This window comes from Diplotaxodon limnothrissa, linkage group LG23, assembly GCF_057381915.1.
Source record: "Diplotaxodon limnothrissa isolate DT_005_m linkage group LG23, D_limnothrissa_male_GT1.1, whole genome shotgun sequence".
In the NCBI taxonomy this organism is placed as follows: domain Eukaryota; kingdom Metazoa; phylum Chordata; class Actinopteri; order Cichliformes; family Cichlidae; genus Diplotaxodon; species Diplotaxodon limnothrissa.
Window position 1 is genome coordinate 15,530,393 of NC_140617.1, and position 263,349 is coordinate 15,793,741.

General features: G+C 40.0%; 18 protein-coding genes across 23 annotated transcripts in view; 7 read left to right on the forward strand and 11 right to left on the reverse strand.

Moving 5' to 3' along the window:
* Positions 1–11,917: 11,917 nt before the first annotated feature.
* On the reverse strand, positions 11,918–15,766 carry med8 (mediator complex subunit 8). The gene is made up of 7 exons (XM_085348157.1): positions 15,703–15,766; positions 15,364–15,485; positions 14,958–15,102; positions 14,736–14,876; positions 14,553–14,640; positions 14,220–14,459; positions 11,918–12,452 (listed from the first exon to the last, which is right to left on the reverse strand). The coding sequence occupies exons 1-7, from the start codon at positions 15,706–15,708 to the stop codon at positions 12,382–12,384; spliced, it is 813 nt and encodes a 270-aa protein (XP_085204283.1). The 5' UTR covers positions 15,709–15,766; the 3' UTR covers positions 11,918–12,381.
* A 1,459-nt stretch (positions 15,767–17,225) lies between these two features.
* On the reverse strand, positions 17,226–25,909 carry LOC146607744 (4-trimethylaminobutyraldehyde dehydrogenase-like). Its single transcript, XM_085348967.1, has 12 exons — positions 25,832–25,909; positions 25,470–25,628; positions 24,791–24,936; positions 22,105–22,234; positions 21,880–22,014; positions 19,988–20,184; positions 18,724–18,864; positions 18,439–18,627; positions 18,227–18,314; positions 18,008–18,149; positions 17,735–17,847; positions 17,226–17,651 (listed from the first exon to the last, which is right to left on the reverse strand). Exons 2-12 carry the CDS (start codon positions 25,609–25,611, stop codon positions 17,557–17,559), a joined length of 1,518 nt encoding a protein of 505 aa, XP_085205093.1. The 5' UTR covers positions 25,612–25,628; positions 25,832–25,909; the 3' UTR covers positions 17,226–17,556.
* Positions 25,910–27,025: 1,116 nt separating this feature from the next.
* On the reverse strand, positions 27,026–34,160 carry LOC146607745 (4-trimethylaminobutyraldehyde dehydrogenase). Its single transcript, XM_085348968.1, has 12 exons — positions 34,101–34,160; positions 33,755–33,913; positions 33,064–33,209; positions 32,626–32,755; positions 32,401–32,535; positions 31,650–31,846; positions 30,265–30,405; positions 29,980–30,168; positions 29,768–29,855; positions 29,549–29,690; positions 29,276–29,388; positions 27,026–29,192 (listed from the first exon to the last, which is right to left on the reverse strand). Exons 2-12 carry the CDS (start codon positions 33,894–33,896, stop codon positions 29,098–29,100), a joined length of 1,518 nt encoding a protein of 505 aa, XP_085205094.1. The 5' UTR covers positions 33,897–33,913; positions 34,101–34,160; the 3' UTR covers positions 27,026–29,097.
* Positions 34,161–35,178: 1,018 nt separating this feature from the next.
* tmco1 (transmembrane and coiled-coil domains 1) lies at positions 35,179–38,285 on the reverse strand. The gene is made up of 7 exons (XM_085347684.1): positions 38,096–38,285; positions 37,018–37,095; positions 36,876–36,935; positions 36,739–36,785; positions 36,357–36,424; positions 36,050–36,194; positions 35,179–35,627 (listed from the first exon to the last, which is right to left on the reverse strand). Exons 1-7 carry the CDS (start codon positions 38,163–38,165, stop codon positions 35,529–35,531), a joined length of 567 nt encoding a protein of 188 aa, XP_085203810.1. The 5' UTR covers positions 38,166–38,285; the 3' UTR covers positions 35,179–35,528.
* A 1,614-nt stretch (positions 38,286–39,899) lies between these two features.
* Positions 39,900–44,781, forward strand: uck2a (uridine-cytidine kinase 2a). The gene is made up of 7 exons (XM_085347929.1): positions 39,900–40,004; positions 41,724–41,883; positions 42,025–42,121; positions 42,637–42,779; positions 43,199–43,296; positions 43,402–43,450; positions 44,645–44,781. The coding sequence occupies exons 1-7, from the start codon at positions 39,900–39,902 to the stop codon at positions 44,779–44,781; spliced, it is 789 nt and encodes a 262-aa protein (XP_085204055.1).
* Positions 44,782–47,446: 2,665 nt separating this feature from the next.
* On the reverse strand, positions 47,447–49,199 carry aatf (apoptosis antagonizing transcription factor). Its single transcript, XM_085348343.1, has one exon. The coding sequence runs from the start codon at positions 49,197–49,199 to the stop codon at positions 47,556–47,558; it is 1,644 nt and encodes a 547-aa protein (XP_085204469.1). The 3' UTR covers positions 47,447–47,555.
* Positions 49,200–49,989: 790 nt separating this feature from the next.
* Positions 49,990–52,368, forward strand: magoh (mago homolog, exon junction complex subunit). The gene is made up of 5 exons (XM_085347898.1): positions 49,990–50,157; positions 50,486–50,544; positions 50,744–50,854; positions 52,009–52,091; positions 52,170–52,368. Exons 1-5 carry the CDS (start codon positions 50,067–50,069, stop codon positions 52,267–52,269), a joined length of 444 nt encoding a protein of 147 aa, XP_085204024.1. The 5' UTR covers positions 49,990–50,066; the 3' UTR covers positions 52,270–52,368.
* Positions 52,369–52,452: 84 nt separating this feature from the next.
* On the reverse strand, positions 52,453–58,191 carry cpt2 (carnitine palmitoyltransferase 2). Its single transcript, XM_085347604.1, has 5 exons — positions 57,865–58,191; positions 56,887–56,967; positions 56,691–56,797; positions 55,300–56,604; positions 52,453–54,118 (listed from the first exon to the last, which is right to left on the reverse strand). The coding sequence occupies exons 1-5, from the start codon at positions 58,053–58,055 to the stop codon at positions 53,790–53,792; spliced, it is 2,013 nt and encodes a 670-aa protein (XP_085203730.1). The 5' UTR covers positions 58,056–58,191; the 3' UTR covers positions 52,453–53,789.
* An 11,872-nt stretch (positions 58,192–70,063) lies between these two features.
* scp2b (sterol carrier protein 2b) lies at positions 70,064–85,136 on the forward strand. Its single transcript, XM_085348001.1, has 5 exons — positions 70,064–70,203; positions 75,478–75,568; positions 80,392–80,521; positions 80,747–80,826; positions 84,596–85,136. The coding sequence occupies exons 1-5, from the start codon at positions 70,181–70,183 to the stop codon at positions 84,689–84,691; spliced, it is 420 nt and encodes a 139-aa protein (XP_085204127.1). The 5' UTR covers positions 70,064–70,180; the 3' UTR covers positions 84,692–85,136.
* Positions 73,013–74,948, reverse strand: LOC146607752 (E3 SUMO-protein ligase ZBED1-like). Its single transcript, XM_085347729.1, has 2 exons — positions 74,099–74,948; positions 73,013–73,690 (listed from the first exon to the last, which is right to left on the reverse strand). Exons 1-2 carry the CDS (start codon positions 74,946–74,948, stop codon positions 73,050–73,052), a joined length of 1,491 nt encoding a protein of 496 aa, XP_085203855.1. The 3' UTR covers positions 73,013–73,049.
* Positions 85,137–90,198: 5,062 nt separating the features above from the next.
* On the forward strand, positions 90,199–116,795 carry podn (podocan). Of its 4 annotated transcripts, none has more exons than XM_085347589.1 (11): positions 90,199–90,329; positions 102,244–102,524; positions 102,612–102,705; positions 103,804–103,868; positions 104,809–104,918; positions 105,004–105,160; positions 107,843–107,958; positions 108,106–108,319; positions 108,457–108,900; positions 109,571–109,719; positions 116,319–116,795. In XM_085347589.1, exons 2-11 carry the CDS (start codon positions 102,249–102,251, stop codon positions 116,452–116,454), a joined length of 1,761 nt encoding a protein of 586 aa, XP_085203715.1. In that variant the 5' UTR covers positions 90,199–90,329; positions 102,244–102,248; the 3' UTR covers positions 116,455–116,795. The 4 variants fall into 4 exon arrangements, with proteins under 4 accessions (XP_085203715.1, XP_085203718.1, XP_085203716.1 ...); XM_085347592.1 differs by having other exon boundaries at positions 90,199–90,299; XM_085347590.1 differs by lacking the exon at positions 90,199–90,329 and adding an exon at positions 90,540–91,138.
* Positions 116,796–129,218: 12,423 nt separating this feature from the next.
* Positions 129,219–176,529, reverse strand: slc1a7b (solute carrier family 1 member 7b). 2 transcript variants are annotated; one of them, XM_085348838.1, is made up of 12 exons: positions 176,389–176,523; positions 155,802–155,881; positions 151,956–152,171; positions 141,775–141,817; positions 141,443–141,674; positions 141,227–141,326; positions 135,428–135,661; positions 134,371–134,565; positions 131,286–131,420; positions 131,067–131,170; positions 130,090–130,091; positions 129,219–129,479 (listed from the first exon to the last, which is right to left on the reverse strand). In XM_085348838.1, the coding sequence occupies exons 1-12, from the start codon at positions 176,521–176,523 to the stop codon at positions 129,219–129,221; spliced, it is 1,737 nt and encodes a 578-aa protein (XP_085204964.1). The 2 variants fall into 2 exon arrangements, with proteins under 2 accessions (XP_085204964.1, XP_085204963.1); XM_085348837.1 differs by lacking the exon at positions 130,090–130,091 and having other exon boundaries at positions 131,071–131,170; positions 176,389–176,529.
* On the reverse strand, positions 138,580–139,654 carry LOC146607755 (uncharacterized). Its single transcript, XM_085347732.1, has 2 exons — positions 139,382–139,654; positions 138,580–139,248 (listed from the first exon to the last, which is right to left on the reverse strand). Exons 1-2 carry the CDS (start codon positions 139,652–139,654, stop codon positions 138,580–138,582), a joined length of 942 nt encoding a protein of 313 aa, XP_085203858.1.
* A 22,920-nt stretch (positions 176,530–199,449) lies between the features above and the next one.
* LOC146607756 (protein shisa-like-2A) lies at positions 199,450–213,576 on the forward strand. Of its 2 annotated transcripts, none has more exons than XM_085348726.1 (3): positions 199,450–199,631; positions 209,051–209,194; positions 213,402–213,576. In XM_085348726.1, exons 1-3 carry the CDS (start codon positions 199,450–199,452, stop codon positions 213,574–213,576), a joined length of 501 nt encoding a protein of 166 aa, XP_085204852.1. The 2 variants fall into 2 exon arrangements, with proteins under 2 accessions (XP_085204852.1, XP_085204851.1); XM_085348725.1 differs by having other exon boundaries at positions 209,051–209,187; positions 213,389–213,576.
* A 10,464-nt stretch (positions 213,577–224,040) lies between these two features.
* Positions 224,041–236,595, forward strand: lg23h19orf44 (linkage group 23 C19orf44 homolog). The gene is made up of 10 exons (XM_085348718.1): positions 224,041–224,160; positions 228,318–228,485; positions 228,618–228,739; positions 228,834–229,359; positions 229,800–230,169; positions 231,386–231,465; positions 233,964–234,435; positions 235,169–235,258; positions 236,140–236,306; positions 236,506–236,595. The coding sequence occupies exons 1-10, from the start codon at positions 224,041–224,043 to the stop codon at positions 236,593–236,595; spliced, it is 2,205 nt and encodes a 734-aa protein (XP_085204844.1).
* An 877-nt stretch (positions 236,596–237,472) lies between these two features.
* On the reverse strand, positions 237,473–245,334 carry akr1a1b (aldo-keto reductase family 1, member A1b (aldehyde reductase)). The gene is made up of 10 exons (XM_085348781.1): positions 245,200–245,334; positions 243,513–243,687; positions 240,809–240,904; positions 240,040–240,159; positions 239,725–239,876; positions 239,252–239,447; positions 238,963–239,162; positions 238,484–238,556; positions 238,305–238,391; positions 237,473–237,783 (listed from the first exon to the last, which is right to left on the reverse strand). Exons 3-10 carry the CDS (start codon positions 240,887–240,889, stop codon positions 237,718–237,720), a joined length of 975 nt encoding a protein of 324 aa, XP_085204907.1. The 5' UTR covers positions 240,890–240,904; positions 243,513–243,687; positions 245,200–245,334; the 3' UTR covers positions 237,473–237,717.
* Positions 244,945–257,130, forward strand: uhmk1 (U2AF homology motif (UHM) kinase 1). The gene is made up of 9 exons (XM_085348780.1): positions 244,945–245,700; positions 246,341–246,470; positions 247,487–247,673; positions 248,462–248,659; positions 248,766–248,860; positions 248,939–249,015; positions 249,122–249,220; positions 249,353–249,441; positions 249,934–257,130. Exons 1-9 carry the CDS (start codon positions 245,400–245,402, stop codon positions 250,078–250,080), a joined length of 1,323 nt encoding a protein of 440 aa, XP_085204906.1. The 5' UTR covers positions 244,945–245,399; the 3' UTR covers positions 250,081–257,130.
* Positions 257,131–258,567: 1,437 nt separating this feature from the next.
* The window catches only part of LOC146607760 (meprin A subunit beta-like), a 22,756-nt gene continuing 17,974 nt past the window's right edge, over positions 258,568–263,349 (reverse strand). The window contains exons 9-15 of the mRNA XM_085347954.1: positions 262,036–262,185; positions 260,330–260,545; positions 259,838–260,094; positions 259,371–259,581; positions 259,105–259,281; positions 258,728–258,984; positions 258,568–258,612 (exon numbers count right to left, since the gene is read on the reverse strand). Coding sequence (XP_085204080.1) covers positions 258,568–258,612; positions 258,728–258,984; positions 259,105–259,281; positions 259,371–259,581; positions 259,838–260,094; positions 260,330–260,545; positions 262,036–262,185 — 1,313 coding nt within the window. The remainder of the gene's footprint in view (positions 258,613–258,727; positions 258,985–259,104; positions 259,282–259,370; positions 259,582–259,837; positions 260,095–260,329; positions 260,546–262,035; positions 262,186–263,349) is intronic.

Sequence of the window (263,349 nt, forward strand, 5' to 3'; positions counted from 1 at the left end):
TGTGATTTTGGTCACATCGCACAGCCCTACTCTGAGGTCATAGCAAATTAGAACAAATGAAATATTTTACTGGAGCTTTAGATCCCTCTCTGTCCACAACAGAGGAAAAACAAGGCACCAGTGAAGGATCACCCTGCTGTGCTTTGATCAACATTTCTCTGGTCATATTCAAGCTCTGATTAACTCAAATCAAATCAAATCACTTTTATTGTCACATCACATGTGCAGGTACATTGGTGCAGCACATGTGAGTGAAATTCTTGTGTGCGAGCTTCACAAGCAACAGAGTTGTGCAAAAGTTTGGACTCATAACTCAGACGCCCTCTACAGGAAAGGGCAGAGCAGGCTGTACCTGCTGCGGAGACTCAGGTCGTTTGGAGTGGAGGGCCCACTCCTGAAGACCTTCTATGACTCTGTTGTGACTTCTGCTATCTTTTATGGTGTGGTCTGCTGGGGCGGCAGCATCTCTGCTGGGGACAGGAAGAGACTGAACAGGGTGATCCGAAGGGCCAGCTCTGTTCTAGGATGCCCTCTGGACCCAGTGGAGGTGGTGAGTGACAGGAGAACGGCGGCTAAGCTGTCATCCCTGTTGGACAACATCTCCCACCCCATGCAGCAGACTGTGACAGCACTGAGCAGCTCCTTCAGTGGGAGACTGCGGCACCCACGGTGTGGGACGGAGAGATTTCGCAGGTCTTTCCTCCCCACTGCTGTCAGACTCCATAATAAAGACTTTAACTGATCAAGCACACACATCCATACATATGCAATAATACTAAGTGCAATAATCCTTTCTGTCATCGTTGTATTTTTACTCAGTTGTATATAGTATTTGTATTTGTATTCTATTTTTATCTTATTGTATATTTATTTTATTTTATTCTACTGTATATAGTATTTTATTTTATTCTATTCTGTACAGTTGTGTACTGTATTTATTCTTATTGTATTCTAATTTTTGCCTCATAACTTTTGCACTGTCCACTCCTGCTGTGACAAAACAAATTTCCCACGTGTGGGACTAATAAAGGTTATCTTATCTTATCTTATCTTAATACAATAATGTAAACAAGCAAAATACAAGAATGGCTACATCTGAAACTAATAAATATATGTACAATATATAATAGTATATGCATTTCTGGATGTGTATACTAAATATTTTTCTACGTGTGTGTGTGTGTGTGTGTGTGTGTGTACACATATTTTACAAATTAAATAGAGTAAACAATAAATAAAATATATAAAAATATACAGAGTTGAGACATGTGCAAAACAGTGGCATTACTGTACAGTGTGGAGTGCATAATGTTAAAGTTCCAGTAGTGAAGCTGAGGTGTCTATGACGTGTTCAGCAGTCTGATGGCCTGGTGGAAGAAGCTGTCTCTCAGTCTGCTGGTACGGGACCGGATGCTGCAGAACCTCCTTCCTGATGGAAGTAGTCTGAACAGTTTATGGCTGGGGTGACTGGAGTCCTTGATGATCCTCCCCGCTTTCCTCAGGCACCGCTTCCTGTAGATGTCTTGGAGGGAGGGAAGCTCACCTCCAATTATCCGTTCAGAGCACCGCACTACTCGCTGGAGAGCTTTGCAGTTGTAGGCGGTGCTGTTGCCATACCAGGTGGTGATGCATCCAGTGAGGATGCTCTCAATGGCACAGTGATAGAAGGTCCTGAGGATGCGGGGGCTCATGCCGAATCTTTTCAGTCTCCTGAGAAAGAAGAGGCGCTGCTGCGCCTTCTTCACTGTTTTGTTTGTGTGTACTGACCATGTAAGATCCTCAGCCAGATGTACACCAAGGAACCGGAAGCTGCTCACTCTCTCCACAGCAGCGCCGTTGATGGTGATGGGGGTGTGTACTTCTCTGCACCTCCGGAAGTCCACTATCAACTCCTTTGTCTTTGCGACGTTGAGGGTGAGATGGTTGTCTTGACACCAGTGGGTCAGGGCGCTGACCTCCTCCCTGTAAGCCGTCTCATCACCATTGGTGATAAGACCCACCACTGTAGTGTCGTCCGCAAACTTCACAATGATGTTGGAGTTGTTAGTGGCTGTGCAGTCGTAGGTGTAGAGTGAGTATAGGAGAGGGCTCAGTACACACCCCTGTGGAGCACCAGTGTTCAGTGTGATGGGGGATGAGGTGATGCTGCCCAGTCTGACCACTTGGCGTCTGTCAGACAGGAAGCTAAGGATCCAGCTGCAGAGGGAGCTACTCAGTCCTAGATCCTGCAGTTTCCTGTCCAGCTTTGAGGGAACGATGGTATTGAATGCTGAGCTGTAATCTACAAACAGCATTCTCACATACGTGTCTCTCTTCTCCAGGTGTGACAGGGCAGTGTGTAGTGTCAGGGCTATGGCATCATCAGTGGACCTGTTGTGGCGGTATGCGAACTGTAGAGGGTCCAGTGAGTCGGGTAGTGCAGAGCAGATGAAGTCCCTGACCAGCTTCTCGAAGCATTTGCTTACGATGGGGGTCAGGGCTACAGGTCGCCAGTCGTTCAATGAGGAGATGGTGGAGGATTTGGGTACAGGGACGATGGTGGCCATTTTGAAGCAGGCTGGGACTACAGACAGAGAGAGGGAAAGGTTGAAGATGTGCGTGAACACTCCAGCCAGCTGAGCCGCGCATGACTTGAGGACGCGGCAGGGAATCCCGTCCGGACCAGTAGCTTTGCGTGCGTTCACCTTCCTGAAGCACTTCCGCACATCCTCCTCAGACACAGTGTGCGCACTGACGTTTTCCGCGGTGCGCACACTGTCCGGTCTCATGGTGTTCGCTGTGTCGAATCTAGCGTAGAATACGTTTAGATCCTCACACAGGGAGGCCGTGGTCTGCGGTGTGCTGGTTTTCCCTCTAAAGTCTGTGATCGTGTTTAGTCCCTGCCACATACTCCGAGGGTTGTCAAACTGTTGCTCCACCCTGTCCCTGTACTCACGTTTGGCTGCTTTGATCGTCTTCCGGAGTTGGTAATGTGCGTGTTTGTAGTCCGATGTGTTCGCGGAGGCAAAGGCGGTGCTCCGTGCCGCGCGAACATCTCCGTTAATCCAGGGTTTTTGATTTGGGAAGGATTTAACTGTTCTGGATGGGACAACATCTTCCACGCATTTCCTGATAAATCCGCAGACTGAGTCTGTGTACTCGTCAATGTCCCTAGCAGCCACGTGAAACATTTCCCAGTCCGCGTGATCAAAACAGTCCCGCAGCGCAGACTCTGATTGGTCCGTCCAACAGTGCACTGCCCTCCGGGTTGGAGCTTCCTGTTTCAGCTTCTGCCTGTAGGCGGGCAGGAGCAGGATGGAGCGGTGATCTGATTGGCCGAATGGGGCGCGGGGGAGGGCTTTGTACGCATCCCGGAAAGAGGTGTAGCAGTGGTCGAGTAGCCGGTCTCCACGAGTGTTAAAATGGATGTGTTGGTGGAGTTTGGGTGAGACTTTCTTCAGGTTTCGCTTATTAAAGTCTCCGGCTGTGATAAACGCTGCCTCTGGGTGTGCGGTTTCCTCGCTGCTGATCGCGCTGTACAGTTCCCTGAGCGCTCGGTCAGTGTCGGCTTGTGGGGGAATGTAAACAGCCGTAATAATCACTGCTGTAAATTCCCTCGGTAGCCAGAATGGCCGGCACTTAATCATCAGGTACTCCAGGTCCGGTGAGCAGAAGGATTTGACCGGGTGCACGTTCGCATAATCACACCAGCTGTTGTTGATCATGAAACACACACCACCGCCTCTGCTTTTCCCAGTAAGATCCTGTGACCTGTCCGCGCGATGCACGGAGAACCCCGATAGTTGTATTGCGGAGTCTGGTACCTTGTCCGATAGCCAGGTTTCTGTGAGGCAGATCACGCAGCAGTCCCGCATCTCCCGCTGGAATGAGATCCGTGCCCGAAGCTCGTACAGCTTGTTCTCCAGAGACTGCACATTAGCCAGTAATAAACTGGGTAACGGTGGTCTGTTAGTGCGCCGTCTCAGTCGAACCAGAACGCCAGATCTTCTCCCTCTGCGTCGGCGTTTGCGGCCTCCAGGGCCAGAGAACAAAGGCGTCTCAGGTGAGATGAATGGGGGGTCTGCAAACGGAGCGTCCGTGTTGCAAAACTTGAACTCCGGAAAGTTATAAGAAAGACCGTCTTTTATGTCCAGTAAGGTTTGTCGGTCGTACACAAGGAGACATGTGCTACTCGCGAAAAAATGAAGGAAAAGTAAAATTAAACACAGAAAAAAGCTGTTGCTTGGGGGAGCTCGCGACGAGGCTGCCATACTCGGCGCCATCTTGAATCAAAATTTGTCCTCGGGAATCATTTCAGGGACGTCACATGTGGAGATTTTTACAGAATCAATGGGTGACACGAAAGAGTCGTCTTCATCAAACGACCCCGACAAATCCACAATCTCACCCATTTTACGAGCCTGAGCACAAGTAATTGCGCACACAGGAAACACCTCTGAAGCAGTGGAGCCTGAGTCATGCGCCTTAACATTCGTTGCCAACCAAGAAGAAGAAGAAGAAGAAGAAGACGTGACCCAGGAGGGAGGGGGTGAGTGAGTGAGTGAGTGATTCGTCTATGCTACGATTCAGCACAGCAAGGGAGGGGGTTAGTTTTTTTGTTGTTTTTTTCTTTGCGCCATTTTTTTTTTTTATTAGTAAAATTAACATACAAACAAAATGCACCATATATTACACATTCAGAGAATAGACATTCCTTACATATTAGCAACTTTCATATATATAAAAAAGGAAATATAAAGATGGGGTCGGGAGGGGGTTAGTGAGTCCTGAGTGATTTGCTTACGCTATGATTCAGCACAGCAAAGGAGGGGGTGAATAACTCAAATGTGCTGTTAGAATGTTAGCTGAGCGATGCTACTGTGAACCGAGGAGCTATCCGGTTGTTCAGTCTAACGTCACTAGCCGTGTCTGGACCTAAACTCTGCTGCAGGTCCATATATCAAACGATCACTATGGCATTACTGAGAGTTGAAAAACTGTCTAGAGTCTTTCATCTTTAATAAAATGATCAGCGTTCTGCTCTACCAGGTGTAACAATTGAGTTTAACATCCAGGCATCCATGAAAACGGAATTTATGACATTTAACGGAGTTAGAAGTTAGCAGGGAGTTAGCTCGCTAGCTTCTATCTAAATACAATATAGCATGTCCTGACTGCGGGGTTTTGGAAACAAATTAAAACATACAGCTCTGTTATCACTTCCAACATAAATGAAGACAGAAAACTAAACAGCAGTGACGTTTGTAGGGTTACTGAAGTTGGGCTAGCTGGTATATAATGATGTGCTACGTGACCGCTAGCGACACAGCTATGTTAGCATAATATAAACAAGCTAACTTTTTTTCCACTCGATAAAAGTTAACGTGAGTGTTCTCGGTGGTCAGGAACAAATGTAATCGCATGGCAGGATGCTGTAAAAGGACCAAACTTCAGCCAGGAGAACAACTGAGATAATCCATCCACAATACGAGGTTAGTCATTCATATACTGCTGCATGGGCTGGGCTGTAGTTACATCCTAAGGTTTTGAAAACTGAGCTTAAATAAATGATTAGCGGTAATAAAAGCTGAGGGAGGTCAACAGTGATCACTGACTGTTTTAGGAGCTTTTTGAGATTAAATAGAAGAAAATACATAACATTTCTAAATAAAAAATATGTTTTTATTTGTTTTGGGTTTTTTATTGGCTGTTATGGCACTAAAGTTCTTATTTAGTTTACTCTTTCTGTGTACAGCACTTTGTGACTGTTTGTCTGTGAAGCCCTTCATAAATAAACTTTACTTACTAGAGTCAAATCAGAGATAAAGCAGTGTTAGCTCTACCTTGTCTGCTGCCGTATGAGTGTGTAGCATTGCCATCAGATCTGTCACTTGTGATCTCTGGTAACTGTCAAATCACTCAGCTTGAGGATTCATAGCAGGACTCTGTAACCCATGGGTGATGTCACAGTCTGGATGGACTGTACATGTTGATCACTACTGTACAGACTCTGATGATTTATGATGCAAATGGTGTAAAATGTCTGTATCCGTTTCCCAAAATTCCTGCTGTATTTTTGTGCACTGAGAGGAAGTAATGATTGATTGTCTGAATAATGATTAATTAATTGAAAGCCATTTTCTGCTGCTTATCCGGTCGTTAAGTCTGACGTCACTAGTCGTGTCTGGGCCTAAACTCCGCTGCAGGTCCATATATCAAACGATCACTATGGCATTACTGAGAGTTGAAAAACTGTCTAAAGTCTTTCATCTTTAATAAAATGATCAGCGTTCTGCTGTACCAGTTGTAACAATTGAGTTTAACATCCAGGCATCCATGAAAACGGAATTTATGACATTTAACGGAGTTAGAAGTTAGCAGGGAGTTAGCTCGCTAGCTTCTATCTAAATACAATATAGCATGTCCTGACTGCGGGGTTTTGGAAACAAATTAAAACGTACAGCTCTGTTATCACTTCCAACATAAATGAAGACAGAAAACTAAACAGCAGTGACGTTTGTAGGGTTACTGAAGTTTGGCTAGCTGGTATATAATGATGTACTACGTGACCGCTAGCGACACAGCTATGTTAGCATAATATAAACAAGCTAACTTTTTTCCCACTCGATAAAAGTTAACGTGAGTGTTCTCGGTGGTCAGGAACAAATGTAATCACATGGCAGGATGCTGTAAAAGGACCAAACTTCAGCCAGGAGAACAACTGAGATAACGAGGTTAGTCATTCATATACTGCTGCATGGGCTGGGCTGTAGTTACATCCTAAGGTTTTAAAAACTGAGCTTAAATAAATGATTAGCGGTAATAAAAGCCGAGGGAGGTCAACAGTGATCACTGACTGTTTTAGGAGCTTTTTGAGATTAAATAGAAGAAAATACAAAACATTAAACATGTTAACAACACAAAAGCTATATTAAACGCTACTACTTTAGACCCGGAAGTAGGATTCGTCACGTCATCACTTAACGACCGGATAGGCAGCTTGGTCACAGTGGCAGCAGGGTAAAATTTTAAATAGCCAGCACCTATATAGTCCTTTTAAACTTTGCAGTGTTATAAAGTATTTGAAGTGTGTTTCTCATCCACACACACACACACACATAACCACGCAAGGTGTTTTGATGCCCTGCAGGGTAACTTGGGGTTTGGTGGCCTGAGACTCTCAGCAAGTGGAGAGACTGGGGATCAAACCAGCTCTACCAGCTGAGCCAAGGATGTATCCCATGGTCCCTTTCCAGTTTGACCACAAACTCTGCAGTTTCATTTTCATTCATCTCTGAACAGTAATAAGATGCAATACAATAAAATGGTGTATAGGATTAATGTGCAACTACAGCTTTCCATGTTGTTTAATCATAACTAGGGAGACTTCTCATTTATGCTGTTTCTTAAAAATAGAAAATAACAGAAATTTAAGATCTCGAGGAAGAAATTTAAATGTAAAAATACATTTTTGATTGAAAGAAAAAATTAATGAATTAATTAAAGCACCGTGGTGTCTATTAGATTAAGAGTCTAATCCAGCTCTCTGCTCTATACACTCGGACAGGGAACAAGCACAGGATTGTGTCTCTCTATAGGCTAAGACAAACATTCATTATAATCACATCTGCCTTCTTTGACCTCATCTTAGTACATCTAAGCCAATGGAATTTCATATCAATCTTCTTCAACCTCAATGACCACAAAGCATGTGGCACATGCAGGAGGGCTCAGGGCTCACATTATATCGATGACAATATAAGGCTCATCAAGAGGCAGGATTATTCACAATGCATAATGTGCACCCGATACAGCATCTGCCAACACGATGCACACACACACTCACAAGGCTGCACACATGCGCCTGAGGGAATGGTTTCTGAAGTAGACGATGTAAGGTCTGAGGTGGAGAAGCTTTGTCTCAAGGAAACCTTCTGCATTAATAAAATGAAACAAGTCGTCTTCTCTCCTGATAGACCGTATATGAATCACAAAATAACTCCACAAGGCTGCGCAGGAATAGGGTCAAGTAATTAGTGACTGTGGGTGTGTTCCAGTCAGCGTTGCAGATTTCAGATTTGGAAACAGTTCAGTTTGGCAAAGCCTCAGTACTCGTTTTGCCTATGCCACCCACAGATCCTTAATGAATTCCTCTGATCCCAACTTTCATAAAGAAGACATTTGGAAAAGATTTCACAGATCCGCGTGCGTCATCGGAGCCTTTCAAGTGACTTCAACCGTGGAACATTTGAATTAGACTCTGCAGAATATTTGAGCCTTTTTTGGGGTGTGGGAGTTTAAGGCTGTAAACTCTTTCTTTATATTTGCCTTAAGCTTCCATAATGAGCAAGTTATGGACCTTATCATGTTCTTCAATTACAGGAAAAATAAAGAAAACCTTTAAAACCGTGCCAGGAGATGCTCTTATTAAATAAATGAGAAAGTTATCTCTCCAAAACATAAATCAGAAATGAAACAAAAAAATATTTAATGAAGAACATCCGTATCCAGGGCTGCTGGAATAATTAGCTCAGTCATATGCAAGGATTATTCACGTCCACTCTCTTGCTCGCTTGTTTCTGTGAGCTCATTTATTTGGGGTTTGTGTCTCTGTGTTTTTATCTTCTTAAATGTTTTTCCTGCATTTCTGGACATGAAGTCATTTGACACATTTGGTCACTGCAGTGTGTCGCTTCAGAGGGAAATCCTGTCTTTTCAAAAGATAGCAATGCTGATTATGTTGTCAGGACGGATTTGTGTCTGGTTAAAAACCGTCTAGTTACCCCTGCTCTGTGTACCCTGCTATATAGTGTATACTGTAATTTAGGAGGCAGCTGTCATATTGAGTTTCCCCATTATCCACTATGTACAGCGAGGCTCAGAGGCAGTCGGCACTGGATGTGATATAAAACCTCTCTGAGGCTCTCCTCGCACACAGTCTTGATTTTATGAATTTCAATTAATTGTCAAAACAGTAATTTCAGGGATCATTTTACAGAATGGGCCAAATCCCAAACCTCAATGTGCACCAAAAGTAAAACGCTGATGACCCCTGTTATGGTCTCTGTGACCTGATGTGTCATACAAAGGCAGAATCATTAAAGGAAACAATGGAGATGAGAAAAAAAGCTTATGAAACATCATGTGAAGGCTCATATACAAAATGTGCAACAGATACTGGCACAAATGGGCCTCGAATAATGAGAGGATCTGGTGGAATTTTTTCATGGAGTAGGGGGCATGTTACTTGTTTCATTACAAAGTACTGCTCATCTATAGTTGTATATTTCTATCCTGACAAGAGTGTACTTTTCCACGGTGACATGCCCCCTGTTTCATAAAGAGTGCACTGAAATCTATGGAAGCCCGTTTCCGCCACAAAAAAAAAGTATCCATAACTCGAAATTTTGAGTTATTTTCTAGAAATTTCAACTTATTAACTCAAAATTTCGAGAAAAGTAGCTCGAAATGTTGACTTACTTTTCTCAAAATTTTGAGTTAATATCTCGATGTTAACTGCTATCAGCAATCTACGTGAATGATGTCATTTCCTTGTTACCCAGAAGCTGAAGCTCTAAGCTACAAATGTTATAGCTAAGCTACCAGTATTACAACCAGTCATGAATGCACAAATTGCTGATTTGTGTGGCTTGTGTTATTAGCTGAATCACATGGCGTTACTCTCAGCAAATGTACTCTCGAAAAGCGCCAATTTGTTGCGATGGGGATTTTTAGTGCGCATTCCAGATAGATTACTGATTGGCAGAGCTAGCTTGAAATTTCGAGTTGATAAGTCGAAATTTGAAGTTAATAAGTCGAAATTTCGAGAAAATAAGTCGAAATTTTGAGTTATGGATACTTTTTTTTGTGGCAGAAACGGGCTTCCATGGAAATCTGTATTCAATATGCTGCTTAAATATATTTTAACTAATAAGGCAGCTAAATGAAATATTTAATTAGACGTGATTTAAGAGTTGCTCTCCTCCTGCAAAGTTGCACAGTTTAAAGTCAGTCTGTAGCTTTAAGCAAAACTAGTGTATCTGATGAATGTCGTATTACCTTGGCTGCTAATTATTAAGCTACTGTTTTATTTGTTTATTTATTTATGATCATTTAAATTACTAAAAGGCTGGAGTGTCAAAACTATTTCTTTTAGATGATGCAGGGAAAAGTTTGAAGGTTTACAACATCGGTTTGTGTTGTCCACAGTTTTTCCTACACTTTTTATGCTGTTTTGCCATAAAGTTAATGACTTTGCATTGCGTGTCTAATCCAAAATCATTTTTGTAGTAAGGCACAAAATCAGATTCTGGTGCCAATATAACTTTTACCAAATTCATAAAACTGCTTCACTTTGGTTTTGTACCGCAGCGTAAATGGATTTTGTTCAGATTCATATTTTATGACGGGGAGTAAATGAACGCTCTAATTGCACAACAGAGAGACGATTAGCTGTTGTAATAAGGTTCAGATGCGGTGGCGACGGTGGTTTCGGGGCACTGATAGTGTGTCAGAACTATATGTGCACTCACCAGGGAGTGCAATTTACATCGCTGCAACTGTTTAAATGATTGGACAATCAGGAAAGCCGATGTTTTCTTTACAATATGCCATTATTATATGAGAAGAAGAAACTTTCTTATAATGTTCAACAGAAAATTATAAGAATGGAAGCATGGTCAACTTGGTCATGGCCATCTTTTAACATGAACTACCACTAAAGAGGAAAAGTAAACTATTTGTTTGACTCATTTTGAAATCTGAAGCAGGATGGCATGCTGACTGAAATGGGAGGGATCTTTAGCAGATTGTTTAGATTTAGTATTAGCAATGATTTAAAAAAAATAAGCACTTAAATATATTTTTACCCTTTAAAGGTGGTTTGAAAAGAAAAAAAAACTGACTGAAGTGCAGATAAAAGCATCAGAGACAGCAAGTAAATATCACTGCTTAAATTAAAAATAAAAGTAGATTTATATGTCAAAATATAGACTTTTATATATGAAAAAATCATTTGTTCTTTTTCGGGAGGACTGGTTTTGGATTATCATCATATCTAATACTATTTGGAATATGCCAATTATATGTAACTGGACCATCTAAGAAAACAGGAAAAACCTAAGAGCCTCACAAGTTTGTCACTTTATTTGCAGAAATCATGAAAGAAAAAAACAAACATGTTTTGCAAAGAATCTAGGATATATTTCTGTGTATAAAGTCAAATTTAACACTAGGATGGTATGAAAACAGTCCATCCTAGTGTGTCCTCTGCAGTCTCTAAGTTTGGATGATAGTTTGGCAGATAACCTCAGCTGAACCTTTCTGTTTTGTGATGTTCGCAGGATGTTGCCCGTTAGCTCTTTGTTTAAAATTTAGACCTCATCCACGGACACAAGTGTGACCTTGTGCAGCTTTGAGCTGTCTCAGCAGAGCATCTGACCACGGCGGCTGACACAGCGAGACGTCTGCCTGTTTGGGGACAGAGGGTGTATGTAGGTCAGGCATGGGTCTGCATGCTGTGACAGCAGCACGGTCACTGTGCTGTGCAGCAGGACAGGGATTGGAGTGGACAGAGAGAGCCGGCACAGAGAGAGGCCCCCCTCACACGTCAGCACCGATACTTCCTCATTTCCCCCCTTAAACACTTTGACATTATCAGGCCACACAGAGCAACGTCCACCCTCATTATTCTCACCTTTGGTACTGCAGCCAAATGGACAAAGAGGAGCAGAAGAAAAAATAAAGGGCAGAAATGTGAAACAGACATCAGATCATAGTGCACATCTAACATGTGGGGATGGTCATTTGATGAGAACGAGAGCTTCCGCATCAAGGCACTAAGATTTATTAATTTATAGAAACCTTCAGTGTATTAATAATAATTAAACAACAGTAAACAGTGGATTAATTACACAACAAGGAATTATTTTGAGCACATTGTTTTTAATTGAAAAAAGTGTCCTGATTACAGTTCCAAACTATAATTCCAGAAATGAAAGCAGACTGCCATCTAGTGGTTCAAACAAACACTGACATTTAGATGTGATATGAAAAACTACAACAGCTTCAGTGACATGTGAAAAAAAAATCCCCATGCTGTTTTTGTATTTATTATTCTCCATGAAACTAACGCACTAAAACAGGCATGGGGGAATCATTTCTCCAAGACGCCACAAAAGAAACTTGAACTTGTGGAAGGACGTAACAATAACCTTGTAATGAGATCATAATGATCAGTTCAAGTTATAAATGGGGGCCCTACGCAACAGTCCCAGTTTTTCATGAGGCCCCTTGGAAAAATGTTTTGCCCACCCCTGCATTAAACAGAAGTGACAGTTTTCTACTGTAAATGCTGGCACCTCTGAAGGTGAGTCTCCGAATGGTAACAGGTGAGAAGGCCGCTCATCGGTTGTAAGGATGCATTGACCCAGACGCAGATTTGATGTTTGTCTTGATGCTGCTTGGCATTTTTCCTGAGAGAAAACCAAAGGGAAGAGATCAACCCTATATATGCATCTTTAAGGTTTTTTCTTTCTTCAAGTGCAGATATAAATCATTCAAAACATCCTGTGTTAACAGCTGGGTTGTCAAAAAATTTTTATTTAATTTAATACTCCAATATTAATCAACTCCAAAATGACTATCAAATTGAGATTCTCCTTTGCCATAGTATCGATACAAACAGTTCCATCTTTGAAGACAGTCTGCAGACAGTGACGCACACAGCCCCTCCCCTCACTAACAACTAAAGTTGTTAGCATTCATAACACTGAACAACACTTGAGGAGGAATTTCAGAGGTCAGTAAAACGTCTGTTTCAACAGCACTGAAGTATTTAACAGTTCATTAACGCAGCAGCTAGCATGCTGTAGTTAGCCTGTAATGATTATGAATGACAGATGGCATATTGAATATAGAGTTGTGGCAAGTCGGGTTATGGACACATGGTGAATCGAGTAGGCTGCTCTGCACAGCCATGAGTGGATAATCCAAGAAAATAAAAAGTCAAATCTGGAGAAGAGTAGCTTATTCAGATGGGTTTCAGGCCTGAAGAGCAGAGCTGAGGATGCAAAGAGCTGCAGAGTGGATGGTGGATGACAGAGAGGCTGCATGCAGTTGTGAACAAGAAGAACATTTTTTTTTTTTAATTAATAAAAGAAATCAGATGAATCTTAAAAACCTATTTTGTTGAATCCAACTTATTTTTGAAAAAGTTTGCAAAAATTCAACATGTTTTTTGAAATGTGAGTTCTTCACTATTACTTTTCTTTACTATTGTTGCAGGATGGGGTCAAAATCGTCAGCATGGTCTCAAAAATGGTATTTAGTAGTTCCCTGAGTATATACTCAATAAATTCTAGTATTGTGACAATCTTAGCTAGCAGTCAATGTGCAAGTTTCGAGGTCCATAAACTCTTGAAAATGATCTGTAGAGTTCAAAGCAGTATCAATACATCTAAACAAACAAGCAGTTTCCATATGAAAATGAATATTATCATCTCATTACAATGTAATGTTGGGTGGGAAGTTTCCTGGCATTAATATGGGGATTACTTTGAGGTGAAAGCTCATTTCAAGTTAAATTAAACAGGTAGTGCACACCTTAACATGTTTTTAAGCTGTAAACTACATGATAACAACTATACTTAGACCACAGAAATGAATTCTATGCAGAAATGTTAGCATTTCTACCAAATTTATGACAAAATGCCATCTATTATATATCAGATATGACTGTTAATGCCCCCTAATAAGGGCTAATCGTCAGTACGCGCCACGGTCCCTTCAGCCTCTGCATTTGGGTGGAAGCATAGATGGATTATTGCATGGGAAAAATGGGCACATTAGCTTGAGAATGTTTTTTCATTTGTGCAATATTATTGTTTTTTTTTTAAATATTGGAAAAGGCCATTTATTAAACTGCATGATAATGTAAAATTGTTTGAGTATCCTGTTATGAAGCCTAGAACTGAGCATTTTTGCTATTAGCCTGGTGTTTTAAAACTTTGTCTTTAACATATCCTGTATAATTCACCTTCCTACCTCTTAAAGTGACCATCATTTTTAAATGGAGCATCACACTTAATTCATTATAATTCAAAAACTAATGACTGTCATCGGTAAAATGTTGAAACTGAAGAAAACTGAAGAAACACGGCAAAGCACTCTATGGCTGGCTCTCACATAACTGTGATGCTGTGCTCAGGTAAAATACTAACTCAGCTTTCCAAGTCTCCTACCTGTCTGACCTTGCTGCTGTTGAGCCACAGGTCCTCCCATACCTGCTTGCTGGCCTGAACCCCCACCAATAGTGACCTGCTGTAAGGTTGGACCTCCACTCATCATGGACCCCTGTCCTTGGTGTCCAGGGGCCACGGGACCAGGAGGCCTACATTTGGAAAGTCCCTTTCCAAATGCAACGGCCGAAACTAATGCGTTAGTGTCAGCAGGGTTGAAAGACGGTTTGCTCTGTCGCATAGCTGTGTAAAAACAATAAAATAAAATAAAATTTGAGAGTCACCATTGTATTTGTGTAATTTATTAAAGAAAACTGCAGCAGAAGTGCAACATACCAGCGCTTTCTGCATCTCTGTCCTCACGAGGGTTGCTTAGCTTCTCCAGCAGAGTAGTGCAAATCTTATTCAAAGCCTGGATCTGTTTCTGTTCATGACAATAAAACCTGAAGGTTTAAACAAAAATTGCAAAATATTCCCAAAAATGACAGAATATTTTATTTTATGCGAGTCCAAACTAACCTGGGCCACATCGGGGCCAATACGTGCTGCCTCTGTACTCAGCGTTTTCTCCTGCTCCTCCACCTCTGGGTCAGGTTTGGTCCGCAAGTAGTCCGGTACGATCTCATGGCTGAACACTGGAACGCGCTGCTCCGTGAGTTTCTGAGAGCAGGTAAACAGACAGCTCAGAGAAACTACTTCTTTTTTCAAAAGAGGAAACGTGTTATCAGCTGTGGTACTCACTGCCAAGTCCTCATCTCGGTCTGGAGACAGGACCAGGGGGATTATAACTTGGTTGCGAAAGGACGGTGTCTTCTCGTTCCTGAGCAGTTTATTGATGGTGTTCAGCTGACCAGACAGAAGGGCGAAGTTATCCAAAACAGAAGGCCTATAGGACAAAAAAGGGCACATCTGTGAGAGCTCAAAATAATCCACAAAGCACGCGTTTCAGATCAAATCTGTATATCCACAAGACAAGATTTTCCACAGTTTCTGTCAAATTTGCTCCTGTAAATAAAAGAAACAAACCGTGTTTATATGTTGTTGTCAAAAACAGCTTGAACAACAAAGTATTAGCTCGACTTAAATCTATGTCGCGTTTCTTTTAAAACAAAACAGCCTGCTTTACAATGAAAATAATTTTACTCACCACGTCAAACGCTCGTACTCGTTTTCTAGTTTGTAAATGAAACTGTGCAGAGCATTTTTAACGTGAGCCACCCGCGAAATGAGAGACTCCACTGACGCCTCTAACTGTTTCTCTTCTCGTTGCTAAAAGACAACAAAAGCATTAAAAACCTCCCAAACACTGCAAATACACAGCTGTGCTAGCCAAACGGCTAAAGAGTGCATAACCTCAGCCACTTAAGAGTCAGTCACTTAAACAACAAGAAAATGAGTCATCAGACAAAATAAACATTTTAATGAATGTTACTGCATCTAAGAAGGCATTATACTGTCGTACAGAATATATATTCATATTTATTACCTGCATTGTTCAAGTAGAATTTAGCCAACCTCAAGCGACAGAGAAGCACTTCCGGTTCATCACTGTCAAAGTAAAAGCCTGCTGGTTAAACATGGCGGAAACGCTATAACGTTTATTTATTCAAAATGTTCTCGTAAACAAATAATCCAGTACACAACTTATGCGATATTTAAGCAAACATTTCAGTTTAGAGTTTAGAGTTCAAATGTGATATATGTAAAAACTGAATGTATATCTATATTAATCTATATTACTATAGTAATTAATTTGTACATTAACTGTATACTCTCTCTCTCTCTATATATATATATATATACATATACATATATATGTATGTGTGTGTGTGTGTGTGTGTGTGTGTGTGTGTGTGTGTGTGTGTGTGTGTGTGTGTGTGTCAGATAACGCTTTGCAGGTTCTCAATTACATTCCTACCTTATAAATGCTCCATTTATTTCTATACTTGAGATATAGCAACATACAACTGCTTTTAAACTACAACATGGTGCTGCTGCCTTATCAGTAAAGCAGTTATTGTTTAACAATATGAACCATGTTGTCACGAGACAATCATCTAGATACACAGACATAAACAGTTAACCTAACATGCATGCTTCTGGGAGGAAGCGTGAGCACGCAGAAAGAAACCAGGACCTTCAGTTTGCTTCAACATGAAGCACAACACATACGAATTGCAGACCATTATGAGTGAATGATCTGCAATTTTAGAAAGCACCTGGTAGCATATAATATCAAATGCGCTGTCAAAGTTTGTGGTTGTACACCACCAAAATCCTAATTCTACCTGCTAATTAGTATTATCAACAATAATAACATCAGTTACAGAATAACTAAAATGTCAATTAATAGTACCATTTTCCAGGTACCAGGAACGGAAAAGAGAGATCATATTTCTCCCATAATATCAACTCTTTACTGACTCCGTTAAATGCGGAACTTAAAATCCTTCTCCTCACATATAGTAATAAAAGTATATTTTTATTATATTACGTCAATAATATAATAATTATTGAGTAGAGAGCCAAACGGCTAAAGTAGAGAGTCTTGGCACCCTCTCTACTTTTGAATTTGGCCTTGAAAGTTTTTATAACTCATAAAGTTAGAGCTTGGTCAGGTGACCCAGCACTAGACCACGCTTGCTGAGTGACTTCCCATATTAAACTTATTTAACAAATTATTTTAAATATTTTTTCTCCACTCAGCTCTTTTCACTCATGTATTGTATGTTATTAACTTCATCCGCTGGTCTGCTGTCCTTTGATCTTTCCAGTTGAGGCAGATGGCTGCTCTTCCACAGGCCTGGTTCTGATGGAGGTCTCTCCCTGTTAAAAGGAAGCTCTTCATCTCGCCCACAGGGGGGGGGATCCCTGATTGTTGGCATTTTCTGTCTAATATTGTAGTCTTTACCTTGCATTATAAAGCACCTTGAAGTGACTGTTGAAGTGATTTCAGTATAGCATATTCATACAGTTCAACTCACAAGCAACAAAGAAAAAGAATTTGCTTCTACAAGTTTATTTTGATACAAAGAAGCAGCTGTCCAAACAACAGTACATAAATGTGACAGCTGTTAGGCAGAAATTTTCTTCCGATTACTTCAATGTTGCACACTTGCGTGTTTATTCAGAAAACCCCAACTTTTAAATCCAGCTATCCTTCACTTACTGATGTAATAATGAAGTACTGAATACTTGGGGGGGGAGGGGGAGTGCTCTGCATCTATGCTTGTTTACATCATGTTCCACACACTTTGCATTAATTATGTGTCAGCCTAACACAGTAAGAAGGGAGAAGTGAAGAGCTCTAGTCACAGTTCTGGCACAGCGGTGTAAAACTTTAGAAGAGGCTTTCGACGTCACCCATTTCCACCACTACAGTCTTCAGCTGGGAGTAGTACTCGATGGTCACCTGGCCGTTCTCTCTGCCAAAGCCTGCAGGGATCAGGAGAGAACTGGTTAATTTACTGAGCAAATGCAGCATTTACCCAGACCATGAAAAGCTGACAGCATCTTACCCGACATCTTGTATCCTCCAAACGGCAACTCTACAGGGCTGATGTTGTAATTGTTGATAAAGCAGGTCCCTGCCTCCATACTCGCAGCCACGCGATGGGCTCGAGAAATGTCCCTGTAGGAGGAGGAAAAGAACCGACTTTTATACAGAGTGCAGTGAATTGGCCGCACTGTGGAGACCTTGAGCCACAGCCAACAGAAGGCAATAAACTCATTATCTTAAAAGAGCAAGCCGTCAACAGTTGCACCACACTGCTGACTCACAACAAACTGACCTGGTGAAGACCCCAGAGGCCAGTCCAAAGGTGGTGTTGTTGGCTCTCTTGATCACTTCTTCCTCCATGTCAAAAGGCAAAACTGACATGACAGGGCCAAAAATCTCCTCCTTCACACAGGTCATGTCGTCTCTGCAGTTATCTGTGTCGAGAGACTTTGTGTGTTAAAAAACAAAGCTGAGTGTGCTGTACCACCATTAACCAAAGTGTTAGACATACCAAGTACGCATGGTGACATGAAATATCCCCCTTTCAGTTTGGGGTCACTGGGGACAAAGGGATCTCCTCCACAAAGCACTCTGGCTCCCTAGAAATAAATAAATAATTACAAGAGCTACGTTAAAGAACACCCACAGTAATACAGATTCTTTGTGCTTAACTGAGAAACCACAAACTATTAAAGCCAATTCACTCCCTCTAATGAAAAGCACCTCTTTCTTGGCCTGACTGACAAATCCCAGCACTTTCTCCAGCTGTGGTTTGCTGATCAGAGCTCCCATCCTGGTGCTCTCGAGCAGGGGGTCACCAACAGGGATGGCCTTGGTCCTTTTGACTACCTCCTCTAGGAACTGTGGCATGATCTCCCGCTGCACAAACACTCTGGTCCCATTGCAGCACACCTGCATATTTCACCACAAAGTTAATACACCAAAACCTCCAAGAGTCTGTCTTGCATCAGGCTGCACAGTACACAAAAGTACAATGTACAGACTCACCTGTCCCTGTGTCAGGAAATTTGCCATTAGTGCCCCCTTCACTGCATTCTCCAGTTCGCAGTCTTTGAAGATGATGAGAGGAGATTTCCCTCCAAGCTCCAGAGTCACCTGCTTCACACTCTTTGCAGACATTTCCATGACCTGAAAGTAAAGAGAGCAGCCATGGTCTGTGGGCTTGTATAACAAAGTCACCTTTAGCTTAAAATAAAGCAGCAGATTTTTAAGGCTGGTTAGGGTGAGCCTCCTCCACCCTGCAGGAGATCTCCAGAGCAGAACAAGGGCTACTGTTGTCACCTCCAGGGCGGTGTACTCTGAGTCTGTCCAATTCATACAACATCCTGAAAGATGAAAAGGGAAGCCAATGCAGACTTAAGGATGAGGACTGATTTAGATTTCTGCAGAAAATCTTTGTAGAGCCTGCAGCATTAATGCTTGTTTGAGGTACATTATGTGTTAACTACAGTGTGTTTGTGTCCTGGTGTTTTATATGCTGAACCAGTTGACTGAAACAAAACACTGGGACTCTTATCCTCCCAGGTCCCCACTGCCTCTCTGCAGTCAGTTTTCTCTTTAGGGGCAAAGATATTTGTAACTGATATCGTTTCACTTCTTTGTACTTTCCCTCACGCCAGTTCCTATAACTTCAGTTCTCATTCCAGGAATTTGCTGAAATTTGATTCCATTTCTTTCTTATACTGAGATGATGACTGTTATTCTTTTATTGACAAGTTCAAAAATCGCAACTAGAAATGCACATGAGGAATCAACAGTTGCTAAACAGGCGAATCACAGTAGGTCAGGGCTGTGTCCCACAGGAGAATAAATACCCCAATACGTGACTCCAAAAGTGAGCCAATAACCCTACATTCCCATCTTTAATGTCCAAGTCCACAGCACTAAATTCAGTTTACAGCCTGGTTGAAAATAATAATGAGAAGAAGAAGAATAAAGAAATCAATAATTCTTCTTAAACCATTTCAGTTTTGGCAGCTTGCTAACTGCATTCTACCTGCTTGACTTCTGTCTTAAAACAAAACATCACAGCAGCAGACAAAATGCTAATGCTTAACATGGAGACATCACAGTGCCTATGTGCATCTATGTTCTAAACTAAAATATTCTATATTAGTAAACAGATCCCACTCCAATATTGGACAGGTCAAAAAACAAAACAAAGAACAAAATTTACTTTGAAGGTCATCAGTGTATCAGGGCAGCCCAATTACAGTCCATGTGTGGGAAACAATGCTGTACTGGTCTGTACCTTTTTGCCTGTAGGAACACTCCCCGTGAAAGAGACTTTAGCAACTTTTGGATGATGGCAGAGCAAGCTGCCGGTCTCTGCTCCACCTTGGACCACACAGAAAAGCCCATCAGGTACCCCAGCCTCTTTGTAGATCTCAGCCAGGATGACAGCAGTCACCGGAGCCATTGGAGAGGGTTTATATACCATGGCATTACCTAAAAAACACAACCACAATTAAATCCTGCAAGTTAAGGCCTGCAGAGCCATCTTTGTGAATGGTTACGAGACAAGACGAACAGATAGAAACAAACCGTACAACAGGCTGATTGATAGGAACGTGTGGTAGAATCCAGTATTAAACAGGCCAAAAGTAACGTTTTAAAAGAATAACATGTTCATCAGTGATGTGACAGAGGCTCTGTGGCTCTGCTGCATTATTTTTAGCAGGCTCTTCCTATTTTAAACTTCCAATCTATTGCTTTTCTCTCTCTACACTTGTTTTTCTCCACTCTTTTCTTGACCCTCACACTCGCACTAAGTTGCAGCTCACTGCTGTCCCTTCCTGGTTGTGTTGGACGGCTCTTCTTGTTAACAGACCCTCACCAAGTACTGCTCACTGAGGATGTCTTACTGTTTTTTTAAAATATGATATATAAACTTGTTCTCTGTTAAGCTATTCAAGCTAAGCACATGTAAAAGAACTACCGTAATTGTCGGGCTATAAGCCGCTACTTTTTGCACAAGCTTTGAACCCTGCGGCTTTTAGTCAGGTGCGGCTTTTCTATAGATTGTCCATGATTTTTGTGATATCGTAAGACGATTTGTTTTGTTTGTTCCGCTGTTGTACGGCACTACATTGCCTGGCGGAAGGATCGGGGTTCAAGAGTGGTATGTTGGTCACATGTCCATCCGCCAGGCAACATAGTGCCGTACAAGTAGCGCGAAAAACAAACTTCAAAGTAGCGCTACGCGTTCAGCGGGAGTCGTGGATGACCAGCGGCGATAAACTTGCGAAAAGCAAGTTGTGCTCAACTCTACCGGTGGATTCTGACAGCGTGGAAAAGTGTGCAAACATCCACGATCACCAACGGATTTCGAAGGGCTGGACTGCTGCATGATGAAGAGGAGGACACCGCCACGGCCCTTCAGAGGGTGTTCGACTCTGACACTGACAATGACAATGAGGATTATCTTTGGTTTTGAAAGTGACAACGAAGGAGAGAAGCGGAGAGTGGATGACGAAGCCATCCTGAGCCTGTTTGTATCCGACACTGGAGAAGAGGACTTTGGTGGTTTTAGTGCGCAGGAGGAAGAGGAAGATGGTGGTGAATGACTGACTTTTCTTCTTGTTAAAGCCGTGTCACTGCACCTGAGCCTAAAAGGTAGTCTGAATCTATTTTTCTGGTGTGCTGTAGGTTACTGTTATGTACTACATTTGTTACTCATTTATGAAGCACAGTACATGTGCAAATATGTACCCATAACTTGTTTTTCAAAATATTAATAAAAGGGGTGTGTCTCCAAACAGCCATCTCTTTCCTGACAATTCGCTTTGTGCATATTCTCTTACATATGATAAGTCAATATTGAAACACCTGCGGCTTTTAGTCAGGTGCGGCTAATGTATGTACAAAACAGGATTTTCCCCTGATTTTAGCTTGTGCGGCTAATATTCAGGTGCGCTTTGTAGTCCGGGAAATACGGTAGTTTTTCAAATGTGCATATTTTAACAAAAAGACACAGACAAAGACGGACATTTGTTGTTTTTGTTTTTTTCCCCCCACACATCTACGAAAAAGTATGTCTTCTCTAGTCTGTCTTGTTTCAGTCCCCTGCTCTCCTATATGTCGCAATCCTCTGTTGTGCAGATTACCGACAGCAGATGATACACATGCTATTATAAAACTCACCACACGCCAGAGCAGGAGCAGACTTCAATGTTGCAAGCAGGATAGGGAAGTTCCATGCACCGATTCCCACACACACACCAAGTGGCTCCCGTCTAGTGTAAGCAAATGCTCCTCCAGGGAGCTGGATATGCTGGCCTGCACCAAAATGACAGCACAATGTTAAAAACAATACCAAATGGAGGTTTTTGCAACTTTTGATAAACACAGAAGCATTGGTGCACCCACCCGCAAGTGTACCAGCCAGGCCGGCATAGTACTCAATGCTCTGCCAGGAAAAGTCTATATTTCCCAGAGCCTCAGTGATTGTTTTCCCATTGTTGATCACTTCCAGCTTTGCAAGTTTTTCCCTCCTTTCCTATTTTTTCAAAATACGCATAAAGGGAAAAAAAAGAACTATTTTAATTGAAGCTCTTCAGTAATTATGTGGAACAAGATGTTTTGTTTTAAGATTGTATTGTCTCTTTGTCATTGCATAGACACAAAAAAGGTTAAATTGATCCAAATGGTTTCCCTCAAAAATGAAAATAGCAAACGTTATTTCAATCCATAAAAAGGAGAGAGAGAGATGTCAATTTACCAATTACAGGCCAATATCACTACTCCCACAGTTCTCTAAAAATTTAGAAAAGTTATTTGTTAATAGACTTGATAAATATATTGAGAAGCATAATCTCCTAAGTAATAACCAATATGGCTTTAGAGCGAAAAGGTCCACTTGGATGGCAGTGATGGAACTTGTTGAAGGGATATCTACTGCAATAGATCATAAGGAATATACTGTTGGTGTTTTTATAGACTTAAAAAAGGCGTTTGATACAATTGATCATCCATCCATCTTCATCTGCTTTATCCGGGGCCGGGTTGCGGGGGCAGTAGCCTAAGCACAATTGATCATTCTATATTATTGAATAAACTAGAGAGATATGGTATAAGAGGGATGTCATACAAGTGGATGAAAAGTTACTTGGATGACAGATTTCAATATGTCGAAATCAATAATGTAAAATCTAATCAGTTGACGGTAACTTGTGGCGTTCCTCAGGGCTCTGTGCTGGGCCCTAATTCTTTATATCTCTATCTATCTATCTATCTATCTATCTCTGTAATGTGTATTGTTTGCTGATGATACCACTCTGTATTGCTCAGGTAAAAACCTAGAACAGCTTCTGACTACAGTGGAAAAGGAGTTATTTATATCAATACAGTTTTTTAATATATTTAAGTTATCATTAAATATAAACAAAACAAAATGTATTATTTTTGGCACTAGACAAATGAAAAATGTATCTAAAATCAGGGTTAATGGAATTGAAATTGAAAGTACATGAAAATAAATTTCTTGGAGTGATAATTGATGATAAGCTTAGCTGGAAGTCACATATAAACCATGTGAAAACAAAAATGTCAAAAACCATTGCTATTCTCTCCAAAACAAAGCATGTCCTGAACAAGAAATCATTATACACACTTTATTGTACTCTGTTGCTTCCATATATGACTTACTGTCTGGAGATATGGGGTAATGCATATAAAACAAATACTCTTCCTATTTTCAAGTTACAAAAAAAAAAAAAAAAAAAAGGAGCTATAAGAATTATAAATCAATCAAACTATATAGAACCAACTAACATTTTGTTTATTAATCTGAATACCCTGAATTTTTAAGATTTAGTTGAATGCTGGCACAGATAATGTATAAAACACAAAATAACTTGCTTTGCCGCAGTACTCAGAAGCTGTTTAAAGTCAGAGAGAGTCAATATGACTTAAGGGGAACAGATTTCTTTAAAAAGAAAAAGAGAAGGACAAACATAAAGCAGAGATGTGTTTCTGTTTTCCTTGTTTAAAAATAGAGTATTAGAAAAATATAAAGAAGAATGAAAAGAGCAAAAATAATAATGCTGAAACCCTTGGTTGTTTTGCTTTGATTATTTTAATGAAATTTAATTTAATGTAGTTACTCATCTAAGGTGCAAAGTTAGTTTTGTTTTTTGTTTGTTTTGTTTTATTCTTTGCTTTCAGCTCTATGTACATGAGCTGCATGCTAAAAGATCTTTTGTTAAAAGTGTTGGCGTAATAAGCATATGCTTCAGCCAATACCTTTTGATTAGCCTTGTCTCATGCTTTCTTGCTTTGTGGTAATCTTTATTCTGTATTCACTGAGATATTTGAATGCTAATCAATAATTTAAATAAATAAAAAATTCAATAAAATTTAAATTTTAGCTAGAAGGCTCCAAGGTCAAAAGGCTGGCTGGAACAACAATTTCTCCCAAACTGACACTATCCTTAAAAGGCCACCTGTGTCGGCTGGTGAAAGACCACACACACACACACACACACACACACACACACACACACACACACACACACACACACACACACACACGGCAGGTCTGTGTCCCGCTGGAGCATAGCTGCAGGACAGGATGGCTGTTGTCTACACTGGCTCACTCCTTCATACCCCCCACCCATGTCACGCCCTTTTTACATGGTGTAAGATGTGAAGATCCATGTGCTTTTCTGTGCTGAGCTGTTTTTTGGGGGTTTTTTTGTACTGTTCTCAAACTGCTCTCCCACTGGGAACTCAGTTTGAGCAGAGATCTTTTTCTCTCCTCTTGTCCCTGATGTTGGGTATTTCTCTTTGTTTCTCTTACATTCTACCTCTCTCTGACCTGTCTTCCCAATGTGAATGTTTGTGCTATGTATGGTTGAAAGGAGTCCAGTTTTACTGCAGGTAAATGTGTAACATGCAACAAGGCCAGCAGTGGAGGGAGGGGTGCATTTTAATGAATAACTAATGTCTTATTACAGCCTTCCAACAGTCAACTCCAATTTATATTGCACAAACACTGAACTAGACAGTTTCCTGGCCTGCTGGTTGTTGTTACACAACAGCTTGGCCGCCTCACCCTCATAATGCGAGCAGCCTCCAACATCACCCGAGCCCTCTCCATGCCTGCCATCTTGCTCCACTTCTGGTAAGCGGCGTAGGCACTCTGTATGGCTTCGTCCACCTCCTCAGCCCCACAGGGCACCATCTGACACAGGACCCGGCCTGCAGAGACCAGAAGAACACCAGGTTACAGAGCTGAGCTACGAATGAAAAGCGAGCTGGGCTCCTCTACATCATGCATTTTTCTGTGCATCAAATCTCTTATCTAACAATTGACATTTTTAACCTGAATCAGTAAAAACACCCTCACTAACAGTAGCGATCTTCTTTGTGCAACATTAAAATGTAAAACAGACCCTTGCATTGTTTAATCTTCAGAAATGTTTATGCCTGCCTGTCATTACTGTGCATATCCCTAACCTTTATAACCTGAAAGCATGAAATCCAATTAACTTTATACTAATATCAAGTAAAGGGAAAAAAACAGCCCTTTGTTTGTCTACTAGTCTGCACATAGTTAAGGCAAAATGTCTATGTTACAATACTTAACAGAAGTCTGAGCAGAATCTGAGCGTTTCAAATATATTTCAGAAAAACCGCAGGCCTTTAAACCACCGTCACTTGTTTTCCCCAGAATACGTGTCCTTAGCAGGAGCACTAAGGCTAAAGCAGATTTTAAAGAGCAGTATATTCACCAGTTGCAGGCTCAAACACGGGCTCAGCGTTTTTCTCCTGCCTGGGTTTCACTCGTTTTCCACCCCAGAAGTTCAGAGGCTCCGTGACAACCACGGTCCCCGTCGAGGCTCCGGGCATCGAGTCGAGGGTTGACTGGGCCATTTCCAGATGCAAAGCGCCTGCAGGGATACAGGGAAGGATGTTTCAAAGCTGGAAAACAGATGTGCAAAATGTGCAACTCAGGACAAGCGATCTAAACTGGTCGCTCCCTTTGCTAGCGTGAAGCTAGCACGGACATTAAGTTAACTAAAGTTGCACGAGAGAAACAGCGCGTGCACATTTTAAATATGAAAGCAACAAAATAAAATAGCTGAAGTTTTACCGCTTATGCTCCCGCAGAAGGACTGGAAAAGGTTCTTCACAGTCTATTTCAACACCACGTCTCCTTCATGCTACCACCCCGTATTTCTGCTGACTCACTCACTTCTGCTGTTAAAACACAAGGTGTTAAAGGAACCAGCAGCAGAATTTTTGGTGCAACTCGCCCCCCCCCCCCAAAAGAAAGTCTGTCCACTATAAGACAGAGGAGCATTAATTATTTTAATCATATTCAGGTTACCACAAAGAGTTTTTTCATTTAGTTGAACTTGAAATGTTTGTCAGTAGGTAAACAATTAGTATTGTACAGTCAGAAATATCAAGTTATTCTTAATACTGCAGACTTGCAATGTATAAGTTGTCCTAACAGTCATCTTAAGTAAGCTTTACTTAGTTTTTTTTTGAGGCAACGAGTTTCCTCAATTTTTTTTAGTTCTGGGAACTAATTAGATTTTACAGTGTGTGTAGCTGTCCTTACCTCAACGTTACAAAAGCACAACCACTGTCCACACCCCAACCACACCTCACCTCACAGTAAATGATCATTTCCATTTTAAGCATTTCCAAATGATCATTTTCCATACTGCCAGTATAAATATACACAGTATACTGCCATCACTACAATATAGATGTTTTACACACTCCTTTTGTTGTTGACATTTACAGGCTGTGTGCAAAAGGCCACACTCTTCATATTCATGCCAACTAATATTTTTACGTCCAGTAGGTGTCCTACTAGAGCAAATGAAGCTTCAAGAAGCTTTGCGCTGGGGTGACAAGCTTCAGTTCTTCATGAAGCTTCATCTGCCCATCACTACTAATTACAATGCCAAATTACAACTTGGCCTATGGCATCAATTAGTGCACAAATGGCATCAATTAGAGCACAAATATACATAAACTATCAAGTTACAGTCAAATACATGAAAATAATACGAGCTGCGCTCAAGAGAAGGTTTTGCCTCATGCTCATACCTTTCTGCTTGAAGGAAACTGTTTCCAGGGCCTACTCCGTGGATCGGCTTCCTCCGAGGCGTGGACGTCTATCAGCAGAGAATGTACCTTCACCTATCAGCAGAGAATGTCCCTTAGTCTGTAACACAGTCAAATATATTCTCAAGTAATATTCAAGCATGCCATTCAGCGTGTTAGTACGAGCAGCTCGGGAGCAGCTTGGGAGAACAAGAAAACAGAGACTGCTTTAGATTGTCTTCCCAAAGTGACTCAACTTTATTCACAAGTACAACAGTTTATATAGAGGGTAAAATTCATGAGACAGCAGATTTATCAGTTTAAACCAGTACAGAACAAGATAAGGCAGCGTCTTCCTGCCCTTGGGTGAAGAAGCATCCTTTGTGTAGTGTATCAGTTCAGCTACAATTGTGATTATCTCAGCGACATATTTTCAAGGCACAAAACGAAGAGTTCTTTCATTAGTGAAATCTGAAACAAACCATTTGGCCTTCAACAGGCGTCTAAAAGATTAAGAAACTAATGTAGCTGAGGGAGTGATCTCTGTGGTATTTCAACCTTGTTGAATGACAGAGTTTTCCTGTATAATGTCACTATAAAACAATATCCAGTAAATGCTCCCATGGTACTAAAATACCTAACACTGCTCATCAACATCAGGTACCGTGAACAGGTGAGTGCAACCACATTTATCATCTACCACACTCATGAGACACGCCCCACACCCGTGCACCAAATACAGCGAGTCCATTTAAACCAACCCACTTAGTCAAAAAAGGAACAACTCATATGGCTCCTACACCAGGGTCAGCAACCTTTAAGACCCAAAGAGCCATTTGGACCCGGTTTCCACGCAAAATAAAACGCTGGGAGCCGCAAATACTTTTTGACATCTAAAATGAAGATAACACTGTATATATTGTTTTTTACCTTTATTGCTTTGTGTGAACAACTAAGGTGTGTTGCTTATGAAATCCATGAAGTGCTACAGAGAAAATTACATTTTATTTCTGTAATTAACACATTTTGAACTCAAAGAAATATAACAAAAGGAAAGACACCCAGCTGAACTAAAATGATCCATGTAGCACCCTTATATCGCCTTTGGGCTTTTGGAGCCTTGACCTGACTTTTAAAATAATAATTGGAAAAAAAGCACTATGCTGCTAAAAGATGAAAAATACTGCCTAAATATGTATTTTACCAGGTTAATGTGTGTGGTCGGGTGCGGTCTGCAGCACTGCTGCAGGGGAGGCGGACGCACCTGAGCGGCACCCGCAATCACGCCTCGCCGCCTTAACGTCTGTGCCATCTATGCTGTTGTGTTGGTGTGTGTCGGGTTGTGAGCTGAAAAGCTACAGCCGGCTGTATGCGTACAGCAACCGTGTGTGAAAAGTGGTCAATAAAGAGATGCTGAAAAGCATGTTCATGGAAACATCGTCGGGTCTGCCGTGATATCTTTACAATGGGACTTCTGCTCCTGAACCTTTGCGCACAGCGTCTGCAAATCGGGGCAGGACTGTAAGCTGTCATCTGTGAGGCGTGAGCGGTGTTTGTTTTTAACATAGTTCACGGTGGAGAACAGCTGCTGACATAATGTGGATCCGAAGATCCATAACTGGCCTACCTGGGGTTGAAAGTCTCGATAAAAGCACGACGTTTCGGCGGGTACACCGGCTTCCGCGAGTGTGACGCTTATTTTGAGCGATGAACAAAATAATAAAATCTGATTTTATTTTTATATTTCAATGTCACAATAATCTTCCAATTTGGAACTACAAGTTAAAAAAAACTAACATAAATAAAATACACTTCAGCTAAATACTTCTAATTTATTTCCCGAAACCACGCGGAGCCGCAGTATAAGACTAAAGAGCCGTTTTTCTTATTGCTGGTGTTTTCTTAAGTTGCAGTCCGTTTGGCATCTCAGGGCCACCGTAGTATAGCATTCACCTCACAAGCAACAAAGAAAAAGAATTTGCTTCTACAATTTATTTTGATACAAAGGAGCAGCTGTCCAAACAACAGTACAAAGAAGTCTTCCTCTAATGCTGGTTCCATCGTTGCACACTTGTGTTTCCTCAGAAAACCCCAACTTTTAAATCCAGCTATCCTTCACTTACTGATGTAATAATGAAGTACTGAATACTTGGGGGGGGGGGGAGGGGGAGTGCTCTGCATCTATGCTTGTTTACATCATGTTCCACACACTTTGCATTAATTATGTGTCAGCCTAACACAGTAAGAAGGGAGAAGTGAAGAGCTCTAGTCACAGTTCTGGCACAGCGGTGTAAAACTTTAGAAGAGGCTTTCGACGTCACCCATTTCCACCACTACAGTCTTCAGCTGGGAGTAGTACTCGATGGTCACCTGGCCGTTCTCTCTGCCAAAGCCTGCAGGGATCAGGAGAGAACTGGTTAATTTACTGAGCAAATGCAGCATTTACCCAGACCATGAAAAGCTGACAGCATCTTACCCGACATCTTGTATCCTCCAAACGGCACCTCTACAGGGCTGATGTTGTAATTGTTGATAAAGCAGGTCCCTGCCTCCAGGTTCTCAGCCACGCGATGGGCTCGAGAAATGTCCCTGTAGGAGGAGGAAAAGAACCGACTTTTATACAGAGTGCAGTGAATTGGCCGCACTGTGGAGACCTTGAGCCACAGCCAACAGAAGGCAATAAACTCATTATCTTAAAAGAGCAAGCCGTCAACAGTTGCACCACACTGCTGACTCACAACAAACTGACCTGGTGAAGACCCCAGAGGCCAGTCCAAAGGTGGTGTTGTTGGCTCTCTTGATCACTTCTTCCTCCGTGTCAAAAGGCAAAACGGACATGACAGGGCCAAAAATCTCCTCCTTCACACAGGTCATGTCGTCTCTGCAGTTATCTGTGTCGAGAGACTTTGTGTGTTAAAAAACAAAGCTGAGTGTGCTGTACCACCATTAACCAAAGTGTTAGACATACCAAGTACGCATGGTGACATGAAATATCCCCCTTTCAGTTTGGGGTCACTGGGGACAAAGGGATCTCCTCCACAAAGCACTCTGGCTCCCTAGAAATAAATAAATAATTACAAGAGCTACGTTAAAGAACACCCACAGTAATACAGATTCTTTGTGCTTAACTGAGAAACCACAAACTATTAAAGCCAATCCACTCCCTCTAATGAAAAGCACCTCTTTCTTGGCCTGACTGACAAATCCCAGCACTTTCTCCAGCTGTGGTTTGCTGATCAGAGCTCCCATCCTGGTGCTCTCGAGCAGGGGGTCACCAACAGGGATGGCCTTGGTCCTTTTGACTACCTCCTCTAGGAACTGTGGCATGATCTCCCGCTGCACAAACACTCTGGTCCCATTGCAGCACACCTGCATATTTCACCACAAAGTTAATACACCAAAACCTCCAAGAGTCTGTCTTGCATCAGGCTGCACAGTACACAAAAGTACAACGTACAGACTCACCTCTCCCTGTGTCAGGAAATTTGCCATTAGTGCCCCCTTCACTGCATTCTCCAGTTCGCAGTCTTTGAAGATGATGAGAGGAGATTTCCCTCCAAGCTCCAGAGTCACCTGCTTCACACTCTTTGCAGACATTTCCATGACCTGAAAGTAAAGAGAGCAGCCATGGTCTGTGGGCTTGTATAACAAAGTCACCTTTAGCTTAAAATAAAACAGCAGATCTTTAAGGCTGGTTAGGGTGAGCCTCCTCCACCCTGCAGGAGATCTCATGAGCAGAACATGAGATCATGAGTTGTCACCTCCAGGGCGGTGTACTCTGAGTCTGTCCAATTCATACAACATCCTGAAAGATGAACAGTGAAGCCAATGCAGACTTAAGGATGAGGACTGATTTAGATTTCTGCAGAAAATCTTTGTAGAGCCTGCAGCATTAATGCTTGTTTGAGGTACATTATGTGTTAACTACAGTGTGTTTGCGTCCCCACTGCCTCTCTGCAGTCAGTTTTCTTTTTAGGGGCAAACATATTTGTAACTGACATCGTTTCACTTCTTTGTACATTCCGTCATGTCAGTTCCTATAACTTCAGTTCTCGTTCCAGGAATTTGAGAAAATTGGATGCTACGCTTTTTTTCTTTCTTATACTGAGATCATGACTGTTATTCTCTCATTGACAAGTTCAAAAATTGTAACTTGAAATGCACATGAGGAATCAACAGTTGTTGAACAGGCCAATCACAATAGCGGTATAGCTAGTAAAGCAATATAGCAAGTGAGTATAGCAAGATAACTCCTGACACCAATTGTATGCATGCATGTGGAAACTTATCACAAGTGGGCCTGAAGTTTTATTGCACCTTCACAGAAGGTTCATTGTAGACTTGAAGATCTGCATCGGCGGCCACAATTCAGAGATCACCCTAGTGTTTGATTGGAGTGGTTCTCTTCATATTGAAATATGTTATTAAACTCACTTCAACTAATGCTCACCGAGGTGTTTGCAGGTTATTGTTAAAATTTCCATAACACTACATTTCTAGGGAGGTGCAAATCAGGTCGCACTGTAGGATTTTAGAGGGGTTTGTCGTTCCAATATAGTTACGGTGTAGATTTCCCCACAGGAGTATAAATACCCAATAAGTGAGTCCAAAAGGGAGCATCCTAAATTCCCATGTTTAAATGTCCAAGTCCACAGCACTAAATTCAGTTTACAGCCTGGTTGAAAAAAAAAAAAAAAAAAACATAAATAAATGAAATAAAATATATAATACTACTAATAATAATAATAATAATAATAATAATAATATTAATAATAATAATAATAGTTCAGTGTATCTGGGCAGCCCAACTACAGTCCATGTGTGGGAAACAATGCTGTACTGGTCTGTACCTTTTTGCCTGTAGGAACACTCCCCGTGAAAGAGACTTTAGCAACTTTTGGATGATGGCAGAGCAAGCTGCCGGTCTCTGCTCCACCTTGGACCACACAGAAAAGCCCATCAGGTACCCCAGCCTCTTTGTAGATCTCAGCCAGGATGACAGCAGTCACCGGAGTCATTGGAGAGGGTTTATATACCATGGCATTACCTAAAAAACACAACCACAATTAAATCCTGCAAAGCTATCTTTGTGAATGGTCACATGAAACAAGACAAACAGACAGGAACAAGCTGTACAACAGGTGGATTGATAGGACTAGTGTTCATCAGTGATGTGACAGAGGCTCTGTGGCTCTGCTACATTATCTTTAGCAGGCTCTTCCCATTTTAAACTGCCAATCTTTTGCTTTTGTCTCTCTCACTCTTGTTTTTCTCCACTCTTTTCTTGCCTCTCACACTCGCAGCAAGTTGAAGCTGATGGCTCTTCTTGTTAATGGACCCTCACCAATTACTGCTCACTGAAGATGTCCTACTGTTTTTTTTTCTTTTTCTTTTTTTTTAAAAATATGATATAAACCTGTTCTCTGTTAAGACAAAGAGGGACATTTGCCGTTTTGTCTCTGCCCCCTCCCCCCCACATCTATGAAAAAGTATGTCTTCTCTAGTCTGTCTTGTTTCAGTCCCCTGCTCTCCTATATGTCGCAATCCTCTGTTGTGCAGATTACTGACAGCAGATGATACACATGCTGTTATAAAACTCACCACATGCCAGAGCAGGAGCAGATTTCCATGATGCAATCTGGAAAGGGTAGTTCCATGCACCGATTCCCACACACACACCAAGTGGCTCCCGTCTAGTGTAAGCAAATGCTCCTCCAGGGAGCTGGATGTGCTGGCCTGCACCAAAATGACAGCACAATGTTAAAAACAATACCAAACGGAGGTTTTTGCACCTTTTGACAAACACAGAAGCATTGGTGCACCCACCCGCAAGTGTACCAGCCAGGCCGGCATAGTACTCAATGCTCTGCCAGGCAATGTCAATATCCACCAGAGCCTCAATGATGGATTTCCCATTGTTGATCACTTCCAGCTTTGCAATTTTTTCCCTCCTTTCCTATTTTTTTAACATGCATAAAGGGAAAAAAAAGCATGGAAGTATTTTAATTGACACTCATCAGTAATTTTGTGGAACAAGATGTCTTGTTTTAAGATTATGCAATGACCGAGAGACAATAGAGACACACAAAAGGTTAAATTGGTTGAAATGTAGGCCAGCAGAGAAGGGAGGGGTGCATTTTAATGAATAACTAATGTCTTATTGCAGGCTTCCAACAGTCAAGTCCAATTTATATTGCACAAACACTGAACTAGACAGTTTCCTGGACTGCTGGTGGTTATTACACAACAGCTTGGCCGTCTCACCCTGATAATGCGAGCAGCCTCCAACATCACCCGAGCCCTCTCCATGCCTGCCATCTTGCTCCACTTCTGGTAGGCGGCATAGGCACTCTGTATGGCTTCGTCCACCTCCTCAGCCCCACAGGGCACCATCTGACACAGGACCCGGCCTGCAGAGACCAGAAGAACACCAGGTTACAGAGCTCTACACCATGCATTTTTCTTTTTTTCTATTTTTTTTGTTTGTTTGTTTTTTTTTTGTATCAAATCTCTTTTCAATTTCTAACAATTGACATTTTTAACCTGAATCAGTAAAAACACCCTCACTAACAGTAGTGATCTTCTTTGTGCAACATTAAAATGTAAAACAGACCCTTGCATTGTTTAATCTTCAGAAATGTTTATGCCTGCCTGTCATTACTGTGCATATCCCTAACCTTTATAACCTGAAAGCATGAAATCCAGTTAACTTTATACTAATATCAAGTAAAGGGGGGAAAAAAACAGCCCTTTGTTTGTCTACTAGTCTGCACATAGTTAAGGCAAAATGTCTATGTTACAATACTTAACAGAAGTCTGAGCAGAATCTGAGCGTTTCAAATATATTTCAGAAAAACCGCAGGCCTTTAAACCACCGTCACTTGTTTTCCCCAGAATACGTGTCCTTAGCAGGAGCACTAAGGCTAAAGCAGATTTTAAAGAGCAGTATATTCACCAGTTGCAGGCTCAAACACGGGCTCAGCGTTTTTCTCTTGCCTGGGTTTCACTCGTTTTCCACCCCAGAAGTTCAGAGGCTCCGTGACAACCACGGTCCCCGTCGAGGCTCCGGGCATCGAGTCGAGGGTTGACTGGGCCATTTCCAGATGCAAAGCGCCTGCAGGGAATTATGTAGCAAAGTTATAAAACAGATGCGCAACTTAGGACAAGTGATCGAAACTGGTCGCTCCCTTTGCTAACGTGAAGCTAGCACGGACATTAAGTTAGCTAAACTTGCACAAGAAAAGCAGCGCGCGCAGATTTTAAATATGATAGCAGACAAGTAAAAGTAGCTGAAGTTTTACCGCTTATGCTCCCGCAGAAGGACTGGAAATGAAGGCAGACGCTAATCACCTTCACGCCCGTTTAGCAGCCAGAAGACCACGCCTTCTTCTGTTACACACTCCGAGTAGAGGTCAAAAAAACAACCGTAAAAATTTATGCAGGTCTGTTTTTAAAACAAGATGATTTATTAGTTAATACTGGCAGTGTAACGGGTGCAAAGATTAAAATATCCAGCAGCAGAATTAAAGACATTATAAATGAGAGATGTGTTAATTAGAGCAGGATTAAAAAGCTCTATATAAAAGTACTGTTCAGACTATTTTTAAGTGTTTAAAATACTTTGAGAATTTCATTAATGTATTTATCTACTTGTTAGCAAATTTATGAAAGGAGCAAGAACTGATGTTTGATGTTTTTGCCGTTCCTTTAATTTCTGCCCAGATTGTGGCATCTTGCTTGTTTCATACAACCATGAAATGTATCCACAGCATGTGTGGAGTTTACCCGTGCAAAACTGAATGCACTGATAATTTAATAAGGTGGAGACCTGCTCTGTAATGTAATATCCCAGAGTTCACTTTTCGGGACCTCAGATTGTATGCAAAACATGACCGTGGCTTCTGATTGGTGCTTTAAACCTGCACGTTTTCTTAAAGCCAGCAGGAAGTGACTCCTGAATATGCATAAAGAAGCCAGTTACTGCATATAGAAGTCGATGGGGAGGGAAAACCATCATCCTACTCAATGTACAACTTCAGTAAACACTTTTCTTGATGATTTAATGGGCTTCAAATTACTTGACAATAACTAGTAAGATTTTAAATGGGAAGGATAGTTTTTGTGCTACATCCCACAATTTTTTGTTTCAACTTTTAATCACTGACAATTAAAAAAAAAAAGATCTGATTGATTTAGTTCAGCAGCATCTGCATACTCTTGTTTGTTTTCCCTTAAAAATATCTTGTTCACTCAAATGAGTTTCACTCCATAGCTTCCCTTTAAATTAGATGGTAGTACAAAGGGACAAAAAAACAACAACAACAACAACAAAAAAGACATGCCTGAAATCTAATCATAAAACTTTATTAATATGCATGACACAACAGTACACAATGACATACAATAATACTGAAACTGGATCAGATGTTACTGTGTCAATCGTTAATTTAAAATCTCCAAACACTCCATGAATTTTGCTAAATGCACAGCTGACATTTGTAACCTTTAATAATCAACAGAATGAACTATAATTTTCCTATAATTTCTAACCAAAACAGTTATAATGTTTAATGTTAAATAAACAACAAAATGAATAAGAAATCAAACAAAGTAGTGGTACTGTAGCTGCAACGGGTAAGACTTTTAACCTCAGCAGGAGCAGTTCTGTCTGTGCGCTGGTGGGGGCGCTATGACTGCAGGCAGCAGTGCAGGAACGTCTGGGCTGCTGATTAAGAAAACTTAGCTGCTTGTGGAGGAGGTCCTAAAAAGCCTCCAGCCTGTTTGGTTGCAGCTCTGGAGGGTGCAAGACCGAGCATCTTCTGAATGTTCTACAGGAAAAAACAAAACAAAAGAAAACAGCAGAAACTCTAAAACAAATACCCAAACCAGCACAGAATATACATTTGATAACACTTAGTATGCACGATATTAACCCTGATATATTGCTGTATATTATTCTACACATACAGTTTCCTGCTAACACCAGTTAGATGTGTATTCAACAAACAATACAGAATTTGTCCTAAGGGTGGCAGTAGAGAACACAGCATGTTACTTAAATTAACTCAACTGCCTTGGTCTCCCTGTGGAAACCAGATAATATCCTCTGGAGGTGTTTATGCTGAATCTGAGTAACAGTATTTAGTCCTTGTACAGCTGCAGTGAAAGCTCTGTCCATATTGCCAGCAATAAGTCAGACTCGTTCCTGGTGAGTATGTCCACTGATATACAATAAAAGTATAGACGTTACCTGTCTGATGGACATGGTGCAGAGGATATAGAGGAAAATAAAGGAGCAGTCGGTGTAATCCTCGCCCAGCAGGTTGCGGTGTGACAGTCCCTGGATATACGACAGTGGCACAAATGGCAATTTGGCCACAACTCTTCCATCGAAACTGAACGTAACATAAAAAGCCAAAAAGGGAACTTGTTTAAAACAATGGACTGGACAAGTTACTTTCTTATATTTTGCCTGATGTTTTTTTTTTTTTTTTTTTATGAAAAGAGAAAGCTTTTTTACAAAATGTGAAACAGTATTTTACCCTGCAGTAACTTACATGGAGTTGAACATGCCCATGAGAGCTGTGAAGCAGAAACCAATGGCGAACATGGATTTCATCCGTACCTACAAAACAAACACTCAGGATTTAAAACGCATACATTTAACCATAAACACTTAAATTAAAATATATAAGGTTTGACTGGAATGATCAGCGGGCAAAATTTTGACCCGCCTCTCAACTGATTTAAGAACAAAAAATATGCTACAGTTGTTGAAATGAAAACGAAATGGTCATTCTGAAGGGTTTGTGTGGGAACTTTTTTCAGATTCAGTTGACTTTAAATGGAATGACCTCGCTAAACTACGATAACTAGACAACCCCAGTATCAGACATTAAGCCTGGGCTGCATATTAACTGGAAACAAAACATCTCTCACCATAGACAGGTCTCTGTTGTTGTTCTTCAGCTTCTCCTCTTGCCTTTCTGCAACACAATCATTCACAAAACACTGTTATCCAGAGGAGAAGGGCTGATCATAAAAGCAGAACACCGGTTTGTTTACAGGGTTCTTACCAATCTTCTTCTTTTGTTGGCGTCCAGCAGATTCAGTTATGGTTTCCTTTTTCTTCTCAACTAGTATCAGAGAGGACAAAATTAATCTTTTAACAATCTGAAAAAAATAGCAAGTTAACAAGACAACACTTGAGTCACTTACGTTTTTTGCTTTGCTTTTCCACTTCAGCCTTTAGCCTCTTGTACTTTTCAGTCCGATACACTAAAACCCAGGTAATCCCTGAGGAGAAAATACGATTGTTTAAATAAAATTTAAAAAAAATTGAAAACTGCCACTGAAGTTTCCAACATTTCACACTGATCAATATGTGAAGTTTTTGCACATTTCTGAAACCTTTTCCTGAATCAGAAGAAATCTCTGCAGCCACAGTATCCAATAAGCTTTGGATCCTTTTCTGTCACACCAACCCTCTGCATTCCTCCTTCACTCTATCCATGGACCTCCTCTACGGTCCACACAGCTCAGTGATGATCAGTTCTCTTCTTAGACTAGCTTTACCAACTCCTTCCCATAGATTAATGGCATGTCTCATCAACTCTATCTCTCTGCAGTTATTACAGCTCTCCACATCACTCTTATTGTTTAAAACTGGTAGCAGTAAACGTCTTCTCTATTCCTCAGGCATCCTCTCACTTTCTAAGATTGTGTTAAACAATGTAGTTAAAAAGTCCACTGCCCTCTCTCCCCTCTAAACATCTCCATACTGCCACAGGTATGTCTTCTGGACTACCCATCTTTAAATTCTTTATTCTCTTCATCACTCGCTCTAATAGGCTGACAAAATACAACAAAAAGACTTCTACTTCTACTCTGGAATGTAAATCATACACAAATGTGGTTAAATAATGTCTTACTTCCGTATCTAAACTAAACATTTAGACAAAATTAAATTGTAACAAATATTTTTTTTATTTATCTTTTTCAAATTGTTAATGTAGATAGCGAGGAAGTCAATATTCTCCCCGAGGAAAGCGTCTCAAACGTAAGTTCAGGCTTTTATTGCGAAATTAACCGGAAGACACAAACGTTAAGCTGTATTCAGTCATTAACAAAGTACAGGTCAACAAAAGCAACAAAATTGCGAATTAATGAATATTAATAACATTGAAGACGTTTCCCTACCATATAATCCGGAGTAATGTAAAATTCTGAGCTATAACAGTGTTTTTTGGAGCACGGTAAAACGCCTGCCTCGACCTGTCAGACAGATTTGGCTCACCTTCGGCTAACAACGCTGTACAAATTGAGATGAAGACGATCAAAATGGTGTCTGCGAACATGGTACTCATGGTGTCAAAGTCCCGTTTTCCAGGCCGTAGAGAGGAAAAGTATTTACTTTATATCAGAAGATAAACCCTGACCACCTTCCGCTGAGCAGAGTTTCAGCTTCATACAGCCCTGTCAGCGTTACTGCAGAGGTCAGACCACGAAAAAGCACTTCCGGTTCATCCGACCGAGCCCAAAAAAAAAAAAAAAAAAAAAGAACCAAAGAAAAAGAAAGAAAGGAAAAAATGCATATACATACACAAAAATATGTAACAATGCAGAGAGATTTTTCTTAACCATTTTAAAAATAGTCGACACTCTTGGACATTCCCATGCCACGTGGTCAAAATTGTACTTAAAGGACAGTCTTGGAGTTTTTTCTATAAAGATGCCCTTCCATGTTGCCATATTTTTTCATAACTGTCCAAATTTCTTCATACTTACCTAAAATATTAAATGTAACATTCCACCTTCCTCCATCTTGTAGCCAACTTGTTCATTTTTTTGCATCTGAATCGTGTTTGCTAATATCACACTACCCAAAACTGTTCATCCATCCATTTTCTTCACCCTGGTAAGCTTGCCAATCAATCACAGGACAAACACAAAAAGAGAAACAATCACTCACATTCTCACCTACAGTCAGTTTCGAATCACTAATTAATCTAGCCAACGTGCATGGTTTTAAAGCAGGAATTTCAACTCATTGTTATAACGGGTCACAAGCTCACTTTGATCTTAAGAGGGCCAGACCAGTGAAACTCCCCTTTCTGTCAGTGAAAATAAGTTTAAATAAACATTTAATATCTTAATACTAAACAAGAACTATCTTAATATGAGAAAAAGAAGAGTAATTGCAACAGTGCAACTTAGTTTTTCCGCATGCTAAAGAAATGCTGCTCTCATTAATGGAAGAAAGACTATTTTGGCTTAACTTGCTAGAAATAAAAGTATGAAATTACAGAAAAACAATCCTGGTAGCTCATCAGATAAAAAAGAAGGTCTCTGTTAATTCACAGAAAATGCCCCTTTTTTGCAGATCCAGTGTAAAAACATATGTTTCTATAGTCAATGGTGAAAGTTGAACCTTTCTGTTATTTAATTCTTTATCTATTACCAAGGGGCAGTTCCTTATCAGTAGGAAAAGCTGCAAAACTTATTAGCATTCATTCAAATGTCCAAAAATTAATTACTTCCTTCACATTTTCTAAAGACATCCATCCAGTGGGCCAGATTTGAGCCTTTGCTAGGCCAATTCTGGCCCCAGGGCCTTATGTCTAACATCCCTATTTTAAAGTGTGGAAGGATGCTTCTTCATGGGAAGAAGATGGATCGTTTGAAGGAAAACACAGGAACTTCTGATGTGAGACGAGAGAACTAACCACCATACACCACTCTACACTTTAAACAGTTTACGTTTCATCAAAATGATTGTGGATTTTTTTTTGTGCTGATTAATCCACGTGTTCAAGGCTTAGAGTACTAGTCAGCTTACTGACATCTGTTTAACTCAAAGAAAAACAGTCCGTGTTTTTAATAATGTTAAATTGCTGCACAAGTAAAATTTATAAAAGAAAAGAGAAAAAAAGGAACCCGCTACTACCTGTCAGCGATTTCATCATCAGCATCCTCATCTTCGATTTGTTGCCCTTGAACGTCATCATCACCACCAACTTCACCGTCGCCTACACCATCATCAAATGGGAGGAGCGCGCACTCCCCCGGCGTAGAGGTACGGTGCGCGCTGCAGATGAAACATGGCAGGAGACAGCGAGACAAAGCCAGGTGACCAAGCCGAAAATGACTCAAATATTCGGCAGCCATTCCTCATCGGTGTGGCCGGAGGGACAGCCAGCGGAAAGGTTGGCTTTTATATTATAAACCCTTTCTTCTTCTTTTTTTCCTTTGGATTATTTCTTGGAGGCGTCTGATTTTTTTTTAAAATATCTGTTGTGTTAGATTATGCGTTTGGGATGAAGAGGGCAGGACTAAGAAATTAAACGTATTCTTCCTCGGAAAAAAGAAGTTTAGTTTAAAAACATTACTTAGTCACTCGGCCTGGTTGTTGTGTTGATCAGTAGTGAAAGTTACGCAGGCCGCAGTACTGCATGTCAAATCAGAAAACGTGCACTGTCAACACTACTGTCATTTCCCCCCCATTGAAACCAGATTGATGTTCAGATTTCAAACTTCCGTGAAGGACTCCCGTATTTTGTTTTTCATGCTTTTTTTTTTTTTTTTTAAATCAGAGGGGATGTAAAGAGTGGCGAAGATCATGGAAAAGAGGAAAAGGAGGAGTGAGGTTTGTCATAATTAGCATCAGCTGCGCTGGCTGCGAGGAGTGTAAAATGCATTTGCAGACAAAGAAAGCTGAAAAAACTGACTGTTAACGCACTGTGCTGTCTGCAGCAGATGGATGCATGATTATCACTATTGGAGGCTGCAGCTTTGATGTTATTCTTTTTATTGCGCTTTCTAAATGATTTTCTGATGTCACACAATGTATCCGCTGTTTCAAAGTCGCTTGATGTTAACTTTATCTCATTTCACTGACCTGCTTGACACTGACAATATAGACGCCTTTGGTGCCACGACAGACTAAATATGTGCTTTGGCATTCTGTATTGTGCAGCATGTTATAGGTTCCCAGTAGTTTCCAGTATTCTGTCTTGGATGATCAGAATATGCTGCACTATGATCACATTTTGTTGCAAAGTGGATAATCACAATAAACACAGTCTCTAGGGTGAACCAGGGCTCCAGTTTATGACAGGATTGCACAGCATTTTTATACTAAATCTGAGAAAATGTCCCATATTTTGATTGGCTCAAGTTTACATAAATCAATACATCTAACAAGAAACGAGGCGCAGATCCATGAAATAACCTGAAATGATACGTAAAAGTTTTAACAGTTATTCAGGATATAAAAAGTCATTCACCGAAGCACAAAAACTATCATATAAGAACATAAAACAAGCTTCTGAAGTTGGGAAAATTGTATTCAAATAAAATAAAGTACATTTGTCCTTTTTATTTAATCTTCAACATGTATTTGAAGATTGGTGCTATGAGGCCCTGTTTTGGAGCACTTCTCTGTATTAGCAACATGTTTTGCATTTTCATCATACAAGCATAGTTTTTGACCTACATTTAATTAGTTGGGATTTGTTTGGCTAACTAATTTAGCCTTGTATTTCCATGAATCCAAGACTGGCATATCTCTTGACATTATTCATATGGGTGACGGTATGCTGACTTCTTAGGTGAAGGTGGTTGTGGTTCAACAGTCAGTTGTTTGTGGCTTCAACTTCCTGGTGTTATGCCTCTATTTTCCCACAGGAGTAACTGCTCACAGAACCACCTGTTCTCCCAGACATGTTATCTGAACAGGGAGTAAACTGCAGTTATTTGTTATGTGTCTGAAATGGCGTCAATGATTTCCAGTAATGGACTATGCTGTGTTTTTACATGATTAGGACGTCAAGTGTAAGTAAATGTTGGTTTCAGTGCAAAAATATCAGGCCGTGTTAAATCGTGTAACGAGGATCACTTGTTTCTGATTCTTTGTTTGTGTTCAGTCGTCGGTGTGCAGTAAGATCATGGAGCTGCTGGGCCAGAACGAGATCGACCACCACCAGCGGCAAGTGGCCATCCTCAGCCAGGACTGCTTCTACAGGGCCCTGACCCCGGAACAGAAGGCTAAGGCGCTCAAGGGCCAGTTCAACTTTGACCACCCAGGTACATCGCCTCTGCATTTGTGAGTCATGCTGAGTCACTGGGCCAGAGGGGGCTCGAGCATTGAAACGTAAGCATTCATGTTCATTCATGCCAAATGTGACTTTTGGTTTTAACTACCTTGTGCTCTTTCCTTCTCTATAGATGCATTTGACAATGACCTCATAATCGCGACCCTGTGGGACATCAAGGAGGGGAAAACGGTCCACATTCCTGTTTATGACTTTGTTTCCCATTCCAGGTGACTAACTGTTCATACAGGCACAACATTAAAAGGGGTTTCAGCAGGTTTCAGCTTACACAAAGAGATCTCTGATGCAGCATCAATGGAAGCATCATAATACATAAGACATGCATTATATCTACTGTGGTGGGCAAATTGATTTTCATATCATAGTGAAATGAATGGAAGCCCATAACTGCCTGGGAAAATCTGAGTGCGCTTTGTAGTAAAAGTGTTCAAATGTGAAACAGTACATGAAAAGTTAATTATTTATTTATAGTTTTTTTTAAAATTGTTTTAAATTTGAGATTTCATTTTTGTTAAAGTTAATTAAAATAAAGAAAAAAAAATTCATTTGCAACAAGACATAATTTCTTGGTTCAGTACATTCTTGGGGTGCTGCAGCTTTAATAGAATTCAAGACCTTTTTTCAGAATAACTCGCAAGCTTTTTAATCTCTCCAATCGCCATTCTTATCATTTTTCACTGCAGTGGATGCTGTTTAACCTTCTTTCTGTTTTAATATATGTCAGGAAAGAAGAGACCATGACACTGTACCCTGCTGACGTGGTGCTGTTTGAGGGCATCTTGATGTTCTACTCTCAGGAGATTCGAGACTTTTTCCACATGAAGCTGTTCGTGGATACGGATGCAGACACTCGTCTGTCACGGAGAGGTGACGCATGGCGAGACAAATCTGTTATGTTTATAAGCACGGGGCGGGGGGATGAACGTAACGGTTCATTGAATTAGTTGTTTTTAAAATGAGGTCCCGTGGTGCAGGGGGGCTGCAAAGAAGGGCTCTTGAAAATTAAAGCTAGTTTGGCATCTTAGGAAACAAGCTTTTCTGTTTTCCTGTTAAAATTGCTACCATACAGCAGGTTCTTGGCTTAACCTCCAAACTAGAAGCTGGGAAAACACAGTGGGTCTGCTTATAGGTAGCTAAACAACCTACCAATAGATCAACTCAGTAATTAACTCATTATCTTTTCTTTTTTTTCACTTTTTTAATAGAAAAAAGGAAGAAATTATACAAAAGTGTTAAAATACTTTATGCAGTTTAAACGTTTTCTCCCTTGTCTCGTTTTCCTTCAGTGCTCCGTGACATCAGTGAACGTGGTCGGGATTTGGAAAGCGTTCTAGCCCAATACATCACCTTTGTCAAGCCTGCTTTTGAAGAGTTTTGTCTGCCGGTGAGTCCATATTCTGTTAGCACATTTGCAGATTGTCCCTGAACATGGAGTCAAAGATAAAATGTTTGCTCTTTTTTCTTTTTTCTTTTTTTTGACTTTGTTTAGACAAAGAAATATGCTGATGTGATAATACCGAGAGGAGTTGACAACATTGGTAAGTAGTTTTTTGGTTGTTCTGGGGGCGGGTCTGCCTGGGAAGTGCATCATAAAGACTACATTACAGATTATTTAGAAAAACAAATCTAGTGGAAGCAAATTTTGGAGACTCAACAGTGTTTATCAGCAAGGACGCAGCTGTGTTTATCTCCTTGCTGGGAATTGTGGTCTTCATACTCAGGAAGCAAGGTGAGGACAAAACAGCTTTGTCTAGTTTTAGGAAAGCTGTAAAAGAAAACTGCACTGCTCTCTGAAGATTTTGTCGTGACACACCTGCTCCGACCATTTCCCCTTGATTGCTTCTTGGTCAGGTTTTATATGTATATGTGCCGCTGTGGCTTTTTAATTGTAAAAATGTTTCTTGCCATAAATCTGCTACAACATTTGTTGATGTGGCAAAGACATGCATATAAAAACATTACAGGCTTTGGTATAATTGTGATTTTTAGATCATGAGACTTCTTTCCAGATGATCAGTAGTCTAATTTTCTACACATAATATTTGAAATATTTGTTTAGGTCTGACTTGGAACAGGAGCATTGACATACAAAGAATGGAACAACAGGCTTACTGTGGTGACTTTATTCCAAGCAGCGTTTTTCCGTCTATTGTCCAATTTTTGGTGGCCCTGTGCTTGGTGTATCCTCAGTTTCCTGCTCACACGCGTGGCACTCAGTGCCATCAGTATTTTTGCCTTTCTCTGTAAACCGTAGAGATGGCTGCTTAGGAAAATCCCAGTAGATATTTGTGTTAACGAGCAACTGGACAGGTGTGCTTAATAAAGTGGCCAGTGAGTGTAATTAACCCAAACATACCTTAAGTTTTAAAATGTATTGTTACAAGTGTCACAAAAAAATAATGTGTTTTTGTAAGAAGTAACAGACCAAGATTTCTATATAATATGGGCTGTACAATTCATTTAATATATATATTTTAAAATATACAATTTATAATATCTGCCATAGAAGCGAAATAGTGTAGCTATGGTAAACAAAGAGACAATTACATATATTTTTTCATTATTTTGTGCCGTTTTATTCTGTAAAATAGCTTAGACCTTTGATGATTAAAGATGAGCTGTAAGTTTTGGGGGTATTAACTCTTTTTGGATGATGAGTTTGTATCTCTCAGTAAAACAGAGTTACAAACTGAGACCATCTGTAACCATGTAACATCTGTCTTTCAACGCAGTTGCAATAAATCTCATCGTTCAGCACATCCAGGACATTCTGAACGGCGGTTTGACCAAACGGCTGAACGGGTGGTTCAGCGGTTATGGGACGGAGAAGAAGCAGCCGAACATAGAGTCGAGCAGTCGGCCCCACTGAAGCTCATCACTCCTTCAGGGAAGAGGAGAATGGTTTGCCTGAGTGTGCTGCTCTTCGTCATGGCTACTGCAACAAGGCAGCATAACTTCCGGGAATTCAAAAAGCCTCCTTTTGGTGCGATTCTGCTTAGACTTATTCAAATGAAAGGAGGCTTTGTGGAGCTGGTTCGCAGCAGAGGTATTCAGTTAAAATTTTCTCTTTAACTTGTGTACTGGATGACACTGATCGAGGGAGGAGTGAAAAAAGGCACTCACTTTTAATTTCATTTCAAACTGCTGCTTGCCTTTAATCCAGCACGGAGCTGGAGAAACTGTCTGCAAAAAGATTCACACACTCGACAGCCTTTAACGATCCAATAAATGAAGTGAAGTGACATGCTGCTGATTCCCCGTATCAGTGCAAACTAACATTTTTCTTTTTCAAGATCTGTTTAAAAATGATTAAACAAAAAGCTCAGCTGAAACAACCAATTTATGCCTCAAACACCCGATGTACTACATCACCGCCAAAGATGGTCTTTGTGGACTAAATATGGAGTTTCATTTTGCATTTACCCATTTAATATTACGAAATCAGGAAAATTTATCATTTTAAGAAATTACCACAAAGTATAATTTTTCCTTGTAACTGTCAGATGCATGTTAAGATGTTTTCATTAAAAGAAGATGGACTGAACTCTAAAAGGAGATCGATTTAATATGATCTGCGTGTTCTGTTAAGGTTGTTTAATGCAGTTTCTTTTCTGTATGTTTGACTGCTCAGGTACTGTTATTTTCACCTTTAAAAGCTTCTTTAATGAAGACCGTTCTGTGTTGTGTTATTCTTGATGTCACAAATTGAGAGAGAAGTGCCACACGCTGCTTAGTGCTGTAGAGGCAGCAAAGATATGGAGTGGCATTTTATGTCTGCGTTGTGATAAAATGCCCCAAAGAGCCCTTAAAAGTTTTTTTGCAAGTAAAATGTGAACCTTAAATGGATTGTTTTCCTCACAGCTGAGTCCTGTAGGTTGACTCCATACTGAATGGTGTGCAGCCAGCATTAACAGTGGGTGTGCTCTGGGGCACGAGCATGTGCTCCAAATGGAAGAGGTGTCACAATAAAATGATGTTCGCTTGTGTCAGATCAACCCAGCATTAAAGTGTTGTTAATCATGAGAGAAATAATAATGCTAAAGGGAACTCCTACACCAGCAGCACCTGCCGGCACTGTGCGGATGCCATTCTGACTCAGCACTGTTTTGAAGCTCGATATTGAAATTGCCTTGTGTAAGATTGTCTCCCAAAGGAGAAAATGCCAAACATTACAATATAAACGCATGACACAGGCACACTTTAGCAAGTACAGACCTGCAGTGACATCAAAGCCTTGTTACTGCTTTGTCTACATTAGCCATTCATAATCTGCTTAACAGACAACTGGAAGCATTGCACATTAAATCAGACATGTGGTTGTGGTAGGCTTGAATTGAGTGAGGCATGCTGTGTGTACGTCAGCAGATATTCATGTAGATTGCGTTTGTTTAACAATTTCCGATGCTGTAATTGGTGAAAAATGTACTGAGACTTCTGCAGGTAGACAATAAAATAAAACAATAAAACTCAGTTTGAGTTCTCACAAGATTCAGCTTAAAAACAAACGAAACATCTGAATTTAAATCACAAATGTATTTTACTTGCAAATAAAAACCCTCATGTCTTAACTTTATAAACACAGCACTTTAAGGGCTGATAGACACATTTAAGCTAAAGCTCAAATCACAATACTTTTTCCTACAACCAAGAGCATCAATATCATGTCATACATCATAGTTTCAATACTTAAAATTTCTGTTTTCTGATTCACTGGACCAAAATTGAAAAGGATTATTTTGGTAAACTTTAAAGGGTTAACTGCTTAAAACAACTCATAATTTTTACCTGCATTTTGACACCAGGCTCATCCTGTAACGGCGATAACTTCCATGTGAAAACGGTTAAAAACAGTGAGTTAACAGAAAACAGCTTTCTTTTTCTGTTAGTGTAAACCATCGATGCATTTTTCTTAACTTCATATCCAATTTAGCATCATGAGAAGGCAGAAGTTCATCAGGGCTGTAATAGGGCAGAGCGTGGGGTACATGGAGAGGTGTCCGGTGTATCACAGGACTCAAAGTTGTTGTTTTTTGTTTTTTTTTTACATTTTCCAAATCACAATATCTGCTTTCAATGCTGCCATGTATTCAAACAATTGAGAAAGCTTTCCTGTCAGGGTTTAAATGTGTATTTGTAATAACGTATCTAAAATTAATTTTACTATTACCTAATAGTTAAACATGAAAATTAATTTTCTTTTTGATCTCAGTCCAGGCTAATGTAGCCCTGCAACATATGCAATGTGTCACATATTCCCAGCTGTGCCCCAAATCAACAGTATGCACTAAGCAGGGTTTCTGGATTTTTTTTTCACTGGAAAAGCAAAAAATAAAAGCAAAGAACAAAAGACAAACAAAACTGGAGCAGGAACCTTCCGTGAACTGGCTGCATGGGACTGGCCACAGTTATTTACTTAAAGTCATACAACGAGTTCAAGTAATCACTTTACTTCATTCACATGTGATGGAAAAACAGTGTGAATTTTTAAAGTAGCACTCTTGTGATTAAATAAAGAAGCACTTTGGTATGAAAGACGTTTCTACAGAACTGCACGTTCTTTTGAGTTCAGTATGTAAGACAGTCTGAAGAGTTCCTGCTAAAGGAGAGTGGCCATTCAGTCCTGGGAATCTCAGCATGTTAATGTCACTCCCTCATAGAAGTGTTCTGACCAAACAGGCTTCGGTAGAGTTCGCTGCGGGCCTCGTCGCTCATCGAGCTGTGGTCAATCGGCGCCATGAAATTGACCAGTTTGCTGTGGATGTGGAACCGGACTTTGCGCCCCTTGCTGGCTTTAGTGTCTACTTTCTTCTTGATTTTGCTGCGCAGCTTCTGGATGGCCAGCCACTGCCGGCCCATAGCCACCTGATCGTTGGGGTCCGCTGCGCTCGTCTTACGCTCGATCAGCTCCCTCAGCAGCTGGTGGTAGAAATCGTCGTCATCAAATATGTCCTCATTGAGATCTTTCAGATGCGTGTTGGATTTCAGCTGTTGCTCCGACACCTCGCCTCCCTCCATGGGGATGTTCTCAGATGTGAGAGCAGGGGCTTCCACCTTCCCCAGGACCCGGTACTCTGAGCGCTGGGTCTGGGTCCGCTTCAACAGCCTGTCCTTGTCCATCAGCACCTGCTCCACCTGGGTGAGAATGTTCCTCTCAAACGCCCCAAACCCTTTGGTGCTCTTGCCCATCGTCAGCCTTGTTTTGTCGTGCCACTTCTGCAGCGTGGCATTGCAGTAAGGCTGGAAAGCTGCAAACCGTTTGGCCATGAAGTCCGGGTACTCTGCCATCTCCAGTTTTCGTTTGGGCGCTCTGGCCTGCTGCGCTGATCCCTCCTTTTCATCGTCGCTGGTTATCTCCTCGTCTTCCCCCATGTCGATGGATCTCGTGTCAGCGTTCTGGTGCAGAAGTTGGTCATGCAACTCCAGCAGGGACCTCTGAAGAGCCTTCAGAGCCTTGTGAGTGTTCTTCAACGCCGCTGTGAACTCCCCCCCACCTCTCCTCTTGAACTCTGGGAAAGTCTGTGGCTGAGGAAGCTGGTTGGCAGTCACCAAAGCTTTCTGGATTTTTATCCGGCCCTCGAGCAGCTGGTCCCACAGGGCCAGTTGGTTCTTCACCGCCTTTCCTTTCTCCACCTCCTCATCTACTTTGTCCTGGGAAAACGTGCGCACCACTCCATCATCATCATCCTCTTGCTCGCTTTCCATCTCATCATCATCATCATCAGAGCCTTCCTCTTCTTCACTGCCTTCAGACTCCTCATGGCTTTCATCATCATCCTCGCTCATTCCCAGGTCATCCATACCTTCTGTCAGTTTATGGAAGTCTACTTTCTGAGGAAAGGTGATGTCAGTTGCTTTCTTCTTTGAAGCTAGATTAACATCGAGTTCTGAATCACTGCCCATCAACAACTCTTCCTCATCATCGTCTTCCTCCTCTGAAGCATTTTCATCGTCATCTGCCTCTTCATCCCCCACTGAATCATCTTCGTCACCTTCTTCCTCTTCCTCCTCCTCCTCCTCAACATCATGTTCATCCTCCTCAGTCTCTCTAAGCAGCTGCTTTCGGGACACTGGCTTTCCCACATACCGTCTATCTGTGTCCGAAAGCAGGGAGGTGTTGCGCTTCCGCAGAGCGCTGAGGCCGGCCGCATCTTCATCCTCATTGTCGTCTTCATTGAACCGGTCCACCACTCTGGCTTTGGTAGCCTCGTCATCATCATCCTCCGGATCCACGAATTTTGGCAAAGGATTCAACAGATCCTCAAGCTCCTGTGAAAACGCGCCTGCCATGGCTCAAAGTTTACAACCACCACACGTGCAGACTCTTCCTGTGCGCCAGAGCGGGTTGATGACGTTAGAAAAATGCGACACGTATAAAGACGCTGCAAAGTTCAGCCCTGCGTGAGTTCTTTCAGGAAGAACCTGATGATAAATGAATGCAGAAACACCAACCAAGAATTGATGGCTTAAGTAAAATCAAGCAAACAAATGAACAAAACTGGAAATAATTAACAATTAATTACTGATATAGTTATTCAACTGTTTCTTTTTCTTTTGTAATGTAACAAAGCCATTTAGAAGATTTACAGAGGACCAGAAGAGTCTAATAAACAATGTTGTGCTTCAATAATGAATTGTTCCATACTGTACATCTGTAGAAGTTGTTGAGGATTATGGTTTGGCGTCTTAAAAAGCACATTCTTGGGTCTTGTCATAGATTTATACATACCCCAAGAGGAAGCCAGAAATTGTATTTATTAACGGAGTTTTATTCCAAAAATAGGTGATTAAATGAATAAAAAATAATATTTATTTTATACTTCTGAACTAACAAACAATCAAAGATGCATCAAACTAAAAATAAATCGATGTGCAAATAAGGAATATTTTAAAGGCATAAAAGAAAAAAAGTTGCTAGTTAACTTAAAAAACTGACACAAACTTTAAAAAAAAGAAACCCTAAGTCTAAATTCTTAAAGTAAAAAAATGACTGAATTATCGCGGGAATATGACCTTTGAGACAAAACTTTGGTCAAAAAAGCCCCTCAGCTATAATCCTCTGCGCATGCGTATACGGTTGGCGAGGCTCTGGGCTGCTCTTGCTAGCTCAGTTTTGTTCATCGGACTTGCGCAGAAAACGCTTTCTGTAGAATAAAGATGTCAACAAGCGACTTTTATTTGAGATATTATGTCGGACACAAGGGGAAGTTTGGACACGAGTTTCTAGAATTTGAGTTCAGGCCTGACGGTAAGTGTAATTTGAGCGGCAATACAGACGCGTTAGCTGTCCGTGGTTCGAAACTAACCGGTTTAGCTAGGCCGCAGCGGAGTCAAAGAGCCAAATTCTCCGTTTGGATTTAGCTGCAGGAGTAATGCTGATTACTAACTTTGTTTTTATATAAATAAGATAATTATTACCATAGCGTGTGGTTTAGAATATAAGCAGTAATGTTTTGAGTTTATCCTGTGAGTGCGTACGCGCCATGCGGCCTGTAGCGATTGATAACAAACTCGGGCGTTTTGTTCGAAACGATACACAGTTTCCCACGTTAAAGTTAATCTTTTTTCCCCCGCAGGTAAACTGAGATATGCAAACAACAGTAACTACAAGAATGACGTAATGATCAGGAAAGAGGTAACGTATGATTGATTTTAAATGTATGTGTAAGGGGTGGTGAGATATCTGTAAAGTAAGAGCTGGTTGTTTGGTTATTTTTCGAGAAGTAGTTTCGGTCATCATGCTCAAACAACATGTATGTGGTTATAAATTAATGCTGTTTCTCGAAATGTACAAATTTAAATCTGACTTGTGCGTTTTCCGGTGTGCCAACCAGGCATATGTTCACAAAAGTGTGATGGAGGAGCTGAAGAGGATCATTGACGACAGTGAAATCACCAAGGAAGATGATGCTCTGTGGCCGCCTCCTGATAGAGTTGGCAGACAGGTTTGTGACCTCTTTATTACCCCGTGTCCTCCCAGTTATTACAGTTTGAGCTATTTTCATTCATGCCATGCAGATTTAAAGTTTTCGAGGTACATTGCAATAGGCAACTGTCCAAGGCGGTCTTTAACTATTCCACATCGCAAGTACAGTCTGTGTGCTGTTGTGAAAATATTCTGGTACCTTCGCTGAGAGTGGTGATTCTCAATCCTGCCTTTTGCATGCTGTATCCAGGCAGCTCCTTCACCCAAACCACACTAAGTTTATCCAGTAGTGAAAACTGCTGAGAAGTGGACTGTTTCTGTTCTTTTATTCCATTTTCTTCCTGGTTTGGGTTGGGTACGCTTAGACCTCATGGTTATACTGAGGCTTATCGTTTCCATCTGTGGAAGATTTAAAAAAGAAAAATCTGACTTGATGACCCTACAGCATCAGTTGGATTTTGCTGATACTGTAATTGCACTCTGTTTAATATCTCCATGCAAAGTTATACTTTCACAATCTGAATATTTTATGATTTACATAAAATATTGGTGTGAATAAATTTGGCAGTTTTTTTTTAACTTCAATATCCTGGAATATGTTATAGTTCTAATAGCAAAACTGATAAACATTTAGTCAGTCATTCATACTCTAGATCTTTGTTCTGTTTCCTATTACATACCTGGAGTGATTGCTCAAGGGTCATATCATCCATTGGGATAAATGGCTGCTTAAAACAAGTTATTGTTTGAAAGTTCAGGCTTATCTTCTGAGTGTGATTTCCTTCTATGAAAGAATCATTTTCTAATATAGTTATACTCTTAGTTTTAGTTTTTCTAACCCTTTGCAAATTGAGCATGCAGATAATAAGACGGAAGGTGGAAGAAATGTCCCAGTTTGATAAGGTCTTTGGCTACTTTACTTAAAAGTGAGCAGTCAACTGCAGTTCATCCTTTAATTCAAACCTGTGCGGACAGAAGGTCAACCAAATGGATTTTTCTGTGACCAATAAGATCATAGTGGAGAAAGAATAAAGTTGAGAGCACTCTGAAAATGACCTAAACTTTTCTACTTATGAAAGAAAGTGACCTAAATTTTCACCTTCATCAACTCTGCACTGATGATTTTCTCCCAAGATAATTTTCTGAGGCCTGTTTTTGTCTCATCTTTTACAGGAACTCGAAATTGTCATCGGGGACGAGCACATTTCATTCACAACTTCCAAAATTGGCTCCTTGATTGACGTCAATCAGTCAAAGTAAGTAATATATTCAGGAGTTGGGAAGTGGAAAGTAAATTGTATTTGTTACTGATGTAAGCACACATGTGTTTTTAGGGACCCTGAGGGCCTTCGTGTGTTCTACTACCTGGTGCAAGATCTGAAATGTCTTGTTTTCAGTCTGATCGGCCTACACTTCAAGATCAAGCCCATCTAAAATCTGGATTTTGCTCATTTTAATTACTTTAGCTGATGTTTCTGTTGTACTACCGCATTTGTACATTTGCTTTTGGTAGAACTATTTTTTATTTTAAATAAAGAGTGATTTGGTTAAAGAATATGTGTTGTCTTAAATGATCAGCTGTCTGTAAAGAATCACAAGGGCAAATAAAAGAGCAGAGGTAATTAACTTTTAATTTTAAAATACATTCAAGCACAACAAATGGCTGTAATCTAACACTAATGACAGTTCAGTGTATTACAGTGGTGATTTGTAAATGCTCTGGTTGAGCTTCACATCATTAAAAAAAAAGGCACATCCTCTGCATCCTGACTGGCAACTATTGCAGAGAAGTTTAACTGCATGAATGACCAACTAGAGTCAGAGCTCCAAGTTCAACCCACTCCCTACACCCTTCTGAAGGGCCTTTTACAGAGCAACGATTCCCTCATTTCTCTGACATAAGCAGTAACTCAATTGGCCTCTGTGTCACTTCATAACACTGTAAGATAGCTATATTATATATGCATTACGTGTATCATGGCCATTAATTAGTGGAAATTTGCTTCGTATTTCACTTCCATTTAAGAAAAAAGTTTAATGTGGAGATCCTCCTTGAGAAACCACAAGTTGTGTAGGGGCAGGATTATATTTAAACTGTTGCCTCACAGCAAGAAGGTGCTGAGTTTGGAGAACATGCGAAGGCCCCTCTGCATGTTCTTCACGTGTTTGCGTAGGTTCTCTCCAGGTACTCTGGCTTCCTCCCACAGTCCAAAGATATGCAGTTAGTGGGGTTATGTTAATTGATAATTCCAAATTGCCCATGTGAGTGCAAACGGTTGTCTGTTCTTATGTGCTAGCCCTGTGAAAAACTGGTGACCTGTCCAGTATGTACCCTGCCTCTTGCCCCATGGTAGCTGGTATAGGCTCCCTCCCCCTGATGAGGATGGATGGATGGATGGATGAACAACCTTAAATCGCAGCTAACAGTAACATTAGGCCACAGCACACTAACATCAGCATGTATGTAAGAGTTGGTCACAAATGTCTGAATGGGAATTTGGAATGACTGTGGGCTGAGGAAGTCAAACACGAGCAAATTTTCAATGAAGGTAAATAAAATATGTTGTATATTATTATTATTGTTTTCAGGGCTTGAAAGTGAATATGAAAAGATAAGAATTATATTTTGCTACACTTGATTTTTCTTTGATTCTCTCATTTTGTAGTGTTATAGATGAAGTTGCTGATATTTTTTCACTACAGTTGGATATTTTTCACCAAAATGTTAGAATATCAAGTTTTACCAAAATAACTGGTTATGATTTCTGCCGCACACCAGCAGTCCTATTCATCACCGAACAATTGTTATGATACGTGTATATATAACTAAGGGATGACAGAGGAAACTTTGTTTTCAAAGAGCTGCCCTTCAGTTTTCCCCATCCTTTCTATTCTCCCTGAATTTCCTTCCTACTCTTACCTTTATCAATATGTAAAAGTACACTTGTTCACTCTTAGCTCAGTGGCTTTCCATCCAGCACTGTGAAAATGTCCTCTAAAGACTTGTGGACACACTGCAGGAACTCATGGACGTTGCGAGCCGGGTAACTAGATACGTTGCAACCGATCCAATTGTCGTGGACGCCGTAGCCGACACCAAAACCATCAGGTACCACAGGGGCAAAGCCGCCGAGACTGACAGCTGGACTGGTGAGGGTGCTAGTAGAGAGGATGTTATGGTTGATGGCGGCGTAAGCTGGGTCAGTGTACAGACTGGGCAGAGCTTGGCCCTTTGAGGCGGCCAGGTATCGCATCGCGAACAGGTGACGGTCGAAACCCTGACCTGGAGAGAGATGCAAAAAGAGCAGTTAGTGAAGGAACTGTTCTCAGGTCAGCATTGTGTGTAATAAAAAGTGCTAATCAGTCATTATCTTAACACTTCAGTTTTTTATATCGAACAATGCATTCAAGAAAATAATTCTTTAATAAAGTCACACATTATGGTGAATAAGAAGACTTATGACTTAACCTTGCTTGCATTACTGTAAAAAACCTAAAATTTCATATTGCAGACCGTGCCCCTCTATGTCTAATAAGCTAATATCAAAACATATTTGCTCATCCATTTAGTAGAAAAATGCTAAAACTGAGAATCCCAGTTTTTGTAAATCAGATATCTGCATATGTCAGACTGAAGTGCGATTTGAGCTCTGAGAGAGAGCCCAAGTCATAAAGGCCAAAAAAATTACCTAAGTATCATTAAATCTAAATGAATAAATCTAAAAAAGTAAGTGACAATCATACATTGTGTTTTTAAGACCATACACTTTGATGTGTTTGTTTCTCCCTGAATATGTTAAAAAGATTTACATTTTTAACATATGCTGCTATATTTTTAACTATTACATGGCCATGCTACAGTATTGCTTGGCCTGTTCAATGTGTGGGCAAAATTATACACTTAATCACATGGTCACTTAGATGATGTTCAGCTGATAAAAATGGGTCCTTTTAGCCCATTACTAGGTGGTTACTTGGCAAACTGTTTATTAAATATTACAGCAAATTCAACTTTTTAAACTGTAAATGAGATGCTATTGTTGAAAAATATACTTTTTTTTTAAAGCATTACAAGTGCACAAATCCTAAACACACAGCAACATGATGATTACATAATATTTGGTACAGATAAGAACTTTTAGAGCAGTAAAATAAAAAATGTCTGTGTGCAAAGATCGATTGCTCAACTCCTGATGGTGCAGGAGGACAAAGAACCAAACTAAAGGTGTTTTTTTCCTTTGGTTCTGATTAAATCATCTTGGGAGGGCTGTGAAATATTTAAACATGGTTATAGCGTTTTATGGTTTAAATATTTAGCTCAGATAAACTACTGATTTGGCCTGTTATGATGTGTTGTTGCTATGACAGATAATTACCATCAGAGATATCTGCAGCTTAAAACACTGCGTTTACTGGTGTACAAAATCACCATAATTTATCTGCATGCTGACATGTCACACGCACCCATAGCTGCCTCCTTGGTGAGCTGCCCATGATATTTGGAGCATTCATCGAGCATGGCCTGCAGCTCCGCCACACTGTGTTTGCCAGGCTGTTGAACGAAAGCATGTGAGCACTTTTTGGTTTGTACAGTCGCTGGTCGGATGGTGTCTGTGCGGCCATGCTTGAAAGCTGCAGTGCTACATGACTCGTACGTGGCTACAGTCTGTCCGTACTGCCTCAGAAAGCCCATTTGGAAAGCCAGCTGGGCTATAGCATCTGGACTCAGCCTGTTCTTCTTTAACTGTTCCTTCCCGCCTCTTTTGAACTCCATGGCGTCAATAGTGAGTTTTGATACGGCAGAGTCAATATTCTCCTTTGCCTTTTGGATGCCATTCTCCAGCTCTTTGTTCAGCTTGAATTGCAATCTGCGCACAGCAGAGGCCGAATCCACAGCAGCAGCAGCCGAACCTGGGTGCACTAGTGGCTTCTCGGTGGTGTCCTTAAAGACCTCGTTCTGGAAGCGAAGCACAGCGACGCCGTCACCCCAGGAATGTTCAAAGTTAATAGCTGCCTGTCCGTCTTTGGTTACAATGAGGCTGAAGGACTTGTCGTACCAGCGGTTACAGCCGTTGCCGTGCAGCATGTTGTGGGAGATGTGAATATGGTCCCGCATGCTCTCGTCATCCAGGGAGAGACAGAAAAGGGCGCTGTCCACGACCCGTAAATCCTCTGCGTTTCCAGCACCAATCAGCTTGTCCCTGAGCCCTGCCCACACGTCCCTGTTCTCACTGGTCAGAACACTCAAAGGGAAGGCTGGTGCCGGTGTCGAGTCAGACAAAATGTACTTCAAGTGGGACTGGATCTCTGCAGGTTTCACTAAATTCCCATCCCTGTCTATTATGTCAAACACGTACATGTTTCCTTTCCTCATAACCAAAAGGTGTCGCCCTTTCTCATCAGTAAAGAGCTCATCTCGCCCATGCTTAGGAATCCGAGTTGAGTTAAAGAGGCGGAAGTACTGAGACATGTCCAAAGGGTATGCATTCACCATGTAGGCCCCATACCAGGACAGTGAAGATGGGACCCAGCGGATAAAGTTCTTGAAACTGTCCGTGTCGCTTTTGACTGGGTTCAGATGGAAAACCTCTGGCTCCAGCAGACCGGCTCGTAGCGTTTTCATGAAGCGCACAGCTGAACACACCATGTTGGTCGCCCGCAACAGCTGGTCATTGTACTCAGTCTTTGGGTCGGGATTGAAGGACATGAAAGGGTTGAAGTTGAGCACCACAGAGTCACGTGCAGACAGATACATATCAAACCAGGGAGCTGTGACACAAAAGAACATTTTTAACCTCATTTAACAGTGATTATTCCATCTTTGATGCTCAGTTTTAGGCTATAGTCATAGTTACCTGAGATGTAGCTTGTGTGCTTATTGTTTTTATCCTGAGCAACCAGTTCCTCATGCAACTGCTTTCCCGCACCATTCTGGAAATCCTGAGCAAGTTTCTCTGTTGTTCTGCAGATACATGACAACAATGGCTCCAACTAGGTTTAAAGCATTTAAATAATCAAATAAAAAGTTTGATTTAACTTGTGGAAACTCACCTGAACTGGTCATCATCCAAAAGAGGCTTCTGGGCAGCCAAATATCTCCTGATAGTATCCTCCAGTTTTGGTATGGGCAATCTAAACAGCAAAAGGGAAATGAAGTCAGTCATGTTTTATTCGATTCATTTGTATGTTTTATAATAAAAACAACTTAACGGAAGAGAGCACCCACTGTGATGTGGTGACCCATGTTCAAGAACCAAATGTTCAACAGCTTTCTTAAACTAGGGACATTTTCTTCTTTTTATTTCATTTAAAATGTCTGATGGGTCTCGATTTCTATTGTAACATTTGGACGGCAGGATCAGAATTAGACATAAACAAAACAAAAGCATGATCTATCCTGCCTTGTATGAATGGTTCAGGCTATGGTGATCATGTAATGCTGTGGACAATGTTTATTTGGCACACTTTGGGCATCTCGTACCAACTGAGCATTGATTAAACACCAGAGCGTACCCGAGTATTACTGCTGACCATGGCCATCTCTTTCTGGGCACAGTGTACCCATCCTCTGATGGCTGCCTCCAGGAGTATAAAGCACCATGTTCACTCTGCTCAAATGACCTTCACAGTCACCGGATCTCAATCTAACCGAGCAGTCTGGGATGTTGTGGAATGGGAGATTTGCATCATGGATGTGCAGCAACTGTGTGATGCCATCTTATGGACTGAAATATCTGGATAATGTTTCCTGCACAAACTCTGAACTGTTTTCACACACCTATTTTTTTTTAAGCGTCATTAATCATAATTCATGTCACCCTCTAGTGGTCACTGAGTTTAGCGCAAGCATGCCCTTTTACCTACATCGATCTAAAAGCTAAATGGGTCACCTTTATTTCAGGACACCTTTTTGTTTTGTTTGCTGGACATCTCCGGCGCACATGAAACCACAGATTTTTTTGAGTTTGCGCGACATGTTTGGAGAAAATGAAAAAGCAATGTGTCCAAATTCGTCACAAAACGCCTTACCTGGGTAAACTCTTCTGGTAATGCATGGAAGGCACGACGCTTTGGTGCAGATACTCCGAAGATGATGAAGAGGGGGCCTTTTTGCTGCTATAGTGTCTCATATGAACCCCCAGAGCAGCGCTTCTAAAATGAATTAGACTCCCGGACTTCTTGAGAGAGGCGACACAATGCAATGAAAGCAGACCGGCCATGGTGTTGATTTGTAAACTGATCACCTACAGGAGGCTACAAACGTAAAAACGATTTTAACAGGTAAAAGGTAAGCCTGGACGGAGCGAGCTTTCACCTGTCACTGAAGGAAAGATACGCTAGCTAACATTAGCAACCGGTTAATAGTGATGGGTCGTTCGCGAACGAAATGGCTCTTAGAGCCGACTCTTTGACGTGAACGACGCGAGCCGGCTCCTTATCGCGAGCCGGCTCCTTATCGCGAGCCGTCACGTGGGTTGTATTTTTTTTTCTTTCTCTCACCCTCTCTCTCGCACTTTTTTTCCGCTTCACTCTGCACGCCAGCCTTGTGCTTTACGCTGGGCAAAGGGGGGAGGGGCAGTAGTTACACTCAGTAGCACAGGATCAGAGCCAGAGGGAGAGAGAGAGAGAGAAAGAGAGCCAGGGACAACAACGTCACATTAGAAAGGTATAGTAATCATCCACAGCTATTTTCGGTTGCAGGTGATAAAGGATTCAGAAAGTTTATTCATGCAGGTCCATATGACAGAGAATGTGCATGTTCTTTTTGTTTTCATATTATAATTTATATTTAATTGTGTTGTGGCTTGCAGTGTTTTGTGTTGTTTTCACTTTAAATTTGTAAAAGGAAAAAGCTGAAAATGTGAATAGTTGATTTTTGTATTATATGATTTATTTATTGCATTTTATGTGGAGTGAATAAATAAAAGTATATTTACGGTGGCCCCTAGAGACAAAGCACATACAAACTTCAAATCAAGTACGAACTCCGAAACACGTACAAACTCCGAAACACGTACAAACTCCAAAACACGTACAAACTCCAAAACACGTAAAAACTCCAAAACACGTAAAAACTCCAAAACACGTACAAAACACAACAGAAGTGCTCCAGGATGCTAGGCGCAGTGTTGAGCTTTTGTTACCTAGTGGCTACACAAGCCAGCAAGTACCAACGACCAGATTTGGTGTGTGGTAGTAACAGGTAAATGAACTTTTTTTTTTTTTTAAATTATTTGAATATATATGAGTGCCTGTGTATAAATACACAAACAATGCACACATGTGCTTTCAGTTGTGTAATTTAAGTGATCTAGTAGCTCTGCTTTGGAAGTTCAGTTCATGCTAGAAATGTGTTTTGGAGTTTGTACGTGCTTTGTCTCTAGGGGCCACTGCATATATTTATATATAAACATATATAAATAAAACCACTTTTTTTTACGTTAGTAATTCCTTTTGTGCATCATTTTATATTATTGTTAATAATAAATTAATTAAAGCAACAAAACAACCCGAAGAGCCGGTTCGGAGCCGAAAGAGCCGGCTCTTTTTAGTGAGCCGAACCGAAAGAGCCGGATCTCTAAAAAGAGCCGGAAATCCCATCACTACCGGTTAAACTTCCTTAGAGTACCGCTTCGTTTCAGAGACACTCGGGAAAGGTTTAGCAAAGGAAAATAAACGCCACGTATTATAACTCGACTTTATAATTTTAAAAAGTAAAGGAAAACGTTAGAAGGGGGAAAAAAAATAGAAAGAAATAATTAACTAAAGTGACAACAGGAAGTTTAACCAGTAGAGCGTGTCACGTGACTCCTTCTGGTCCTGACTCTAGATTTCCGGTATAGTCTTGTAAGGGTGTAAATACATGTTTCTTTATTGTAAATAATAAATATCTAAAGCCTATATATTGTTAAAATAAGGGCCCATGACAGTGTCAATTATTCAGTTATATCAAATTTAAAGATTTATAACTTGGCTTATGCTGCAGTAAAATAACCTGAAATGAAATTAGTCCTGTTAAATAAGCTTTGATCTAAAAGACACTTGTATTGCATTTTATATTTGTTTTGATTTCAAAAAGCTTATTATTATGATAATGTCAACAAGATGAGAGTGAAACTCCCTTTTGCTTTAATGACAACAGCATTCAAGCTGCAAGCTTGTTTGCATACTTGGACTTGATTTGTTTTCACTACGTTCGTGAAAAATCTAAGGTTTTTGGTTGACTGCTTTTCACAAAGATATGAACTATTATCTCGGAGCATGTGAACAGTCAGAGTATCATCAGTCTTCAATCTAGGCTACCAAACCAGCTCGGCAGGCTTCACTATTTCCCAAACCATCTTTTACTCTGGGTTTAATACAGTGCTGTGTTATTCTTTCTTCATCTCCTCACACACCTGCAACTAAACATAGTTAAACATAATCTCTTATTTTAGATACTCATTCCATGATCATTCTTTTGTCTCCTTGAAGATTGAAGTTGATTTTACAGCTCTTTTTGTCCCTATCTGTGCTGACAAAGAACAACAAGTATAATGAAAGATAATATTTTAGCTTAACTTTCCAGACACTCGAGAAAATATTAATGGCAAAGAAGATTCCATTATCTTTCAAACAGGTGTTGGGTGGTTAACTCTTTCTGTCTTTCTTGATCATATTTGTTGAATTTAATAAATAATACGGTCCTCAGCCTGACAGGAATTAATCCTCACGCTCTGAAACAACAGTGAATACTATAAAGTTACAATTTGAAGGGGCTCACAACTGCAAAATATTACAGTTTTTCTCAGTTGCTTAAACACTATAACCAATCTTTTGAACCCAAATTTCAAAACCATAATGCCACTTTCCAAAAAGCACACCTATTTCCCTGAACTATAAACACTATGCCCCTGCTTTACCACACGAGTCAGATGTGGTGAACTGTTACTACAAAACTCTACAAACAAATCCCTACATTTGTCAGTGCTTACTCCATGTGGTCACTTAGAAAGCACTAGCAGTCAATAATATTAACTCACATCAGCACAGCTTTAGCTCAATTAGCACACAATTAGCCAAGTGGAAACACTAGGAGTCGAAATGTATCACACACCAATCAGAAACTTTGATGGATAGATAAAAGGGCCAAAGCCAGTTCATTCAAGTTTAAAACAATGGATCCAAAGACATGCAAGTTGAGGAGGAGGAGGAGGAGGAGGAACAGGAACAGGAACATAATTCGCCATCGGGCTATTGTAAATGTCCCTGGTCAGCGTGGAGGGAATATCACTCTGTGCGTAGCCATCAGCCAATGAGGGGTACTCCACTGCCATGCCATTCTAGGACCCTATAACACTTCTCCTTGCTCTTCTTGATGGTCTAAGACGACATATGTTACAGCTGAACTACAGGGAACCAGCACAGCCAGAGCAGCCTCGCTACGTTGTTGTTTGGGATAATGTCAGCTTCCATCGCGCTGCTATGGTTCATGACTGGTAGATAGAGAAGTTGTTTTCGGCATGGTGGTGGAAGGTGTATGACTGAGAACCTTATGTCCGTGTTCACCTTCTCCAGGCCAAGGAAGAGGCCTGCCTAGACATACCAGTAGATGCATGCCAGGGGTGGATCAGGCATGCAAGAGGAGTTTACCCCCGCTGCCTGGCCAGGGCCAATATAGCCTATGATGTGGATGAGATTCTCTGGCCTGACCCAGAACACACACAGGATGCTGACGTGGAATAATATTTTTGGTGTGTGTTGTACTGTATGGTACATGGATAAAAAATGTGCCACTGTATATACATTGGTTGTGTCTTTTGTGTTCATCATGTGAAAAGGTTTTTGAGGGGAAGAACCACAAGCAACATAACTTGCCAGTTTTGGGAATATTGTTTAACATTTATTGCACCAAAGTGTAAGACTATGTTGTTGTGTGTGTGTTTTTGAGGCCTTGTGTGTGCTGTCTGTGGGCAAAGTTTGGTTTTTCAGCAAAAGTTAATAGTTTTGGGTGCAGAGCTTCATTTTTTTTTCAATATATTTTTATTGATTTTATAATTGAGCAGTATACAACAATCACCTTCAAAAGAACACAATAGAAGGTGGACGGCAAGTCAACAAGGTGGTAATACAGCATACATAAATGTTAAGATAGAGTATATTTCACTTAAGTTTATCCATCAGGCTAATGACTGGTTGCCAAATCTTATAAAACACACTCTCTCGGTTAGACAAGGTAAACCTGATTTTCTCCAGATGGAGTACATTTCCAAATTCTCTCAACCACATTTCGAAGGTAGGAGGTTTAGCAGACTTCCAGCAGAGAAGTATCAGCTTTCTAGCCACAATTGTGGTCATTGACACAATGACCACAATTGTGGTCATTGTGTCTTGTCCCTTGCCCATCCCAGTTCACACACCCCGAACAATGCTGCAAAGGGGGTACATGGGACCTCCCTGCCAATGGCTTTGGTCAGAAAATCAAACAAATGATTCCAAAAGAGCTGTAGTTTTTGGCATTGAAAGAAAAGGTGAGATAAAGTTCCTCGACCACTCGAACACTTAACACAGAGGGCTGAAACGTTCTTATATATTTTTTCCACTTTAGTGGGAGAAAAATGCAACCTATACACAACCTTAAATTGGATCAAACAGTGTCTAGCATTTATAGAACTACAATATATATTCTTAATGCACTCTTGCCAAAGATCATCAGAAACATCCCAGAGCTTCATTTTGACCTGACAATACGATGTTTGGGAAATTGGGTGAGACATTATGGATTTGTGTTTACTGTTTTGGGAATACGAGGCATAGTTTCAAGAAATGTGTTTAAGCAATCAAGAAAAACTGTAAAAGGAAAAAAAGTAGATTAAATAATCAATTTGGTGGGTCCATAGAGTTAGTGGTTTACACCTTTGCCTAACATGCAAAGTCTCCCTGGTTGAAGGCTGGGAGGACACACAAATCCCTTGGAGATTGTGTCAGGAAGGGTACATGGTGTAAAAATCTACCAAATCAAATATGCGGCTCCATCTGCTGTAGTGACACCTTGTGAATAAGTGAGCAGCTAAAGGAAAGTTTTAGTTAAAGAAATAAAAATATTCAAGTTCATAGAATCTTTTTAACTATTAAGTTAAATTACCACAACTTTTTAGGTGATAATAATTAAGTCAGTCAAAAGTTGGAAAAGTTGGAATAATTATGGATAACTGGCTTCTAAAACAACTTTTTTTACATACTTCAAACAGCCATTCTGTCATGGTCTGGGTAGTTTTCCACTGCATCGGCTCCTCCCCTCTGGGTGGAGTCTTTGTTGTTCCTCACCTGATGGCAATCACACCAGCAGTATTTATGACCTGCGCACACAACTAGTCTTCGCCAGATTATCTGCCAACTTTAGTCCGTTCTCGGCCTCATGTCTGTTCCTTGGTGTATCATTGTGTCTACTTGCCTTAGTTCTCTGTTTTCTCGTCAGCATCTGGAACCCACCTACCAATCCTCATCCGTACAAGCTCTCCTGGATTCTGGTATGCAGCTGCCAGTAACCTCTCCCTTTTCAAACTGCCAGTCTCTCCTGCCTGCCTCCCTGCATTGCACGTAGTACCCACCTGGACCTTTGTCTCCTGCCTCCCCCCTCCAAGCAACCTCCACCTGCAAGCACTGCCCTGGCCAGCCACAGTTTCCCCTGCCCAGTCGCTGCACCCAGTTGTCCCTGCAATCTAGTCATAGTTTTGTTATGGCCATAGTTTCTCTTGCCTCAGACGTCTAGTTTACGTTCCTTAATGCTAGTCTGAGTTTTCTGTTAGCTTCCAAGCGTTGTGAATAAAGACTTTTGTTACACCGCACTTCAAACCTCTGGTTTTGAAACTGCACTTGAGTCCATCCCATTTCCATGGGCCACTGTGCCATGACACATTCAGTATTACCTTTAAAATACATTGTATTAGGTAAAGATCAGCATTTAGTATCTGTAAAATATTTGGTGGTTTTTTTGCACCTTCTATTAGAAAAAGCCTGCATTCGTACCATCTATATAACTGATGTTATATTTTAGGTAGAAGTCATCAGGACTTTATGCATCACTACATAACTTGAAATACAAGTACACACAACAAGCACAGCAAAAGGAAGGCAAATAGGAAAACGATTTTAAGAAAAACCATGAGGAATGTTCTCTTTTCCAATTAATTATTTCCTACTCAGGGGATTTTATGGGTAACTAATTTCTCAGTGTTAGTGAGACAAAGTTTTCAGTACATTCACGAATCTCTATTCAAAAATATATAAATGGTGTGTGGAGAAAAGCAAAGGTTTGATGATCTATTAATTTTCAGGACTCGTTTACCTTTAACAATTTTGCCTCAAACGATTCTTGTGGCTCTGTTGTTTTCAATCCTGATAATGTGGTGCATTAAGAAAGTAAAAAGAAGTAATAAGAACTTTGCCCACACAAGAGGGTAAAACCATGGCATTATGCGACCTTTGGACCAGTAGAGTGCAGTGTTTTCCTGTTCAGTGATTTTGTGGTTGGAGCTCAACCTCCGCTACACACATCAGCTGCAGAAAAAAAACAGCTCGCTGAAGTGTACCAGCAGCATCGGCTGGCTTCCCATGGCGCTGAGCCCGTATTTGTGATAAGTGAGGGAGTGATCAAGCCAGCATGAGTTAGATGGTTGGCCGTGAGCCCTCTGCTGCTATCTGAAGCCCACCCAGCCAGGCACCCGGCCTCCCTATGTGCTTCTCTACAAAAGCAGACAGGGTTATAGTTCACTGGGTCTCCATTAGACTGATGAGATTTTCAGATGTTTGCCTCATTCTGCTCTGCCTCACTACAGAGCCTACAGCAAAATATATAACATATATATTGCTAATTGTCTGACATCCAGCAGTCATCAAGCACCATATAAATAAGTCAGATCTGAAACTGCCTACCTGACCCCAGCTCAACGGATTTTATTTGTACAATAACTTTAGTATATTTGTAATGTAATAAGCTATGTATGTATATATATCTATATCTATATCTATATCTATATATATATATATATCTATATCTATATATATATATATATATATATATATATCTATATCTATATATATATATATGTCAAGTGTTCCTCTGACTGTGAGGTGTCCACACTTGAAAAAGACCAGACTTTGAATTTCACTCAACTTTATTTAGACCAACTAGTTTGATAGCTGGTAGGTAGCAGCAGGTAAAAAACCTTTCAACACAAAAATAAAGAACATTTCATTAACCATTCAGATAAATTACACAGAAGACAGATGAAATAACAAAATACACTTCAGTAAAGCCATTTACCATGTGGTTAACTGTGTTAATTTAACTGTGGTTCTTAAATAAATATACACAATGTGTCTTCTTTGCATTTAACACTTTTTTTTATAAACAATTGTATTTTAAAGTATACATTTTAGAGTTCACAAACATTTTAATAGACTTTAACTAAGGATTTTCTTTACAAAGAATTATTTTCTTTAAATCAAAACCAAACATTTATTCACTAGTTTTACGATCCACCCAAGGATTTGGGGTAACTATTTTTAATATTAATTAACATAAATATGTGGGAACACTAACTGCACAAACAATTTATTCAAACTTAAACATTCATTTTTGTCAATATAATTAAACTTAAATGCAGCAACTATTTCCCTAAGCGTAAAACATTTGCACAACTGAGCTTCCATAGTCCCAGATACTAGTGATGGCCCGCTTGAAGCTGACGCTCCGGAGCGTGTGTCGAAAAAAACAACACACTGGTTCAGAAGCACTGTGTCGAGGCTTGCTTCGTTTGGCAAAAGTCACGTGACCAGTGACGTCCGAAGCTTCATTACGCACGTAACTGCTTCGGTACCTGATTCAAACGGATATAAGGAAGTGAATCATCCACGGGATTCGTGGAGTGTGTTGATGGTGACAGAGAGCGACGAGGTGATCATTCCACTGACAGATATGAGCGAGGAAGAGAGGATGTTCTGGCGTGTGGGAATATTTTGAGTTGATTTTGCTCAATTCATTTTATCTGCCGAAGTGAAAAACTTGAAATGTCCAAAATCATGTTTTCATAATGTAAATATCATTACAGCATATGACTTTAGGAACACTTCCATGTGATTTAAAGCTGATGAAGACTACAACAATGTATTTGACACTATACGTACATTACATTGCTACAGTTTAGAAAATCATTTTGTTTATTGTTTTTGGGTGATAGTCTGCAGGACCCAGGAATACCTGCATATCTACCAGCTTGCAGTGTGGTTCCTGCACTCCACAGCCTCTTCTGTTCCATGCAAGTGGATTTTCTCCAGGGCAGGAGAAACTATTTCTAAGAAAAGAAACAGACTCAGCCAGCGCACAGTAACACTAATCCTCTTTTTAACTGTAAATAACAAAAGGGCTACCTGACATAGATCATGTTTTTACTTTGCAAGTTCTTGATTAGGGGTGGGTTTTGATTATCGCCTTTCTGATTACAATCCATGCTAAATTGAATAAAGTGATATTGATTCATTACAATCCTGTGTCGATTTGTAAATTAACGTTATTATGCCTGAAACGCCAGCATATCAGGTTAAACCCCACAACATGTCGTCAAACACCATGCAGCTAAAACAGTAACTGGGAGCAGGTTTACGGATTCTGCATACAAACGTGAACACAGAGCGCGGACCCGACGCGTCAGAGTCAGATTTTGATGTGTCGTCGGGTCCGCGCTGTGTTTGCCTCTTTTTTCTTCGCTGGCTTCTGCAGCTGCAGGTTTCATAACTCTCTGTTTACATCTCTAATTAAGTCTCACATGTGTCAGCTTTCTTTTAATAGATACGAAATTATGGATATATACTGATACATGACCAGAATTGTAATATTTCTGACTGAGGCAAAACTTTCAAGATTCCAATCAAATTGAATCGGATCCTGTATCGAATCAAAAATGATTCTACAAATCAGTAACGATGCAGCCGTACTCAGCCCCCTAAGCATTTTCCCTTTCCAGTTCACAATCAGTCTCCCCCCTATGTCAAAAATATGTATAGGACAATTGGCCTCGTCTAATATTTTGTATGAACCTGTCCAGCTGTCCAGTGATTAAATGACAAGTAGATGGAGGCAGGACTCCACAGCAGGGGCATACTCCATAATGTGCTGTGCGTTATCATATGTATATTGTATATATTGCTCACTTATTGTATTTACCAACATAAAGGAGTTATGAGCAAAGAAAGGCCACCATAGTGCATGTTTAAATAGGGAAAGTTTATTGATCAAAATGTATTACGCAAATACGCATTACATTTTTGTCAGCCCCCCAATCGAGAAAACAAAACCAATTACATGTTCAAAGCAATGGAACGGTGGCCCAATATCAGCGAGAACTCCACTCTTGAGTGAGCAGTGATGCTTGAGCAGTCCGTTTTATTTTGCAGATTCAAGCTGCTCTTCAAAATATTCGCCACCAGATGTCACCGGAGAGGACTGTGTTGAAAAGCTTCGAGTAATGAACCATTTTTCAATACAAGCTTCAGTGCTTCGGAAAGCTTCATTTGGCCATCACTACCAGACATCTGCAAAAGCAAAATGTGAACTCAAGAGCTTACCGATAGCCTGTCTTGTTCAAAGTCTTCCTCACAGTGGAAAAGTGCTTTGTTTGCCATCCTCTCAGCTCTGCTGCATGCATTTTAAGGTCTACTAGGCACGCCCACCCTTGATTGCTCTAATGTGGCTCACCTGGCAGGGCGGCGCACACCAGGCCGTGCTTAGTTGTTGATTGCACCCAAGGTCTAATCAGCGGCCATGGGCAAGCAGCAGCACCGAACAGGTAGAGGGCAGGAGGAGGAAAAGAGGAATAACAGCCACACCTACTAGGTCAGCGCGACAATATATATATATATATATATATATATATATATATATATATATATATATATATATATATATATATATATATATATATATATATATATATATATATATATATATATATATAAAACACCCAGCACGCCCCTGCGGGCGGTTTATCCTTCAAGCTCGGGTCCTCTACCAGAGGCCTGGGAGCTTGAGGGTCCTGCGCAGTATCTTAGCTGTTCCCAGGACTGCGCTCTTCTGGACAGAGATCTCCGATGTTGTTCCTGGGATCTGCTGGAGCCACTCGCCTAGCTTGGGAGTCACCGCACCTAGTGCTCCGATTACCACGGGGACCACCGTTACCTTCACCCTCCACATCCTCTCGAGCTCTTCTCTGAGCCCTTGGTATTTCTCCAGCTTCTCGTGTTCCTTCTTCCTGATATTGCTGTCATTCGGAACCGCTACGTCGATCACTACGGCCGTCTTCTTCAGTTTGTCTACCACCACTATGTCCGGTTGGTTAGCCACCACCATTTTGTCCGTCTGTATCTGGAAGTCCCACAGGATCTTAGCTCGGTCATTCTCCACCACCCTTGGGGGCATCTCCCATTTTGACCTCGGGACTTCCAGGTTATACTCGGCACAGATGTTCCTGTACACTATGCCGGCCACTTGGTTATGGCGTTCCATGTATGCCTTGCCTGCTAGCATCTTGCACCCTGCTGTTATGTGCTGGATTGTCTCTGGGGCATCTTTACACAGCCTGCACCTAGGGTCTTGCCTGGTGTGATAGACCCCAGCCTCTATGGATCTTGTGCTCAGAGCTTGTTCTTGTGCTGCCATGATTAGTGCCTCTGTGCTGTCTTTCAGTCCAGCTTTGTCCAGCCACTGGTAGGATTTCTGGATATCAGCCACCTCCTCTATCTGCCGGTGGTACATACCGTGCAGGGGCCTGTCCTTCCATGATGGTTCCTCGTCTCCCTCCTCTTTCTTGGGTTTCTGCTGCCTGAGGTATTCACTGAGCACTCGGTCAGTTGGGGCCATCTTCCTAATGAGAGAGAGAGAGAGAGATAGATAGATAGATAGATAGATAGATAGATAGATAGATATATTCTGTTTCTGTGCGAGTTAAAGATGCTCTTGATAGGAAAATATTGGGTCTGCTTTTGCACAAAACCTATGCTGTGAAATAACAGAAACATTTCCACTCAAATCCTTTTGAAGGGGTCTTTTAAACTGTAAAGCAACCACTGAAAATACTTTTTTAAATTAATGCAAATGTTTCATCACCAATAATAACAGGTTAAACTAAGAAGATAATAATGACATAAAAGAGCTTCAGCAGAAACATTAATTGACATTAATAAATCTGTAATTATGTATATGATTACACACAACACGTTTATGTATGTACTTTCAGTATATGTCCCACAAAAGAAAATTAGTTTAGCAGCAGGGGCAACAAGGACGACAGACACATACCCAGTGAGTGCACAACAATAAAATAAAGTCCCAATAAATAAAAATAAAAACAATAAAATGAGAATAAAAGCAACAACAGTAAAAAGCCACAAAATGGCTATTTGCCATTAAGAAGACAGGTTGCAGTACGAATAAAAGAAACCTGGAGTCTTTTGGTCCTACTGATATCCCTACTCTAAAATGACAGCCAGAGGGCAAAGAGTCAAACTCACTGCGGAGTGGGTAGTTCAAACAATGAATAATAGAAGGAACCTCCCTCAGTACATGCTTGTTATAAAAAGTCAAAAGCCTGTCTTGCCAATCACCTGAGATTTTGCTGGCAATTTTTGCCAGAAGTCCTAACAAACTCTTGTTTTTCAGAATCATATTACCAAATCAAGCAACAATGCAAAAGGATAAAACAGATTCAATAAAACTTCAGTAAAACAAAGACAGTAAAGACAACAGAGTATAAATAATACGCACTTAATCACTTTGCAAAACATTCATTTGAACATAAATGTGTAAACTCTTGTGCTCTGGCGTTTCTTTCAGTATGAAAATAATTGTCAACCTATTTTTTTTTTACACTAAATGTATTTTATCTTTAAATAATCTTATTTTCTGTGGGTCCCTGTACCTGGTCATACAAAGGTACAGAGCCTGAATTACTGATTAATAACGCCTGCTTTTATATACGGTTATATTTAAATAGCTGGTATGAATAAATTTAGTGGATCAGGTTACTAATTGTAAAAAAAAAAAATCTCTGTGATTTAACCCTACGGATCTGTTTAAGAAAATTATCTGAACAAGCACATGTAAACTAGATGTTACTAAGTGAATCCATAGGACAGTCAGCTAATCTGGTTTATCTGACATCGACAGGTCGAGTCTGAATATCCGGGAAAGTGCAAGAAACGAGGAAGTGCAGCCGTTAAGCTAATAGCAGGTGAAGTGCAAGCAACATCACTCCTTCTGCTGCTTCCACACATACCGAGGAGCTGTTTGTTCACCTACACTCACAGCAAAATGCCCGAATTACAGAGACCGAGGTGAGAAAAGCACAGCTTGCACTGTTTAACTACGGCACGTTTCTGAGCTCACCGTTTGCTGTCCTGGTTAGCTGAAAAACAGGTTAAATGTCAAATATTGCAACAACGTTAGCTCTTTTGGTTTTTTCATACAAGATTCCGGTTGGCATGTTAAATATCTCAGCTGCTGAGGAGCTGTTTGAGGGTCATCACACGGTGGCATCCCTGCTTGTTCTTTGTGTAAATGTCAAGCTGGATGTCATGTGGAGTTGCTGCCTGAATCCTGACTAACAGGTTAGACAGAGGTGTCACATATGCGGCCCTGGCTCTGGGCTCTGGTCCTGTAGGTAATTTTTAGGTATCTCAGGTTGTTCATTATTTGTTTTTGTAAATGGATGGTTCACAACGGGAGAGTTTTTAGGATGTACTTGTCTTTCCTTGCATAAAAAAGAAAACTACATTATTATCTATTAAATTAGGCTGCACACTGGCCATTAATTAAAGTGAGTTTGACACTCCTACATTAGATTTGTATAAAAATGTGATAATTTATTTATAAGGCATGCTTGAAAATCCATCTTACAAAATGCCTCCAGAAGCAACAAAATACCAGATACCAAAAATTCGCTAGCATGCTCTACCAAAATAGTGCTTTGTTGTGTATCTGACAGACGAAAGCTAAACCAGTTCCACACCACTGAAGTTGCAGCATTTTTACAAACCAATTCTGGTTCATCTGTTTCATTCAACGATCCGCTTTCGCCCTTCTCATTCTCCGTCGCCGCCATGCTTTTTCCACCATGTACGTATGAAAACAAAAGGCACTGTGCATGCGCGTTTTACCCATATTCTATCGCGATATTTCATTTTCTTATCGTTGCCCAACATTATACCGGTATTACCGTGAATGGTATGATATGGCCCAGCCCTAGTTGGTGCTATGTGGCAGGCAGACGTTGGCACTCTCGACCTATGTTGGAGAGTGAAGGAAACAGGCAGCATCTTGAGGGCACATCAATGGGGAATTTTGCTGATAATGATGGATAGAATAAACCATGAGGAACTATGAGGAAGGTACCCTGCGATCAACAAGTCCTGAACAAAAATTTGTCGCAGAGTGAACACTGAACTGTTTAATCAGTGTTTTAGTAAACATGTACCATGGCATTAATGAGCCATTGATAAAGCTCTATCGTTGTGTTTAAAGTTGCCAACCTGTGACACGGTGTTTATTGACTATTCTTTATGTCCTGGAGTTTTGTGTGTCTCAGTTATTTTTACATCAGGGCTTCAAAATAGCTGCACAATTAAATACACAGTGGTGTTTTCAAGTAGGGCTGTGTCGTATCATATCATCTGTGATAATACCAGTGTAAAATTTTACGTGATATATAAAAGTGTTACATTGGAATGTTATTGTTATTGGGGTGCCACATGTTTAATGCCCCTATCGCTCACAACAGTGAGACAAGCCCATACGTTTCTGACAGTTAGAGTCAGAAATGGAGTTACCTGAACAACCTCCAACCAACAACAGTGCTATGCAAAGTATGCAAGATAACTGTTCCTGCTAAATGTGGAACTAACAAATATGTTTTACAAGTTGGGGCAACAACACTAGCAGCTGGTGATTTGCCACCCAAATGTAAACAAATGATCCAACCAAGCATCGCTGGAACACTGACTAGTTACTAGGGCTGAACGATTATGGAAAATAATCTAATTGCGATTTTTTTGCCCCAATATTGCGATTGCGATGCGATATGCGATTATTTTTTAAGGTCTTTGTCTTCTGTATTATTAAACAAAGACAAGCAATACATCATATAGTATGGCCAATACTATATTACATTAATTTTAAACTGTTCTTTCCTGGAAGACAGACCTCTGTTATGATGACATGAGGTGATGCATGAATTGATGACTGACATTTTTATTTAACTTCTTCAATCACAACAGTATATTTGAACATACACAATAGTTTATTTTTAGCTTACAAACATCTGAGCATAAAGTGCTGACAAGGAACCCTGGTGTAAACATTAAAATGAAAGTCAGTACAATGTGCAGATTGCAGAAATATAAATAAAATAAATCAGTGGCTTTACCACACTCAGTTTTTCGACATCTGTGAACTACTAGACAGTCATTCAATTAAAAAATAATATTAAATAAATAAAACTAATAAATAAAAAATACACACATCTTACTGATCTCTGCAGTCAGTAACATTACACATAAGGTGCAAACATAATAACAATTGTGTAAACACACACACAAACACGCCTTTAAATTAAAACTGGCTGAACATCTTGATTATCTGCAGTAAGTAACAGCAACACAGCACAAACTAAAGTGCACAATGAGTATGGCTCAGTTAGCCATAATCATCCTAGCTCACAGGTTTTTTGCTAGGAAGACTAGCATATCTACTTTTGCTGGCTTTAAGGATGAGCGAGTGCAGGTCACTATATTCCCTCCAGTGCTGAACAGACGCTCTGAGGGGGCACTTGTGGCTGGCACACACAGATATTTGCGGGCCATCTTGCACAGTCGTGGAAAGTGAATGTTGTGCACCTTCCACCAGGCTAAGGGATCATCCTCTCCGTCAATGACAGGGGTCAACAGGTAACTATTCAACTCTGCCTCCACGACATCTTCAAGTGGCAGAGGCAAAGCTGAAGAGGCCGCACTGGTTTTAAAAAGACTACCAATAGTCTTCTTTGCCTTTCCCCCAGAGGCCTGTGCACTTGGAGAATTTTGAGCAGTTTCAGTGCGAGACCTCTTCTCCTGCCAGATGGGAAGAGAGACATTAGTTTTGCAGTTAGCTTATTTTTAAATATTATGTGTTTGTGGAAATATAATTTTCAAGGATTTACCTGATTATGTGTACGTCTAGCCGATTCCACCATTTCTGTCTTCAGTCGGGCCTTAATGGCAGGAAGGTTGTCTGCGCTGATGTATTGCGTTTTGAACCTAGGGTCCATGAACGACGCAACATCCAAAAGCTCCTGGGTGTTGAGGTCACTATACTTGTCGTTGAGGTATGCCAGGACCTTGGTTTTAATTGATCTAGTCAGATCAGTGTCCGCAGCATCTTCAGCCAAGACTGATGTTGCCAGAAGATGGAGAACTGGCTTGAGGTAGGAGATGCTCACATACTCTTCTCCAGAAAGAGCATCAGTAAATTCGGAGAGAGGATGCAGTGCCTTATGAATGGACTCCAACACTTCAGCATCCTGCCAGGTTGGGATGAGGGAGCGTGCATGTCGGTCACCTGTCAATACCTGCGATATGGCTTTCATCTGTTCCAGCACTCTGGCAATCATTTTCTCTTTGGACCCCCATCTTGTAGGGCACTCAGTAATGAGAGAGTGCTCAGGAAGCTTAAGCTCCTTCTGTGCCTCAGTGAGAGCTGCCTTTTTCTTCCAACTGTGCGAGAAGTGCCCCACCAACTTCTTGCACAGCCCAATTGCTCTTGATACTCTACCATCTTTGATTGCATTTTCTGGAGGGAAAAAAAAATAAAGTAAAAAGTAAAATTAGTGTTAGACATACAATTGCAGTTATGATGCAAGGTTTCACCATTTCTCTCTCTCTCTCTCAAATTCAAAGTTGCTTTATTAGCATGACTATGGGAACAGTGTTGCCAAAGCTACTGTTACATACATCATGACATACAAGAACATAAGACCATAAGACAAAAACAAAAAAGAAAATACATAAGAAGAGGTGGGTACATCAGGGTGGGGTTGACATAACATATCTAGAATTAACAGCAGTAAAGAACAAGATAAATAATAGTGTGGTGTGTTTGTAGGAGAGAGTGATACACAGGCTCGCACATACATGCATGCACACGCACACACTCTCTCTCTCTCTCTCTCTCTCTCTCTCTCTCACGGCAGTAACTTACCAATAGCAAGATGTAATCTGTGTCCGAAACACTGGAGCCTGGTCCATTCGTTCAGCTGTGCTGCTTTCACCATATTTGACGCGTTGTCCGTCGTTATGCAGACAAGGTTGTCTTCAGGGAGATCCCAACACGCAAGCCCCTCTCTCAGGCCAGCAGCAATGTTTTCCCCTGTGTGGTCTTCGGGGAAGTAGGCCGTTTGTAGGCTGCGAGCTTCGAGGTGGAGGTCTTCGGTAATGTAATGCACCGTCAGACTTTGATAGGGCTCTGCTGTACGGCTTGACAACATGTCTGTTGTCGCCGCAAAAAACTCAACAGCCTTTAACTCCGCTGCGACCCTCCGCCTACATTGCATATGTAGCTCGGGTATTGCAGTCTGACTGAAATACGTGCGGGAGGGCATTCTGTACCTCTTATCCAGTGTAGTTACCAAATTATTGAACCCAGGCTTGGTCACCGTATTGACGGGCATCATGTCTTTCGCGATGCAGTGGGTTACTGCTTTGGTGATTTCCACGTGCCGTTTTGAAGTGCGTTCATATGGCGTAACACCATCAAACAGTTCGGTCAGTGATCCTTGCCGAGTAACGTTACTAGGTTTATTCTGCACACTACTAGATTTTTTAGCCATACATCTACCATACTCTGTTTTGTGCCGAGTCTTAAGGTGCTGGTACAAATTCGTAGTGTTTCCGCGAGATGTAGAAACTCTACCAAGACAGGTTTTACACAGTACCTGACTCTGTGCGACATCATCTGTTTTAAACCCAAAATATTCCCACACGGCTGATGTTCCATTCCTCTTTGGTACTAGCATCCCCGCAGGCTCTGGTTCTGTTGAACCTGAGGCCATTGTGTAGGCTACAGCTTTGCTTGCTAGTTCACTCTCGGTAGACTGTTTCAAAACTTTGCTCCCCGTGTCACGTGACCAGAGTGCAGCCTCTGTGCTTAGACAATCTCGTTTGATCATATCACATGTTTTACTCGCGCATGTCACGTAAACGGAGTATAATCGCAGCGTATAATCGCAGCCTTTGCGGTTAGAAAATTGCACTTGATCATGTCGCGATATTATCGCAAATGCGATATATCGTTCAGCCCTACTAGTTACACTTCATACGGTAGGAAGAGCAAACGGTGGTTGGAAATCCACGGTTGCTCGGTGGAAAAGCGAATCTTTAAGCAGCGGGTTAAAAAGCTCAACTCAGAATACATGTGCCCAGGTGGAAAATGTTTTTCAGTTTTAGTATGCGATAGTAGTGTCCAAACTACTGAAGAGTTACAAGTTTAAGTTACTTTAGGTACTTTAGGCAGTGTTTTCATTCTTTTCTTTTTATCTCTAACGTCACCTTCCTATTCTTATTTGTCTTCATCATCTGAAGGATTCAAGCTATTGACACTAGCGCAAGTGATGGACTGGAGGGGTTCAAGGCGCATGCTGTGTTCCAGGAAATTGACAAGAAACTGCAGGAGGTATTTATGTTACCTACATGAATGGGACTTGATATGCGCATTTCCAGCTCCATAGTTTTATTCGTAGACTTTTGCTCCTTTGATTAATATTTTCCATGCCTTTTCAGTGAAAATAAATAAATAAGTATGTATAATAAAAAACACATTAGGTCTTTTAATAATATGTATTATGATTTGGTCTTTGCTTAAAAAACGAAACACAATAATTTTGTAAAAGATTTTAATAAATACTTGAATCCACCTATCCAAGCATTTACAGTTCTCCTAGGCTTGTGTTCATATAGCTACACAGGCTTTTAGCCTTATGGTGGCACATCAGGATCCGTTCCCAAACTATCATTTTATAACACAAAAAAATAATATCAAGCTTATGGTGACTCAATCAGACAAATGGTTTCCATCAAAACTCTGTTTTTAAGCAGTTACCTTTAGTTGACCTCAATCATACAGATTCATCTCAAGCTCGCCAGCAGTGCTCTCTACATAATGAGTGGGATTTGTCATCAATGAGGAAATGGCAGCAAAGTTTAGTGTAATATCTCTGAAAACTGATCAGACAAACAGACTTGAGTTTTTAGCTTGGGAGCTTATCTTTATCTTATCAGAGGGAATTTGTTCTACTTTTGTATTTTCATATTAGTTCAATGTTTTTCTTTCTTTTTTTTGTTTCTACTCAAATCCAAGTTTTGGGCAGATTAAGGATGAACTAGGTTATGTAATACTTTTGTCGCTGACCTGTGTTGGGCTGCAGAGTGTACTCCACAAACACCTGAGTAAACGGTGCACCCGGCAGATTTAAGGCTGTTTACATTTTGTTTCCCACCAAAACCCGTCGTGTGTCTTCTACGCCCCAGAAATGTTGACTGCATTGGCTTATCTGAAAAGCTGTTTCCTTTCATATTTTATTTGCATTATTTCCATTTATGTTTTTATTGCTAGCTGTATCAGTTTGATGATTAATTGCTGCTTTCCTTGGCACCTTAATGCCACAAAACACAGAAAATGGGGAAGCTCTTTCAGGCCCCAAGTCTGTAGCTCACAGACTAATCATACTGCAGGAGCATGCGACCATGCTGCTTCAGTTCAAAGCAGATTTAATAATACAAAAACAATTATAGGAGGCCAAAACAAACAAAAGAAGAAGGCCTTGAACCAATCCACAGAGTGAGTTATCAAATTTAGGCTCCTTCTTTAAGACTGAAGCCAGTCACCTAATGCCCATGCACTAGAAAACTATAAAAACACTTATAAAAGACTAAAGTCTAGAACCCTTTCACATCTAAAGATGATGTGAAAGACTTATTTTTAGCAACAACTGGAATCTTGAAGATCTCTGTTTACATTACTTCAACTAGATTACCTTTCAGATAATTTCCTGTCATGTTACAGCTGGAAATTTACAAGAACAGCTGTTGAATAAAAGGGTTTTTGGCAATAACTGTGTGTGCAATAAAAAACAGCCCAAAAGAAAAAAATGTCAGAATGTGGACACAATGCTGTGTGTGGGGGGGGGGGAAATGAAAACGATCTGTTGGCTATTGAAAGTGTTTATGTGATTTAATGTTAAACTTTGCATGAGCCAAGAAGGGAAAACGTTTATGGATTATGATTAATACTTGGTTTTTGTTGGAATGTCAGGAATGAGGGAAGAAATGACAAAAAATGACAAAATGAAAATTGCCTGTGAAACTTAAATTGTTGAAAAGCTGTTTGCTTTGAGACTGACAGCTCTATTGAAAGCAAAAACTGAAAATGGGGCAGCAGGTAATTACCGAAACAACTAATTAATAATAAAGAACTACTGAAAAACAAGTGAAGACAGCCACTCCAGCCTCCCTGTGGCTTTATGTAAGTGCAATTCATCCTCCACAGCCAATCAACACTAAGAAAGCAGGACGAGAGGAAGGTAGTTGGCTAATGAAGAATAATTATCAAACATACCCAGTGATTAAAAGCAAAACTCCACAACAATAATGATAATGATAATGATAAAAACTCTACAGGATGCTTTCTCATTTAAAGCACTTTTATTGTGTTCTCTTACATGTGTATACCTCTGGGCGTTCACATTTAGCAAACATAGTTTATTTTAACATTTGAGCCTCTTTATGAGCTAAACAAGAAGAGAATCACCTGCCAAAAACTGAGAGGTACCACACGAAGCTACAAATATCTCTGTCATAGTTTTACGTTAATCAGAACACACGAAGTCTTATTTTTTATATGTTCATTAGATGACCGATGTTAGAATCCAGACACTATTATTTTATTTCCTACAAAGGCATTAATTAAATTAAATTCAATTAAAGATAATGATGGGCATAAGAATTAAGAAATGAAAGGGTGCCCCTTAGGGCTGTGCGATATGACCAAAATCTCATATCCCGATATAAGACATCTATCGTCCCGATAACGATATAAATCACAAAAATGTAACATTTTCTGTAAATTCTGTGAATCTCGGGCAGCTCGACTTGTGTGAAGTGTTTCCAGCTAGGCGTCGTGTACCTGGAGTCGAGTGTTTTAACTCAGCGGTCCTCAACCCCCGGGCCTCGGACCGGTACCGGTCCGTGAGTCGTTTGGTACCGGGCCGCGAGAGTTGAGGCTCAGGTGTGAAATGTATGGTTTTCAGGGTTTTTATCGGTTTTCAGCGTTATTTTGTTATCGTTTTTATCGTTAACTCTGCTTTCCTGGGTCTTTTCACGTGTGTTATGAATAAATCTTATTTTTTTCGGTACCGGTACTAGTTTTATTTTGTTGTATTTATCCGCGACACCTTAAAGGCCGGTCCGTGAAAATATTGTCGGGCATAAATCGGTCCGTGGCGCAAAAAAGGTTGGGGACCGCTGTTTTAACTGATGCGTGAAACTATATATTTTTAGATATAAGTTGTAACTGCCGCCGTTTTCTTTGTGAGTATTTAATACACGGCGTGCTGCGGGGAAAAGCCTGTTCTAATGTTTGAGTCTAAGGTTTATTTTTTTAGCACCTGACGGCTCTTTTTTTGCTTCTCATCTGTCAGTACTCTGCATACTATTTCATGTGATTCAGTTTATTTTGAAAAGTCTCAACAGGATCTTGAGCTTTATTGTGAAAGATTTATGTGGAAAATAAACAAGCGGACATGCGATGGTTTTACCATCGTTGTTGCTAACGACAAGGCATAAAAACAGTCGCTTGTCCGTAGTGTGGTTATATTAAATATAAGAGACAGAGAGAACTGTAAGAAATGAATATAGCCACTACAGTGACCATCAAAACGATGAAAAAATATTGCCGTAAACAGTTTATTTTGTGACACCACGAAACAAACGATAGCGTAAAATGAAACGATAGACGTTTTTATATCGTCATCCGATATATATCGTTATATCGAACAGCCCTAGTGCCCCTGTGCATTCACTCCTCACATTTCTTCCGCTGATGGCCAGCAGGGCACAGCAACTCCTCTAGTTGCCAAAAGAACCTGGATAACAGAGGTTTTTGAGAAACTAACCTTTCTTCTCAGTTGATTCATAGCCATTAAATGGCTTTCCTTACCAATTTTATGGTCTTAGTTACTAGTTTATGTCCTTAATTAATGCTCATTTTGTAAAGTATGGCCTTATTTAGTGTAAAAAAAAAAAAGATTTAAGCAGGATATCCTTTAAGTTATGGCTACATTTTAATTGACAAAGCTCTACCATACAAGGGTGTCTGGGGTGTCTGCTCCACCCATGGTGGATCATGCTTTATGAAAAACATGATAGGACTTTACAAAGTCCAACTTTTTTACACATGCATGCACACAAACACACATCCGCTCAAAAGGTTTGCTGCTCGTGATCAAATACTTTATTTACAATACCTAACTTTGCTCATTATGTTGCTTTTAGTTGTGAATGAACTGTAAGCAGATATTATATATGAAATTAGCTGATTTCTCTTTAGAGAGTGGCAGCAGCAAACAGGACAGCAGGCAGGATGACGAGTTTATGAAAAAGTTGCAATGGGCTTGGACTCATCCAAGGTTAAGAACCACTGCGTTGTAGAATCAGAACTTTGCTTTAGAACTAAATTTAATGGATTATCCATCTCCATTAAAAAAAGGATGGTTTTCTTGAATGGTAATTGGTGACAATGATTCATCTAACTCAGGGGTGTCGAACTCCAGGCTTTAGGGGCCGGTGTCCTGCATGTTTTAGATCTCACCCTGGGTTAACACACCTGAATCAAATGATTAGTTCATTTTCAGGCCTCTGGAGAACTTCAAGACATGTTGAGGAGGTCATTTAGCCATTTAAATCAGCTGTGTTGGATCAAGGACACATCTAAAACCTGCAGGACACCGGCCCTCAAGGCCTGGAGTTCGACACCCCTGATCTGTTTCAAAATTGTATAAATATTCAAAATGTTTAATTTCAAATAAAGCCTCATAGTCTTTATCATTTTATAGATTTTCAGTTCCTGTGCACATTTAGCTCAAATGTAAATGTAGCCCACTCTCTTGGCTGCACCTACAGTTACCAAATCCTGAACTGGAGTTGGGCAGATTTTCCACTGGTTTTTTTTTTTTTCCCTTCACTATCTGAATATTTTCAGTAGTTTTTCTGCCATTACCTGAAACTCTAAAGAAAATAACACATGGCTTGTCAGGCTGAGCATAAGATGAGTGAATGTAGGCAGTAAAACATGTTCTTTTAAAAACTGACAACTTTATGTGGAACATTTTGTTACTGCACTGAATTTGCAAAACTTGTGAAATATTTTTGATATATTTTTCCTTCAGTCACATGTAGTGGAAACTGTTTTTGGTTTAAGGTATGTGAAATGTCTTTGTACAGGATGGGGAGCAGTTTGTGAAAAAGATTGGTGGAGTGTTTGCCTTCAAAGTAAAGGACGGCCCAAGTGGAAAGGAGGCAACTTGGTTTGTGGACGTGAAAAACGGCAAAGGCTGCGTTCACAATGATACTGGTGAGAAAGCTGAGCGGCTGTGTGAGCATGATTTAAAGTCTTCCAGTCTTCTTGTATCCAATATAATGGATTCACGAATGACCCCTCGGTCCCATTTTCGGTGTTAAAATATCTCTGTCTCTTGAGGGTTAAACTGCTCCCATTCTTTTCAGTCAGTGAGCAAAAACCTCTGAGCTGTAACATGTTTTTTAAACTTAGCTCGGTTTCTGTGTCTCTGCCCTGCAGATAAGGAAGCCGATTGCACCATTTCTATGTCAGACGCAGACTTGTTGGCCTTGATGACTGGGAAAATGAACCCACAAACTGTGAGTATTCAGTGTTGGTACGGCCTGGAGGCTAAACTGTGAAGTGCTATAAGTGCTGTCCATTTACCATTTTCCCTTCGGTCTGTTGATACTGCAGCTGAAGTTGATTCAGTGAACTCTTTTCTTTCCATAAAGTACCAAAAAACCCCAACCAAACAAAAACATCTTAGTCTCCTTAAATGTGCCAGTTGACTAGCTGACAGCGATCTTGAGCCATTTCAGTCAAAAAACCTTAAACTAAAGACATTTCCGGTACTATTTTATTTAATTTTGTACAAGCATGCAGTATTTGTTTTTCTCAAGTCTCATTTTTGGCTAATAAAAGTGTAACACTTACTAATAACTGATTTAGAAACATATTGAATGATTTGTGTGAGAAGGAAAGGCACTATCATATACTCTTTTAGATTTCTGTATAGGCGTTAGTTGATAAGTCTGACATGGTGTTACCATGTTTATGTATCCACTTATGTCCCTCTGCCATGAGTTCTCCAGTTGGCTGGCAAGGTCCTACATTACCCACAAATACTTAGGATGTCTAGTGTGAGCTTCCCACAGCTTTCCAAAAAACATTTTTACAACATTCATTTTATATGTTTTTCAGCCTGACTTAAAGTAAACAGCTATTAGCCACCTGGAACGGACATTTCTGCTGAGCTGCCAACTGAGAAAAAAAGTTTTTCCTCCAAGGAGTCGAACCCGCTGTTGCCAGTCTTGGAAAAAGTCCGTTTGTTCATAGATGAGCTTAATTTCAGCTGTGGAACTGTGAATGAGGAGTTTGCTGTTTTGATAAACATTGTTGTCCTGGAGATTGTCTCACACCTTCGAAAAAATTAACTGGAAAAAAAGACCAAGACCAGCTGGACCAAAGCTCTGCATGTTCTCAGTCATTTGAGTTGCTGGATGTCTTGTTAGCTGTGGCCTCTCCAGCACGGCCACAGAGCTGTGCACGGCCTCAGCATGTGAAAAAACCAACGTGCCCTGATGAATGTGCAGGGCGTCAGGCAAATACTCCCAGATGAAGATCAGTAATACAACAAATTTTAATGTTTACTTAAGTCAGACTTGTACTTTAATTTACTTAAATTTAGCTCAGATCCTTATTTGTTTGTGATGGTGGATTTAAAAATTGTAGTGTAGGAGCTGTTAACGTTTTTGGCATTGTGAGAGAGCCGCTGCTTTAAGACGTATACTGAATCTGCTTATCCATCTCTTTAGTGTTACATCCTTCTTCTTAGTTTCTCAATCCTCTGTCTGAAACAAGCTGTTTTAGCTATCCTCCTTTTACAGGACGGTTCTTTTGTTTGCCTGCACTACACAAACAAAGACTGAACAGCAGAGCTGTGGAGCATCTTTGCCTGCGATCACTATATTACCGTAGGTCCGCTCTGTGGTATCATATAGATACAAAAGTAGGAAACACTATGACACTGGGCGTTTTGTGGACTTTGAAGTAGGAGCCTTTGGCTCACACGGACTACATTCACATTCACTGTCCTCATTAGTTGAAATGTACAGAAGATAAGAAACAACGTAATAAGTTACCTTTTAGCTTTAGCTCTTTCCAAGTATTCTGTGAATTGCGAAACTAACCCTGGAAAGCATTTACCCCTGATATGGAACCACTTTACTGGTACAACAAATGTTTAATAAGTCAATTACACTGGTTTTTAGTAACTAAGATTACAAACTGGGAACCTTTTTAAAAACTAAACCATACTTAAAGATATTTGTATTTTGCAGAAACAACAGTGAGAGGGGTCGAGAGCCACATATCACAAAATGAACCAATCTTTTTTTCATTAGATTTGTCTGAAAATAAATATGGTGGCTCTTTTGCACCTTCAAGCTAAATATATATATAGTTTTAACCTTTTATGATTCGACATTTGACTTATCAGCTCCTCGTTGTTTTCCATGCAGGAAATGCATTTGAATTATTATTACATGTGAAAGCACTATATTAAGGTAGCACTCAGGTCAATTTACACTAAAAAAATGTCATCCAGAGACAACTACCATCAGCTCACAGCCATTTGCAGTGATTGCATGTACTGTGAGGTCCTAGAAAAGCCACTTCTGCACTGTGTGTCTGCCTCTTCCTCTCTGATTTTCCTGTGTGACATTAAAAAAAGGATGGGAGAAAAACATCTAGTTTCCCCTCAAATCTGAACTCCTTTTGCCATAAGGGCAAATGCTGAACTGCTCTCGAGTCTCTTTGGCACATTGATCTGACGTCACTGGCATTGAGTGCATCCTGTTCCACCTTACTGCAGTTACTACCCATCCTACAGCTTTTCATTTCACTTTATTTTATTTTATTGTGCGTTTTACTTTACCTCACTATATCTTTACTAGTTTATCTGTTGTGTCTATTTCAGAGTCGACTCTGTATTTCAGCTTCTGTTTTCTTTCTTTATTTTACATATTTACTTATTTAATCTATGTATGTATTTTATTTATTTAGTTGCGAGTGTTCTTCAATTTTTATAATTCAGTCAGCTAACCAGTTATAACAGACATAATGTCTGAGTAACTGGTGCGTACAATGGGGTTTCACAGGGCAGTCCCACTGGAAACACTGGTAACCGCTCTGCAACCTTCTCCAGCTTTTATTATAATACTAATAATAATGTGCACAACTCAGCGATCCTGAATTGTCGTTTTTAAACTCTGGTGGAGGTCTTGCAGGAGTCCCATACTCCCCCATGTACGGTATTGGTCCGCATTGGCTGAAATGAACAGGAGAGATGTTGAAATCCAGCTCGAAGGACCAAGCTGTTTTAAAAAATAAAATAAAATCCCTTATGAAGTGAGACACAGAGCAGCGAGTTCCAACGCATTTATTTACTTGCAAGGAAGCAAAAGCATACGTGATGAATATCTATGCAAGTGCTCGCCGGGGCAAGTTTAATTTATTAACTTCTTCCAACGTTATCCTGGGAACAGATATGTGTGTGACGCTCTTACAGGGAAACAGTTACATGATGCACAAGTACATGATTCTAACCCTGCTTTGGATAACAGATAGCAGAGAAGCCACAACAAGGCCTGAGAAAAGGAAGATTAGAGGGACAGAGAGGGAGAGATGCATTCCTACAGATTACCAAAAGGAGTGTTGCACAGCTTTAATAATTTAATACGTTTTCTATTGATCACAAAAGGATAGCAATGCAGGCTCCAGCAGTGTGTTTTCCACAGATTAGATCCCCAGTTATTTGGATACCTGCATTGTTTTTTGGTTTTTTTTGAACAAATAAAAAACCCTCAGTTTCCCCATTTCTGCTGTAAACTTACATGAATGACTTATTTTTATTTCCTTGAGAAAATATTTATCTCTAAAATGGTCACGTTTTTACATCACTCGCCTGATTTTTACCTTCTCACATCACAAATATTCATTTCTCCTTCATACGCCTGTGTGCTCTGGAGTTTCCTGACCTTTCATAAGCTGTTGTTGCCGTTGTCCCACTTTTTCTCGGGTTGAGTTAATCTCTCATGGTAACTCTTTAAAGCCAGCAGCATGTATTTCTCTCCTACACTGAATGAACCATGCTTCTGATTCCCAACCATCTGATGCTTTTATATTACAGTGTATTAAACAGTTAGTTTATTTGCTTGTTTTAATCAATTTTAAATCATGCTTTTTATTTGTTCTTGTTTCTAATGTCTCTGTAAAGCACTTTGAATCACCTTGTTGTTGAATTGTGCTATACAAATAAACTTGCCTTGCCTTGCCTTACACTCTCGCTCTCGCTCTGATTCACAGGCATTTTTCCAGGGCAAGCTGAAGATCACAGGAAACATGGGTCTGGCTATGAAGCTACAAAACCTGCAGCTGCAGCCGGGCAAAGCCAAGCTGTAGACGAGATGCTGGAAAGAGAACAGAGATAAACCACGAGGAATTCAACCGCAAGCCTGGTTTCAGATAAATGTTAAAAATTCTCATCACTGGACTAAAACACTCTTCCTTTTAGTGACCTCACTGACCAAACACTGGGATTAGTAAGCAGAACGACATAGATGGAGAGATAATTATTTCTCTAATTTAGTCCCTGCCTGCAGCGATACTGTTAGTCCAACGTAGTAGAGACAGGTACCTCCCTACTTTGTGATACTAATTCAGTTCTTGTCCAATTTTTCTGTAATCTTCCCTGCTAATGAAATCTTTCAGTGTAATATGTCTAGAAATGTTTGAAGAGTAGAGCAGATTGGTGTATTATTCTTCATAATAATGGATTGAACAGTCAAAGTGCCTCCTCATCTCAGATTATGGTTTCTAGGCAGAAATGTAGTATTTTTTTTTTAAGTCTGCCTAACTAATACTAATACAAAATACATATTCTGCTCTTCTCTTATTGTATGAATCTCTAAAATATTTCTACAGAATAAACGTGTCTTTCCTGGGGATCGTGATTTTCATTTTTCACGGTCTGGGTGTATTTGGCGCATGATTCCTGCAAGTAACTCGAGGTCTCTTTAAATTTTGCTGATAAAAAAAGCACAGAGCAACTTGGAATATAAAACAAGACTGAATGAACAACATGATGTTCCTTCTTTTATGTTCAAATGGGAATGTTGAGTTTCTGGATGTTAAAATTGAAACAGTGGCCATGCTCCAGTGTTTCTGCAGTGAAAAGAGGCTGACGTTAAAGTCTCCTGACACAGTTTCGGGGTGCTATCTGAGGTTATATCAGTGTGACTGTGCAAAATAATGTCCCACTGTTACACGGTACTTTGATGTCAATGTCGGTCGTGTGCCCTTTGAAGGGCCCTGTACTTTTCCAGTGCTGCAGCAACCCGGTTCCAGACTGCCACGCTGTATTTTTTCCTTTGTAGATGGATGAGCGTGGCTGAAAGACAAATCTGTTAACTAGCTCTGACCCAGATTCCACTGCAGCTTTGGCTTGGCTCGTGTAGTTTTCAGGTCTTACTCTGCAGTCACACTGGGGTTATTTCATTGGTCAGTAATGATTGCTTTTAGAGAATGTCGTTTCTTCTGTTGTGTTACAGTGAAGAAATTGAGACATTTTAGACTATTTGCAAACATTTATGTAAATTAAAGGCCTAATTAATGTGAATAAAATGATAAAGAAAATTCTTGCTAAAAGAAGAGAGGAAAGTTACGACGCACTTTACCAGCTTACAAAGAAAGGTGATGGAACCTGGCACGAAAAGCACTGCTCAGACTGTAAGAACAGTTTGTTGTGGCTCTGCTCCAAGTTTGACAATGTAGCCTTAGTGAATTCACTGTCATGTGATCACGTCTTTACAGCAAAACCTGCAGTAGTCTTTATAGAAATCGTGCACTTAGTATTTACTTTGAGCTGTGGTAGTAAATGGCACAGTGGTTGGCATCATCACCTCACATGGTGCAAAAACACCCTGGATTACAATCCACTAGCCGGTGTTGGCCTTTCTCTGTGGAATTTGCATGGGTTCTGTCCAGGTACTCTGACTTCTGGCTCCCACAGTCCAAAGACATGCTTGTTAGCCCTATAGCAGAGAATGGATGGATATATATCAAGAAGGGAGGCTCTTATCAAACATGTCATTCAGGTGGCAACCCAGAGGAAAAAACTGAGCAAAGTCAATTATGACAAAAACCAGAGTTCCTGAAGTTGCCACTTTTGGGTAGATCTGAAGATGGGTCAATTCCTCTATAGCCAGTGCAACACAAAAATGAGAATAAACATGTCATTTATTCCCGATCTTGTCACAACTGCTTATTCCAGAGAATAAAATATTCGATTTGCACTTCAAAGAAAGTTTTACTAATGCCACCTAAAAGCAAAAAAACAAAAAACAGGATGTTCTCAACAACTCACCTCAGTATTGCTGACATTAGACAGAAGTGAGCTTTAATGACTCGTCGGCTCCTTTTTCAGAGCCTCCTGCAGAGTAAATGAACATGGACTCCAGCTGAGGTTAACAGCGGGCTGACAGCCTACACTCACTACAGATGAACGGAGGCCAGAGTTGTTTGGCCTACCGTGGGCAGCGTAGCTGTGATGATGCACTTGATCTCCTGGCATCAAGCAGTGAGATTTTACACACTGTACCTTTAAGAACTAAATGTTTCATTTTAGGGGGTTGCAAAGACTCATTAACAGGGTAGATGGTAACACTGCAAACTGTCTGCTAGATGTCCCCTCAACTTATTGAAGTCGCTGAACTTGTCCAGTCAAGTCAATTATCTCTTATCTGCAAATTCAATTAGTGCTAACAAGTACATAATATTTTTTTTAATTATTAGCACCAACTTGCATCCATCCATACCTAGCCTTAGTTGTATGCTGTTGACTTAGTCCCCCATCCTCTTTTTTCTTCTTCAAGAGATTACATGTGACACCCAGCACATACAGTCAAAATGGCCGCTGTCATGGTGAGCCCTGTTGTCTCTGTCACGATCTCTGTGGATGACATTTGTTGGTTTTCCAACTTTATGTGCATGCAGTCCTAAATCTGTGAGTGCATCACATAAAGCTATAAATTATATTCCATGATGTCTCTGCTTGCTCTGTGGTCACTGTGACCCTGACCTGAATAAAATGTTTGCTACTTTGTACCAGTTACACAACACAGCTTGTATATGGGCCATTAATGTCCTGGAAAATAATTATCTGCTGCAAGAACAGTATGTTTTCAAAAAGCTCTCCTAGGTTTGTTTGGAAAGAGCAGGGTGTTTTAAACCTTCAGCATCACCACTATCACCACCACAACACCAAAAAATAAAGTGGTGATTGGTGTATTTGATAAAAACTACATGATGTAATAATTCTCATTCTTGAGAATTAGAATTGCTTTTAATGGTCCAAAGCAGCTTCAGTGGACACTTGTGTCGGTGGGACTTGAATCCCTTATTTTTTGTGGAACACCTTAAAAATCTCTTTGGATTGAGGGTGTTATCCTAATAAAAGTTATGTTTAAAAGAATGCAGATGGGATCTCAGCTGTATACAAAAAAGAGCAATCACTATCCCAGCTGCAATTTATAAACAAAACATGCTGAATGTGTTTGAATGCGTCCACAATTAAATGCAGCAGGCTTACTAATGTTCATCAGAGTATATGTCCCAAGATGCCTTTATAATCTTACCCTACAACTTGTTCAAAGAGCCATAAAATGCATCTGTTGAAAGGGACATTGTTTAGAAGACTGAACATGTTTCACTGCACTAGTGGAAAATTACATAAAATTATGTCCCAGCGACCGGAGCCCATCTGAGGGAAAAACAGCCTGCCAAATAATGTGATGAGTAATAACTAGAACATGGACCAGAGTGTGTTTTCGCCGATTTCGAGAGCAGATTCGAGGCTGTAAACCCAATTCTGCCCCCCCCCTTTTTTTTAATCTTGAAATCAGCAACTCATGTGATCAGTAAGTGAGACTCCCAAACCACATCAAGTTTGCTACAACCACAAGAAGCCCGGTATCTTTCAGTGCAGCGTGAGCATTCATCACTGCCTTTATTCTTGTCTGCACTCAGCATCTGCAGTTCCAGCACAAATAGCCTTCGTAGATTCATATTGTGAAGTCTGTTAGGCAATGCCAAAATGTAAGGTGAATTAAGGGTGATCTGGACAGTTGTGTAAGCGTTCATGTCATTTTTAAAAAATTAGCCCAGAACGAATGTGACATGATTCACGTCTATGTAATGGAGACTATTTTTGTTATATTTACAGGTATAAATAACCTCAATTAGTACCAAATATCCTTGAAAGAGCCTAAAAGTTAACAGATCCATACCAACTACTTTCTAAAAGTTAAAGTGAATGTTCCAGTCCTGTCATTTTCAGTTTTCCCAAACAATCTCTCCTTTTTAAAGTGAGGTCTTCAAACCAAGCAACAGAATGGATAAGAAAGGTCATATGAGTGACTTTGAATGTGGCATTGTTGCTGGTGCCAGATGGGCTAGTCTGAGTATTTCTGAAACTGCTGATGTGTTGGGATTTTCCTGCATAACCATCTGTAGAGTTTAAGAAAAAAAGAAAATGTTCTGAAAAAGAAAAAAATACCTAGTGATTGGCATTTATTTTGGACAAAAATGCTTTGTTTATGTCTGAGGTCAGAGGAAACTGGTCAGATTGCTTCAAGGAAAGGAAGGCAAGGGTAAGTCAAATAACCACTCTCTATATACAAGGGTATGAAGAAGAGCATCTCTGAACACACTCTGTTGAACCTTGAAGCTGATGGACAAGAGGAACAGAAGACCACGGCCAGGTGCCAGACCTGTTAGCTGAGGAAACAAGAAACAGAGGCTAAAGTTCACTTAGGCTCACCAAAGTTAGACGAGGAGATTGAAAAAACATTGCCTGGACTGATGAGTCTTAATTCTGCTGTGGGTGGGGTCAGGGGCTGTTTTTTCCACAGAACTGCCCTAATGAATTATGGCATAGATTCAGCAAGATGCTGGAAACATTCCTCAGAGATGCTGGTCCATACTAACACAATATTACCAAACACTTGCAGCAGATTTGTTCCATTCAACCACATCCCAAAGGTGCTCTACCGTATAGAGATTTGATGTCATTGGATTACAATGAACTCTTCTTCATATTCAAGAAATCATTTAGCGATTATTTGAGCTTGTTTTTAACCATCAAAACTTCAAAACCTTAAGTTTTCTTCCAAACACACACACACAAAGGCAATTGTGTGAATAAAGATTAACTTGCTCACTCACATAATCAAAATAATAAAAAAAGACAATAATTTGGCATCAAATCATCCCCAAAGCCATGTAAATTATATTCAGATTAACTGTGCTGATGCACCTTAATGGTAGCAGATGTTCACACACTACTATAGGAGGTGCTTGTTGAAAAGTGTGGAAACACATGGGATATTAGATCATATCCTGTCACTCCTTTTTGGCATGCTGTTCTTCCACTTTTTAATTTATTTTCAGATGACTAATCTGTCTGTCTCCCAAATGAAAGCTATCTGAGAGCACACCGCTGTAAACAGATTGGATTTTCATAGCTATTTTAGCAGCTCTTATCAGCAGTCTGCACTACACTGGTTTACAAATCAGCGTGCCCTGGAGAACTAGACTGATTGAGCAAGTGCATCCAAGATTCTTTTTTTTTACACACTGAATGTATAATCACTGCTTTACAGTTTAAGTTTGTTTAGTTGTTGTCAAATCCAGACACAAATTTACCAGAAGTTAACAAAGCACAAAGTTATTACATTTAAACTGAAATGGCATGCTGTGAGGAGAAAACGAGGGAAACATGGGGAAAAAATATGAGAAAAAAGGAAAGAATTTGTGTTTTTGGCTCCCTGTCAGGTCAGAGCTGTCTCTCTTACTCACTCCTTTCCTTTTTCACTCTCGCCTGGCTGTCTTTCCCTTAACTTTCCCTCTCCCACTCCCACTTCGCTCTCACATCTGGAGGGTATCTGGAGTGGCTGTGTGACTCCAAGCCTACTATGGGACAGCCTGTGTTTGAACTGGAAGTCAGACTTCAGTGCGTTTCAGCTAACATTGTTCGGAAGGGGTAAAGTAAAGCAGGAGACCATCATTTTACTTTGTAGACTTTACTGCCGCATGTTTTATGGGTGGCTGTTGCATTTATATGAGCTTAGACTGAGCTTTGAGTGTCATTCATCCATGCATGACCATTCTGGTATCTGCATTTTAGACAATCTGCACAGTCAAACTACTTTACAGCCTCTCCTCTGCTGAGAACGAGCTAAACAGCATGAAAACAAGATAATTACATTTTAAATGCATAGTATCTAAAGGCTGTTCTCACTTCAAGTCTCTAAATAATAAGGTACCATAGTGTTGTCAACTTCTCGATTGCTTTAAACTCCTCTTTAACCCCTGGATGCTCTGATGTTTTGATTCTGGCTGTTGTCGACATCGTACAAAGTGCATTTTGCTGTGGGTGTGTGCATGCTGTACTGTGAGTTTTCTGCGTGTGTGCGCTGCTGTTCCTCTGATAGATACTGTGGAGTGACGAGCAGAATGAGCTCCTCTGATAAATGGCTTTTATACCTGTACCTTGAGAGTTGCCTTGAGTGGAGTATCTCTGCCAGCATTAGAGGAGATGATTAGAAGGATAATTTTCCCTGGCTTTATCAAAGCACAAGTGTCATGTAAGCAGTGCTGACCTATACCGTTTTTTGTTTTTTGTTTGAGGTTTTTTTTGTTGCATTTTTCGGGGTTCTTCTGAAAAACTATTTGAAATGAAACAAGATCAAGCTGTCATGGGTGATAAATGTTCTTTTCCCAACTAGACCGTGCAGTTGGTGAAGATTGAAGTTTCAGACACAGAGTTGTCTCTCTTTTCTTGTTGACCTGGTGCGTACATAACACAGTTTCATTTGTTTTAGACAGAATGGTGCGTCAGGATTCAGTGTTAGTGGATTGAAAGGGTTGTGGAAGGATGCATTTTATATTAATGCTAGCCATGAAATTGCTTTAAAAATATAATGGATTGTGATGCACTGTTAAATGATTCCTTTCTTTTTTGTTTCTTGCAGTATTTAACAGCCTACTTGTATCTAAATGTCAAAAATATATTTTTTATCTGAAAGGGTTGTTTGGTTTTTGAATAATCATTCAACACAATAAGTTTGGATTAAAGTATAGACTGTATATAAAAGATGGACATAGCCATGTGTTAGGACAGTTCCATTATGAAGCCTCAAGTTGACTGTGTTTATTGTTGCCATCTTAGCCTTTTGACATAAAACATCATGACACATGGGGATTATCTAACTGCTGTGCTTAGTGTCTTTTTGGTCTTTCATGGCGATTGTAATTTACAACATTAACTTGACATTGTACTCAATAAGACTTGAAGCTATGAATTTAGAGATAAAAAGTGTTTACTGAGGTTACAGGTGAGCATGTGGGCTACTTTCTGATAGATCTCTGTAAAACTGAATGTTTTTATAAATTACAGAAGTCAGTCCCTGTTGGCCACTGGAAAGGAAGCATGTATAATGTACTCCCACTCTAGCTTAACTTTTAGTTAAGTTATATAGCTCAGTTTGGCCTGTTGATGGAAATGTTGTCTCAAGACTCCAATGCCTAAATCCAGAGGTGTGGTCTAATAATCAGTTTTGCTTAGAAAGTTTACCAGTCACTCGAAGTAATAGTTTTCTGTATGACTTTATCAGTCTCTCACATCATCCAATTCTGGCACTCTCTTCTTTACGATGTTGCTTCAGTTCATTTATGTAGAGTTAAGGTCCCACCATAACATGTTAGTCAGGTTGAGGTCAGGACTTCTGGGTCACTGCAACACCTCAATTCTTCTCTTTTTTAGCCATGTTGTAGATTTGCTGTGCTCAGGCTCATTGTGCTTGCACAAGCTTATCTAGAATTGACTCTTTAAATTACTTCGGCATGCAGAGGAGTTCATTGATGACTCAATGACCACAAGATGCCTAGGCCCCGCGGGTATAAAACAAGTCTAAATCTTCACCCCTCCATTACTGTGCCTGATAGTTGGTATGTGTTTGTGCAGATTTGTTGTGTTTGGTGGTTGCCAAATGTGGCACTGTGCGTTATGACTAAACATGTCCACTATGGTCTCATTTGTCCAAAGGACATTGTTCTAGAAGTCTTGTGGTTTGCTCAGATGTAGCTTTGCAAACCTAAACCATTTTACCCTGTTCTTTTTAGAGTGCAGAGTTTTTCTCCTCTCTTCATTGCATACATTATTGACTCCTTCTGCAGAGAACACATTTAACAATAATGCCATCCCATAATTGTGTGGATGCCTTAATAGGCATCCACACTATTGAGTTCCTGTTTCTCTTTCTTCTTTATTATTATTCCGGGTGTTTCCGTACACTTTTTGCCGTGGATCTACTTCCACAATTTTTGTGCTATTTTCACCGTTCAAACTCTAAACTGTTCTGCTCTTTCTGCTAATGCCGGCTATGACTTTTGGTGTTTATTACTATTATACTTTTTAAAATATTACACTTTTTTCCTTTAATTTGTCCCATTGAAATGAATGGGAAACTTCCACAATTCTGCTAAAACTTTCTTGTCTTTGAAACTTAACTACTGCCTCATACTTTCACCTAGAAACTCCATTCAAACTTTAAAATGTTCTCAAATGATTTGGCTATTCCTGTATGATTCAGCTTTTTCAGATCTTCTACCGTTTTAATCTTATCCCTCTTTGAGTTTTCAGTTGCAAAATTGTGATTTTTCAGAAAATACATGCGTTGCTATGGTTGCTATGCAATTAACTCAGAGGGGACAGTGAAACTGTTTGAATTTTCTCTTCATGTCCAAACAACTTCTTGCTACTCGCTCAATTTCCACTCAAGCCCCACAAATTATACATCAAAACGTAGGTATTTTTGCTGGCTTTCAGAAAATGTCACTATCATTGTTGTGGGACTCATAGATATTTTGCAAATCTCCTCAGAGTAACACAAAGTCAGAAAACTCTCCATATAAACTCAATGGAGAGTTTGTTCAAAATCACCACTGGATTTCTCTAATGAGAGGCATTTTCAAATTGTCATATCTCCTTAACGAAGCGAAGTTAAGACATGAGGCTTGTCCCCGTATATGTTCAGACACTCCTGACACTCACAATTCAAGAATTTCTTTCTCACCTATTACCGTTCTGAAATGAGTTGGACTTGTTTGAGGGTAGGAAATTTGTCCCTCGCTCAGATTTCATCAGATTTCAATCTCTGGAAATGAACCACTTTTTTCTCTCGTCATATCTTTTTGATGGATTTCCACAGAGCCCTGAAAATTTCCATGACTGTTCACCAAAGCCTGCTGTTTCTTACGGTGAAAGAATGATTTTGATGCTCCATATAGATTTAGAGTTACCAAAGGTTGTTTGAGCGCAAGTCAAGGCAGTTTTTGCTTCGCCTCTACTCAGTTACAGTGTATTACAAGTCATATATCTTTAATAATTTATGTTTTATCTCTGAATTATGAAGACCTGAAGATTCCCCCATCTCTTCTGAATAAAACAATGTCTGAATGACCGTTCTAGCCTCTACGGTTAGGAAATTATGGCCATTTGTTCGAGTGGAATCCTGAATGTCAGAAATACACTGAAGAAAACTCACACCTCTCTCTGTGTCTGTGTGTGTAAGGGCTGACTACAGCAGGTGCAGCTAATTTAACTGACCTACATATACCAAGCCCAGACTCTCCACAGCTCCTGTTCCCTTTACTGTCTGTGTATGTGTGTCTGTGTATCAATATTTCTCCTATGTTTAGGTATTACTCCTCAATCATAGTATTTCTGCTAAAGCAAAGTACTTCTACTACATCTTAGTACTTCTGCTAAATCATAGTATTTCTGCCAATTCATAGTATTTTTGCAAAATCATGGTATTTGTGCAAAATCATGGTTTTGGGGCCAAATATTTCTGTTATTTTATAATATATGTGCTGAATATATTATATGTGCCAAATCATAGTATTTATCCCAAATTATAGTATTTATGCCAAATTACAGTATTTCTGCTAAAACGCAGAAATAGTACCTTTTAGCAGGAATTTCTACCAAAAGATAGTATTTATGTTAAAACATAGTATTTCTGCTAAACCAGAGTATTCCTGCCAAATCATAGTATTTGTACTGAAACATGGTACTTCTGCCAAATCATAGTATTTATACCCAATCATAGTATTTCTGCTAAATCATAGCATTTGTGCCAAATCATGGTATTTGTGCAAAAACATAGTATGTCTGCAAAACCATAGTATATCTCTTATGTTATAGTATTACTACTAAGGCATAGTATTTCTGCCAAATCATAGTATGTGTGCCAAATCGCAGTATTTATACCAAATCACAGTATTTGTGGTAAAACATAGTATTTCTGCCATATTGTGGTATTTGTGCAAGAACATTGAACTGTTATGTTATAGTATTACTACTAAGTCATAGTATTTCTGCATTGTTATAGTATTTGTACTAAAACGTAGTATCTCTGCCAAGTCATAGAATTACTGCAATTTCATAGTTTTTTTTAGGAAATCTGTTATGTTATATTATTACTACTAAGTCATAGTATTTCTGCCAAATCATAGTATTTGTGCCAAAGCATCGTATTTGTATGGAGTCATAGTATTTCTTCTAAATCATAGTATTTCAATCAAATCTCAGTAGTTGTTGTTAAAACGCAGTATTATTGCCAAATCATAGTATTTGTACCCAATCATAGTATTTCTGCTAAATCATAGCATTTGTGCCAAATCATGGTATTTGTGCAAAAACATAGTATGTCTGCAAAACCATAGTATATCTCTTATGTTATAGTATTACTACTAAGGCATAGTATTTCTGCCAAATCATAGTATTTGTACTAAATCATAGTTCTTGTGCCAAATCATAGTATTTGTTGAACATCATAGTATTGGAACCAAAACATAGTATTTGTCGCAAAGCATCGTATTTGTATTGAGTAATAGTATTTCTTCTAAATCATAGTATTTCAATCAAATCTCAGTAGTTGTGTTAAAATGCAGTATTATTGCCAAATCATAGTATTTGTACCCAATCATAGTATTTTTGCCAAATCGTGGTATTTGTGCCCAATTAATAATTCTGTTATGTTATAGTATTACTACTAAGTCGTAGAATATCTGTTATGTTATAGTGTATCTGCGGAATATAGTATGTGTGCCAAATCGTAGTATTTACACCAAATCACAGTATTTTTGCTAAAACATAGTATTTCTGCCATATTGTGGTATTTGTGCAAGAACATTGAACTGTTATGTTATAGTATTACTACTAAGTCATAGTATTTCTGCGTTGTTATAGTATTTGTGCTAAAACGTAGTATCTCTGCCAAGTCATAGAATTACTGCAATTTAATAGTTTTTTTTAGGAAATCTGTTATATTATAGTATTACTACTCAGTCATAGTATTTCTGCCAAATCATAGTATTTGTGTGAATTTGTATACTGTAATATCACTGTATTATGTAGTGGCTAAGTAGGGGCTGTTTACTAAGTGCATCAGTGTAAATAGGTCATCTCTTGTGTTGGAGTGCCCTCTTGTGGCGCCTTTTGGGTAGTGCCTTAGTAAACGGGAACCCTGTAAAAAGTGGCATCAGACTGATTTGTAGTGGAGGAATTTGTTACCAGTTTTCTTAATCTTTAATCTGTATGCATGTTGTAATGCATACCCTGTTCTTAATCATAGAAACCACACCATATCACCTCTCCACATCCTCCTACTGTATGCCATACCTCCCTGTACCATCCATCTGACCGCAATAAACTCCACCTGTGGTAATCTAATCCCTGGATGTCAGCCTCTCCTTCTGACCGAGGATAGTTATAGTATTTGAGCCAAATCATAGTATTTGTGCTAAAACATAGTATTTCTTCCAAATCATAGTATTTGTGCCAAAGTATAGTATTTCTTCCAAATCATAGTATAACTGCACAATAAAGGTTCTTGAGCCACATCAGTGTTTGTGCCAAATCTTAGTATTTCTTCTAAATCCTAGTAATTCTGCTCAATGATAGAATTTCTGCTATGCTTTAGTACTTTTTTCCTAGATTGTAGTACTTCTGCTAAGTCAAAGTATTTCATGTAAATCATAGTATTTCTACCAAGTCCCAATGTTTCTGCTAAATCATAAATAATGTTTTAGTACAAATTGTATGATTTGGTGGAACTTTCTGTGTTCCAGCACAAATGCTATGATTTGGCAGGAAAAAAATATTATTTAGTATAAATACTAAGTTTTAGCAGAAATACTATGTTTAAACTTTAAAAAATTCTGCTATTCCTGCTGATGTGTGTTATGACTTTTGACCATTGAAATGAATGGAACACATTATCAATGTGGTCACTGATTTTGCATGATGGGCTGAGCTGTGTTTTACCTCAGTGAGATAAGCATCCGTTCTCAGACTGGGAGGCCTGGGTTCAAATCCAGCTTATGGCAACATTTCTTTCACTTAACAGTTAAACTTTTTTTAAACTCTTTTCAACACAAATTTCATTTTTTTCACCCCTTTTCAGCAAAATTTTCAGTTTTTTTAACCCCTTTTCAGCACAAATCCAAACTTTTTCAGCTCTTTTTCAGCAAAAACCTCTTTTCAGCAGAATTCTGCTCATTCAACTCTTTTCAGCAAAATTTTCAGTTTTTTCTGCTGTTTTCAGAAAAAAACTCTTTTCAGCAGAATTCTGCTCATTCACCTCTTTTCAGCAGAAATTCTGCTGATTGAACTCTTTTCAGCAGAATTTTCACCCCCTTTTTTTGCCCAAATTCTGCTAGCACAATTGTCAATCTCTCCACCTTTTCTTTGTGAGAAAGTGTTTGGCTCAGTGAGCTAAATAGCTGCCCTTTGACCAGGAGGGCCAGGTTCGAATCCTGCTCAGGGCAATGTTTTTTGTTTTCAACTTTTTCAGCTTTTTTCAGCAGACATCTTCAACGTTAAGGCATCCACACAGCATTTTCGCAGGAAATGCAAATTTTTCTAGTTCATACTGATTCACCATCTGACTGTTTACAAAAATGATCAACAAAACTGACAAAGTGGCACATCTCATGTAAACGTTTATTATAAGTGCATTTTACTCTTCGTACCATAGCATGATATGTTTTGAATGTTCAGCTGTTAAACCCAAAGCTGAACATCATGTTGCTGTAATAAAATCAGCTTCTTATTGATGTGTAGATTTTTTCTTTGTACATTCCTTCATCTTGAAAATACCAACCTTTGTAATGAAGTTATAAATCTTGTTTATATGCATGAAAAAACAACAGTAGTATGCAGTTAAAAACATTGGGATGATGTAAGACCCACATCTGGACACTACAGGTTCAGTCAGTGCAGTCTGATTATCTGTCTTATATGTTTCAAATGAAGTGGTTATACTTTGCCAGGTATAACAACAATAATAATATGCTTGTATAGAAAGAAATGTGTATGAAAATTTGTTTTTACCCAGAAACAAAGGAAAATCACCAGCATAACTTTGCATTGTCAATTAGTTGTGTTAATTGATCTTTCATTAACTCAAATATAGTACACATTTTTAGCCAGGAACCTGATTTTAGCCATAGATTTCTGTCAGATAAAATATCACAGACAGGTAATGTCAGGGGAGACCAGTCATGCTAAAAACCCTGCTTTCCTATGCAGATCTTTTAGCTAAAAAGTGCAGAGTTGAAAACCCCAGTATGTTTTCAGAGGATGACACGAGGAGAAAGTCACACAAAGACAGAAATAACAAAGTCCACAATGACCATAAAGCAGAAATCCAAAGGCTTACTGATGAATTCAGACCAAACAGGGAATATGCTAGATAAGCAGATGCACTGTCAAAGGACAAAGGGAAGATGGGACTATTACCACACGCAGTGCAGAGTAGGGAAGTGGAGACAGGTTAGGAGCAAGACAGAGCTCAACATAATCAAGACAATCAACAGGCAGAACTAAACCCCAAAACAAGATTAAAATAGTTAAACAGAAGAAAACAGGAAAGGAACGACAATCATAATTAAAAATCAGAGATGCTGAAACATGGATGAAAAACATCAGAGCTGAACACATAAAGACAAGACAGAAGGAGGAAGTTTAACAAAAAAAGCTAAATTGTCATTATTATTATTATTATTATTATTACTAATATTATTGAAATGATCTTGCTTTCAGGTGAGACACATAATACAAGGACTAAAGAGTGCTTGCAGATAAATACATATAACTTTTTAAATGACATCAGAGGGCGCAGTTTCATAGTGTTAGCGTTGTATCTTGTTTCATTTATAAGAAACAAAGTATTTAAATCCAGTTTTTGTAAGGTCAGTGTGAGCAGTATAGCTAATATTAAAATAGTATGTGACCTCACGTGATACATACAATCAAGAGTCTTCAAAATGGATCTTGAAGTATTCTTTTTTTTGTTTTGAATCATCAAACAAATAAATAATATAACTATAATCAAGTGCAGACATAACTCAGAACTCAATAATTAGAAAACAGTAACTAGAACTAAAAACAAGGTTTTAGAATCATAATGAAATTAAGCTGAAATTAAAATTATAATAAACAAGGATCCCAAAACGCCAAAGCAACTCAAAACCCCTGGAACCAGACCAGGGACCATGACAGAAATACAATGTGCAAATTGATGAATTGAGGCCAGCATTTGAAAGCAACAGTGATGAATCACATTATGTGCACCAATGTCTTGTACATGTGTGAAAAACGACAGATAAACTTAGAATACGTCGGCATTGCACAATGATTTGGGATTGATTGAAGAATCTCTTACACAATTCACCACAGACTGACCTTGCTTCTTAATTAGCCCAAGTAATTTTCCAGAACATATTTCCAACTTTGGAAGAGAGATGATCTGACAAGTGCAGACACGCTTGGAAATTTTTACTATTTAGCTGCTGGCACCATGGCCGAGGAAAGAATCTAATAAACTAAGGAAAATTAGGTCAGATTGCAAGTTGTCCTGGATGGAAATCTCTAAAGCAAGCTAACACAATGACCATTCCAGGTGGCTAATTGAATTGTTTACTTCAGGTCAGACCTGAAAAGCATTCAACCAGATTAACTTCACAGAAAAAAGAAGAAAAAAATGTCTCTTTTAATTTCCCTATATCTTAGCATAAAGCACAGAGCCGCAATTTTACTCTTTGAGAACTTGTTCGTAAAAAGAATAACATTTATCATTCTTAAATAACTGATCAAAAGTCATTCTACAATGTGCTTCACAGGCACATTGTAGAATGACTCGCTGCTTGACAAATGCACACACTATACAAATTCCATATCTCTGGTTTGTAAAGTAGAGTTTTTGTCCCACATTTTTGCTCTAAACCCAGTCTGAAGCTTTTGATGAGCGACAGTTATTGTAGGTCATCCAGAGGGGAACGTGGACTTCTTAACCAAATTTCATGGTAATCAGTGCAAAGGTTTGAAGAACACAAAGTCATTGGGATTCATCCTCTGTAAAACACAAGTATCTCCACAACTTTTTAAAAACAACGCATTCCTTAATTATGAAGATATATTATTCTGGATCAAACCTACGAGGCAGAAGGAATTTTGCAAATTTTTCCAGATCACAATAATAACTAAACCTTGCTGTAAACTTCATGTTTGTAGCTGTACTAATTAGTGTCCTGTGAGAGCCTGTTGGCCAGTGAAGTCACAGCTACAGGCTTGATTTAGATCACAAATGTTGAACTCCAGGCCTCGAGGGCCGGTGTCCTGCAGGTTTTAGATGTGTCCTTGATCCAACACAGCTGATTTAAATGGCTAAATGACCTCCTCAACATGTCTTGAAGTTCTCCAGAGGCCTGGTAATGAACTAATCATTTGATTCAGGTGTGTTGACCCAGGGTGAGATCTAAAACTTGCAGGACACCGGCCCTCGAGGCCTGGAGTTCGACACCACTGATTTAGGTAATACAATAGAAAGATAGTTCGTGCAGTGAGTATTGTTTTCAAAATGACTGCCCTCTCCAAACTGTTTCTGACTTCCCAGCTGGTTCTGTTTACTAGTCAGCACGTCTAATTAGAAAATAGCTGACTTAAAGATAGACATTCGTTAAAATCCTACCTGAGCTAAAAAGGTTACGAACCAGAGTTTTCTACTAAACTTAAGTAGAAGTCTCTGCAGAATATGAGATGGCTTTCCACAACCATTACATGTGTTTGTGTTAGGGTTAAGCCAACATAAGCCAACCACACTGGTGGTGGAAATCCCACTGATTGAGAAACAGCCATGTTCTGCTCTGCAGAGATGCTTTTCTGCTTGCTTTAACAAACTGTGCACACAGATTCCCAGTATTCTTTTTATGCATTTCAGCAGCCCCTGTGTGCTGCAACAGAGGCTGCAAACAGCTGCGCAATTATACAGCTGTTTTACACACTGAACGTACTTCTTACTTTTAATTGTATTTTGGTGTTAAAATCTACAGTCCCCTTTCAGCTTATGTATCATATATAGTCATCACACCTTCTTGAAGCAGGGCTCTTTTTCTTATCTTTTAGTCATTCACTTAGGATCAGTCAGGTTGCCAGTTGTCTCTCACCAGGAAGAAATGTCAAGAGGTGTTCAATACAGGAAACATACAGTAAGAAAGCAATTTCTTTTCTCTTCAGCTGTTGATATCTTTTTCCAGAGCTTTGAAATGATGCAGTCAAAACAAAACCAGAGAATGTGTGATGATGGCAGAGATTTAACTCTCACAGTGTAGTTTATTTAGTGACCTGGAATAGACCACAAAACAATCTGCTACTTGAAAAAACAAGTTTGAATCTATGAATTCACAAGTTGTTTCTCTCCTGGACTGGATGGTAAATTTGCAGGTATGGATTTATAGAGTTGCTGGCCTGTTGTTTTCTTTCCTCACAATATAACAACTGCTTCTTTGTAGTGGTGTCAAGAATCTGATTACGTCACCCTAAAAACTCAAAGTCGATTCATGGAGTGCATGTGAGCAGGCCAGTTTCTCAGATCAAGATGATGATCATGGTGGTGCATGGTGTTTATGAATGCAGATATATTTAAACTGTTTTCAGACAACAGCCAGTGGTTTTTGACATCATATTTTGGCAGTTGGACTCCTCTTTTTGCTCTCCACACAGACTGTTTACCTGCATGCAACCAATTTCTGCTCAAACCTGACTGGTCAATGAACTGCGATTACAACTGGGTCACACGTGGAAAGGAAAGTTTTTCCTCCCAACTGTTACAAGGGCTGCTCAACTTCAACTTTAGTATTTATTTTAATTTTTGTCATTATATAAGTAAATGTTTTTTTTTAATATAAATTATATAAATAAATTCTATCCAATTAAATTGAAAATGGAAATAGAAAATACAGCTTTATTGCTGACAGAAGTTAAAGGCCCTGTCTCGTTATGATTATCTGTGTCAGCTGTGTTCCCCGTGTGTTCCCATGTCTCTCGTTAATCCTCTGTGTATTTATGTCCCCGTCTCCCTCATGACTGTGTGCCCGTCCGTGTGTTTCCTCATGAGGCAGTTCCTTTTGAATCTCCCAGTTTAGGTTCATACTGACAGGAGACTGTCAAAGTAAAACAGGAAGTACACAGAGGTGCAGACAGGAGGGGAGGAGAGAACACGGGGAGAGCAGAGACATAACAGGCTGGGGAAAACATGAAATAAAACACGAGGAGGAGGAACGAGGCGTGGGGACTCACAGATACGTGGAGGGGGACAAAGGGGGTACAAGCACGAGGGGAAATCTAGTAAACTAAAGTGAACAAAGAACAATAAAGAACAAAATACATGGCATGGCACATCTAGCTGAATTAAGACAGTATTTTTATTGTAACCATGTTTGACTGTTTTAATAGCCAAAGACTGTAGCGTGTGAGGTCCTGTTTCCAGGAAAAAAATACTCACTGACCTGATGTTTATAACTTTACTATCCATGTTCTTGTGCAACAGGAGAGATGGCCTTTCTCAAGCATTCCATCCTGCACGCCCTGAGTGTGCTGCTCTTGGCCTGGGTGTTGGTGCAGTGCCAGGCCTCTGTTGAACCAGAGGAAGAGGAGGAGGAAGAGCCAACAGAGGAAACAGAAACTGCAACAGAGGTGACGAAATCTGAGCCGGAAATCTGTCCGCAGGATTGCAGCTGTACAGCAGAGAGGGTAGTGGACTGCCCCGGAGTCAACCTCATCGAGTTCCCTGCTAAGCTGTCGGAAAAAACCCGCCAGCTCTCTCTACAGGTCTTTCATGTACTCCCATAAATACCAACACAAAACCAAAGTTTGGAGTCCTGCATTTACAATCTGTGTTGTGTTTTCTGATGCTAGAACAACAAGATCGAGGAGATAACGGTCGAGCATATTTCCCATCTGCATCAGCTTGAGACTCTTAATCTTCAGAATAACTGGCTCACCTCAGATGGTAAACACTGTCACACAATCTAAAACACTCAGCAGGAACCTGCTGTTCAAAGTGGGAACAGCTTACAAGACATGTTTTTGAGGTTGTTTTCTGAGGCCCTGTCGAATTCCTTTTGTTTTTTGTGTTTTTCATTCTCAGATGTCGATCTGTGTTGACCCATTTTGTAGAAATTAGAACTTTTGCCTGTCTGCAATTTTTGATTAGTAGTTAGTCTGGCCTTGGTTTAAGTATCTATAATTTGACTAACTATTTATGGTACCAAAATACCTTCAAAATAAACCTGAATGCAGCAGAGGAAATGCAGTTGTTTTGTTCATTTCCTCTAATAACTGGTCCTCGCGGCTGAAAGGCACATTCATGAAATAAAGAACAATTAATGGGAACATAAGAATCAGTTTTCCTTTGATCGAAAAGTCTTAGCCTTGATCTAGAACAAGTTTTGCAAAGTTGGAAAAGCTTACTGTCTTATAGGGACCATAAAGCTGGTTTCAGACTGTCATGTCAAGGTTCTGGTGCACAGTAAGATGGTGTGCTAAGTTACCATGTGGTATCTGTCTAACAAAAGTGTTTGTTTTGATCAAAATATTTTAACACATTTTCAAACTAACTATCAGAAAATATTCATTTACTTACTTAAAATGATTAACCATCCTCTTGGGTGCCTGAACCTTTTCCTACTTAATTAATAGTCTGTCACGGTGGCCCGTGGAAAAACGCAAAATTCAAGCAGAAATCCCAAACTGCTTACAAACTGGTAGAAAATTCAGCAAGTTCAAAGGATTTTAATTGTGCATACACCTCCAGCTTTCATAAACATACATCAATTTGAAACAAAACAGGATATTCTTGATTAAACAATGAGTGTACAAACCCCCCCAAAACTGCAAAGCACAAAGGTCCAAACAGGACATAAGCCACAATCTTATGATCGATAAACCTGCAACTAATACCATTTCTTCTAAAATCTACAATCCTCTGGTCAATTTTGGGACCAGTGCCAAAACTGATAAGTGATACAGGTCTGGTAAATATGTTTTATTCTGTTAAAGGGTGTAAGTCAAGAACAATGTGTCAAAAATCCTTGTTTCTTTTCAACAGGCCTTGAAGATGAAGGGTTTGAGATGCTCGAACAACTGGCTTATTTATACTTGGCAAATAACAAGGTGAGTCATACAGCGGGAGTTTAGATATTTCTCTCAGCTGTGTTCTGCTTGACTGACAGTGTCAGCTAACAGAGGGAGGTTGTATAGTTGCTGCTCATATAGTGTGTACAAGCTTATGCTTGTGATCTCTTCCAGTATGGCTGTGCCATCTGTTTGGAGCTAAAATGTTACTGACCTTTCAGTCACAGGGAACAAGAGAAAAAGGATGGATTTATTTGTGCCCTCACAACATAGGATCCGAAAAGAATAGAGGATTTTTAAATTCTCGCTAATCTTTAAAGACACCGATGCTACTTTAATCCATAAATGAACATCTAATCTCAGTGATGCTTCTCTCATTTTTCAATTTCCTGTTATTGTGTACACTGTAGTGTTAGTTTTTAGCAGGGGATGACAAAAATGAGGAAAACATGGCTTTTATGCCACACATATTTGGGATGACAGCATGCCTGTGTCAAAACAAATAAGTATTCAATAAGTCCTTGTATCAAAAAATAGAATTACAGAGCCTTACAGAACAACCCATAGGACCAAACACTATGCACATGAACATTTTCAGATATGCCATATCTCTATTTTTTAGAGATTTCCCGTTGCTGTAGTTGTCCCAATATATACTGTATGGATATAATTTTGCAGGGCTTGTCATTTCAAGTGCAATAGCTCCATAGAACAACATGACCGGGAAAGATGTTAAAAGCATAAAATAAATAGAAATGATCGTTTAATCTTCAAAGCATAGTAAAATATTTAGTGAGATCTGTGATCATTATCTTAAGTGTGTTTTCTTGTTAGCACACTAATAATTGTGTCATATTAATTTGGGGTAGCCCCTCCATGAATTGCCACCTTATCGTGGTCAGGGGTTTGTGAATATCGCTTGATAGTTTAATTAAAAATGCTCAACATCATATCCTGTCATGGTTTTTTGTGCTTGCAGCTCACCTTAGCACCAAAGGTCCTGCCCCCCTCTTTGGTCAGTGCTGATTTCGCTGCTAATCAGCTTACAAGGATCTTTCCATATACATTTGGTCATAAGCCAAAACTGAGGTAAGAGATGTGCATGTTTGTGTAAATTTACCCCAGATTCCTTTAGTTACTCAGTTAACACATGTCTCATGGTCGTGGTCCCCAGGTCTGTGTATCTCCATAACAACAAGCTGACTGATGCAGGTCTCCCTGAACATATGTTCAATGCTTCTGACAACCTGGAGATCCTAACCATGTCTAGCAACTTCTTGAGGGTTGTTCCCAAGAACCTGCCTCCGACTCTTTACCGTCTTCATCTGAAGGTTTAACATCGCATTATACTTGGACAGTAGTGGGTTTAAGATGTTTGTTTAATTCATAATTCATAAATGTACAGATGTAATCCTAAACTAAAGCTTTGTACATAAAAATGCAGAATTAAATTTGGCCTGTAGGTAGTCACCTTGGGCATCACTGCAACATTTCAAGTGCTTTACATATCTATGGTATGTGCACATACACTACTGGTCAAAAGTTTTAGTACACCCCAATTTTTTCAGTTATTTATTGCAGTTCAAGTTATTCAAGTCCAATTAATATCTTGAAATGGTACAAAGGTAAGTGGTGAAATGCCAGGGGTTATAAAAAAAGGTAAGGTTACCTAAAACGGAAAATTAATGTACATTTCAGAACTGTACAAAAAAGCCTTTTTCAGGGAACACAAAATGGGTTAACAATTTAAAGCTGTTCTGCAGCAATGGAGGTTGACCAAGCCTAGTAATTCCTACAAATGTTCCAACTTTTCTTGATCACTTAGAACCCCAGTGTTGGAAAACACTGTGGTACCATACCCTTGTGAGCATCAGTTGAACAGTATTGTACTGCAGACAGTAGTGTGTGTGTTGCTACTAAAATGGTAATAAAAAAGGCAATTAACAATGGAAGACAGACGTGTAGGTCTTTCCTACAGAGAAATTGCAAAGAAAGTTAAGGTGTCAGTAAGTACAGTTTCCTTCAGTAGTAGTAATAGTATTTATTTATTGTCATTGTCAAGAACAATGAAATTGCGTTTGGGGCTTCCATACAACCCAAAAAAAGAAGAAGAAAATAATAAATACCCCTTAAAACCCAAGTGTACATATTTAACCCAGTGTGACTCCAATGCAATAAGACAATCCTTAGCAATAATGTTCGTAGAAATTCAGACAAAGACCTGAGAAACATGACAGAAATACAACAATGCAACCCATTCAATATTATTGTACTGTGAGATATGATATCAGATATGATAGTTATCTATTTAAGAAAGAGGGGGGGGCAGGAGGGGGAAGAGAGTAGATCATCTCTGTTGTATTGAAGTAACCCCAGACTGTGTGAAATAATACACAGTACCACCAAAAGTGCAAAAGTGTAGGAGCTCCGGGCCGCTGCGTCTGTGCGCGCCGCCATCTTCACCATGAAAAGGCACTCAGAACCTGGGGCAAACTCTGACAGGAAGAGGTCTGGCAGACCCAGAGCCACACCTGAAGCAGACGTCAAGTTTCGGAGAGTTAACAGCTTGCGTGATAGGGGGCTCACTGTGCAACAGCTTCAAGCACAGCTTAATAGTGGTCATAGTAAGCAAGTCTCAGCTTCAGCTGTGAAGAGAAGACTTTGTGCTGTGAGTTTGACAGGACACGTTGCCGAAAGAAAGCCATTGCTAAGATCACAGAATAAGACAAAGAGACTTGCCTGGACCATGAAACGGCACCATTGGACTACTGAGGACTGGAAGACTTGTATAGAGTGTGAAGCTCCCCGACCCAAAATCTACCACTGCATTCTGCAGCGCCATGCAGTACCTACTGGTATGTGCCTAGTTGGTCAGGGGTTCATCCTGCAGCAAGATAATGACCCAAAACAAGTCCAAGCCATGCCTGAGGTAAAAAGAAGAAGATGGTAAGCTTGAAAATATGAAGTGGCCAGCACAATCTCTGGTATTAAACCCCATTGAGCTGGTCTGGCATGAACTGGACAGAAGTGTGAAAGCAAAGCAGTCTACAAGTGCCACACATTTATGGGAACGTTGGCAACAGATATGGGAAGAACTTTCTGAAGAATATTTGATTTCTGTTGTAGAAAGAAGGCCACGGGTGTGTTCAGCTGTTATATCTGCCAAAGGTGGCTACTTTGAAGGGTCAAAAGTTTAGAATACATTTTTGTCTATAAATTGATTGCATAAGTTTTTTTTTAACTCCAATTTCTTATTTGTACTTTTCTTTCATTTCAGAGTGCAATGAGACATTAAACTGCGTCATTTCCAATAAAAAATTGGTAATTGGGGTGTTATAAAACTTTTGACAGGTAGTATATATATTCATGTGTATTTTTGTGTGTACCTGGCTACAGACATTTTTTCCCATGTTTCAACCAGCGACCCTTTAACTTGAAGTAGCAGGAGTCAAATTCAGGCAAAAAGAGCAGGAGGTGAGCAAAAATTGTGTTGCGCATGTCTGTTTTCAACAAACTGTTTTCCAGTTTACAATGTTGCCTATACTACATCCCACACAATGTCACAGTACAATTCTGTGTTGACCGTCCCAGGGAGAGGATATCATAGTGAAAAACTTAGTAAATGTCACAAAAAAACAAGCGCTCCTGGTGTGCCTCTTTTGAACTTTGACACTGGACGTTTTGATTAAGAACTTCTCCTTGGTCTCCAGCTTTCCATTCCAGACAATCCTTGACTATAAAATCAGGTCATTTTGAAAAAAGAACTTGATGTTTGCTCTCATCTTTAAGCAGATCCAGTCTCAGTACATCTGCAGTGCAGATAGACAGAACACTACTTTCAGAAAATTGCATCAAAAGCAACACTTGAAGTGGTGCAGGTAACCAAAAGGCTCTACCTATCAAGGGAGGTTGGCCAAATTTAACCCAGCTATGATTTCTTCTTTTTGTGGGTGCAGTTGCTGAACTTTGTGATTCCACCTTACATTAACAATGTTAATATTCTTTTGTTACAGAGAAACAAGCTGGAGAAAATCCCAGCAGGAGCTTTTGACAGCTTGCCCAATCTCAGAGAATTATATCTTCAGAACAACCTTCTCAGCAATGAGGGCATGGACAATGAGACTTTCAGGTGGACAAAAATCTTCACTCATGAAGTTTATCAATAAACAGATTTCAACATCTTGCCATTGCCAGCTGTGTAAATATCAAAACTATCCTTTCAAGGGCAAATTCTCTACAAAGACAACATCATATCCTTCCTTTTCTTTGCTTCTAGCCAACTCAGCAGCCTTGAGTGTTTGGATTTGTCAAATAACAACCTCAGCGTTGTCCCAAAGGGTCTCCCTCGCAGTCTTGTGCTGCTACACTTGGAGAAGAACGACATCCGCAGTATCCCTGGAGATGCTCTAACGTCAGCCCGAAATCTTGAATACCTGCTCCTCCACAATAACAAACTTCGTTCCCGTTCTATCCACCCAGCTGCCTTCCAGGTAAATATGGATGATATAAATGATCCAATTTAAATTGTAAGGACAAGTTGGAAGGAGTAATTTGTACAACAGCATGGCAATGAACATTATGCAACAGTGGATCACCCATTTGAAATCTTAAATTTGCTTTTCACTAGGGCTTGAAAAAGCTGCACACTCTTCACATGCACAACAATTTGCTGGAGCGTGTTCCCAGAGGCTTGCCTCGGCGAGCAAAGACCTTAATGCTGCTCCATAACTCTATTTCTGAAATTGGCCGCAACGACTTAACCTTGTTGTACACGCTGATAGAACTCAACCTCAGCTACAATAAGCTTACCAGCCCCAAGATGCAACGTGAGGCTTTTAGGAAGCTACGTCTGCTGGAAACCCTGGACCTGTCGGGGAACAGCCTTACCTCCATGCCCAGGGGCCTTCCTCGCAGTCTGCACGTGCTCGAAATCAAGAACAACCTGATCAACTCTATACCAGATGGTACGCTGACAAAGATGGAGAAGTTACGAAAGCTGATCCTGAGTAATAACCAGCTGAAACTGAACTCAGTCTACCAGGGAGCCTGGATGGAGCTCACTGCGCTCACAGTGAGTGGAAGTGACACAAGTGGGATAGTCACTGAAAAAAAAAAAGCTTGGCAATGATGTTTGTATACTGCATGAATCTGAATATTTAGGAACTTTATAAAGGTTTAGTACTAGGTTCCTCCCTGATCTTTCACTAAATGACAGTTTGGTATGGTGCAGAAAAGGGCAAACATAGAATTTTTTTATACCAAGCAAAGTGGCTATTGGTTGGACATTAGGGATTTAGATGTTATAAAATTAAAAGTCAAGACTGGTCATATTGTTTACGTTTACATTTACAGTAACATTATCAATGGGAACTTTCTATTTAAAACTTGATGTTGACAAAAATGGAAATATTTACTGGGATATAACCCCAGTCAAAAATCTAAGGAATTGCTGCAGCTGGCAAAAACCATTCAATGATCCTAAATAGATTGTTGTATAACAATTTTTCCATCACAATTTTTACAAGACAATATGCTTGCTGTAGTCTTCGCCAAAATATAAGGCAGCACAATAACACTGCCAGCAATGGCAGAAACCTGCAATGCAAAATTTGAAAGTAATGATTCTGGGAATGAATCATTCATTCCCAGAATCATTCATTCCAGATAAGTAGGGCTAATGGTTTGATACAGACTAAATTTTCCAGGAGGTTTGTTATTAATTATGCATCTTTAATTTTTAGACGCTGGACCTGTCTGGTAACCTAATGACACACATCCCCGCTGACCTACCCGAGTCTCTGGAATACATATACCTGCAAAACAACCGCATCTCCAGTATTCATGGTTCAGCTTTTGAAGGCACTCCCAACATCAAAGGCATCTTCCTCCGGTAAGGGACTCACAAGTAAAGTAAATATATTTAGTCTTTAGCTGTATATTTTCATGCCCTGATTTATTTATTTCTTTAACCCCAAATAGACAACTTTAAACCCTTTTACCCAATTTAGCCAGTAAATACTTTAAGATCAACACGAATAACAACAGCTTCTGTGGATAAACAATTTTCTTTATGGATTAAAATATGCATTTACTTCCAGCTGCTCAAACCTGTAAATTAGAGATCAAAAAATAATAAAAAGTGAGTCATATTGATGTAATTAAACTTCAGCTCTAAACAATAAAAACTGAACAGAAGAAGCAGAAGCATCTAGAAGTACTAGATCTGCTTTATACTCAGTTTTGCTAACAAGCCTCTTCCACACTCTTAAACCATTGAAATGTCCCCGTTACTGCTGATGTCACCTGTTCTCTGCACAGGGACCACCAGGATGAATTAAACTCTTAAACACTTGTTTGCAAAAGCTGTTTTATTGCATTACATGTTCAAGCATAGGCCTTCAAGCACAAATCTGTTTTCCAAATGCATTGATCTTCACTGGGGGTAGGATACTCGTGCAATAGAAGAACGACTTTAAAGTAGAAGATATTTAACCAGCTTAAAAAAAAACGTTGTCTTACTACAAGAGACTCATAGATCTGCCACAGCTGCAGATGAACTTAAAACACCTGCATGTCGGGAATATACTTTCTTCTCACATGTCCATCACTCTTACTCTCGTCTGAATTATTTCATCAAGTTCATTCTGCCACAAACTGGAGATTTAATTCATCATTACTTAAAGATGAAGATTTTATTAAATATTTTAAAAACGAGTGGGCTTCATATTTACACAATAATGGCCTGCCTGGAACATCAGCATCTGCTTTCTTGGAGTCAGGGATGAAAAGAGAAAACAAACGTATTCATGAATTAGAGAAAAACATTAAATCCTTAGGAGAAGCCTGTGTGTCCTCGCTGGAACAGGAAATGTTGAGCAAAATACGTAAAGCAAAACTAGAATTAAATCAAATTTGGATTAAAAAAAAAAAAAAAGAATATTTCTACTGCAAAGACTTCCACTGCAAAAATTTTAACAAGAAACAAAATATTCCCTGTATTTCCAGTGAAAGACTTAACTGGGAATACAGTTTATGATCCTGAAAGAATAAACAACACATTCAGGGACTTTAAAAAAAACTTTATATTCACCAGAGGTAAACCCATCGGAAGATGAAGTTGATCAGTTTCTTGATAACATAACCATTCCAAAATCATCAGCCAGTCAAGCCTGAAACCAGGCAAAGACACTGTATTTCCCATCAGCTTTCATCCAATATCCCTTTTTAATATTGACCTTAAAATAATCTACAAAGCCCTCTGAAAAAGATTAGAGAAGATAGCACCCCTCATAACACTTCCTGACCAAACTTGTTTAATAACAGGGAGGCATTCATTAATAAATACATGTAGCTTACTTAATTTAATAGACTGTTCTTGCAGTAAAAACAAACTACATAATTGTCTCTAGATACAGAAAAAGCATTTATAGAGTTAAGTGGAACTTTTTATTTGCAACTTTGGTTTTTGAAACTGTTGGGTTCATCCAAACTCAAAGTATTTGTTTTCCTCTATTTAATAAGCTTTTGAAGGTTTAGATTAATAATGATGCCGCGTCTCTTCCTCCATTCAGCAAACCGAACGAACAAAAGAGCACCAAATCCAGGCAGTAAACACTTTTTATTATTTGTCATAAAAACAGAATGTTAACATGATTGGTTAAAAAGTTGGGGCAAGGCCGCGGTTTTAGACTTGGCTCTACATAGGACCAAGAGGAGGACTACATCTGCCTAACTTTCACAACTACTTCTTAGCCAACACGCTACAATACATCTCAAGATTGTTAAAACATAGCCTCCAAATGAGCCGCGGCTAGACATAGAATAGGCACTATGTAATAATGTAGAGATTTCGGGCCTAATATTCATTAGCTCAAATGACTTGTATGCTTTAAAAGCATACATATTAAGATTAAGCATTAATATAATATGAATATATATATTAATATATAATCTTAACCTATCTGGAACAACTCTGACATCTTACAAAAAAATTATATGCTAGACTTCAAAGATTGCAGGTAAAGGAATTGAGTTCTTGGAATATATATTTCAATGAATAAATTTAATTTCATTTGACATATTAGTATTACAATATGGGATTAACAAGAGTAGATTTTTAGACCAACAAATTATAGTCTATATTGATAAAGGAATTTTCACCTAATTAAATCAATTACAATTCTTATCTAAAATATACAAAACACTGTTGAAAACAGATGAGTCATTATCCCTTCCTATTGTGAAATGGGGGGCGGATCTATCAGCCAGCTTTGACCACAACTTCTGGTATCAGACATGTTTAAAAACCTCTAAAATGATTAGAAACCCCAATCTACAATTAATAAAATACAAAATACTACATAGAGTGCACCATGGTCACACCGTCAAGGCAATACACCTGACAATTACATCAACACTCTTTGGTTCTGTCCACCAGTTCAGAGGTTTTGGTGCCGGATATGTGAAGACTTATCAAAGTGTATAAAATGTAACATTCGAGCCTCCCCTTTAGTTTGCTTTTTGGGCAGCCTAGATGATGTTACTATGGAGATGAACACCTCGGCACCTTATCCATCACTAAGAAGACTGTCCTTATGAACTCGACAAATGAAAATAATCTTAGAGACCTTAAAACCAATATAGAGACCATTTGTCGGATCATATCAGTCTTGAGACAGCCTCTGCCACTGCATCAGGCCAATCTCTCTGAGCTCCTTTGATTGGCTCCATCATCTAGTGGAAGTTGGGTTGGTGCGTGCATTGGGGCCTGTCCCTGGCCCAGGAGGATTCGGTGCATTGGTGGAACTGGAGGCCCCTTTAGCTGGCAGGGAGGTTTTTACCATGTTTTGCAGGTGCTCTATACTTTTGAGGAGATCACTCTGCAGGAGGGGGGATCTACCAGAGGTGGAGGATGGGCTCAACCTGGGTGTCTATTGTTTTATGTAGTCTGGGAGTTGACTGAATGTTGGGTTGGGGTTGGGTGTAGTCTTTCCTCTGCAGTGGGGTTGGGTGGGCCAGTGATTGGTGCTAGTTTCAGTCATTATGCAAATGTACTGTTTATAAGATTGGGGAAGCCACTTGGATGAGTGATGAAACATTTCTCCCACTGAAAACGTTACGTCCAGATGAACAGAATAAACTTTTGGAGATTTACTTACCTGGATGATTGAGCATGCATCAAGACCTGTGTATGACTGTTTGTCTATGTGTCAAGTCAGGTCTTAGACTCTCCCTCTCTCTTAGAACATGCCAGGCCTGGGGGACCAGGTGTGGGGCCTATTTCCCGACGCCACAATCCATGCCAGTGGCTGGTGCCCCCACCTGCCGCCATTGGTGGTCTTCGGTGTCCGGGGTTTGAATGTTTAGGTGTGTGCTGTTTTGCCGCCAGAGGCTCCCTGCCTCTGTCGGGCACCTGGCAGGTTCCTTTCTCTCTTCATCCCTCTTCTTCCCCTTTATTTTTCTCTCCTTCTCTTTCTGTTACATTTCTTTATTTTCTTTCTTTTTTTGTTTCTGTCCCCCAGTCTTGTCTGTTATGGTTGTAATAATCCAAAAAAAAAAAAAAAGTTCTAGTAAAATATGACGACCAGGTGGACCATTATAGTGAATATCGTAATGCTACACCTGTGAAAGTAAATTTGCTGGGCATTTTTTGGCCTTCAGACAACAATTCCGACGTTAAACTGCTGGACAGGACAAGAAAAAAAAGCCTTTAATATGCACAGCCAACTTATAGTAAAAGACAAAACAAAACAGAACTATAAAAAATAAAGAAAATGAAAACATGAAGAAAAACATGAAAAAATAAAATTACTAAACAGCAGCAGTGAGAAAACTGAACATCGTGTCAAACATTGTTTGTGCAAAAATTCCAGTCAGTTGAAAGTGTTAATCACATTCATCGATAACCAGTTCATATCTTAAATACTGCTGTGTCGACAGCACACTCACACAGCGTCTGATTGGTTTGGGGAATTGCAGGTTGCTTGCAGGTTAACGTGTCTGCACTTGTGTAGGATGTGGTTACAGATTGATCCAGTCGAGTGGCACTTCACTCTAACAGCCTACATACATCTGCCCATTTTCTAGGACAGAGGTGTCAAACTCTTTTTAGTTCATGTGCCACACGCAGCCCACTTTGACCTCAAGTCGGCTGAACCAGTAAAAATATTTTATAATAATGGAGATATAAAACATGGAGTAATTGATGACAGGCTGCAGTTTTTAGATTTTGCAGTGGTATGGATTAGACTTTCTGGCAGGTTTGACACTCCTGTCCTAGAAAATATTACCACAGACCGATGTTTCTTTACATGGCTGTCATTTGTCTTACTGTGCAACTTGTTTGCAACCTCCTGCTGCAAAGAGACAGGTTCTGCCGTCTGCCAAGCCTCTTTAACATCTTATCATCAAGAGCCAACATTTCTCAAGTTTTGATATAATATGAATCATTTACTGACTAATATTTCTATGCAGGCTAGAGAGGACAGCAGAGTATAATCATCTGTTTGCGCACATCTCAAATTTGTATGTCAATGAAAATAAAGATAACAATAGATAAAGTCCAAAAATGGAAACATTTGATAAGATTATGAGCTGTGCTTAACAGCTAAATGAAACTGAGTTCTTGGCAAGACAAAGGGCAGCTGTAACAATCCACAATACATGAAAAGCTTTGATCCTTGTGTGGCTACAACATGAATGTGATGTCTTTGTCTTGAGTTTTTTTAAAATCCTCTTTGACCAAAACATTATCTGGGCTTTATTGAGCCATTTTGCAAAAAACAAACAAACAAACAAAAAAAACCCTAACCCAAAATGCAATATATCAACACTATTTTGCACTCATTTTTTAATGCACAGTAATGTTTGTTTTTTCCCCCCTGTTAAATAACCTTTCTAAAAAAAATGTACACTGATCCTAGAACAAAAATATCTTCATCATCATTAAATCTTTTTCAGAAAAAATATTATTAAGTTTGAAATAAAAGCCTGAATTATCAAGTGTCAAATTAATTACCAGCTGTTCTTTAGAGGAACATCATACAAAAGGTGTGTAGTGTGTACATCTGATACTGATTTCATACCAGATGTTCAGTTTCAGACGCAGCATTATTGTTCATAATTACTGCATAGGCAGTTTCCTAAAGAACATGCAAGGAAATTACAATAGATTGGATCACCTCATATACACCCCGTATAACATATTTTAATTTATTCTACTGTTTAAAGACAGTGCAGTCAAAACACCCTCCATATCTGGATCTGGTATTTCTGAATTTTCTGTGAAACGCTGAACTTTTATAGTTTCTTCAACATTAGTCATAAAAACATCAAATGAAAGGAAAGTGTTATTAGAGTCGCCAGCCTTAAAAATCAGCACTTAAAAGCTCCTGAGATTAGAGGCCACATTAATGCTTTACAGAGGTCATGCTACAGACACATCTCAACCAGAAATGAGCAGACTATGTGAAATCAGTTCTTCATGGTTGAGTCGCTGAAAAGACCAGAGGAAATCTGGAATGTGAGATTTTTGGCTCCAGCTGCAGTGTGTTTATGAGACTAAATTTTGATCCAACACTTTAAAGCTAATTTGCATTGTTAGATTTTTCCCTTTTCATCATTTAAAAAAATATGTATGCTAACTGAATAGGTTTTACTTCACAAAAATAAACCATTTTCAGAAACAATGTTGTTCTCTAGTCTGTTACTAATCAGTAAAATTTGCTATGTGTTGAAAATTCTGACTCAGTTTCATTTTGCAGAGTACTGCAGCGGGGTATCTAATCTCCCCATCTCCGCTAACTTTGGTTTATTCCACAGAGTGCAGGCTAATACCCATGAGCCCTGCAGCTGAAACAGCGGTCAGTCAAGAAGAAAGAGGTTCCCGACATGCTCTTTCATGGCTTTTGTTCGATTTCATTTCAAATATAACCTCAAGCTGGCTGCTTTACAGCCAGTGTTTACAAGTCCTAAACCCTTCCAGGCTCATCGTGTTTTTAGTGTCAGCTGCTGGCACATTTGACTTTTTTGTCTCTTTAAAAGATTTTTTTTTTAATTTCCACCCAAATCCCTTTGCAGCTGGGAGTCTTTCGCGCAAGTCGATTTAAAGCTGCTGGAATGCTTGTGTCTGTTGTTGAAGTGGAAGGGCGACCTTTGTGTATATTTATTAGTGAATTAACCTTTAAACTTTATGAACAACATATGCAAATATTTTCAGTGATCAATGCAATAAATTCCATATGCATTAGACATGGTTTTAGATAAAAGTCAGTGGACACCTGTGAGCTTGACGGTGTTAAAATAAGAGAATGGGTAGCATACGTAGCATACATTCTTCTGCTCAATGCTCAGCTGTACAGATTTTTATAGATGTGACTGTTGATCATTGTTTTGTTTTTTTTGCTTTGAGCCTTTAAAATTTGTAATTAAAAGACTACTTCAATTAACTATCTGGTTTTGTTTTTGTTCTTCTTGTTTTTTTAATTTAAGGTTTAACCCCCTGTCTGTGGACGCCGTAGATGAGAGTTCCTTCAAATACCTGTCCAACTTGCAGGTGCTGGACACCGGTGCAGGAAACCCTGACCTCCCCATTCAAAAAGAGGAGATCGAAGAGGAGCAAGACTAGACCTGGGTTGATCGGACTATAATTGGACTGCATTGCATCAAAGACAGAAAGGGTTTTTAAATGGGGAATGTACCTGTGAATATTATTTCCCAGGTTCATTTTTGTATCGTGGCAGCGTCACATATTTCTGGTGCAGGAAACCGGATGGGGTTACTGATGTTTCCATTTTTTTGGGCTGGTTATTAATGCATATCTTTATATCTGACCTTTAATTATTTTTGTCTTTGATCATTTTATTGTTTCTGTGCATTACCCTCAAAGATTTATTGGCAAAATCTAATGTGAACCTTCCCATGTAAATGTTTCTGAATCGATACAAAGAATGTAAGCAGAGTGAAAAATTCTGCTCCCACTGTGTGTGTCTTTCTCTGCTTTCTCAGCCTCTTTTCCTTCAAAGTCGCCTGCCTTGGCTCATTGCATTAAAAAAAGAGTGATTTTACTTACAATACTGTGAAAACATTTGAAACAAAAGTGCCAATATAAGTATACGATTTCCAATGAAACCAACAAAGCCACAGAAACTGTTGAATCAAACCTGGCTACAAGTATTCTCAAAAAAGGCTGCAATTTAATGTCATTATTCTGAACGTAGAGCTTAGTTTTTACATAAGTAATTGAAGTTTTAGGAATAACACAGAAGATCTAAAACATTTAAAAAATCTCAAGCGTTTATTTTTAAAATGGTAGAGAAAGAATGAATAGCAACAATGGGAAAGCTTTAAAGCTGCATTTCATCACCATAATATCAAATATATTTATTCATCAGCGTTTGAGTCGTTCACTAGATTTGCATTCTGTAATTGCTTCCTTTTGTTTCTGTCAGAGTTTACCAATCTGGGAGAGAACACAAAAGCCCCCTGTGGAGTTTTCTGGTAAACAATCAAAAGTTTACATTCCATTTTACAACCGAAAATGTGTTGAATGTGTTGCATTTTATTTTGCTTCCTCATAAAACATTTGCAAAATCTGTTTTCTGCAAGAAAGCTTCCTCCTCTGAATCATCTGGACACGATATAGCCACCTGTTAGAAACTCCAAAGTGAACCACTAAATGTTAATGGACAAGAGGCTTACAGGAAACGCTACGTTAGCTAAATTAGTTTAACATTTAAACCTATTTTCTGCACATTCCAGCACATGAAATAAAATATTTTTTGTTTTTATACTCACTCTTTCAAATAGATGCAAGTAAAACACAGCAGAAAATAAATAAAGTCAAAGACTCAGCGGTCCTGTTGCTCTATTTTCACCTGTATAGCAGGAGTGACGTAGGCGGAGGTGTGCTCTGGTGCAGGTGTGCCGCAGCGGTCAGTTGAAGAATCCACGAGTTTCTCTGTGAATTTCCCATTACATCGTTGCGCACTCGGAGCTTGTTTGGGGGGGGGGGGGTTTCGGTGTAAAAAGAAGTTTTCTTCCCACGCACAACGGACACTAATGTTTTTGTCACTTTTTATGAAATCAAACTCAAAGTAAGGTCAGTACTTCCACGCTTTAAACGCTGCACGCTCATACTCTCTCCTACACTCGATATATGATCCATTGTTGATCTGCACACAGCTGTTGTCATGAACGACGCACTCGCTTACGTCACTGTCATGAGACATTCTTGCAAAAAAAATCACGGTTTTAGTAACGCAGTGTTCCTATGACAAAGTAACAGTAATCTAATTACCGTTTTTGCAATAGTAATCCCTTACTTTACTCGTTACTTGAAAAAAGTAATCAGATTACAGTGACACGTTACAAGTAACGCGTTACTGCCCATCTCTGGTGACATCGATCATACACAACTTGAAAAGAGTAGGTGGAGTGGACGAGGGTTGCAAAGCAACTTGCAGATGTGCAGAACTGTAGGCAGGCTTAAAAAATGGGAGATTTTTATTATTGTTGTTATTGTTATTATTAGTCCAAAAACACCAGACATAAATCTTTACTGTTTTTTATGATTTAATTATACTCTGGTTTTTCTAGTGTATCTTTTAGAAATGGGGTGCTAAAAAGGAGGTGAAAGACAGAAGTTCTGTCAGAGTCCAATAAGTCCTTAAAAGACAAATTTGTACCCATTAGCAATGACTCTACTAGTAGACTAGTAAGTCTTTCCTGTAAGAAAAAAAAAGACATAAAACTGATATTTTATCTGCAAAAAATATTTTCTTGTTTTACGTGTTAAGGTTTATTCACTCCTTCATATTAAGGACTATCTTAAGAGCGTCCTTTAGATGAATTACAGCCAAATTTTAGTATAATGTCAGAAACATAAAGTGAACAGGAGACTGGTAATTGATTCTGTCCACTCAGAACATATTTGCTGCCATCAATTATCAATATACGTCACTTGTAAATAGACATCTTACCTTCATGCTGTTTAACAAAAAATAAGTTAACTAAAATCATAATGAGTGGTAAGATAAGATAAGATAAGATAAGATAAGATAAGATACTTTTATTAGTCCCACAAGTGGGAAATTTCAGATCAGATAATTTAAGATAAAAATTATAACGATTTTTTCTGCTATTACTAAACAGTTTGGATAAATCGTAATGTTTTACCAGCGAGTTGGTTTAATAATAGCAATAATCTTGAAAAGCAGTGATTTACCTGCAGTGAAGGTAAATATATGTAGCCTGGCTAAATTAACCAGCCCAGAACACAGATTATCTTTGGGGTTCTTTTAATCTGAATGATAAAGTAAGTGCTCAGAAGAAAATAACAAGGTTGTAAAAATAAAGAAATAAAATTGTTACAGACAGCTCCTATCCAGTAACAGCTTTGTGCTCTGGTAACCCACTGCTACTGCAGGTTATTTCCCCAACTTTATCAGCATCTGGAACTCAAGGACATCTAGCGTCATTTCGTGTCTGATATAAACCCAAACATAAATAAAACAAAACTTAGCAGTGCAAAAATAACTGTAGTGGCTTCTCCTGCATAGATACAGAGCCAAGATTAAACAGTTAACACGGTACATTTCCCTCTTACCCACAGAGATAGTATAATACAAGTGTGAACTCAAATACATACAGTGCATTAATCCAGCAGAAAACGGAATATGGATCCCTCTGAGACGAACGGCGAAGTTGGTGGCAGCTACTCCTGGTGCCTTAACTGTTGCACACTTTGCGTTCAAAACAGATCACGCAGCGAAAAAAGGCATTGCACACCCACATAACACCAATGCAAGCTAGCACTCGTGCATGTCTCCGTAGATCCCCATGATCCCTTCCGCTCTCAGAGGTACCCCAAAAGAAAAACAGTGCCATCCAGTGGCATGTCCCATAATATCGAACTTCCACCCGGCTACATACTCCCCTGCTTAAGAGTCAACGTCCCCGGTGACTCAATTGGTATATCTCAACTCATGCACTGCTTCCTTAAAGAGAGCAGTACCCAAATTAGTCAACAACTGAGACAGTACCTCAGGGCTCAAGGTGATGGCATGACATGCTGATACAGGGACATGGTAAGGGTTTGAATGCACTCCAGCATTAGCTCTTTTACTCCGACGGGGCACTGGTGTTGGTGGAATGACCCCAATATCCCTGTTAGTTTCAGTAGCAACTGTCTCTGGTGTGGACACCTGCTCAGAGTCAGATGGTACAGTAACACGAGCATCATCAGTGTTTACAGACTCAGAAATGTCACTGCTTTGAACTGCTTCATCAGACCCCTGCTCTGCACTTGGGTATGAGGTTTCTCCGAACAACACATACTCAGGATCTGGATCTGAACAGCCTGTTTTCTCTTCTGTCCTAGGACTCACTACCACAGGGGATTCATTATTTTTCTTTTTCCTGGGTGCAGGAATTGGGCCAATACAAGGTCTAAGGTTAGCTCTGTGAACCCGTTTTACTGGCCCACCCTCCACCGGCTCCACTGCATGTGTGCTGCCCTGGACTTCGACAACCCTATAAACCACAGGGCTCCAGGCGTCCTGAATTTTGTTCCTGCCTTGGGGCCAGTGTCGCAGATAAACTAACTGACCTACTTCAACAGGGGGGCAATAGACTCGGGTTTTGTCCAGCTCAAGCCTTTCCGCTGCTTTCTGCTCCGTGTACTGCCTTGCTCTGTTATGTGCTTCATTTAAGCGCTGCTGATGCACAACCAGCCAGTCATGTCTCTTATCAAGCACCTGCTCCTGCCCCAGTAAAGCATCTACAGGAAGGTGGGGGTGCACTCCAAACATGAGGTAATACGGCGAGTGCCCTGTGGTGGCATGGGGAGTCACATTGTACGCATAGACCAATTCTGGCAAATACTCAGGCCAACGGCGTTTCTTGTCAGGTGGGAGGGTACGCAATAGGTCATGAAGTGTCCTATTGAAACGTTCACATTGTGCATTACCTTGGGGATGATGTGGTGTAGTACGGCTTTTTTTAACCCCATATAACTTGCACAGTTCCTGAATCACATCACTTTCAAAATTTCTGCCCTGATCAGAATGTAACCTCTCTGGTACGCCATACCTCATGAACCACTCTCTAAGCAAAATCTTAGCAGTTGTATCAGCTTTCTGGTCGCGTGTGGGGAAAGCTTGTGTGAACTTGGTGAAAACATCTGTAACCACCAACACATTTTCCCGTCCATCTGAGGCTGGCTCCAACATGCTAAAATCTACTGCAACCACTTCAAGAGGTCTAGTGGCCAAAAAAGGCTTGACAGGGGCATGAATCTTGGGCTGTGGCAACTTAGTAAGCACACATCTGTAGCATTTCTTAATCCACTGGTCCACTTCTTCATACATACCAACCCAAAAACATCTCTGTCTTAACAGATTCTGGGTCCGCTCCACCCCCTGATGCCCCATCTGATCATGCACACTCCCCAGTACAGCTTCCTTTAAACAAGCTGGCAAAAGGAGCTGCTGACACCTCCCCAAATGTCCATCCTCAATGACCCGATACAACAATCCCTCCAACTCCATGATACGTGACCACTGCCGGAGCAGAGAAATCACAGACTTAGCCAAACCTCTCCTCTGCTGGTGTGTGGGTTTCTTCTTTTTGTCCCAAAACTGCCTAAAGGACTTGATAGTAGGGTCAGAGCACTGAAACTGTCGCAACTCTTCCTTAGAATACCCTGGCAGAGTGGGTGTATTCCCTTGGGAATCAGTAAAATGGGTGTCTTGCTCAACTGCTGTGACCCGGGCCTGCCTCACCTGACAACATTTTACACCTGCACTTACTAAGTCCAGGCCTAGCGTTGTCCCTCTGCTGACAAGGTTACAGATGGATATGCATCCATCAAACTCCTCCTCATCTCCTGCAGGCTGGGGCTCCCCTGCTAATGGCTGTCTAGAGAGGGTATCGGCTGCTGTGTTACACCGACCAGGACGATACTGCACCTCAAAGTCAAATGGCGCTAACTGGGCAACCCAGCGCTGTTCAATGGCTCCCAGCTTTGCTGAGTTCAGGTGGCAGAGGGGGTTGTTATCTGTCACAACTGTGAATTTGGAGCCTAAGAGATACCCCCTAAACTTCTCAGACACAGCCCATTTAAGGGCGAGGAGCTCTAATTTCATGCTGCTATAGTTTCTGTCATTTCTCTCTGCATTTCTCAACCTTCGGCTGGCGTATGCTATAACACGTTTCCTGCCACCCTGCACCTGATAAAGAACTGCTCCCAGTCCTAAACTGCTGGCATCCGTCTCAACAACAAATGGCAGTGAGAAATCAGCATAAGCAAGTAGGGGGGCACTCGTGAGCTTCTCTTTCAGCTGTTCAAATGACTCTTGACAAGATGGCGTCCACACACTTTCCAGCAAGTTTTTATATTTAGCTGGACTGTCCTCCTTGCCCCATGCATTAATCAGATCATGCAAAGGACCTGCCAGCTGCGAAAATCCATGGAGAAATCTCCTGTAATAACTGCAAAAACCCAGGAAGGATCTCAGCTCTTTAACTGTGGTGGGTACTGGCCACTGCCTCACTGCAGCTATCTTGTCTGGGTCCGTACCTATCCCTTCAGCTGAGATCTGGTGACCCAAAAAGCGTACACTAGATTGGAGAAAATGACATTTCTCCACCTTAACCTTCAGCCCAGTTTCCCTGAGTCTCTGCAACACTGTCTGAAGACGTGTCAAATGGTCTTCAAAAGTTGATGAGTAGACTAATATGTCATCTAGGTACACGAGCATGATCTGAAGGATTAAGTCACTCATAGTGGCCTGCATGAGTCTTCGGAAAGTGGCTGGACCGTTACACACACCAAAGGGCAATCTGGTATATTCAAACAACCCAAATGGGGTTGTAAAAGCAGTCTTGTGCCTGTCTCTTTCGTGAACTGCCACTTGATGATAGCCACTTGCCAGGTCGATAGTCGAGAAAAACCTTGCACCATGTAATGCATCAAAGGATTCATCTATACGGGGCAAAGGAAAGGCATCACGTCTGGTCTTGGCATTTAGCCGCCTGTAATCGACACATAACCTCAAGCTGTTGTCTGTCTTCCTCACCAGCACAATGGGCGATGCATAGGCACTAGTGCTTTCTTTGATCACACCCTTTTTCAGAAGCTGGGTTATGTGTTCTCGCACCTCTTTGTACTGTGTTGGAGGTATCCGTCGGTAGGCCTGAGTGACCGGGACATCATCGACTAGGTGTATCTCATGACTGATCTTCTCTGTATAACCTAGATCTTCATCCTTGAAAGCAAAAACATCTGCATACTGAGCCAAAAGTGCAGCTAATTTGGTCTGTTCCTCTTGGGAGCCACTAATGCTCAGCTGCTCTATCAGCAATTTCAGTTCACCATCAGATTCTTTAGCCCCTTCCTTATTCAGTGACACTTCCTCGTGGTCAGCAGAGATACGATTAAACTGCACCTCAGCTGCATTTTCAACACACTCCACTACAGTAAGCATACCAAGTCTGGTCCGGGGAGCCAACCACACATCTTCCTGAGAGAAGTTCACAACTTGAACTGGAAACACGTGCCTGTCAGTTTCAACAAGAGTAGGAACAACAACCAAACCACTGGGAACGAGCGTGTTGGTTGGCTCAAGTAACATTAAGGTCTGGTCATCTGAAACTTTCCCAAGCCCTCTAGCAAATACTGTGGCCACGGATGATGCTGGCACGTGTACAGTATTTTTACCAGCTAACCGGGCGATGGATGACCTCTCTAATACTTCGCAGGCTTGCACCCTCTGAAAAGCTTCTCCCCAAGCAGCATTTAACTCTCCTCCGAGAGTTGAATCAAAACTAGCAATGGCTAGCTCCTTACATCTCTTTATTATGTTCATTCCAACAAGAACAGGGGGGGATCCCTCTAGTCTGCTGGCACCTTTTCCCACCTGCTGTTCCACATCATTTTCCTGCACCTTAACTTTAGCTGACATTAGCTCTTGGTCCTGTGGCCCTCCTGGTTCTGGGGCGGGGTCCCTGACTACCAAAAACCCACACTCCTGCGCTGTTAACCCCATGACCTGCACATCCAGCTCAATGTAACCTATATAAGGAATTGGCAATGAGTTAGCTGCAGTCAATTTAAGCCATTTAGCTGTAGGGGTTACATCATCATCTTCACCCATTAGGTGTTGTCGGAAAAATGCCTCTGAGATGGTGCTAACCTGGCTCCCTGTATCCAAAAGGGTTCTAGCCTTAATCCCTCCCACCTCAATTTCAACTTCAGGACATTTACCAACTGCTCTGTCAAAAAATCTCTCACGAGTTAGGGTCTTTGAGCCAGTAGTCTCCCCTCGAATTGCCCGGCTCTTGGCAACCGAGGTGGCTAGTTTCCCTGACCAGGTGCAGGAACAGAAACTGGAGAAGCTCCTTGCTTAAGGGTTTTGCACTCCCTAGCAATGTGTCCAACTCCCTTACACTTGAAACAGATGGGCTTCCCATCATCAGTGAACTGGAACTTTGATCTGGGAATCCCACGTTTAGGGGCCCTTTCTCCGGATGTAACACTCTCCCTAACCACACTGAGTAACTCCCCAATAGCCTTGCCCTGCTCAGAAACCACCTTAAGGATTTCATCTAGAGTTGCAGATGACCTATCTGGAGCTTCACGGGTACTCTGATCCCTTGCAACCGCACTGTCACTTAATATGGGCCTGCTCTTGGCAACTCTGGTGCCACTAGATTTTTCTTCCATCGACCAAGCAATTGCTTCCTGACGTACATCAAAAAGCGTAGACTCTGGCTTTTCCCTCACCATCTTGCGAAGCTCCCTTCGCAGAGTGGAGTCTCTTACTCCCTCCACAAACTGGTCTCTAACTGCCATCTTTGTGTCTCGTACTGCATCAGGCCTTTGTTTAAGGGCTAAGCGGAGGATCTGGGACAGAGCGTGTGAGTACTCAAAGAAATCTTCACCTTCTAGCTGGAAACGGCTAAAAAAGGTTTGCAGTAACTGTGCTACACTGCGCCTCTCACCATAAGCTTCTCTGAGAAAACAAAATATTTCTTCGGGTTCAATTTGCTCTCCCCCAGTACATAACTTGATCTCTTCAAGTGCAGAACCCCTGAGGAGGGAAAAAATGAAGTCAACCTGATCATCATTACCCAAGCCTCTAGTTCTGATACCCCTCTGTACTTCATCAATAAACTCCTCTACAGAACGTCCATCTACGGTTGCATCCCCACTAAAGGGTTGAATAGGTCGCTCTCGCGGCAGATATACATATGACCTACTTGCCCCGTCACTCAAAGCAGTTATCCTGGCCATAGCCTGGTCATGTTTGTTACTCAGTTCTGACAATTTTGCCTGAAGCTCAGTGACAGGGTCCCTTGCGGTGGCCCCCGCCAAACCCTGGTCATCGTCACTGTTTGTGTCTGACATAATGAAATGTCTGTGTCCAGATTAGTCTTTGGTCAGGATGCAGAAATTGCCTTAGCAGTCTATTCAGCTAGGTGCCACTGATGTCCTCTTCTCCTCTGGAAAGAATCCTTCCCTCGATCGAAATCACCCTCTTCTGGAAAGACTGGCCACTGCTCCTCTGCACACCTCTGGTATGGCCTCAATCGTCCGATCCTTTCCAATCCCTCGCGTCGCAGGTGACCACCACTACAGTTATTTCTTGCACCGTAAAATAACCTACTTAAACGGAAACCCATAAAAAACAAAATCGCTGAGCTGCCACTTTTGCAGATACCCCACTCCTGGTACCAAATTGTGTAGCCTGGCTAAATTAACCAGCCCAGAACACAGATTATCTTTGGGGTTCTTTTAATCTGAATGATAAAGTAAGTGCTCAGAAGAAAATAACAAGGTTGTAAAAATAAAGAAATAAAATTGTTACAGACAGCTCCTATCCAGTAACAGCTTTGTGCTCTGGTAACCCACTGCTACTGCAGGTTATTTCCCCAACTTTATCAGCATCTGGAACTCAAGGACATCTAGCGTCATTTCGTGTCTGATATAAACCCAAACATAAATAAAACAAAACTTAGCAGTGCAAAAATAACTGTAGTGGCTTCTCCTGCATAGATACAGAGCCAAGATTAAACAGTTAACACGGTACATTTCCCTCTTACCCACAGAGATAGTATAATACAAGTGTGAACTCAAATACATACAGTGCATTAATCCAGCAGAAAACGGAATATGGATCCCTCTGAGACGAACGGCGAAGTTGGTGGCAGCTACTCCTGGTGCCTTAACTGTTGCACACTTTGCGTTCAAAACAGATCACGCAGCGAAAAAAGGCATTGCACACCCACATAACACCAATGCAAGCTAGCACTCGTGCATGTCTCCGTAGATCCCCATGATCCCTTCCGCTCTCAGAGGTACCCCAAAAGAAAAACAGTGCCATCCAGTGGCATGTCCCATAATATCGAACTTCCACCCGGCTACATATACATATTATTTTCCACTATGATTAATAACATTTGCTTGCGAATGAAATATTTTAATTCTATCAACAAAACCGGAGCTTCAACCAGTGCTGATTTTACTGACCCTTTAGTTCATTCATGTTTTCTAACAGGATACATATTTCAGCATAAAATCTCACTTTATTGATATGAATGCAATATTGTCATACATAGACAGTCAAAAACACAAGAATAAATTATTTGAAAAGGCTGAAATCTGTTCGCTGTTTCTGCAGCTTCTCCCACACATGGCAGTGTCACTGCTCTGTGTGGAGCTATAGCAGATCTGTTCAGTATTATAAAAATAGGCAGGACACTAGCCAGAGAAAAACACATCTCAGTCTGTATGCTCTGAATTCTCTGGTATTTACTGTGTAAAGAGCTGAGAAAAATTATTAATGGAATGACAAAACAGATGAAAACATACTATTTGGAAGAGTACATTTCTGCCTTTATATGACAAAATTGAAATGTACAGTAAGAAAATGTTCTTAATAATTATAATTTTGGATCATGATGGAAATTCTCTTTCTGGAGCGGCAAAACTGCAATGGTAATTTATAAATAGCATGTGCTCTATGCTTTTTCTGCAAATGTGCATTAAATCTAGATTCTTTCCAATAGCCTGCAGGCGGCCATGCCTCTGAGTTGCTGAAAGAAGTATGACTGTATAGACATTGATTTATGACCCAAGTAAAAACGTTCCAAATGAATGCAAGTATTCTTTATTTTAAATTTGCGTTCCCATATAGAGTAAAATGGGCGTTAGGTTGTGTTAGGTTTGAGATACCCTTTGAGTGAGTTTGTCAAATCTTCAGTTATATCACCATCTCAAACGGTACCAAGCAGTCCACAAAGCATTTGGTAAAATCATGGTGCCTGTGTCAAGTATTACGCATGCACATATGTGATATGTTTGCTGACAAAGCCAGTAGAAAGAAACTATAGTTCACAATTTTCCAGCAGTTTCAATGTAAGACGATATGTCAATAAATAAAAAAAAGAAGAAGGAGATGGTGCTGTTCTAAGAGGTTTATGAAAGTAGCTTATTATTAACTAGAGTAAAATGACATGAACAGTCGGTCAGGGTGTTTGTTGCTAGTTAGTTGCAACTTAGACTGTCTTTGCAGTTGTTATATAGATATTTTAGTGAAGGAAAATGGCGTGAATATCCAGGCCCGTGCAACATATTACGATCTTAATTTCCATTCAAAGATGTCTCTGACTGATTTCTTTCACTTATTCAAGTTTCATCTCCCTGTGGTGAATTAGCAAGTGTTTGCTCCCTACTGGCTGTCACCCAGTAACAGCCAGTAACCTCCAGTAGTCGAGGAATAGACAGCTGTGGTGGTGGGGTGTGTCACTAACCAGCAGTGTTGGGGAGTAACGGAATACATGTACCGCCATTACGTATTTAAAATACAAAATATGAGTAATTGTATTCCGTTACAGTTACCATTTAAAAAGGTGGTATTTAGAATACGGTTACTTTGTTGAAATAAATGGATTACACTGCGGTACTTTCCTGTTTCATATTGTCACGGGTTGTTTGGGTTTGTTTGACAGCTATGTTCTGTTGTTCCAGGTGGCAGTGCGCTCTCTCTCTGCGACTGTGTGCCTCCTGGGTGAGAGAGAGCCCGACATGAACCCGCCGTATTAGTCAGAGGTCCCTTTACTACAGTTCGGAGTCGCGGACCTTCGGTAATAGTAATAAATCACACAGCAATAGTACATTCACGTAAGCATGATAATATATTAAGTAATCCAAAGTATTCAGAATACGTTACTGTCATTAAGTAACGTAACGGAATACGTTACAGAATACATTTGGGGGAATGTATTCTGTAATCTGTAGTGGAATACATTTTAAAAGTAACCTTCCCAACGCTGCTAACCAGTGTGAGTGATACACTTATATAGGTCACTTTACAAAAACATTTTTTTTACATGTGTGTTATAGTCGGATTAATTTAACTGTAGCATAAGTTACCCAAATCTGACTATTGAACTCCTTTAAATAGCTCAACTTTTAGATGCGTTTCCAGATGGAACAAGGCATGTAGTTTTCCATCCCCTTCTTCTACTGGAGTTGGATTGGGTGAAATAATTTAGGTTGGGTATTGACAGGAGGAAGCTCCCCCAGTGCTTTATTGGCTCACTACATAAATGAGAAAAAAATAACCAACTAACACAGCAGAAATGGAAGAGCTGGTTAGTAACTTAATGTTTTATTGAAATGTGCCAATTTCTGTTTGATATCAAGTCAACTGACAAACATTTAATTAAATTACTAGTGGATGTTTTCAGGCTGCTAATATGCCAGAAAGCTTAATTAAATCAAATGATCCTGAGGCTGTTCAAACACATAAAACAGTTCTAATCTCTGTTTTAAACACATATCAAAGTTATAACATCACTACAGGGGTGGGTACAAATTCAGTTCACTCAACTTCCTCTTGTCCCATAATAACCATCAGCCTAGCACCACCAGCTTTGTTAAGGCAAACTTAAAAAATGTGTGCATTTCACTTTGCCTCCTGATCATTTAGCTCCAAGCAGACATCCTGTCTCATCTTTTATAATGCAAACAGCTGGCTGCTTGCAGTACAGCAGTACAAAAAAAATACATTGTCAAAAAACAAAACAAAAACAAAAAGTCATAAAAAATGTATATATCAAATAAAAATTATTGAATCAATGCAAGTAATAGCAGGTACAGGACCAAGGACAAATTTTATAATAGAAATCGTATCATTGTCCTTGTGTTGCCATAAATTCCACTGTAAATGCGCTATTGTGGAGTCTTTTGCAACTGCTTTGCTTTAAAAGGTTTTTGTGGAGCTAGATGAGCTCATCTGTATTGTCCTTCTGCCTGCACGGGTGTCCTTTGCTGCTGCGCTCCTTTCAGCATAACTTACAGAGAACCATTCAAACTGCAAGAGGAGGCTATACATTGGTCTCAAGGCCATTCATATCTATAGTGCAGTGTTCTTTGCTCTTCTTCAGATGTCTCGGAGGAATTGGAGGTTTCTTCCTGTCTGAAAGCGGCCGAACGCCCTCCTCCAGTTGTATGAGTTGAGCCACTTCAGGAGGGATGAACTGGTGTTTGACCCCTAAAGGAGGGGGTCGGCAGTTGCCATTGTTGGTGTGGCAGTTCATCACAGGAGGGGTGCTCATTGCTGTTTTGGTCTCACAGATCAAAGGTACCTGTAGATTGGATAATATATGGGACTACTTGAAAAAATCTGGAGTGCTCAGAAGGTTCTCTTTGTTAAGGAAACCAAAGGTTGAAAAGGAAAAATGATCCAAGGCTATTGAAGTGCCACTTCTTGTGGTTGTAATACATTTTAGTTTTTAACAAATACATTTTTCCAATGGCAAAAATAAATAATGAAATTATTAGATTATTTTTTCCCATTATTTAAATGTTCATCAATTGTGTGCAATTTTTTTTTTTTAGCTCAGTCTCCAAAATCTTTGTATGTTGTGTAAAACGTGCACAAAAGATTTGGAAGCCATTTAAACCCCAATTACCTTCAATAGAAGTATTTTTGAATTATTGTATCAGTTTTCTAAACCACTTGTCAAACTCAGGGTGACTGAAGCTGTGATAGGATGAGAGGCGGGGCGCGTCCTGCACAGAGCATCAGTCAGTCAACTAACATCAACAACAACTAACAAATCAGATTTCATTATTAGTCACTGCAGTTTTGTACTGTTCAATTACAACCCCAATGAAAAAAATAAAAATGTTGAGGCACACAACGATGTGTGCTGCTGGTAAAGTTTCTGGGCTGCCTTTCCTCATAACAGCCACCCCTCAAGATTCTCTCCATATAAAGCAATGCAATATCAGGGACTCTAACATCCAGTCCTTTTACTGAATTCCACATGCTTTCAACTGGTGAAAGGCATGGAGTGTCTGGACGGGAGGATATATTGCTCTAAGACCTTTACATACCTTTCAGCATTGATGGTGCCTTTCCAGATGCTTTCACATCTGGAAAGGCACCATCAGAATTGGCTATTCTGATCATGTTCACATGCGCCTTCATCTTTGCATGATACAGCTTTAACCTACATTTGTGAATGGCATGTTGAATTGTGTTTAGAGAGTGATTTCTGGAAGTGTTCCTAAGCCTATGTAGTATTAATCATGTCTGTTTTTAATGAAGTGCTGCCCCAGGTCCTGAAAATCATAGTCATCCACTACTCATTTTCAGACCTGTCCCCAGATTCTGAATATTCTGACTTTGAATATTAGATTTTTATTATGTGCTGCAGATGATGAGATATTCTCACATTTCTACATGCATTATTTTGCAGATTAGGGAGCCTCTGCCCTTCTTTACTTCTGAGAAACTCTCTAAGATTCTCTCTTTATACCCAATGGCACTGATCAGTTGCCAGTTAACCCAATTAGATGCAAAATGTTCCTCCAGCTGTTTCTTTTTAGTGCTGCTCACTTTTCTCAGCTTAAAGGTTTATGGGAATCTTGTGAATCATTTCATTCTGTCTTATTTGCATTTTATACACCATGTCAACGTTTTGGAACTGGGGTTGTAATTGCTGTCTAAAGGATTGCAAATGATTTGATGAAAGTAGGGAGGGGCTAAACCTAAAATTATAGTAAATACACACTTAAATCTTCAGTTTCTTCTAAATGCCTACTACTTAGCCAAATCTCTAAAAATGCGTGAAACAGAACTAATAACGTTTTCAGCCCCAAGAAGCAAACTATGGGCTCAATCACCCCAATTACCCAAGTCCTTTGAAACATATTGTCATTAAAACTCACCCCATCTCCCTCTTTCATGAAGTCTTTTCTGCAGATGTGTGCCATGATGCCTGTGGCCAAAGCATCCCCCATTACATTGACCATGGTGCGAAATCTGTCTCTGTAAAAGAAGAAGACATTTAAGACACTTTTTATTTGGACCGATAGAAATCGAGTCAGTAGAGCTGTTGTCGGTTTGGATCTTTAATACATTTTAGAAGTGATATGCAACTTACAATGCCCAGTCTACTGCAATGATGAGAGTGATGTCGTCAGTTGGCAGACCAACAGATGTTAGCACTATCACCATGGTGACCAGCCCAGCTTGTGGTATTCCTGCTGCACCTATGCTGGCTGCAGTAGCAGTGATGCTGTTGGAGAGATGGGAGGTGAAGTTAATTAAAGTAAAAAAGCTGATGACAAATATAAAGTGGACGACTTCTTCTGCTGAAACAGTACACGTGTGACAGAAAATATGGCAAAGCAGAACAGCTCTACTTTAAAAACTGCTTCTTTGTCCAAATAAACCCCTAAAGTGACAAAGAATGCTTTCAATTTGCATTTATGCCAACCAGACTCCCTGAGTAACCCAGAGGGTTAGTGTTAGAGAAGAGGAAGCTAGACAAAGGGTGAGACGGAGTCAGATCATCCACTGTGGAGACCCCTGAAGGGAGCAGCTGAAAGAAGATGTTTCTGTGACAGAGGTATTGGTCCATGACATCAACTGTTGTGGAATTTTAACTTCAAATATAGTCCTGATATTCTCACATACTTTTACTGATTGTTTTCCCCCCCATATGTGGTGGTTCTAATTCATTTTTCCATCTATTTTTGTTCATCAGGATTTGTTGTGTTTAGTTCATTTTTGTGCTGAATGCAAATACTTTAAAGTAAATTAAAGACTCTTCTTGCCTAATTTGTTTTGTGGATTATATCTCAAGGTGAGCCTGGCCCCAAAAGTACACAATAATGTTAATAATGTCTCTAAGGCAACTGTCTAATTGGGAAGCCTCTTATCTGGTGTAAAATGTTGGCACATCGGATATCTGGTGCAGCTCCAGAGTTTGACGAAGAGATGATCCCACAACTCACTACACCACAGTCTGGGGTGAAATGATGAAATGGGAGTTAGGGTCAGAAACTCAACCATGATATCACGGGAATATACTGGTTTATTGAGGCCACGTGGCTCTTCAGTGATAAGTGATAAGCTGTCATGTTTATACTACATCTATAAAAGCGTACTCTGGCTAATGACAGCCTTCCTTTGTCCTCCGCTTGTCAATTTTTCTAATTTTATGGAAAAACTGGTTCTCATGCAGAGATTTACAAAGTTTTCAGTTTTCACATGTTAGTTCCTTCTACCACAGATCTGAGCAGAGGAGGCAATGAGACAACACAAGGAGCGAGGAGTCAAGGAAACAGGCATTTGGAGCCTCATTTTAAAGCAATGAAAACCAATTAAACATGATGTATTATACACCTGCGTCATAAATAATTTTATTATAGCCCATATATAGGTGTACACAGGGGTAACAGTGCCCATGGCATTTTTTATTTTTTTCTTTACAGCCACTTTTAATTATTTTCACAACATTACACAATGTGAAAGAGTTGAAGGTAAAGACACTTCAGCAAAAGATACATCTGTGCATCCTTGGTTATAGTTCCTACAGAAGCCTCTTCTCTCCTCTGTCCTCCATATGTTTTAGAAGTGTAGAAATTAGAGGAATGAGAGAAGCTCAAAGATTCCTTAAACAGGAAGAAAGCATCTGCAGGGCCAGCCTCTTACACTAATACTGAATTTGAGAAAAGTTCTACTTTTCTTTGCTTTTTCTAAAGAATCTCAGAAAGACAGTATCCTCCATCAGCATTTTGTCAACCAGACCATGGGAGCCTGTAGTTCTCTGTAGTACTTGTTTCTTATCACCAGCAGAGTCCACAGGGAAATGAGACACTTGACTGAGAAAATGTATTAGAGTGTTGGTTTACTTCATCTCATTTATTATATTTATTATCTCAAGGAATGCCAGCAAGCCATTTATTTGTTATTTTTATTTATTTCCGTCTGTTATAAGCCCTTGTTTGTTTTCTGTGATTTATTTTTCCACATCTGTCTTCCAGCAAGCTCCTCTGCATGTTCAGCACCAGTAGATGTTGTTTCCCACACAGAAATAGTGTTTATAAGTAGTGGTTAAAGGGAAACTTATTTTATCTACTTCTTCTTTTTTTGTTTTAATCTTGAAGGCATCAGTATGCTTCAATAGATTTGTTGGTAGAAGTCTACATTTCCCTTATAAAGCTCCAAAACCAACTATCCAACAGCAATGTTCACTGTGAGCATCATTTTACACATAGTAGTCTGATATGACAGACAATTAAAACTACATGTGTGGCTACTGAGCTTAGTTTTTAGCCCATAGTTTGATGTGGTTGATGAATTACGCTGGAACAATCTATTTAAAAAGTCCCTTCAGAAGTTGCAGCCTCTCACTTCGGCGAAGCCTGAGGTCTGGCTGTCATTCACACCAGCAGGCACAATAATACATTCATCAGCGTATTCTTTCTCGAGCTTGAGTCTCTGTGATGATCAGCATGATGAGCCATTCTTTTACGTGCATCCATTGCTGTGCTTGAGCAGCTCTCTGCTGCAACAGTGAATCACTGGGATGGGCTTTCAAACATTTTTTCAGCTTCAACACAAAAACATAAAGCAGCATTATAAACAGATTTCAGCTGCTGACAACTGTCTAAAATTGAAACTCTTCAACTTGAATTTTATTTTGTGAAAGGAAAATAAGTCCCTGAGAGACAAATCTGATGAACAGGGTGTTGTGGTGATGAGCATTGTGTTGATGTGGCAAAAAAACCCACTCCTGCATCTTCAGTGTGTTGTGTGATACGTAAAACACGATTTTACGTATCACAGTTCAGGTGGTTTGTAGCGAATGTTTTTCCTCAGAAAACGCAGGATGGTACACTAAATCTCCTCACCACCTCCTGAACAAATTCGTGGTGCACTGCAAGATAAATACCTTCTGTTTTGGACACTGCAAGCCCTTCAATTGAAACCTGCTGTTCGGTCATTAAGCCTGACACCGAGGTCTAATCACCAGAGATGATCCTTGACATGAAAGGTGGTTAAGTTTGACACAGAAGGTGATGCTTGCTCTGAGTTAGTGCAGCCCTCTGATCAGAACAGGACTTCCAGCGTGATTAATGTAAAGCATATGAATGACTAAAAATATTCAATGATACTTACATGGCTTTGTCAAAATAAATAAAGTCAATTAAAATTACATTTAAAAAAGGTTTACTGACCTGATGGTGATGATCTGACCGAAGTCCAGCTCATAATTATTAACTTGTGCAATGAATATTGCTGCAACAGCCTCATAGAGAGCGGTGCCGTCCATATTGATGGTTGCACCCACGGGTAGCACGAAACGGATGATGCGACGGTCAATGTGGTTGTTCTCTAAGAGGCACTTGAAGGTTATAGGCAAAGTGGCTGAGCTGAGGAAAACGAAGAAAAAGACAGAGAGGACAGCTAATAAAAAAAATAAATATGAAGCCTCCTAATTTCTCTCAGGTATGCATGCAAACAAACACAATCTGTTCATTCATGCTGACTAAGAATAATAATGCTTTGCATGACAGCATGCAGCAGATGCTTTTTACTAATCTGAGTCTAGCAAACACATGCATGCGTGATGAAGCCAATCTGACCCCAAAGACCTCAGAAGAACTCCGTCTTTGTCAGTCTGCGTATGCAACAAGGAATGATTTGTTTAAAACTGAATAGAAAATAGAATAGAAAACATTAATAGACCATAGCAGTGCTTTTGGAGAGGTTTAACCAGTTTATGTCAAATCACATATTGTTGAGGTGCATTTTCTAAAGTATACTGTTGTGTTTTTCACTTTAGAGCTTCCCTACCTACAACTTGTTTTCATTCGTTTACACACGAGATACAAATGAAGGCAGTCACAGATCTACCACAGCAAACACAATGTCTGCCAAATACATGCAAAAACACTGACATGGTCATCTAAATTAAAACTAAAGCCTGTTTTTGTTATAGAATATGATCTGTCAGCATGCACACATGATACACAAGCATCAGTGGAGTCTGTTTAAAGACACGTGGAATGCTCTTTTACTTTTCCCTCTCTTCCCACACACCAGATGTTTTCTGATCAGCCAACAGCCCTTTGAGATTTTTCACAGTAAAGGTTCCAGTAAGAAGGAAGAAAAGAATAAGTGTTGTTAAGACTCGGGGATGTTTTATTTTGACTCACATATGAGATGATAAAATGAGTTACTGATGTTTTCCTTTTGTAACGCATTCATTCTCTCTATAATAAGTTTCTTTACCTGGAGGAGGTTGCCAGTGCAATGAGCAGGGCTTGCAGGATTCCCCGTATGTAAACAATGGGACTCTTTTTGGTGATGAAGAAGTACATAGCAGGCAGGATAAACAAGCCGTGCAGCACCAAACCAAACACCACAGTGATGGCATAGAAACCGAGCTTCTTCCCCATGGCTGAGGGATCACTCATTTCCAGGATCTTTCCAGCCACCAGGAAAACAATACCAAATGGAAAATACCTGAGGAGATGAAGACAATCAAGTGTCAAAATGACAGTTATAAGTCTTAGATTTTATGAGATGGTGGGAGAAAAGAAGCCATACACAGAGTTTTACACTAAGAAACACCAATGTCCTTTTAAAAAAAATAATTAGATTAGGGGCATGTGAACATATGCGTGCAGTCTGTCCAACCATCAGTCAGCTGAATGACAACCAGACAAGAAATCTAGACAAGAAGGAGCTAGTTAGTTTTAGCAATTGAGCTTTAAAAGTAAGAGTGACAGGATTGTCTAAGACTAAATCCTTTATTTTTTCTTTCTCTGAAAAAACTATTAAATTACAATATACCTGCATACACATAACATAATATACTAGGATAAATGACCAGATTATAATGGTGGAATTAATCCTACTTAATGTGTAGATATTAGATTGACAAATTTTTAATATTTATTAATGTGCATATACAGTCCCGATCAAAAGTATAAGACCACTTGAAAAATGGCAAAAAATTATATTTTGCATGGTTCGATCTTAACAAGGTTCCAAATATAGCATAGAGCTTTAACATGCAACAAGAAGGAATGGGAGTGAGACAAAACATTTTTTGAGTATTCAATTCATTGAAAAGAATGCTTAAACTGAAACAGTTTAACAGCTGTTTAACAGCTGATCAAAAGTTTAGTACCACATGCCTTTACAAGCCCAAATCTATGCAAAAATTTGGATTCATTGTCATTTTCTGTCAGGTAGTCACACTGTCATGACATTCTGATGTTGAACTAACAGAGTTGAGCATAAGCAGAGTTTCTCACACACAGACAGTCATTTCGAATTTTTTAAATGATTCTGGAAGACCCGCCAAAATTTATCCAGCACTGAGCCGGAGGATCCAATTGGCTGTCCATCAAGACACTGGACGATCCTTGACCCAAATTAAGGCCATTATTGGTTCTGACTGCAGCCCCATAGCCATCAGAGGGCATCTGAGACCGAAGGGCTTTAAAAACGGCTTTAAATGCTTCGTCTCCTTGAATGCCACAGAACTGACCGTTTGGATTTTGCAAGAGAGCTCCAATCATGGGACATTGAAAGGTGGAAGAAAGTTTTATTCTCTGATGAGAAAAAAATGTAACCTTAATGGTTCTGATGGTTTCCAACGTTACTTGCATGACAAGCAGATCCCACCTGAGATGTTTTCTACGTGCGAGTTTTTTCATTGAAATTTTCACTCTAGTTCTGTTGTTTTCATTCAAATTTGGTTGATTTCTTTCAACTTCTGGTGTTTTCATTCAAATTCCATTCTCTTCATTCTAATCCTGTTTTTTCATTCAAATGTTGTTGTTTCAATTCTAGTTCAGTTCTTTTCATTCTAATTCTGTTGTTTTCATTCAAATTTCTGTTTTCATTCAAATTCCGTTCTTGTTATTCTAATTCTGTTAATTTAGTTCAAAATCCGTTGTTGTCATTCTAATTCTTTTCTTTTCATTCTAATTCCGTTGTTTTCATCCTAAAACTTTTCTTTTCATTCAAACTCAGTTCTTTTCATTCAAACTCAGTTCTTTTCATTCAAATTCTTCATTCTAATCCCCATGTTTTCATTCAAATTCTATCCTTGTCATTCTAATTCTGTTGTTTTTGTTCAAAATCAGTTCTTTTCATTCTAGTCCAGTTCTTTTCATTCAAATGTTGTTGTTTTCATTCAAATTTTGTTGTTTTCTTTCAAATTCCAGTGCTTTCATTCAACTTCCGTTCTTGTTATTCTAATTCTGCTGTTCTCATTGAAATTCTGTTCTCTTCATTCTAAACCAGTTTTTTCATTCAAATTTTGTTGTTTTCATTCTAATTCAGTTCTTTTCATTCAAATTCCATTGTTTTCATTCTAATTCTGTTGTTTTCATTCTAATTATGTTATTTTCACTCTAGTTTTGCTGTTTTCATTCAAATTTTGTTGATTTCTTTCAACTTTGGGTGTTTTCATTGAAATTCTGTTTTTGTCATTCTAATTCTGTTATTTTCATTCAAATTCCATTCTCTTCATTCTAATCCTGTTTTTTCATTCAAATTTTGTTGTTTCCATTCTAGTTCAGTTCTTTTTATTCAAATTCTGTTGTTTTCATTCTAATTCTGTTGTTTTCATTCAAATTCTGTTGTTCTCATTCAAATTCCGTTGTTCTCATTCTATTCCAGTTCTTTTCATTCAAATGTTGTTGTTTTCTTTCAAATTCCGGTGTTTTCATTCAAATTCTGTTCTTGTCATTCTAATTCTGTTGTTTTCGTTCAAAAGCCATTGTTTTACTTCTAATCCAGTTCTTTTCATTCAAATTCCGTTCTTGTCATTCTAATTCTGTTTTTCTCATTCTAATTTTGTTAATTTCATTCTAATTCAGTTCTTTTCATTCAAATTCCATTCTTGTCATTCTAATTCTGTTACAGTTTTTCTCAAATGCTAAAACACATGTCACAAACGTTACCACCAGGTCCCCCAATGTTCAAACACAACACCCTTCTCTAAAGCTACATAAACACAACCACACCTTCCCACTGCAAAACTCAAACTCCCACACCAAGAGAGCAGCTCGAAGCTGTCAAAACTGTAAACACTATACACAGCATTACACACTACAGCAAAACAATTGAAAACACAATGCTCAATTTGTGAGAAGGTTCTTTGGTTCATAACTGCCAATGCATATTTTCATAAACTGTACAGTAACGGATCGTCATAGAACCCTGCAGAGGATTAGGCATTTAGATTTGTGAGTTTCACATGAAGACTATAAATCTATAAAAACATCCTGCATGTACGTACACTACTGTAACACAACTCAATGCAAAAACAGAATCTATCGCACACAACAGTACTCTCGGAAACATGATCAGGGTGTGAAGTCTTTTTTATTGTCTACACGGTCATTTTACAGTATTACACACAGTCACTGTGCGGCATCATGTCGCCGAGCTGCATTGGGCCACATCACCTCATCCACATCACAGGCTATATTGTCCCTTGCTAGGCACCGCGGGAAAAACGCCCTGGAATGGCGAATCCATCCCTGGAAGGCCTCCACTGGGATGTCAGCACAGGCCAGCTCCATTGCCCGTACGAGGTTCTCTCTTGTGTATGGCTGTCTGTCATACACCTTCCATCTCCATGATGAGAAGAACTCCTCTATAGGGTTCAGGAAAGGGGAGTAGGGTGGCAGACAGACGTTTAAAAAGTGGTCACTGTTGGTGGTGAACCACTCTCTGATTTGGTGTGTCTTGTGGAAGCGGACGTTGTTCCAAATGATCACATACATGTGATGTGCTAGCCTAGGATGGTGTTGTTGACGGTCCAGGAGGATGTCTTTTAGCTCCTCTAGGAAGGTGAGGAGACGTTGGGTGTTGTAAGACCCAAGGACAGCATGCCGGTGGACTAGCCCCTCCGTACCCATAGCTGCACAAAGAGTAATATTACCCCCCCGTTGGCCAGGAACCTCAGTGATGGCTCTCTGGCCAATGATATTACGGCCTCTTCGCCTTCGTTTCTGGAGGTTGAAGCCAGCCTCATCCAGGAAGAGGTACTCATGGGGTCTGGCCATCGCGTCCAACTGCATTATCCTCTGTGAACATGGAAAAGCGTACAGGTGTTCAGAACGGTCAATCAGGTAGCACAGTATTGTCCAGAAGTAATGTAGGCCACTAAGCAACACAGTATGTCCACTAACTGTACTGTGGACATGGATGTATACGTACTTGCACATACTCGTAACGTTGTCCTATGTGTCGCGCAGAGTTGCGCTCAAAGGGAACCCTGTAGACCTGTTTCATCCTCATCTGTTGGCGCCGGAGAACTCGGTCTATTGTGGACACGCTGACAGCATCAATGTTCTCAAAGTTTACATTATCTGCAATGACTTTGTCTCTGATCTCTCGGAGTCTAATGCAGTTGTTCTCACGGACCATATCTGCAATGAGGGTTTCTTGTGCCGCTGTGAATATGGCAACCCTCCCACCTCTATGTGGCATTCTTTCAGCTCTAAAGAAAGAAACATGTGTTGTCAATTGACTGATTTATATGTAAAACTACATGTAAGGTAACAGACCACTTTCACAGGCCTGTAAAACTGTAGTGTGACAAAGAAAGCAATAGCGTACTATACCTGTTGTGTTGTCTAAATGCCTTGATAATGGTGGCCACGGTGGACCTACTCAGGTTTGGATGTACTCTTCGTCCCGCTTCAGCCATTGTCATGCCATGGACAATGACATGGTCAATTACTGTTGCTCGCATATCATCTGTTATGATGGTGCGAGGTTGTCTTCTTCTCCCACCTGGACCTTCTCCTCTCTCTTGTTGGCCTCCTTGTCTTCCTCCTCTACTCTGAACTCCTCTTCTTCTTAGGCCTTCACCTCTTCCTCCTCTGATCTCAACCCCTCTTCCTCTTTGGCCTGCAGCTCTTCTCCTTCCGCACGCTCGAATGCCTTCATCCATTGTGATTGTTTGGCATCTTCACCAAACTATGCTTTCATAGGTGGGGTCACATCATTAGCAACAGGTGTCTTCAATTTTGAGTCGTTGTGTGTAGTGACTGACGCCAGGTGTGTTCCCTGTGTTCACAGATTGGTGACTGTGGCAAGCATTTTGCATCACATGGGCTTTCATTTGAGAATATGAGCAGAGTTGTTTTGCAACATGTGTTTTGGCAAGGAAAAATGTGTTTAGATTTATGAGTACAGAGGGTTGTGTTTTGTGAATTGTGTCTTCATGTGACATGTGTTTATGGTACTGGAATATGGTGGCTACATTTAGTAAATGTGTTTAGACTACTGGTCATTTGGGTTACAGGATTGGCTTTTGTGTTTTAACATTTGAGAAAAACTGTAATTTAGTTCAAAATCCGTTGTTGTCATTCTAATTCTGTTGTTTGATCAACAATAACGGTGGAACTACTCGTTACGGAGTTCATGTTTGGAACTTTGATATCTTTTTTTTTTTTTGGGTTTGTTTTGTTTGTTTTTTTTGTTTGTTTTTTTTGGGGGGGGGGATCCTAAACTTTTGATCAGCTGTAAATCAGCCTGTTTCAACTTAAGTGTTGTTTTCAATAAATTGCATACTTAAAAAAAAGTCTTGTCACACTCCCATTTCTTCTACTTGCACGTTAAAGCTCTAACCATGCAAAATGTGATTTTTTGCCATTTTTTTCAAGTGGTCTTAAACTTTTGATTGGAACTGTATAAGATGCTGTGGCTCTATAAACACTTTCTAATCACAGAATAAGATCCTCCAAACAATAACATCCTGACTATAAGGCAGTTCAGGTTCGTCACGATTCTTTTTAATAGAACAGTTTCTCTGAAAATGATTTACTTGGATATTCCTTTGTAATTAGGTAATAATAATTTGCTATTTGCACTCAGACTCATTCTCACTTTGAATCATCCAATAAAGAAAGTGAAAGAAAGGTTAACCATGTCTCAACCTGATTCTGATGATAATACGTAGAGTTCTTGTCTAAACGGCTGATGCTGGTTATGTTTCTTAGAAAATTCTTTCATTCATAGCTTTTTCAAGTAGAAAAAATAATACTTTACAATTACCATATAACAATGGCGACAATCCTAAGGACAGCTTCATTCAGGCTCTGGCAGAAGTTTACCAAGGCACTGCCATTTGGCCCCATCCTTCCTAACATAATACCTGTGAAAACAAAGAAAAACCTCTGAAACAATGATGGATAAAATCATTTAAATTTCTTTATTTCAGGCAAGATGTATTCAAGAAATGTCAGATAAGAACAATGCATTTTTTTTTACCCATGGTGGCTGAAAAAATAACAATTCCAAGGACGTTCATTCCATCACTTGTTCCTTCTCGTGTCTGTATGAGAACATCAGGGGGCGGAGTCAGGTCAAGAGCAAAGTTCTGGATGTCGGTTCCGTTGTCATCCTGAATACCGTAGACGAGTGCCCGCCGTGTGGTGGACTCTGACTGGGCCTGACGCACTGTCGGTCTGGGCTTCATTATGTAATCGCTGCTTGTTCGATACTGTTGCCAAGGAACAGAAAGAGTTGTTCTTATAAAAGAAGTCCTACAAAATGTAAACCTTTGTATCTGAAACTGCAGTTTGTGTCATCAGAGGTCATACCTGCTGAAATGTGGCCTGGACCAGATTTGCTGGAAACATGTTGCTGCAAGGCAAGTGCATACATTTAATGAATCGTTCTAAAAGGTTGAACACAATGCCAGCTAATAAAAAATTGAGCTGACCAATGCAGTGCATACATACAGACACCAAACTCAGTAGACCTTCTGTGACCTTATTTTGGAAATATCTGCATAAAGGAACTCTCTTCTATATTAATCCATTCCTCTTTTCTTATGGAGTCAGATACTGAGAAGATGTTTTAGGGTGATTTAGTCCTTGATTCCAAGGACAAAATTATCATCGTTTTGAAACTGTGCAATAATGAAGGCCAGATGCCTGTAATGGAGAAAATAAAACCATGAAATTTTTCCAAGATAGGGAGTCTCAGGAGACATAATTATTTCATCCGTCCATTTTCTGCTGATTATCCCTCTCACCAATGACCTCTTCCTTACAAGAAGGTGCAAAGGCTTTCCCAAACAAGTCAAGAGAACTGTTCTCTCCAACGTGTCCAGAGTTTGCCCCATGGATTTTTCCCAGGAGGACATATCCAAAACACTTCGCCTCCATCTCCAGGTCAACAAGCCATCGTCAAAAGCAGCTCAGTCAACTCTTTTTGATGTGGAGGACCTGTTGTTAAGGGAAACCCCAAACACCCTTTGGAAGAAACCCATTTCTGCTGATTGTATCTGTGATCTTATTTATTTGTGCTCTACCAGATTGAATGATAAATCATCAGCTTCACTTTCACACTCAGGGCTCTTTTCTTTTTGAAAAATCAGCTCAGCATCTTTGTCATTGCAGACTACCCTACCCACACTTGTGAACAAGATCCTGAGATGCTTGAGCTCCATCACTTGGGGCAGTATCTCATCCCCAGAGTTGGCACCCCAAACGAGAACCATAGCCTCAGACTTGATTAATTGGTTTATTGTCATTCCCGCTGCTTCACGTTCTGCTGCAAAGTGAATACTGGAGGTCACCACTAAAAAAAGCAAATAGAACCACATCATCTGTTAGAACCTGCGACAACCGAATTGACACCCTCTACCCCTTGGCTGAGCTTAGAGCCAAGGTCTCACTGTAGCTGTACAAGGACAGCACAGCCCACAATAATGTACCCCTGAAGCACCCTCTGAAGGACACCCTGAGGGAATCCCACACTTCATCAAATATAGAGCGGATATACAGGGTGGGCCATTTATATGGATACACCGTACTAACATGGGAATGGTTGGTGATATTAAAGTCCTGTTTGTGGCACATTAGTATATGTGAGGAGGCAAACTCCTGAAGATGGGTGGTGACCATGTTGGCCATTTAGAAGTCGGCCATCTTGGATACAACTTTTGTTTTTTCAATAGGAAGAGGGCCATGTGACACATCAAACTTATTGGTAATGTCACAAGAAAAACAATGGTGGGCTTGGTTTCAATGTAACTTTATTCTTTCATGAGTTATTTACAAGTTTCTCTTTGTTCACAGCCATTGACATGTCGAAGAGGTTAACACGTTAGGAGCAGGTCGAAATTGTGTTGATATCTGTGAACGCAGTAACCGGATCATTGCAGCAGATTTCAATGCAAGACACCCTACAAGACCACCCATCTCCCATGCTACAGTTAGCAAACTGCTTGCTAAGTTTCGTGAAACTGGTTCAGTGTTGGATTTGCCAAAATGTGGACGCAAGAAAACTGTCACTAATGAAGAAACATCAGTGGTTGTCCTAGCTTCATTCAGCAAGAGCCCACAGCGTAGCGCTCGCCACATGTCACTGGAGAGCGGCATTAGTCGAACATCCCTTCGGCGGATATTAGCTACTCACAAATGGCACCCTTACAAACTCCAGCTACTGCAGCATCTCATCGAGGATGACCCAGATCGGCACACAGAATTTGCAGAATGGGCAAAACAAAAATTGGAACAGGACCCTCAGTTCACGCAGAAGATTTTGTTCAGTGATGAGGCAAACTTTTATGTGAATGGTGAAGTTAACAAACAAAACCACCGCTATTGGTCTGACACTAACCCACATTGGATGGATCCCTCCAAGACTGTTGGAACAACAAAAGTGATGGTTTGGTGTGGTATATGGGGTACAACGATAGTGGGTCCATTCTTCATCAATGGAAACATCAAGGCCACTGGATATTTGAAATTGATGTGTTTCCCTCTTTATGCACTGAAGCTGGCACGTTCCCTGAGTTCTTCCAGCAAGATGGTGCACCACCACATTATGGGTGCCAGGTCCGAGCATTCCTAGATGAACAGTTTTCTGGAAAGTGGATTGGTCGCCGTGGGCCAGTTGAATGGCCCCCAAGGTCTCCCGATCTGACCCCCTTAGACTTTTATCTTTGGGGTCATCTGAAGGCAATTGTCTATGGTGTGAAGATACGAGATGTGCAGCACCTGAAACTACGGATACTGGATGCCTGTGCTGGCATTTCTCCTGCGGTGTTGCTATCAGTGTGTGAAGAGTGGGAGAAGAGGGTTGCATTGACAATCCAACACAATGGGCAGCACATGGAACACATTTTATAAGTGGTCAGAAACTTGTAAATAACTCATGAAAGACTAAAGTTACGTTGAAACCAAGCACACCATTGTTTTTCTTGTGACATTACCAATAAGTTTGATGTGTCACATGGCCCTCTTCCTATTGAAAAAACAAAAGTTGTATCCAAGATGGCCGACTTCTAAATGGCCACCATGGTCACCACCCATCTTGAAGATTTTGCCCCCTCACATATACTAATGTGCCACAAACAGGACTTTAATATCACCAACCATTCCCATTTTATTACGGTGTATCCATATAAATGGCCCACCCTGTAGAGACGATCCAGTGTTCTGTGACCAAAACAAAAAAACACATCGTGCATGTGTTATTCACAAACATAACTATTCACAAACTAAAAAGAAAACTTACAAAATCGGCTTCAAAACTCTTTAAAAAGAAAATTAAGGAATCGCATGTTCTCTTGTTAAAAGGTTCACACAAAGTGATACTGCAGTATATTATTGTAGTTTTTCAACCTACACGTATGCTTAATATAGAGAAATTCATACTCATACTCTGTTTAGTCAAACCCGGCAGTGTTTCATGTTCAGACAAAATGTTTCCATTTGAAGCTTTGGCAATAGTGAGATCTTTTCGTCACTCCCCACTTGTTTTCAAAACATGAATAATTTTGAATGAACTGCAAGGTTGTTTTTAGGCCAACAGATGAGTAAAAAAAAAAACATCATACAAAACAAAAACAAAAATAAAACAAAGAAGAGCAAAACAGGAAAGGCAAATCTGCAACTTTCATTATTATTACTGAGCCACTCCTCTGTCTCCTTTCTACACATGCAGTGGGCTCGGTTTCCTTGGCAAGTGAAAAACCCAAGTTCTCTCAACTAAAGATTATCACTTTATTAAACTATGTACTAACAAGCATTTTTTCTAAAACATTTACATTCCTATTTTTGAAATCAATATTAGATTAACAAATTGAACTTGGGTTTTTACGCTGGAACACAGTGTGCGTAATAAAAACAAGAATATCATATTATGACTTCAGGGTAAAAAAAACCCTTGGCTGTTGTCTGATACAAAGCAGTGATATTTATGCTCTCATCTAAACAAACTAAATTGAATTGTTTGCCTGCGGTTGGTGAAGTTGTGCAATTCAGAAGTTGGAAGCACCGACTTGGGAAGCTTGAACTCACATCATTTTCAAGTTGTTTAGAGTAATAATCCTGTTTCATTTTCATCAGTTTTTTTTTAACCTTGACCAAAACCTCACCTTAACCCTTTCCAATTGCCTTTGGTTGCTCAAGCTAAACTTTCTTCTCATGCAAGCATGGGGTTGGCTTTCCAAAAAGTAACTTGAAAAACAATGCTTTTGCCAGACAGACACCACGCTTAATGTTCAGGTCTGATCAGGTCTGATAATAATAATAATAATCCCAAAAAACATCACTTTACCTCAGCCCTTACTTAGAATTTTAATTACTTGCACATTTGACAAAATGAAATTGCATTTGAATTACTGATACACTATGAATAGCGCAGGCTTCACTTTAAAATCAAGGGGAGAGTTTAAATTTCAAAAGAAGGCTGCTAATGTTAGAAACCTCAAACGAGATGCACTCCAATGGTCTGCCATGTATTTTCTAGAAATTCAGAATAGGACATAATGATACACTCAAAAAAAAATGAAATTGAGTAGTTGTTACATCTACAGGAGTCTAACTTTAATTTGAACAAAATAATTTCATGTTTCTATGGTAAATGTAATTAATTCATGCAGGATCTGCATAAAATTCAGTGACTTTATTTATTCTTGTTGAGATGACATGACAAACTAGGAAGAGTAGGTATTTGCCTTGACTCGTGAAAATTCACAAGGTCATATGAGATTTCAAACCACTGGGGTTATAAGAGGCTGAAAAGCATACACACACCTGTCAAGGACAAAAAAATAAAGAAAATTCTGTATCAAGCCTTGTAATCATAGCTTTCCTACTTTTCTTTTAGTGCTGATTGACAGCTTGGTGGGGTGATGGTTACACTGAAAAAAAGGGATTGGCCAGCTCTTAGATTTACGTAAGCATCTTGCGTGTATTTAACACAAATGCCTCATGCTTTAAAGTATAGTGTAGAAACTACATGATATGCATTAAATTCTTCATATCATGTTCAAGTGAAGTAAGTCAATAATATAGCAATGTTAAATCCCGCGACACTGCACGGGTTTCAGTCTCACGCTCTTTGGATCGTGGTTTCAGGAAGGCATCCATCTCAGTCAAGTCGAGCAGCCACCTCTACTTTTTTTGGTATACCGAAAAAAGTAAATTGGGTGGTTGTTACATTAAAAAGTCCAACTTGTAATTTGAACACAATAATTTCATGTTTCTATGAATGTAATTAAATCATGAAGGATCTGTATGAAATTCAACAACTTAATTTGTTCTTGTTGAGATGACATGATACAATCTAGTGAGAGTGGTTAGTTGCTGAACTCATGAAATTCACAAGATCGCACAAGATTTCAAACTGCAGGAAAATCACTGGAGTTATAAGAGGCAGACAACTACACACACACCACGTGCATGCTATTGCTATTTATTGTGGATTAACCTGTCAAGGACAAAAACAAAAAAAGTCTGCATCAAATACAGGAAATCATAGCTTTCCTGTATTTCCTAGATTGTTGGCATGGTGGTTAGTGCTGTTGCTTCACAGTAAGAAGGTCCTGGGTTCAAATCCACGTTCTGACTAGTTTGCAGTGGTTTCTCTCTGGGTATTCTGGTTTCCCCCCACAGTTAAAAATCATGCATAGCACTGTTTCTGTGTGTTTGTGTGTTCTCCCCGTGCTTGCGTGGGTTCTCTCTGTGTCATGGTCCGTGAGAACAGTATCCGGGGAGTGTTTGGGTGACCATGCCCTCGGGTCAGGCACCGGCATTGCACCTGTATTCCATCCCAGGCAATTGCAGGAGGACTATTTCACCCAGCACGGACAGCTCCTCCATGCCAGTCTGTTAGTCACTCTTGGTGGTAACTTGGCTCTCCTAAGCTCTGAGTTTATTCAAGTATTCTTTGACCCGTGTTAATATTACACACTTGTGCCCCGGTCGCCATCCGGCAGTTGAAGACATTCGCTGCCTGTCGTCCTGCCTGTTCTGTGTGCGAGAGAACTCTCGCTCCTAGGATTTTTCCCACGGACACCCTCCCCCAACTCTGATTCTTCCCACGGTCTCAATCACAGCTTCCCAGGGCATTTCAGTTCCCGATTTCCTCGGCTTGAGTTATATTCTTGTTTCCTTGGTGGTTCCTGATCGTTTATGTTAAAGAAATAAATCTATACATAGTTCCCGCGAATTTCGTATTCGGCCCCATCTTTGCATGTGAACCTTAGTTCTTGACACTCTGGGTACTCTGGTTTACTCCAACAGTCCAAAGACAGGTAGTTAGTGGGGTCAGATTAATTGGTGATTTTAAATTACAGATAAGTGTGAATGTGAGTGCAAATGGTTGATTGTCTCTCTGTGTTAGCCCTGGGATAGACTTGGCGACTTGTCCAGGGTGTACCCTGCCTTTTGCCCTATAACATCTGGGATAGCCTCCAGCCCCCCCACGAACCTAATAAAGATAAGAGGATGGATGGAGTGACAACTGTAAAAGTTTTTATAAATCCATTAATTTTTTAGTTATCCAAACTCTAGACTTTGTTGAACACTCCAAAAAATGATCTTAAAATAATCACGGGAAGGATTCTCACATTAATAAATGGCTTTCTGTCAGCATTAAGTATTTTTGTGGGACTAACGTAATTTGCATGCGTTGGATCAACTTAAATAAATTATGTTGGATTCAACTACAGTAAATAATTTGATTCATCATTAATGTCAAAGGAGCTTGCAAAGAAAAGCATCTGGACTTCTTTAAGTTGCTTGAAGACGTTTCACCTCTCATCCGAGAAGCTTCTTCAGTTCTAAGGTCAAATGGTGGAGAGTCCCAGATTTAAACCTAGTGGGAGTGTCTCCCCACAGAGGGACAAAAGGACCCCCTGATGATCCTCTAATCGCCTGAGCCAAGGTGTGAAACTGGGTGTGGGTCCCAATCAGCCAGAGTTTCAGGTGAGCTCTTTGTGAAACCTGGCCCCACCTTATCATGCGAATTCCTGAGGTCAGATGGCCCAGGATGTGAGTGGGCGTTAAGGCGTCTGGGGTGGGAACTCAAAACTGGATTATAGATGGCAGACAGTTGGCGTCGTAAACCACCGCCTCTGTTCAAAGATGGTCGCTCACAGTGGACATAGATGGCTTCTTTCACTCCTCTTTCAAACCATCTGTCCTCTCTGTCCAAAATGTGAACATTGACATCCTCGAAAGAGTGACCTTTGTCCTTAAGATGCAGGTGGACTGCTGAGTCTTGTCCTGTCAGGACACTTACACTTACGCCTGTAGTGATGAAGTGCTTTGAGAGACTGGTCTGTCAGCACATCAGGGCCGGTCTGCCTCCCACTCTGGACCCCCACCAATTTGCCTACAGGACAAATCGTTCCACCGAGGACGCTATCACCATAGCGCTCCACACTGCGCTGAGTCACCTGGAGCACCGAGGAAGCTATGTGAGAATGCTCTTTCTGGACTTCAGCTCAGCATTCAATCATATCATCCCGGAGATCCTGGTCCAGAAACTGTCTCACCTGGGACTCTCCACCCCCATCTGCCTCTGGATCAAGGACTTCCTGATAAATAGACCACAGTCTGTCAGACTCGGCCCCCACCGGTCCAGCACCATCACACTCAGCACCGGGTCTCCACAAGGATGTGTTTTGAGTCCCCTCCTGTTTACGCTCTACACATCCGACTGCTCCCCTACCCATCTCTCAAACACCATCATAAAGTTCGCGGATGACACCACAGTGGTTGGACTCATCTCAAGGGGGGATGAGTCGGACTACAGAGATGAGGTCAACAGACTGACTGAGTGGTGTTCAGTTAACAACCTCCAACTGAACACCACGAAAACTAAAGAACTTATCTTGGACTTCAGGAAGGGCAGAGCAGACCCGGCCCCACTTTACATTCACGGGAGCTGTGTGGAGAGGGTACACTCCATGAGGTTTCTGGGCGTGCAGATATCTGATGACCTCTCCTGGACTGCAAATACTACAGCGGTGGTTAAAAAGGCCCAGCAGCGTCTCCACTTTCTGAGAGTGCTCAGGAGGAACAACCTGGAGGAGAGGCTGCTGGTGACATTTTACAGAGCCACCATAGAGAGCATCCTAACGTACGGCATAACAACATGGTATGCAGGGTGCTCAGCTGCAGACAGGAAAGAACTGCAGAGGGTCATCAACACAGCCCAGAAGATCACTGGCTGCTCTCTGCCCAGCCTGGAGGTCACTGCAAACTCTCGGTACCTCAGCAGAGCTGGCAATATCATCAAGGACCACTCTCACCCCAGCAACCAACTGTTTGAACTATTACCGTCAGGCCGATGGTACAGGTCACATAAAACCAGGACAAACAGATTCAGAGATAGCTTCTTTCCCAGAGCTATCACCGTAGTAAATAAGCACAAAAACAATTGAACCTATTCCATACCGTCACTGTCATTATATTATGCTGCTATTCTGTATATATTGTACATACTATTGTTTGAGTACTTACGATTGTTTTTTTTGTACTTTTTATATTTTACATTTATATTTATTATTGAAACTTGCACCAAGGGAGTGGCACTCCAATTTCGTTGTACTCTGTACAATGACAATAAAGGCTATTCTATTCTATTCTATTCTAAATGTAATATTGGATTGGTTAGACTACGTACATGTGAGTTTTGTTTTGTCAAAAATGTCAAAATAACATGGCAATATGGACATTTTTTTCTATTATTATCTGTCTGTTTAATTCTATTAATTTTACTGGCTGCAGACAACTTGACATAAAGGAAATATCTCGAATAAAACAGAATACGATACAGTATTTTTAAATGTCTAAAATAGATTTCAATATAGTTTACACAAAAGCACTAAGGACTATAGTATTGTATTTGAATGTCAAACTGTGGAACTGCAGACTTCAACTCCAAAAACTCAAACACATGCCACACTTCCATTAGTTAGTTTTTACTGACAGAGTTTTTAAGGTCACTGCTCTGATTACTGGCTTCAGACTCACCATCCAAATAAACAGCCTGAAATCAGATGCTTGGATTAGAAAACCAAACAGATACAGAGACACGCCAGGTGACAGTTAATAGTCCTGCTTACAGATACTGCTTATGAGAAACTGAGTACCATCTTCTATTAAAGAAGATTAAATGGTTTTTAGTCAACAATGAAGTCATCCCAGAATACGGGAACTGAATAGTTTAAGACAACCAATATGTTTAATCCTCTCTCGGGATTTGTTACAAATCCGAACAGCCTGAAAAACTAGGGTGCGGTCAGGATTGTGTCTGCTCTACAAACACACCATCACCTACTTACCCTTAGTTTAGGGTCACTTTAAAATCTGCAAGTTTTGAAAGAAAAGCACATTTCCTATTTCTTTATTTATGATGTAAAAAAATGACAAGTAAAATAAATACTTTGTGATTCTTAATGGATTATCTATGTAGGTGTACAGAGCCCCATTTTCAGCAGCCACCGTTCCCCGGCACATTATGTTACCTAATGCAAGTTTATCATGTTAAAAGGTGATCTCGGTAAAAGCCATTTCCCAATTATGTTATAAAATCTGTTCTGATGATTAAAGAAGCAATTTCGCTAGCTGAGAGGAGCATTAACCGACCCATTGTGGGTTAAATTATTAGCTCAAAGTAATCGCCAAGAAATAACGTACTTTTGAAACTTGCCACGCTATTTTATTAAAAAAAAAAATCTATATACCTGTTTTCAGGGTGTGTGTCATCATGTCAAAACACTGCTGTCGAGACAGACGGTGAAGTTTGAACTACAGCAATGGAACTTTTGATTATTTTGGCAGGTGTTTACATGTTTGTGAGAAAGATTCAAAGAAAAGACCTGGAGTACCTATCCTCCACTATCTTGCCAGTATTTTTGAGTCTGGTATCCATGCTAAAAGTTGAGATTTCTCTGCCTGTGTTGACTCAGTTTGACTCTTTGTTTACATGAATGAAGTAAAGACCACAGAACAAACCTCATTCTTAAATCACTGGTTAAACTGAACAGAAATTCACTAGCTGGGCCAACGTCACCGTTTTAGTAGGTAAAGGTGAATGCTTGGACATGAACTGAGCTGCGGCTTGGGAAAGGCCTGGAAGGGGACTGACGACGGCTCCCAGGCCTGGCAGATCCCCATAGGAGTGAAGAAGTTAAAAAATTGAGAACAAGGAGGGAGGGTGGGACACGTAAACGAGAATGAACAGCTTGCAGAACTGGGGGAACCTATATACAGATGACATCCATAATGAGCGTGTTTGGTGGCCTGGTCCTGCTCCTGAAATTCCAATATATAATCTCCAATCCATGAGATAGCCAACGCACCTTTGTTGGCCATCTCACACAGCACACGCTAAATTCAGCACATACAAAGCACATACTGTAGCAGTATGTGCTTTCTACTGCCATCAAATGAGTCAAAGTCGCATTTGTGTGTAATTCATGGCCTGGAGATAATTCTTCAGAAAACTTGGACAAATGTTCTAATCTCACCGGATCAGGTCCAGGAGTGCATCTGCAGAACTCATGATGGGTTTGCTGCTGTCCTCAGAGTCCTCTTTTTGGGCTGCACCTCCTGGGTGGATGATGGAGACCATGATGATCCCCACGATCACAGCCACAAAGGTGGTCCACAGGTAATACGATACTGTGATCAGACCGAGGCGACTGGAACATTTTGCATCGAGAGCTGCCAGTCCCGACATCAAACTGAAAGAAAAAACAAGAAGTTTGGACTGAATGCATTTTAACCTTTCCACCTCTGAGTTACCTGGATTTGTATACTCGTTTCTAACACTGATTAAATATTCCACCAATCAAAATTGTAATGGTATGCAACATAACTTGCTCTTTCTTGCCACAAATAGTATATGTACATAGAACAAAAATGTTCTGTGAGGGTCCTGGATGATCGATGGTTCATTCATGGGTTTGAATTCACCATCTGGCTGTGACTTTCTGTGTGGAGTTAGCATGTCTGTGTGGGTTCTCTCCGGGTACTCTCCAGCTTCCTAACACAGCCCAGTCATTCAGTTGGTGGGGTCGCGTTAATTGGGGATTCTAATTTGCCCATAGATGTGACTGTGAGTGTGAATGTGGTCTGTGTCACTGTTTTAGCCCTTTGACAGACAGGGTGTGCCCTGCCCCTATGGTAGCTGGGTTCCATTCCCCCTGTGACCCTGAATTGGATAAGTGCAAGAAATTGGATGGATGGACCGATTGGTAAATTCAAAATAATACTCTGGTGTGGCATAGAGGTTATCAGATTGTGGCGCTGCTCAGGTGTTACTGAAGCCCAGGTTGCTTTGATTGCAACATTCAGTTTGTCTGTACTTTGTTGGGTTGGGTATTTTTTTATTATCTTCTTGGCAATAAACCACAGCTTGGCCAATCAAGCACAGCAATAACATCGTCAGTAAAGAATTTGGTAGTAGTTTTGGTGGCGTGGACAGGTCCTAAGTCCTGTGGAAAAGAAAATCAGCTGCTCCATAAATCTTCTCAGCAAATGGAAGCACAAAGTGCTCGAAAGTCTTCTTTTAAATATCTGAATTCATTTAGGACTTAATAAAATATAACTTTTCATGACAGTCCTCTCAAGGCTGCAGTTATCCCTGTTGCTTGTGCACCTTTTCCTACCACACTTTTCTCTCCCACTAAGCTTTCTATTAATATACTTTCATATTGCATGCTGTGAACAGACAGACTTTTCAGATATTTCCTTCTGAACTAGGAGTACACAAGGTATTTATATTCCGAATATGAATTTATTCAAACTCCAAAGTTTTAGCAGCAGCACAAATTTTGTGTTTCATAAATGTTACCATTTTAGTTTTTAATTTATATTATTTTGTTACGTTTCTAAGAGTGAATAACAATAAAAAGCACTTCAGAAGTTTGAAAGCTATTATTGGTAAATACATAAAAATTAAGCTTTGGCAGTGGTGCCACTGGTAGTATTAAAAAAAATTCTAATATTTTTCTGTGACATTTTTTCCACGTTACATGCGAGTACATTTTGATCTAGTAACAACACGCAACACAAAAAAAAAAGTATTCGGACAGCAAAGAGCAAAGGACACATAGGAGAAGAGCATCAGGTGGTTGGATGGCTAGTTAAAACACTGGACTCAAATGCAGGAAGCTGTGGTTTGTTTCCCAGTTTCATTTCCCCTTAAAACAATGACGGAAGCTCCAAAAGCTACTGAATAGGACGGTGATCATTTAGACATATCCTACATACTGAATGTTCAAAGTAAATTCCTCAAAGTAAAAATGTTAGTTTCATCTGTGAAAGCAAACAAAAGAGAAATGCAATGAGACAAATCTTTAAAGAACCATCATCAAAACCAAAGATTAAACTACATACAAATTCTCAAAACAAGATTAATGAAGAAACGTTTTGTATTTCTCAGTAAATAAGAAAATAAATGGATGCTTTTAAAATGTATTTTTTCCATGCAAAATCTTATTCAGTGAGCTAGTTTTATGTTGAATAATAAACAGCATTTCCTTACATGGGATGTTTGTTAGTAATTTTACTGGTATATAAACAGATTCATGAGCAAAGCTCCAATAGAGATAAGTTTAGATAAGATGGAGCAGATGAAACAAACTGTAAAGATGTGCAGGCAGCACACTGACATTTTAAAAAAGGAGAATTTTTATGGACATGAGTCTAAAGAGGGCTTTTCTGTGGAGAGAAACAAAGTTTTCACTCTCAGTGGATAAAATAATGTACTTTTTTTCAAAACCACAGGCTTATCTCTGTGTTATGATAGTAAGATGGGCCCACTTCCAACACATAATTTTTCAACATGAAGGTTACTGGTGTGAAAGAGTGTGCTTTAACCCAAACCACAATGACTTTCTAAACCGACCAGACAGCTTTTAGCGTCCACATTCAAAAAGTGACAAGCTGGTGAAAACAAATCTAAAAAGGACATGACAAAAAAAGCAGTGAGGTTTATAAACCTGTGCTACTACCACCCCTCCAGACTTCTGACCTTGATCTTTGGTTTATATTTTAATAGTGGCTAATATTACGGAGCTAAGATAAAGAGAAGCAATAAGCAGGCACTGTGTGAGAACACATTGTGAGAGCTTTGGTGTTTATCCGGTCGTTAAGTGATGACGTGACGAATCCTACTTCCGGGTCTAAAGTAGTAGCGTTTAATATGGCTTTTGTGTTGTTAACATGTTTAATGTTATGTATTTTCTTCTATTTGATCTCAAAAAGCTCCTAAAACAGTCAGTGATCACTGTTGACCTCCCTCGGCTTTTATTACCGCTAATCATTTATTTAAGCTCAGTTTTTAAAACCTTAGGATGTAACTACAGCCCAGCCCATGCAGCAGTATATGAATGACTAACCTTGTATTGTGGATGGATTATCTCAGTTGTTCTCCTGGCTGAAGTTTGGTCCTTTTACAGCATCCTGCCATGTGATTACATTTGTTCCTGACCACCGAGAACACTCACGTTAAGTTTTATCGAGTGGAAAAAAAGTTAGCTTGTTTATATTATGCTAACATAGCTGTGTCGCTAGCGGTCACGTAGCACATCATTATATACCAGCTAGCCAAACTTCAGTAACCCTACAAACGTCACTGCTGTTTAGTTTTCTGTCTTCATTTATGTTGGAAGTGATAACAGAGCTGTACGTTTTAATTTGTTTCAAAAACCCCGCAGTCAGGGCATGCTATATTGTATTTAGATAGAAGCTAGTGAGCTAACTTCCTGCTAACTTCTAACTCTGTTAAATGTCATAAATTCTGTTTTCATGGATGCCTGGATGGTAAACTCAATTGTTACACCTGGTAGAGCAGAACGCTGATCATTTTATTAAAGATGAAAGACTTTAGACAGTTTTTCAACTCTCAGTAATGCCATAGTGATCGTTTGATATATGGACCTGCAGCGGAGTTTAGGCCCAGACACGGCTAAGGAGACTTAACGACCGGATACTCGATGAGCTAACAAAGAAACAGAGATGAACTGTTCAATCGATGGATCAAGCGCAAATGGAGCTAGGAATCAAAGGCAAACAATACTGTCAGTTTATTGTACTTGCAGTACAGGTAAGCAGCTGATCACATTATTTTTCTATTTTTTCTATTCACATGGACTTAAAATTAAGTACATATATCATTTTATTTTTATTTTATTTTAGATTCACATATTTTGTCAAACTTGATTCCAATGTCAATTATCCCAAACCAGCAGAATGTAAATGTATGTATGTCTTAATAACCGACTGAATACATTACTGGAAACTTTAGATATGCTAAGTTAAGTAGTGATTTGGGTCATTGTGTTAGAGCTGTACTGACGTGCAGGTACCTGGACACGACGAGTGGGAGAATCAGCATCTTCAGCATCCTCATTAGTAGCTCACCAGGAAACTGAAAGTACTTCACCTCCTGTCAGGGTAAGAGAAGAGAAATAATGGTCACGGGTAATTTTAGGAAGTCTATCACACAGATTTTTGAAAAGGACCTTATGTTACTTAAAAAGAAATAATGAACAGGAGCAGGGCATGACAGTGACACATAATGAATTACCTTTTGAAGAGTTTAGATGTCTGTTATAAAAAAAAATTCAGTTTCATGGACAGAAATGAGACTCTGACTATTTTCCTATTTTTCTTCTTTGCTAATAAATGGGTACATGTTTAATCTGCATTGTAAACACCTTCATCTCACCCTATCTCTTGCACTCTGTCACACCAACTCTCTGAATGTCATCCTTCACTACATGCTCTTTTACTGCTGCCTGGCAGCTCCATCTTCAGCCTTCTTCCTCTGCGTGTTCTCCAAACTGTCCTAGCCTTGTGTCTCCAATGTTGTCTCCAAGCACCTCAGCCTCAGCATTCCCTCCTTATGTTCTCCTTTCTAATCCTGTCCCTCCTGGTCACTCCCAGCATTCTTAACATCCACCATCATACAGGAAGAAAATGCACATCCAGCACAAGCCATTATAAAAAATGTGATGCTGAATTACACTTAAATATTGTAGATTTCCTAGTACAGAAAATCTTTTGATTCATCACTGTCCTTCCCACACCTCTGCCAGGTTGAGAAACAAAATATCACAAGACTTGCAGAAATAGAAAACAACATTTTTTTGTCCTTATGCTAAGTTTAACAAGCAAAATGGTATTTGAAATTTTGATTTTCACAACAGTAACAATGTGTGGAATTTGAGAAAAAGAGATCATTTCATCTAAAGGATAGATGTAACACCCTTAGATGAGGGCTGGTTGCAGCAGAATAACGGTGGCTCACAGTATCACGTAGCAACCTGTATTTAAAAGTGGTTTGTTTCTGTAAAATTGTAGCAATACATACTAAGTAACAAAACAGTATGTGCCTCAGAGCCCAAGCTTGGGCATCATTTAGAGACTCAAATCTCAAAAGATGGGAAACAAATCCAGCACTCACGGATCAAATGTTCTATTTTTGAATCCTCTCAAGGAGCAGCATACACCTGCTGGTTGAAATTCACTCTACTTGGTGAAGCACGCTGACAATAAACACAAAGAATGAGAGAAAGAACATGGGAGCTTGTATGATGGAAAGATGGAGGTGAATTGGTGAAAGAGAAGCTGGAGAAAGTGTTAAGAGCCACCACATCATCTACAAGCTTATGTCAGTATAGAGAAAAGGGTTCTTCAGGTATTGTCTTTAGGTTCAGTAATTGGCTAAAAGAGGAGAGCGTAACAAATGCGATCATTTCATAGCAGTTGTAACTGAAAACCAAGATTTGAATATGTGAATATTTTCTCCCTTCTTTAGACTTTAACCCAGGTTTAGCAGCAGACCATATGAAGTCGACAGGTGGTCACTTGGCTCAAGTCATGCTATGCACAATTATAACCATACATGCACAGTACACCCATAAAATAATGTAGCCACAATTTTAAACAGTCTAAAAATACCTGTCTTAGATTGCAGAGGCAACCCATATGGAAAAGATATATATAAATCTTATAAAGTTTGTATCTGTCTTGTGTGAAACTTGTATGAAAAGCATACAAGCGTGAAAACAGATATAAGATCCCTTGAAAAATTATATAATGAAACTTGTATGTTTTGGATACTTACTAAAACAATATATGAAAGTAATGAGAAAGTGGCCACTTTCATGAGTCACATATAAGTTTTTACTATTTCTTTTCCATATGGGAAAGCAGGAAACAAAAAGGAGAAACATTTTTTCTGAAAGTGGATCAATGAACTCACCAGCTAATTGTGAACACAGAATCTCCTCAGCACATTTCTACTTGTTTCGCAGTTTTTCAGTACCTCCATGCTTTAAAAGTAGTTGCACAAACTGACGACTGAGGTATTTTTGGTTTCAAAGAGACATTAGAAGCAGTCTGACTGTTATTGGCCTATCCACTCTGTCTTCTTCTTTTACCAGGACTGCTACAGAAGCACTGAAAAACTTGCACAGCTATGACTTTTTACTAATATGGCTATTTAAGGTTTTCATTAACAAACTATATGAATTAATGCAACTTTTATTATTAATAGAATTCAGCTAAGGGGGCACAGATACTTTACTGGGTGGGCCTAACAACAACACTAATCATAACCTAATCATATTAAAGTATCCATAAAGAAATTCTGTACATTAATATTAACAGCTGTAGCAGAAAGCTAGCTCTCTTATTCATAAAACTGGCTCTGTGCCACAACTAGGCAAACTATAACCCTGGTAGCTCTGATGCTAGCGTTTAAAACCCAGCTAGCTGGAGCTACCATCACTGACATATCAAACATTTTGGACATTTACTGCAGTGCTGCTTCTTTTTTGTTTCAATTCAGTGGGCTACATACTGAACTTTAGAATTACAAACAAAGTATCAATCCTTATTGAAAATCGCTAACAATTTCTCCGTCATTGAGGAGGGAGTGCCACACAGTTAGTCATTTCTTTTTCATTCAGATTCATTCCTGACTGAATAAGTGGGAAAAAAATTAACAGGGTGAATTAACAAATTGTTAAAAGTGTTTAAAAAGCAAAAAAAGGCAATTGTGTTGCCAAGGCCGATTGACTTTGATGTTGACTTTAGCCTTGAGATGAAATTATGTCCCTGGCTGTCACAAAAGCAGTGATTTTGTAATTCCAGTTGGAACAAGGTAGGTGATGAGTATTTTATCAAGGTTGTAAATCCCACAAAGCCTCAGATCTTCTATTGCTTTCATTTGTATATACAGATTTTCCCCCCTAACTGGCAGTTTATTATAACATACTGGAACAACTGTAAGTTCATGACCTGCGATAAATTGAAAGCCTGTCGTGGGAGTACCAGGCTATCAATTTATCGCATGGATGGAAAATGTGATGTTAAAGTGGTCCAGAAAAAGAAAAATCTCACTGTTACCTTTCACTGGTGTTGCATTTCTTTGATGTTTACATGAGAAGTTGTTAAGCATTAAACAGAGATTTGTTAAATCAGATGGAAAAAAACAGCTGCAGCAGAGCGGGCTTACACATATGGACAGTGTATTAACATGGATGACATACCAGCTTTTGACCTACAACAGCTTACATTTCCCTGCTTTTCACTGCATATGTTCAGATTTCATTTTATTCAGAAATTACCCCAGTTGGTCAATAGAAAACGGTCAATAGAAAACATGTAGTCGCTTTCTTGTTTGACCTTTGTTGTCCTCTATTTTTTGAATTTGGATTTCCTTGTTGATTGTAGCCTCCTTTGTGTTTCTCCATGTTCAGTCATGTATTAGTTTTGCTTCTGTGTTTTGTTGCTTCCAGATTTATTTTGTAAGTCTTCTGTCTCTTGTGCTTTCCCTTTATTTTCACTTAAGCAGGCCTTTCATTTCAGCTCTGCATTGTTGCCCCATGTCTCAACTCTACCAAATTTACTTTCTGCATGTTCTCTAGATGAATACAGGACTACCTATATAAATTTAGCTTGGTTTTTGAGCTGCTACTCCCACAGAGGTCGATTATCTTGTTAATGGTGTCACATCGACATTGTGCATGACTCTGGATACTGTGGCGCTTCTGAAAAAGAAAGCCTCAAATCACAAGTACTTGACTTCCTGGTATAACTCTCTAATGTGCACCTTATAGCAGATAACCCAAAAGTTAGAGAGAAAATGGTATCTCATTAATTTAGAAGATCTTCATTTAACCTGGAAAAATAGTTTATTGCTCTATATAAAAGCCCTCCTAAAATGACATCTTACTTTTCATTAGTGAAGAAAATAAGAGCAACCCCAGTTTTCTTTTCAACACTGTAGCCAGAATCAGTCTGCTGAGCCAAACTTTCCTTGAACCTTAACTAGTAATGAGCTCACAAGTTTCTTCACAAATAAAAATATAACCAATAGAGAAAAAATTATTCATAACCATCTCATGCATCATTACATGCAGATACTTTCAATAACAGTACGACTGATGAGTCGTACTGTTTTATCTCAAAGATAGAAAGAGTAGTTTTAAACTTAAGTGTCTAATCAAAGACACTTATATTTCAAAAAAAGCATTTTTTAAAAATCTTTCACAAATCACAAAATCAACACCTACTGTGAAAGTGGAGTTCAACTGACTATTACTCAGTTTTATGGAAAGAAATCCCTTCTGATTGACTTTAAGAAACTCCCAAAGCAACATCACTGGTGTGTAAAGTAGACCTTGTTGTTCATTCCTCTCACAGACTCTATTACTCAATAGAGACTGGCGTAGGTGGAAGGAATATTTCAACAGAAAAAGAGGTGAGAGTCATGGCTAAGCACAGAGAGGTAAATCTAATATGCAAGTTTTGGGGAGTTTGTCGGCAGATCCTGTGGGGTTTTGTGTGTTTGTGAGTCCACCAGGCTTAACACTGGCCTCTGTCCAGTGCAACAGCGGACAGCTGTTCTCTATCAGCTGTGCTGTTTCCATCCCATGCAGCCAGAGCGCATATCTCCAAAATGAAACTGGCAGTGGATCAGTTGCTTGACAAAGCTTCTTTCCTCCCAAGTGGTCTCTACGGGCGCAGTGCAGTTTCAAAGCTCTGAACCAGGATCATGCAATTTAAAATATAATTACACTTCATGCACCAGAATATAAAGATCAATTGAATATGTGCTACACAAGACCTTACATAAAAGTATTTATGTTTTTTACGTTTTCTTTATTCTCTTCTCATCCCATCATAAATAGAGGGTGGTTTTATCTTGTGTTAAATTAATTGGTTAATGCCCTTTATTAATAATGAAGGTGTTATAACGTTTTCACATACTAAAAACGAGATGAACAAGGTGTATCGTTTATTTATTTTAATGTTAAACATGTGATTGAGGCTTCAATTTTGAAGTTAGAAAATACAAATGGTAATTGAAAAAAGTGAGTCCTTAGAGGTGCTCTGCTGGATTCAGAACCACCGGATGTATTATTAGAGCATGAGCACCACAGAGTTTACTGTGTATAATCTGGATTTCTTTTGGCTTTTAAGCTCTGTCTGTTAGATTGTCAATACTTCCACCTTTGTTTTGTTCGCCCAGTGTTTACTCTGTGTATAATAATCCTCTTTTCCCTTTGTCAAAGCTTCTGTTATGTTCCTGTGAAGTCTTATGTTGCTTGCTCCTGTTTCTAAAAATAATAATTTGATATAATAGAAAAATAATAATAATATAATATAAAAATATGTTTATTCTAAATAATAAATAATAATTCATGAATTCAAATAAATATCAATTTTTAATAACATGACACCTAATCACATATGAACATGAATTAAAGGCCCTTTAAGTTTATGTAAGTCCATCCATCCATCTATCCAAATGACAACCGCCAGGTCAGTTAAATGTGAATGGTATATTGTAGCCATTAAACAAATAATTAAGTTCAGGTACAAATAGAGGGGTTGGCTTAGAAAAAGTGCATAAAACTCAATTTGTGGGTGTGACAATAGCTGACAAAATTTGCTGGAAATGTCACATGTGAAAAATCTGTTACTGTTCTCTACCTTATTTAGACTACTGTGTGGAGATGGGCTTATTTTTATTGTATTTGTATTTATTTGTTCAAAATCGACTTGTCTGTCTGTCCATCCATTCATTATCCTCCACTTATCTGAAATCGTGTGTGCAGGACCTTGTGGAGCTCCTTTTGTGAGAGAGACTGTTGACGTGGACAAACAATCTCTGTAATCAATTAATTACGTAAACCAGCCAAACATGATTTCCTCAATCAGCAATGCTTTTCAGTGTGGTGATTACACATTTTTATTACAGGCACAATATCTGTAATCACAGCGTAGACAATTTTCTTCCCTGCAAAACTTCAGTTTACTATTTTACTTTTATGTTTTTTTGTTTTTACATTTTTTTGTATAGCTTTAGTCTTTTAATTCATTCTCACTACTCTCAGCCTAACATTCAGCCACATATTTTCTTTAGGAGTTGGTAGAGACCAGAAACAGTTAAACAATAATTTGTTTCTTTCAATGTGTAAAAATGCAGCTCTTTGTTTACGAGGTATCCATATAAAATGAAAGGTTGCAAGCGTTCAGTTGTGAAGACTCCTTGCCAATAGCAATCATGGTCTTTTGTGTTGATTGTTGGATGTTATACATTTAGTCACTCACAAAAAAATCTAGAAGAGCTGTGGCGGTGCACATTTTCACAGATAGGCTGAAAACAGGGCAGTGACCCCAAGCAAACAGATGTGGTGGCTTTAAAAACAGTCGGTGTCCTGAGCTAATCCCACTAGAAATTGGTGGGATGATACAAGGAGAGCATTTTACAGGAATTATTTATACAGGGAGGCAAATTGACAGGAATACACAGGCTCCAGTACAGCGCTGCAGTGATCTGAGCCCCTAGATCCCCTGGCAATATGATTGTGTTTGTGAGTTAGCCTTGGTCCAGACTTATCACCACCTAATTCCCTAATCATGATCAGACCCAAAGATACAAAGTTATTTATATTAAAAGCATTCAAAAAGCAACACAACTTGATATCTAACCAACCAAATTAAACACACACCATATTAATGTCTCATTTGAGTAAAACAGCACTTCTTTAGTAATTTGGGGAACAGGGGTACAAGTCGAACTCAAAAATATAACTTAGATCAAGCGCCTCTTTGCAAACATTATTAGATAAGAGTTTGAGTAGAGAATAATAATTCTGAGAGTCAGTCTTAATGATCTATAAATACCATTAGCCAGATTGAAATTCATCATAGTTGTTTGTTAAAGGAATTAATTTGTTTCTTTTAAAAAATATTTGGAGGAATAAAGGTCTGAAAATATTTTAAACTGTCCAAAATACAACTAGTAAAAAGAGAAATGAATGGCGCTGGCATGGAAGTGTAATATTGTTTTCCAGGGATAACAGAGGGAGTTCACTGAGGGGGGTTATTGCTGAAAGAGGACAGGAGTCAAGCTATCTGAGTATAGTGTGGAAGTGCAGCTGAATCCCATATCACAGCATTTATGAATTTATAAAGATAAATATCAATATATTGTTCACTTTGTTTTTGTTGTTGTTCTATACTTTATCGCTGCTTTTAGCATCTGAGGTATGTCGCAAAATCCACACTGCTGTGCTGTCTGAGTCATCCATCATGCTGTGTCCCAACCTCTAAATGCAACTTCATTATGCTATTCATACTATTCACTGGTCATAGACTCTCCTGCTGCTGATTTGCAACTGTGGGCTTGCTCTTTATTGTTTTGATCTTGATATGGTGTCATTGCTTATCATTTTGTTAAACCAACCTAGTCATTTTCAGTAAAGTATCTTACCGCATTGATTGCACACAAAAATGTGGTCCCTGCACTTTTTGTATGAGATTAAACAGTTTCTGTTTGGTGTGTGGAACTGAGGAGAGAAGTGCTACACAGTGGGGTGTTTCTTTAAAGAGGCTTTAAAAATACCTTAAGATGAGCACTGAAAAAATCTGATTTCTTAAACATTCCATCTCTCTTTGTACTTCATGTTAACCTTCCCTCTGCAACACTTTGGATCAGCTGGAGGTTTTTCAAAGAACTAAAGGGACATTCTTATAATAAAATTTTAAATTAGTCCAACTTTGAGGCAATAATTATATGGACTACGGATGTGTCATAAATAAAAAGGTGAGTAACAAAAAGAAAAAAACAAACAAACAGAAGAAAACCGTTACCATAAGAAAGTCACTGTGATGTCACCTTTAGAATGGAAAACTCAATGATTTATTCTTTACTTCTATATGTTTTCATAGGTAAACTGGGAGTTCATACAGTACATGCAGACAGTGTGTAGCAATTGATTAGCAGTAGTTAACTATATATATTTAATTCCCTTATTTGAGTTGTATGAAGCAGCATTAGCTTCTAGCTGGCAGACCAACTGCTGTGGAAAGTTGCTGACGTCACTCTATGTGACACAAATTGCTGCAGTTTTATTGACTTCAAGGACCAAAAAGGAAAAATCTTCCTTTTTCTTTTTTGTTTCTGACATTCCTGCATTGTGAGTTATGTTCAGTAAACAGTCTGGCTGCAGAAGTCCATTCATCCATTTTAAAATGCTCATCTGGATGTAGATCGCACAGGCAGTGGTCTTAGCCAAAACCTCCCTCTCCATGCTTACCTCTTCCAGCACTTCTGAGGACAGACTGAGGGATTCCCAAACCAGTGGAGAGATGCAATTTCTCCAGCATCCTGTGTCTGAGCCTAGCCTCAACTAAGAGGCGTCCAGGAGGCACGCTCATCAGATGCCTGAATTAACTCCACTGGCTCTCTTCGATCAGAAGCAATGGCCCCACTCTAAGCCCTCCTGAATAACCAAGTTCCTGACCCCATAATGCTTTTGGTCTCTACCCACAACTCATACCAACAGTTTTTCATTAAAAAACAAAACAAAACAATAAAAATAAAACTGTAACTCTGAGAGAGGATGCACCTCACACCCAAGACACTGAGCAGAGAGCAAAACTAGAGAATTGTTTTTGGAAAGACACATTTTCATAAATAATTCAAGCTTCCTTGAAATATTAATGAAGGTCAAGGATTTTCCATTCAGAATAACTGTATTGTTACTAAACACAATTGCATTGTTAGTTTAATTTTCACCTTGTAAGGCTGTGTGTGTAACCGTGTGTGTGTGTCTGTGTTTGTGCACGATCAAAATGTCCGTTACTGTATATATGAGTTTTTTCTCATATTTTGTCACAAAACATAAAAGGTGTTGACATGAATAAAGGTTTTTGCAGATGTGTGTTCGGTGACCCATTGATATGTAATAATGTCATAGTTACTGCAGTTTTTTTTCTTTTACTTCAGATCGAACTTTTTTTTCTTTTTAAATTTTGGCTTAGCAACAAAATTGGCAGTTGCTTGCTTGATTGATTCTTGTAAATGTTGTTCCAGTCTTATTTATACTTCCAGGCTGTGCAAAGTGCAAAGTTAGTCTCTTATTATTTTAAAAGCAAAAACTGTCTAAGTTGTCACAAAAAAGAAAATGCTGCAAAGGTGTGGTGAACAAGAGGCGTCCAGCATGCTAAGAAGCTAAAAATGCCAGTACACTATCCATCAACTTATGAAAGTCATGTTTTGCACAGAGTTGATGAATGTAGGGATGGTGTCAGGGGGGAGGTGTACAGACAGTGGACTGAGGGTCTGCAGGGCGAAGTGGATGCATTATGATAGCTAAAGCGCTTTTCTGTTAAGCAGAGAGAGCTTAGTTTGCTGTGTAAGAGCAGGATTAGCACTTGCATACGACCAGCAGAGAAGGTCTGTTGCAGCTCTGCTCATCTTGCACTCAGGCATTAAGGGTCAATGTGCGTATGCCTGCATGTGTGTGTGCGTGTGCAGTGAACTGGGCAGTACAATTTGACAAGGTTCACCAACCAAGTGTGACACAATGAAGCATTAGAGTACAATAAACAGCATCACTGAGAAAAGTTCGTTATAGTTATATATACCAAACATGTTGTTTATGTTTTGTAATACAGCTATGTTGCATATATATATATATATATATATATATATATATATATATATGTCAGTGGCTTCTATCTCCTCCTTTGGCCAGCCTATTACCCCAGCAGGGTACCTGATCACGGGCAGGGCGTACGTGTTGATGGCCCGGATCTTGTTCTTACCATTCAGCTGACTCCTCAGGACTTGCCTGACCCTCTGCAGGTACTTGGTGGTTGCAGCTTTTCTAGCGGTCTCTTCATGGTTCCCATTCGCCTGCGGGATCCCCAGGTACTTGTAACTGTCCTCTATGTCTGCAATGTTGCCTTCTGGTAGTTCAATCCCCTCAGTTCTGACTACCTTCCCTCTCTTTGTTACCATCCGACTACACTTCTCCAGTCCGAACGACATTCCAATGTCATTGCTGTATAGCCTGGTAGTTTGGATCAGTGAATCGATATCTCGTTCACTCTTGGCATACAGCTTGATGTCATCCATGTACAGGAGGTGGCTGACAACTGCTCCGTTCCGTAGTCGGTATCCATAGCCAGCCTTGTTAATGATCTCACTGAGGGGGTTCAGGCCTATGCAGAACAGCAGTGGGGACAGAGCATCTCCTTGGTAGATCCCGCACTTGATGGTGACTTGTGCTATGGGCTTGGAGTTGGCCTCTAGTGTTGTACGCCACATCCCTATTGAGTTCCTGATGAAGGCTCTTAGGGTCCCATTGATCTTGTACAATTCTAGGCATTCCAGTATCCAGCTGTGGGGCATTAAGTCATAGGCCTTCTTGTAATCAATCCAGGCAGTGCACAGGTTGGTCAGTCTGGTCTTGCAGTCTCGGCTGACTGTTCTGTCTACCAGTAGCTGGTGTTTTGCGCCTCTGGTATTCTTGCCAATTCCTTTCTGTGTCCCGCTCATGTATTGACCCATGTGCCTGTTCATCTTAGCCGATATGATGCCTGACAGGAGCTTCCATGTAGTACTGAGGCAGGTTATTGGTCGGTAGTTGGAGGGGACCGGTCCCTTCTTGGGGTCCTTGGGGATCAGGACCGTCCGACCTTCGGTTAGCCATTCTGGGTGTCTCTCGTTAACTAGCAGCTGGTTCATTTGTGCTGCCAGACGCTCGTGGAGTGCAGTCAGCTTCTTTAGCCAGTAGGCGTGAACCATGTCGGGCCCTGGTGCTGTCCAACTCTTCATACTGGAGACCCTTTCTTGGATATCTGCCACTGTGATGGTTACTGGACCCTGTTCAGGGAGGTCGCTGTGGTCTGCCCTCAGATCCACTAGCCACTGAGCATTGCCGTTATGGGTTGCGTCCTTCTCCCATATGCCCTTCCAGTATTGCTCCGTCTCCAGCCTTGGTGGTGCTGTTCTCTTATTGTTCCCTTGCCACTGAGAGTACACCTTTGCTGGTTCTGTGGAGAACAGCTGGTTTATTCTCCTGCCTTCTATCTCTCTGGTGTACCTCCTCAAGCGGCTGGCCAAGGCTGTGAGTCTTTGCTTGGCAGTTTCCAAGGCCTCAGGTATGGACAGCTTGCTGTATTTCTTATGCACCTTCTTTGTCGCACCTTTCTGCAACTCCGTTAGTTGGCTAACCTCCCTCCGTGCTGCTTTGATCTTGTCCTCTAGCCTCCTTCTCCATGGAGGGTACTGCCCCTTGTGGCTGTTCAACTTGTAGCCAAGCATCTCACTGATCACTGCTGCCGTATTGTAGATCAGCTTGTTAGTGTCGGTAATCGTGGTTGTAGGTATTGTCCGTAGTGCTGCATTAACATCATCTAGCAGACCTTCTGAGGGTACTTCACGTAATCTTGGTAACCGGCTACGGGGGATCCAGGTTTCAAGCTTGGCCATGATCCTATTTTTCAGGTCAGTTCCTCTCGCACTCAACGGTCCTTCTCCTATCGCACTTGGGGCTATGTACCCAATCTTGGGTGGGGGCGATGATATCTCCCCCCTGACCTGGCGTCCTGACTCCTCCTTGCCGTAGCATTTGTGTTGTACCTCGTCAATCTCTAGCTGTGAGAGCAGTCCCTTCTAGCTGTGAGAGCAGTCCCTTCTTCAGCACCCTGAGGCTGTACGCTAAGCGGAAGGAAGGGGGCCGGGGACTGGTGAGTGTCAGCACCACAGTCCAGGATGAGACAACGAACATCCAAGAATACATTGGGAAGATGGCCCCAACTGACCGAGTGCTCAGTGAATACCTCAGGCAGCAGAAACCCAAGAAAGAGGAGGGAGACGAGGAACCATCATGGAAGGACAGGCCCCTGCACGGTATGTACCACCGGCAGATAGAGGAGGTGGCTGATATCCAGAAATCCTACCAGTGGCTGGACAAAGCTGGACTGAAAGACAGCACAGAGGCACTAATCATGGCAGCACAAGAACAAGCTCTGAGCACAAGATCCATAGAGGCTGGGGTCTATCACACCAGGCAAGACCCCAGGTGCAGGCTGTGTAAAGATGCCCCAGAGACAATCCAGCACATAACAGCAGGGTGCAAGATGCTAGCAGGCAAGGCATACATGGAACGCCATAACCAAGTGGCCGGCATAGTGTACAGGAACATCTGTGCCGAGTATAACCTGGAAGTCCCGAGGTCAAAATGGGAGATGCCCCCAAGGGTGGTGGAGAATGACCGAGCTAAGATCCTGTGGGACTTCCAGATACAGACGGACAAAATGGTGGTGGCTAACCAACCGGACATAGTGGTGGTAGACAAACAGAAGAAGACGGCCGTAGTGATCGATGTAGCGGTTCCGAATGACAGCAATATCAGGAAGAAGGAACACGAGAAGCTGGAGAAATACCAAGGGCTCAGAGAAGAGCTCGAGAGGATGTGGAGGGTGAAGGTAACGGTGGTCCCCGTGGTAATCGGAGCACTAGGTGCGGTGACTCCCAAGCTAGGCGAGTGGCTCCAGCAGATCCCGGGAACAACATCGGAGATCTCTGTCCAGAAGAGCGCAGTCCTGGGAACAGCTAAGATACTGCGCAGGACCCTCAAGCTCCCAGGCCTCTGGTAGAGGACCCGAGCTTGAAGGATAAACCGCCCGCAGGGGCGTGCTGGGTGTTTTTATATATATATATATACACTCAACAAAAATATAAATGCAACACTTTTGTTACTGCTCCCATTCCCCATGGGATGGACGTAGAGACCTAAAATTCATTCCAGATACACAATATAACCATCCCTCCCAAACAGTGGTCACAAATCAGTCCAAATGTGTGGTAGTGGGCACATCTGCTATATTGAGATAATCCATCCCACCTCACAGGTGTGCCACATCAGGATGCTGATCTGACATCATGAGTAGTGCACAGGTGTACCTCAGACTGCCCACAACAAAAGGCCACCCTGGAATGTGCAGTTTTGTCTCACAGCAAAATGCCACAGATGCCACAAGCAATGAGGGAGCGTGCAATTGGCATGCTGACAGCAGGAATGTCAACCAGATCTGTCGCCCGTGCATTGAATGTTCATTTCTCAACCATAAGCCGTCTCCACAGGCGTTTCAGAGAATATGGCAGCACATCCAACCGGCCTCACAACCGCAGACCTCGTGTAACCACACCAGCCCAGGACCTCCACATCCAGCAGGTTCACCTCCAAGATCGTCTGAGACCAGCCACCCAGACAGCTGCTGGAACAATTGGTTTGCACAACCAAACAATTTCTGCACAAACTGTCAGAAACCGTCTCAGGGACGCTCAACTGCATGCCCGTCGTCCTCATCGGGGTCTTGACCTGACTCCAGCTCGTCGCCGTAACAGACTTGTGTGGGAAAATGCTCACATTCGATGGCGTCTGGCACATTGGAGAGGTGTGCGCTTCACAGATGAATCATGGTTCACATTGTTCAGGGCAGATGGCAGCTGGGAATGTCCCAGTTCTTGCATGGCCAGCATACTCACCGGACATGTCACCCATTGAGCATGTTCGGGATGTGCTTGACCAGCGTATACGACAGCGTGTACCAGTTCCCACGAATATCCAACAACCTCGCACAGCCATTGAAGTGGAGTGGACCAACATTCCACAGGCCACAATTGACAATCTGATAGACTCCATGCGACGATGTGTTGCACTGCATGAGGCAAATGGTGGTCACACCAGATACTGACCGGTTCTGGGTCCCCAGACCCCCAATAGCGCAAAAAACTGCACATTCCAGGGTGGCCTTTTGTTGTGGGCAGTCTGAGGTACACCTGTGCACTACTCATGATGTCAGATCAGCATCCTGATGTGGCACACCTGTGAGGTGGGATGGATTATCTCAATATAGCAGATGTGCCCACTACCACACATTTGGACTGATTTGTGACCACTGTTTGGGAGGGATGGTTATATTGTGTATCTGGAATGAATTTTAGGTCTCTACGTCCATCCCATGGGGAATGGGAGCAGTAACAAAAGTGTTGCGTTTATATTTTTGTTGAGTGTATATATATATATATGTATATGGGATTGGAAAAGTTACTTTACAAAATGTGAGCTGTGAGTTTGAAAGCTGTAGGTTCTGGAAGCTTCAAAGAGAGGCATTATTGGTGGGATAACTGAAAATATAGGTTCCAGAACTTGTAAAGCTTTCTGCCAAGAAATGATATTATTTCCACAGCTTATGTCATCATGTCAGACCTGCTGAACATTATTTCTTATTTAATAGAACTGTTATCTCTGGCGCCAAAGGACATCTTATGTCATGGTGCTTGTACCATAATGGACTCCTTGTATTTCTAATACCTCTGTTTCCCTTCAGTGCTTCCCTGTCTGCTTCCCTGCTTGTTTTTCCTTCACTTTTTCCCCAGTTTTATTTCAAAAATTCAAAAATCTTATTGCTGTCATCAGTTTCACCTGCTCCTATTAGTTCTGCTCTTTGTTTAGTCCTGTTTCTCTCTCATTCTGTCTGTTTGTCTTATTTACACTTCACTCTTCCTTTTGTTTACCCTCACCCTCTGGACCAGCACTTTCAGTTGCAAAGTGATTGCACAGGTTGCCTAGTGGGAGGCGACTTGAAGGCTTGCAAATAGTTACAATTTATAATTTAATTTGTTGCACTTGCAGAAAGATAACCAACATATTGCAACCAATCAGAATTAGTCTTTCCTACAGAACACAATGTGATGTTCTTTATTGTGAGGGTTTTTTTTATCCGTATGTAGAGGGTAACAGATTTGCAGTAGACTTGCAACAGATTTATCACACTTAATCAGACAAAGGAGTGCATGTAATTGCCTGCCTAACTCCATTCAAACACAAATAAACAGCAGGCTGACTCTGTCTAATTGCCACTTTATCACAAGTTACAAAGTTACTTTGAAGATGGCATGTGACCGTGACCAGTCTCAGACTTGGCTACCATCTTTGAAGCAACCAAATGAGTGACAGCAAGATCATAACTACACTGGTCATACTTTTTATTTGATAAATATTCTTCTTCTGTTTGCATTAAGGTCATTTTAAAATACACATACCACACTCGCTGCAACCAGATTCATTGAACAAAATGACAATACCTTGACACCTTGAGATGTGAAAATGCCCAGCACCACAGCTGCAGTTTGATTCCAGCTAGTGACTTGTGCTGCCATTCCTTCAAATTTCTAATCTGCCTCTTTGCTGTTTATGAAGCAAAGAGGAAAGACAAAAGTGCAAAAAACCCAGAGAAACGCAAACCCGAATCTGACTTTGTGGTCTTTACTAATTCATTCTCACATCAAATATGCAGAAATAGTTTTCCTCTTTCAGTATGAAACAGGGGTTTTCTCTAATGTTGTCTTTCCTCTGCAATATAAAAGGCTTTGAGGCAGCTGCTTTTATAACATCGTGCTATAGAAATAAAACTGAGCTGAATTAATTTGAAAAGTATGGAAAACAGACTATTCGAGTTTAGCTGCTTCACCTTGGGGCTTTCAGTCACTCTGAAAAAAAAGTGTAGGTCTAATCAGTGCTTCAGTCAAAAATATACAAGAGCCACTTTATTAGGTACACCTCTTCAAAAGCTCATTAATGCAAATATTTAATCAGCCAATCAGATCACGGTGACTCAGTGCATTTAGGAATGCAGGCATGGCCAAGATGACCTGATGAACTTCAGACAAAGCATTAGAGCATAAGATAATTTAAGTGACTTAGAATACGGCTGTTACTGGCAGACGGCCTAGTCTCAGTATTTTTGAGAAGTTTGAGTAGTTTTGATGTGCACTGAATGGTGTATGAATGAAGTCTGAATGATAAAGTCTATCTATCTATGCATCTGCAGCAGCTGAAGACCACACCAGGTGTCAGACAAGTACAGGAAACTGAGACCACAATTCACACAGGCTCAACAAAAGTTTGTAGTAGGAAGTTAGAGAAAATGTCACCTGGTTTAATGATTCTCATTTTCTGCAGCAACGTTTGGATTGTAAGATTGTCACACTTTGGCATAAACAACATGACAGCCTCAATCCAACCTGCCTCGTATCAGTTGTTCAGGCTGGTTATGATGTAATGTTGTGTGTTTATTGGCACATTTTGGGCCCTTTAGTACAAATAGTGCACTGAGCCTTGTTGCTGACCATGTCCAGCCCTTTCTGACCACAGCTGCTTTCAGCAGAATAATGAACCATATCACAAACCTCCAGTCACCTCAAACTGGAATCTTGAACATGACTGCACTGTATTCAAATGGCCTCTGCAGTCACCAGAGCATCTTTGAGATGTGGTGAAACAAGGGATTCACATCATGGCTTTGATATACAATCTGCAGCAACTCTGCTTTCATGTCAATATGGATCAAAATCTCTGAGAAATATTTCCAGTGTGTGTGTCCCTGTGGCAAAATATTTTCCCGATGACAATCACCAGCTCCACCAGGTATTTGTGCATCTGTCTGTTGCGATCTCATCACAGAAATAATCTTGAGTTATTTTTACATTCTTTGTCAGTCTAACTGTGAAATTTGCAACTAATGGGCTGCTTCTACAGACTTCCATTATACTGTAATCTAGTCACCCACCCAGTACCCAGTCCTACACTTGTACTTCATATATTCCTGTGCTAAAAAATGTTAGGATGTCTCTTCTCTTCAGATTTTAATTCCTTTGAATATTATCTTTGTTTTTGTTTTTTCTTCTTTTTTCATTTTTCTGCTGCACAGTCCAATCCCCCTGCTCCCCGAAACAAGCTAAGTCTTATCTCACATACACACAGACAAACACAAAAACACACTTAAAAAGATTAGCTGTACTTCCTGTTTATGCCCTGAACCCCCAAACACAGAGAGGATCTGTGTTTGGGGGTTCAGAGCAGAAACAGATAATCTGCCTTGAAACATAAATGTCTTCTGTGTAGGTTGCGATGAGCCCCACTGACAGGCACTTTTATTTGATGTACAATTAGAGAAAGCATTTATTTGATTGGATTGTAATCCCCTATTATGAGAGTAAAGGAGCCACAAGCTATTTTTAGGTCTATTTGAGAATTTGACAGAGCTTTAGACAGAAGGCTGATGGGAAAGAAAAAGGCTGCATTTTGTTTACGGATCCCATTAAAGCTGCTTGTTGACCGAAGCAACTTTACTGTAAATGAATGCTTAGGTTTCCTGTACATGCTTTAATAAATTAATGACAACAAACATGAATACACACACACAGGAACACAAATACTTCCTCTGCACGAGGGATATAATAAATATAGCAACTAAGTTATTGTTTTCTCTTTTGGTTTAAATTCTCTTATATAGTAACAGCACAGCATCACCAGAAAAACAACTGTAAAGGGGTTCAAATGGCCAGTGTTTATGTAGTATGTGGTGTTATTTAGAAATTTAGAGTAAGCGAGAGACACTGTATTGCCTTTGCCAAGTATTTGCTTATCTGCCTTCACATGCATATGAACTTGAGTGACATCACATTCTTAATCCATGGGGTTTAATATGATGTCAGCTCACCCTTTGCAGCTATAACAGCTTCAACTCTTCTGGGAAAGGATTTCCACCAAGTTTAGGAGCGCGTTGAAATTTTTGTCCATTTTTCCAGAATGACATTTGTGAGGTCAGACACCGATGTTGGATAATCATCCATGTCTTTATGGACATTATTTTGTGCACTGGTGTGCAGTCATGTTGGAACAGGAAGGGTCCATCCCCAAACTGGTCCCACAAAGTTGGGAGCATGAAATTGCCAAAAATGTCTTGTTATGCTGAAGCATTAAGAGTTTCTTTTACTGGAACTAAGGTGACTGAGGGCAGCTCGTGAAAAACAAGCCAATGCTGTAATGCCTCCACCATCAAACTTTAGACTTGGCACAATGCAGTCAGACAAATACCATTCTCCTGGCAACTGCCAAATCCAGACTAATCCAATGGATTGCCAGACAGAAAAGTGTGATTCGTCATTTCAGAGAGCACATCTCTGAGAGCGCACCACTGCAACTGACGTTTGGTTTAGATGCAACTGCTCGGCCCACTCCATGAAGCTCTCTACGCACTCTTCTCGAGCTGATCGGAAGGTCACGTGAAGTTTGAAGGTCGCCCTGTGATTTTACGTGGCCTGCCACTTCTTGGCTGAGTTGCGATCGCTCCCAATCGCTTCAACACTAACAGATGACTATAGAATAGTCAGCAGTCTGTAGTGAGCACAAGTTGCACAAGTAGCATCCTACCAGAGTACCGTGCTGGAATGCACTAAGCTCCTGAGAGCGAAGATGAATATTAATATAACCAGGTTAAATTTTGATATGGCTTTAAGCTATACATCATACATATGTATGGTACTTTGAGTAGCAGGTGGATGCTGACACAGGAGACTGCAGGCCAATCACTTTCTGTCTGCTATGCTTTACCTCAGGCGATATGAGCCACTGAACTAAATCTCTCAACCTTGTTCATTTTGGAGCGCTTTGGAGCCTTGAAAGGAGTAAAATATCTGAGAAAATAATATGATCTGCTGTGCAGTTAACTGTGCCAACAGACCAGGAGGGCTGCACTTCAGTTAGTGAATTTCTGGTATTTTATTTGTAGGCATCTAGCTGGCCCTATGTTATGAGTTAGCTTCTGCTACCTAATATTTGGACTGCAGCTTCTTATCCATTTATGGCTACTTGTTAAATGTTAAATTCAGAGGGCTCATATTTGCTTTTGGGAGTCACTGGCAATCAGCAAATTTTAATGCACACGACTATGGTTTGATATATGAACAAGTAAACAGCTTTTGCTTACTATACTTATTCCTTTTATTATAGTGGCAGCTCAAAGTTTCCCCTTCAGTAGAAGTGATGTAGAGCTAAGTGCATCGTTTTGTGTTTTGTGTTTTGTGTGTCTCTCCTCTCTGAGTCAGCTGCAGTACAGGGTAGAAATGAAAAGATGATATTCACGTGTAAGGCGTATATAGCTGGATGAAGCTAGAACTGATAGTTCACAGGACAAATCTGAGGGGCAATGAGTGAGTAAAAAACAAGGTTCTGTAACACAAATTAAAGCTGCACCCACACTGGAAGCAATTCTCAGTAATAGTATTCTCAGATACCAGAAACTGAATGATGTTCGGCGATTGAACCTGGTACAGGTTAAATAACTGCTGCCATCCAAGATAAACATTTCTTGACTTTCAGGTGAGACCTTGAAATGACTACCAATAACATCACCATGTACCAGTGACTGACATGTATGCTGAATATAGAATAGACAATTGCCTACTAATTAGGTAACTTTCAGCTTCAAAGCAGTGTGCAAGGAGTGGATCACTTCCAGTGTAGATGCAGCTTCCGCCCCCCCCCCCCACACACACACACACACACACACTCCAGAGACATGAATGCATTCCCAAGGCATTTCCACCCAAATTTATCAATCACAGCTCAGTAGAATTCAATTTTTATTCATTCATCCAAAAGATTTCAACACTAATGGTCTAAATCTCAAAGTACTGCTTAGGAAGGTAGCTAGATGAGTACACAGTGCTTTTCTTTCTTGTTTTTATTCAGTTTCATGCATGTTTTTACCTTTAATTTATGGTGGAAAAAAACTACTTTAGTCACTCGTGTTGTATGAATGAGCAGTTCTTAGGAAAGCTAAGACCCACAACTTGCACAGCCACTTTGAACAGGAACAATCACACATCCATTTGGTGAGTGTATTCTTCTTGCTGTGCTCTTTTCAAAAAGGAACTTTATTGCTCCTGCATGTGTTTAGGAGACATCTCTACCCAAAACAGTTACACTCTATCCAGACAGAAGCAAATGTAAAATCAGTGCAAAGACACATTAAAGCAGGAGTACCATCAAGAGTGTGCTAATATAACTTTTCACTCATTTAGCAGAAAAACAAACGCATCATTTCTTTTGAAAATTTTACAATAACACTTTTGCTGAAGCCTCTGACTGATTTGCTTCCACAATGTTTTTCCAGCTCTTCCCCAATAAACTTAGGAATTTAAATATGGAGACTGCTGGTCTTTCCATCCAGTGTTTCAGGTTATTATCTCGCTATACACTAAACTCCTGGCTAGCCAGTCTTACTCGCTTTGTTATTGCCTGTTTCCTCACCATTCTAGCAATACACACAACTACTTCCTGCAATGCATTATAATCCTCATTATTGCAGAGAGTGTAGTAAAATTTTATCAAATACAACCAGAGGGTTTTTCATTCTCCTGTGGGAATTATTGCGATCGCTTTCAAATTGTTATTATTTGATATTGTTATGAATGCAGTAGGTTTCCTGGAAATAAGGTCTGTTTTCTGAAAATTCAGACGATTTTTAGTTTTTGATGACAGCCTTTATTAAACAGTACAAGGGTAAGCACTTTATCACTTAGCCAATATGCAGTTTAGGGTTAAAGGCTGAACTTCAATAAAACTGGGAAAATATTGGTATGAATAATAATGCTTTACATGGCTAATATAAGCATCATTTTCTCAATTTGATGAAAACAGCAACCTTATGTCTTTGTACTGAGTATACATACAGGATTCTCTCTGCATGACGTCACACTGGGTCAAGGGGAGGAGACACACTGACCTGCTCCGTGAGACGCCGTGTCCTCAGGAAGAAACCCAAAAGACATCCAATGACCACAGCCATCACTGACATGATGAGGAGCCCGTTCTGCTTGCAAACATTCTTCACCCTCACCCACACTGCATCCAAAGCCATGGCCATTGTGAGTCACCTGTCGTCTGTCCTCTCAGCAATCCATAAATATGGCCCAACCAAAGCTTTAAACTCCAGGTGTAAGAATGAAGGAAAAATATAAAATGAATGAAGAAAAACTATGCAAAATATCCACTCCTCTGCGACGTTTTAAAGCACCTTTGGGCTCAGCATTCCTCTTGTCTTTACGCTGCAGCAATCTGCACTAAGCTAAGAGGATCCTCTCACTTTCCAGGCATGTCCTCCCATCCTGCCCCACCCATCAGCATCCCTGTGTGGGCTGACCCACTGTGAGTGGGTGGGAACAGCTGGCAACCATGTCACAGGGGGTTAAAGATTCCCAATCCTGTTATAGTGCAACTGTATTAAATAGGTCTGAAGCTGGATTAAAAGTCCATGAACAATTTGACAAAGGTTAGCAGAGTAACCTTACGGACCCTCTGAGAAAACAGGGGGATATGTCTCACACACAGTGGTCATAGAACTGCTTTTTGAAAACTTTATGTTGGCTAAATCAGCAAAGCAGAATTCATGATGATCCTGGGGTTTGCAACCCAGTATCACCAAGAACAATGCTCATACAGGATTTTGGACAATTTGCTTCCAAACCTTGTCACCATTTTACTATACCCAAATAAGATCTTCCTCAACCTTAAACAAATTCAATGAAGATGTTTTAATTAACAATTTTCACTATTTGGGCATTTGTGCCATTTGTGTCAGTAAATGAACTACACTAATCTCTCATATCATCTAACAATGTTATTTCAGTTCCCTGAGGTTTGTGGGCATCCATTTATATACCACTCTCTTAAGGTCTTAAGCATCTCAGTCAGGTTTAGGTCTGGACGTCTGACTGGTCCATTGGAACATCTTGATTCTTCAGTCATTCTGTTCTGCTGTGCTTTGGATTATTGTCCTGTTTCATGACCCAGCTTTGGCCTAGTTTTAGCAGACCGACAGATGGCCTCATATTCGACTCTAGAATACTTTTGTAAACAGTGGAGTTTATGGTTCAACTCAGCGACTGCCCAAATCATCAGCCCTCCAACACCCTACTTGGCAGCTGGTAGGACATATGGTAAATGGAGTGATTCTTATATAGCGCTTTTCTACTCTCCTGGAGTACTCAAAGTGCTCTATACAACATGCCTCATTCACCCATTCACACCCACTTCTATACACAAGTGCAAACTAACCTGCATTCACACTCCGATGAACGCATCGGAGGACAATTTGGGTTAGTATCTTGCCCAAGGATACTTGACATGCAGACTGGGGAAGCCAAGGATCGAACCACCGACCTTGCGATCAGTAGCTGATCTGCTCTACCACCTCAGCCACAGCCACCCAATCTCATCTGTCCTGATGTCTTCTGGTTTCTTCAGATACAGCTTTGCCACTCTTAGCCATGCTGCCACGTTCCTTTTTAGAGAGAATAGGCTTTCTCCTGGCAACCTTTCCAAACATACCACATCATACGTATTCAGTTTCCTCTTAACTGTATGTTACTTCTAAGATGCTAAATGAGGCCTGTAGAGTTGAGACATATTTGTCTTGAATGTTTTCCACTTATTAATAATCATTCTCACTGGAGAATCGTGGACTAAATTGTTTGGAAATGATCTTATAGGTCTTCACAGACTGATGGGCTGCAGCACTTGCTTCTTAAAATCACTACTGATCTCTTTTCTCCTTGGCATTGTTTTAACGCACACCTGAATGCTGGAGCTCAGAAAACTGCCAAAACATCTGCTTTTATAGAGGTTTCACACTTTAGATGCCGATGAGCATTTAATCAAGTGCATTTGATTATCAGCTCTTGTCGCTAGTTACTTAATTTCCTGAGAGCAGAAGGGGTGTAATTAGTTTTTCACGCACTGCTTTTAGCTTAGTTTTTGTTAAATAAATAATTATATCATGTGATAAGTCATGTTTTGTAGCTTATCTGAGGTTATATTTACCTCATTTTATTTTTTTTTCTTGTCCTGATAAGTAAAACCTTAAGCTCTAAAGAGGGTATACTTAATTTGTTTTTCTACCATTGCTTGTGTTTGACATATTATATATTATATATGTGTTTGGATATTTAAGAAAATAAAAAGACATTTCTTCATTACCTGCCTGTTGGAAGGAAACAAGAAGTAAAGAAAAGATGCAAGCAAGTGTAGAAATTGAAGCGAGATGTTAACATAGACAAAGCGTGCACACTAAAGAAGGTGTTGTACCAAGAAGAGATACCTAAAGCAAAGCAGGCGATCACAGTGGAGTGAAACACACAAGGACAGGAAGTGAAGACTTTACCAAAACCAAGTGAGGTGAGTGAGTCAAAACAAAAGTAAAAGGAAAGCAAAAAGGAAATGAAACAAAGAAGAAGATGACCTTGGGAGCAGGATCAGGTGTGATAGTCTAATCCTCAGGATAACAGCTGCGATTTGCTACTTAACCTTCTCTTAGAAAAAATTACTTTGACATAATTAAGAACAAAGAGAAACTATTTTGTTTAAAATCCACATCTCATTCTTTCATATATAATACATTCTGAATATATACTATATACCCCTCATTAAATTACAATTCAAGTGAAATTAATTTCAAACCTCTTTTTTTATCTCTCGAGCCATGCCAGGCAACTTCTGGTGAAGCACAGAATGAATTTTGAGAAACAGTTAAATGAGGCATATAATTCAAGTTCATACAGAGGTCATGTTCAGCTATTATCTCCTCAAGTTTTCCGACTTGGCTGTCATCTTCACTCTTCTCATGCAAGTACATGGAGCACTTCTATCCTATTTTAAAATCGGGGTATATTTTTGATTATTTCTATTTAATACAACCCTCTCTGAAGGGATAACTTGATTGAAAAAGTCACACTATTGTGACTTTGGCCCTGTCTGCTTTCACTGAAGGTGATAATCTGAAGAGCTGCTTATTGTGTTGTTGGTTTGCTTCTCTGGTCATCATTCAAATTCAAAATTCAATGAGAAAAACAAGTGACTAGGATGACTATAGAACTGGTGAATAGGTCTAGCAGGCAGACAAACCAAGGGCAGTTTATGTAACTGTGTCCGTGCTTTGCAGATGAAGTACTTCATGGTATAGTATATCTGTCATTTAAATAGGTCTGTCATATTTTTACGTAAACCTGGAAATAATCAGAAAGTTTAGATTCATAAACAAAAGAAGGAGAAATATTTCTGATTCTCTGCTGCATTTCTAGGCCATCAATAAGCAGATGTGTGACACTGGTCATGTCTCAGTCAATTTTACTAACAGCTGCATTTCCACGAGTTATACATTTCCTCTGAAGCAGCATTGAGATGATAATCAGGTGGATTTAAACGACTCATCAGAGGCTTGCTGGGGGAAATCAATCTGCAGCTTAGCTCACCTGTGGCTTGTTAAAAAATAAAAAGTTTTACTGCCGAATGTTGGTTTGAATGACACTTTGAATGAACATTTTCTCTCATTGGTTATGTGACTTACTTTGTCAGCTCATATTAAAAAGGTGGCACACAAAGGATGGCGCTCACCTAGATCTAGCACTTGCACGGCACAAAGGTCTGTTCAATGCATCATGATTTCATGCCGCAAAAAAGGAGAAATAGTTTTGCTATGCTCTGTTGGAACTGAATGCATTCGTGTTGCAAATACAACCTCATTTACAAGCACATTAGAGATTTAGTACCACCGCTACAGTGGGAAAAAGAACTGAAGTGTTTTTGTTTTTCTGAGTACAGGGTAGCAGAGGCTAGACTGAAGGTTTCCAAGGTGGCAGATTAAAAACACACAATGTGGAACTGTTGTACCATAAAAAGGCCAAGTACAGTTTGCTGAAGGTAAAAGAGCTTGTTAGCCAGTTCTGCTCTGAGAGCACGAAGGTCAAGAAATATATAAAGGTCTTTGATGTTTTGCATATTCACAACTATATGCATGTGTTTCTTCTGTATTTAAGTGTGTTTTAAGGTTATGGGGAATAAAAGTAACCTTGACAGGTGTTTATCAGATGCCTCTTGCTCTGGCTTTTCAAGTTGAAATTGGCTGAAGGATCTCCAGTCTCTTTACATCACACAGAGCCATGAGAAAAAACTGTTGGAAACAAAGCATTAAGAGCACCCTCAAACCTGTTGTTGTTGTTGTTATTATTATTATTTTACTTACTTTACTTCACATTTAAAATCCTGCCATGTTTGATGTATAAAATCACCACTGTAACTGTATGTATAGAAATAGAAATTATAGAAATTAATTTAAAAAAATCAAGCTCCTTTGACTACGATGACCTGGATGACTGAGAACCTTCACAGACATAATAAAAAAAATATTCTATCTTTCTTTAATAGCAATGAAGGTATAGCATATACAGCCAAGGCACTAATTAGTTTCAAGAAACAAGTTGAAAACTATGAATGCTTCGTATCAGCCACAATTAACGATCTGAGTTTTAAGTGACAGGAAGAGATCATTAAAGATTGGTAGTGACACACCTGACAGCAGGAAGTCCTTCCTGTCAGCGTTAAAGCTGACAGATTTGAGAGAACTAGAATAAAATTCAATTAATAAAGCGTCTTTTCAGATTCCAGAAATGTTTTGATGCACTGATGATGACAGAATGAGTCGTTTGTCTCATTTTTAATTATTGTAAGTGTGATTCCACAGTTTGGGATAAACATCAGGATTTGTCTTATTTGGTCTTTGTCTGAATAAACATAAACTGTTAACATGCCTGATCTGTGTATTTTATTTTTGTAACATACAATTTCAAAATTTACAACATTGTTTTGTCATATGCTTTTTTGTCAAACATGTCGTCATATGGAGCTGCACCACCATGCTGCTATTTACATATAGATCTAGATATATATAGATCTGGCTCTAAATAAATAGGTATAAAAATATAGATTTTCTGTTTGTCTATCACATACTCAAGAAGCTATTTATAAATAACTTTGGGTATGTAGTCGACTTCAGTTAATCCATCGATGTATGTGAGTGATGTGGGTCAAACACCAGTTGCATAAAATTACTAGTCAGGAAGCATAATTCAGTGGGAAATGAAATGGGATTAATGCATTTATACAACATTATGGTGACAGGTTAATTGCTATTGACTTCTGTCCCATAATTTGGGATGACTCATTTCCGAGCATCCTGTTTGTGTTTTCATTTTATTCTACAGAACAAAGCGCATTCAAAGAGGCCATGGATAATGAGCTTTGGGGCTTAAGCTTATTTTTTGATATTTTGGACTTTACCCTACAAAGGTATGGTACCACTAAAGTGATGTTACTCTCTATTGTGGAGGTTTAACGGAGCTGGGTAGCCACATGCACAATTCTTCCATATTAAATTTTTGCCAAGCTTTTCTTAAAATATAAAGCTGTATTCAACTATTTCTATAATCAAAAACTGCAGTTCACCTTCTGTAGTCTGCTCAGGCTGAATCAAACAAAATTGTACCAGATTCCAGACAGAGCGGAAACTTCTTTTGTTCTCAAAGAATATTCTGTAATTTCAATTATGTGATAAAATTATGTTTTATCTCAGAGGACTGCAGCTTACAAAAGACCCTGTAAAGGTAGGAATCTTAGCCAATAATGAACGTTGTATGGAAAAGATATGGGACTGGTCACATTTGTCACATTTGGTAAGTATCCCATTTCCATTACCTGTGGGTGCTATATGCCTGCCCAATACACCTGACCTTTAACACAGAGTTGGGATTAAGGAATATGACAAAAATCACTCAGGAATAATAACTCATTCCATGTAGTTTACTGTATGTGCAGAGATTAAGTGTTTTGGCCACTGGTTAGTTAATTATTTTGTCACTTGGGAGGGAAACTGGCAACAGCTAATCCACTGGGTGTCTGGTTCAGAAGTGCAAGTGATTAATTTGAAAATAATTTGTTTCCTGTTCAAACAACAAAGCACTTTTAGAGATAGAAGGTGGTTGACTAAGGTGTATTGTGACAGTTTGTCAGTAAGGTTAAATGTTAAAAGTGTTCTGGTGTCCAGTAAAGAACATTTTTACTGTTAACTGGTGTTGATCCAGAAAGCTGCAGCTGTGTGAAATAGCAGTCTCGTTACTTGAAAGTAACGAAGAGCAGTAAGCCTTATTTTTTATTGGTTTTGGTGACACACCCATCCGTTTCTAGTAAGAGGAGAACTCTGATAACTTTGTGATAATAAAAGCTAAAATTTAAACACATAAGAAGGCAGCCATGAACAGTGATAGATGATGCATACAATGTACAAGCACGACACACTGTAAAATGTGCTGTGTATTTTACAGTTTTGTACTGTTCTTCTAGAATATCATTAAATTCACATAAATAGACTGATTTTACATTTCAAATGTAAATTAACATAAAATCACTGTAAATGTAATAAAACATAATTTTCTTGTTTTTTAAATGCATCTGTCTGTACATATGCATATTTAGATTGTTAAAATACTTTCACAAATGTATCATAATTTCACAAATATTTGTCCGTTATTTGAAAGATTGAACTGTTAAATTCAAATGTAATGCTTTGGAAAAATATATAAAATGATTCTTATAAACTTTTTTTACATCAAATAATAATTATTATTATTGTTGTTATTTAGGGCAATCGTGGCTCAAGTGTTGGCAGTTCGCCTTGCAATCAGAAGGTTGCCGGGTCGAGCCCTGGCTCGGACACTCTCGGTCATTATGTCTTTAGGCAAGACTCTTCACCTGCTGGCGATGGCCAGAGGGGAATTGTAAAGCGCTTTGAGGGTCTCAAAAAGCGCGATATGAATGCAATCCGTTATTATTTAAACCAACTGTTAAATGTATATTTCTGTACATTTAAGTATTATTATTCATATTGCTGCATTCATTGATCTTGATTATAGGTAATTTCATTGTTTAATCGCATTAAAATGTACCTAATTTAATGTTTAAAATCCCATGTAAAATTAGGGCAACAAACTGTATTGTCATTACTGAAAATAACCGTATTTCAGAAAGTTATTTTCTGTTATTTTATGGTATTATTTTGGCGCCCCAGCTGCTGGAATATTACTGCTTTTTTAGGATTTTTTTTTTACGGTGCAGTGCTTTGGTCAAGGTTTGGTGTATTTTATACAGAAAAGGGTACAATCTGATAAATTAGCTTTTTAACAGAACTATTCGCTGAGCTAAGAGCCCACTTAGTTTTCTTACCTATACTTGTACTGAGAAACGAAGAAGTTAAATCAAGCCAGTGTTCACAGATAAATGATTTTGAATGTGCAGTCATTTAAAATAATGTGATAGTCTAAAAGGCTTAGTTTGCCTCTCTGCTTACATCAGTCAAAACAAAAATACATGTATTGCGGCTTCATTACATTGCCCGCTATTAGAATAGATTTTCAGATAGTTATATAGTGTTGGTTTACCTGAGGCTCCAGGTCCTCCACTCTCGTAACATTATTCTTACAAAGCTGTTGGAAATCCAGGCTGCCGGCAGTAATCGAACAAGAAGCATTTTAGCTTATTTTTGTATAATTGTTGTCTCAATTGTTTTAGAACTAAATTAACCAAATTGTTGTTTTTTGCTTAATCAGTTGCACTGTAAGAAGCATGCTATATAAACATAATTCCTTAAAAAGACAGTATTAAAGTCTAAATGTAATTTAGTAATCGTAACAGAGCAGTAACAACGTATCTTCTTCTCTGTCTTGGTATATTTTTTTCAAAATGTGACATCTTTCTTTTAAAAATCACCTCAGGATGACCTCAGTGCTGCCGTTTCTGGGTTATGTATCTAAAAGGCAGCATGGAATTGCTTTGAATGGAATTTGCTCTCGCTTTGAAGACACACTCCCGCTGTGTGTTTGCACAACTCCAGCCCCAAACTTCTGTCTGCTGCAGAGATTTGTTTTAATTTATTTATTTTCCCCCGGTAGGAGTTTTAACTTTTTTGTTGGCCCAAAGCTTGAGTGATTCAGGTCGCTTTGTCCGTCACAGTCTGTCCTCGTGACGTGGCCATGTGTGCGGTAGTCAGGGCACACAGAATCAGCTGCCAGCTGAATTCTCCCTATTTTGCTGTACATTCCTCGTGGGTACACCGTGATGAAGAACCTTATGGGAAAAAATGTTGCAGATGAGAAGAGATGCAGTGTTTATGCATAACTAGACTCATTTCCCCTCCTTTCTTATTTGTGGAACACATGAAGGCTCATGAATGAATTTGAGCGCTTTGGCGTGTTGTCTATGTGTGCCAGGGAAGAGCTCCATATGTGTGAGTAAAGTATGTGCTCATGCTGGAATCACATGTTTTGCCAGACTCCATGGTCACTAATCCCCCCTTTTTTGCCAATATTTCCACTCTATCTGGTTTCATCAGGCAGGGATTACACAGGATTAGACAACCTCCCAGAAGCTGACATGCATTCATTCATTAAAAACCCAAATGGCATTGCTCACTCAGCTCTAATTCAACCAAAATGCACCAATTACAACACAACCACTGGCGTTTATTGCTGTAAAAATGTCTGTAAAATAATTTATATGACGTGGCTGCTTTGACAGGATTGCTGTGTTATGTGCTCTGTGTTTACGTAACATAGCGGTGAGGACAGCATGATGTCACCAGAATGGGGGTGGTATTGAAGTTGTAGTTTAGCTACCTTCACTTGCCCTTTACCTCAGAGCTGCAGCCAATGAGTGTGCAGGGCTTTATCCCTCTGGCAGGCTTCTTCTCTGTGCAGATGAAATAATCTGAGACTGGAAGACACTCTCAGATTTTGACTGTAGGTCACAATTTATTTATGCTTGATGCCCGAATGGCTTTACAAGGATCAATAAACAGTAAAAGGACATTTTAATCTTAAATGTTCTGATTGCATGCCCATTTCTAGCCAATCAAAAATTATATGAGCATTTTGATTTTGATGACGGGGGCAGAGTGACACAGTTTGGATTCAAACTGGGCTCAGTCATGATTTTTTAATTTTTTTCTTATTAAGCCAGGCTCCCATTGTGCTCTGCTGAGGCTCATTAGGCATCTGTCATTTAGGCGTCTGTTATCTGCACACCAGATGATGGACAGCTCTGTCCTCCCCACCATTTCACAGGCTTGCAGACTAAAAGAGTCCTTCTCAGTCTGTTTCCATTTTCTTCAAATTAGTGATAACTTTCAGATTCTCCTTGAATGCCAAAGGGACTTTTTTGATGAACAGCTTAATGTATCCAGTGGCTGTATATAAAAATGCCCACTAAGACATTTGTTAACCTCTGTTTTGAAGGCTTGAGCTGAGCCTTTTAACCCACGGCCATCTCTTGAAACCAAACAAGGACCCTGCAGTCCTATATGGTAGCAACTTGTCTATCAGAAGGTGTCCACGTCTGCTTTCAAATGTGACCATAATTTATCAGCACGCTATTAAATGCAACTTTCACAATGACAAATATTACGTACCCTCAATAAAAGTGTTGGATGAGTGCTTTTTTTTTCTCTTGAGAGCTCCTCAGTCTGGCACTGGCTTGCTGACATGCTCACTCAATAGTCATCACTACGTCCGGAACCCAAGCTCTTGACAAATACCATTAAAAAAAAAAATAGAGAAATCCAAGTTTGCAAAGAGATTTTATACAACATCACTATAACATATGTTTATACAAGATGCTTAATACACGGTATGGCCCTCTCTGAAAGCTTTGTGCATGGACTGCATAAGTCTCTGGATCTGAAACAGTCACAGGGCAGGGTGTTGCAGCAAGGATGGCAAAAATACAGGCTGGAGTTCTTCATTTCAGTCAGATGATCACCAACAACAGATCAGAGATGGAGTTGTGATGGAGGTAGCAATGATGAGAGTGTTGTGCATACACTTTTTGTAGATGAAGCCACTAGCTTGAGAACGCAGTAAACAGAAAGCAAAAATTCTGAGATGAACAATGAGTTAAATCAAATGAAAACATATCCATCCTTTTCCACTTATTTGGGGCCAGGTCACAGGGGCAGCAGCCTAAGCTGAGAAGACCAGACCTCCCTCTCCCCGGCCACCTCCTCCAGCTTGTCTTGGGGAACACCAAGGCATTCTCAGGCCAGCTGAGAGATATAATCTCTCCAGCGTGTCCTGGGTCTGCCTCAGGGTCTCCTCCTGGTGGGACATGCCCAGAACACCTCACCCAGGAGGCGCCCAGGAGGCATCCTTGTCAGATGCCCGAACCACCTCAACTGGCTTCTTTTGATGTGGAGGAGCAGCGGCTCCACTCTGAGCCCCTCCCAGATGGCAGAACTCCTCACCCTATCTCTGGGGGAGAAGACAGCCACCCTTTGGAGGAAGTTCTTTTCTGCCACTTGTATCCATGATCTTGTACTTTCGGTCACTACCCACAGCTTGTGACCATAGGTGAGGGACATAGATCGCTTTTACACTCAGCTCTTTGTTCACCACAATGGACCCGTACAGCGTCTGCATCACTGCAGTCGCAGCACCAATCCATCTGTCGATCTCCCGTTCCCTTCTTGCATCTGATAGAAGTTTTCGAAGAGATTAAAATGATGTACTGAGAAATGGATTTAACGCAAAGTCTGAAAATGTATTGCACAAGGTAAAATTTGAGTTGTTTTTTTTTTTAACTAGTATATACAGTATTGCATCGTGGCTTAAGAGTTGGGAGTTCGCCTTGTAATCGGAAGGTTGCCGGTTCGAGCCCCGGCTGGGATAGTCTCAGTCGTTGTGTCCTTGGTTTGGGCAAGACACTTCATCTGTTGCCTACTGATGGTGGTCAGAGGGCCCGGTGGCACCAGTGTCCGGCAGCCTCGCCTCTGTCAGTGTGCCCCAGGGTGGCTGTGCCTACAATGTAGCTTGCCATCACCAGTGTTTGAATGGGTGGATGACTGAATGTGTAAAGCGCTTTGGGGTCCTTAGGGACTAGTAAAGCGCTATACAAATACAGGCCATTTACCATTTCATACTAACCAAACCAGTAAAAACACCTGAACCTGCTTCAAAATCCTCTGTAATGTTATTGCTGCGTACAGATAGGTTTATTGTACGCAGGGAAAGGGAAAAGCCCTTTTTTTGTTGCTTAGTTCAGTTTTCCACTTTTTCTTCTATTGTTTTCTAAGGGTCTGTAAGTCAAAAACGTCCTCTTTAGCTGTCTCTTCTTGTTTGTCATCCAACATGAACTGTATACAAATAATTGACACCATGTTTGTCATCTGTCGTTTCCACCTTAGTGTTTTGAAATGGGATGTGTTGACTACTGAGTTAATCTGACTCAGAAACCAGACTAGTGACTTGGTAATCACTAAGTATCCCCATTCTAAATCGTCCTCTGCTTTTTGTGTTCTCTGACTCTAATGGGACTATGATTTACATCATGTTGTGTCCAGTAAAACTCGGCCCTACTGTAGCGACTGAGAGCTTGAACTGACCTGGAAAGTCTTAAATCAAGCGTGAAGTAGGGTCATTTTCACCTAAACTATAAAATTGAACTTCCTTTTTGCCATTAGAAAAAATGTAGTTTTAAGACACATGCAGAGATGGGCAGTAACGCGTTACTGTAATCTGATTACTTTTTTCAGGTAACAAGTTTTACTATTGCAAAAACGGTAATTAGATTACCGTTACTTTCCCGTAGGAACGCTGCGTTACTGTGTTACTAAAACCGTGATTTTTTTGCGAGAATGTCTCATGACAATGACGTAAGCGAGTGCGACGTTCGTGACAACAGCTGTGTGCAGATCAACAATGGATAATATATCGAGTGCGGGAGAGAGTATGAGCGTGCAACGTTTAAAGCTTGGAAGTACTGACCTTACTTTGAGTTTGATTCCATAAAAAGTGACAAAAACATTAGTGTCTGTTGTGCGTGGGAATAAAACTTCTTTTTAAAGCGAAAAAACCCCCTAAACTTCCAAGCAAGCACCGGGAGTGCGCTACCACATAATGGGAAACTCACAGAGAAACTCGCGGATTCTTCAACTGACCGCTGCGGCACACCTGCACCAGAGCACACCTCCGCCTACCCTACTCCTGCTTTACAGGTGAAAATAGAGCAACAGGACCGCTAGTCTTTGATGTTATTTATTTTCTGCTGTTTTACTTGCATCTATTTGAAAGAGTGAGTGTAAACACACACAAAAAAATATTTTATGTGCTGGAATGTGCAGAAAATAAGTTTAAATGTTAAACAAATTTCTTCAAGTCAGAAAATGTTGCATATAATTACATTTTTGCTTGATGCATAAAGTTAAAACTAATAAAATACGTTTTAAAAAGAGACTTTTCCATTTGATTACATTTTGTATGATGGATTATGTAGAAAAAGTAGAATTGGGCTGAAAGATCTATCGCTTTATCACCTATTCAGGTTGTAAATCGTGTTTTTAAAAAGTAACTAAGTAACTAAGTAATTAATTACTTTCAAAAATAAGTAATCAGTAAAGTAACGGGATTACTTTTTTGGGGGAGTAATCGTAATTAGTTACTGATTACTTTTTTCAAGTCACTTGACCAACACTGGACACATGGGCTTTGCTTTTCAGTAGCTGTAAACAGTTTCCACACTAATCTGTCAAGAAATGGTGCATCATCCTTCTGCTTGCCAGGATGATTACGAACAGCACTTTAGAAGCACCAAATAATGGTCACTGAGAACAAAGAAGATAATACGCCTGAAGAACAGTGTGCTCAGATAAGGTGTGTGCACATACAGATCTGATACCACTGCAAGTGCATTAATTTATTTTTTCCACTAAATGACACAATGTCCTCGTGAATGCCACTGTCATATAATCAGCAGGTTTCAATGCACCTGCTTTTTAAAACGAAAGAAGCTGTGATGTAAATGTTAACATACAGTCAAAAAGGAATGACACATATGTTCCTCCTCCACATTTTTACAGCACATTAAACATTATGTAACAATTACTGTGACACATAAAATATCATGTGAAATACTCAAAGACGACAGCTAAATACAGCTTCTAGTTGCAGACAAAGGAGGATCAGAGATGAATTACAATGTAGAATACAACACCCCATAGCTATCGTCCATGTCTTTCTATTGCTGTGCTTTATTCTGCAGCTGTTCATCAGAGTGTTACATGAACTACACCTTTGCACCTGCATGCTCAGCTGTAAAAACTCCTGTATTCCTGCAGTCTCCTTTTCACTCAGCAACAAGATTTTCAGTTTCTTCTGTTCCTTATATAAACTGCCACATATCCATACAAGCTCAAACTGAATTACTACAGTGTATTTTATTATATCTCTTTGAAAATAAATTAGTTTTTGTCTTATTTATAACTTATTGTTCTCTCCACTACTTAATCACAGTATTTGAGCCAGGACTGTGACAAGAACCACAGCTACAGCCAGGTCACAAAAAGCAGAACACTAAGTCAGAAAAAGACAAACAAAATGTGATTCAGACAAAAGTTCCAAAATAATTATAAGCAGCGGGGCATTCGTGTGTCACTGTGTCATTCCTTGAACTTCTCAAGCCACAAGAAACCAGAAGTGAGTCACTTTGTGAGCAAGATGTTGTCGGAATGATGAGGAGGAGCAGGAAGACATCTGTACTGTGGCTTTTTTTTAAAAATAATAAAGTATGATGTTATTTAGTCGTCATAAAACACAGATAAAAAGAAGTTGTATTTGTTCCCATCCATTGGTGAAGTGTGTAGCAGAGCATGATAATCCACTTTAAGTGTTGTAACATAACAAGTGAAGCAAGCAGCAACTGCTGGTGCTGAAAAATGAAATGCCAAAAAATTTGGGGTTATTCAGCCACTTAAGGCCGACTCCAAAAGTGAGTCAATCTCCACATTTGCTACCATTCATACATCCAAATCTGATCACTTCTGGCCTCTCAAAAAAGAGGGTAATGTCCATGAACCAGTTAGTTACCTCATAATGGCTAAAATGTCCATCTTGTACATAGAGTCTGTGGAGTGAACATACAGAACAAACAGTCAGTGAGTGAAATGTGAAACTGTTGTATAGACTTGTATATATACTATAGTCTATAGTATACTCCTCAGTAGTGTACTATACAAGTAGGTGCACATTCCAATGTTCATTATTTTGTTATATATATATATATATATATATATATATATATATATATATATATATATATATATATATATATATATATATATTAGGGGTGCAACGATACTCATATCAATATTGAACCGTTCGATACAGTGCTTTCGGTTCGGTACGCATATTTATCGAACAATACAAAATTTTTAATTTATTTTAGCAACTTTCCTTCTGACGATGCTGTCTGTGTTGAGTGCTCAGTGGATCTGCGCTCGACAGTGCAGCCTAGGCGGAGTAGTCGAACGCACATTCACTGAGCGCAGGGCAAGCTAGGAGACAGAAGTTAAGCTCTCCTTGCAACATGGCAAATTGAACCTCCCCCACCCTCATTCAGATCTGGCATTTGGAACTAGTTTGGTTTTCATGTGACGTATGACCCTGAAGGTAAGCGCGTCATGGACAAAAGTAAAACAGTATGTCGGATGTGCCATGCAATGCTCAATTACATGGGTGGGAACTACTGCGTTAGCGCAGTTAGCTCGTTAACGTGTTGGCCATCCAGCCCCACGCACTGGGCGATCCGCGGTAGCTCGTTAACGGAGATTTGCCGTGTTGTGGCGTTAACGTCATTTCAACGAGATTAACGCTGACAGCACTAGTGGGAACACAACGAATATGACTGCACATTTACGCTGACATCCTCCGAGTGCAAAGACACGTGGAAGCCGACAAAAACAACAAGCACGCATGCTACAAACTTTACCCGAGTCATTTAGACAGCCATTAGCACATGATTCTCCTTATGGGGACCTGATATGTTTAATATGCTGCTGAGAATATAGCCCAGAAGAAGCGTATAGTATAGCTTTTATTTTGGAAAGAGCCATTTCTCTGTAATAAACTCTCTTTTCCAAAGATGAGTGATTTCTTGATCAGATAGATTTATTTTTTTTATTACTTTGTTGTTTCAGCAACATTAAATTTAAAAACTGTACTTTTGAGTTAAAATATATATTTATAATTTTAATAAATGACAAATGAAAAAGGCATGAACATTTTTTTGTATCGAAAAAATATCGAACCGTGACACCAAAATGAATATATATATATATATATATATATATATATATATATATATATATATATATATTAGGGGTGCAACGATACACAAAATTCACGGTTCGGTTCGGTTCGATACTTTGGTGTCACGGTTCGATATTTTTTCGATACAAAAAAATGTTCATGCCTTTTTAATTTGTCATTTATTAAAATTATAAATATATATTTTAACTCAAAAGTACAGTTTTTAAATTTAACCCTAACCCTTGTGCGCGTTTTTTATTTTGACAGCAAATGCGCACCTGCGGACCACTTATGTGCAACCCTGGTTATTTAGCTCATCATAAACTTCCGCTTGCACTCCTTCACACAGCCACTGTGCTGCTCCTTTTTCTAATTATTGATTACAGTGAATTACTACAGCCCATAGAACCTGCTAGAATGAGGAGGGGGGTGAAACTGTATATGGGACTGATAACTACTGATAGTTGAAGTGGTTCAGGTCATTGTCCACTTTTAAAATGAACAATGATCCCACTGATGAGAGCAAAACCACTGGTGGTCAGGTGTGAACAACCGTGGGGATACTATGAAGGGAAACTAAGTTGAGTGAGCATGATTTTGAGGGGAGAAATACACAAAGAAGAGTTTTCTGATGTTATTTGGTGAACTTAATTAACTAAAGTTTGTCTTGAACACTGTTTTATGAGGAGAATAATAAAAAAAATTCAGAATTTATCAAATCTAAATGTAACAACATAGTCTTTGTGGAAGGAAGGTCAGAATAAATTAAAATCCCCTTTGAAGGTGAAAAATGTAAATATTGCAACATTTTCTCAAAGAAAGCCCTCACTGAGTTTTGTAGTCCCTCATTGCTTGATACTGCGCACAATAAACCAGTTCGAAGTTCAAAGTCAAACCCATCTAATGACTGCCATGAAGAGAAAGGCAAGGAAAAGAACTCTATGAATGCTTGAAAATAAGTGAAACATGCTCTAAGCCTGCAGCATGTATCCTCATTTACGTTATAACAAAACCGGTGATTCTCTTTCTTTTATTTTTATAACAGTGAATTTCTTTAACATCAAAACACCAAACACCATCAAGCTTATCCACTTCGACTGTGTCAGCACATGGATGCAAAATTTTGCCCTTTAGGTATGGTGCCCCCATCAGGATGATCAGTGTTATGAATACTGCCACAAAATGTTATCCGACCCTCTCACTGATTTGCTCTCTATATGGTAACGTTATTAATTCATTAAGTACTTTATTCACATTTCCATGACTTATGTAAACGTTCCTGCATGATAACCAGTTTTAGGATTTTGAGGTGAGCGTTACTGATTTGAACTAAACAGTGTAGGAAACTGAATATTTTTATACGCTACTGAGGTCTCATCTATTCACAAAGGTTATTTGAAGACTGAGGACGTGATGTTATGTCAAAGACTATAATTATGCTGTTTGCCTACTCTTACACAATAATTTTCCATGAGCTAAAGCATGAAAATGCAAACTGAAACCAAGTTTGAAACAAAATGATGGTATAATACTAGCAGACTGTTGCACAGAGTGCTGTGGCAGGGTCAGAGTAGCTGACTAGTTTACATACATAAAGCCAAATGCACAACAAAAATAAATAAAGAAAATGTCATCATTGCTTAAAAGCCTTGGCTTTTCTCTGAACCTTTACCATTAGCACTGGCAGTACATCATATTTTGATCCAATGCTTTATGCGCCTGGGTCCTCGTGACATAAGACCAATCAATGCCCTTTCAAACGTATTTTAGACATCAGAGCTTGGATGTAGTAAAATTCTCAGATAAAGCAGAACAGCGGCAAAATTTTATTTACAGGTTCACAACAGACTAGAGAGCACTATTTACACAGTCGATGTCCTTTGTTAGTTGGTTGGCTGCCAATTGATTTTAAAGTTCTTTCGCTTATTTTTGAACCCTGAGACGATCTAGTCTTTCACCGTCTTTCATTACCTTGTCTGGCATGTTTCAAATCAACTTTGCAGTCATTCACAAGTAGAACAAGAAGCTGAGGTAGCTTTTACCCTCTGAGAGGTACAAGCTGTCTACAAGCTGCAAGTGCTGATATCATTCAAATTAAAATGTATTTTTGTTTTTTATTTATTAACCATTGTCTTTGATAATGACTGATTGTTGTTAGTTTAGTTCATGCCGTTCCTTTTTACTTTACATATTTTAGTCTTGTGGGGGTTCTCTTGCAGTTAGTTGCAGCCCTTGTTTGTACTATAATGGACCTTTGGGAAGCTGTACACTTCTCCTGTTCGAAACAAGTAGCTTCAGCTCATTTTTCTTTATGACACCTCTCCTTTTAGTTCAGCTTTCTTCTGATTGGCTGCCTCTTGAAAACAAAAGACTTAAACGCTAGGAAACTGGGCTGCTGTGTGCCAAGAGTAGCAAAAAAACAAACCCATTTTGGCTCAAAGGCATTACTTGTACATGTGCTGACTCATTATTTAAAACTCTTAAAGCTAATTATCACACTATGTCAGTAAAAGAAAATATAGAAAAATCCATAAAGTTTGACCAGTTGATCGAGTTAAAAGTCATTTAATGAGTGTTTCACTGAGATTGTTACTTCAGAGGAGCATATATTCAGGAATGCAGTGCTCTTGAATTTGACAGGATCTTTCCTTTTATTTAGGTCCAAAAAATCTTAAGAGATCTTCTATTGTAATGTAGGCTAGACACATTTGTATAACAACTCTCATCAAAACAGTCTCTTAGCCTCTTTCTGTCATCCAGTTGCAAGGAATCGTGATTTTTGACCGTGCTTTAAAATTTAATAAACAGATTAGCTCTGTAGTTAAGACAAACTTCTTTCAACTAAGGCTCCTCACTAAGGTCAGAGCCTTCCTCCTACCACATGACTTTGAGAGTAATGCACACTTTTATTTCCTCTCGTTTAGACTATTGCATGTCTTTATAAGTTGGCTGTGATCTAATATGACACCTGCAAGCTGTTCAAAATGCTTCAAAATTCTTTGTTCACAGTTTTGCTTTTTGTTAGGTTCAGATTTTTTCAGTAGTTCTATAGTATTCTTTGCCCTCTGTTCAGTTTGAGCATTATCCTGTATGTAAATTTGATGTTTCAGCATTTCCTTATTTGGTATCAGCGTGGCCGTGGCTCAGAAGGTAGAGTCACTAATCAGAATGTTAGTGGTTCTATGCCAGTCTGTTCCAGTCTGTACCTACCACAGGTGTTGCTCAAGTATCCTCGAGCACTGAATGCCTAGTTTCTCATCACAGTGGTAATGTTAGATAGAAAGCACTTGGGAATGGAAGAAAGTATTTGTATGAGTGAAAATGGCTTTTAGTATGAATCACTTTGGGTGCTCAAGCAGAGAAGAAATGTGATATAAAAGAAGCAATCAGTATTATCAATCATTTCTCTTTGAATTTTATGTGTTTTGCTTCCTGTCCCATTGTTTAGATCAGCCATCCCCAAAGTCAAGAGTGCTGTGGGCCACTCAAGAACCAGAAAGTCCCAAGCGGCCCACCCAGTCTTAAATCTTCACTCTAATTAAAAGACAAGTGAAACTGATGTTTTGCCTTTTTTATTCAAAAAACATAAACAACACAGGCTGTTGGCTATAAATTGCTAATGCTACCCAGGCCACTATGTGACCCATCTGTTACTACACACAAACCTCAATATAACAGCAGCAAATTTAGAATCGGAGTAATGAGTAATATTACAAATTTTAACAGTTTTTGTTTAAGTTTTATATCAATCAATACATATATTAATAGTAGATAAATATCTCACTGTACGTACATGTGAGTCATTTTAAACTGAATTCCTGTTAGTACTGTGGCCCACCTACAGTAACTTCGCAGCCCACCAGGGGGCTCACTCTTTTGCAAACAAGTGGTCTTGATTAAATGCAGCTGTGTCTCCTTACCCTGCTGTCTCTATTTCCCTGATTACTCTCATATGTATAAATCATCCTGTTCTTCTCCTCACTCCTGTTAGCTTTTTGTTAAGCCCTCTTTTGTGTTTGTTAAATGATTAAGAACTTAGTTGGATTTAGTTTGTCTTTATCCTTACGGACTCCTCATAGTAGATTTCATATCAATCTTAAAAAGATGTGCTTTTTCTGTCCTCCTGCTTCTTCTTTTTTAGTTTTATATCTGGATTTAATTCCATGCACATCTTAACAAGTAGAAACAGAGACCTGTCTCTGTTGTGATAAAGAGTGAACCTTGCTGTTTTGGAGCATGTTTTTAAAGTTAGTTTTCTTCCAGTATTTGTCTCTTAATTCTGAACAATCTGTCTGTACCTACCACAGAGAAAAGCCCCCATAACACATGTTGCCAGTATGCTGTGCTTGACGCGCATAGTTCTTTGTGTGTGTGTCTGTGTTTTGAGTCCTTGAAATAATGTTTGGCAGACTTTGAGTGGGTTTTATATACTTTTTCTTGTCAACCTTCTGTCTGCCCATTAATTGATAAGTGCAGCTGAGTTGGTCGCCCATACAACAGGTTCCCCCTACAGAGATCTTCAATAACTGCTGGGTTCATAGCAAAGACTCAACACAAAAGATGGATTTAGAAATTCTGTTTAAAAATAAAGCCAATGGAGAAGTTTCATAAAACTGCAGTCTTTCTAATGGCAGAGTGGATGAGTCCTCTCCCAAAATCAGTTGGATTGTATAAAAGTCTGAGGGTAAAACAAATAAATGCACCTCTTGACCATGTTCGTGACTTTCCAATCATTTTGAAGGCAAACGCCTCAAGATAATGTGAGTTTTACTGTATTAAAGGTTTATCACAGGAGTGTTCATTTAGCATTTGGTCACTAATGTTAAAAAAACAAACAAAAAATGTTGATCACAAAAATATGAAGCTTACATAAAGTTCTATTCCTATAATTTTTCCAAAACACTGTCCAATGGTCTGGTAACTCATCTAGAAGTGTACCTATAAAATATTATTTCCTAGATCTGATACCAGGCTTCAGGAAATTGTACAAATAAACTTTACAATGTGTATTAATGATTAATTTAATCAGTCAAATGTATTTAAAGGTGAAGCGTTTGACTTGATTTCTAAAGGATTGTTCTGCTCGACGAGGAGGAAAAACAGACTAAAGTGACTGAGCTGGAGCATTGGAGTGGCTTTCCTTTTTTATTCAGTGCAGATGTGACAGTTGCCTTACATCAGCAGGTCTTGGGTTTGAATCTAGCTTGGACGTTGCTGTGTTGAGTTTGCATGTTGTCCCTGTGCCGGCATGTGCTCTGTCTTCGGCTTCTTCCCACTCTCCAAAGATATGCTTGTTACGCTAATTTGTGATTTTTCTAAATTGACCATAGATGTGTATGTGAGAGCATTTCTGTCTTAAGTCCAATTACGGCTCCCATGACTCTGAATTAGATAAATAATGGAGTAAATGGACTGATGTGTGGATACTCATATCTATGCATAAAGCTCTCAATTTTCAGTGGCCAAAAGATTGTGATGTCAATTCAGAACAATGTGAGGGCTTGATGATCAGGATGAGTGCACCAAGTGCCCTCTGAATGCCAGGTAAAGAAGCTTGTAGCTGTGAAAGAAATCACTTGCTGTCTCTCATGTCTCCATTCAGAGTGAAGAAGTGAAGAGGATAGATAGTAACAGCATTTAAATCAACTCAAGATGTAGAGTGGGACTGCAGTCCTTCCATTTTTTTTCAAGTCATGGAGATTTTTATAAGGGATCATCAGTGTGACAGAATGAACCAACATTTTAGTCATGGCTCATACAGATCTGCTGAAATTTGAAGAGACAAAAAAAAAGTGAGACAAAAGGCAGGTTCAAATATAACACATAGTAAAACAAGAGACCACTGGGAAGCAATGACGTAACAGTGACAATTTTGTATGGTGTGTTATGCCTAAAATCATCAGTTTTGTGGATTGTCAAGAAAAGAAAAGGTGACAGAGGTCATTGGAGATATGCCCAGACTGGTTGGAGCTGACAGAAAGGTAAGTTCACTTTACAAAAGTGCTGAACAGAAAAGGTTCTCCACATGCAAAATCCATCCAGTCTTGTGAAGCATGGGCTTAAAAAACAAAAGACTATGTCAGCCACAAACAGAAGCCTGAGTCTGCAGTGGGCAGAGGCTAAATAAAAATGGACTTTTAAAGACTGCTGCAGATAGTAGGCTTGACAACACAGACAACAGCATCAATCCATGGACCCGCCCGGGGTCAACAATCCAGGCCGCTGATTGTGATGAGACTGAGAGACAGCTTTTTCCATCAGGCCATCAGACTGCTGAACACGTCATAGACACCTCAGCTTCACTACTGGAACTTTAACATTATGCACTCCATACTGTATATAAATGCCACTTGTTTTGCACATATTCAACTCTGTATATTTTATATATTTTATTATTATTATTATTATTATTATTATTATTATTTTATTTTATTTTTTTACTATTTAATTTGTAAAAATGTGTATACACACACACACACACACACACACACACACACACACACACACACACACACACACACACACGTAGGAAAATATTTAGTATACACATCCAGAAATGCATACACTATTATATATTGTACATATATTTATTAGTTTCAGGTTGGCCATTCTTGTATTTTGCTCGTTTGTGTTGTTGTGTTTGCACATCTCTGTTGCTTGTGGGGCTCGCACACAAGAATTTCACTCGCATGTGCTGTGCCAGTGTGCCTGCACATGTGATGTGACAATAAAAAGTGATTTGATTTGATTTGATTTGATGTGGGGAATTTTTTTTTTCTGCACACTTTGACGTCCCTTAATTGCAATTAATCATGGTTTGAAGGGCACAGTCTCAGTGTTGTTGTAACCATGTGCATCCTATTATGACCACAGTTTACCAGCTCATAATGGCTGCTTCCAGCTGGGTAACACACCATGTCACACAAGTCAGCACTTCAGTTTTAAAATATTAAATGTTCGATACAATTTTGCATTATTAAAGGTGACTTTTATAATGATATCAATTTTAATAGCAGGAAATAAACTAGATGGATAATTATTTTATTTTTCTCTTTTTTTCCACATTTTTCAAGTAACCTATATTTGACAGCAGCATAATAAAACTGGAAATTCCATTTTTATTAAACCACCATAATATTTGTAGGGGCCCCCATATCTGCACGCCTATAAACAAAATTCTGGAGGCGCCCCTGTGACCTTGGTCTCTTTAGCACTTTTACAGAAGAGTTTTGGTATCGTAGCGCTATCGTGCTTTACTTTCATGTTAAAATGATTAAACGATAGATTTAATTTGATGTAAAACGCTTTCACACGGCATTTCCAGACCAGGAAAGCCGTAAGAAGGAGATTGGTCATGATTGCCACATTAATGCATTGTTTCCAATTCACCTAGCCCACCACTGTGCTTATGGTCGCAAGATGACAAGAGACATGCATCTGGCACGTGCTTGGCGCACTTGATTGTCACCTGTGCCATGAGGGCAGAGCCCTCAGCTTTGAATTGTCTTTATATGTGGTCAACAGCTGCCTGCTTCCTGAATGCATACTGCAACTTAATTAGGTAAATCTTTCCAAATGTATCATTTAGGTAATGTAGTTGATCATTAACATAGATTAGTTAAAGATATCGGGGATCGGATTATACGAATGTACTGTGTACCATGACGACAGGGTGGGGGAGATAGAGAGGGAGTGTGAGTGCGGTACAGCTTCTGGATCACACTGTTTGACGGTGATGAGAAGTTGCGGCAGTGGGAAATGGACGGAATGAAACCGGGTTTTAATCACCGCGCATCTGGCTCTCCGAGTGCGCGCAGTTTACGTCTGACATGAGTTCGGACTGCGAGAGTTACTACACCGAAGAAAACGTGCTCGTGGAGAACTTCACGTGTCCGAAAGCGGACGGTGACACCACGGCACTCTACTGCTGCGGGTTCAGTGACTTGAAGTACTGCTGCGCTGACCCCAACAGCTTTTTCCCTTACGAATATGGATACATGTGGTGGCTGAGGTAAGAGCATGTAAACTCTTAAATCACTGATGAGTGTTTCATAGAATTTTCCGATTTATAGATGGTACATGACATTGATGTAAATCAACATGTATCAGGCAATCTCCAGAGCGCAGTGAGAGCAGGAAGCATGCGATGCCAGTTTTCTGGCATCTCTTGGATTAAACAGAACCGCAGAGGGAAATATAAGGTAAACGCGTGGATGGGTTGTAAAGCGCAGAATCATTTAGTGTTCCTATTAGTGCTTTGTATTTAAGAGCCAACTTGCTGATGACATTTTGCGTCTCGTGTCTGTTTAACTCCAATCATGGTAATTGGCTGTTATAATGAGAGACTATAGACTAGAGGGAGTTTTGAGACAGAGAACACGGGTAACCTTTAGAACAATTTAATAGCGCAGAGACGAATTTCAATGAATCTGAAGTTTTAACTGCAATACGGTGCAGAGGAAATTATGAAGGTGTACCACAAACAAGCAAGCAAATGATGGAAGATAAATTAATGACTTATGCGCTGCTCTCAGGCATGCACGCGCATACTGTAATTAATCATTTAAAGTAAATAAATTGAAACTGAAATCAGAAACACGGAAATAAAAATATAAGAAAAAAAAAGTGTAAATGTTCAAATCTGATGTAACTTCTAAAACAGTAAATTAGAACTGTTGAGTTTGTTTGTTTTGTTTTGTTTTGTTTTTTGTGCTCAGGGGCCCCTCTATGCTTGATGTTCAAGAGATATGGTTAAACCAAAATTTGCCCCCAGGGTTATTATACATAATTGGATCATTTCTGCAATTTGTGTTATGACTCATAAGCCACAACATAAAATGGATGCTGACCCCGGAGGAAAACAGGGGCTTTGTGTCAACTGCAACCAAGAGAGCATGACTGGCATGGCATGGTGGCCATATTAAGTTGCCATAGGCAATTCAAGTTGTGGACAATTGTCAATTAAGCCCAAGCACCTAGACACTCTTGCAATGCCAGTAGGGATGTAGAGGGGCCATATTGTCATGTTTCAGTTTTCCTATTTTGGGTATTTAAGATTTGTGATTATGTTCTTATTTTGTTCTCAAAATTAATGTAACATATTTCATAGCCCATTATTTTTCTATTTCCTTTTTTAAAATATTTGACAGTAAAATATTACATTATCCTCCATTGTTCAACAGTGGGGAGATTCACATACCTAAACCTTGGAAAAGAACATCATCAAAAGAGAGTGCAACATCACCTGTTCCGCACAAAAATCTCAGTAGCTGTGTATGTGTAAAATCTATCCATGCTTTCATGTCTGTGAGAGTTAAGGTCAGTGAAACTAGCCAACAGCGGACACCATATGGCTACTCTGCATCATTATATGTCATTATATGTAATAAGAATTTCAGTGAAACACTGGTGCTTTAACACTTTTAAGCCACAGAGTATGCATTCATATCATCATGCAGGAAACAGAGAGCATAACTCGCATACTCTGCTGCTCAGGTGCAAAAATCGAATGTTTAGGACATCTTGTTCCTTCATATGAGAATGTAGTAAATGTTCTTGTAGTCTTTAGTGTGGGGGAGAGAACAGAGAATAATAATCAGGCTTCTATTCTGTGATTTTTTTTTTATTTTTTTTTTTACTTCAAGTACATTCTATACTCTGGATTCTCAGACAGTAAAGTAAAATGTTAATTAGGAAAGATGGTGGTTTTCATCAGTTCTCACATTCTGCCTGCATACACTGCATATATACATATACTGGCATTTTCATGATGCTGCAATTAATTATGTAATGTGTTAATTAACTATAAATGTTCTGCATAAACAGTGTTTCCAACTGAGAGGCACCTTTTCAGGTTTCGAGGGGCACATCCAAAGGTGTTTTTTAAAGACGTGTTTCAGTTGAAAAAGAAAAGTTTTGAGAAGAGGTGTCAAACGTAAAGGCCTGGGGGCCAGAAAAAGCCTGGGCAAGATGCCTGCTGGACATCTTTGGAAAACGTGAAGGAGGGCATACATTTTTAACAATATTGTTCTGCTGACAAACACTTTCCATTTATACACACCAACAGTAATAAAGTAATAGATTAACAATTAACAAAAAACAATAGACATTGTTTACAGTGTATTCAAATTGAAACAAATAAATAAATAAAATATATAAATATTTACATAAATCATTTGCTTCAATAAATGAACTACCAGAACCTTTTCTCTACACATTGATTTCAGTTGAAGCCCAAAGAGTTGCTCAGACAGATTAATTTTATCAACTAAAACAGCATTTCTTTATCATACAGTTGACACTGCACTTCTGTTGACTTCTTTTTCTTATATTGCGATGTCTCAGAGATTAAAGTGCAGTTAAACCTCCGTACACCGAGAGAAAGGGGAGTTTCCCTTTGATCTTAAGTCCAGCCCACCTAAGATCAAAGTGAGCTGTATGTGGGCCACTGTGCAAAAAGAGTTTGACATCCTTGCGTTAGAGGCAGCTCTTTTTTAAAAAAAATTATTATTTCTATTTGACTCTGCATCAAAACCGGGTTTAACATGTGGATTTTGCATTAATACATTTTACATTAACATGGAAAATGCATCTCCCAAATATTAAATAAAATGTCACTGCCACCTTCCAGTGGTGATTTGCTGCTAGAGCCTGGTGGGTGGGCAACACGTGCAATCCCACACATTTTGTGAGTTCCTGCTACGCCATTAACTAACATAAATAAAAACAAACTTAAAGGGGACATATGATGCTAATTTTCAACTCCACATTTTCCTTCTTGCACTCTTGGGTTTGATGCTGCCTTTCCGTTCGACGTTTGTCTGCAATGAGCCATTTTAGCTCCTCCCCCCTTTAAGGCCTTACTCTGACTGGCTGCTACTAATAAACAGACAGTTTGGACAAAAGGTGGGTGAGGCTTCTATGGATCGGCAGAGGTAAACATTAGAATCTTTCAGTTAATTATTTAATGCTCACTGACACGCTCTGCAGGGGTGGGGGCGGGGGGTAAGCCACAGAAGGTCATTGCTGAAAAGGCTAGCTGTTTGTGGAGTGCTGTATTGAAACACATTAATGGAACGTTGGTAGGAAAATGTACAAAAGCTACAGGAAAGACCGCAGCCTTGAGAATTGTCAAGAAAAATCTATTCAAGAATTTGGGCAGGCTGATTAAATTTGGAAATCCTAGAGTCTGGAGGAAAAGGCACTGAATCTAAGCTGTTTGAAGTCCAGTGTGACATTTCCAGCCATTGCTGACCATGTTATTACTGTGCTTGTGCATGGCCAGCCAAGTAGCAGGACCTGAACCCTTTCGATTCTGTCATGGTCCTGAGTCTGAGGACTCAGTGTTTTGTGTTCCTTATGCTTTTGTTCATTCAGAGTGTGTATTCTGTTGTGATTTTGCCATTTGTTAGGTTTCTGTTCTTTGCCTGCCTGCTTCCACTTCTCTGTGTTCCCTCTGTCTGTCCATGGTGTTATTGTGTCTGCTCATGAGTCTGCCTGTCAAGTTCAGTGTCCGGTCTGGTTCTCTGTGTCTGTTAGTTTCCTGTTTTATTCTGAAAGTTCATGTCTCATGTCAGTGTGTTCAGTTTTACCTCTCCCCTGTCTCGTTAGCCTTATTGCTCCCAGCTGTGTCTCCCTCCTGTGGCCCATTCCCTGATTACTCCCCGTGTATTTAAGCCCTGTGTTTTCCTGTGCTCTCTGTCGCGTCGTCTGTTTAACTCCATGTCAGTCTGCATTATTCTGTTACATGGTATTCATTCTGCGTCTCTCTGCCATCTCTCTTTGTGCATTTCGCTCCTCCTCCCGTGAGTGTCTGGTTTAAGTTTTGTTCTTTAGTTTTCCCAGTTTAGGTTTGTTTACTCCCCGCTCTGCTCTTCCTGTTTTGTCACTTTATCACCTCTGCAAATAAATTTTCACTCGCACCCCAGCCGGTACCTGCATCTTGGATCCTTTTCTCAATTCACCACACGACTGCTGTGCAGCCGTGACAGATTCTCTGTGGGGTATTGTTAAAAGGAAGATGAAAAACACCTGACTCATAAATGTAGATGAGCTGAAGGCTGGTACCTTATCAATTTAACCTGAGGTTCAGTAACACCTCAGAACTGCCACAAATAATTTGTGAAAAAGAAGCCCAAGCGAAGTATTGCCTGTATAAATGCATATACATTTCTGATGTTGGACATTTTGGTCTTATGATCTTAAGGAATTATTCTCATAATTTAAGACATTGTATTTCTGATTTTCATGAGCTATAAGGTCATATTTTCCATCAAAGTCAACGCCGCAGTTTTTACTGCAGAAACTTTAATTGTGAGGTCCAGACCTCAGTAACCTCATAACTGGTTTTAACCAGGGGCGACCGTGGCTCAGGGGGTTGGGACGCGCATCCTTAACCGGAAGGTCGCCGGTTGGATCCCTGGGCTCTGTGTCCTGGTCGTTGTGTTCTTGGGCAAGACACTTTACCCTACCGCCTACTGGTGTGAGGCGCAATATGGCAGCCTCATTTCTGTCAGTCTGCCCCAGGGCAGCTGTGGCTACAACTGTAGCTCGCCTCCACCAGTGTGTGAGAGTGAATGAATAGTGGCATTGTAAAGCGCTTTGGGTGCCTTAAAAACTGCTATAGAAATCCAATCCATTATTATTAACCATGGTACTGATATTAACAGTGCTGTGAGGTTAAGTTTGAGATTCAGAGTCACTGCTTTATAGCGTGCATAAGCAGAGGCTACATGTATTCTGAATTAGTGAATTTTATTGCATTTGCTGTTTCTCAGAATTAGTCCTTTTTTCACTCTGCTTGTGTCTCATAGGTTTAATGCAATAGGTTTAATAATAGGTTCAATAAGTCTTTAACAGAATGCATTAAGAAGAAGGCCAAAAAAATAAAGGAAAATCACTCCATTCACTAAGAAAAACATCCTGTACTACTGGAAGTAGAGCACAAATAGAAAAGACAAAAGGGACAACATTGATTTACTTAAGGAGCATTGAAAAAAATTATGGGATATGTCAGTAGTGTAAGAGTTATGAACCATAGCGTTGAAGCCAAATGATTCATTCATGCTACCTGAAGTCCACTGGAGTGCAAGATAAGAAGTCTAAAAATGTAAAACTCAGGGTCTTAGACCCTCAGTCATGACATGGGGAGGCTATTATTGGTTTTTCTTTTCTTTTTTTTCTTTTTTTTTGGCCTGTCCCGTTTGGCTCTTTTGCCATCAGAATTGTTGTCTAAAGGCAAAGAAAGATGCCCAACAGATTTACTTTACCAAATTGACCATCCCAGCCTTGCTGTAATGGTCCATTTGATTCACCTTTTATTGTTTATTTTATTTTCACTTGCTGAATACGGGACAGACTTGACTGGGGGAAAGAAGGGGAGAAAGAAAGAGGGAAAGAGAAACAGCTGAGAAGAGGGACGGGGGAGAAGGGCAAAAGACAAAAACCAACAGAATGAGCAGGGGGAAAAAAAGAAATAAAAAATGCATATATCAATCACCTGGATCACCTGTTGAGAAAGAAAAAAGAAAATAAGCAGAAGAGAACAAGAGTAATAGAATAGACATCATCACAATGATATATGGGAATATGACAGTAAATACTAAATATTAAACATTATTGTGCAGCACATAAGATCAACAGAACACAGTGTGCTTTGAGGTAGGAGCCAAAAAGGGTGTAGTTTGTGGGTGTGATCACCCGTGTGTACACCTGTGAGCATGGACGTGCTTGTTTTTTTTTAAAAGGTTCCTTCATGTAATGATCTGCTAGAGGGTGTGGGGGGGCCACAGCCCCGTCCTCCAGGGCATGAAGCAGGTATGGAGGAGATCAAAACTCCAGACATCCAGAGGCCCCCAGAACACAAGAGACCAAGGAAGACCAACAGAGGGGCAGCCGCGCCACTGTCCCAGAAAGAGCTGAGGAGAGTCCCAGATGAGGGCTCACTCAGCAGCCGCGGAGCAGAAGCCAGGGGGAGTTGCAGTTACGCGCCCGTGAGCTCCGCCGGCAGCCAGCCGCGCCTGAGTGACCGAGCCCCAAGCCGAGTGGCCGGGGGCACCCCACCTCCGAAGTGGCCCGAGTGAGCCCCAGGCTCCAGGCCCCGATAAGCGGCCGCCAAGGAGTGAGCCGGTGTGTACCTGGACGCCCATCCCCGGACACAAAGAACCACCAACGCACCGATGTCTGAGGGGGTCCGCCACTGGCAGGGGAAGTGGTGGTGGGGGGAGATAGGCCTCCAAACCTTGGAGGGCCTGAGATGTCCCCAGAGAGGTGGCGCCTGACACCCAACCTGACATATAGACACAGACATACAGACACACACATATACAAACATCCATTCCCACCCTCATGCTCTCATATGCACTTACTCCACACTCAACCAACATGGAGACAGACATAAAGAGACGCTGTACACACGATCACACTCCCCAAGCGTACTCTACGAACCGGGTCTAGGTACCCTTGCCCCTGGAGGGGGGAACTGCACCCAGACCCAGGTGGTGTTACCCTTTTCCCTGCGGTGGGGGGAGGCAGACCGCCCCGACTCCGCAGCAGCAGGGAGGCCCCACACTCCAGACCGCAGTCGGACGGCCAACTCCTCCTCCTAGTCCTAGCCCCCCCGCTCCAGCAGGCCGCAGAGAATGGGGGTGAGAGAAGACTCCAAACCTCCCTCCACCCGCTCATTGTAATGTTGATGCATGTGTGTTCTAAGGTGCATTTAAAACCCAGGAGGGCATGGAGCTACCTGCCAGAGAGCAGCAGGTAAGCGCATAGTCCCTCCTGATAGCCCTCAATGTCTACGTGTATTTAACATTGAGAGGTGGGCAACGACGCCAGGGGTGAGGTTGTACACCCTGATGGTCTTTTGGAATCCGTGTATCGTGCCCACCCCCAAGATCCTATATGTATGCGTAATGAGAGTGTGAGTAATGTGAATGTCTAAGTTGTGGGATAAAATTGAGGCAGAGGCAGCCAGAAGGGGATAGAGGGGGGTAGCCTCCTCTGCACCCTGGTGACATACCCCTACTCCAAGGTCCTGCATGTGTGGGTGGTTTTGGTGGAGCGGGAAGAGGGAGGCAGCTGGAGATGGGGAGGGAAGGAAGGGAGGGGCAAGTGACCCCTCCCTGGGGCAAGCTCCCCCGCTGACCCCAGTAGGCACTCCCATACTCCGCGACCCGCCAGGGAAAGGGGGCCCAGGCCCATCCAGACCGGGGCCCAGTGCAGCAGCGCCTCCCGGCCCCACAGAGCCCGGGACAGTCCACCCAATCCCACCACAGAGAAAACTGCACCCACCCCACCATCCACTCATCTTCCAGACTACATAAGACAATAAACACCCAGGCTGAGATCTTCCTCCACCTCTCCTGTATCTCCCCCTCCTGCAGAGAGAGCTCCTGAAGAGAGGAAAGCTCCTGCAAGATGTGACAACCTCCCTCACCAGTTGAAGAGCCCCTCAGGTGGCTCGACACACCGGCGACACCCTGCGCCAGGGCTGGGCCCCCATGCACCCACCTGCCCACAACCCCGGCAACACACCAACCAGGACCCAAGCCCCCGAGGCCCGGCCAGGGCCCCAGCCCAGAGACGGAGCGCCCCCAGAACCTCACGCCCATCCCGGACCCACCCAGGGGCAGCCAGGCTACCAGGTCAGTAACCCACGTCCGTCAGCACAGACCCTCCCCTAGCCCCGCTGCACGCAGCCACGAGGAAACCGTCACCTGAGAGCCAACAGAGCCCCTAATTGGACATGACCGCTACCCCGGGTTGAGCCCCCCAAGAAAGATGCCTCCGGGGAACCCCCCGACGCCCTAAGCCTGTCCCTACCCCCACACCAATCACAACAGTGAAGGCAGGACCAAACTATGACCCCCCACCCCCACTAGGTGATGGAGCTGATCAAAGGAGCCCAGAGCAATTGATCTGATGTGGTGGCAGAGGCTGTATCAAGACTAATGTAATCTAATAGATAATTTCTATATTGGTTAGAATTAAGATTATTTTTATTTTTCCAGTTCATGAGGACAGTTTTCTTGGCTGTGCATAGGGCAGTGAAAACCATATGGGCTATATTCTTTTCTGAAGTGACATTATCTAAGCTGCCCAACAAACACTATTCTATTCAGGTATGTTTCTATGGCATTGGCAATTGTTTGGGAACATTGTCACACTGAAAAACAAGCCATTAGCAGTTAGATGCTCTCCAGATATTTTGATGCATGCTTAATCATCCAGGTAAGTAAATCCCAAACAACTGCCGAGGCTAATATCGGTTTTTCTATTCAGGTATGTTTCTATGGCTTTGGCAGTTGTTTGGGACCATTGTCACACTGAAAAACAAACCATTAGCAGTTAGATGCTCTCCAGATATTTTGATGCATGCTCAATCATCCAGGTAGTAATGTAACATTTTCAATGGGAGAAACATCCAAGTGACTTCTTCAGTCTCAGCTGACTGCAGGTTTCCCCAATCTTATAAACAGTCCAAACTGTACTGTTGAAAACATTACATTCAGATGAACAGAATCAACCATATGCTTTCCAGATAGTTTTGTATTGTGGATTTAAATCTAACAATTCTTTTCTGCATTCATAATTACATACATTTTTAAAACAATTTGCAAATATTCAAAACTGCCAAATTCTGAACCCACAGTTTGACACTTAACAAAACCGTAGCATACGTAGCATCAGTGCCTAATAATGATCTGCTGCCAGGTTGGTATGAGAACTGAATGAGCTGAAAATGAGGCTGAGGAGTCTGCAGTGGTCCAAACTCAAATTTCTGACCTACATGAGACTCCATCCAGGTGCTTAAAGCAAAACGCCTGTATCCATATTTGTGCGAAAGTAAAATAGCAGGTGTTCAAAATGCGATGAAAAGAAGCAGGGATGATTGTGAAGGTGTACCCAAAATGATTACTTATTTTTCTTAACTCTCTATCAATAATGCACAATTGGAACAAAGAAGAAAATATAAAAAAGAACAGACAGTGCTAAATTTCAAGCAGTGACTCTTGATAAGGTGTACACATACCAGACAAGCAGACATTTCCCCATCACATTAGCCTCCATATTGATCTCTTAAAGAAATTAATGATTTGTACTTTGTTGTAGGGGAGCTCCTAGTAAATGATCCTTGTCCTCCTCTACATCTCAGCTTACTCAGTGTGCCAAGCGACATTAGTTTAAGAGTTTGCATTTTGTTTAACTTTCCTCTCATATGAGCACAATGGCAAAATTTGTAACCAGGACTGGCCAACAAAATAAGTAGTCTGGTAGTTTGTGTGAACTGGGTAACCATGGATGAGCCAAAATTGACAGCCTGATGTTGTTCATCCTGTACATTTCTAGCCATCAGCAATATTGTTACCTCTCTGAGCTACAGTAACCAGGAAGTGTTTTTCTGGTGTGTCTTTGTTCTGTGTCTTCTAGTCTCGGAGCCCTCATGGGTCTCTCAATAGCAGCTGTGGTTCTTCTCGCCTTCATCATCACTCTGTGTGTCCTCTGCTATCTGTTCATCACCACCAAACCCAGAGGTCTGGACAATGGACTGCCGCTGCGAGCACCAGGTACAGAGTTAAACTTTCTGCTAACATATCAATAAAATACACAGAGTTAAGTAGAACTGGGCCTCTGACAAAGTCAGAGCCAAAGGTTCTGAAATACGTCAATTGGCATCTTCTCTATTTATTATTAAAATAATGCTAATTTCTTGCCTTGCCTTGGTTTATGGCCAGTCTTTTTGTTTTATTATAGACATTATTAATGTACTTGATGAGCAAGAAAAAAATCCCAAAAGACTTCTGATGAATATATTCATAAGCACAAAAGTTATTACTACACAACCAATGAGAGATGCTTTGCTTTGGATCGTTTCTTGATCTGGAAACAAAACATTTTGCTTTTTTTCTTAATTACTGAAGCATTAAACTGTAGAATGCATCAGCCACAGAGTGTGGGTGGATGTTACAGTTGAATTTTCAAAAGTTTTATCTCAAATTTGTGACCTTTACAGTGTGCTACTCCAAAGAAGTATTTTGAATGAAAAACCAAGAACACGGCATTTAGGAATGCTAAAAGAACCTGATATGATTTCCTTTCAAAAAAAACTGGAAAACCTTCTTTGACAAGACAGCCGAACTTTGTTGCTGAGTGAGGAGGCAGCCTTGTACTAGATAAAAAATGTTTGCAGAAAATTACATTTGGTGGAGCTGTGTTTGAAATGTTTTAGAGCAGGTGTTTTGTAACCGCTATCTCCAATTCAGTTTTGATTTGGCTCAAGTTTGTGTTTGGGCAATTAGAAGTTTTCTGTCTGGATTTCTTTCCAAATGATTTTAAGTGTCAGTAAAATGGTTTCCATGTTGTGCCTCACAATTGTGGAGCTGTGACTGGACGACTCTGGGAGGGTTTGGGTGGATATTTTGAAAGATAAGTTAGAGCTTATTTTTTTTCATTCATGTGGGCTGTTTGAGAAATGGCCACAGTATAATTTTTAAGTCTTTTAAGTCTCACTGTGCACATTGTTTTGATTTTATGACTCACAGCTTTACCACGGTCACTCTCACTCCTGTCTTCAGCAATTGTTTTTGGAGAGCTTGTGCTGTCCTTAAGAGAGGTTCTGGTAAATCCATTTTTGTTATGCATGCAGGACCAGAAAACAGACAGTTAATTAATAATGACAATAATAATATGACCTGCTGTGACAAAACAAATTTCCCACGTGTGGGACTAATAAAGGTTATCTTATCTTATCTTATCTTATGACCTACATGTTCATCCCACTATTTATTAGACATAAAAACAAACTGAAAATAGAGTGAATAACAGACTTTATCGCCAAGACAGAAGTTAAGTTAAGTCAAGTTAGTTTTTTCTTCTGTTCACATGCTTTATTAGACTTGCATGTTTTTGTGATGACTCCAGCTCATGTAGCTGGTGTTGTTATTATAAATGTATTTGTTCAGCTTCAAGCCTTCCCTTCATATTCAGGAAATATGCAAAAAATCTTCTGACCAAACAATATATTGAAAAAAATTGGCATCATTCTGCTTCCAAGTTTGGAGAGATGTTAATCAGTGTCTGCTGTGAATTAAAATATGCTGCTTAAACCAGATATCCATAATCACACGAATCACACTCCTCCATGCTTCAGGGTGGAAAATACACATGCAGGTATCAGGTTTTCACTAATCTAATATCTCTTTCCTGTCTTCCTTGGTCTTAGCACTTCTTTTCTACTTCTTGATAGTTTTGCATCTGTGCTTTTTGTCACGATGAGTTGTGTGACTGTCAGTGGCTGGACCCACGTGCAGGACTCGGAGACAAAACATTAACTTAAACGACGGCTTTATTTGCTGGAGAGTCACCTTTGGACGATACATAAACAACAACTTAAACTAACTAGACAGGAGATGCTGAAGGAAGACGACCATGGATACACACACAACAAACGTGGAGGACGCAACAACTGGCAGGGAAAAACACAGGGCTTAAATACATACTGAGGTGATTAGGGAATGTGAAACAGGAGGAGAGCACAGCTGGGACTCATCAGACATGACAAGACAAGGGGAGGCAAAACTCAACACATTGACATAGTACACAGACTTTCAAAGTAAAACAGGAAACTGAACAGACGTGGACTAAACTAGGGGATACAGTGACAGAAATCAAACCCAAGAGAATCAAAACACATCATGAAAACAAAGATAACTAATACAAACAGAAAAACACTGAGTCCACAGACTCAGGACCGTGACACTTTTAGTTTCCTGAAATTTTCCAGATTAACTAATGTGCATGCACTTATGGACTGTTTTTGTTTAAAATATGTCACACTTTTTCTTAAAAACTTTGTTTCCTATGTGTTATTTCATAGTTTTTAATGTCTTTTGTTTTGTTCTACTCAAAATGAGTTGATATGTTCATCGTTGTTTCAACCCTGTTGTTGATTTGGCAGGTCTAAGATTCTTAGTTTGAACTTTTTGTGTGCATTATAGCAGTCCCTTTGAAGATTTAGATGTGTGCGTGTTCAGATATTAAAGCTACCTGTCTCAGGTCAGAAACTGAATCTGAACAAAGAACAATGGGGATGGAGTTCTGAATTTAAGAAAGAGACATGTTGTCATTCTAATAATTTGCTCCAAACAAAGCTTTAATTCCACAAGCAGACGCGAAGTGCACAAAGTGTGTAACCCCTGTCTCCTGTGCCGTTCGGCTTTGCTCATGCATATAAATTATTAAATATCTTTAATGTTGTTTTCACTCGAGTTGCCTCATTAGATTTCTGCACAGGTCTTCACACACATCTACAACCTGCTCTTTCATTCACCCCGCTGTGGGGTTTGTTGCACCTGTTAGACACTGCTGTCATTATAATTGGTCGATGAAGTTTGGGGACATCGTGTAATTCCAATCTTCCACTTGAATGGAGGTCCAGTCTGCCAGAGTAATTGACAGCACTGGTGTGGGTGTGCAGGGCATTCAAAACGTATATCAGAAACTCTGTCCGTCCGCTCACTTTACACAGGTGGCATTGCAGTCAGAAAAAGAAATATTTGCATTTTATAGTGATATCTGTAGAGGCCGTATAACCTAACTCAGTCGGAAAGCTCAATTTAAGGCTTAACGTTTCAAACAAGATTAACATTAAGGGGTGAGATGGGGGATTAAGATGTTCCCAATACTCTCTGGTAATTTATCATTAGCCAAGGTTGAAGTCCACAATGTATTAATTTTTTTAAGTCATGTGAAAACAGATTTCTTTCTTTATTTTCTGTAAATTTGTAACTTGAAGATGTCACACTATGTAAACTCTTTGAATTACTGTGGTTTAGTAACAGTGCAAAGAGATAAATAGTAACTTGTAACACATTTGTAAATGATCAAACTTCTAATTACAAATGCCACTGGGTTATCAAGAAACAGTCCACTGATCACAACTCACATAGTGTTAAAGTTGTCTGGCTGACTCAACAGGTTACTCCTGTGCCTGTGCTGAGCAAGGGAATATCTGAGACAAAATAATGTGCTGTTTATTTGCAGTTTATGCGTCATCAAGTGTTCAGTTAGCCATATTTTTCTGACATAGCTGTGAGAGTGATTGTGGACAGTGAAGTTGTTGCCAGTTTGGCACACTGCGTTAACACACAACGATCTCTACAGCAACTGGGTAGACCTGAGATGGCGTGGCCTCGCCTGCAGCCTGTCTGCTTGGACAAGCATTTCACTGCATGTTGTACTGCGAATTGTGTATGTAACAAATAAAATTTGAAGTTAGGATAACAAACATGTCTTTGGTTGGCTTTTCACATGCTGTGTCACATAAATAGCAAAGAAAACACATGAATTTGCAATATCCAACAAAAAACTCCACTTCTGTGTAAAGTTTGAATGTTCTCCCTCCCATGTCGGGTAATCTGGCATGAATGCTGGGTTAATGGGTGATTCTAAAGACTGGTGATCTGTCCTGGGCATCTTGCTCTTTGTAGGCTCCAGCACCCTCATGACCCTAAATTGGATCACTTAGAAAACTGATGCTTAAATAAAGATTGTCTAAATGATCATGCATTTTGGTCATTCTTGTTGACAGCCAGTAGCCATGCAATATTATGGACCTCATCATGCTGAAAGTGTGATCTTGTTTCCCTGGTGAACAGGTAGTCTCTGATTTCACTTTACAGATATCATCAGCGTTATCATAGTAAATGGTACTAAGTGGAACCACAAGCCTTATCATTTCTTCTCTTGTCCGTGAACTTCTTCTTCCAGGTTCTACATCTAGCCCACAAGCACCAGGGCCCAGTAACAGCAGTGTCCCACCTGGTCCCCAAGGCCTCAGGAAACATTTCCTGAGAGGCAGGCTGGACTGTGACAACCAACCCCCGGACCCTGACCGCCTTTTCCAACGTTGTTTCTTGGCTACGGTTACGTCTGTCAAAGTGGAGGGTCCTGCTTAGCCAGAGTTATTTCTTGGTGTTTCTTGGCCGCCTACCTGTCACCACTCCACTATAGTTTTCTGCATTATAACAATCCAGGCTGAGCTGAAGTTTGATCTCCACATAATTACATTTTGTCATGTTTGATTCAACAGAACACAAATGCAAACATTTCTGTTTGAGCCCTGAGACAAATTTTTCCTGCTTTAGAAAAAGAACAAACTGAAAAGGTTTCAGCTGATTAAAAATGTAGCCAAAGATGCAAATGTGATTTTGATGGCGCAACCTTTTGCATGTATTACTTTTAGTTTTAAGAGTCACAACTATTATTTGTTGCACTGAAACCCAGAAGTTATTGTTCCACTTAATCAACAGAGACAGCAAAACCTCTGATTGGAAATCATTATTTTGCTGCCTGTCCCAAAAGGCTGCTTGGAGGAATACAACTAAACAGTACAATTACAGGCTGCTACTTTATGGATAGTTGAATATTTGTATGCTGGCAAATCACCAGCAGTGAGTATTCAAAAGAATATATTTACTGAAAAATGTTGATTGCACATTATTTAAAATCCACAGTTTGAAATGGCTTTAGATGGATGAGCTTACTTCTAAAAAATTTCTTTAAATGATAAGTAACCCCAACATGGACCTTGAGGGGAGAAAAAACAAACAAACTCATTGACTCATTCAAATAACGGGGGGTTTGGGGTGGGGGCGAGGGGCGCACTGAGTTTGCCCACATGCTGTGTGTTTGATTTATTTGAGCCATTTCTTCTCATTTAACACGGTGGCTCTAAACACAGTGAGCACAGGTGAAGAGACATTCAATAAAGAGAGGGTTGAACTCTGAGTTAAAATGAACCCGAAGCATCTCACTGCTACCGAATCCTGTCGGCCTTCTTTTTTTTTACACATTTTAGACATTTTTTATTTGTAAGTCCTTTTAAGCATGTGACAGGTAACATTACTGGCTTTGTCAATCTCTTAAAATGGTTTTTGTCTTTCACACATGGGTTACTTTTATGCCAATTTCTCTCATGGAACATTGACACATAACACTCACGACCCCGGCTATGAGAGCTAAAGTACATGTGCAATTCTTGCCAAACAGTACGTTCAAAAAAACTGTTGCACTTTTGCCAGTCAGCATTGTGTTTGTTTACTGTAGTGAAGCGTAACCATTACAACCACCACACTTGTCACCCAGCATTGTCACTAAAGAATGGCTGGGTGCGTATATGTTTGTGCAGTGCAGCAGCAATGGCTAGCTGCTCCTGCCACTCCCAATCAGGCCTTCATAAAGACAGAGCTCTTACAAAGAAAAAAATTTATAATTTTTATTGCAAATGAGAAATTCCGTTTTTTGTTTGGCCTTTTTCTCCTTTTTTGTTCAATGATAGTGGACCAAGTTTATTTAAAAATAGGACAAATCTAAGTGATAGGAAGTCCTAAATAAATGATAAAATAATGGCGACAAGAGAAAGAACCAAAGCGAGATGACAATGACTGAAGGAAACACACAGACTAAATGCACAAAAAGGAAAGTGACAATAAGACACAGGTGAAGTGAATCAAGACAGCTGAAAGAGACGCAAATAATTTGCACAAAGAAACAAAGAACAGAAAAAGAGAACTGCAGGACAGCAAAGCGAGGAAAAAATAAGATGATGTAACAAAAACCAACAACCATGACAGATTAACATTTGTGATTTTAAAGGAAATGTCTACAAAACTCCAAGATCGATCACCAGTATCAGGTCAAATGTTCACTCTGGGGGCTACATTGGTTTGTTTTGTATGCATATATTTAGCGCTGTTTAACAAGCCAAACTAAAACAGTTGGTGATCATTATTCTTTCTTAGCAACTACACCTTAGCGTTGTCATTGTGAGCATGTTACAGTAGTATTAGCACCTGTCTCACAACAATGCTGTGCCTTAAATTCGGGCTCACAGAGCTGTTAGCATGGCTGCAGTCTCTTACTTTGTGTTGTACGAGAAACTATAGCCATCCATGCAGACCTGAAGTACTGGAGTATAAAGTAGGCACCATGCATGTGGTTGATACTGGCACTCCAGCTCGAATGGCAGCAGTTTGTCTCTGGAAACTGCCACTGCAGAGCAGAGCAGAGCAAGGGTGTGTTAAAACTGCATTTAAAGCAGTCCAACTGTACATTGTGCTTTGTTCAGCAACCACCAAATGAAAAGAAAGCTACAGATTTTGCTTTGTTTTTATGTGCCTTTTTGGTTTGCTGTTTTTATTTGTTTTCAATCCAAAACATTTGAATTATGTGATTTGACTTTGTAATTTCAGTGTTTTTGAGTCAGCTGTAGGAATGAAAACTAGGTCTGGCCACACTTTAATCCATCAGTGTTGTTGTGCTTTGCTGAGTGTGAAAAGAATCTGGAGGAATTTCAAACCCACTTGTATATCTCCCGTTCACATTATGGAACAGTTTGTGTTTACTTTGCAAAGAAAGAAAGAAAGAAAGAAAGAAAGAAAGAAAGAAAGAAAGAAAGAAAAATAAATCAGCTTTATGTTGTAGTTGTGGGTTTTCATGTTAATGCAACTGCTCAGTTTATTTAAATGATAGGTGTCAGGCTTATTAATGACCTACATGAATTACAATAAATCGTTCTTATTGTTGAAATGTACTTACAGAAAAATGTTTGGCAGCTCAAGTGCCTATTACTGATAAATAAGTTATTAAAGATTATGAAGCTATATGTGTGTGTTTGTGTGTGTGTGCATACTGTTTGTTGCCTTTATTACATAGCTTTGAACTTACTACGGTACACTTTTTTTTCAACATACTTTTTTTCAATGTTCATCGTGAATATTTTATAGTTTGACGCACCGGAGCTGCTGTTGGAGTTTCACTGGTAATTTACTCCCTATTATAGGATGTTTTTATGAGTCATTCATATCAAACCACATGTCAGAAGAGAGCCCCGCTCTTTACATTTGCAACAGCACCATCAAGACTCCAAATGTCTTTCCAGCAAACTCTTGGTCCTCTGCAATCCAAGCGCATAGTTTAGTAGTAGTTCATGGTTTCAAGTTATACCTAAATGTATGTGTATGAATATGAAATTTGTGCAAAACAGTTCAAATGTAGCCACAAATGTTTTTATTTTTAAAGCAGTCAAACTTGAGCCTCTTCATCCAGGCTTCAATGCAAAAGCCACACTACCATCTTCATCCTCTCTGTGTCTTACAAATACAACAATTTCGGCTCATTAGACCATTTTCACTGGTGTAGTGTTCACCTCATGGTGTCCCTTTTTTTTTTTTTTATTTATTTTGCCTGATTGCCACAGTCTATTCCAGACAATTAATGTTGATGTGTCTGCTGCTTATCTGCTTATCGACTCTTACCTGGAGTAAATTTAAATGGTGATTTCTGAGGCTGGTAACTGAAATGAATTTATCCTCTTATCTACAGCAAAAACGGAAAAAGGGGAACATTCAGATCTTTCTTTCCTGTAGTGATGTGAGAGCCAGTTTTATCACACTGTTTGATGATTTTTGGAACTACTTTTAAAGAAACGTTCTTGAAATGGTTCAGACTTATTTACCTTTTGCTTACTTACCGTCTGATAGTAATCATGGTCAAATCAAATCAAATCAAATCACTTTTTATTGTCACATCACATGTGCAGGCACACTGGCACAGCACATGCGAGTGAAATTCTTGTGTGCGAGCCCCACAAGCAACAGAGATGTGCAAACACAACAACACAAACGAGCAAAATACAAGAATGGCCAACCTGAAACTAATAAATATATGTACAATATATAATAGTGTATGCATTTCTGGATGTGTATACTAAATATTTTCCTACGTGTGTGTGTGTGTGTGTGTGTGTGTGTGTGTGTGTGTGTGTGTATACACATTTTTACAAATTAAATAGTAAAAAAATAAAATAAAATAATAATAATAATAATAAAATATATAAAATATACAGAGTTGAATATGTGCAAAACAGTGGCATTACTGTACAGTGTGGAGTGCATAATGTTGAAGTTCCAGTAGTGAAGCTGAGGTGTCTATGACGTGTTCAGCAGTCTGATGGCCTGGTGGAAGAAGCTGTCTCTCAGTCTGCTGGTACGGGACCGGATGCTGCAGAACCTCCTTCCTGATGGAAGTAGTCTGAACAGTTTATGGCTGGGGTGACTGGAGTCCTTGATGATCCTCCCCGCTTTCCTCAGGCACCGCTTCCTGTAGATGTCTTGGAGGGAGGGAAGCTCACCTCCAATTATCCGTTCAGAGCACCGCACTACTCGCTGGAGAGCTTTGCAGTTGTAGGCGGTGCTGTTGCCATACCAGGTGGTGATGCATCCAGTGAGGATGCTCTCAATGGCACAGTGATAGAAGGTCCTGAGGATGCGGGGGCTCATGCCGAATCTTTTCAGTCTCCTGAGAAAGAAGAGGCGCTGCTGCGCCTTCTTCACTGTTTTGTTTGTGTGTACTGACCACGTAAGATCCTCAGCCAGATGTACGCCAAGGAACCGGAAGCTGCTCACTCTCTCCACAGCAGCGCCGTTGATGGTGATGGGGGTGTGTACTTCTCTGCACCTCCGGAAGTCCACTATCAACTCCTTTGTCTTTGCGACGTTGAGGGTGAGATGGTTGTCTTGACACCAGTGGGTCAGGGCGCTGACCTCCTCCCTGTAAGCCGTCTCATCACCGTTGGTGATAAGACCCACCACTGTAGTGTCGTCCGCAAACTTCACAATGATGTTGGAGTTGTTAGTGGCTGTGCAGTTGTAGGTGTAGAGTGAGTACAGGAGAGGGCTCAGTACACACCCCTGTGGAGCACCAGTGTTCAGTGTGATGGGGGATGAGGTGATGCTGCCCAGTCTGACCACTTGGCGTCTGTCAGACAGGAAGCTAAGGATCCAGCTGCAGAGGGAGCTGCTCAGTCCTAGATCCTGCAGTTTCCTGTCCAGCTTCGAGGGAACGATGGTATTGAATGCTGAGCTGTAATCTACAAACAGCATCCTCACATACGTGTCTCTCTTCTCCAGGTGTGACAGGGCAGTGTGTAGTGTCAGGGCTATGGCATCATCAGTGGACCTGTTGTGGCGGTATGCAAACTGTAGAGGGTCCAGTGAGTCGGGTAGTGCAGAGCAGATGAAGTCCCTGACCAGCTTCTCGAAGCATTTGCTTACGATGGGGGTCAGGGCTACAGGTCGCCAGTCGTTCAATGAGGAGATGGTGGAGGATTTGGGTACAGGGACGATGGTGGCCATTTTGAAGCAGGCTGGGACTACAGACAGAGAGAGGGAAAGGTTGAAGATGTGTGTGAACACTCCAGCCAGCTGAGCCGCGCATGACTTGAGGACGCGGCCGGGAATCCCGTCCGGACCAGTAGCTTTGCGTGCGTTCACCTTCCTGAAGCACTTCCGCACATCCTCCTCAGACACAGTGTGCGCACTGACGTCATCCGCGGTGCGCACACTGTCCGGTCTCATGGTGTTCGCTGTGTCGAATCTAGCGTAGAATACGTTTAGATCAAACTAGTGCCATGAGTTTGGTGGTCTTACAAGACGGGCTATCATTTAGGCTAAATGAGGCACTTTTTCACGACCCACAACATCAATATATAAACATCTTATAGTTGAAATCCATTCTTGCGGGTTAGTTAAATAAGTGAAATTGAACAGGTGGTGAGCTAATCTGAGAGACCGGGACGATAGTAAAGAGCAGCAGCTCAAAGTAGTGAAAGCAAAAACTGAGTGAGCAGGTGTTACAAATCTTTTGAGTGGTGCCTCACTTAAAGGTAATTTTTAGTTTATATGTTTTAATATAAGGCACAGCAGCTCGGTTTCATGCTTGTGCTTTGATCTTTTGGAGGCTTCCAGACAGTATGTGATGTTTAGTGGGGATGAAGGTTCAACACTGTCATAAGTGTGCAGTGTAGTTTCACTAGTGGAATGAAAAGTGTTGCATGTGGAAGGTGATGCAGCCAAAGAACTGCAGTGAATTTCTTTTGAGATCACAATAATTAAAAGATGTTTCATTTTGAGGCTGTTTAAAAACACTCAGAAAATGAAGTATTTCATTTTGGGTACAACAGCTTGCCACTGAGGCAATACCCTCTAAGGTACTGCTGCTGTACACTTGACAGGTAGTGCTCATTTGTACTCTTGTAATTTGAAGCTACCGTACTGAGAGCAGTCTGAAGCCTAGTTGGTTAGGAACAGCATGTCAGATCCTTCACTCGGATACATAATTAGCACCAAATGTAGGGAGAGGAAGTAGGTGGCAGATCTGAAATGAGTCATAGTGTACTCTTGTTCCTGAGGTTTACTCCTGCAGGAAGCGCTAGTTTGATCATTTACGCAGACTGCAAAACTACCAAGGGAAAAGGTTTCATATTCAAATTCATCTTCAATCTTATTTAAGTAATAGCATTAACCTGAAGTGTTCCATAAAAATGATCTTTCTGCTTATTTCTCGAACAGTGTAAAATTTCAGTCTGACGGGGAATTCAAATTCAATCCATCACTGGTTTCATTGTTTCGAAACAGATGAGCCAATCGTAGCGAATGATGACAACAAAATCTCAAGAAGTTGAAAGAGGCCTCTCCATGAAATTATATCGGTATTGGCAGTGTACAGAGACACGATTTGAACTCACAGCACTTTAAATTTCCAGCCACACGCAGATGGTTAAGTAATACAATGATGATGAAAATAAACAATGAAATGTGAAATTCTGCTTAAGCAAAAAGAAAGTTGGAAAGGAAGCAATAACGCAGGACTGAGGAGCTGCTGTATCAGATATAGAACACTGATTCATAAAGACAGTATGGTGTGTGTAGGACTGAATGAACTTATAGTGCCATGGTGTAATTTGTAAATGACTTGTGGCAGGTCAGCACACTGGATGGATGGATGTGTGGGATGGCACTGCTCTCTCTGGCATAGCACTTATCCAATAAGTGGATCTAATGAATTTAATGAGAGGCGTGAGTCATTTCAATAAATGTTCTCCTAGTATCACCACAATGAAACAAACAAAGGAAGAGATGGGGAGACTATTTTTGTGTTCTGACCAGACAGTCAGTACTGCTCTTTTTCAGTCCTTTCCAGTGCTATAGGTATCCCATCATTACAAAGACTTTGCAACAGCAAGTTCTGTTTTGTCCTGACGGCCATTCTTTGATTGAGGTTATAAAATGTGTGGCCTTTTAGACGTAAGTAGTGACTTTGCTAACTGATTTAACACATAGAAGGACATGTGTAGGCAGAATTACAGGATGGAAAAAGTCTTCCACCTGTGTGCTGCATCAGTTTTGTGTGTTCTCAGTCTGCTTATGCAACGGGATTCAACTAATCTAAGTACTGAGAACAGCTCAACTGTAGAGCAGGGGTAATATCAATCACAGGGACTGATGTGAGTTTATCAGTAGCATTACTTGCTTTTAATTACTGTGGTTCTGTCAGCCTGAAACTCAGCTCAGCTCAATGAACTGCTGAGTGGGAACAAGATTTAGAAAAATCTCTACATTGTGATAAGAGAGAAACTCAAGCCGTAGAAGTCCAGCTACTGACTTTGCGCCTTGAACACTGACATCCCGAAACTGGTGTTTGATCTCTCAAGAATTACCTATGCTGAGTACTCACCTCTTTACACGCCACACATGAACTACGTTGGTCTTACATTAAGTAAAAAGTGAGGGAAAAGTTATCATAATCATAGAGGCAGATAGAGCCACATTAATAAGAAAGACACTGCTGAAATAAACTGGAAGATTTCACAGCTGAGTCAAGCATTGTTACAGACCTAGGGACAACCTCCACCTTCAAGACACCAGCACTCCGCAAACGTTGGCCTGTCTAAGCCACACTTGCAAAAACTGGTTAGAAATAGTTTAAGGACCGAAGAACAAGAGGTGTTGACCTTACCTGAGCTCAATAGCAAATTATGTGGCGACATTCAACTGCAATCCCAGCAGTTCACTTCAGTGCTATGTCACATAATTCCCTTCTAAACAGCTGGCAATTATAGGCTCATATAGGGTGTGATATTTTTAACTCTTTAGCCTACAATGCTGTTATGCTGTATCAGCAACCCACTTTACCCCAGATCCTCCTTTTAATGTATGTACTCACTTCACTAAGGTCAAATCTGTCATCACTCCTGCCTGATTTGCTCTGTTGTCTTGCTTCTATGAGCATACAAAAATAGACTCTATTATCCAGAAACAGCTGTGCTCTCTGTAAGTCTCTGAATAAACCATTTCCAAATATAGATCACTGCAGATCAGATATAAAATATAGTCTTTTGAGTGCAGAAGTGCTGACTGAAATCAAATTGATTTCATGTATATTGTGGATTCTTTTGGCACTGTAACAATATCTCGTCTCCTTTGTTGTCTAGCACTATCATCAGGTCAGAAATTCAATTTGTCCAGTGATTTTGTTTATGACAAAATACCTGCAAAACAAATGACATTCCCATTTGTCTAATCTGTATGTTATCATGCTAGATTCACTGCTGGGACTATGCCCAGTCTCACAGAGCTGCTAGTGTGAATGAAAACCATTTCTTTCTTTCTTTCTTTCTTTCTTTAAAATTATGGAACACTCCCATGATGTTGAAACTCAAAAACAAGATCGCAGGCTTGATTTGAGCTTCCTCACGGGAAACAAAATGTCCTGAAGGGGATTCTATCTTGTCATTAAAGAATCAGCAGCCTGATACAATAACAGGTGATTTCTTAGCACACAGGCTGATAATAAATAATGTTGACTGGGCACATGCAGAGCTAGCCTGGCACAAGGACATGAAAAAACAACAAACTCAATAATACAGAACAGCTCCAAGGCCGTTGCCATTGGTGACTCCAGCCCTGTGTGGGAACTAGAAACAGCATTTCCTGTCAGCTGTCTGACTTTTATGCTGCCGCAATCTGACACAGGGCGGGAAAAAGTGAAAAAGACAGACTGTGTTTATCTCCGGGATGTGAGAAGCCAGAAGAAGGCAAAAAAAAAAAAAAATGAAAAACCTGGAACATCTTAGTGTCATCTGCACTGAACCTCTGCAGGCAGCCAGATGCAGGTACTTCATATATTGATCTGTTTGTTTAGTTTATTTGCACAATTCAGCAGCATCTGTGAAGCTATTCCGAAATATCCATAGAAAAATGCGTGCATTTAATTGAATTCCTTTTAAATTGCCCCTTGGTCTCATAATACAAAAAAGATTATCTCAAAACTTCTGATAGTCGCCTCACAACATTTGAAAATAATTAGTAGAAACTCAATAAACACAAAGCAGTTGTTAACGATTTTTTTTTGTCTTTGTCTTGCTGCTATTGATCGCTTGAAAACTCTGACATAAGAGCACGATGTAAAAAAAATTATATCTTTCATATTAGCAGCGAAAATATGTAATCATATATATAGACAGAGAGACTATATATTTTCTTAATGAACAGCAATTCAGATCACACAATATACTAAAGCCTGTTAATATTGCTTAATCGGACGGTCATCTTCGTATAGCAGAGTGGCGCAGCGGAAGCGTGCTGGGCCCATAACCCAGAGGTCGATGGATCGAAACCATCCTCTGCTATCGCATGTTTTAAAATCAGCGCATGTTAAATTTGGTGTACAATTAAACATGCTCATCATAAAGACTCACATTTACCTGCTGGATCGCACAGGGCCAGGGTTACCTCTACAGTCTGTTTAGGATATATTACTATTTCCATTTTGCATTTTCTTGCCATTCTACCATGATTTTTGTAGTATTTATGGAATTATAGAATAATAACTAAACTAGTTTAACTTACTATTATTACCAACAAAACAATACTAATGTGGAATGGGGGGAATGGAGGGAAATGGGCGCATGCTTGGAAACAGAGGTATAAACAGAATAGATCGCAAATTACGAACCTTCTTTGATAATGAATAAAACATAGCAGCCAAATAGCTTTAAATATAATTAAAGTAAACATAAAATAGCAAAGCTTAGATTTAATTTTGACTAAAGTGCAGAGATAAAAATGGACTGAATGAAAAAAAAACATAACGGTGCCCATGTAGGACACATACACGTAGCTTCTGTACTGAACTGTAGGTGGCGCTCCAAGGAGAACTTTCTTACTACCAAGAAGAAGAAGACGGAGGCGGAAGCTCTTCCATGGAAACAACAGACGCTTCTAACTCATACTCGTTTACGTAGTAGGTGGGATACGGAAATAATGTAGTTTAATTGGGAACTTCTGAATGTTGCATAATTGATAATTAACTATACTGACAGGAAAGGCATCTAAGTGAGTCTATGTCGAATTTTCTTTGTGCAGTTAGAAGTTTTAGCTTTAGCTACTTGCTAGTCAACAGTAGTCTCTCGTATGCAGGATAACATGGGTTAGCTACTGTGGAAATTGCGTACAAAACATGTGATATTACATATCGAACTGTATCAAGGAGCAGTTTGCCAGAAAGTGAGTGTTTTAAAAATGTGGAAACTAGGCGGCCGAAACTCCGCTGTGGATCGAGCTCAGGCGTTGCTGTCCGCAAAGAGGAGCAATGGAGGAGACGCTCAGGGCTCCAGGCAAGAGTCCTCATCCAAAACACGGGTATGTACCGAGTTTTCTTTAGCTGTCTGTTCTTACACGGGAAAGTTACCTTGTCTGTGGTAAAATTAAATTTGAAATTCTTCAGCATCATAGTTAAAAGCGATGAAATAATTTAATTTGTTTTCTTGCGTTACGGTTGGTAACAATAATATCAGAATCTTTATTGTAACTTTACTCTGATGCAATGAAATTTTGCATGTAAGATAAAATAACCTTTATTAGTCCCACACGTGGGAAATTTGTTTTGTCACAGCAGGAAGTGGACAGTGCAAAAGTTATATAGCAAAAATTAGAATACAATAAAAATAAATAAAATACTGTACACAACTGTACAGAAGAGAATAAAATAAAACACTATGTACAGTAGAATACATAGAATAAGATATACAATAGGATAAAAATAGAATACAAATGCTGTATACAACAGTAAAAATACAACTTTGTCAGAAAAAGAGTATTGCACTTAGTGTTATTGCACATGTGTGGGTGTGTGTGTTTGATCAGTTGGAGTCTTTGTTGTGGAGTCTGACAGCAGTGGGGAGGAAAGACCTGTGAAATCTCTCTGTCCCACACCGTGTGTGCCGCAGCCACTGAAGGAGCTGCTCAGTGCTGTCACAGTCTCCTGCATGGGGTGGGAGATGTTGTCCATCAGGGATGGCAGCTTAGCCACCATTCTCCTGTCACTTACCACCTCCACTGGGTCCAGAGGGCATCCTAGAACAGAGCTAGCCCTGTGGATCAGCCTGTTCAGTCTCTTCCTGTCCCCAGCAGAGATGTTGCCATCCCAGCAGACCACACTGTAAAAGATAGCTGAGGCCACCACAGAGTCATAGAAGGTCTTCAGGAGTGGGCCCTTCAATCCAAACGACCTGAGTCTCCGCAGCAGGTACCGTCTGCTCTGCCCTTTCCTGTAGAGGGCTTCCGAATTATGAGTCCAGTCCAATTTGTTGTTCAGATGAACACCAAGGTACCTGTAGCTGTCCACAGCCTCAATGTCCATACCTTGGATGTTCAGTGGTTGCAGTGGAGGATGTTTGTGCCTGCGGGAGTCTACCACCAGCTCCTTGGTTTTACTGGTGTTGATCTGGAGGTAGTTCAGCTAGCACCAGTCCACAGTCTTGGGTCAGTCCTCTGTACTCCTTGTCGTCCCCATCAGTGATGAGGCCGACTATTGCAGAGTCATCAGAGAACTTCTGCAGGAAGCACTGGGTGGAGTTGTGGGAGAAGTCTGCAGTGTAGATGGTGAAGAGGAACGGAGCCAGAACCGTTCCCTGTGGGCCCCCCGTACTGCAGATATGAATAAACAAATAAGTTAAATCCAGATAAAAATTTATAATTTTGATGAAAATGATCAAATAGAGGTTTTAAAGTGGTTTTGCATTGCAGTTCACATCTCTGAGGGCGGTATGTATGTAAATTGCAGATTGTGTGGGTGTAGTTCTACTCCTTGTTACCAGTGCTTTAATGGAGCAGAAAAATGGAGTGTCATAGAGGTTGTTTCTCAGCTTGTTGATACTAGTTTACAGCAGTGGTTCAAACAGGCTGTGAACGCGGTGGGTGGTATTTTCACTCCTGGCTCTCATTCTCAGTTGGCTGTTCTGCTGCTATTCAGGTCCAGGAGTTTTGTCCCACTAAGCTGTGCTTACCGCGTGATGCAGGTCCTTCCTTTCAATAGCAACACTTCAATGTGACATTCTCAGTGGTGCTCTTGTAGAAATTTACCAGCAGATTTTCTAAAGAAGTATTTCTTGTGAGATATTTCTTGTGAGATACTATAAGTGCATTTGTCTGTGAAGGTTCTCAGTCATCCAGGTCATCGTAGTCAAAGGAGCTTGCAAAGAAAAGCGTCTGGACTTCTTTAAGTTGCTTGAAGACGTTTCACCTCTCATCCGAGAAGCTTCTTCAGTTCTAAGGTCAAATGGTGGAGAGTCCCAGATATAAACCTAGTGGGAGTGACCCCCCACAGAGGGACAAAAGGACCCCCTGATGATCCTCTAATCGCCTGAGCCAAGGTGGGAAACTGGGCGTGGACCTCTACATCGGAGAGACCAAACAGCCACTTCACAAGCGCATGGCACAACACAGAAGAGCCACCTCCACAGGACAAGACTCAGCAGTCCATCTGCATCTTAAGGAAAAAGGACACTCTTTCGAGGATGCCAATGTTCACATTTTGGACAGAGAGGACAGATGGTTTGAAAGAGGAGTGAAAGAAGCCATCTATGTCCACTGTGAGCGACCATCTTTGAACAGAGGCGGGGGTTTACGACACCAACTCTCTGCCATTTATAATCCAGTTTTGAGTTCCCTCCCCAGACGCCTTAACGCCCACTCACATCCTGGGCCATCTGACCTCAGGAATTCGCATGATAAGGTGGGGCCAGGTTTCACAATGAGCTCACCCGAAACTCTGGCTGATTGGGACCCACGCCCAGTTTCCCACCTTGGCTCAGGCGATTAGAGGATCATCAGGGGGTCCTTTTGTCCCTCTGTGGGGGGTTACTCCCACTAGGTTTATATCTGGGACTCTCCACCATTTGACCTTAGAACTGAAGAAGCTTCTCGGATGAGAGGTGAAACGTCTTCAAGCAACTTAAAGAAGTCCAGACGCTTTTCTTTGCAAGCTCCTTTGAATAAGTGCATTTGAGCTCTTTAAATAATTATTTGATTTGTGTAATTTTAAGTCTTTCATATTTTGATGGAATCTTTAATCTTTCCTAAAGACCAGCTTTATTCTATGTATGTATCTATCTATCACTAAACAATGGATTATATAGTATTCGTATAGAAGGTATGATGCCTTCTCACTCTGCCTGGATGGACGCTGCTGGTGAGGCACCTGCTGCTTTCGGTAGCTGCTAAGTAGGACCTTTGAAGCCTACATTACATCCTCTTGCTGCCTGGGCAGGTAGGCGGAGGCTGGTGTGGCGTGGTTTTATGGGGAAGCCAGAGGTCAAAAGCTTCACCCTGCTTCTTCCTCAGGTCGCTAACCTGCTGCATAGCAGTTAGTGCCTCCTCAAACGATCCCCTAGCTCGTGATGGCTTATATGGAGAATTCATAATGACCTTGTCTTGGCCAGGAAGGCTGGAGAGATTGAGCCTTGATTGAGCCCTTATCCAGCAGGGGGCCCATGTCCTGAAACAGCTCAGCTTGGTAGGCTGAGAGCAGGATGACCACATTCAGATTTTATATTGACTGCGCTTCTGATTTATAAACCTTTTGGTACATGGAGGCTGTGAAATACTCCATCTTACCTGGAAGGTTTGGTCCCACTGACACAAGTGAACGTCTGTTCAGGTAGAGATGAAATGCCACTGACTGCTCCACGCTAAAAAATGAGCCCCAAAATTTGAGGAAAATGTTTAGTAATGGCTCATCTTCTTTATACACACTGGGACAGCAGTCATGAGCTGCTTGATGGGTGCCTGGCGAGTGGGCAATATTTTTCTGTCTTACACATCCCTCTCCTCCCCCCTGATTGCCATACAGGCAATGAAGAGGGGATGGGGTTTTCTCAGAGATGGTCAAGGGAAAGTAGGTGACACCTGGGCAAGGGTGGGACACGACATCCTTAACCTTGCCGCCACTGGCGTTACCCTGAGAGGAGCCAATATCCATGATTACTAAAGGTTAGATTTGACAACTAGCAATAGTCACAAACACAAACCACAAGCTACTTGTCTAGCTAGTTTTTTTTTAACATGCAGTTTGCAGCAACACAACAGCTGCTATTATAACAAGATATTTCCTTGACAAAAATATATAATTACATTGTAAAAGATGTTCCTGAAAACCAGTAAAACCCACATTCGGACTACCTTAATGGCTGTGTCAATAAACAGATTAATTGAATTATCCTGGTCCAGGACTGCTGAGGAGCTCTTAGAGAATGAGAATGCTTGGTGTGGGGCCAGTTAAGGGGTCAGGGGACCCCGTATCCTTCAAGTGATTGGTGACAGATGTGGTGGTACTGGAGCTTCCATGACTGGTCATGCCAGAAGTTGCTTCCCAGTGAGATCCAGAGTGAGGTTTGATAGAGATGTCATTCAAGTCGTTGTGACTCTGAAGTATAATTCACATGTAAGAGCAGAATGAGGTACTACAGTGATTAAATCTTAAAGCACTTCTTACATAAATATAATCTGTTTCTTTGTAGGTTTCTGTAGGTGAATCTTTCAAACCCAGATCTGCTCCCCCCGAAACACACAAATTATTCCCAGATCTGAGCGACTTGTCCTCAGTCAGTTCAGCTCCTGAGTCTGGAGGGGATGTTAAAGCTACGGATGCTGAAAAGAACCATGGAAGAGAACTGGATTCAAACAAGGTAACTGCTAATTGTTGCTGTTGCTCAATAATGGAAGACTACACATTAGTGTTGTTGAACCCAGTAAATCCAACTTGACATGAATTGTATAATTTTTTTTATTAATTAATTAATTAATAATTTTTTGGTTAGGGTCTCAGGCCACAGAGCTCTCTGGGAGGAGGAAGCAGGTTTTTGAAGAAGGCTCCACCACCAACAAACAGCAGCCAGTCACCCGTCAACCGGGACCAAATGCACCCTGAATCTGAATCAAGGTAAGATTCAACATATAAAAATGTGGTTATTAATTTGCACAAAGAATAAAACGTTTTCTGATGTGAAGTTACCTATTTTAATATCGCTGGTCAGAAATGCATCATCTTCACGGCGTGCCACTCAGACTGCATCCTTGACTAGACTGGCTGAAATTGAGAGTCGCATCCGGAGCCGCAAGCAGGCGCAGGAACAGGCCAGACAGGAGACAAAATCTGCCCTCATTCTGACTTCGGATTTGGGAGTGTCATCATCAGCACCAGCAAGAGTCACCCAAACCCCAGAGACATCTGTGCAACAGTCTGTACAGTCTAGCAGTGACCAGAGCCTGAGGGGAACCCGTTTCCTTAAGAAGAAAGCAGCTGGAGCTCTTGAAAACACTAATACATCTCTTACTATGGCTCCAAAAAGTGTAGATGTTAGTGTGAGAGTCAGGTCCAGAGCAGCAGATCGTGTAGCATCTTCAGAGCGTTTGGAGACAAAGTCAGTTAAACTAACGAGTGGTGTCAGTCTGGAAAGTGATGAAGAAGACATGAAGAAACTGCTTGGAGACTCGCTGGACTCGACAGACTATAGCTTCTTAAGACCTGGGAGACCTGCCTCCATGAAAAAGTCAGATAAGGTACACTTGGGTGGTTTTTTTGCTTGGTTCACTCCCATTACTTACAGCCTATAAACTGACAGCATCATTCTGATAGGCATGAAAACAGTTTTAATAAGAAAAAGAAACATTTTGAACCCAGTTTTAATAAAAGAAAAAGTTGTTTATTACAGGAAATTGGAAATTGTCTAAATTGAATGATTACGCAGGCAGAGCTAAATCATTTTAACATAATAGACAGACTTTTATGCATGACAGACTTTCATTGTGGAAATAATGACAAGCCACATTCACACAGTGGTTGTTAATCATGCCAGACATGTACGTGGTTAAGACATCAGGCTGTTTTCCTGCAACCTGCACTTTAAGGGTTAGAGTGAAAACCTGATAATGTTTTCACTTTGATGGCTCAGAGACACCGTTTTATCAGCTCAAAGCAGCTGTGCTTTCTACTCATACAGGTATTCCTCAAAAGCAGTCATGAAGTTCACTCCACTCCACTTACTGCCGAAGTAATTCCTTCACCACCCTCCAACACAGCACCACCTCGCTCCTCTGCTTCTCCTTCTAACCGGAGTTCTCCTTTCCGATTCACTGGCCATGCCCAGGCCCACTTCAGCCCCTCTGTGCTCTCTTCTTCTCCCTCTCCACCCCGTGTCTCCTCCCCACATCCTCCAGAAAGACCGGGCACCTCCTATAGGCCAGAAAGCCCACAGCGATCCCTGTCCTCCCTCTCAGGACGCAGTGAAGTGCTCTCTCTGGACGAGCTTTTCCCTGTGGAGACGGGATCTGAACGCCCACTCAGTGAGATGAGTTCAGTTTCTTCTGAAGGTGAGAGGTGCTCATCAAATGCATTTAGTCCTAGTGTTCAAGAGTTGATTGGACTCAGCTGTGTTCTTTGTGTTTAACTATTAATAGCAATCTAGGAGTATGATGTATTGATCACTCCTATGAAAGAGAGAGCAACATGGCGCTCATTCCTTTGTACATTAATGACTTTATATCTGAAATAAAATCACTAATGTCCAAATGAACATCTCATTACTGCTCGTATAAAAGAAGGTTACAGTGTGGTCATTCTTCTGTTCAATATTGAAGTAATGTTATACTTGAAGAAAAATTATTAATGACAAAATGAACTCACAGGATGAATCTAATTTGTTTGGCAGTTCTTGGAAAGCTTTTCATGAAGGCAGAAAACAACATTTGTGCTTTCAGAGGGAAAAGGGGGAATAAAGCATGTATTATCAGTGTCTCGAGAACCTTTTTATTGTATCGAGCCACTGTGAGTTTTAACAAGCTGCTGCATTTGATAGTGGATTAATTTGATAACAACAGAAAAAGAATAGATTTTATCTTCTGATGCACAATGGCAAACACGGGTATTAGTTAAACCATCCGTCTTTCAAGCATGTCCATATTTGCAGCATCATCAGTCATTCCCTCAAAATGCACAGTTTTTTTTTTTTAAATTACTACAGTTTAACGTGCAAAGAATTAACTTAGTTTAGACTATCTGTGTTTTGGGATATTCTTTTTTAAAATTATATATGTATAGATAGTTCTTTTTTAACTATTCCTATTTAGTGAAGCGCTGTGTAAATGTACAAATAATGTAATAGTTTGGTTTAATAACTGTGATCTAGTGTCCCTGTCATTACCACATGGGAGGTACAACTTCTAGGCCCAAAGACATATTGATAATATTGATAATAAATGTATCTTTACCAGTAATTGATACTGTTGGAGCAGTATGCTACTGGCAGTCATAGTGACCTGAGCTTTATTTCTAGTACCCTGACGTGCATTGTAATAGACTTCGATATGTTCCAGTTTGTCACATAAACCAGTTTTATGAGATTGTCTCAATTTACAAGTTAGCCTCTTTCAATATTCAGTTTTCAGTTTTTAATCATCAGGTGTTTTTAGTGTCTTTTTGTAGCCTTATGCGTTGCACTGCTAGCAGCTATAAACTGAGTAACATGTTATAGTTGGCTACGTGAATATACACTCTAAATTCTGTCATTGTGGTTTTATGTTTCTGCAGACTTCAAGATTAATGTGATGACACTGGATGACCTTGCACCTGCTCGCCTTGAATTTAATGCAGAAACGCCAAGAAAACAGGTGGGAAATGACAGGAATTAGTTCTAAACAAGTATAAAGTGAAGAAGAAAGGAGAAAGTTTGCCATTCAGTGTAGCATAATTTAAAGAGGACCTATTAGTCTCATTTATAGCACCATATTTGTATTCTTGAACTCTGCCAGAGTAGCTTTGCATGATTCAGAGTTCAAAATAATCCATATTTATCTTCGACTCATCATATCTGTGCCTTGGTGCAGCCCCCTCTGTTCATACTCACTCTGAAAAAAACCCATCCAACCAACTCTGCTCTGACTGGCTACCCCTCATAAACTCATGATTTGAGCAGTAGGTGGCTTGGGCTTCTTCCACACAGCTGTGTGCCAGAGATGACCATATAAGACTACACTTGAGTTTTTGGCCCGCATAGATGACTTGCACATATGACCTGACTAAACTTTGAGCATTTTTAAAATGAATGTCAGTCACTATAATGGTAAATGCATGAAAGAAAAGAGCATAGCAGGTCCACTTTAAAGGAAATATTTGTTGAATTGCACTCATTATATCTATGAAAACATGTTATACACAAAGTCAAAACAAGCTATGAACACATCATCAACATATCATCTTTTCAGATAGGGGGAAACAGGTGTGTTTTGGACCACAAGACATAATTGTTGCAGTTAAAATTATTAGAATTCTGATTTGCTCATCAGCTCCAAATGGAACAGCCAGGTAGTTGGCTGCTAAATGCCTCACTATGATCCCTAGCTGTTGCTTACTTTGTCTGCTGTTGGGTTAGGACTGCTGCTGCCACAGACAAAGAGCAGCAATGATTACCAAAAGAATTTGGTTAAATAACATAAAATAAAAACAATGAGTTTAATGAGAAAGACTTTATTATAGACACTGGATTTGTTGTTTATATAACAAGAATAGCCGGCCACCTAGGGAGCCACCAGCTAGAGTAGTGTCAAAGAAAAGGAAGAAATATTTTAAATTGCTCTTGATGTGATTTCACTGACTGCCTGATGTTCCTTACGGCATTAAATAGTGAGAAAGAAAGCGCAAGGAGCTGTGACTCAGGTATTAATCACAGGTTCCTGATGTTATGTGCAAACATTATTCCACAGTGCACACACTAAATAAATCCTTATTTAGAAAAAGATAATAACTGTATGTATGCAAAGTTGTATCCTTGTGTCTGTGATAGTGATGAACGATAATCGACACCCTGAAGTTAATGTAACGCCACTGATATTAATGCTGGAGACTCTAAATTCTGTCCACAAGGACATTTTCTCCTTGGCGTGGTGCACTGAAATTTGCATTAATAACGAAACCAAAAAATCTTACATCATAAAACAGCCATGTGTTAAAGCCTCACATTAATAACCACAAGCATTAAAACACATATGTGCAATAATCTGGATATTTACATGTGATATCCTAGGGGTTATGATTATAAGTTTGTTTTCTGTCATATCTTAAATATGATTCTTTCTCTGCTCTAAAATGGTCAAAAAACATTCTAAAGATTTATTAGAATAAACTAAATAGAAATAAACTAAATAGAAATAGAAATTTTATTCCACTGTGGCAGTGGAAAAATGAACCTTGGACTAAGTTTGAATTCTAAGAGGCCCACAGAAATGAGATGGTTTACGTTTACGTTTTAAATAGACTGAGTATAACATTAGCATTTGTAACTTTTTTAACAACGCTATCCTATACAATAAACCTATATCATAAGATACATTTATATAGAGGGAATCAAACAGATTCACTCTATATTCTAGAAGTATCTGCTAATTAGTGCTAAATAACCACACTAATTAGCTGTGCTAGAAAGTTCAGTCACCTACACTAGAGCACAAACTTCTTGTTGTGTTGTACCGCACACCAAACCATATTATTACCTGTATTATTATTAGTGGGGTGGCTGTAGCTCAGAGCAGGTAGAGCAGGTCATCCACCAATCAGAAGGTTGGTGGTTCGATCCCTGGTTGCTGCAGTCTGCTTGCCAAGTATCCTTGGGCAAGATACTGAACCGCAATTTGAGTGGATGTGTGAATGTTAGATAGAAGCAGTTAGGCATAGAAAACATGCTGATGTAAATGAGTTGATGAGACATGTTGTATAAAGTGCGCAAGTAGAAAAAGTAGAAATGCTCCAAAATACTAACAACACAAATACTGTTGAGTGGTCCAGTTTACAGACTTTAATTGAAGGAGGTGAACCAACTGACAGCTGTTCTGCTGAGATATATACAGCGAATTCTAGTTATCCTGTCTCAAGGAGATAAATGGGGCAGTAGTAATGCTCCTATTCTTGAGAGGATGAACTTACATTTTGAGATACTCTTCAGCTGGAGAAAGCAACTGTTTACTGCATTTTATTGTGTTTGTCAAATTTCCTTGCATGCAGGTGAAGGCTGATTGTTAGTATACGTATAATATTCTTCAGGGGACCCTTTGTCTGAGATCTCTAAATTCTCTGAAGGACTCCCTAGACTGATATCTTTGCTTTCATGAAACAGGGTAGCCCTGTTCCAGGATCTCCAGACAGAAAGCAGCAGCTACACGAGGAGGAACAGCAACAAGACCAGCTGCTGGATTACCAAAGTGACTTTGAGAGTGAGAGCAAAACAGAGCCAGATTACAGTGCCAGTCAAGTGTCAGAGGATCTCCAGAGAAATGGAGGTGAAGAGAAGATGGTGTCAGAAGTCAGAGATGGGGGTTTGGATTCAGACATGTCTGATGGGAGGACAGAAGATGATTATTCGAGAGCTTTCTCAGAAGCAAGTCATTCCTCCACCTCACGGACCTCAGATCGCAGTCACACTTCCAAGTCAAACAGCCAAGGCAGAAGTGAGGACTCCAGACCGTCATTATTACATGAGGGCCAGGCTTCATATCAACAGTCGAGGAGACGTACTTCAGCCAGAAAGGTTTTAAAAGAGACTGCAGTACAGACCCATTCTGGTCCACTGGCTTCAACATGGCCAACAGGTTTGTCTGCTACACATAGTATTTGTCTATCTAAGATGTGAGAGAGACACCATTTCTCACCAAAATTCCTTTAAATCATCTTATTAAGTTAAAGGAGATCTTGTTTGTATGAAGGCGCTAATCTGAACTTTATCTTGCATTGTTCTTTGGATCTAAGAGAAATACTTATTTACTTTTTAAAATCCTGTAACTAAAATGCCAGAGTAAACTGATATGTCTGAAGCTGACTTAGAAAGTCCACAGAATCCACAAACTTCAGAGCATTTTAAAGGTCAGGCTCCGTGGCTTCAGGCATGTGCAGAGAACTAGGAATAATTTTAGGTTGTTGGACTTGAGTGAGCAAGATAAAGAGTGAACTTGGCTGTGCAATACTCTGTAGGTAGGTAGGAAGGAATTTTAAATTGGATCCTTAATGCAACAAGTGTCACAGGAGCAGCCATTTGGCATTTGCGTTGCCTGCGAGCACTGGAAGGCAGATTTAATGAGTGACGAAAGCAGTGAATTGCAGAAATCAATACAAGTTAAGATGAATTCATGAGTGAATATCTGAAGCTTCTTTTCACAAAAGAAGAGAAGCTTGAGCGCTGTTTCACGTTGGTGTTGATTGACAGGGACTAACGTAAATGAGTCCATGATTATGTATGCCGATGTGAACCAGAGAGGTCCCCATTTTCTGAGTGGGCAACTAGAACTTATGTCTTATCGCATTGAGCTTTAATTTTTTTTTTTTCAGATATTCCTGCTGTGGACCCTATGGTGAGCATGACCTACATAAATCCTTCTCCAGTGGTCAGTCATACCCTCAATGCAGAAATGGTAGAAGGTGAGAACCAATAAAACTAAATAAAATACAAAATAATTAAAAAAAACATTCTATATTTTTTAACATATGTACTCTTCCCATGGTCGATGTTTAAAATTTTGCTCTTTCACGTGCTTTTTTACCCCTCAGCTGTAAAAGTCTGATTGGGTATTGTTGTCACCCTGCCAGGCGGGCAGGCATGCAGTAGGGGTTTTCAAACTGATACCATAGAATCACCTACAAAAAATCTTCGATGAGTTTGAATCTCAGTGACATTGACCTCAAAGTCAAGGTCAGAGCTCAAGTTTTCAGAAAATCTTATGAATGCAATAACATGAGAACAAAGCGATGTATTATTTTAAAATTCATACCATAGGTGTACCTACTAAGAGCCTGGGGTGTACTAGTACATCAGGCCAATTATGCTCCTCATTGGTTAAAAAAAGTGATCATGATTTTCTCCAAAATGTTTCAAAAATAAGATTTTTGATGGCATTTTCCACATGATCTTGCTGACAGATTAACTAACAGACAGCACTGAAAACACACTTTCACTGAGACTCTTCACTTTGTCAAGAAAACTAGAAAGTTGTCAAATTTTGGATTTGTCACACTGATAACAGAAAATCTTTTAAACCTGGATTCAGATGGTAATTCTCAGGGATTATTAGGGTTTGTACAAGGATGATGGCAAATTTCAAGTGAGTCATACTGATGGCTGTGGTGGGGCCATTTAAAAAAAAAAATTATGAAGCTGTAGCGCCATCTATAGGTGATATACTGGGAGACAGTGCCTTCCAGATCAGTTAAATAGTTAAAAGACATTTTTTGTTACTGTCATTTAAACATTCATAAATATTTCAACTTAAACCTGCAATGTGTATCCCTTGGTTCTCCATCAGCAATCAGCACCTTCAATCCAGCTGTATTTGTTCTCAATGAACTGCTAAAACAGCAGCTTGCCATGACAAGGCGGTTCATTGAAAGCAACCGCCACCTGCACTCCAGCCTGGTGCAGAGTCTGGAACCACCAAACTACAGATATACCACTCTCGAGGACACCAAGAAGGTAAAGTATACTCACGCACTGGCTGTGAATAACACTTATCTGTAGCTTTTTGGCTCAGTAATGGAAATAACAGACATTTAAAGTGTACTCATTGTACTAATTTCCAGCTCATTATTTTTATTTTTCATCTCCACAAAAGTAATTTCAAAACAATACTGGTCAAAGCGTGACTTAGTGAAACTTTCCCCTCTGTTTTCAGCTTATCCACATGCACAGATCTCCCAAACTGACAATGAAGGAAGCTTTAGAGGAGGTACTGCAGGAGATGAGAGAAGACCATTGTATGTGACCACTGTGATTGCAAGGACCAGAAGCTGGATTGTGTCTTTATTTTTAAAGACATTTTTATACACATTTTAAAAACTTTTTTTTCCCTTCTCAGTGGAAAATGACTATTATTCATAAAACACTGCGTGGAATTTTATATCAAGTGTCAAAATCAAGAGCTGGCAGCCAAATCCATCACTTTAGGTTCTTAATACTGGAGTGGACATTATAAGGCTGTGGTCTGCTAATGTAAAGATGGGCACACCTCCACAGCACCTGCAAGTTAAGGTAACTAACACAGAATGCAACAAAGTTGAAAGCTGATGCTGAAGGTAGACAAATTCATCAGAAGTGAGATTTAATAGCCTTAATAGTTATTTAGACAACTTCTGTTTTCAAAGAATGTGATTTTTGAATTCATACACCATCAGTGATTTGGAGTCATAGGTGGAGAAAGGAGGCATCAAAGTCACAGAATTTAAAAAAAAAAAAAAAGGCATGGAGTTACAGCACATTTCTCAACTTTAATTTTTATGTGGAGTTAGTTTCATGGCCTGCGTTTTTAATGAAATTTAAGTTTCATTACTTCTATATCAGGATGCATTTGGTTTTAATGCTCACCCCATGCAAACCATGGATGTCATGCTTGTGAAACAGGTTGTTGGGTGTATGTAAGCCTTCTTGTAGAACTGCACTCACAATTCACAAATTACTATTAATTACTTGACTGTATTATACAGACTTGTTTTTGTTGCATGATTGAGGTGGTCATGTAGACCAGATGAAATGAATGGGTTTAAATGGACACACCAAACAGAATCTTAAAAGCACTTTCTTCTAAGATATAATATTAAAGAGACAGCTTAAGCCAATAATCATTCAGTGAAATAAACGCTTGCAAGGGAAGTAACAAAATGTTTATTAAAAAATTAACACATACTGTACGGTGTTTTTACAGTTACCAGTTTTTCAGTCTCAACCACCAATATTAACTTGAATTACTCTAACGGCAAGTGCAGAATTGAACAAAATCTAAAGACAAACTTCGATGGCAGGACCCAGGAACATTTATCGGTGATGTGGGAAGGTGAAGGTGTGTTGATGGGGTTGTTGAAGGCACAAATTCAGGCTGTAGTGTGAGTTGTCAATATGGGTCATTGAAAGGGTAGAAGGGATGTCCGGCATCCCTGGGAACACGCTTTCCTTCCACCTGCAGTAACAAAAGTTAAACACATTTAGCTTTTTTTGTTTGCATTTTGCAAGTTCATGTGTTAATTCTTGACATCAACTGTTTTTTTCCTGTTTAACCAAAACTGTCTGAAAATACGTATTCCACTATGGCTTAGCTGGTAAAAATCAACCATCTCCTTTGAATAAATTTTTTTTTATTTTTTAAAAATGAGCCAACTTAATAATTCTTTAATGACTTTATTGTATTCAATGAAGAGATGGAACATTTAATATTCATATAATGAACATTTTCCAAATCACACATAAGAGCTCCATAATCCAATATAAACTAACTTCAACCCACCCCCATCTTCATAATCATAGGATAGGTATAGTATTTTTATTATTTTCAGCTCGTATTTACAAGATTTACACAAACGTTGTGCAGTGTTGCATCTCTGTCTCTGCTCATCACTGCAGAGCTGATGTAGACAGTAAGAGCTCCTTAGCGGTTATGTCCCAACATAAAGATTTATTAGAGTACTGATTAAGTCCACTTACTTCGATCATTGGTACGATGTAGCGCCAGCCCCTGGTCAGTGCTGCGATACTTTTCATTTCTTCTGCTTCAAGGGTAAAGTCGAACACCTGACAACATAACAAAACCCTTTACATACAACACAACATACCTCACTGTAGCTGGACCACAAAATGTAACATTTATTTAAATCTCACTTCACCTGTATGTTTTCTTTGATGCGGGACTCGGTCACACTCTTAGGGATTGTTACGACTCCACGTTGTGTCTGCCACCTGGAAATACAGGATTTGTGTTGATGTGAAGCTGCTGAAGGGTTTCGTCACCATACCAGTGTGCATTTCTGCCCAGAGCATCAAGCACACGAGTTTTATACAAGTAGTATGCTGCTTTTTTTTAGCTTTAGTTTGCTGTTTTAAGACTACAAATGTGAGTAAAGTTGCCATGCACTACAATGTTTAGATGCATGCTGAGCTACAGACTAACAAGCTGAATCAGGATGTGTTTTTGATGATATCATTTGAAATGTAAAATTGGAAACCTTAAGAAACAAAGAATGTAAGGCAAGGCAAGTTTATGTAAAAAGGTCGAAGATAAACAGAGACACAGTGTGATCTTTGCATTTTTTTTTTTTTTTTTTTTTAGCAGAGTACTTTTGGATATTCTGATCTATAGACTTACCTCAGGAGAATCTGAGCTGGAGACTTTTTATATTTCTCTGCAAGGGAAGAGATCACAGGCTCCTCCAGCAGGATGGGTTCGTTCGGATGTTTCCAGGCTCGATCAGCAGACCCCAGTGGACTGTAGGCCGTCATCACCAGGCCCCGATCCCGACAGTGGGCCAGCAGCTCTACCTGGGCCAGATAGGGGTGGCACTCTACCTGTCCAGCAAAAATGAAGCAATACCAGGGTCACCTCCGGCATTTTACAAACACCTTTTATTACCATCAACATCACAAACATCCTGTACCTGAAGGACAGTTGGTTTGACACTGGCGACCGACAGGATGTCATCAATCTGCCTGCTGTTGAAGTTGGACAAGCCAATGGCTCGGACAAGACCCTTTCCCACCAGTTTCTCCATGGCAGACCAGGTCAGCTTGTAGTCTGTGTCATCATATAGCAAGGTGCCATCCTCCTTTCTGGGGAAAGTAACGTCTCCTCGTCTAGGAGCAAGTCAAGAAGGTCTCAAAATACAGGCTTGTTTATCAGTTTGAGCATCAACTAACTTTTAAGAAATGTCATAATTTTTTTATAAACACTTTTTAATGAAGTAGTATAGTTCTTGTCAAAATCGTTTTAAGATTTTAAAACTTAACCTGTGAGCAGATTAATTTGGCATAAGATATACAATAATCCATCAGTTATCTTGATATAACAAAGGTGGTTTTGGGAACATAAGCTAACTGTCTCATTATTGGACCATGTGGAGGCTGAGCTCACTGAAAGGCGTAAGGCCAGTGGATGAGGTAGAGGTCCAGGTATTCAAGTTTCAAGTCCTTCAGGGTCTTCAGGAGGGCTGGCTCGACATCATCTGGATGGTGCTTGCTGTTCCACAGCTTGGATGTGATGAACACATCCTCTCTTCTTAGGGACTGGAGCACAGAACACGATAGATATGAATTCTTTGTTTTTAAAGACAGTAGTAGACCAGACTGGTCAGTAAAGTCTGACAAGTTTAAAATCAGTTGCTCTCAGGGGACACATTTTATGTGTGTTTTTACTGGAGCTTTGAACAGTTTGGTGAAGCAGTTCTACCTTTTCGGGTCCGAGCTTTTCCTGCAGGGCTTCTCCAATCTCAGCCTCATTGCCATAGATGGATGCACAGTCAATGTGGCGATACCCAGCTTCCAGTGCCCAAATAACTGCTTGTTTCACCTGTTAGAAATAAATATACAAGTTTCAGTAAGTACCCATACACGTTCTTAATGTTTGTACCAAAAAATCTAAACTTAACATCAGAATCTGCTAAATTCTCAGACCAACAAGTGAAAAAAATAAATGGGCTGCAATTACCGGACATAAAACAATACTATATTAGACTTTCATTCACTGGATACTTAGAGCTTATCAAACGATTTCTTGTCCACTTGGGGGCAGTGAAGCATATTGATAGGAATTTATGGGCAAAATCAGTTTAAATGTAGGACAATCTAAATGTAATAAACTGTATTTTTCCCCCATTTCTAATACATTGAAAATAATATATGGTGAAAATAATGTCTTCCCCTTGTTCCTGTCTACTCTTCATTACTACCCTGTCAATATTTTTTTTTTAAATAATAAATAAATAAAATAGACAAGACAAAAAAAACAATTCAAAAAGCTGAGAGAACTGCAGAGTTGAATTTGTAAAAAACAGAAAGCACTTCTCAGTTTACACATGCCAATTTAATTAAGGATACAAAAAAGTGCAACTTTATTGTGTGACATTAAGATGAAGGAAAGGGGTAAACACAACGCCATTTTATTTTATTAGAAAGTCTCAAATGGCTTAAAAACAGGAGGACAGAAGTGCAGTTTCTACCTTTCCAGGCTCACTCTTCCATGTTCCCAGTCCAATGAGGGGCATCTTGCGCCCTGTGTTAAGAACTGCAAAGTCATTCATGCCTCTCAGAAGCACCTTAAAAAGAAAAGCAGAGTAAGAGCCAGTCAGTAAGACCTGCTCAACTCAGGTGGCTGTGAAAAAGTAGGAAGTGTGTACACCATTCGGTAGTTTTATACTGCATAAACTTAAGACAAAGACAAGGATGCACACAAACACAGGTCTTAGGAGAAACTGACAGCAAAGGAAATATATGACGGTGTAACAACAGTATGTCACAGTTTTCACAGTATAGCATTATTATTGATATTCTCAGGTAGAATGACCAATTATGCTTTGAAAACAGAGTTCAAACCATTAATGAGTCCAGCAGGTACAGCTGGACAGATAGGATTCTTGATCCATATACTTATTATCCCAAACATCACAGTCAAACAAATGAATATAAATAACAGCTGAAGAACTGGTAGAGCAACTGTCCAACTAGTAAAAGGAAGATCCAATTAAACTCATATTGACTGACAAATGCAAGGAGAGACTGTGCAAAGCCTTTGTAAGTGATATATCCATATCAAAATTTAGCTTAGATTAAACACAAGATCTCATGATGAGAATGCAGCCAGAACACTAGAATTAAGTTTGTATACAGGAGTAAAAATATTAGCTTATGAAAAACATTTCTGAATTGAAAGCTTGCACATCTTAAAGTATGAGAATTTCCAAAGTTGTTTTTGCACCAAAGGGAAAAAGGAAAAGCTGAAAAGGAAGCATGAAAGGAAATGAAGGCTGCTGACTTGCATTTTCAACAGCTAGAGGGATGTGATCATTCCCCTCACTATATAATAATTACAATACTTCAAATAAAAAGACCTGAAAGTAAGAAACTTGAGGATTTTTCTCAGAGTTGGATTTGAGATTCAGCAGCCAAAGAAATTTCTCAAAGTGCACTCACACAAACATTAATTATACAAAACCCATATATGCAAAATTGTTTCTCATCTAATTTTGAACACCATAGAAACACATCTGCTTTGATAATACCTGCCATAGATGTGTATCAGTCAATAAGTAGTGCAAGCCCAGATGTAAAAGAGCTCAGTGTGGCAGCGTGTAGAAGGAACTACATTCCTGTTGATCCAAGACACCTGTACCCGCCCTCTCTGACTCGCACCGCCTAACACAAAACACTATCTGCTTGTTCCACATTCCTCTCAGACATCTTCCACTGATGGCACAAATAGTAACTGCTTTCAGCTGCTTCCGTATTCAACAGATTTTCTTTATGTCTTATGCAATTTCAAAGGGATTTGTCTCTCCTTCTGGGTGCCTGCTAGGGATGTTTCACTTGTTAGGCAAATGTGTAAACTACTACACTATGAAGCCACAAAGTAAAAAAAAAAAAAAAAAAACTCCACATAACACCACATCAGTTCTGGTGGCTACTTGGTGCCTTTTGAGATTTTGAAGGCTTGATCACTAGATAACAGAGGGTGGAGTAACTTTCCTCGGAAACAATTTAGTCAGAATCTACAAATGATCTGTGAACTTCTTGGTTATCATCTACTGACATCAGTAGCTTTCACTAACAGGCCCACACACTTTGTGGTTCCCACGTCAATGTCAGCTTTTAAGCACCTGATGTCTTTCTTTGAAAGCATTATAGAGAGACACATGACACTCTAAAAACTGAGCATTATTGATAGAAGTATGATTCCAGAGGGAAGAAGGGCAGTTTCTTTGTTTTGGCTGTTGAATGCATGCATGCATGCGGTTTTATATCCAAATGACCACTGAAATGGCTCCAAAAAAGTGGTCGCCTACAAGGTGCATGCTGCTTTTTGCCCTTTGAAATAGTTCTATTGTTGGTTGAAGATACAGAAGAGGGAGAAGCGGAGGCCGTGTTCAGAGGCCAACTAGAAAATGACTTTTATGGTTAGCCCTGTTTATGGTTTGCCCTGTTTCAGCAGGTCTGACGGCTCTTTTTGATGTCGTATGTTAAACTTGTTTTCCTTTTGCATTCTTTTTTTATTGCAGGAAAGGAAAGCGGTGTTAATTTGGTTTACAACTCGACTGACCAATCTGCAAAAACACCAGTATTTTCCAGATCTTTCAAAAAAAATCCCTGAAAGTCAGCTGGTTTTCTGGAAAGTCACGCGCCCTGCCACACCTCAATACCACTGACCTCGCGCTCACTGTCCTTCGACATCAAAAAAAAACTGCTGAACCCCCCTTAACAAATCTGCAAATAAGGAGTGACGTTTGTATTATGTAGCAAATGGTAGCAAACAATGCTACACTTAGTAAAGAGGGAGCTACGGTTAGATAAAGTATTGTGGCTGTGTGGTCACTCGGTGGCTTCGCTTGTTGCTGAGATTGTCTTCAGGAGAAAAAAAAAGGAATGTAACAGCTGCTCGTTAAAAACATCAGCCGCCACACTTTCTGTTGAAATAACAGCCGGCTGCTGTTGTAGCTTCTATTGAAGTCAACTCTCACATTCTCTCGCGTTACTCCCTTTAAAGTCGGTTTTTAGTAGAAGTCTGCACACACTCACCCTGCTGCCGAAACCGACACACAAACGACACAGCGTCTGCTTTAGGAGCTGACACTTCAGTGACTGCATGCTGTAAAATTATGTGACGTGAATTCTCCTTCACGGCTCTGTGCTCACTTTGATTCGTCAACTTACTGTTTCAAGGTTTTAAAAGCTGCCGACTTCAGTCAACGACCTGTTCCGGTTGTCCTCCTGCAGCGTAGGACCACTGTGCATAGAGTGCTGTTTTCTGCTAAATGTTCAAAAACACCACCTCATCTTGTTGACGTTTTCCTTTTCCGGTATGATAGTTCTTCCATTTCCGGGGAATCTAAAGGTAGTTCACAGAAAAATAATAATAATAACGTAAAAATGCAGAAACCGTGTAATAGAACGGGAAAAGGTCTACTCTGAAATAAAGTAAAAACTATTGGATTATCTTAATTTAAGGACTTTCAAATAGTTACTAGCTTTAGTGGCTTACTTTGCATATATCGGATATCAATCCAAATGTAATTTATCTAGAGAACAAAAGAAGCGATGTTCCATTTCAAATTTACGTCGTTTTTATAAATAATAAATAAACAAATTAATAAAGTCCTTCGGATGTCCCCAAGTATGTTATTATGTAGTAGGATATTAACGAATATGCATGATATTGTATCAATGATTTAAAAGAAAAATGTGGGTTTCCCCCATATGGGTTTTTCTTTCTTTTGGGGCATATGGGTGCCCCAAAAGACAAAACTGCTGTGGGCTCTGTGTGGACACATCCACCTGGGACGCAGGTGTGTCAAATGTGGGTTTGCCCTGCTCATACAGCCCCACAGTTCACCTGCTTTTCTTAGGCGTGATCAGGAGGGACAGGATTACACAGTCCTGTGAGTACATTCGAGAGACAGTTAAGGCTGAGCAATTTGGAGACAAAGTTAGAGAGTCATGTGCAGAGGAGGGGTAGCGGATACAATGGACAGAGGATGTTAAATACTGAGCTGCCAGACAGGAGGAAAAGAAGACCTCAGAGGAGACCCGTGGAGGTATTTACACAGGACATACAGAGTGTTGGTGTGACAGAGGGGGATGTTAGGGATAGAGTGAAATAGATGCAGATGTAGTTTAATAGTTAATAGTTAATAGTTTAATTATTTATATAGCACATTTAATTACAACAGGAGCGTTGACCAAAGTGCTGTACAAGAATACAACATACATAATAAAACAACTTAGAGTATTAAAAGCAAACACCAAATATGAATTAACAAATAACAAATAACTCTCATGCTGTATTAAAAGCCAGTAAATAAAAATGCGTTTTAAGATAAGATTTAAAAAGATTGACAGTAGGAGCCTGTCTGATGTGTAGGGGTAAATTATTCCACAGCTTAGGCGCTACGACTGCAAATGTACCCTGTGATGACTCAAAAAAACGGTTAAATATTTGTTTTTTGTTTTTGTTTTTCAAACTACGTTTTAGCTTATAGTTTAATTTTAGTTAACCATCATATATTTGTTTAATCTAAAATAGTGTACGTACACTCCCTACCGGTAGGGGGCAGAGTGCTGGAAAAACATGCACCACCAACAAGGAAGGAGGGTGGTAGAAACGGAAGTAAGATCAATATCAACAACCTGAGTTTACAACTCAAGTCGAACTTTGCTGCAGTAGCGGATAACATTTCTGAAGTTATTGTTATAACTTCTTACGCTTTAGTATTGTTCGGTGCATTATGGGGGAAGCTTCAGCCCATGCGCTGTGGCGGCGGTTTATCTCTGTGCTCAAACTCAATGGCTAGTTTGGAGATAAGTTAGCTCACTTTTTGTCAGCTGACTGGCTTGAACTTACTTTGGCCGTCTCGGGTAGAAAACTGTCGTCTGATATGCTCGGGTATTGCTTTCGGGTTAGTTTGAACACTGACGTAGGCTTAGTCAGAGAGTGTTCTCGCTGCTGTTGACGCGTCCCGGTACAGTCGTCTTTGCAATGATCCTGCAGCTGCTGCCACCAGTCATCTAGCTGGCTCCTCTCCTACTTTCCCCCCTCCCTTAATGGCTCACTGCGGCTCCTCTGAGCCCAGCGCAAAGGTACAGGCCCCGCACCCGGACAGCATCCTGCCCCCACAGGGTGGCGTAGACCAGAGCATGAAGCCGGTGCTGTTTGAGATCTTCGGCGAGCTTTGGACCGTCCAGTCGCGTCTCGGCCAGGGAGTCTCGGCCTCGGTGTACCGGGTCAGTTCGGGCAGAGCCACTGCAGCTGTGAAGGAGTTTCAAGCCGACACTCAGGGAGGAGATTACGGGTATCACAAGGAGAGGTCCGTGCTGGAAGACATCCAGGGACATAAAAACATCGGTAAAAGCCTTATTTCACTTGTGTAAAACGTTTGCTCTCATGTGGACCATTAAAACAGTTGCATAACAAACTACTTTTCTTTTCCTGTATAGAAGCACAACCTACCTAATCATTCTTTTACAAAGCAGACGTAGAACAACCTCACATATCTGAAAAACTGCCATTTCAACAGTACATGTGTATAAGAGATCAGAGTGGATCTACAACAGCGGAAAAGCTTAATAGGAAGCATTTTTTAACCAATAAATGTCAAATGTATTAGAAAATCACTGCCTATTTTTGCAGTATTTGCTTAGAAAACCCAGTCATCTGATTTGTCCCCACCCTAGTTTGTTTATTTCCTTTATAATAACTCATGAACTCATATCTAGTAACATGCTAGTCTTCAACACCTTCATCTGGCCTTAAGTAGTTCTTAAAAGTTGTTGTGAGAGCTTAACTTCAGTGGATTGTAATAATCCATTTATGTCATGGGGATCATGTCTGTACAGATCAGCAAGATGGTCTTATACTGGTATGTCTTTCTGCTGGCATTGCACTGTTATTGACTGTTTTTGTTGAAAACCTCAATGAAGTTCTAAGTAATATAATTCTCACCATGTGTGTAACGATGCATTCTTTTCCCCCTTTTGTTTCTCAGTCACACTGTATGGAGTGTTTACCAACCACAGCTCTATGGGTGTGACCACACGCTGTCTTTTGCTGGAGCTCCTGGATGTCAGTGTGTCTGAGCTGCTGGTGAGGCGCAACAGTAGTACCCAAGGTGTAAGGTAAGTGAGGTGATATCACTATTGTGTGGAGTAGTGATTAAAAGAAGCCATAGCTCGTAGGCAGTATGGATGAAACTGTGAATAGATAGAATGCTGATTGGTTGAAAGCTGAACTGGAACAGATGAGAGCACCAGTGAAGTTAACAAAGTGAAAGAAGTGGGGAAAAATAATCAAAGGTTAAAATAGCAGCCTGAGAACCTCAGGCAGTAGCTGCATGTTCGAATTTTATTTCATTACAAAGAAGTTCTTTGTATGGTATGACTTCTTCTCAGTCTTCTGTGGGGGGCACAAACAGGAATAGTTGTTCCACATATGACAGTAACCCCTGGTGACAGCTATCACATGTAGACAGTTGTCTGCAAAGCTCTACATAGGACCGAGGCACAACCAAGCCAATCCCATTACTCTGTCTATGGCAGATTCAAATTCTTACCATGTTTCATTTGCATTTTCCCCCCATCCTGACACTGTCAATAGTCTCTGCAAATGACAAAATTTTATGATTTTGTACATGTCTACTTTTCAACTTAAACTGTCAAAAGTTAGTGGCATTTCTCATGGCAGTAGTTTCTATATTTACATTACAGACTTTTGCAACGTTATGCGTTAAATCTTTTATTACCTTCTAAATACATTGGATAGTAACATAGTTTTCTTTTCCTAAAGCATGGAGAGAAGGCTTCATGTTTTGCCATACTCGTGTACTGTGTCAAAACCTCATTCAAGCAGCACATAATGCCATCTGCTGGTCAAACAAATATGCTGCATGTATTGTGGCTGTACTACAACATAAAGTGACGTATTGTGGGATAGTTTGACAGCACTATTTATCAGTTGTTGGGAGTGAAGATTGTTCAGTTTTCCTTTTTTTTTCCAGCTGTAATACAAGACTTTTAACAATATAAACAGCATCTGGACCAGTGATCATGTTATATAATAAATAATGTTAGATTTTGTTATTGCTAAGAGGATGTGAGTTACCTGTGTAACATCCTAGTTCAACATTTGTGTTTAGAGCCCAGCAAGGCCACTCCATGTGGCTTGTCCAGCACTGTGCCAGAGACATCCTCGAGGCTCTCGCCTTCCTTCACAAAGAAGGCTACGTCCACGCAGACCTCAAACCACGCAACATCCTCTGGAGCGCTGATGACGAGTCCTTCAAGCTCATTGACTTTGGCCTCAGCTTCAAACAGGGAAACCAGGTGGGGTTTTGTTATTATTCTCAATATTTTAAGCTCAACAATTTATTCCCCAACATTAAAAAAACATGATGCAATGACTGAAGTTAAAGATGTGTTTTTTTTACAGGAGATTTTCTTTAACTTTAAATATTGTTCAACAGATTTTTTTAAAAATCCAGAAAAAGGTGGATGTGGTGGAAGATACAGGTTCATTCAATAGTGAGTTTGGCACTGATTAGGTGGGTTTTGACCAGTTTGTGATGGCCACTAGTCTGTGGTTTCCTGCCGTTGTTGCAGGATGTCTGCAGGTGCAGATGAGACTAAAGAGAGGTCTAGGTGTTAGAAGACATGGATACCTCGGGAGACTTTGCGTGGCAGACTTAGGGCAGACGAAAGAAAGCTGACAGCCAGTAGCGGGCTGCTGAAAGCAGACCATGAGAGAGCCTGAGCAATTTGGAGATAAAGCAGCTGTTGTTATTCCAAGCTTCACCTTATGAAGGCATTGAGAGTTTTTCCTCTTATTGACAGAACTTCTTAACACAGGCTCTCTGTTTGTCTTCTTGGTTGGAGCTGAACCAACTAGCGATTGAGTTTAAGCTTTTATGAATCAGTCTGTATCAAATGCATTTAGAGCACATTATTTGAAAAGAAATAAATGCACTTAATAGAGATGACTAGAACAAATGTTTTGTGCTCATTTTGTTTTTATGTTAGCTAAAGATAAAATAGTGTGTATTTAGATGTGAATGTTAATAAAAGAGGATCAGGGATAGCTCTGTTTGTGAAATTACGACATCCTTATCTTGCAGGATGTCAAGTACATCCAGACAGACGGGTACCGCGCACCGGAGGCTGAGCTTCAGAACAGCCTGGCTCAGGCAGGGGTGGAAATGGAGGGAGACTCGGGCTGCACGGCCGCCGTCGACCTGTGGAGCCTGGGCATCATCCTGGTGGAGATGTTCTCAGGAATCAAACTCAAAGACACCGTCCGCTCGCAAGAGTGGAAGGTATGGCAAAGCTCTCCAAGTTTTAAGCAAAGAAAAATCTAATAACACAGACCTTTGGTGCAATAGAAAGACATGAGCTTACACAGTATGGTTTTCTGCCCTGCAGGATAACAGTGCTGCCATTGTAGACCATGTCTTTGCCAACAACAGCCTGGCATGCCCTGCCATCCCCGTCTATCACCTCAGAGACCTTATTAAAAGGTAAAGAATCATCCACTAAACAGTGAAGTCTTATCATGATGGCTCTGGTTGTTGACTCATGTTACTTTGTGTCTGCAGCATGCTTGTCACTGATCCAAAACAAAGATGCTCAGCTGAAACTGCCCTGCTGAGCCCATTCTTCAGTATTCCCTTTGGTAAGTGTCAATATTTGAGACATTCACTAAGATAAACACAACTCTCTGGTGTGTTATACTTAGGTGTGTGTGCGTGTGTGTGTGCGTGTGCGTGTGTGTGTAACAGCACCTCACATTGACGACCTGGTTCTGCTGCCTTCTCCTGTTCTGCGTCTGCTCAACCTAATCGATGACAGCCACCTGCACAATGAGGATGAATATGAAGGTACAACAGCATGATTTTTACTTTGTTTTTTTCCATATTTTTGTGTTGCTTCTATCCTTCACTGATTTCTCGAAGCTTTATTATTCCATCGCTTGCCTCAGTTAAGTAAAAATGTCGGATTGTCATTCCCAGATATCCTGGAGGACATGAAAGAGGAGTGCCAGAAGTACGGATCCGTGGTTTCTCTGCTCATCCCCAAGGAAAATCCAGGGAAAGGACAGGTGAGTCTTTTTGTCCTTCTAAAGCTGCTTTTTAAACTTTCCTTCTAAACAAATACAGCTTTTTCATACCTTTCAAATGAATTGAAATCTGAGAGGGTTTTAATCTTCCATCATTTTACAGTTGCTGTATTTTATTAAGAGAAGCCTTGAAAGAAAAGATTACAGTTCACACTTCCTTTGCTGCTGCAGGTTTATATTAAAACATGACCGATCTTTTGTTTATTTGCAGACTTTTCGTCTCACTGTATATAAATGTATATCTATAAATGCAGTTCAGAAGATTGATTAATAATGCAGTCATTACAGCAGAAAACACATTTATTTTAAATTTATTTACCTTTATTTAAACATGAAGTCCCATTAAATCAGATGTTTTATAAAGGAAAATTGTTTGCAGCTCATTATCTAAATGAGTTGAAAGCATGTATTCAGCATAGCCGTGAAATACAAACAAAAGCACCCACTAAATCTTCATTTCCCTTCTGTCCACAGGTGTTTGTGGAGTATGCTAACTCCAGCGACTGCAAAGAGGCTCAGAGGCTGCTGACAGGCCGCACCTTCGATGGGAAGTTTGTCGTGGCTACCTTCTACCCTCTGAGCGCCTATAAAAGAGGTTACCTCTATCAGACTGTCCAGTGAACTTTTAAATCCTCAATTTACACCTCAGCATAGTTTGCATGTTAAAAACACAACTGCAAAGGTCACCAATGAGTAGCTGCCCTGCAGTTTAAGCTCTTTCAGATATGAGTGAGTGTAGTTCTCCATGCAGTTTTCTACAGCAAATCTGTGTTTCATGCAGAGTGCAAACTGAGCTGTGTAGCCTCCACCTTCAGTCTGTGTGCTCTTTTTATCCATCCAGTGCTTTAATATATACTAGATCTGTCTCATTTAATATCTGTTAGCCAGAGGCCTGCGTTCTGGGGACCGTAGTGCCTGTTCGAGCTTCCGTATCACTTTCATTCACTCATAAAACCTCCCATCACAGTTCCAAGATGAAAAATTATAGCTGCATTTAAAAACTTCTAAAGGACATCTCACTTGATAAATATATAGATATTGACTTTACTTCATCAGCTTTATACAGAATGCTGTTAAAAACATGTAGCAGATGTTAAGTAGTAATTTAAAGGGAGTTTTATGCATCAAACTCAAAACTAATGACAAAAACACCCTGAGAATCACACCCCTTCAAAGTGAAAATTTACTGTGGTGAAAGCAATCTGTTAATATTGCCTATTTATATATCTTTTTAGGTTAAACATTTTAGAGGAAATGACATGGTACCAGGGGAATATCCAGGTGTCTTCTGCCTGTTTTCAGGGAGATATTGTTTGACTAATGCTTCCACTAGCTGGTAGTTTTCACTCACTAACTCACTGCCATTATCTGAGCAAGCCGAGGGGTCTCTGCACCCTCTCCTGTAGCCTTATGCGTCGTAGCCTTTCATTTAAAGCCAATGTGCTCTATTATCTATTTTGATTATTTTCATTGTGTGTGAAACCTTTCAGAAAAACATGCAGTAAGCATAGTTGTTGTTGTTGTTTTTTCACTGCAGCACACAAGCAAGAAAATTAAGAGATAAAACTGAAGAACTAGTAGGTAAATAAGCCTGTGAACAAAAAAAGGTTCCAGCAGAGGCGAAAATGTTTTCTAACTTCCTCTAACTTGAGCCAGTGATGTGTTCCGTTTACCTCGTAATTTTGTAGTCCGGAGCCAAAGCATTAACCAGATATTGGATGCAGATGTGTGCAGTGGGACATTGGAGATTACCCTGATCAAGTGGTGTAAAGCCACTACCTGGAGGATATTTGTAGCCTCTTTAATTAGGACTTTTTTTTAAGACAATCTTGAGTTGGTACAGTCCGTGTTGCTGTCATCACTGTTTTTAAATCTTGCACATTGTGGCTTTTAAAGGCTGTGCAGTACTGTTGCAAGGTGAAGGCTACTGTACTAACTAGATAAGGTTTAATATATGACAAGCTTCCAGTGTGTTGGTGCATGATCCAGGTGATTGATTGTACACTGCCAGCCCAGTGTTGTAGCATCATCGTCCTGTGGTAGTTAGTACTTTTCATACTAAAGCCAGTTTCTTGAAATGCTGCTTTTTGCATGATGAGGGGAAAAAAAGAAATCAAAACAAAACATGTAGCCTTGAGATAAAGATTTCCTGGAGCCAACAAAGTTAATATTTTGCATCTTTTAGCAGCAGGTTTTGGTGTTTTTGCAGTGGAATGTGTTTTTTGTTTTCTTGGTTTTATTCTTTTCCATTACTGGGTTTATAGTAAACACCAAGACCGCTCTGAAAGTATTTTGAAACATCAGACAATTTCTACACAAGTGCCCTATGACATTCACAGGCTAGCTAACTAACCAAAATGCTGCTATGACAGCTGATTGTGCTACAGCGGCATGTGCTTATAGCTAAAGCCTTTGCTGATGCCTTATGAAATAACCTTCCAGCAGTTTTAGTGTCCACACAAATTAAAGTGGACTGTTACCAACAATAACCTGGAACAAATCATTTTTCTCCTTCATTAGTTGCTCACTGCTAATTTTTCTTCTTATAGCCCAAGTAGCTATTAATCAAAAGCTCGAAGCTACATTTGACAGTGCAGGTGTTAGCTGCGGTAAACACTAATGCTAATACTGCAAGATTCTAGAAGTGAAATTCCCGTTATATTCTTCATGTTGATTTTGATCGTGAGCTGTAATTTTGTAACCATCCAAAGCAGACTGGCTACAGGCGACAACATTATGAAGCAGTGCTGTGTGCTCCTGTAGAAAGCAGATAGCAACCTTGTTTTAACAAAAAAAGCATTTTATTCATAGTAGAGTAAAATGGAAAAGAACTACTTCACCCACAATCACGACCTAAATCCTCAAATTCTGACTTGAATCCTTCTTGAAATGGAAAAGCCACAAACAGTGATTCCAGGCAGGAACAAAGTCCTTTACTCTATTGAGAACTTCTACTTTACTACATACGCAAACATCAACTACAAAATATATTGACAGCTATTATTTTACAACACTATGATGGGGAACACGATTAAATTCAAGAAGGCTGAAAGTTGTTTCCTCTGGAATCTGGGGTGTGCAGTGCATTGTGGGATGTCTAGTTCCTTCTCCGTTAAAAGTAACTTATGCGCATATTATTGTACCTTTTGCTTTTTTCCCTTTATTGTTTTTAACCAAAAATCTTTTTGTGTTTTTTTTTTGTTTGTTTGTTTGTTTTTTATGATTCCTCTCGTAGCTGGTTGGCTTGGTTCGAGGCTTAAAATTCTTTAACTTTCTGAACAACAACATGTAAAGTGCTTTGAGTGCTTAGAGTAGAAAAGCGCTAAATTCAAACCAGTCCACATCAATGGAGAAAATGAATGGGATATTCACTTCTAGAACCGGAGCTCTTAGAAACATGGGTGGTTACTGTTGAACTAGCAACAAAACACCTTTGATTATATTAAACAGAACAAAGGTTTTTTGTTCAGTTTTTTTGCTCAAAGTTACCCTTACAGTTGACCCATTATGCTTTTCCTTGTTTTCTGCCGCCGAGGGCAGATTTCCATAATATATCTTGTGTTTTGTGAGGGTTTGCTAGTCAGAAGAAATTTGGCTCCAAGGGAGAGGAAACGATTTGTTTCAGACAGGGTGGACTGAAGAGTAAGGCTCAGTATGTGGTAAAAGGAGTTATTCTGAAGAGTGAAACATGCAGTCACTGTATTGGAGTCCAGTCATAATGATATTGAGCTGGCATAATAAGTCTTCTTTAAAGTCTGGTGTGTGAAAAGCAGCAACTGGGTATGCTGCTGAAACATAAAAACACGATAGAAACCAGATGGTGACGTCGATGAGGAGAATAAGTTTATGCATTTATACTCTTTTTTTTTTTTTTTTTTTTTTTTTAATATAATCCAATTTCATTTGGATTATACTTAAAATATAAACTGAAAGAGAAACAGCAGCGTTATCCTTGGAAAGGTCTAAAGATGTATTTTTCTACAAACTTTATGTTTTTGCCTGAAATGTGAATTCCAAAGTTGAGAGCATCTCTGTTGAGTTGAGAGCTGAGAGCATCGCTGCCCTGAAATCTTGATTTTTAAAACTTGAGTCCTTCCAACCACTTTATGGTAAAGCAGGTTGTAGATCTGTGGCATGTAAGCACATTATGTAACTGTAAAACAGGGATAAATAAAAAAACACCCCACATCTACTCACCCAGTCAGATTAATTAATTGGCTTACAACGTGTTACAAGCAGAGATTGAATATTGTGAATGAATTCCTTGTTTATGTGGAAAATAGTAAGCTATTCTCCACCTAAAATGGGCTGTAAGGGTGGTTTCACTACTCATGAATACGACTGGGGCCATCCACAGTTTCTTTTGGACTGCCAGCCACAACACACAATAAACCAGAGAAGCACAGAGACGAAGTTAAAGATGTTCGACTGAAAAAGAACAGAACATGAATCCACACTGTTGTCGTTAAAGCGCTGCAACATGGTTAGTTTCATATGTTTTTGTCGTATATAATCAGTTGAGTTCTGGTTTTTACTGTTAGTAGTTTATAGTGAAAAGGGCAAAGCAGGTCTGTCTGTGGCTGCACCTTCAAAATGATAATGTGACCAGCTGGCTTTTATAAACGAATAGAAATACTCGTTGATTTTATGAAGCGTTTGTTACCTGAATGTCTGAGTCCAGTGCTGCTCTTTATTTCACTGGAAGCATGAATATAAAAAGAAAATGTGTCCACAGAGCTGTGAGAGAGAGACGTGGGGGGAATCCTTTGGCAGTTTTAAATGTTTGAGTGGAATATTTATTCAGGTTGCAGTTTTTTTTAAGGTGTTTGCTGATGGTGATGTGAGCTCTATGATGCAGAAACAATGTTTTTTGAGTTTGTTTATGATTTTCTTTAGGTAAACTTGCAGTGTGGAGCTTTGTCTCCCGTGTCTGACAGTGGAAGTCATTTCATCAACACTGTTAACGCATGCTGACCATGATTGTTTTTAGACACATCATCAAACTCTTCTTGGAAGTTTCCTAGGTTTTTTCCACTTTCCTCTACTCTCTCTGCATTACTGTGGTTGCTTAACTCTTCAGTTTCGGCAACCCAGTTATTGCTGGATAGGCATAAAACACGTTGCTACCAGTGCATCAAATTTAAAACTCCAGTACTCTATGAGCAATCATAAGCTTAATAAGCTTTGTGTTTAGAAAGACCTTGATTGTCTGCCACAGTTCAGCTTTACATTTTGAGATTGGGTAAAGTTTATTTAGACTTTTGTTTTTTAATATATTAGTTAAAAAAAAATTGTCTTTGCTCAAGGCAGAAAAGACGCTCCGCGCCGCCTCATGCTGCTGGCACTCGCAGCAACTCGAGCAACTGAAAACGTACGTTGGCCTGAAAGTAATCCACAGATGGTTGTCTGGCTGCATTTTTGAAACCCTGCAGATAGGAACTGTATTTATGTACTTTTATCACTCAGAATAGAGCAAAGTGTGAGCAAATCAGAATATCCACGGTAGTGTTACGCCTCCTGTTTACGCCCTCTGAGGCTTGTATCTCTATCTTGTCTCTGAGGCAGCTTCTCACTTAAGACTTAAATCCATTATTTTGTCTTGATAGACTTCTTAGGCACTCAGTTAAGGTTGTTGATTATAAATTTCTTTTCTTCATTTATACGACTGCTTGTTGCAGCACTAATGCACACTACTTTATGTGCGACTGCATTAGTGTTTGAAGTATCTGGTTCTCTGTGTGTGTGTTTGTGGCATTAGAGCTCCGAGTATTTTATGATGTTGTTCAGCAGAGAAATTAAAAATATTAGGGTTCAGAGGTGGGCGATGATTTTCTTTGTCTTTCTTCCAGTTAGCTGTCCCACTTTTGACCTGCATTTGAGTGTGTGTGCAGAGGATTTTGATCCTTCTTTTCCCCCTTTTTTCCAATTTCATCCTGCCTGCTCTTGTAGTCTTCCATCCTTCTTCCCAAATCCAATGCTGTGATTCAAACGTGGCTCATAAGTGTTTACTTTTCCAACTTTTTTAAGTTGTAAAAATGAGATTTGTTCTCTGCATATTCCATCTGCTTCACTTAAATTCTGGGTTTGTTTTCCTTGTAGCTGCTAGTGAATCAAGGTGCAGCTTTAAGTCAGTCCATTTTCTATATTTCTGCCATCAAAGATATATTTTTTCAGAGTGTACTTTATCTTCACTGCACATTTATTGTGCATCTAGATAGTGTCTTATATGTATGCACACCTGTGTGGAGGATGAAATAGCAGTGAAAAAGTTAAACGCCTTCTAGCTGTGTGCATGGCGTGATGTGTAATGTGTGCTGGGACTATTCTGCTCCATCAGCATGTGTGTGGTGATATGGCTCTATATACCAGCTTGCTTGCAAAGGCAATCGAAAAATCCTTTGAAATGACAAACAGGGAGTCAGTTTAGAGCTGAAGAGTGAGTGAATATGAAAAAGTGCCGCCAGCTGTTTAATCTTTAACACAACTGTTGTATGATGTCCTGTTATTGAAAGCACATTATCAAAGGAATATCTTGAAATTCTTTACAGCACAGCAGATAAAAGCTGAAGATTAGATCAAATATAAAGAACATCAGCTGCTTCATTTACACAAAACATCAACTGACAGTGAAATGAGCGAGCTAAACGTGAGCAAGAACACTACAACAGTAGAAATGTCCTGTTGGTTCAGGGTTTTTTTGTTTTTTTGCTGAATTTGAATTTAACATGCTGCATATTGACAAAGTGTTTAGAAAAGTGTTCTTCGTGTGAATAATTGTCATTTTTCTTTTTAAATCTTTTAAAGCTGCAGTAATTGTTTCATTTTCAATCCAAACAATAATTCTACATGGGTTAAGGGAAAAAAAGCTCTGTGGAGCTGAGGAGACAGTCACTCCTTATGACATCTTTCACGTTACCCTTTATCATTTGACAACAAAGACACTGATTAGTGCAGCTTTAAAAGTGTGTTTTCTGCACAAACAGGTCCCAGAGTACTGACCTGAGTTTTCTTTTCTTTTTCTTTAATATCTGACCAACTACTGTTGTAAAATCAGGTTTGGGTATAAATGCCAAGCAGGCAGCACAATCTCTGAGGGCTCAGAAATACCAAATCCAGACCGGAGTACCAGCTGAGTGAAACCAAATGATGTGAGAAGCGAGAGAACTTGCACAGTAATTGTTGTCATTTCGAGTCCGAACAAATTAAAAAAAAAAGGTCTTTTAGTGTAATCATTTAAAGAGTCGAAAGACAATCCACAAGACAAGTGTTGCCTTTTGTTTTTGGTTGAGGCCTTCTTGTTGATTTTATGTTTGAGAAGCAGTTTACTGAATGTTAAAGTTAGATGATCTTCCAGAGAGCAGTGGGTCCATTTGAAGCTCAAACCTGACTGATTGCTCATAAATCACAGCGATGTGAGGATTTCTGTCCTCAGTGATGAGTCCTTCTTACTGAATATCCCACCGGTCACTGAAAACAGATGATTGTTTTTGATTGTTACAGATCGTCTGCTTAGAGAAAGCACAATGTAAGAAGGTCACTGTATGCAAGATGCATGCAACACGTGTGAACCTGTGTGTGTTAATCCATTCTATAGAGCCTTCCAGATCACAGTAACCCATGGCACTCACTGTGTTTGAGTGTATCACAATAAAAACAATGCTTGACTTGAAACTGCAGTCTGTCTGGTGTTTCGGGACTCGGGATTTTCTCTCTTTTTCTCTCAGAAGTCTTAAAAAGACCCCTATATGTAGAACAAATGTTCATTTAACAGTCCAAAATGAAATATGGTTGTTATGTCCAGTATAAAATGATATTTAATAAATTACATCACTGGGATAAAAAGTCAATTTGTGTTTTTTCTGCGGTTCATTCTGTCCAGTAATATGGAGTGGAATGCCTCTTAGTGGTCACTGTTGGAACTGCAGTCAGCAGGTATGGTGAGAAACCATCTCAGCATGGTTCAAACTCGGGAATTCCATTTACCAGATTGATGAGGTTTGGTTAGAGATCCTCTAAAGTCTTGTACATTAGTAATGAGGTAATTGTATTAAGAACTGAAGATGCCTCGTGGATAAGAGGTGAAAATCTTCAAAAAAACCAACAACTTGAAGTCCCGTCGCCTTTTTCTCAAGCTCTTAAGACTAAAGGTAATTGTGTCGTTAAACTTAAAATCCAGGTTATTCACCTTTGAAAATCTAAAAACTAATGCTTTGATTCCCAAACCTTTTCCTAGGTTACTTTCCCCAAAAATATTTCTCCAACTCAATGGGAGGATCCAGAATAATGTTCAGGTAAAAACGCATATCATCAGCCAATCCTTTGTGTAATTTATTTTGGTTTACGTAATTCCCTCATTCTAATTTCACTGATGCACCTCAGCCATCAGCGTTGGACATGTGTCCTGCGTTCTGCACTTACCACCTGAACCAAAGCATTTACAGTAGTGTAAACACAGGTAAATTAAATTTTAGATGGACATGCATACATGCGTACACATCGATGGTTAGGGTTCAGAACCAGGGAAAAAACACTGATAATCCCCTGATGTGTATTAGTTGTGTCCAGCATTAAAAATAAATGACTAAACATCCTGACCTGATTCTCCCAGGAGTCTTGTGAAAACAGACTCAGCGTCACTAAATATCTTTCTTCTTTTCACTCATGACCCCAGTTTCACTCCCCATCCATTTTATATGCCACTATTGTATGTCATTAACTTTGTGTCATTGCTCCAGTAGTGCTTTTTTGTGTCTATCACTTTTATCTTCTCTTCTCTTCTTCCTTTCCCGGTTGTGGCAGATGGCTGCTTTCCATGCACCTGCTTCTATGAGGGAATTTTTCCCACCACTTCTAGTGGATTTCTCTATAATTTTCCATGTTGTCATTTTACACTATAAAACTCCCTGAGATGTTGTGTTGTAGCGCTGAAGATATAACTGATGTCAGAAAGTGGACAAATGCTATAAAGACAAATGCTGTCAGATTTTATTTAATTCAAAGTCCGATTGCACTTGGTGACAATCTGATTAAACAATTGCTGAAATCACTGATTCACTCATATTGTAGTTTCTGTTCTGGCCACTGTCACATGTTTCCTTTGACTGCCCATCACGGTGTAGAGAAAGGAGGTGATACATCTTTACTTGGTTGCTCCTGTAATAAAAAAGAAATTTAATGTGGATTTGATCAAATTTTCTTTAGACTAATCAGCACAGAAAGGACACAGTAACAACTGAAGATGTGCTGACTCTGTTTTAGTCGTACTCACTTCCACGAATCCAGATATGTTATGAATGATCACCCCCTCCTGCTGTCTCTTCATCTTATTCGTCCTCCAGGCTTTCCCCACAATCAGCATGGAAACCACCAGCATGAGTCCTGCCACTGATCCAGCGATAGCTATGACTACAGTGGTGTTATTGACAGCTCCCTGTGGAGCTGCTTGATCTGCTGCCTTTATCGGTCTCTCATCACCATGGACGACAGAGTCGGGCATAGGCTGCGGCTTCAACAAGTCCGATAGATCTGAGGGAAGCCAAAAATGGCAAGGCTAACCAAACAGGGGTGGGTCATAATATTTGTCTCAGAATTGTAATTCTGATCAAAACATTGTGGTTCCCATCTGTTGTCTAAAAGCTTCCTCACCTTCCAGACTGAAGAGGAAGAAGGCGTCGTCTCCTTTGATGAAGTATCTGCTCCTCAGTCTGTCGTGGGTGATGAAGCTACTTGTTCCAAACCCTGGGCCTCGATAGTAATAACTGCCATCAGACTCAGTTATTTTAGAGCCCACAATCTTGGGATTATCCCAGAAGAACTCAGTACCTGGAGAGAAAACATGGAAACGCAACAGCTCACTGAAAACACGGAATGACTTGACAAATAATTAGTTAACCTGTTGCCCTGCTTCTTACCATCAGAGGACATCTTCGCAGGGTCTGTTGTGATCATTCGGTTCATGTTCATGTGCTGCCTGATGTCGGACTGCTGATCCATCAAGGTCATGGTTGCTTGGTGCCATGGACATGGCCACTTGAGATTGTCGTCATTGGGGCCTGAGGTCAGGTGGAAGTAGATGGCCATATACCCTGGATTGCTGCTTTGCCCGTTTAGGTAAACACCTACCTGAAGAGGGCAGGGCAATATGAAGCTACCACAGGGTTTCCACGTTCATTACCTAATGTACACTGGTTCAAAAACCTTTTGTTTCTCTCCCATTTGAAAAAGACAGGCTCTAAAATAGTGACTAAATGTATTTGAACGTCATAAATAAACAAAAATAGTGTTTTATTTATTATGGAGGACCGTACTTTGAAGTGTTTCCAGTTATTTTTAATGCAACAGAATTAAAAAGATATATAAATATTAAATAGTAATTTACCTGGAAGGTGTAACCTGTTGGTGACATGAAGCGAGGGCTGCTCATTCTCTTTCCAGCTGGTGTGGTGGCCAGCAGCTCGTTGATGCCACGGATGTGCCAGATGTGATGAGGACACTTTGTGGATGACAGGTTAATGTCATCCAAAGAGAAACCTCCCTTTGATGGATTCATTCCCCTCACGCCCTCGAAAACCACTCGGGCCTTCTGCGTCACGTTCAGGTTGATGTTATGCAGCTCCCAGGAGCCCATGACACCTCCTGCAAAGATGGAAGAACAGATGTTAATTCTTAATTTATCAATTATATCCGAACTTTAACACATCCGTGTATAAAGTTTTTCATTCATTTAAAACTCAATTTAATTGTTCTTTTTACAAATCTCGGTTAAATGTATTGATGCGTTCGCTAAGTGTCACCAAATTCAGAACTTTCCAAATCACACCTTTAACAATAACCTTCACAATCACAACTCGGTCTGTATGTCATTTCTTACCTGAAATGCTGTGGAAGAGCTTCATTTTCCCGTTGGGGTTGGCCTTGTCGTACTCTCTCACCCAGATGTTGAGAACATCATCGTCTGCCCCGGAGTTATAGAGGAAGAACTGCAGACACTGGGCTCCAGATTTGGGATAAAGCCAGCGACTCTCCAGAAAAGCACGCTCGCCAGGTAGTGCAGAGGCTGTGCTGAAGTGCATGAAGTAACCTTTCCCTGGACAGCAAAAATCAATGGTGATATTAAGTATCAACATTGGGATGTTACAGCAAATCTGATTGCCTGTGAAAGACAAATAATTGTTGAAATACTGTATTTCAAACAACTACAGATGCTTGTTGCATCTCTCTTCTTTTTAAGGCATCTGCTTCTTCTTTTGTCTTTTTCTTTTGCCCAGTTTCCTCAGATTTTTTAATGACTCAACATCTTGAGATATGCCAAATTATCAGCTAATTGAGAATCAACTTCTTGGTGCAAAAACATTATCTTTAGTATTTTCCTAGGTTTGACTAAAGAAGTTGAAACAAATTATGTGTTTTTGCAACAGACTTCTAGTAACAAAGTGCCTACGGGTCCAATTTAAATGGTTTCTTTGCTAAATTTTCTGTTTTGTGTAGACACAACACTAGTCCATCAAATTAGTTAAGTGCTTATAATGCTTAAATGAATAATAGGTCAGTGGTTAGTGGTTCAACAAACAACAAAGCATTCTGCTTACAATGGTCATGTAGAAGGACTGAACTGAAACTGAGTGAAAAAGCAGCCAATGACGAAAGAATGAAAAATTATTGCTCAACACCACTTTAAACATCACAAGATGGACTCAAATTTAGATTATTTGATATTATTATTTTGATTATGGAATCAAAATATAGAGAAATTAGGAGTGTCATGAGAATTTTGCCAAGTACTGTACAGACTAGGCAGTAGCAGTAGTACCTAGAGGGTATTACCTCAGTAGCAAGCAGTTGTGCACCTTAAAGGTACAATAAAGTACTTTATTTTCTGAATGTTTTAAATCTTTCACATTGAAAAACCTTCCAATCTGTTTGTGAAGTCCTACAAACATTTTTCTCATTGCTTTCTCTATATAACAACAGGATATAGGTTTGAAGATTCTTAGCAGGCATCAGTTTTTATTCTCTTGATGTACCACTGGTATTAAAGCAGTGGGATACTGGGTTTGTCTTTTTGTTGTTAGCACAGCAGTAGTTCAACTTAACGAATAGAAAACCAAATAAAGAATGATTCTCTCTTTTAGTGAGATCAGTACTGAAGCATTTTATCCTTGCCGAGTTTATCGTATAAACACTTGCAAGTTATTTTTCTAACAAACTAAGCGTGTTTTTGTGAAAACAATAAATCCCTTTATCTTGATTCCAGTCTGAACTTTGCACAGGTCACTGCTGTAAATCACCTCGGCTCTCTTTGTTTTTCAGATACATGTAACCAAAGCAGTAGCTCTTAACTCAGATAAGAGCACACAGGTAATCATTCCTTGGAACTCTCAACATCTCTCTTCAGACATCCCCACCCTCCACAAACCAGAGTCCAGTTTTTGAAAGTGCACTAAATGTTTTTGTAGTGCACACTATTTATTTAACTAAGGGAGAACTGTTGGGATTAAGAATCCCTTTGTGCATGGAAAGATCCTTCCATGAAGGCTTAGCATAATAACACACATTTTTGTGATTATTCATGGTTACCTTTGCATTGTCCCAAATTGGTGAAATCAGTCTCAGGTCCTCCAGCCACTGAAGCAAGCTGCTCCCACTTTGCATCGCCAGAGCCCTGAATCATCCCGCAGATGTTCTCCTCCTCAAAATTACAGCTGTCCACAAAGGTGGAAGACGTGGCTGTTGAGAGGAAGCAATCACACTTTCACTGCTCGATCTAGTCCTACAGACAGAACACTGCCATTTCCCCTCTTTACAAAAAATACGTTTTAACTTTGGGGAAAAGAGATGACTAAAATTGAGAAATTAGCAAAAAGGAGAGGAAGCTGACACTTTTAATATAAGGTCTTTAAGGTTTATTGGTATAATTTTATAATCAATATATTCTAATTATATTATATCATAGTATAGACGCAGAGAAGCTGCATTCAGCTTTTATGCTCCATATATCTGGAACAAACTCCCAGAAAGCCTCAGATCAGCTGAAACACTCAGTTTATTTAAATCCAGGTTGAAGACTCACCTGTTCTCAGCTGCATTTGAATAAAGCACCAAATCCACACTTTTAAGCTTAAATTTCAAAACTTACATTTTAACTACTGATTTTATCTACTGTTCTGATTTTATCTACTGTTTTTTTAATCAATTTTAAATCATGCTTTTTATTGTTTTTGTTTTTTAGTGTCTCTGTAAAGCACTTCGAATCGCCTTGTTGTTGAATCGTGCTATATAAATAAACTTTCCTTGCCTAGTAAAAATTTTTTATTTTATGGAAACTTGTTTTGCAAGAGTTATTGATGTGCTCCGCTCTCTTCAGCTGTGTTATCACAGATCCAAGTTTTATTGGGCTGCATTGAAGTCTATTAAAAAGAAACAAAGTGCTGATAAAGAGCCTGACAACTAAGTTGTGATAATGCAGATAAACAGCAAGAGTACAACCATCCACATGTGGCTATATTATGTATCATAATAGTACAAAAAGCTTCTAGGTCTAGAAAACAACTTGCAGACTTCCAGAGCTCCTGTGTGTTGACCTGAAGACAGGAAACAAATCGGCACCTGTGCCTTACATAACACTGTACAGTGTAGCGTGAGGGAAGTTAATCTGTTGATTAAACTATGGTTTACTATTAAACTATGAAGACTGATTATGGTTTATTGTCCAAGATTATCACTGTATAATCTCATCATTTTCTGCCAGACAGACTTTAATCTGTGCAACACTGCTTGGTTATCATTGCACATTGGTTTTAATGAACGGATTCAATTTATTGTTTGTTCAAAGTGCCATCGGTCACTGTAGATTCAATATACGTGTAGAATTTTTATCTACTGTTTTACAAC

Excerpts from the sequence above, each read along its gene's own strand:
- med8 (XM_085348157.1), bottom strand. Across the intron at positions 14,877-14,957 it reads ACCGAGATGAGGACTTGGCA|AAACTCACGGAGCAGCGCGT; the intron begins GTGAGTACCACA and ends ACCTGCTCTCAG. Across the intron at positions 12,453-14,219 it reads ACAGCAGCAAGGTCAGACAG|GAAAAATGCCAAGCAGCATC; the intron begins GTAGGAGACTTG and ends GTTTTCTCTCAG.
- LOC146607744 (XM_085348967.1), bottom strand. The coding sequence starts at position 25,611 with ATGGCCCAGTCAACCCTCGACTCGATGCCCGGAGCCTCGACGGGGACC. Across the intron at positions 22,235-24,790 it reads AGGCTGCTCGCATTATGAGG|GAAAGGAGGGAAAAACTTGC; the intron begins GTGAGGCGGCCA and ends TTGAAAAAATAG. Across the intron at positions 18,315-18,438 it reads TCAGTCAGGCCAAGAAAGAG|GGAGCCAGAGTGCTTTGTGG; the intron begins GTGCTTTTCATT and ends ATTTATTTCTAG.
- LOC146607745 (XM_085348968.1), bottom strand. The coding sequence starts at position 33,896 with ATGGCCCAGTCAACCCTCGACTCGATGCCCGGAGCCTCGACGGGGACC. Across the intron at positions 30,406-31,649 it reads GTGTTCCTACAGGCAAAAAG|GTCATGGAAATGTCTGCAAA; the intron begins GTACAGACCAGT and ends CTTTACTTTCAG. Across the intron at positions 29,856-29,979 it reads TCAGTCAGGCCAAGAAAGAG|GGAGCCAGAGTGCTTTGTGG; the intron begins GTGCTTTTCATT and ends ATTTATTTCTAG.
- tmco1 (XM_085347684.1), bottom strand. The coding sequence starts at position 38,165 with ATGAGTACCATGTTCGCAGACACCATTTTGATCGTCTTCATCTCAATT. Across the intron at positions 37,096-38,095 it reads TACAGCGTTGTTAGCCGAAG|GGATTACCTGGGTTTTAGTG; the intron begins GTGAGCCAAATC and ends TTTTCTCCTCAG. Across the intron at positions 35,628-36,049 it reads GCACCATGTCCATCAGACAG|AACATTCAGAAGATGCTCGG; the intron begins GTAACGTCTATA and ends TTTTTCCTGTAG.
- uck2a (XM_085347929.1), top strand. The coding sequence starts at position 39,900 with ATGGCAGGAGACAGCGAGACAAAGCCAGGTGACCAAGCCGAAAATGAC. Across the intron at positions 42,122-42,636 it reads GACTTTGTTTCCCATTCCAG|GAAAGAAGAGACCATGACAC; the intron begins GTGACTAACTGT and ends AATATATGTCAG. Across the intron at positions 42,780-43,198 it reads CACTCGTCTGTCACGGAGAG|TGCTCCGTGACATCAGTGAA; the intron begins GTGACGCATGGC and ends GTTTTCCTTCAG.
- aatf (XM_085348343.1), bottom strand. The coding sequence starts at position 49,199 with ATGGCAGGCGCGTTTTCACAGGAGCTTGAGGATCTGTTGAATCCTTTG.
- magoh (XM_085347898.1), top strand. The coding sequence starts at position 50,067 with ATGTCAACAAGCGACTTTTATTTGAGATATTATGTCGGACACAAGGGG. Across the intron at positions 50,545-50,743 it reads ACGTAATGATCAGGAAAGAG|GCATATGTTCACAAAAGTGT; the intron begins GTAACGTATGAT and ends TGTGCCAACCAG. Across the intron at positions 52,092-52,169 it reads ATTGACGTCAATCAGTCAAA|GGACCCTGAGGGCCTTCGTG; the intron begins GTAAGTAATATA and ends ATGTGTTTTTAG.
- cpt2 (XM_085347604.1), bottom strand. The coding sequence starts at position 58,055 with ATGGCCGGTCTGCTTTCATTGCATTGTGTCGCCTCTCTCAAGAAGTCC. Across the intron at positions 56,798-56,886 it reads TTGGATGATGACCAGTTCAG|AACAACAGAGAAACTTGCTC; the intron begins GTGAGTTTCCAC and ends ATGTATCTGCAG. Across the intron at positions 54,119-55,299 it reads CACCAAGGAGGCAGCTATGG|GTCAGGGTTTCGACCGTCAC; the intron begins GTGCGTGTGACA and ends ATCTCTCTCCAG.
- scp2b (XM_085348001.1), top strand. The coding sequence starts at position 70,181 with ATGCCCGAATTACAGAGACCGAG. Across the intron at positions 80,522-80,746 it reads CTGCGTTCACAATGATACTG|ATAAGGAAGCCGATTGCACC; the intron begins GTGAGAAAGCTG and ends TCTGCCCTGCAG. Across the intron at positions 80,827-84,595 it reads GGAAAATGAACCCACAAACT|GCATTTTTCCAGGGCAAGCT; the intron begins GTGAGTATTCAG and ends TCTGATTCACAG.
- LOC146607752 (XM_085347729.1), bottom strand. The coding sequence starts at position 74,948 with ATGGCCTCAGGTTCAACAGAACCAGAGCCTGCGGGGATGCTAGTACCA. Across the intron at positions 73,691-74,098 it reads CAGATTACATCTTGCTATTG|AAAATGCAATCAAAGATGGT; the intron begins GTAAGTTACTGC and ends TTTTCCCTCCAG.
- podn (XM_085347589.1), top strand. The coding sequence starts at position 102,249 with ATGGCCTTTCTCAAGCATTCCATCCTGCACGCCCTGAGTGTGCTGCTC. Across the intron at positions 104,919-105,003 it reads GGTCATAAGCCAAAACTGAG|GTCTGTGTATCTCCATAACA; the intron begins GTAAGAGATGTG and ends CGTGGTCCCCAG. Across the intron at positions 108,901-109,570 it reads TGGAGCTCACTGCGCTCACA|ACGCTGGACCTGTCTGGTAA; the intron begins GTGAGTGGAAGT and ends TTTAATTTTTAG.
- LOC146607755 (XM_085347732.1), bottom strand. The coding sequence starts at position 139,654 with ATGCCACATAGAGGTGGGAGGGTTGCCATATTCACAGCGGCACAAGAA. Across the intron at positions 139,249-139,381 it reads AACGTTACGAGTATGTGCAA|AGGATAATGCAGTTGGACGC; the intron begins GTACGTATACAT and ends CCATGTTCACAG.
- slc1a7b (XM_085348837.1), bottom strand. The coding sequence starts at position 176,529 with ATGGCCATGGCTTTGGATGCAGTGTGGGTGAGGGTGAAGAATGTTTGC. Across the intron at positions 141,327-141,442 it reads TATTTTTTCAGCCACCATGG|GTATTATGTTAGGAAGGATG; the intron begins GTAAAAAAAAAT and ends TTGTTTTCACAG. Across the intron at positions 131,421-134,370 it reads GGTCAGATCATCACCATCAG|CATCACTGCTACTGCAGCCA; the intron begins GTCAGTAAACCT and ends TCTCTCCAACAG.
- LOC146607756 (XM_085348725.1), top strand. The coding sequence starts at position 199,450 with ATGAGTTCGGACTGCGAGAGTTACTACACCGAAGAAAACGTGCTCGTG. Across the intron at positions 199,632-209,050 it reads GGATACATGTGGTGGCTGAG|TCTCGGAGCCCTCATGGGTC; the intron begins GTAAGAGCATGT and ends TGTGTCTTCTAG. Across the intron at positions 209,188-213,388 it reads ACTGCCGCTGCGAGCACCAG|GTTCTACATCTAGCCCACAA; the intron begins GTACAGAGTTAA and ends TTCTTCTTCCAG.
- lg23h19orf44 (XM_085348718.1), top strand. The coding sequence starts at position 224,041 with ATGTGGAAACTAGGCGGCCGAAACTCCGCTGTGGATCGAGCTCAGGCG. Across the intron at positions 224,161-228,317 it reads AGTCCTCATCCAAAACACGG|GTTTCTGTAGGTGAATCTTT; the intron begins GTATGTACCGAG and ends GTTTCTTTGTAG. Across the intron at positions 236,307-236,505 it reads CTCTCGAGGACACCAAGAAG|CTTATCCACATGCACAGATC; the intron begins GTAAAGTATACT and ends CTCTGTTTTCAG.
- akr1a1b (XM_085348781.1), bottom strand. The coding sequence starts at position 240,889 with ATGAATGACTTTGCAGTTCTTAACACAGGGCGCAAGATGCCCCTCATT. Across the intron at positions 240,160-240,808 it reads GGAAGAGTGAGCCTGGAAAG|GTGAAACAAGCAGTTATTTG; the intron begins GTAGAAACTGCA and ends TATTTCTAACAG. Across the intron at positions 238,392-238,483 it reads GCATCAAAGAAAACATACAG|GTGTTCGACTTTACCCTTGA; the intron begins GTGAAGTGAGAT and ends TTATGTTGTCAG.
- uhmk1 (XM_085348780.1), top strand. The coding sequence starts at position 245,400 with ATGGCTCACTGCGGCTCCTCTGAGCCCAGCGCAAAGGTACAGGCCCCG. Across the intron at positions 247,674-248,461 it reads GCTTCAAACAGGGAAACCAG|GATGTCAAGTACATCCAGAC; the intron begins GTGGGGTTTTGT and ends CTTATCTTGCAG. Across the intron at positions 249,221-249,352 it reads CAATGAGGATGAATATGAAG|ATATCCTGGAGGACATGAAA; the intron begins GTACAACAGCAT and ends TGTCATTCCCAG.